Below are 288,358 nucleotides of genomic sequence, written 5' to 3'. Positions count from 1 at the left end.
GGATCAGCATTTCTGTGATTCTTGAAAATAAGTTCTCCCCAACTCCATTGCATATTCATTGGTGGAGATGACTGAGAATTCATCTTCCTTTCTCAGCCTTACAATATCTATATCCTGATATAAGCACATGGGACTATCAACACAGCACTGCTTATGCCCAGAAAAGGTAGATCATATAAAAGTGACCCATAGTGATGAAAAACTTCCCACATTGGTTTCCCTTTCAGGGCTTTCTTAAGGTCGGGTGATATCTCCTCATAAGCTCTTAAATGGAGATCCACAGGCTGTGTGTTCATGGTGGTTTTAGACTAAGTTTTTTATTTTATTTATTCTAGTCTGATGGTAAAACCTAAGTGTATTAGTGAATTTTGTTTTAATCCCTGAGCTGACTGTATTCAAACCAGGTTACTTACTTGCTATAAAGATTATTTTCAAACATATGTCAGGTGTGCTTTGACCTTCTCTGCTTGTGCTTATCCCTGGTTAATTAACTATACCTACATTTTCTTCTCTTTGGGCAGATTTCCCAGAACTGAAGCAGCAAGGAAGAGACACAAGATATAGGATTTTGCTAATAGGATAATGCCTTTAGGTGTCAACAGATGTGATTGAGCCTGCTTTAGTAACTTTTTCATCATGTGGAACTTCTTCCAGGAAACTTGTCACTTTCTGAATTCTCCAGATGTGTCTTCTTAGTACATGTTTGACTGGCACCTATGTTATACTAAAACTAGAATTATTTCTTATTGAGTTGGCAGAACGCCACTGTAACAGATGGCAATGAGTATCCTAGATAAGAAGTATGTACAACATTTAAAATACTACAAGCTGCATTTCCAGACAAGAATATTGAAACAGAGACACATATAGCACCTCTGGACTGATTGTTATGGTAATATGTCATCATCTGGAATCTATGCTCCAGCAATCATATGAAAATTCAGCTCTAATGATGGGCCAAACAGGAACTATCTTTCATCTGAACTCTTTTTAAAATTTAAGGGAGGGGAAGAAGAAAGTGATTCCAGCCCCTGGGTGCAGACTTTCCCCTTCAATGTGACTCCAAGTCATATCCAGAGCTTAAGAGACATTTTTTTGTTCTGGTTCACACATGGCTATAGAAATTACAACAGCATCTGTTCTCACAAGATTTGGCCCTTTTTTGGACTTAAATATCATAAGAACAGTTCACAAAATGTTGGCACACTAGAATCTAACACAGAATTTTAGCTCAGATTTGATCCAAGATTTGAACCCTAAACTCTAGCCCAGAATTAATCCAGATTCTCACCCACCTCCATTTGTGAATTAAGTTTAGCTTTTCAGCATGGGGTAGGAAGAAGTTGACTGTGAAGATCTGAGTGGCTTTCTAGAATATATAAAGGTTGTTCTGCCCCTGCATGCCTCACTCACAAGAATAGAAGGAAAATATATTTTCATTTCACTTCAGCATTGATAAAGTGTTTTGCTGTTACTGTGTTTTTGTGTATCTGTAAAATGATACTATATTTTCCAAGATGAACATGCACACCAAACACATGTTAATGTTGCACCAAAACACTAGAAAGTGGTGGCAAACTATAAGGCTCCCCAGTAAGATTTCAAGAAGCTATTTGTAGTGGGAGGGGTTTGGATATCTATATATTTGGAAAGGAGTGCCAACTTCTAACTCCATGGAAATCTTTAGGGAAGAGTGTTCCCAATTCTTCAGAGATAGGAACGTTACTGCAGGATGGTTGCCCCTTCTTCACACCTTTGCAGACCATCCTACCCTCTCTCAAGTTATTTCAGAAGGGAATGTGTGACCAGTCCATTGCAGCAGCCATGGAAGTGAATTTGCAGCAGTTAATGGTGTTTCAAGAATGACTAACTCTCTCTTGGATTTCCTCTTGGAAATCTGTGAACTGAATGATGGATGGTGCATCAGAACAATTTTCTGCTGCTCCCTCACCCGGCAAAATCCTTTGAAGCTCCACCCAACAGAATCCAAGGAAGAGACGCACACCCCCACATGCTTGCCAATCTGCAGAGTCAGTTGCATGTCAGAGGAGTTCCCTTGCATGCCTAATGATCCAGGCTTAAATGCAACAAACATACTGCAACAGGAAATAACAGAAATTCTTTCTTGCACTGTACAGGGAACCACAACTACATTTGTTTATACAAAATTGCTAAGGTTTCACAAGCATTCTGAAATGAATATAACTTATGTTATCTCCCAGGCCTTCATACTCACCATCATTGTGTGGTATGACATATTCAAATACAAACCACTCATGCAATATACTGTAACTAACATAATTATTTGTAATAGCAAAGTTGTCAATCACTCCTCTTATAACCTCTTTTTCATTTGTTGTACAATAGTAAACCTTCCCCTCCTCCCCCGCTACTTACAGTGATAACTATGAGGAAGTCTCCCACATTTTATTCCTTTGGAGCAAGCTAAAAATAGCCCTTCTGCTGCTTTTGCAGAAAGACCTAAATTACAATGTCAGGTTTCACAATGTGCTTTGGAGAAATAAGCATCCACATTGATTAAATTACTCAAAAAAATTTTAATTGCAACTGTTAGTTTCCAAAATACAGAGCACTAAATTCTGCCACCCTGATTTGCTGAGTGTTGTATCTTACTTTGCAAACAATCCCATCTCCCTCAAGAGGGCTATTTATGAACTAAGGTTCTAATCAAAACCACAGCAGGTAAAACATAAAACTAGGCATAAGCCTGAGCTGCGAAGTCTAGATTTTTGTCCCATTTCAATGGTGTTTGCAATGGAGTTCTATGCTTGGCCCATTTTAGTGATAGGACCAGTGGCAAAATTCAGATGTAGAGTGACCTCTTTTGATTCAGAATGTTCTTCCCTTCCACATCTAAAAGCAGGGATTTGGTTCAGATCTATATTTAACAAAACTTTGTTTAAATGACTTTATTTTATTACTATGAGAGGAAAAAAGCAAACAAGCAGAAGCTAAGGTTTGGCTTGAATCTGAGAAGAATCTGATTGTCTGAAAACTCAGTATTTGGCTATATCTAGATTTTGTTCAGTATATTAATGTAACAACAATGTAACCATTACTCTGTGGGCTAAATCCTAAATCCTTACTATTGGGAATTACACACAGCACAATATTAAGAAAGGAGAAATTGTGACTGAAGAAACGACCACAAAACTTTTTCTATTCTGCTTTTTGGAAAAGTACTTCGTCTATACAGAGCACACAGATATTTTTCAAAAAATTTTTCCATCTTAAAGATTCACATTAAGTAATCTGTATGGAACACAATATATTCACTATGTCTAGGAAGTATAAAGATATAAATTGACCCTGCTTGGATTTGAACCTGTGGTTTCAGAGATTAAGGCATCTCAATGTATTCAATTTCAGTGTGATTTGGAATTCACTTATGGCCTCTCTGGCAGATCTGCAGAGCTGCAACAGATGTAGCTCAAACAAAATAGCTCACTTGAGTTTCCGATCAAGGCTATTTGGTCATCAGAGAACTAATAAATACAAATTAATCTGAGGAAGAAAAAAATTGGACTATATTGCAAGATCCATACAATTTGTCCCTGTATTCTAATGTATTATTAAACAAAACTTATTTAAACAAAAACTGAAGAGTCTTGGAATTTAACACATTCAGGAACATTATAATTAAAGTATCCTGAGCATTCTATAAATCTATACTCTAAAATAGTTTACACACACTAGAGGTGAATTTTTACAGTACATTTTTAAAGTAAGACTGATTGTAGGTAATTCCTCCTCCCAATTTAGAGTATAATTTACCTCTCTCCCCAACAATAAACAGGATGTGAACTGTAATCTTAACTCATCTAATATCTCCAGTAAAAATATCACATCATTCTCAATTACTGCAGTTTCCCAATGTAATCTACTAATAGGTATTTGCTATCTTTTCAGAATTATAGTTTAATTGTGCTCAACTTGACTCAAATCATGAGAGACTTTGGTTCAAATTAAAGGTCTGAAAATAAACAGTATAAGTCATTGAAATCATTCTCCCAGGAAATGTATCATTCAATACAAAACAGTCAATACAAAATATACATATAATCTCCCATTTCTGCCTCCATTAGTCAGCAGACAATCTAGCCCTATATGCCTTGTTCCTTCAGCAAAAAAGCTGGGGGCCAAATCCTAAGGCCTTACTCTGTTTTTATATAGTCCTTACTCAGAAAAACTCATTGAATGAAACCCTGACCCCTGTTAAGTGAAATGACAAAACTCTCAATGACATCTGTGGGAACGGGATTTCACACATTGACTCAAATGGAACTCTGGGTGGCCAGGGTGGGAACAAGGATCTGCATTGATGGATCCCGGTGCAGGACCAGGGCTCAACCTGGAACTGTCTTGAGACAAACTCTTATGAGGTCTTCAGGTCCAGCTAAAATTCAGGAATTGACAATTCTACACAGAGGAAAAACGTTTAATAGAACGTCAAATGCTCGTTTGCCAAATATTTTAATGAAAATGAACTGACTGGTACAGCAGAAATCCATAAAAATAGCACTGCAGAATTAAAACCAAACTGTGCTTACTAAGAAATGGGGGGGGGGGAAATTAAGAAGTCAAGTGATTTCTTACTAGTTAGTGTTCCTTCTGCACATGCCATGAAGTCAATATGTACACAATACTTTGAAGACCAATCCTATCTGACTGCCCATATCTTCTTACCACCTGTAGTTTCTAAGAGTTGTGACTGTAATCCAGTCATACAGCTTTAATTGTGGACGATCATTAAGCATATAAGTCCATTCTCCCTTTGGTAATGAAGTTACATCAGATATGTTCCCAAACATAGGATTTAATAGACACCATATTTTTCTAAAACAGCATTGCAGAATTTGAGCCTCTCATTTGCCAGTCAAAATGAATAGTTCCAATCTAAGATGATATTTCTGACTTGTTATTATATAGATGCTTTGTGCCCCAATCTCCAGCAAATGCTCCATGAATGGAGCTCATTTATTTCAACTGGAATTTTGTACTAGACTGATCAGTACTTCAGTTTCTAAAATACAGTCACCAAAACACAATTCATTGATTTCAAGAGAATGTTAACCACCGCATAGTCCAAGTGTAGTCAGTCGTGCCTTTTCTTTTCAGTTTTGATTCTGAGTGATAGTTATAGCCAGATCTTTTCAAGGTTGGTAAATCTGGTTTGGATATGATATGCTTATTGAAACATTCATGATGACATAAGAATCTAGTTTACAGTGATGAACTGCAGCTCTTCTGCTAGTGTAATTTGCAGAAGATTAAGCCAAAACAAACTCCATATTTCATTATGACAGTGTTTACATTAGCATGCTGCAAACTACAGTTTAGTAATATGCAACAGCTTCATTTCTGAACACTAAAAGAATTGAGAACAATTGCATATTTACTTTGCTGCATGTAAAATTGCACTGGGCAATGAAATTCATGAAATATTTTTCATGTTACTGACAATTAAGTAAGACTTCAAGAAACATTCTAGACAAAAGCTGAAGTTTGCTGCAGTAAGAGAGTCTGGTATCAGCATTTCTTATTTTAGTGAACCTGATCTTCTAGAACTATTTATATTGGCACTTAATTACCAGGTGAAGCTAAAAGTGGTAGCTGGTTCTTTCACCTTCACTTAATTTATTCTAAAGCTAAGAGCTTTTAAGATATCTTTAATACATTTTATTTAACTGTGTGGGGGGGTCAAAGGAAAAAAGGAGGTGCATCAGATGAGCAATTCCGCTTGAGCAAGTGTTAGACATGGCTGAGGCAGTGGAGGGTGGGAATCTTTGCTAAGGCCAAAAAGCTGGGATGATGTGTGAGTTTTGATTCAGAGCGTGGTTGTGCTGATTGTGTAGGGAGGAAAAAGAAGCATGCCAACGTTTTGATTAAGTTTGTGGGAAGAGTGGGACAGTTCTATCCTGATTCAGTTACAGTCAGACATTATCTATGATGCAAAATATTTTTGTATCTGTTTTAAGTTGACTTTTGAAGGTCATTTATAGAAATGGATAGTAGAATAAAAGCTACTACAGAAAATGAAACATGAAAAAAAATCTCATGTACATGCAGATTTTGACTGTATTCTGTATACCTTTTTTTTTCCCTATAAACACTCTCTCTCATAATTGAGTGATAGACCAAAACAAATACCAATTCCCCCCCCCTTCCTTTTGTAGGATCATTTAAAAAATGCAGGAAATAAACTTCAAGTCGAGAGAAATGTTAAGATTTGAAAACATGAATATGATCTATAACTCTTTGCGGTAGGCTACTAACAAGATCACGATAACAAAATATGCAAAAGTGTCCCCTTCTAATTCTGGCAGCATTGATATCTGTTGGTACAAAAGTGGGGGTGCTTGCATTCTGCACAAAATCATATGTGCTATCAGTCAGAACATGAAGGTGATCACTAAAGGGGAAAATCATTCAGTTTGTGCCTTGTTTAGTTTTTGATAACTTATGAAGTTAGCTGTGAACTACCATTTGTCTTCAAATACTTTATGCTTCATGCCACCTTAACATGCAGGAAAAACTCTCAGTCAAAAATCCCTAAGACACCACAGTATAAAGTCCTTCAAATTCATCCTCAAAACTCCCCTGTGCTATGTGATACAGAAAACTGCCTTTCAATAATAGCTAGGCAAATGCAAGTTGTGATCACTATTCCTGAGTGGCTAAACATGGCATGCACAGCTATCCTTTGTCACCTCATTATGTCCTACCCATTCCCACGCCCATTTGTTTGTCTTTTATACTATAAACCTGGGATGGGTAACTGGTAGCCAAAGGCCCTCATCCTCTGCTGGTTTGATCAAAATATCCCCCCCACACAAGACACAGGGCATTTTTTTTTTGGTTCCTTTGGGTCATGGATAGCTGAGATTAGTGATAATTAAGGCACTTGAGTTTTAAAGGTGGCTAGATACACAAAAGTGTCTAAAAATGTTTTAAAGCTTTCACAAGTATTTTTTCTGCAACATATCTTACATATACAAAATACATGATGGCATGGTGTTTTCATGATATTGTATTAGGCCTTCCTTTACCTCTCTTATAATAATTGAATTTCCAAATACTCTGAGATTTGTGCTGATACTTAATACATTCTATTTAGAGATGTCGTGTCAGTTGAATCTCCATGTCAGTGATGAAGCAAGTACAATCTGTGACCTTCCACAAAATAAAAAATAAAGTAAAACTGAACAGGCTTAGAGTTGAAAAAAAAATTATGGAAATAGGCTCTGCTCTTCCAGAACTGACAAATGACTCGCATAGTTGCAAAGTTCACATCTAATTTCATTATAAAGACTGACAGCAAAATAGACTGAATTGGTTTAATTTGCTTGATGCACACAGACACATACACATATAGATATATCTCCTGTTCTGTACGTTTAACAAACAACTGAAACTCTAATACAATGTTCAGCATGAATGTGATAGAATTTACCATTGAATAATTTGCTAGGGCATTTCTTTATTTACAACTTGATAGATTTGTTGTAGATTTTATTTTTGTTAACCTTGCAGAACAGAATCTAAAATGGTTTCTCTACAAAATAATGATGTGAATCAGAACATTTCATCTTGAAGAACAGACAATAGACAAAAGCCCTTTTGGAAATTCCAGTTTAGCACACAGTCAATGATCACAGATGCTCAGCCTCAACTCGCTCAACTCCCAGATTTTGAAGTAAATATGTACTTAGTAGACATTTTAAAAAAATGGAGGGGCGGGAGGAGGAGAGCAGTGTACTTAAATCAATTGCACACGCTGGCATGGACTTGAAGCTTAGATAATTCCAGTCTTCATTCACACTGTTGAACATCTCATTATGATGATTACCGCTTCTGCATTAAGATCATACTATCTCATTTACTTACTAATTTAGGGCCCAATTCTCAACCATCCCTCCCACTAAACAACACTAGTAGCCCTATAAAAGAAGGATTGTCTTGTATAAAATGGTGATAATGCTACTTTCCTTCATCACACACAATGCTACAATGCGAAGTCTCTTAGCCATTGAGATGCTCAGACACTACAGTAATGGTGTGCTTAATGTATATCTTGAAAGAATGATTTCAGTGGACTACTTGAATCATTCAGTGTTATGCAATGTGAGTACAGGTTGCAAAGTAAGACCCATATTTCTGTTCTTATTTAGCTGCTTTAATGCCACTAACCTTCAAATCATCATCATCTAAGTTGGCTTCCATCCATTACAGTACACTCATGAGCTATGTACTGAATCATGTAGTTTTATAGAAGTTTGTGTTCAGGTTATAACTATCAGTATTTTTTCACTTAAAAAACCCAGGTATATTTGAACCTTCTAATTTTTTTCCACAGTTATGCTCCTACAATCCCACCATGGGCAGAAAATACATCAGTATTCCTTTTAATGATGTCCAGCTGAAAAGGAGGAAACCATATTTGGACATCTCAGTCTGTCTGATGGGATACAAACAGTCTGACTCCTATCTCCTTCCCAAAAGATTTATTAAATACACTAACTTAGAAGCCAAAAGGGAACTTAAATGGCAAAATTATTTTTTATCTGTACCTGTTATTTATACAAGTATATACTATCTCATATAACTTTCCACTGTCAGCTCTATCTCATGTTTCAGTTTAAATCCTGTTTTACAGTTACATGATGATATATATGCTGCTTGCCTATATCATGTTTCCCTTTAACATTGCTGTCAAGGTTTTTTCCCCACTTTGAATGTTAGAGTACAAGAAGTGGGGACCTGCATGAACACTTCTAAGCTTAATTACTAGCTTAGGTCTGGTATGCTGCCACCAGCCAGAATTTAGTGTCTGGCACACTTTCTGTTCCCCCAAAACCTTCCCTGGGGAACCCAGACCCAAACCCCTTGAGTCTTAAAACAAGGAGAAATTAACCATCCCCCTCCTTTCCCCCCCAGACTTTCCCCTCCCTGGGTTGCCTTGAGAGGCTTCACACCGAGCCAAACTCCTTGGATCTTAAAACAAGGAAAAATCAATCAGGTTCTTAAAAAGAAAGCTTTTAATTAAAGAAAGAAGTAGTAAAAATTATTTCTGTAAAATCAGGATGGAAAATGCTTTACAGGGTACTCAGATTCATATAGACTAGAGGGACCCCCCCCCCCCCCACAGCCTTAGATTCAAAGTTACAGCAAGCAGAGGTAAAAATCCTTCCAGCAAAAGAAACTTTTACAAGTTGAGAAAACAAACATAAGACTAATCCGCCTTGCCTGGCTATTACTTACAAATTTGAAACCTGAAAGACTGATTCAGAAAGATTGGGAAAACCTGGAATCATGTCCCATCCCTCTCAGTCCCGAGAGCGAACGACGAACAACAACCACCACCACAACAACAAAAAACAAAAGAAAAAACAAAGACTTCCCTCCACCAAGATTTGAAAGTATCTTGTCCCCTTATTGGTCCTCTGGTCAGGTGTCAGCCAGGTTTACTGAGCTTCTTAACCCTTTACAGGTAAAAGAGATATTAACCTTTAACCATCTGTTTATGCCAATTGCTCAAGAAAATGATGTTCACAAGAGAATCTATATAAACAAAATAAGTTGTTAAATCTGTTTTTTCCCTCAGGAAAAGCTTTAAAGATTATTTTAACACTCCGGTAAGTCTGTGTTCATTGACCAACTTTTGTATCATCAATAGGTTGGGTCTTGGATCTTCCCATAAAGCTTTATGAATTGACTTAGCAGTTTCTTAATGTACAAATTGAAAAGGTATTTCATAACTAGATCATTCTGAATGATTTAAATGAGTAAATTTTACTGACAGATTTTTATTTGCAGTGAAGTTACATTAAAAGAAGTCCTTGGAAATCAGATTTTAAATGCATATGTGTGTATTCATTCTGAACACTCATCCTAGTCAGAGAGCAGAATTACCATTTCACTTTTCTGACTAAGCACAACACAGGTGAAATTTTGAATATTGAATATGTAGGATCATGCCACAAAGTTTAAAGAATAAAAGTATTTCTCATATATATTTAAACAAATATATTCAAAGAAATTGTGATTTGCTCATGTTATTCTGTAACCAGAAAGATTAAGTTTATAAGTTATATTGTTTGATGCAAATTGTTTGCTCACGTGAGATTAATTTAAGTCATCTTCTCTGTCTCTCAAGTTTGGAGAGTAATTTGTTAAATGAATTTATACTTACGTTTATATTACAAAATTATTTAAACTCACCAAAGCAAGGTCATGGAAGTTTAGACCGATGCTCACCTCTCATCTCTTACACTAGTTATTCCTTTCTTTCACAGCAGTTTGAATGTTATACTCCACTTTAAATTTCCATTTTTTCAGTTTGCTTTTGTCCATCTGCGATTCACACATAATTCACAGTTGGTTGTGCATTGTTAAATAACTGTAAATATGCCTTAAACTTTGAATTTTCCTACTTTTGGCAGTTTGTGTTGAACCTTAGCATTATTTAAAACCAACAGTTTTCCTTTATGAAATTTGTTACATTTAAATTGCAGTTTATTCCAATGGAAGGCTTTGAGAACTATCTGGTAATGGAAATCTTCACTTTATATTAGATACATTTTGATGTGCTTACTAATGTTGAAAGCACGTGACTTTTACCCAATAATTTGTATTTCTGTACTTTTTAAAAACTGGGTTTTTGACTTGAAAAATCATAAGGTTTCCAAAGTCATTTCATGGATCACTGACAAAACAGATTGCAATGGCTCCTTGTAATCCTAAGAGTCTTAGGTATCAATCCAGCTTGTGTGCATGTGTGGAAAGTTACCTCACATGAAAATAGCCTTTTGTTTTTAATAAAGTCCCATAAATACTCTTAAAAAGGGCATGAAAAATATTTCCAAATGGGATATCCAATAGGGTGGATATTTTCAAGTTTGAAACAAAAAAACAAACAAACAAAAAAAAACTTTCACGAGTATGCAATAGTATATAACAAATATCACCCAAATAATTTGAAGTACTAAAACAATACACTCCAATTTACAATGAGTCTTCTTGAATAAGTCATTCTAACATCTCAATGTGATATGAAGTCTTGAAGAAAATGTCTCAACACCATATGTTCTCAGAAGGATTCCATTATTCTCACAATTTAAAGAATAGCCAGTACAGCTTTATTTGTCTCCCATCTGAGCACTAGATATGACAATGTCTCCAGCAATATCATCTCAGTACTGGTGATGGAGGCTCATGGTCAATAATGGCAATACTGCAATATGGATCAGTTATTAGGATGTCATCATCCAGTTAACCCAAATGTGTGAATTAAATTAGTTCCTAGATCAAGGATATGGGAACCCAATCTTGTTCTTAGCTCATAGGAGAATTTTTTGGGGGAAGGGATTGGAGAAAAAAAAATCCTTCAACCTTTTTAAGTTCAAAGATAAAAATCTATTCCCTCCCCTCTCTGCTTTAAAATCCAAATTTTCACAGTGACACTTATCTGGTGCTTCCATTACTGCAATAATGATGGGTTTATTATTGACAGCTTTAGCACATATAAAAAACCCTCCACAACTAAAGACAATACTAACAGAAAGCTCTCAACTTTTTCGTAGCAATTTATAAAGATTTAATGACAACACAGAAAACCATTACATTAAAACAATTTCTATTGCAATCAGGCAAACTTCTCCTTTAAATCTCTCCCTTTTCTGAAAGTAGAGTTAAAAGTTTAGTTGGATATTTTCCACTGCAACAAGGACCATTAAAAAGAGAATGCATGCATACTTGTAGATCCCTTCTTGTAATACACAATCAGACATGTATCGATTTATAAGTAAATGTTGCTCCAAACTGGCTGAAGTTTTGAACAGAAAGCTAGGGAAAATATAGGACTGCAGCACGGAAAGAAAAACATTTAATGCAATAAAACTGAAACATAAGTTGAATTTTAAGGGAATAGTTCTCTAATAATGGAAAGGAAGTCAGACAACATTGTTCACTGCCCATACAAATGACACCATGGTCCTCTTCGTTGCACAATTATATTATTTCAGTTGTGATACAATAAATGATTGATGGGCAAGTTCAAATAATGTGCTAAGCACTAGCTGCATGTTAAACAACTTTTTTTTGTGTGTGGCTCATATAGGGCTATGAGGGTGTAGTTTCTCACTAGGTAAATGCCAAATCTAAAACAAATATCAAGTATATATATAACGATTTCTGCAGAATCTGAGTGAAACCTTCCCTCATAAACTAATTCAATTTTGGATAAATGAACTTCACTGGGCTAAATTCTGATCTAATTTACATCAGTCTAAATCCAGAGGAACTCAATGGAAGTCAAAGGAGATACTCCAGCTATACACCATGTAATAGATCAGAAACTGATTCAGGTTTTCCTCACTTAATACCGTTTCAACATTCGCTCAACTCATCCGATGTGACTACACTGAAATATGTTCTATTACTTTTCAGAACACGAATGTACCATGGTAGGAAATCAATCATTTATTCAAATTGGAACTGTTATAAAAAAGATTAGATATAATGTTTTTTTTCTGAAATATTTAGAATTTCTTGAATATGGAGATATTATTCTTTATGCAGAAGAAACAAGATCTGAATCATATTGTCTGAAAAAATATCTTCTCAATCCTATACCCCTAATGGCAGGATGACTCTACTACAGCTGGTTTCCTTTAAAATACTGTTTCAAGTTTTTGAGGAAAACACACCATTCTGTACTGATGCCACATTTTTCCTTAGGTCTCTTGTGACATGTTTCTCAGCTGCCAGGCCCAAAAGAGTCAATGCATCCAAACCTCCTTCCTCTGCTCTCAAGCTTTCACTTCTCCCTCATGTTCTCTCCAACTTCTGTTTTGCCTATGTGCAGCTCTTCTCTTTTCCTTCAATTCGCACTCTTCCTTCAATTCGCACTCCTCCTACTACTGCAAAGCTATGCCACAGGCCTAAAGCAGCATTTTCCAATGTGAACCCTACTATTGCTACCATTGCCTTTCAAAGTGATGTCCTATGGAAACACTACTCACTGCTGCTACTGCACTGCGTCAAGTTCATTCCATTCACCTACATATTCCTACCTTTGTATGGCCAAATACAGCCCTGAGATAAGTAGTTGAATTTGGTCATATTCCTATCACCTTCAGTAGGAGTTGAATCCAGGTATACCAGCGCTTGGCATTGTTATATACTGATTATCATTAACAGTACTGGGGGAAGTCACTTATCTAAATATCTAAGTTCAAGGCCTGCAAAAAATTAAAATTTGTATAACTACCTCAAAAGTTGGAATAGTCAGTTGCGCCTATAAATTTTAAAAGCATGAACTCTGGATGTGTTCAGGATTTCCAGAATGAAATTCACCCACATTTTATTCATAAATATTTCTGCTTTCATCTTCCTTGCTACAGCTCTGTTCAGACTGCTGTCGGAGAAAAACTCAGTTCTCGCTTTTAGTTTGGGTGCAGCAAAATCAAATACTTTATTATTTCTAAAGCAATATTAATTGAGGAAGGGAGTGCCCTAGGACACTGGGTTGCCCCAGTCCTGGACAGGTCTCTCCATAGGTAAACAATTACAGCAAGCATTTATACCTTTGTTACAGACAATAGCAAGCAATATTACAGACAATGATGAGCAACAGATGCATTTTGTTTATGCATAGGCCATCCTACTATCTTATTTTTCTCAGCTTCTAATTAAGATCCCCTACAAATCCTTGTTAATTCTTTCCCTTCTTCCACACTGCTGATCAGGAGCAAATAAAGTGAAAATTGAGCTAGTTTTGATTAGAACTGCCCAGGCTCATTTTTTTTATCATCTTATTTTTTCCAGCATCCAAATTCCAATCTTTTTCTTTGAAATAAAATATGAAGCATAAAATTTTCTTTTACTATTCCAATGTCCAGAAACCATTTTATAGAAAAACAGACTTTTAAAAAAAGTTTTGAGAGTTCGCAGTTGCCCTATCATTAATTTACACAACTTCCCTTAATATGCTATATCTATTAATGAGATCGAGAAATATTTTAGCAGAAATCAAAAGGGAAGAGAGCTTTACTCTGTAAAAAAAATTATATATATATATATATATATATAAAGCTCTTTGAGGAGGACTATTCTGAACATAAATTAATGAGTGATTCATTTGTCTGGCAGACTATTTTCTTCATTATTCTTGTTTTTTTCCCCTGTCCTCATTATTTCTTTCTGGGAAGGAGAGAAAAAAAGATCTTACAATGTAGCTAGAAAGTAGATCACTTAACCCAGGAAGTAAAAGTTCTGGAACTGAGATAAAACAGTCAAAGGGACACGGAAGGATAAATATTAGTTTTTCTTGCCTTTTCCTTTAATGATTGTCTCCCAAAATTCAGTTAGAAAAGTATTCTTTTAAATTAACTATGATGGCTAACTGGTCCAACAAGAAGAAATTGAAGTAACAACAAAAGTGACATGAATTAGCATGACAAGTGGTTTCTTAATTACAAAACTACTTTCAACACCATTAGATTTTGCAATGTGGCTCAAGATGCATCTACCATGAATTTTTCACTCTTTCTGAACTCTAAACAGAGAATGATCCAAGTCTTGAAGTTAACACAAGTCTTAAGCACTATACATTCAACAATGAGCTTTGATGTTTCATCCAAGAAGAGGAAAAAGATGATTGTCCAACAAGGGAAGTGTGGAATGATTTTCTCTCCCTTCTCTGCAAAATTTGTTCCACCACCAAAGCCTTTCCCCTCTACATTTCCCCCTTCACCTTCCAACTTTCAAAATCAGGTTGTTGTATCTGAGAGGATAATAAAAGGGTGTGTGTAACAGGAGGATGCTGATAAAGAGGTGTTTCTATCCCAACACATTTGGAGCAGAAGCCTCCCTTAACATAATCACGCCATAAAGACATGGTTAATGGGATCATCACTATGGTAGATCTACCAAACATGGCCATTAATAAACAGAAGTAGGCAAATAATTCAAACTATTTGCTGTAAATGCATATTTAAATGTTTAATGGATTTGATTTAGTCCTGCTCATGTATGTTTACTTTCCACAAACATTTTAGCAACTGAGATTTACTAGCACAAGTGTTAAAATTACACAAATGAATATTTGTGGCAAGTGGATATTAAGTTTGCACCAGGAGTACTTACTTGGTGATGAAACTGAAACAGTACTACAATATATGACATTGCAGATAAATCAAAATCAACACTATTTGGATTTCACATGTGTATTAGTAATCAACCCACAGAATAAAATATATTTGAAGTGATATTTGTTCAGTAAATTTAAGTAATATATGTCATGGAAATCAATCTCTGTGAGCACATTGCATGTGCAGAAACGATAAATTCATCACATTATTCACTGTGAATTATTCATTTATCTTTAATCAAGTTTGTTCTCAATCTATTTCAAAAGGTCATACTACAAAGAACATTGATGAATTTAAGCGAGTGAGAGTGACTTGAAGACTCCAGGATCAGAACAAAAAATGTTTGGCAGAGCTATTTTATACTTGAGATTCACTAAGTAATAGCACCTGAAATTCTTGTAGAAATGTGAATCAGTGCTGGATCAAAGGTAATATATGAAAAACTGTGCATGACAATTTCTGTGCTTCATGGATTTATTGAAATTTTGACAGAAGCTATATTAAGTAAAGCTAAGTTATGAAATTTGATTTATAATCATGTGAACATTGAAATATTAGGTAACTGAATAAAACAGTTTCCTCAGTACAACATTCATGAAGCCAGACCAAAACCCATGATTTTAAAAACGTGTTTTTGATCAATCTCATGATTTTTTGGGGAGTGTGATTCATAATTTTTGAACTGAGAAGGCTGTATCTGCTATTTAGAAAGCCTATTCTTGAGGAATACGATGGAGGAGAAATTTCAATATAATTTAATCTCTTGCTCCTTTGTAAAGCAAGATCAACTGCCTAAAAAGTTTTAATCCAAAATCTGTAGGCATGACATTCAGCAGTATGAGGAGAGTTAAATACAGTAAACAACACACCCCACACTACTCATTCTACCATCTACTTTTTAACTGGAATATTTGGTGACATTTGTGAAATGCTGCAGACAACAGCCATCATCAGCTACAGACTTGAGAGAAAAGCAGAGTCACGTTGCATATATGGAGAGCTATTTAGTCAGCCCTTGACTACTATATTGTGTGCTCCTTCAGCTGTTTTTTGTTATAGAGGAGATAATTCACAGCGGATCCCTAGACAGATTTATCAATTTTCCTCCACTGTAGACACAGGCCACATCCTTTTATCCAGAGGTACAATCTCTGGGAGGTTCCTCAACCATCTGGAGCAGCCACCAGGTGACTCCCAACATTGTAATGTAGGATTTTTTGCACTTCTCAGCACTGTTACATTCTGCATATGCAGTGAGATGATAAAGTTTCCTTTTTTTCTCCACTCCATATTTGCCATTACTAAAAACCCTGCTGTAGGGCTGGAGCCAACTTCCAATTTGCAGTTTTCTCATTAGTTAACACAATATTGACATTCAACTTTCAATGGCACAAGCACTGACAGGTACTACATCGCTGTGGTAGTCATTTGCTATATTTCAGCATGTTCCCCTGTTCCCTCCTCTGTTTGCCTTTTACATATGGAACGAAGTCACTTGGTTGCCATTCATTCTCACCTTCCTAGACTACTGGAAGGGCACAGGCTGTATGTGGAGTAACAGCCTCAAAAGATTCTGTTCTATCTAGAAAGTCTACCCATAAACTTTGAGTGGGTTCAAGATGTCCTGTATTAAGTTCATTCGTTATCTGTAATTATGACTTTGTTTGCCATAGCAAAATATGCAAAAGTTGCAAATTTATAGAAAAATGCAAAACAAAACTACATTCGTTTGAGCAAAATATCCATTATGACTGCAAACATTCCATGCAAAAAGCTTTAACAACTAATACTTTAAAACCATTTAAAAATCCAGGTCTACTACCCAGCACATATTATATATATAGCCAAATTTGTAAAAATTCAAGAAGTTACCAAAAATCATGATTTTTTATGCCACACTCCTAAGTGTCATTTTTCTAATGAAATGTATGGTTTTAACAGACAACCTTACCTCTTTCATGCAGCACCTGCTGCTATGTGTTGACTGCTGGTGATGATCAGGAGGAAACAAAGTGAAAATTGGGTTAGCACTAATGACAGTAGACTGATATAATGCCAGGACTCTCTTCTATTTATTTTTTTTCCCCCATAAGTCTGTTTTTTAATAAAATAGTAATAGTAAATGTGAAAAGAGAGCTAATATTTTTAAAATCAAATCAGATCAAACCAATAAACCATTACATGGAAAACAAACTTAAAATCATAAAAGATTCAAAATTTAGACTTTGAACTTTTGCATACGCTGCTCCCTAAAATATTAAATTTGAAACACTGGTGGAAATCAAAGGAAAGGCAACTTTAGTCTATGATAGACCTTTGCAAGAAGTATTCATCTGGAGACAAAGTGACAGGGATCATATTAGGAAAAAGTCTCTTTTCCTAAGAAGATTTTTTCCATTAATACCTGAGGTCTTTAAAATAATCTCATTTTTTTTCTTACCATTTAAAAAAAGCTCTCTTTGTATGGAAATGAAATGAAATTGCTCTAAAGGAAGCAGTGGTAGTCCCTTCAAAGCCATCCCCAACCATGACTCATTGGAGAATTTTCAGACCTGAATTCCAGAACATAAAATCTAATACTATATTTGAGACTTCTGTATCTCACAAACATATGGTTTCATTTTTTATATAATGTAAAATTAGTACTTCTGCAACAAGTGTGGTTTTTATTTTTATGTTTCTGAAATATCCCAGAATCAGAATAAAACTTTTGAAGATATAGTAATATTCAACTAAATAGCGGAGATAAAATGAAGTTGCTTTAAAAAAGAATGGACCGTGGCTTTACATAAAGGTATGTTCTACATCTCTTCAATGTTCTTTTTCTGGGCCACAATCATTTTTCTTTCTTTGCTGCTTGTGTTTGCCCCTGAAGAGATACATTAAGAATAAATCAATAAGGTATCATCCATCCTGGTCCTGATTGACAATTGTTGCCCACAGCTTCAGGCTTTATCATCAGTAGAATAAAATACTGCACTACTTATTGATTTTGTGATTTTTCTGCCAGATTAACTGAAATTGAGGAATGATAGGCAGTGGGACAAAGATGTGTAAAAACAGTTTATGTTTTTGCTCTTGAAAAATACTTCTGCATTAGCACACTTCTAGGAAGCAGTGGCTTATGAAAGGAGAATATTCAGAACCTATATTTCAGGTTTCATATTTATTTTGCTAAAAAGCACTGTATAATCTGACCTACAGCAGTATTTCCAATTTACAACAGCATACACTATGAGTTGCTACTATTGTATAATCTAACATAAGCCAAAGCTAACTTTTTCCCCCAGTGTGCAATTTACACAGCTGCAAGTTTTCTCATATCTCCCCATCCTGGTACAGACTTTCAGAGAACTTCCAGATGTGAAAGGATCATTCAGTCTCTAGGATAATTCAAATATTGACTTCTCTAGTGAGACTGTTAACATTGATGCTAATTTGTTCCAGCTGTGCTGTTGTTAAGTGGGTACTCCAAAATATAGGCTGAGACTGCCTATGTGAAACACATTGGAAATAAAATAGCAGTTGGATGACAATGATTTCAGTTACTACTGACATGGTGAGAGTTGAAAACAGTGTCCTAGAGATGTAAAGCACTTTATTCTTTTACCTACGAACCATCCACTGTCCAAGTTTTAACACAGGTTAAGACTGGTGAGTTTATAAGTGTGCAGTGTCACTGTAGTCTAGTTGACCTCAGAGTATGAGACAAGGTAGTATCTTGCTGGACCAGCTTCTGTTCTCTTTCCAATTGAGGTTGCGCCAATAAAAGATACTACCTCATCCATCTTTTCTCTCACGTGTATAAGTATAATGTCCCTAGAACATTGCAAGAACACTCATCTTCTGTGCTTTTCATGAGCCAGATCCTTAATCAGCCCAAATTATCACTGAAGTCAATAAGAATTTGCCGTGTGTAAGGATTGAGTGAGACTTTCAAGAGAGTTGGTCCTATATATGAAAAATAAAACCAAAACCAAAAAAACCCTGATGTTATAGCAAAAGTTAAAATAAAATATTCAACCAACAGTATAGTTTATTATATTGATGGGCTTTTCCGGTGATACTTGACTGCATGTTTTCAACATTCCAATAGAAGCAGGTGATAGGGCAGAGATAGTTGTAAGCATGTACCAGCTTTCCTTATGACTGCAAGTGTGAGCTAGCAGAAAAGCAATTGGAAAGAGATTATGTGATGGAATGCATCCCTCTCTTTGCACCCTGAACAGTATTGTAATAATCCTTGCACAAAATATACCATGTGAGGTGTCATTTGAAAACTAATAACTCACTGGTCAATAATATGATGAAATGTGTGTAGAAACATTATACATAAAGTTATAAACATAAGATGGAATTAGGTCTGAAATGTGTTTACCAAACATGTCTGGGTAACAGGTTTCCCAAATACAAAAAGGTTTCAAACTTATAGGCAATCACTTAGGAAGTGATCATTTTTTAGCAAGGATGGGGGCAGGGGGACAGAAAAACAGATTTGCATCTTAGTAAAAAGCATGAAACCTCTTTCACCATGAGACCCCCATAACTCCAACCACACAGTAGGAATGAGCTAGGGGTTGCCCTCAGGAAAATACATTTGAAGGGGGACTGGACTATAAAAGTGAGGGGCAAACACACCTCAACGTCTCTCTCCCTCTTTCACTTAAGACAAAAGAAGCAACCGTATGACTTTGGGAAAGATGCTGACCTGAAATTGGGTCAGTCCTGTTGCTGTGAGCATTTGGTGAGAATTTTATCTTGAACTAAGTCCTATTTGTTAAGTTTTAGAACTAGAAAGCATTTTATCTTTCTCGTGACCATTTTTTATTTCAATGCCTTGTAGTTGTACTCTTTGTAGTTAAATAAACTTGTTTTACTCTTTAAATCAAAACTAAACCAGTGTTGTGTTTAAATGGAGTTACCCACACAATTTAGTTAAAGTAGCAAACTGTTGTATACTGATCTTCCTAAAAGTGCAACTTATCTAAACTACTTGAAGTATCCAGAAGAAGGCTACACAGTGCAGAACACATATCTGGGGGTAAATTTGGGACTGGGAGTGTGTTTAGGTCACCCTGAAAGTGGTAACCAAGGCTGGTGGAAACCAGAGTATGACTGGAGCAGGCTGTAACTATACACAGACTCTTAATGTGACCTACATATTGTAGGTGAGGGTCCCTGGTTGGGAGCTACCACAGCAAAGCATTATGAGGCACCACAGGTTTCAAGGCAGGTGTTGACTCAGACCCTCACTTTTGCACCCCAGAATATCAGATTGGAAAGCTGCAAGATGGCTGCAATGGAAAAGGAAGAGTAATAAGTAATCTGTGAGAGATTCAAATCTAACTAAGTCCCAATTAATGCAATATTGACTGTTAGTGATTGTTAAATAGTTTAATTCAAGTGAATCTGGACTTTTAAAAATCTTTATTTTTCCAGTTTCTTTTTAATCTATTTCTTAAGATCTTAGTTTCAGACTGATACTAGTTAAATATAATTTCAGATGTTCAAGCCTTAATTACAAGCTATTTCAGAGCATTGGGGGAAATAAACATCACTGTGCTTCTTGTACGCTGTGCTGCTTTCCATCAAAACACTGTGGGGATTTAGGAAATTGCAATACTAAAGAGACTGATTGTAAACATGCTCCATCTCTGTCAATGTCTCTGTCCTAGCACTCTGTACACTTGGTGGATCACTTTCACAGGTATATAGCACACTTGTTTGATTGTACCATTAACATAAAACTCTAGATTGCCTCAAACATAAATCTCAGGTTAAAAAAGCAAAACATAAAATTTGTTTATGGTTACACAAATTCATCTCCTTTGCAAAGTGAGTGTAAATAAATTACACATGAATAATATGATTATTCCAGAGCTTTGAAATGCAGCAGGATACCCAAATTTAAGAGATTTACTGCATAGTTATTTTATCTTATTTGAGATGGCAATAAAATATAAATGCTGAACAGAGAAAAATGATTAATTTTATGCAGTATAATTCACTATTCTCATGGGTGATAAATTAATGATATCTTCTCTTTGTTATATCCAATTTACATAGCAAGACTTGAATTTAGACTCTACGCTGTTTAGGCAGGTACTATCTTTCTATATCTTTAGTGAAGTGGCCAGCACATTTTTAGATGCTCTAATTTTGTAATTGCCTTTATAATAATTAAACATTTTAAAATGCATTGTGACTGAGGTAGAGTATAGTGATCAAAAGATTGATCACCTGAACCCAGAATTGGTCTTATAGTTATCAAATATACTGGGATCCCCCTGGGATGCAAGACTGATTTCAAAAATCTTAAATGGCACTTTTCAGTCCTAAACACTCTCCAGTTTCACTTTCTCTCTTCTTCTACTTCCTTGCAAACTCACATCCCCTTAAAATCCACTTGCCATTTCCCCCCAAACCCATTCTCTCCTTCCCACCCATATTGTCCTATTTGTTTTATCCAAGCCATCCTCTCTTTTGTCTCCTGCTTTATAATATGAAAGGGACAAGCTGAAAGGGGAGCAAGGGGAATGGAACACCACTTATCCTCATGCAGGGAGAGAAACCAGTAACCTCTGGACCACCAGGAACCTTTCCTAAGGACTACCCTCCTCTCCAGGGAGAGAAGTGCATTAATCAATTTCATGTACTGCCAGGATCTCTCATGACCACATCCTGCCCTTGACTCTTTAAGCTGGAAAATACAATCCATGACATTGAGATTCCCATCACACCAAGTGAGAGAGAGATGGAAGCTCTTGCACCCTCCGTTATTGATTTATGCACATAATGATTCCACTTTTTTTTGGCCACAAGAAGTTGGCCCATGTGAGGTAGATATTACGACAAATGTTTTAAGTCATGAAAATATGAGAGTTTATTTTCAAAATTATATAGCAACTTCCTAATATAAAAATAAAACTGCTCAAGCTACAGCACAGATGAATGAGTTTATGGTTATTTCTATTATTGGACCTCACTGAAATACATATTTGCAGGCAGTGGCTGAAGAGAGTTCTTAAAACTAATGGCAGGTAGTAAATGGGGTGCCTACTGGTTTTCAGAACTTTTGTCTTCAGTGTCAGAGTGTAAAATTGTGGCCTCACTGAAGTCAACAGGAGTTTCACCACTGACTTCAATAGGGCCAAGATTTCATCCCAAGAGTCCTCCCACAGAAGCCTGAGCAGGAGACCAGTCCTGTGAAGTGTTGAACATTTAACTCTCATGCACATTAAAAGAAGCTGAGGGGACCACATCAGATTAGGTCCTTGATGCTTGGAACTCATTAAATACATTCATGAACCAAACTTTGCAAAATGCCTTGATCTCAAAAAAGCATTAGGGGTAAGTGAATCAGCTGACTTGAAACAGATTTTGATGCTGAATTTTTTCATGTCCATTTTACCCAATTAAACTTTACTTAGAAGTAAAAATAGACAGTCTATGATTATGCATTAAAAACTCCTTGAAGAATGATCCTATTTAAATAGCCACTGAAGATGAGAGAAGACAAGAAAAGATGCGTGAGCTAGGCCGAGGTCATATCCCACATCCACAGCTCGTCTCTACACAGTAGCAACTTCATTCTATGCAAACCATGGATCATCACTGATTCAGTTGTGCAATGAGTTCTTTACATTTGAAGATAAATTGTTGTATGTTCCTTCTGAATACCTTACTTGGCTATATTTAATACTTAGATTTGGGTCCTATTTTCTTTCAGAATGCTGGAAATTGATTTTGGAAGTTGATTTAGTGTTTCTCACAAGTTACTCTCAAATGAACTGACACTGGGAAAGAGGCTTTTGCATTCAGAATTAGTTTGCTGATCTGGCCCAAAGTCTAGATCCAGATCTTGATTAAAATGTACCCCAAAATCAGGGTTGTTCAAATTGATAATATAAATAATTCTGCACCAAAGTTATCTTAGTCCTTATAGGCTGTAACTAAGATTCAGACTCAATCACCCTGGGGTCTGCTCCAAAGAGTATATTATCTCAATTGACAAAAGGAGGGAAAAGAAAGATAGGAACAGAGAAGCAAAGTAACTTGCCTAAAGTCACACAGCAGGTCAGTGGCAAAACCACATATGAAACCCAAGTCACTTCACTGCCAGGCCATTGTCCTATGCTCTGGACCATGATGACTGTTGATACATACCAGTACTACAGTCTTTATTCTTACATACCTGTTTAAGTTTTCTTTGTTGGTTAGTTTTCCATGTGTAAGTCAGCTTTTTACAAAAGCCTCTGACTGCCAGATGTTGGAACTAGATGACAGATCACTCGATTGCCCTGTTCTGTTCATTCCTTTTGAATGTTACACATTGGCCACTGTTGGAAGACAGGATACTGGGCTAGATGGACCATTGGTCTGACCCAGTATGGCTGTTCTTATGTTCTAGAACCTCTAGTTCTGTAGTTTCTATACTAACATATAGTACAGAAATATATGTACTTAAACTGAGTGAACTACTTTACCGATAACAGAGATGGTTAAGGTCTATAGAGGACATGTAGATTATGTCTCTAAAAGGGCAGAATTGTTCCCTGTGATACATGGACACGAACTTTGTTCAGGAAGCAGTTTGGGGTTTTATTTTACAGGAAACATTTTTTCTTTTATAATAAACCTTTAAATCTTGTAAGTAGCTCATTGGGATTTTGTTACCTCAAGGCACTCAATAACTGACTCTACATCATTTATTATGATATCTCAAGAGATGTATTAACCAGATCTACAAGCCATTCAAAAATCAATATAATGCATTCATAAATCATAACTAAAGAGCATTAGCGTTATGAGGCCTTCCTGTAGCTTGAAATAAACATGGACTCAATCTCTTCAAGAAATCGACACTTGCATGCAAGACCTGGAAAACATGGTGGGGTGCAGTGGCCTGGTATCAGAGATTATACTTTTGGCTCAACTGATCATTAATTACAGGAAGTAGCTAAAACAAAGTTTAAACGTCTAACAATCCATTTAAAGTAGAATGATTTTATTTTGGAGCAAATGGGTTTCCAAATAATTGTTATGAACCAGAGGGCTGTAGTGCTGGTATATGCTATCATGCTGCCTGAGCAGTACTAGGGGATATAGTCTGTTAAGCTGCAATACCGTCTCTCACAAACCTGTGCTATCCAAAATCTATGTTTTCTCGTCTCATCCTGCACACAGCTCTATATGGGCAGACACTTGATCCCACTTGGATACAGTTACAGAACTGGAGATTTAGCTCATTTTCCAACCCGATTACTTTTCTATCTCAAGTCACCCAATTCAATGCAAATTTATACTACTTTTAAATAGATTAAAGATTTTTTAGAGAAAGAAAACAAATACACATTGGAGTTGTCACAGGATTGCTGGACATAGTAAGTGACATAGGTCCAGATCTCCTGTGCCAGAGCAGGTGCTCCAATTTGGCCAATGAGAGGATGGGGCCGCACTTGGGAGCTCTAAAAGATCAGGGAACAACCTAGTGAGGAGATGACAACGAGGAAATTCCTGATGAGAGTCAGTCAGCAGACTGGGGAAAGTTTCTTGGGAAAACTGCAGAGAGCAGAAAGCAGGTGCTGCCTGAGAAGAGGGAGAACTGGAATTGGAGACTACGTCTGGGACTTTTTTGTATCAGGTTTTATAGTGAAACCAGCCCTGAGAATGATATTTTTGAATCAAGCGTCAAGAGTGCCTGGAGTTATTGGCTATCTAAGAAGGGAAACTGAGGCAAGGAGTATGTGCAGTGCAACACTAACTCAGCAGGGGGCCCTATAGGGCAGGCACACCCTATGACAGGAGCAAAAAGGAAAAACAAACTGATTTTTTATCAGTAAAACAATTATTAAAACCAGGAAGCCATGTGTACATAATCACACAACTGCGTACATCTCATCTTCCTCTTACAACCTCAGACAAGGGTTGGGAAAGTTTCCAAGTAATTTTTGTAATATTTTAACTATATCAGTTTAGAAACAGATACTTAAAACCATAAAAAACCCTTCTATGGATGCAGTTATATTGGTACAAATATTCTTACGTCATAGTAGCTTATTCTGGCACCTTTGTGATAACGACATGCACACTAAGGGCTGTATTGCTTTAATTATACTGATTTCTCAACCAATATAGTCAAAGCATTACAGAAATTGGATATAGACCAGCCAGTCAGGTGGCATTTAGACTCTGATTCCTTTTGTAAATCTAGCCCTTACTACTATGATTTAACCCATTCACTCCCATTGCCTCTATGCTTGGGAGTAAGCGTCTGTAGGATCACGGCCTTATATTGTAATCTTTTGGGGGCTTTGTAATCCAAAATAATAATAATGAAAGCAAAGGTAACTGGCATGGTAACATTAAAGCTTGTGATTTGGCAAGGGTAATCCCAATCCTGCAACTGGATCCATGTGGCCAAAAGAGCATTAATGCAGTATGGTGTAGAGGAATGATCACATGATTAGTAATCATAAACTCCTGAGTTCTAATCTGAGCTCTGTCCCTGATTTGCTATGTGGCCTTGATCAAATCACTTCACCTGTGCCATCATTTCCCCATTAGTAAAATGGAGGTACTATTGCCTTCTCACAGAGTGTTGCGGATGTTAATGTTTGTAAAGTGTTTTAAGAGCCTCACATAGCAGGTTCTATAAAATGGCATGGCAAACAAGAAGATAACCTTATAGATGTGTAGGACAGGTTAGTGCTGGTGCCAAAGTGTATTGCTAGAGAAGGTGAAAATGTGGATGTCATATCGGAAAGGCCTGAAGGACAAGAATTGGAAAGGATTGTTCTAGGTGAATGGATGCTGATGTAGATGTCCCAATCTAAACAGAACAAAATATAAATCCAGGCCAGTAAAGAGGACACGTTACTAACTACAATGAATCTCATAAGGGGTCTTTCACTAGTGTACGCTAATAATTTACCTAGCTACTAGATAGAATTGCTAAGTGAAATATAAACGCAGTGTCAGACGAGGTATTTCTCATGAATCATGGGGGCCCAGATCATTCCCACCTCTGAAAAAAAATATCAAAAGATTCGCCATTGGTGGATACAGAGGAAAGAGGATAGAGGCTTAGATTAATATTGTGACACTTTCATGGAAGGAAGTGGATGTTGTGCATGCAACCAGTACTATCCCTAGCCTAGCACAATTTGGCCCTGCGATCACAGGCCCTTACAAGCCATGTGTCAGAGGATCCCTTAGTCTAGACCATTTGATTGAGAAACCTGAGCATGGTGGTCCCTAGACACCTTTCCTTCTCAATCTCTTTTAGGTTAAAAGGTTTTTCATAATCTATTTGAAGCCTTCAAACAAAGCCTAAAATCAGAGGAGTTTTATTGAAATAGGACATGTTAAGAATATAGGCAAATTGTCAGTTTTAAACAAAGGAAGGAGTAGCTATGTAATGCATACTATAACTCTCAAACCTATATATGTGTTGTTAAAATACCTATTTGTCTCTGTGTTCCAGCTTATCCTTTGTCACAGACCCCCTTCAGGCTTGGCTGCCTGTCAGACACAGTTTCCAATCTGAAGATAGGTGTCATCTTCCCCCACCCATCCTCCCACACCTGATTCCCAGTGCTATGATACTTCTCTCACTACCCTGATGTGTCTGACTCATCATATCAGTCCTCAAGCCCCCAAAGCAGTATATTCCAGGTGTCTGTACTGGTGAATGCCTGTTGTATTTGTAACAAAGCCACTCTCCCCATTGGAATCACTGAATTGAACAAGTAGTTTAAAATTTGTTTTCCTGTACACTTTCCATATCTTATTTCTAAAGAAAGCTTTCCTTCACTCCATCCCCAGTTTGTGACCACCTATTATGTTAATTGTCCTTGCTTAAAGTATCAACCTGGCGCCAGCCCACTGTCTGCCTTAAAAGAGACAGGACTCATTTGATCAGGCTAAAAGGGAATTATAAAATTGACTACTGACAGGTTCAGGGAGACTGTCACAACTGGATTTTATTTCCCCCATCTAGGATTACTGCCTTCCAAAATGTGAACCCATGACCCCTCTAGCAAGCAAATGGAGTTGCATGGCTGTGAGGAACATTTGTTTTAACACAACCTGACACAACCACCTATTCCCAAGGTTTCTGTGACTTTTTAGAGACATTTTTACTGTATTATATTCAACTAAGATTTGGGACTATTCTTGGAAATTCCATGCAAAGTGCTGGAAATACTGCTTCTCATTTGTTTCTGTGTAATATTCTTATATTTACTGATAAAACCAGCTTCTGTTTGCCTTCAATTATTTTAAAATGTGGTTGAGCCAGTTACTCATGGCTACAGTCTCAAATAACAGACCTACAGGCTTTCTTATTACATCTTTCTTGCATAACCTACAATCACCTTACCTATCAGACTCAGACTAATGACCACCGGTTGTTCTCTCTTTATCTTGGGCATTTCATGATGGTAAGTAGGTGCCTGGAACAAAAGTTTCTGCTAGATTAAAATGTCTTTTCAGTGCCCTCGAATCTGGCAGCACTGGAGAAATTAAAGAGCCCTAGAAAAAATTTTCAAAAAAATCTCTGAAAATCTGTAAGCCTTGAAGCATATTATCTTTCAGCTTCTTAATATCTATATAGGTTCAGATAATGATAGCTGTTGTACTTCTAATTTACTTCTTACACTAACTAGTCTCATTGAATCCATTTGCTGCAAGATTCAGTATCTGAGATTTGAAACACAGTGAAATTCCACTATTTCAGCCAGGCAGCTGTCGTTAAAAGGATATTCTCCCTCATATGCAAAAGTCCTTTTTCCATTGACTCTAGGACTTATCTCTCAGGGAAATGCAAAGTTTTAAAGGTAAGGTCTACAACCACGACAATTGCTTACAGCAAGGCACTTCAGAGTGAAATTGGTTCCAGGATGCTACAATTCAGGGCTGGACAACGAGATGGAAGAAGTGTCATCAACTATAATGCATAATAATTCGTATGCGACTTAGTGAGTGAGATTTTTGTGCTTCTTAAAAAAAAAAAACCAATTTCATGCCATTTCAGAGAGGGATGTGAAAACCCAAGAAGTATCTTCTGTGAAAAAGTTGAACTAGAATGGGAGTTTTTGTAGAGGATTAAAAAGTGAAGACTATTTTCCCACTTCTGTTCATGTTCTGCAGAGACTGTATGGCTTAGATTTGTCTGGAAGCAAAAAGTTTATAAGTTTTGTTCTCACCATTGTTATGAACTGCAGACAATTTTATTTTTGCTTTTACACAACACACTACAAACATTATTTATGCCTTCTTGTACTGCTTAGTGTTATTGGTTCTAATTTTCTGGTGAGCCTTCCATGCCCTGCACAGATTAACCAATGTCTTCTATATAGGAGGATTGCAATTGGTTTTACAGAGCAATGACCAGTCTAGATTTTGACACTAACCATATAGGTCATCACAAGGTATATAAAATCCTGAATTGCATTATTAAACCTAGAATACAACTAATACTGCCTCCTCTTTCCTATTTTCTTATGAGTAAATCTGAAGTAATGAGCCAAAGACAGGACCAGTGGCAAGCTTTTCAGTTTTAGTATTAGCCCTAGAGCAACATGTAGATCTTTGCACAAGAAGAGACCTTGTCTCGTCTTGGAGCTAGTCAGGGAAACACAAGGAAATATTTGCAGGCAACATAATGTTGTCCAGCATTCTGACATACAAGCTGCATTGCGTAAACCAGTTCAGCACAAGCTAATCTGAAAAGCCACGTTGCTGCTGGTCACTTTGAATTACTTTGATGCTGGATAAAACCTAAATTTAAACAAATACATTCAGTGACTTGCCCTTTGATATGTTCTATAATTTGGTGATGTGATTTACAGTTCCAGTACTATTGAGGAAGCAAAGAATAGCCAGTCAAACATTCCGGCCCTTGAGCTTTTGTGACACAATGAATCACTGGTGCCTTGAAAACAATTGTTGGAACAGTATTTACCGTTCTTCTGTAGCATAATAAAGCTTTGTTGAGAGCGGAGTTATTGTTGATCAGAATATTTTATATTCTGTACTACTTTCATTTAAAAACTGGTATACATGTGATTAAGGAAGAGTAATTGAAATAATGGATAAGCTCTAGTATTTGCAGTTAATTTTTAAGCTTACTGACATATACAAAACATGTACCAGTTGCCTGCAAATTGGGTCTTCTGCAATATAAGGAACATTGGACATCACCAAATTAGATGGAAATTGTACTCATGTCTGATATTCTAACTTATGCCCTCAATGGTTTTTGATGCAAGTCCTCCATGCTGTGTGATCTCCATGCTGTGTTGGGGAAGGAGGGAGTCCAGAGTATTTTTTTTTTTTAAGTAGCCTATGTTGGTCAACTATAGTGCTTAGACAGGTCCCCTTCTTGTAACTGGTCTCACATCCACACGTCCCTAGTGACTTCAATGGGTCTTTTTATAGGGCTAAAGGATCATGGAGCCAATTAGAGGATCAGTGGTCTAAAGGTCAACTCCTTCTTTTACATGAAGGACAAATAGTGCACAATTAGAAGCAAAACAAACTTTCCTATACTTGTGTCATAGTATCTTTCCCCAATCTGAACCTTAGAGTCCAAAAGTTGGGGTACTAGCATGAATTCCTCTAAGCTTAATTACCTGCTTAGATCTGATAAGCTGCCACCAATCAGGAATTCCAGTGCCTGATACACTCTGGTCCCCTCAAAACCTGGTCCCCCCAAAACCTTCGCTGGGGACCCCAAGACCCAAATTCCTTGAGTCTTACAACACAGGGGAATAAACCATTTCCTTCCCCTTCTCCTCCCCTCCAGGTGTTCCCTCCCTGGGCTCCTGGAAAGATATACAGATTCAAGCTCCGTGAATCTAAACAAAGGGATTCCCCCTTCTCCTTTCTTCCTCCCAGATCTTTCCCGCCCTGGGTACACTAGGAGATTACCGTGATTCAAACTCCTTGAATCACCACACAGAGAGGAATGTTACCTTCCCCCTCCTCCTCCTCTTTTCCCTTCACCCAGAGGCAATACAGATTCAAACTCCGTGAATCTAAAACAAAGAGGAAATTCACCTTTCCCTTCTCCCCACCAATTCCCTGGTGAGTACAGACTCAGTTCCCTTGAGCCTCAACGAGGGGAAAAAAATCAGACAGGTCTTAAGAGCAAAACTTTCAATAAAAGAAAAAAAAATAAAGAAAATCACTGTAAATTCAAGATGGAATATTACAGGGTCTGTCAGCTTCTGGAAACTGGAGAAAAAGCCTCCTTCAGCAGAAATACAATTTAAAATACTTCCAGCAAACTACACATTAGACCTCTACCAGCCAGATACACATTTGCAAATAAAAGAAAACCAATTAAAAGACTAAACCACCTTTCTACCTTTTGTACTTACTAAATTTGAATAGAAGATTAGAGAGCCTGTAGGTACGTGTGGTTAGTCTCAGAACCCAGAGAGAACAAAGCAAAACCCAAAAAACCCAAACAAAGGCTTCCCTCCACCGAGATTTGAAAGTATCTTGTCTCCTGATTGGTCCTCTGGTCCGGAGTTTGGTTCCCTGTTTGTTAACCCTTTACAGGTTAAAGGGACATTAACCCTTAACTATCTGTTTATGACAACTTGTTTGCCAATATGCCTCTCACTTACCTTGGAGGAATTAGAGGCTTCTCTCTTCTGAGCCACCTACTGCTTAGGAAGGGTAACACTCTACTCATGGGAATAACAATTTTAAATACATGCATTTTAAAAGCTCCCTTTTCCCACCTCCCTTCCCTCATCAGCCACCTTCATTTACCATGTCTAAGTTAGCATTTCACCAATCTAAATTTAGTTAGCAGGTGAAACGTGCATCTGTGTAAGAGTTACTGAACCACATCCCCTTCCTCACTCATCTCTGTTTCTGAAGCTAAAGGAGGAAACTTTTTTAAAAGAAATTAAACACTAATTTTAAAAGAAATTACTTGTTATGTATATGTGCAGATGACTTTAACCTTCCTCAGGAGTAAAAAGCAACCAATAAGAACTTAGAAAGGAAGGAAGATGCTAGGTAATAGAGTGGGGAGGGGCAAGAAACTGAGGTAGCTATATTTGTTACAGATTTATGGAGATGGAGTTCTAAGGGCAGTAGCCAAAGTTTTACATACTGAAAGTTATTTTAAAATTATGCAAATTACACCCTCGCTGATCATATGGGGAGTTTCTGCATGGTTCACTAACTATATAATGGTGGGTCACTAACTACACCACATTCTTGGTTAGGTCTACATTTGCGGTGGGAGGTTTGATTCCCAGCTTATGTAGATTTATTGATGCTAGCTCTGCTTGAGCTAGCATGCTAAAAATAGTAGTGTAGCTAGGGGTAGCATGGGTGGTGACTGGAACCAGACACTGGAAACATACCCAGCCAGATCCCTGGGCACATACTAGGGCAACTAACCTGAGCTGCTATCTATGCTATCCCCAGCTACACTAATATTTTTAGCTCATTAGCTCAAGTGAAGTTTGTGCATGTCTAGCTACCTGCACTGGAAAGCATGTTTCCAGCTGAAGTGTAGTGTACACATAAGAGGCCAAAGAGGCCAGGGCGATTTCACTGCTCAAATCTTGTTCTTGAATCTCCTAGTAATGCTATAGTATATTTTCCTCAGTCCCTAAAAGCAATAGGAGATACCCACATCCACAAACTGAGATGTGTGTTTACAAAACACAAAACTCAAATGTCAAATGTATATATTCCATGAACCTCTATAGCAGTGACATCTGTGTGATTAGTTTCGGGAATACTTCCAGCACCCGTCATGCTTAGACTGCCTATGGAACTCTCTCTCTGACATTCTAGTAATGTCAACCCTCTATATACTATATGCTTCAGTGTTTCTTTCTGATTTAAGAGCATACTGTAGCTTTTCTGTCACATAAAATGCACAATAAAAACCATCACCAGTCATTCCATGCCTCTGCAAAGAATGTATATAATAATCAGGCAAATAAATAAAACTTCAATTGACTTAAAATGAAAACAAATCACTTTGTTAAAAAATAAACCAGCCAAAAAAATCCAGTGTTTAATTGTAACAAACATACAGTCATGTAAAAAGTACAGAAACAGTATGAGGCATGGGATCACCTAATTAACTTAGTATTTTATATAAAAGATCGTGACCAATATCTGCTGGGATAGGATGAAGAGGTGCATGGAACAGGAAACACATTGTAGCTAGGCTCCTTGCTGAAAAACATTTTTATTTGTTTTGATAAGAAGTACAAATCCTAACCTTGTAGGGTGTATATGGGGTACACAAGCCCTTCCAAGCACTTACGAGCAATTTGTACACCTTAGTGCAGGTGTAGCCAGAAGTTGAAGATTTTTATACCTAGGAAAGCTGCATGAACCTGCAACCTAATACTGGGGTATTGGAGGAATGTAGGTGAGTAGAGCTGGATAGCCATTTTGTTGCAGACATATGTTATAGTAAATTTAAAAATATTGATTTTTTTTGTAATAAAGCCTGATGATGAGGTGACTGCAAGTTACTTCATATTGTTTTTTAAAGAGAAAGCTTTTATTTCTTTTGAGTGAGAGATAATTGTCAAGATCCTTCCATAAACAGAGAAGTAAAGCTGGTTGGTAATTTTCTGATTTTCCAACAGAAAATGCAACGTCCACAAAATTGATATTTTCTGTGGGAAAGTTATGAATAGGCTATCCTGGAGTTGGTTGTTCTCCATCTTTCTTATTGAAGCTGTTCCACTTGGTATAAATACATACATTTCATTGGGCCAAGGAGAGAAAGCAAGAATTATTTTATAGTTTGGAGATGAAGGCATTTATCTGGGAGGCAGGCTGTAGGGATTCAATTCACACCTTTGAGGTACAGGAACAGAAGACTGAAATTCACTAATGCTTGAATTACACATGCACATTTTAAAAGTTGTATTGGTCAACATTTAAACTGTATGCTTTAAATGATAAAAACAAAGTCCTATATTATGTGACAAGGGCTAAATCCAGAAATGGATTTAAGCATTGCCACAGTCAGCACTGCAACCTCCAACTTCTAGGCACCTTGCCATATGCCTTCTACATGGGAGAATTAAATTTAAGAATAGGATTCACAGAAGCTAGCAAGCTGAGCCTGGAGCATCCTAAGGTATTCAATAGAAAATGTCAGAGGAAAGTGTAGCTAAGTCCCACCCCACAAAGTAGATACCTGCCTCCCTTTGACCTGGGCTTAGGGATCTCTCTTTGCTTTGGGATTCACGACCATGAACCCGTTCCTGGAATTAAGTATCTAAGCCAGGTCAAGTCTGCCCTCTCTTTCTTCCTCTCACAAAAAAGACAGGGGGAGAGACCCCCTCACTCCATTATAGTCAATAACCCACGGGTTAGAGCACTTAGCTAAGATGTGGGGGATTTGTTCTGGAACCTGGGTCTTCCATATCCAGCCTAACAGCCAGGCTAGGGTATTAATCACTGTAGCCTAAAACATATTTAACTGCTTATACATAATGGAACAGCTTCAACAGGAGAGATCAGAAAACCTACCCCAGAATAGCTTGTGGGATATGACACTCACTTGGGATGTGGGAGACTGAAGTTCCAATCACTGCTCCAAATCAGCCACAGCACAGATCTGAAAACAAATCTCAGGTGAGTGCCCTAACCACAGGGCTATAGGGTATTAAAAAGGCATAGTTATTAAGCAGCCCTTCCTGAACTGGTCATCTCCAGCTGTCTTTGAGTGAGGCCTAATCCAGTGGGGCTGCTCAGACCAGGCCCAGCAGGTGAGATAGGCAGGAAATCCTGGTGAGGCTTAGTTGTGAGTTACAGAGGTAAGTAGCTCAGCACTCTTAGAGTTTAGGCTACATTACACATGCCCATTGGCAGTAGTATAAGGCAGTAGGGGACTTTGCCAGCAGAAACTTAGGGCTTGGCTACACTTGTGAGTTAGAGCACAATAAAAGAGCCCTGAGAACACTAGCTCACTACCCGTCCACACTGGTAAGGCACGCAGAGCACTGACTCCACGGCTCAGCGCTGCTGGTACTTCATCTCGGCGAATAGAATAACATTTGATGTACCCCCACTGGAGTGCCCCGGCATCAGTCTGAAGGAGGTGTTGCATTATTGCACTCTGATCAGCCTCTGGAAATGTCCCATAATCTCCTTAAGTCAAGTGGTCATTCTTGTCATTGTTTTGGATATGCCCTTTGAAAGCTCTGTTTGACAGCTGGCATGCTTATCTGCTCCGAGACAAAGCAACCATTACTGTGGAATGCTGTGTGAGAGAGAGGTGGGGGGGAGGCCTGCTGCTGTCTGAACTTACAAGACAGCATGCTGACATGCTCTCAGCACCACCCAAAACCCACTCTCCCCTCCCCCCATACACACACACTCCATCACATTCCACCCCCCCACACACATTTGAAAAGCATGTTGCAGCCACCTGCATGCTGGGATAGCTACCACAATTAACTGATCTGTGTCTGTTGCAAGAGCTGCTAATGTGTCCACACCAGTGCGCTGTCAGCATGGACAGACCACAGCGCTTTCCCTACTGCTCTCTACGAAGGCTGGTTTAACTCAAAGCGCTCTGCATCTGCAAATGTAGCCAGGCCCTTAGATGCTGAGGGAATATAGGAGTCTGCAGGTTTGGAGGCAGCCGAGCATGGGTTTTGAGGATCCCAGTAGTGCCTAAAGTTGGATTGAGATGCCTAAAGTGGCAGTTATACATCTAATCCTTAGGTAGATCTAGCCCAAAGTTTCTGAAGTGCATTTTGAAAGCACTGCTAAATGTAATGAAATCACAGTGGAGCAGGAGGCGGCACAGCTTTCAAAGGAGGAGCAGAAAGTCAAAGTAATTTCATTATGTTAGACTGCCCTCCTTACTAAATTCAGAAATTCTTTGGAGAGGCACATATGTAATGAGAGCTCTGAAAGAATGTTACTGTTCTGACATATGTTCGATTATTTGAAGAATCAGAAGTATATTTATGCATTTTGGAAGATTGGGATCTGTTGCAATTCTCTGAAATATTCTTTATTACTACTACATGCACACAGACAAATCTTGGTGTGTAAACCACAGCCATGCAGTAGGGTTGGATCTGGAAGCGTACTTCTCCAATCTGTTAAGGGTATTATGCATGACTAACAATGCATCAGAGATTACAAGCAGCCCTGTTGGTTTTAGCAAATAGTTCCTTTGGTAGATGAGGAAGAGGGGCCATGGACCCAGTCACTATTCCCTACTCCTTTGATGTAGTTAGCTCTGCTGTCAATAGTAACCCCATGATGTCTTTGTGCCCATCTCTAGAGTCTGTGCAGGAGTGGAAGTCAGGTGGAGGTAGAAAGGCTTCTTGGCACAGGTAAGAAGGAGATGCAAGTCTATTCACAATTATCCAGAACTGGCATGAAACAAACAGAACAATGTCACACGTGCAGAGCAATTAAGGTATACAATAATCTCCATTTGTTCTGGTTACCCCTTCCACTGTAATTATCTGCAGTGTGAACTTAGAAGTCTAGATGTCCATGATTAGAGTTGGGTGACATCAGTAGCTCTTTAATTACCTGAAAATCAAAAAGTGAATACTATAAAAAAAAGTGGGAATATGGACAAATTGCTAAGGAGTACAAAAGAATAGTACAAGTATGTAGGGACAAAAATAAAAGCCTAAGACACAAAATGAGTTACAGTTAGCATGATACATAAAAAGGTTCTATAAAATAGACTAGGAGCAAGCAAAAGATGGAAGAAGTGTACTTAGCAGGAAAGGAGATTTAATAATGGATGACATCAAGAAGGCTAAGGTGTTGAATGCCTGGTTTGTATCAGTCTTAACTAAAAAGAAACTGACCAGATACTTAACACATTTAATAATAAACAATAAGGGGTGTGGCAAAGTACCTTCCTCTCCTCAGCAGGCTCAGTCCTTTTTAGCCTTGGAGACACAGGCTTGGGCAAAGCAAACCCTTCTAGGTAGCACAGGGTCTGGCTAATCCTTCCCTCAGTCAGTCCCTTGTGCTTGTTTTCTCCCCTTCTGGGGATAGGGCACAGCCTTGCTGGAAGGGTTCAGAGCCTTGCTTCACCTAACTTGCTGGCAGCTTCCCTGCTTCTCTCACTCTTCCCCCTACTTCCACACCAGGGAGGGTTTAAAAAGGTCTCCAGCAGTTAGAGCCAGCTGAACCTAATTAGTTCCCTGGTAACCCCTTTTCCAGCTGAACCTTATTTCTCCCTGGTTCTCTCTCCTCAGTGGATTGGGAGAGGCCTTTTAACCCCCTGGGACTAATTACTACCCCTCCCTTTGTAGCCATTTGTCCTGGGTTTGCCACAGGGGGAAGGAGTGAAAGTCAAAATAGGGAAAGACCAGGTTAAAGATTTAGTTAAACTGGCAGTGAAGTTCACCATAGGGTACTTAACTAACTGAAACAATCTTAGGACCATTAGCAACTACCTTTGAACTACTCAAAGGATGGATGAGATCCCACAGGATTAGAAAAGGGCAAGCACACTAGCTATCTTTAAAAAGGGGAACAAAGATGCCCAAAGAATTATAAACTAGTCAGCCTAACATTGGTACCTGGAACAATAGTGGACCAAATTATTAAACAATCAATTTGCAAGCACATAAAGGTTAAGTAATAGCCATCGTGAATTTGTCAAGAACAAATCATGCCAAACTTACCTAATTTCCTTTTGTCAGGGTTACTGGCCTAGTGGAGGAGGGGAGGGGGAGGGGGAGGGGGAGGGGGAGGGGAGCTGTAGACATGCTATATATTGCTATATTCTAGATATATTGATTTTAGTAAGGCTTTTGACACAGGATCATGACATCAGCAATTTCAGGAAATGCAGTCTAGATGAAATTACTGTAAAATAGGTGCACAACTGGTTGAAAGATTGCACTCAAGGAGTGGTTATCAATGGTTTGGTGTCAAACTGGGGTCACGTGCCTAATGGGGTCCTGCAGGGGGTCTATCCTGGGTTCACTACCATTCAATATTTAAATTAGTGACTTGGATAATGGGGTGGAGAGTATGTTCATAAAATCTGCAGATGACACCAATCTGAGAGGGTGCTAGCATGTTGGAGGACAGGATTAATTCAGAACAACATTGACAAATTGGAGTACGGGTCTGAAATCAAGATAAAATTCAATAAAGACAAAAAGCATTGCTGAAATGACTCTGGGTTTTAGAACCTGCAGAGCTAGAACCTGCAACTATGGGGTTTTGGGCCACTGACTCCCTGCCATCACCACAGGACCACCCTGCAAGACTTGGCTAGGTAGGAAGTACCACCCAGTAGGACCTGAATGGCAAATACCAGCACTTAAACGAGGAAGCCATAAAGAGGAGCTGTCCAAGCAACACCACAGATTGCCTGCCTGTCTTTGTTCTAGACCCTGGTTGCGATATACAGTAGACTCTGGCTTCCGACCCTGGTTTGTCCTCAGCTTCGCTATTCAATTTCTTTTTGTAACCTGGCGCACAACCCTGACTCTGTCGGACTCCTGATGCCTGACTCAGTTAATCTTCTGGCTATCTTGACTCAGACCTCCCAGAATCTGACTCCCAACTCCTGCTCTGACCATCCTCATCCCAGTCATGATGCTGGGCATTATAGTGAATCACAAATTGAATACTAGTTAATGATTCAGTTGCTAAAAAGGCTAATATTCTTGTGTATTAGCAGAGTGTTGCACGCAAGATACAGGAGACAATTGTCCTACTCTGCTCCCTACTGGTGAGGCCTCAGCTGGAGTACGGTCTCCAATTCTGAGAGCCATACTTTAGGAATGAGGTAAACTGTACAGCATCCAAAGGAGAGCAACAAAAATGAAAAAAGGTTTAGAAAGCTTGATCTTTTTGGAAAGGTTAAAAAACTGGGCATAATAATTGCACGTCAATCTGAAAAATCAGTCATTTCAGCCAACAGACCAAAAAAAACCAATCATGCTGCCAATATAGTACAGATAAAGTATTGTTTTGGATGTAGGGCTTTATTTGTTTATTTATTTTTGCAATTAAGCAAACATGATACCCTGAAGGAATCAGAGCAACAGAACAAGCTCTCTAGGAGAGAGAAAACAGATTAAAGACAAATGAGAAGAATATAAAATAAGGAATAAAGGAATGCACAGTTGTTTTTCATGTTGAGGATTCAATCTTCAGATGGATATCCCTAGTTACACAGTAACTTTGATCTTTAGGAACAGTGTTCCTCAAATTCCTGTTGTCTATCATGCTTGAATACTAGCTTTTTGAAGACAGTGATTTCTGCTGTGGCTTTGTCACTCTTTCACTTGTGGACCACACTGATCTTCCACAGCAGCATATTTAAGTGTTAAGCAGTAATCAGAACTGTGAACAATTCCTTCTTGCATGACACTAGAATTCTCTGAGGATTATCTAGAATGTACGAGTTTGGTTTAAAGAGTATTGCTTATTGTGTTATTCCTCCAATTACTTGGAATTCTTGATCTCAGAGCAAATGTACCTTTGGCATGATCAGACCACATGGATCAGGATCCCCCCTTCTGTTTCACTGCAGGAATAGAGTGTTGACACAGTTTTGGCCTAGGGCTTGCTGCTGCTTACATAGATACTAAATAAAAAGCAGATCAGCAACCAATCCTTGAACTGCTCCACCCCAGATCTCCAACTCTTGTGCTTCCTCCCCCACACCATTTCCCCTCCTCCATTGTTACCCCCACTCCATGACCCTATCTAAAATCAAACTGAGTTCCTTAGAGCAGGTTTTCATATCTATATGTTCACAAGTTATGAATAGTGTGTGATATGAATAGTATGCACAAGACATACAAGGAAAGATGATGCTCAGAAAATTATATTCACTCATAATGACCACTGTCTCTAACATCCCACTCCACCTCTAGGTCAAGAACTCACCAAACCTAAGCACAGCTGCTATGTAGCTTGCCTAGGGGATTTTTATTATATGCTCACTTTAATGGAAGTTATATAGTGTGAGTGTCTCACAATCTAAAGTATTTACTTATCCACACAATACCTCTGTGAGATAGGGAAGTATTACTATCCCCATTTTTATAGAAGGGAAATGTAGGTACAGAATCTATGGCTACTGTCTACACTGCAGCTGGGAGCATGCATCCCAGCTTGGGTAGATAGGCATATGCTTAAATTAATTAATGAAAAATAGCAGTAGCACAAGGAATAGCTTGGGCAAGCCATCTGAGTACAAATCCACCTGGTCCCCCTTGCTATGTATGTAGGTGGCTAGCCTGAGCCACTGCCCATGATACCCTTGGCTATACTACTATTTTTAGTGAGCCAGCTTGAGCACAGCTAGTGCATATATGTCTACTGAAATGAGAAGCACACCCCCAGCTGCTGTGTAGACAAAACCAAGTGTATATTTACACAGCCCGTGGCAGTAATACTCCCAGCCCAACAGGCTTGGGCTAGGGAGCTTGTGACAAGCTGTAAAAAAATAGCTATGTTGACAGTGCTCTGAAGCCTAGGGTGGGAGGTGGGCTTCAGAGCCTGAGCAGTACCTTGAAAACACTGTCTACACAGCTATTTTTACACTGCTAGCATGAGATCTGCTAGACCAAGTCTGTCAACCCAGGCTGGGAGGCTCACTGCCAGAGGTTGTATAGATAGAGCTTAAGAGACTTGCCCAAGGTCACCCAGGAAGTCTGTGCCAGAGTAAGGAATTGAACTCAGGTCCCTCAAGTTTCAGGTTAGTGCCTTAGTCAATGGATCATCCTTCCTCTGCAGAGAGCCTTCTACCTAGAGATAGGTAACATTTCAATTTTTGTTTAGCTTTTTTTTTTTAATGTTTTCAGTTGAGGGAAATACAAATATGGATGTCAAATATGGGACAACTAATCACATTCAAGGTATATTTATTATATGCACCCACTAAACCCCAAAGTAGATGTACAATTCCTGACTTGTGTGATCAAGTACTCCCTGTATACAAATTTGAGTAGTTTTGCATCAAAAATTGATGACACTAGGTAATTTTAAATATGGCCCTTTCTTTTAATCAAAGCTTACTGTGTAATACTATAATCACAGCTCAAAGTTTGGGGACTGCACTTTATGCAAAAAACCACACATTTCAGAACAAAGGGCAGTGCAAGTAATGAACTGAGTCATTATGGTGAATGAGTTACGGAGGTTAAGGTTATTTGCAAAGCTCTGTGAAGAGCTTTGTCTTGAGACTGCCAATGACTAAAAAAGTCAAACATTTAAAAAAAAAGCAGCCCAGATTCTAAAAGGACTGCATTTTTTCCTCCATATGAGCTCAGTTCTGGTGTGATGTTGTTTTTAAAAGTTGGGACTGAAGAATAGGGCAAGTAGCAGGAATGTACAAAGCCTACAGTCACTTTTAAAGGGGACATAAAGAAGACAGAACAAGTGTTGCTGAGAATGGGGAACACCTTTCCCCTCCCCACTTTCTCTCCAAAGCTGGACCATGCCAAGGGACATGGATTCACAGAATGGTCTGTGCTTGCTGAAATCCCCTGGCATATAGTGAAGGGAGTGGAGTCTTCCCACAGAAGCCACTATTGTGGCTGTATCTCTTTGGTTGTGTTACCACATTCCCCAAGCCCACTTGACTTGAGAATTGATGGATACATAAGCATAGTCATTGCCACTATTATTAGAAATCCTGTACTGTTAGGAAACAGGCTCACATAAAGAAAAGAAAAGCTGAGAGCTATTGTAACAATCTTACCCTTGTCTTTACGTAGACCTATTCCTACTAAGTAATGGTGTAAGTGTCCATTTCCATATTAAAATGCATGTTTATATATTTCATGCTAGCCTCTCAATTAAAATATTCCATTAATTTCAATTATAATGTTATCCTGCAGAATGAGCTTTAAAATGTTTTAAAAAATGAAATAAAATAAAGCATTAAAAACCAGATCAAGGGCACAAGAAGTATTTTCACTTTCAGTGTGAGAGACTACAAAAGTATTTGTCTGGCCATGAAATGGGATCTCTTTGAAATTCATTAGACACTATCAGCACAATCCTGAAGCCCTGACTCAGGCAAAACTCCCACTGACCTCAATGAAAGCCTTGCCTCAATAAGAATGGGTATTTCAGAATTGGAAGCTAGTTGCTTTTTATGTCATTACCATCTTTACAAGCAAAATGTACTTCATTAATCATGGTGATGTTCTGTTCCAAAGAGAAGCCCACCTCCCCTCAACCCCCACCAAAACACAAGATTTTGTTTGAAATGCAATGGAATTCACCACAACCTTTATTTATTTTAATTTTCAGTCAACATCAGGACCATTCAGAAGGCAATGCATATTTCTTTTATGAGGGTTGGCTTCACTCTCAGCCATGTAACTTATGAAAACAACAGATCCCACTATGGAGATTGCTGCAGGGTAGAAAGCAGGTTATGGAGAATACCAACCCAGGTGAATGAAGCCAAGAAAAATAGGAAACAAGTAAAATCTGTGTTCTCTTTGTCACCTAGTTAGATTTTAAAGTTTAAAGACAAAAATGAATCTAAAGGGCTGTAGAAAACTATTCAAACTTAATAGATACTTAAGATTTGCCTTTTAGAAGTTAAGCAAAACAGAATCTGCTCCAATTACAATTCATATTTAAGAAAAAAAATTATTCAGACAATAGCCTATCAAAGAAAGTCCCATGCAAGCCAATTACAAAACAGAGCCTCATCACTGGAAGTCTGCCAGTTCCAATTTATAAATGGTACAAACTATTTTCTTCTGTCTTTGAAATTCATTAAACTCTTTGGACCAAACTCAGGTGTTAGATGAGAGTGGCATGTTTCTATTGGAGTTCAGAGCAAGTGTTACATGTTCATGGGGGCAGAATTTGGCTGTCTTAAATCACTACTATTTTAGCCCAGAAAATCTTCATTTCAAAGAAAAACTCAATAGAGAAAGGGAGAGAACAGTAAGAACCCGAATCTGCAATTGGATCCATACAGGGGGAACATCCACCCACACAAAACCCAATTGAATTCATTGATTCTCAGAGAGTGCATCATTCTGACTGCAGGAACTTCAGGATCAGAAACTACATATTGATCAGTTCTGCCCCTTAGATACTTCTTGAAAAGTATAATGAGCTTTTCACTGCAAATTCAGAACTACAAAAGGCATATGCTATATTTATATTCATTTAACCATGCAGCCTCATGACATAGTATTCCATTTTCGTAAGATATGACTTTGTGGCATTTAAGTGGAGCAGACCATCAAATAAAAACAGTAATATTAAAGGTAGATCTTATTTGCAGGTAGGTATTTAGTCCATGGGATTTGGAACAGGTATCAATGCTAACATACATCTCAATGCAGGATCAGAGCCTTAACGGAAAGAAGCTTGAACATGTGCATCTAAACTGAGTTTTTTTCTTGTATGTTGAATGTTATTATATGCTGTACATTCTTAGCACTGAGTGTGGTATGTGTTCAGACAGAAAAGGTACTGTATTTATGTTCCAAGAGGTAGCTTTCGATTCAATAAAGCAATATGGCTTTTTTTTAAAAAAAATCATCATTGCAAATACTGCATACAAATATGGATACAGCAGTATTTTCAGGTGAGCCTGAAAAGAAAAGTGTTTCATGAGCTCTCATACAGTCAAACCTAGTAATTCTTTTAAAACGCCTCAATTTATGTTTGAGTGTAGAAAGAATAGAAGTTTTTAATGAGTACGCATATACAGTATAGTTAGTCATTAACACTTTAAAATTTTCAGATTGACAACACAAATCAACTAAGCTTTGATCAATATCCATCATTAATATTTGTTAGGCTGGAGATCAGACTGTAAATATATATCTTTTAAACATTAAACCCTAAACAGATTACAGAAGCATATTCCAAACTGATTTATATGGCCCTCACCGCAGTATTTGGGCACCTCAGAATCAGATTTACCCTCACATGTTATCCCTATTTTACTGATTACAGAGGTACAGGATGAATTAGATGACTTGCCCAAAGCCACATAGGAATTCTGTTGCTGAGGTTGGAATTGAACACAAGTATCCTTTGTCTTAGGCTGGTGCCATATTCATTGGGTCAGTTTTCCTTCCTTATAGAGGTGTGTGTCTTGTTGGTCATCAATTTCCCTCAAAACATCCTCCTCCCCGAACCTAAACTTCAAAAAAAGAAGTCATCTCAGAAATCAAAATATTACTTTTGATACATAGGGGCTTATGGGAACCAACATTCAAATGAGTTCCATGAAGCGTACTGCAGATATCAAATTTGGAGGTCTGCTATGGATGGGCAGTGAGATGGACATTTTCAAAATATGACCCCTATCTTTATATGCACTGCCACTCAAACATAAAATAGTTACACTAACACTTTCAAACTTGAATGCTGGAATGTATACCTGTAAAACACACTATAAGTACAGACAAATTGTGGATGTAAACTGTATCAAGCATATTATCAGAGGTCTGGAAAAAAACCATGAACTCTGCTGCCTTGTGTGAACAAACCTGCTTCCACACAGATGGAGCCATGGTGGTTAGGTGAAAATTTGGTCCTAACACTCTCTGGTACTTTTGAATAACAGTACAGTTTTCCCCCAGTGGTCCCTGATTAAAGATTACCTACCTTCCACTCTTGGGTAGCTGGCTCTATGGTATTTTCCAAATTGCTGTCTTCTATTCAAGAGGATTGTACACTTCAGTGATGATTAGTTTGGGAAGAGCTCTGAGATCTTCTCGTATTAAAGGAGCAATATAAATCTAAAATCTCTCTGGTCTAGGATTTAAAAAAGCTCTGATTATCTCTTGACAGTCATAGGACACCAGTTTTCTGCTGATAAATTGATTTTTCCTTTACAGATCTTGCAAGAAAATTCATAGAAATAATATGATGTCATGGAAACGTGGTGCTGGTGGGCTGATTCCCCACTCTGGCACTTTGAGTGCAGAAGGTGGGGGCTCGCAAGGATTTTAAAAGTTAATATTGGCCACTCCAGGCTGGTATTAAACTTCATAGCTTCTCTCTGACCTTAGATGGGTAGATGCTGCCACAACCCAAATGCAAAACCCCTTGGAACCCAGGAAGGCGCGCTTGGGAATTCCTTCCTGTGGGGGTACTCATAAGCTCTCTCTCTCTCTCTCACACACACACACACACACACACACACACACACACAGGGGAAAAGCCGAGAAAGGAAAAAAGAAATTAGCTGTTACCCCCAGCTAAATAAAAAAGTGTGTGCACAAACCTCTTAAGACACAAAACCCCAAATCCTATCTTAAAAAAGGTAAATTTTTTTAAAAACAAAAAGAAAGAAAATTCATCTGAAAAAAATCAGACTATCGCTAGATTTTTAAAAGACCAGTTCCAAAAATTAAGCACCCAAAATAGTTTTCTGGGGGTTTATCTTAAAGATTACAAGCAACAAAAGCATCTGGGGTTAGCAGTGAAGAATCCATAAGCCATAAGAATAAACAAAATAAACCTAATTGCGTCTTCCTACACATTTTCTAATTTAAACAAACATCTGGGTTCCAGATAAGCAATTCTAGGTATGAGTCTGATGATTTTCATACCTGGCCTTCAACTTCACAACATAACTGCTACCCTGTTCCCCTCTTCCTCAGAAAATCACAACACACAGACAAAGGGAATTTTTTCCCCCCAATTTTAAAAAGTTCTAGCCCTCTCATTGGCTCTTTTGGTCCCGTGCTCACTCACTTCCCTTTACCTAAGCATGCAGTCAGACTTTTTAACCCTTTACAGGTAAAGCAAGCAGAGAACAGCTACCAAGAGGGATTCTATAGCTAACTGGCTGTTTGGGTGCCCAGAAGAGGGAGCTATTCCCCCTCTCAAGGTGCCTTTCAGAATGCTAACATTGGGAAACAAATAGATTACACATTTGATGATTATAAATCCTCCACTATGCTTTTTCAAGGTCTGGATTAAAAGTAAATACCGCCAAGACATTTCCCCATTTTTGTTGTATGGCAGGTCTGTATATTTCCATTCCAGTGTAGCTGAAGTATTATAAAATGGTACAGGGCAGACTGAGAAACAGTGTATAATTCTTATTGCTCTCTCATACATAAGAGCACATGAACTATAAGGAATGGAATGACATATTTATGATATGAGATAAGCTTATAACTCCATGGTTGAAGAGGCTGCGTGACATATAAAGATTTACTCCCTCCAGACCAAGGCATTAAATTTAATATTCTGATCACCATTGTCATTTACTCTATAGAAATTTTATACTAGGAAAAAGCAAACAAAACAACTAGAAGAATACTTGTGTTTCTCCTAAATACCAGACACTGAAATATTTCTAAAAAGAGCATGCAAATAAAATGCCAGCACCACTATTATTTATTAAATAGGAGATGATTTTCAGCATTTTATGCAAATGAATGGCTGTGATATACCAATGGAAACATCCAAGTCTCATGAAGCAAAGGCAATTTCAACAAGGAGAAACTAATTCTGCATAGAAATCTGTGGGAAAAGCAAGTAGCTTTGAATACTGATTTTTGGTCATCCCCACTGTGGATTAAGAAAGTTTTGACTAACAATTCTTCCCTCCTCCCCCTCTTTACCTAGATTTTGTTCACTTAATACACGGATGACATCTGAGAATCGTGATGAAAATAGATAATCTGGCACCTCTACTCTGAGCCATCTCCGAGAACTGGTACTTCCTTATGTCCATCATGCCTTTTTACATGCTTCACATCAGTGTTGTTTTTATTGTCCTTTATCATTCCTTCTGTGGTGTCCCCTTCACATGGTCACATTCAGGGTTCAGGTTGGACTCTAATGAAAAAAGTGTGTGGGACCCACCCCAAACCAGGAGAATTCACAGCAGTCCTAGACCACCTACAGAGAGGCCTTATGCCTCAGTATCAGCTGCAGCCTCCAGCATCTCCCTGGCCATCATGGCCCCAGGTACCCCGGGGAACACTGCATAGAAGAGACATTTATATCAGGGACTTCTCTGTGGGACTAAATAGGGAAAAATGTGTCCCCCAGTGACTTTTGCACCCCCTCCTCCTCACCATCCAGTCTAAAAGCTGTCCACCAACACAGATCCTGAACCCATGAAGAGGCTGGTAGGGGACTAAGACTAAGAGGTAGAATGTGCCCAGTTGGAGATTCACAGATCCTGGATCTCCTGGGGATGAGCCAGGTCAGTAATATAGCATAGCAGAGTGTCATAAACAGATAGTTGAGGGTTAATGTCTCTTACCTGTAAAGGGTTAAGAAGCTCAGTGAACCTGGCTGACACTTGACCAAAGGACCAATGCGGGGGACACGATACTTTCAAATCTTGATGGAGGGAAGTCTTTGTTGTGCTGTTTGTTTTGTTCATTGTTCGCTCTTGGGGCTAAGAGGGACCAGATGTGCAACCAGATCTTTCTCCAATCTTTCTGAAACAGTCTCATGTTCAAAATAGTGAGTACTAGCTAGAAAAGGCGGATTAGTCTTATGTTTGTTTTCTTAACTTGCAAATGTGTATTTTGCTGGAAGGATATTTTACTTCTGTTTGCTGTAACTTGTATCTTAGGCTAGGGGGGAGGGAGTCCCTCTAGTCTATATAAGCTGAAGACCCTGTAAACATTTTCCATCATAATTTTACAGAGATAATTTTTACTTTTTCTTTCTTTAAATAAAAGCTGTCTTTTAAGAACCTGATTGATTTTTTTCCTTGTTTAAGACCCAAGGGGATTGGGTTTGAACTCACCAGGGAATGGGGGGGAAGGTTAATTCCTCTCTGTTTTAAGATCCAAGGAGTTTGGATCACAGTAGTCTCTCAGGGTAACCCAGAGAGGGGAAAGTCTGGGAGGGGGAATGGTTTATTTCTCCTTGTTTTAAGACCCAAGGGGTTTGGGTCTTGGGTTCCCCAGGGAAGGTTTTGGGAGACAGGGAGTGTATTAGACACTGGAATTTCTGGTTGGTGACAGCGCTATCAGATCTAAGCTAGTAATTAAGCTTAGAAGGGTACATGCAGGTCCCCACATTTGTACTCTAAAGTTCAAAGTGGGAAAAATACCTTAACACAGAGTGAGACACACTTGGGACACATAGCGGGGAGAGGGGAATGACTGTTCTGAGTTATTAACCATTTAAAGAAGATATACAGATGAAGGATGGAGGGGAAGTAATGTAACAGAAAAACATAACTCGGTGTAGTTTTGGTCATGTATTGTTTCAAAATTTGTTGGGGGTTGGGATCCATGGGAGTGAGAGCTGCCTGATTTGTTGTTAATTCCTCTTCAGGAGGGACTAGGACATATGGTGCTCACCTTAATTGGTAGATGCACTGCTAGAGATTCCCTAATCCATGGCCCCCTTGAAATCCCCATTTAAGGAGTTGGTTCCATGGCACAGAGAGGTTTTATAGTTCTCTGTCAACATTTTGCCCTGGGTAAGATCATTGGAGTGCAACATTTCTGTACTAAGAACTCATCCAACTCTTCACCCACATCCCATCATCTTTAAATAAGACTAACATTCCCAAATGTCTTTATTAGACTCTGTAGACTTCCCTGTGAATTTACCAGTGCTGGCCACTGTACTCCCTGGGGAAATCACATGATGTAAGCCACTTAATAGCTATTGAAAATCTGGTGGAGTCTTTGAGGGAAACTTCTCCTGGGATGCCCTGACTCATTGCCTCCTTTCACTGCTGCCTGTGCCCTAGAATGGCCTGAGGAAGTGAACTGATCTTCACAGACCCTCCCTCCAAACTCATACATCTGTTCATGCTTTCTAAAATGTCACCTATCGGAGGGCCTATATAGCCACCATCCACAAATTTGAAGGAGAATCAGAATAGTGGATATGTCTCTTTCTGTACCAAGTTACCTTAAGGAGAGGTGTTTTTTGTTTGTTTCCCAAAGGCACAAATGGCAGCTAGATGTCTAACTTGAATTTTTTTAGGAAAGTTGGGCACCTAGATGCCATTTGTGCCTCTGAAGCCGCCGCACACTCCAGCTATAAATAGAAATATATATTTAAAATCCTTATGTTATACAGGTGTATATATATGTTTATATATGGACATGTAATGATCAAGATGTGTACATAAACCTAAAGTAACAATCATATCTCGCCTCCTATGTTGTCTTGTTGCTCTCACTTGTTGAGTCTTAATTTATATATAGATTTTAAGATTTTTCAGGGCCCAGAACATGTCTCAGTGAGCTGCCTACCACAATTTATGGCTCTAAATAACTAACAACTAATACAAACAATAATAAAGTCTTCCTTACGCTCCAGCTGCTGGGTATGAGTTCTTCAGTGAACAGGTATGTATAAAGCCTACCAGAATTTCTATCAGAGAAAAATCAAAGAAAGTAGGTTGCAAACTTTCATGTACAGTAAGATGGCCCAGAACCAAAGTCCATTTGAGTCCATGGAAAAACTCCGATGACATTGAGGGACTTTGGATCAGGGCCTATATGATAAGAACTTCAGTGAAGATGGTATTTTGTTTCCTGTCTCAGGATTATTCTTCCTAGCTGCTGAGCTATTATATTAAATCCTGCATAGTCTCCACAGCTATGCCACTCTGAATTTCTGCTGAGCAAAAATAAATAGTGAGAAATAGGCTACTGATATAGACTGATTTATGTTTTATAAGTATAATTGTTATACTAATTATACTAGACCAGTAAAAACCAGCAGGATCTTTTTAAAGGGGACAAGACAAAGATGCCACATTTATTATGATAACAATTTATGACTAATAACTAATATCTTAATTCTTATACACACACATTATACCTAATACCTATACACACACACACTCACATCAGGTGTTCTGCAGCTGCTGCATAGTTACCAGTCCTGAAGACAGCTTAAGTTCATGGCTTGATTTTGCAGCTTGGGTTCGTAGCTTGTGGCAGCTAACTGGCCAGGAAAGCTGGGCACAAGGCTGAGCTGGATCTCTGTTGGGCAGGCACCCGATGTTCTTCCATGTTGGCAGCAGAATGTTACCCAGAGTCTCTCATCTCACCCTTCTTTTTTATAGGCTTTTAGTTTGGATTCAAAGTCTATAGGTCTTGCTGTGTCACGCTACCTCTGGGTTTAGACTGATCACCCATCAATTGCAGGTGTGACTTTCAGCCTTGGACCTGGCTTTGATCTTCTTTCTGTTGTCCTTTTCTTTTTAGGGTGGATGCTTCTTACTTAGACAACAGCCCTAAACAAAGTCTTCAGCCGTTGGTATTTGAACTTTATCTCATCAGGACAGGCTGGGGCTGGAGGTTGATTCCATCATTCGTACATACCTCATTCACACATCTAAACTAAACTAATAAGATTACAGAAGGGTTTGCAAAAATGAAGGTTGGAGGAAGCTTTTACAAAATGGAGTGAGTGTTTTAAAATGGGGTTTGAATTACAATATGGAACAGAAGTTACAGTATAGGCAAGCGTAGTGAATGGTGAACAGAAGTTTCATTAATAAAGTGAACAATTGAAAACAATTTCATTTATCAGTTCTACATAATAAATATAAGCTTTGCCTCACTACTAGTCTGAAAAGTAACCTTTTATTTGAGGGATTTCAATATAAAGCCATGTAAAACTTTGTTCCTCAATATTTCATTAATTCACACAGCCCTCCAGTTTTACCATAATTTCGTGAACTGTTCAAAGGGTCAGCAAGTCAGCTTCATGAGTCTGCAGCATATTGCTGTTGACCTGGCAGCCTCGCTCTTCGCTGTGGACATGAATGTGCCCATCAGGCTTACGATAAAGAAAAAAAGCCTGAAGACAAAGCTAAAGTTCATACCACTGAGCCAGACAGAAATTTGAATTCTGCAAGCACAGGAGCCAGTTGTGCTGCTGAGAGGAAAGGTCATATTCAGAATAAGAACACTCATTTACTGGGTACTGGGAGTTTTTATGAGGAGGAAGATATAGGGAGGCTAGATTATTGATTGCATCAGAGCAACTGAGACAAAGTTGGGGTAGGGGATTGCTGAAACACTAAATACTTTAAGAAAATAACCAGCAAAGGACAATGAAAAGGAATAAAGAATTAAGAACCATGAAAGCTGTGCAAGTACAAAGCATTTTTTAAAATTATAATTATATTCTAATTGTTATTGTTATATTTGGCATTTAAATACACTAGAGAGACTGAAGGCAGATATGACTAACCCCAAAAGATAGATATTTTTTCAAATATGTCCTACATACAAAATGACAGCAGACATCCCAAATTAAAGGTGACAATCCCCAGAATGCATGTTTATCTGAAACACTGAAAAAAGGAGGAGAGGAAATACTTGGGCTGCCAAAAGAAAAGCTAAACTAAAACCAATTTAAACGAAGTGTAGTAATGATGTAGTTCTGTCTGAAGATGGATCATTTTACTCCGATTTCAAAACCCTCAATATTTCATATTTAAAATGTCAGATTTTTGGAAATTTTATTAAGGCAGAATTACAATAAAAAGTTAACATACTCCATCATACATTACTTATTAGTTCAATTCAACGTGGCCTTAACAGTCAGAGGTCAGACTTGATGATCACAATGGTCCCCCTTCTGGCCTTGTAATCTGTGAAACATGGCAGCCTTTGCAATTGAGAATCAAGTTGTGTAATTTAACCATGGCCTAACAGGGGGTAGTAGAGATCAGCACCAGCCTATAAATAGCTCAAGAAATCTTCCCTAGCAGCCTTGTGTAAGGGATACTGTGCAAGCTGTGATGGCATAGCCAGTTTCCTTATCTGCAGGCCAACGTATGCCATAGCCCTACCCCATCCTGTTGGGGTTCCATGTACCTCTGAAAGGGAATACTCCCTGCACTCATGAGAGTATAGGACAATCACCATGCCAGGCCCTTGCATGGGCTGCAGAAAGTGCCTTGAGTTCTTCTCGTGCTCATAGGCACATGGATCTCACTGTTTTTGTCTCCACATTAATCACAAGCAAGTTCCAAAGCAACAGAAGGCACTATCCATCCAGCTGTGTTGAAATTCATTCTAGTGTCTTTCAGCAGAATTTTAACATAACCATCTTAGAGTGTGGTTTTATTTATTTAGAGCAGGTAATCTGTAAAATGTACTTCATGTTGTTCTATATTTATTCTCCATCAGGGGCTTCCCTATCAGAGTTAGTCAGTTCACAAGTCACAACAAGATGTTCTAAAGTTGTGTAAGTGAGATCAGAATCTGCCTCCATGGCTCTGTAGTGGTTATAATAAAGAAGGATTTTTTCCCTTCCACAAATTTAAATGATTACATGATCCATAAAACACAAGTGCAACTTTCACAATCCATAAATAACCCCACTTTATAGCCTATTTCTTTTGGAAATTCTGGGCAGAATCTTACTCACTTAAGAGATCAAAGAGATGACTCCATATAAAATAATTTATAATTCAAAAAGTTAACAGGAAATATATCATATCCCATCCCATGCCTATTAGAAGATAATACATTCTAACATTTATGTCTATTCCAAATATCAAATAAATTCACCTTTCATTTATAAAAGAACATTATTTAGAAAGACATTACAAAATATTTATCCTAGATTATCAAAATTTCTCCAAGCAGCTCTACTGCCCTCTTTCATACCAAGGGTACTCTTCTTCAAGCACCTTCCAGATGGCAACTGAGGCACTACAGAACATGGAGAGAAGCAATCTCTCAAAATGACTCGAATTATTTAGGGACATTCAGGGATTTGTAAAATTTTGTTACTGTTATGAGACATGGGATCTGGCAACGAACCGTTTCTTCCTACTTCAATTTAACAGCTGAAGTGGAAGATAGAGCTATTTGAGAAACCCCATAGGCACAGGCGAACTGAATGGGTTCTGAAATAGGGTTGAGTTAAATCTGAACTACATGCCACTGTCTCGTTGCATCGTAGGTACTATTCATTCAGTAGGCACAAGGACTCAGTACATCACCTAGAAACAAAGTGTCCCATAACTTCAGAAACAGCATGTATCCTCTTATAGTCTTTTTGGAAATATTTTTTCCCTTCAGTTTCCAGATTCTTTTCATTTGTCTAACTAACTGTCTATAGGCATGGTGGTCTATCTGGCAGCTCCATCTCCAGCTGTGTTTGTCTTTGTTAGTGGCAGACTCAAACCATCCTAACGCTACACTTGCCAATTAGACTAAGTACTCCTGTATTATTTTTTCCCTTAGTTTCCCTTTCACCTGGGTCTTGGGCATAAGGTCATTCTTAACACCAAATTTCCTTACTTTTGTTTTCTATAGCCAAGACAATTTTTAGTTTAAAAACAAATTTCTGCTTGAGAATATTATTGCATAATAATTAGCTGATAGCTATAACAATTGATTCCTTCCATTTTGGAGGAGTAATCTAAGTACCACCACTTAGAATTATGCAATTTTTTCTCAACCCCTTCTTCTGATGTCTCTAGATGTGGATATAAATTAGCATATGCTGGAGAATGCAAAATAAGGCTCTACAACATGTTGCTTAATACAGGCAGGACTTAATCCAAATATTTATTTTTTTCACTTCCCTAAAGTCACAAGAAGATTCAATTTACTCCAAGTGTATTATGTGCAGATCAGCTATTATATGAGGAATTCTGAGTAAATTATTGAACTTATTTTATATAAGCACCCACAAGTATCTCACAGAAAGGATTTTTGACAGGCCATTTATAAAGATATATCACATGCCATTCCACAGATCCTTTATATCTCAGTTTTAATTTCTGAACTCTATGTTTTACCAGGGAAATTATTAGTTTTAATATCACAGTATGTTCTATATTCTTACCTAGGAGTCACATCCAACTGTTATACCGATGTAAATGCCAAAAGCTATTGGAAAACACTGAGTGTTTTCACCCTCAGTATTGATGGGAACATGTCAATTCCATGAAAACTTTTGACAGAAATTAGGCAAGCAGGAGGCTGGCCAGCCTGTCTAGTGTGCTGTCAGCCCAGGCTTCTCCAGCTCCTTGTTTTACCATGTAGCAACATCTCCAAGCAGATGTCTCTTCAGGCTGCTCACTCCCTGAGGAGTTTGGCAACTGGGGACAAGCCAAATAATTTCATTTTGGTTCTCCCAAAAGGGATTTATTGAGAATTTTTCCTCACATCAAAAAACTAATTTATCGCTTTTTGTCCTGGTTCAGAATGAAATCCCCGATCCCCTGCATTTGAAATTCTGTCAGAAATAAATTCTATTTTCTGGCCTACTCAAACTGAAACCAGTTATAGAATCACAAGTTAAGAGGTTGTTTCACTCTCTAGGTATCAAGTCCATCTCCCAACCTGTTCAGGCTGGTTCCCTAGGGTGTTTATTCTACTGTAAGACCCTGATTAAGGAGCAAGGCGCTTAAGCACATGCCTAACTTAAAGTACACAGTAGTCCCATGGATTTTAATAGGTATCTAACAAGTGACATTTGCCTGAAAAAGGAATTGATGTCAAAAATTAAGGGAAAGTACAGGTGAGGTGACTATCTTGTCTGAAAATGCATAAGTGTAAATCTGATATCCTGTTCATTTATATTAGTCTAGATGTTGTGTGGAGTTTTTCCAATAAAGGAATAAATGATAATTGCTATCCAGGAAAAAAAAAAAAAAAACACACAACAAAACATTCTCTTCCTCCATAAAACAGGTTGATGCTGTTGTTGAGCACACTCCATGAATAAATACTGCAGTGTGCCTGTCCCTTCCCCATACATAGCCCTGACCCAGAAGAGAGCTCATTATTACTTGAGGAAGGACAAGGATGGGGACAGGAAGGGTGGCTGATTCTCACAGTTTTAGATGGCCCAGAGATTTAATAATAAATAATAATAATAAATAATAAAGCCCTTTTTGTATTAAAGGCACTATATACAGTAAAACCAAATTCTATTCAATTCAAGTTACTCAGGATTGGTAGCCAGATTCTTGTTGGGAGCTGACAAAATATTTGATAAAGAAACAATATGAGTGAAAAGTTGGCTATTACTTGCTGTAAAAAACATGGTGTGCTTTGGGAGCTGGCAAGAACAGTACCATTTAATGGTGGGAAATGTTTCACAAGCAAAGGAATTTTCAGTTATTAGAGTCTCTCTGAGCCATAACACTGCTGCAAGGACTAAAAGTATGTCAATTCACATGGGTTTGTAGAAGAAAGTTGCCCTTCCTCCCATTATCATTGCAGGTATGCTGCCAAAAACTGAACAGAAACAGAAACTTACTGACAATATTTGAAGTTGATATTGCTTTTGGAAAAAACACTCCAAAAGGTAAAAGGTAGAAAAGGGGATGGAAATTGAGTTTTTGTTAATCAGAAATTGGAAGTTAACCTAGATTTAAAAAGACAATTAAATAAATCAGCAAGAAGTGCATGTCACTTTGTACCCCAAGTGACAAATGAGTTGATTGAGCGCAGCGATGATGAAATTCACAATCTGTCATTTCAAGCTGCAGTTCTGCACATTATTTTAGTCTCATTGCTGATAAAAAGAGCAGATATTGTGAATAATGCACATTAACTCAATTCAGGGCTAAGAGTGGAAGTGGTGAAGTATTTTCTTCGCTCTGGCCAACATTCATGGTGATTTTTAGTTATTGATATCTTTCCACAAATTCAACAAAGTGCCGTAATTAGCAGTAGTCAATATTTTCACAGATTTCTCAGCAAAAAATGATCTTTTAAAAAGAGACTTAATGAAGTTGTTTAGGTTTTCAAAATTATAATTTTTTCAAAATATTTCCATGATATTTTATCAGTATTTTAAATTTTTTTAAAAGTCTGGATTTGAATCATGTTTGAAATTATTACGCTTTTAAAAAAAAATCAGATTTTTTGTAAACAAATTGCTCAATAATGATTTCAGTAATTTTCACTTACTGAAAAATTACATTTTTAATAAAATAAATGTTCAATGCAAATTTTGAGCAAGATTGATACAAAATTGATTTAAGTTAAAAATATTATAAACCTCAATGAAAAACAGAGAATGGATTCTGCTATGAAATTTCAGAATTTCCTGAGAAACTTTTTCTCCCATATTTTGACCAGGTCTATGTGCAATTAATTGTCATTAGAACTATGGAGTCTAACAAATGCTGCTGCTAATACATAATAATCCAGAATCTGAGAGAGTCCACACTGTTAATGTGGATTACTGTAGTTTCAGTCTTATTGTTTAAGGCTGGGATGCTGCCACTGATTCCATTCAGGTGGACTTGTGACTTCTATGGAGCTGTGTATGGGCCAGAGATCCACCTCTATGTCCTAGTATAGGCCTTAATTTCATCTCTTAAAGACTCAGTCCACTACACCACTTCCATGGAGTCACTTGCTGCTCAAGGCCTAAATTCAGTGGCGGATTAGCAACTGGGCCAATGAGCTCCATGCTCACGGACCCCACCCAATTGGAGTCCCCACCAAAAATGGGTGGCCTTGTTCCCTGCCCAGCACTCCTGCCAGTGAATGGGGCCTTGTTATGCCCCACATGCCAGGCTCCTGCCAGGGAGCAGGGGAAGCCTCCACACCTCATCCCGCTCCCTGCCAAGAGTGCCAGGTGGGCAGGTGAAGGCCCCATGCTCCAACCCTGCTCCCCAGCAGGAATGCCAGAGGGGCAAGGAGACTGCAGATGGGGTGGAGGGTTTCCTCTGGCCCAGGGCTCCATACACCCCTAGTCCACCTCTGCCTAAATCTAATTGTTGAAAAAAAAAAATAGAACGAGTTAGTCTTCTGACCTAAAACATTCTCAAGGCCAGGAAAATGCACTGCAGTTTCTCTAAGACTTTCACTAAGTTAACCTTAACAAGGGACCAAGAATAGTGTAGTCATTAAGACACTGACTTGGACTCAGGAGATCTCGGGTCAGTTCCACACAATCTTTCAGTTTTTTCCCCTACTCAAAATGGAAATAAAAAAAATTATCCAATCCTCTATCTTTTCTACTTAGCTCTTTCAGTCCAGGACTGCATCTTACTGTGTGTTTGTACTGCACATATCACAATAAGGCACTGGTCTCACTTGGAACTCCAGACACTGCTTCAATGCAAATAATTTTTAAACCATACAGACAATTTTAGAAAAGGAAAAGCAAAGCACATGCATTTGTTCAAAGTGGTCAATAGCAATATTCTGCCTAGAACTAGTTCAAGTATAAAATTATTGCTCCCATAGATTAAACAGTCAAATTCAAGGTTTTGCTCCTTATCTTGCAATAGCTCAGTGGCCTAGGCCCAGTGTATCTAAAATATCACCAAAAGTTCCCACAAGTCTCATCACCATCAACTCCAAATGCAAGGTAGAAAAGCAAGACATTGTGTCAGATATACACACACACACGCCCTACCAAAACAAAAAAAAACACTGCACTCCACACAAGTCTTTCCAGGGAGAAGATGGAAGAAAAGAACAAACCATGTGCAACAGATAATAGTCACATTGCTTAATGAAATACTGGAAAGCTCTCAGATACTACAATGAGAAGGGTGATATAAGAGCATAGACAGACTAGACTACAGTCTTTTAATCCTGTTGATCAGATACAGAACATGATTTCTCAAAGTATAGTTAGTTATTTCTTTTCCACAAACTAAAACTGACTCAAGCTAGTAGGCCCCAAGTCAATCCAGGTTCCGAGGCACATTATCATTTGGAACACCTATGCTTCTCCCACTGCAGCCCCATGACTACTATAGCCTTGCTCCCCGCTTGAACAGTTGTGGCACCAGCCCCCCTCCCAGACAGGCAGTAGCAGAGGACTCCTTTCTTCCTCCCCTGGAGATGCAGTGTCTTATACTTATCCTAGCAGTTGAGGCAAACTACCTGAGTGGGTGTACTGACCCTACTGCACTCTTCCTCTCTTGCTATACACTGAATCCTCTGTTAGGATGGTGCTGTTGGGGCTGCCCAAAGCAGGGAGTCTGAGTTTGCACCCAATTCCCAGGGATATTGTTTCAGACTTCTGCAGCTGTTGCTTTGATTCTTTGCAGCCAATTTTAAAAAGTAAAACAAAGTTTGGGGTATGACAATCACATGAGTTTGTTGTGACTGTTCCTTAATCTGGCACCAATACACCCATTCTTTGCTATGGTTCATCTCTATTGATGCAAATGGGCTGGCAGATCTGGCCACAATAGAATTCCCTTTGCATGGGGAATCACAGGTGTAGTATTGGTGTAATGGCTCAAACACTACCACCTCTTGCAGCCCCAGCCTGCTGTGCTCTGGTTAGTCCAGGCTGCCAGAACAGCCCATTTTGGACCATGGAGACTCAAGTATAGTTTGGAGCAGTCTTAACTACATGATAAGCACTAGCCCTTGGCCAGCCCCTAGTAACAGGGAGCCACAAAGATGACAAAAAGCCACCTTTGTGCCCCATGCCAGATCATGCCTCCCAAGTAAAGCTCAGCAAGACACAAAGATTTGGGCTAATACCTACATACTGTGACAAAGTTCCTCCTCTACCTTGGTGGGTCCTGTGCTTATTGGCGGATTTGCTCACCTCAGTGATCTTCCCCTCTTTGGAACCCACAGTCTGGGTCAGCTCCTCCTGTGTCTGATTAGGAGTTGGGAGGTTTGGGGGGGAACCCAGGCCTGCCCTCTACTCCAGGTTCCAGCCCAGGGCCCTGTGGATCACAGCCGTCTATAGTGCCTCCTGTAACAGCTGTGACAGCTACAACGCCCTGGGCTACTTCCCCATGGCCTCCTCCAAACACCTTCTTTATCCTCACCACAGGACCTTCCTCCTGGTGTCTGATAATGCTTGTACTCCTTAGTCCTCCAGCAGTACACACACACACACTCTCAGCTCCTTGACCTCTTGCTCCCAGCTCCTCACACATGCTCTTTCTTCTCTGGCTCCTCCCTGCCTGACTGGAGTGAGCTCCTTTTTAATCCCAGGTGCCCTGATTAGCCTGCCTTGATTGGCTACAGGTGTTCTAACTAAAGTAGCTATCTCCACTGCCTTCTAGAAAGATCTTATTTGGCCCCAGGTGCCTTGATTAACCTGGAGCAACTGCCATTTGGTTACCAGGGTACTAGGGCTTTGTTTAGCCTGGGGCTAACATACCTGTTTGTCAGTACTTTACTGCAGCCATCTGGCCTTGCCCCATCACAATACATACACCATCGAAATTTCATCTATGGGGTGAACTGCCACCTCCTTTTGCACATTTACTAGAACATATCAAAGCATGTTTACCCTTCATATTTGTTTCTGAATCATGCCTTCATTTTGTCCAATGCCATGTTTGTGTTTTCGGTTATTCTCAAAATGAAGACATAGTCACTGGAGCTGGATAAGTACAGTACATTACTCACACGCAGACTAAATATTCATTGAATTTTAATAATTTCCCTTTGATGTGTTTGCTTTCCATAAATATTGCATTATAGCAAATGAGTTTAGCTAGCAAGAATGCTTAAAGAAACAAGGGCTACTTCAGAATATTCATGGAAAGCTAATTTCAATTTTGTAATCACGAGTATTTGCATTAGAAAACTGATCCTATAATAGCACAAAAACATACCAACGGAACTCTGTGTATTATCCAATTGTGATATTAAGTGATCTGTGTGCTTGTGAACAAGCTGAGCAAGAAATATTTTCAGAAGTTATTTGTTAAACAATTTTGAACAAATCAATTCAAATTGTAATCTTCTCATAATCATTCACTAATAGAAACAATTCAATGAAATGTGTTTTATAGATCTAAGAGCCACACTTAATATTGGGGGAGAGAGCAAGAGAGACTCAATTTGCATTATTTGTTATTTCATGTATTAAGGTAGTGCCTCGACTCCTCAAATGAGATCACAGCCCCATTATGGTAGAAAGTCCCTTCCTTGAAATGAAAAAATGGGACCATTTTGGGATAAGTCATAAAAATATCCCTTTTAGTGGAATCTACAGCACAAAGGGGATGCATTACCCTTCTACATTTACATTTACTATATTGGTTCTACTTCCAAAATATCCTCCATGCTTTCAGAGGAGGGGATTGAATTTACCTCAATTACTTTAATCAAAGTTGCAACTTGATTGATTACACACGCTCACAGCTATTCAGGCAACCAATGACCTAATAACCAACCACATAGGCAATCATCAAGCTTCAGATTCCCAGCTAGTATCAACTCTCTTAATTGAGGATCTGCCCCCTGATTTGCACATGCAGTTTTGAGTGTGCAACTGACAATGGAACTCAGGCATCTCCTTCTGAACATTGGGCCCTAGAAAACACATTTGCAGGAGTGCTGAGCAACTAGTTCCCATAGATTTATATTGACACATCAGGTCTTGGCACCTTTGAAAAGCACATTCTGTTTCCAGCTCTTTAAATTGCTTATGAAGAGCTAGTCTAAGAATTTTAACAATATAAATACCTCACTGATTTTTTTTTCTGATTTATGTTGCTTATAACCAATAGACATTTGAAGTTCTGTTTTTATGCATGATATATTGAAATATATCAAGTTTCTGAAAGGGAAAGCCCATTCAATTAAATATGAAAATAATCAATTTTAGATATTTGCACATCCAGGAAAAATAGAGAGAGGTCATGCCATGCACTTAATGCAAAATTTCTGTTTGATATTTAAATTCATGCCAACTATTGATATACTGTATATTGATAAAAGGTCGTCGCCACACATTTAATGAAAATAAGATTAACTTGAAGTGTTTCAGTTTCAGATTTTCACAGGCAGAGGAGTGAGTTCACAGTTCAAGGTTTTCTGAGTTATGTATGAATCTCTGGCTGCTTCTGTGCTAAAACCTAGGATATTTTATCTGTGAAAACTGGTCCAAGCAAATGTTAGTTTGGAAAGCTTTCCCTTACAGCAGCAGAAACTGAATGCATTCACTGTTTAATCATTCCTTCCAAAAAATAATTCAAATAATTTTTTTAGGTTAATACAGCTTCCTTCACTGAAGAGGCTTCTAAGTAAATGTATTTCAAAACATTTCAGTCTTTAAACTGTTTTGATGTTCAACATTTTCAGTTCTTGGATGAGTCTTAGTTGTTTCTTTCATGTATTTTTCAGGAGTCTTGTGGAGGAGGGCGGGAAAGGGGTCTTTAAAAACACTCTGCCATTTTCAGCACTTAAGTGTGATCGCATATAACCGATTCCACTGAAATCAGAGCAATAAGAGAAGCCTTGAAAAAATATCTGAAGATCCTACAAAACATAATTCTAATCATGATCACAGGAGCATATTGTACAGAGCAGTACTTCAAATATTCAGAGCAAATTTTAACTGACTGATAGCTGGGAAGAATGCAAGGAGCTCACGTGGCTCATCTAGAGCTACCTATCAGTAGTCCCAAACCTGATCTCATTGACTTCAACACAAGAAAAATGAGGCCATAGGTTACTTACAGGGCTTGATTCACATTAATTCTCCAGATACAAAAACTCCCAGCAGGAGCTTCAAGTCTGGCAGGCTTATAGGATCAAGCCCTACAGTGCTAGTGTATCAATCTAGTTTGCTATTTTATGCCCCTCCCCCATCTCCATAGTAGCCAAGTGCCTAGCATGTTATAGTTTAATATCTAGTTAACAGTCAGCTCTAGGATTAATTTTTGGTGGTCACATTCCTTAATTTTCTGTGTATGCCAGTAAATGAGCAAATTACTCCATATTCTAAGTGATGATGCCTCTGCACTACAAGTTAGACTATTCAGATGTTAAAACATGTTTTTTAGCTGTGCTTACATAGCCTTCTAGTATCAGGCAAATTTGATTATGGAATGATCATAATCAGTGTTAATGTGACATTCCATTACAACAATCTTGGCAGGTGTCTAAACCAGTGGATTAATGTGAAAAGTTTGAGTTCTTATTTTTTCCCCTGATATGATTACTGCAAACTTTCAGATTGCATTTGCATTTTATGTTTCTCTGGTTCTTTCTTATACTGATTAGATTGATTTAATTTCTCTCCTGATGCAATTATTCAGGAAATCTGTAGCTGATCAGTAAAAAAAAAGTTCAAACTGATGTAGGTATATTTGCTTGTATTCCTCATTAGCAAAACATATTTTTCATTGCTAGCCCAAACTATATAACTAATGAGATTGTTTTGTCTATTGCTACTACAACATTCTGTAATTATACAAAGTACTCCACTTTTTAAAGGGTATGGCATTCTACAGTTGCAATTCATGAAGGGTATCCAGGAGGATCTGATCCAAAAATGGATAAAGCCATGGATCTGCAAGTGTTTAGAGCTTCATACTTTCCTCTAAAGCATCTGATATTGGCTTCTTTTGCAGAAGGTTACTGAACTAGATGAACCACTGGTGAGGTTACATGGCTGTTCAAATGCTCTAGAAAATAATAAAAATTAAGATTCCAGCAAGCTTTCCACAATGGACAGAGGGGATCATATCAGTGTCAGGACCCACAGGTCTTAAACATGGGGCCACACCCTCCACCTAGCATCCTGATGACAACTGCTTACCTAGGACTCATGAAGCCCAGCCCCAGTTTGAGGGTCCACCCAAGATCTTATTGGCAGAGTCGAAGAAGCTGATTGTCCTGCTGGCCCTATTTGAGCAGGAACAGGAAGCTGTCTGAACGCCTGGGCTTTGTGCCTTGTGCTTCCTGCTTCCCAGATTTGATTTCTTGGCATCCTGACAAAACATTCATGGTTCTGACCTTCAGTTTGTCTCCTGCCTCTGACCTCGTAGTATCCTGACTGGGACAGACACGGTTCCAATTAAGTCTGTCTCCTGCTTCTAATTTCCTGGTATCATGAATAAGGTTAAGATTTTGTCTCAATTATGTTTAGTAAAAGTCACAGACGGGTCACGGGCAATAAACAAAAATTAATGGAAGCCTCTGACCAGTCCCTCACTTTTAATAATAACTGACAAAATGGGGAGTAGGGATGGTCCAGCACCTACCATCACCACAGTCCAGAGTCCTCATCCTGCCTGTGGTAGCTGAGAGCTACAGGGGCCCCTACTGCCTGCCAGCTCCAGTCCTGCCAGCCCCAAGGCTGAAGCAGAAAATGTCATGGAGGTCTCTAGAAGTCACAGATTCCATGACTGACACAACATAATCTTAACCTTAATCATGACTCAGCTGACTCAATTCCTGTCTCATGAGTGTGGACTCTGGCTTTGACCAGCTGCTCATAACCTAAGTGTTTGGACCAGGTGTGGGGCTGTCTACATATTCATTAAACTGGATCTCCAGGGATCTTATATTCTCATCCATATCTGAGCGGGGGGACAAGAGGAAGACTGCATTTTGAACCCACTATGGCCACTTGAATATTTAGTTATGTCATTTGGATTGACTAATGAAATGATGGAATGTTGCTAGGGCTTTAATGATGTACTACAAGACCTATTGGACCAGTTTGTAACAGTATACTTAAACATACTGATCTTTTCACAAGATCTGGACATCACACCATATACAGCCACACTGTCATAGAGTGACTACTACTACATGGTCTCTACACTAAACTTGAAAAGAATGCTTTTCAATCAGACCTCAAGTGAGATCCTGGATTTCATCCTATCCCCAGGAGGAATCAAGATGGAATTGCACAAGACCCAGGCTGCACACTACTGGACAGCCCTGATAGTATGCATGATCCACAATTTTTGGGTTTGCAAACTTTTACTAGAGGTTCGTCTCAAATTTTTCTAAACAAACTGAGCCCTTCACTGTCCTACTTTGGAAGAATGCTCAGTTCCACTGGTTGCCCAAGGCTCAGCTGCATTAAGGCGGATAAAGCTTGCATTCACCAATGCTCTGCTATTGACCTATCGAGATGCGACACAAGTTTTCACTGTGGAAGCAGATGTTGCTAGCGTAGTGCTTGGGGCCAACCTCTCTCAGAGGCACATAGACAAGCAAATATTGCACCCCATTACCTACTATTTGAGGAAGCTTAGCCCTGCTGAGTGAAACTATGAGATCTTGGACAAAGAGTTCTTGGCAATTGTGTTGCCACTATTTGGAAGGGGCCCAGCAGCCAGTCCTAGTGTTTACAGATCACAAGATTCTGGGTACCTGTGCAGGGCCAAGGCCAAGGCCCTAAAACCATGGCCCTAAAACCATGGCAGCTCTGGTAGGCCTTCTTCTTCTTCCAGTTCAACTTTACCTTGTTCACTGCACTGGAACTAGACACGGCAAGGCTGATGCCTTGTACTGAAGATATGGATCCAGCCTACAAGGCCCCAATCTGGAACCAGCCCACATTTTCAAGTCCCATAATTTCCTGCTTGTGCTTATCTACTCTGCCTGTGTCTCTGAAATTCCACCCGATGAGATGACAGTTATCAACCAAGAAACATATGACATCCATGAAGGGATCACGTTAATAAGGAACTGCTTCTATGTACCCCCCAGGACCTGTGAATGGAAGATCTTCAAATGCACTCTCTCAGGACGCTTGGGGCAATACAATAACTGACAATGTGCTGGTACTTCTGGTGGCCCCATATGCACCCCACAACAGATACCTTTTCACTTCCTTCCAGGTGTGTGCCCACACCAGGATTCCCTGCAGTCTCTTCCAACCTCTGGATACCCCATCTCATCCCCAGGAGACCATTTCCTGGGACTTTTGGGGGGAACTACCAGAATCCAGTGATTTTGCGACCATCCTGACAATTGTGGATCATTTTTTCAAAATGACCAATTTTGTTCCCTGCTTGGGTTTACTGTCCACAGGGAAAAGCTGCCTGCCTCTGGATAAACAATGTAGTCCACTTCCATGGCTTCCTGATCACATCACCTCAGAGCAAGGGTTCCATTTCCCTTCCTGCTTCTGACACAAAGCCATACATCTTCTGGGGTCCATGCACATCTGTCCTCTGCCTACCATCCTTAGTCAAATGGCCAAATGGAGACAATCAACCAGATCCTAGAGCAACATTTATGAAGCTGCAGCAACCATCACCGGGATGATTGGTCTTCACTGTCACATGCCAAGTTCTTGAATAATAATGCAGACTAGACTATCAGTTCCCTGGCCCATACAAGATTTGGCCACAAATCAGCCCAGTCATTTTTGAGCTACAGCTCCCTTGATCTCTTAGAGTCCACCCTGCATTTCATGGCTGACTTCTTCCTAGCCTAGGTAGTCATGGGTTTGCAAATTTTTGTCAGATGTGAGGCCTGTTGTTAACCTTTCTTGCACCCTTCTTTCTTTGGACCCATATCTTCATCCTCTCCCTCTTAGCATTGCCAAAACTGGATATTCAAGTTCAGGGTGTAACATCACGCTTGACCAATATCACTATTTATTTTAAATGAATGTCTGATTATTTTTTTCCTTACAGTTTCTGCACCCTTATAGGACAGACGTCTTCTTAAACTTCCCAGATAACTCTGAAATCCTTTTAATCAAAGGATTCTACAAGTTCATAGCCCAACAATAAACAGAAGTTTAACCTATTTTTGTCAGTGTGGATTACATGTGCCATCATGCTGCCCACTCACTCATAATTGTAAATCCGTTTGAAGTATCTCACCAATTACCAGAGCTTTTAGAAATAAACTAGTTTAGAGGCACCAGCAAACTTCACCAAGTAACTCATTGCCCACTTCCCCTAGACTTGTCAGGGCACTAAACATTTGCTCAGTTTCTGTGATTGCCTGGAATTCCATCAAAAAAAGTTTCTTCTATAACGCATGGCAAACAGAAGAAACTCTCCTTTATCAGTCATAATTTCAATTTGTATGCAGAAGGTAGCAATGCTTTCATGTATATCATCCACTGAACCTTACATACACTAGATTAACACATCCTAGATACTTATTTAACAATCACAATTAGAAGTCCATTCAGAGCTCTCAGGGATAAGCCAAGATTCCTGTTATCAACATCTGGTCACTAAAAAGAGAGAAGTGCCAAATATTGCAACTTCAGTGCTTTGTATTTTGCCTAACAGATTAGTAAGGTGATAACACGTAGCATTGCAAGAAAGTTACAGATAGTGTTGCGGAGTGTCTCCAAGCTCTTGCCATGCAGCAGTGAGGTATATTTTCTGTTCCAGATCAATATACAGTAGGGAATTCAGACAAAATGGACTAATTCAAGAAGGACAACTTCTCTTAACAGTGCTAGGAAGTTCCTTCACATACCAGCACATTGACCAACAGCCATGATTGTGATTCTTCCTTCATAAACAAAAAGGTATTTTAAAAAATCTGGTAAGAAAATTTGATCAGATGTTTGTGAATCAAAGTGTATCTTGAGATATGCCATTGTACAATGTTGCTCCAGGAGCATGTTAATACAAGATGGAGAAACATGGCTGCTCCTTATCACACAAAACTGGTTTCTGTAATAACCTGTTTATAATTCAGCTGGAGGAAGCACAAGTGAAGCAGCTAGTATGTCTAAGGGGATCCCTGAAGTTAAGGAGAAAGGAAGATTCAGCTGAAGAAATTTTTAATCAAATTTTCTTCATTAAAAAATGCCCCCCCCCCTTTTTTTTTTTTTTTTTTGCAATTTTTCAGTTAAATGAATAAACTTTGAATAGAAAAAAAGGGGGGGGGGTTGTACTAAAATTTTTCCTCTCATTTTTTTAAGTGGGAAAAGGGAGTGAGAGGGAATAAAACTAACTCACCAAAAACTGAATTTTTAAAGGTTATTAAAATTTTAATTGATTTTTTTTTTAAATAAAAGTGTTTTTATTCAAATGTTTAAGGAAAAAAACTGCCACTTTTGACCAGCCCAAAGAGGATGTTTTAGGAGAACAAAAAAGGGTTTTCTATGTTAGATCAAGTAGCAAACAGAAAACAAAAAAGTGTATGAACATCACTTTGTAGAACATTCACAGTGTTAAATGAGCTTATATTAAATGCATTAAGTTGTTGCTAGTCTGAATATCAACCCCAGGGATACTCCACTATTAACTTCTCACCACGCTGAGAAAGCTACCTATGATTTTGTTCTCTATCATTAACCAGATTTTAGTCTATGGTAAATCACTGCCCTTAGCCTATGGTTATTTATTTTCCTTAATAGTCTGCCATGATGACCTTATCAAAAACTTTGGGAAATCCACTTAAATCCACTGAATCACCTTTATCTACTACTTTATTTGAAAAGCTTAATGCATTTTACAGTTTAGAGACACAATAAGGGCAAGCACAAGTTTCAAAAAGGGTGAATAAGAAAAAATAAGGAGATAATTTAACATAAATCTGCAATTTTTCAATTCATGAACACACAACTTAGGAAAGTATTCTAAAAGTCCAGTGCATTAATTGAAGGAGATTCACATGGAACTAACTTTTATGATTTAAGGCTTAATTCAATGTAGCCTTGGCCAGATACATTAGCCTGAAAAACTGATTAGTGGCCTTGAAACTTAAAATGTGTGGAATAAAATTTCCATCTTGCATACACAGAGGGGTGTCCCTTGCCACCTCTGGACAGGCTATGCAAATCTGTGGTGGAAAACATTCAGTCTGTTCTATCAAACTTCTAACCAAAAATGGCTTTTGGAAACAACTGAAATTTATGTGAAAAATCTCACCTTCTCCCCAAGTTTTCCCCCAAACTACAAACTTTCTAATGTAAAACCAAAAATTCTCTTTGATAAGAACCTGAAAATTTTTGAAGAAAAGCCGACAAGTTATTTTTCCCTCCACAAAAAGTTATTTCCTGATGAGCCTGAGTTTGGGGACAGTTAGTGGTTAGGATGGCATGGGTCATGACCTCCATCTACATCAGTCCAGAGTCCTCAACAGCCTATTTTAGGAGTTTGCACAAGATATGCAGCTCCTATTTAAGCTAAGGGTAATAACAGTGACTGCAAAGCTGTCATGCACCCTACCCATAGGTTGGAGGGTTATAGTAGAAGGCAAAATTGGTAAAGCGTTTTGACTACATTTTATGTATTTTCTCTCTCTCTCTCTCACACACACACACACTTACTTCCAAAGACTCAAACACCTTTTATATATTAGCCTATAAGTCCATTTAAAATACAACATTTTACATGCACACAGAATGGCTTAGTGAGGGGCTAATACTGGAGCCTTCACCATCTCATTTGATCAGGCAGAGGGAAGTAATCTTCTTGCTCTGAATGGAGAGAAGTCAAGGGAAATGGATAATGGACAGGGTTTAATTTTAGGGTGCAGTGAGAACTTGTCACTATCCATCATTCCACCAAAAGGAAAAAAATCATGTAATATCCCTAAGGAATCTCATTTCCCCTTTTCTTCTCCCTTGTTTTTCTTTACCTTATTTCTCTTCCTTGGATTCTAAATCCTTTTGGGCAAGACACTCTTTACATGTGTTGGTACAACATCTGATTAGGGCCTTTGGGTGATACCACAATATAATTTAGAACAACACAGCAAAGAATGCTTGTCACTGGAATGAAAGAACTTAATACTTGTCAAGTGTCTCCGAGAGATTATACCCTTTTATCATTAAAATCATCATCTAGGTCATTGTTTTGCTTTGAAAGGTTTGCTTGTTTTGGGATTTTGTTTTTGTTGTGACAGGAACACGCACTATCATGGTCAATTTGTCTTAACAAGAAAATTGGATATTTCACTCAGTAGTGGCCCAAATTCCCCAGGATTTATGCAGCTGTCACCAGTATAAGCTATTCAGGTCCCTTACAGATGGAAACAATGCCACTGGGGAGGGTGTAGTGATGTATTTTGTCCTAACCTTCTCTTCACCAGGGGCCTGCAGGTGATCAAAGGAACCTAATAAATTGGTGGGTTAGACCAGAACCAGCTGATGATTTACTGATTCAACACATCCTCACTTCAGCCACCACTGGAAGGACTGGAAGTAAGCCACCAAAACCTAAGGGCTTGGCTACACTTGTGAGTTACAGCGCAATAAAGGAGACCCAGAAGCACTAGATCACTACCCATCCACACTGGCAAGGCACATAGAGCGCTCTGACCCCGTGGCTACAGCTCTGCTGGTACCTTACCTCAACGAGTAGAATAACGTTTGCTGTGCCTTGGTTACAATGCCGAGGCATCAGTGTGAACAAGGTGTTGGGTTACTGCGCTCTGATCAGCCTCCGGAAAGGGCCTTTAATACCTTTAAGTCAAGTGGCCACTCTTGTTATTGTTTTAAACTCCTGTAGAATGCAGAAATGCCCTTTCAAATCTCCATTTTTGACAGCCGGTATGCAAGCCGTTACTGTGGAATGCTGTGTGAGACAGAGACAGACGGGGGCCAGGGAGAAGTCTGCTGCTGTTTGAGCTTACAAGGCAGCATGCTGACATGCTCTCTCCCCCCCCACATACATAGAACATACTCCCTGTCACACTCCACTCGACCCCTCCCATTTTAAAAGCAAGTTGCAATCACTTGCATACTGGGATAGCTGCCCATAATGCACAGCTCCCAATGCCACTGCAAGTGACACAAATGCGGCCATGCCAGTGCTATTGAAGCTGTCAGTGTAGATAGATTGCAGTGCTTTCCCTACTACACTTTACAAAGGCTGGTTTAACTCAAAGTGCTCTACATCTGCAAGTGTAGCCATGCCCTAAATCCGTTTCTCCAGATGGAGGTGACATCTGTGTGGCGGTGGGGGATGTGGGGTCACATGCCCACTCAGATTTGCTGCTTGCCTTGTACTGAGCATGCTAACATGAACTTAGCATGCACATTAGCACTGCTGAAGCCAGCTGCTCTCACTCTTTCCCCCTCCCCATTATTGGCAGACATGGGTCATCTTTGCCTCCAGGAGAATCCTCAGTGGAGTGCCTGGCTAGCCCTATCACTACCTTTCTCTCAAGTGAGACTCCGCACTGTGGAAGAGCAAACCAGAATGCCTGGGGCAAATAGAGATGAATCTAATCCTGTCAGTCACCACTCAGCCTACACTCAAGCTACTTTATTGACCTAGTGATGAAAGGCTCCATATTCTATTGTTTTGGAGTCACCCAGTCTCAACTGTATGATCATACAACTCAGGACAAAAGTTTGTATCATATACTGCTGTTTTCTCTGACAATCTTCATTGTTATTTCATTTAAATAATCTTTTTGTTTTAATCAATGTCATTTGCAAAGCCACACTATGGGCAAGGCAACATTTTAAATTCTCACATCAATATGCCTGGCTTTAAGTGATAAGAAAACTTAAAATTGCATACATTATTAATAAAGAATGCCTGTAGGGACCTACACAAAAAATCTTAACTTCTAAAATAGATGCTGAGTGAGGGGGCCATAAAATGTAAGAGAAATGGAAGTAACAATAAATGTATTTCTGTAACTGAGGTACAGTTCTAGAACATTTACACACACAGAAGTGCTACGTTGAGTGGATATTGAAGAATGCATAATTAAGCACTAAAATCAGGAAATGCTGGTTGCCCATACAACCAACGCAGGAAGCAGGTCCCTGGGGCGGTCAGTGGAAAGGGGCGACACGTCCGGGTCTTTGGCGGCAATTTTGCCGCTGGTCCCTCAGTCCCTCTCGGAGGGAAGGACCTGCCACTGAATTGCCGCTAAAGAATGAAGCGGTGCGGTAGGGCAGCTGCCGAAGTGCCGCTGATAGCTTCGGGGGGCAAATAAGCTGGAGCCAGCCCTGCACACAACATTAACTCTGGTCCCTTATGCATGAGTATTAGTATCTGATTACATGATCACATTCTGTTTCTCAACTAGTACAATATCAGACATTTTCCTACAATCTACTACTGTGTATGGCACATAGTTTCTGAAAATCACATATGAACAAGATGCAGTGAATAGAGACTTTTGGACCCCAGCCTCATTTCACTGAAGACCTGATCTAAACAGGCTACTGCATTGTAAAATTCTGTCCAAGAGAGGCTCTGTTTTTGGATACTCATGTCTAGGTCACTTTTCCATCAGACCACTCAGAGGCACTTCCCCCTTTGAGTACTATTTCCATTCCAAATTTTAACAACTTATATTTCAGCTATATCAAAGAAAGTTGCAAAAAATAATGTATGGTGGAAAAAAGGTTTCTCTGACACTCCTGCCATCTCCTATTACTTTCAATGGTTAAACTGCTTTTGCGGATTTTTCCTGAAACAATCTTTGGACAGAGTCTAGATCTGCAAATCCTCATCTTACACAGAAAGTTCCAGAAAATTACGAGTCATTGGACACAGTAAATGATGGAAACATTAATATGGCCTACGGCTAGTGGCCCCAGATATATTATTTGAACTGTTTGAGATGTTACACTTAAATATTTTTTAAAAACTTCCCTTATGATCATCTTTATAATTTATGCTATATTATGACTAATATTCCTATAATTTGTTTGCAAGATTAAAATAAATTTTACATGAAACAAAAATAAATGTTTAAAAGTTATGTTAAAATGATCTAGTATTATAGCTTGGACTTTACTGTGCAGTAAAACCTGTCTGGAAGTTACCTCAGAATTCTTGCTCCTCAGGCCAATGGAAGTAAATTCATTAAGGAAGTGAAACTTTTGGGCTTATGTGAATGATGTTCATCCCTCACTCAGATGATGAAACTTCTCTGACTAATTATTTATTACTTTTCAATTTTCAAGGAAGTATGCAATCAATGAGTGTGCAAGAATTCAAATATTCTTGTTTCAACCTCCAACACTCCTCACCCCCACCAGATTTGCTCATGCAAACAGATTTCCAAATGCCTGGACAGGTAACTGCAGACCTAACTATCTGTTTGCACACTGACGTACCTACGTTATTTTTCATACACAAGGTCTGAGTCTGACATCCTCATACTGATATGTATCTTACTTACCCACACTGCAGGGCTGAAACCTAGCGTCAGGTTTCCTTATGTCAGTGGAAAGTCTCTACTGATTTCCTTGAAGTTTGGATGAGGTTGCAATGTAGTAGATACCTCCTACGAAGTGATCAGCACCCTCAGCTCCTACTAAGGTAAGTGGGAACTGACGGCACTCTGCACCACTCAACACCTGGCAGGATCAGCTATCTTCCTCCTAATGGCACCATTATATATTGAATGGTGGGACTTTCAACTGCTTCTGGAATGGGAGATTGGGCCCTTTCAGTTTTAGTGTGAGCTTCCCTTCAATAATGCAGATGCTGTTACTTTCCCTGGAACCTCATATGCATATACCAGTTTGCAAGTTAATAAAAGAAGGTTACACATTTAGACAAACAACATGACAAATATGTGATTCAAAGACAGAAATAGGAAGCATCAAACATGGAAAGAACATAGGAGAATGGGTAGATTATTAGAAGAAAATTAAAAATCTACCATAGGAAGAAAAATTGAAAAAATAAGACAATATCTTCTGAAAAGTAAAGTACATTTGTATAGGCTATTTAATAAAAATCACTACAAACTGTCCATCAGAAGAAAACTGAAGACACATAATGGAATTGTAGAGTTAATACCATGGGGGTTTTGTTTTATTTTTTAGAAAAACAAAAGGGAGATAATCCATGTACATTTGATTTAAATATAAGACATTAAGAGGCATACAGATCAATAGCCATAAAAAAACTGTCTTAAAATTACTAAAGTATACGAACTACATACAGTGGTTTTATGGGAAAAAGAACAAGCAAACTTAAATCAATATATTCAGAAGGAATCCTTGGAAAAAAATATTTAATATTGAATCTATGAAAGGAGAATCAAGTGTCATGACTAGGAATCACTGACTGGTTAGTTTGTATCAGACCCTAGATAATTTTAAGGTGACAGATGGAGAACAACTGAATAAGTACAGCTTTATCAGGGATAGCAAATGTGATTTCTTAAGAGCAGAGTCCTCTCTCGCTAACAGTGAAATTCTTCGGGGATATTGACTGTGAAGGGTATGGTTGTGTTTATTTTAAATAAAATGTGGTTTACAGGGTGCTTATGCATAGGGAAGCATGCTGTGGCTCACCGGCCTAGCAACATTCTGGAGAAGGCCATGGGGAGGGGTGTGAGCTGGGCATGTGGACTGGAGCACAATGAGCATGTGATAAACAAACCCATATATGGGTTTGTTTAACTCTGATTGGTTAAAGGTTCATGTTATGTAAGTTGTTATATAAGCACCATGTGCTATAAAGTAGCAAGGGGAGGGGCTCCTTGCTGGAGGGACTCTGCCTGATTCTTTGTACCAGGGGTCTCTTTGTGCACATGTTGAATAAAGCTTTATTGAATTGAATCGCATTGGATCAAAGTCCCATGATTTCTACCCAGCATCAGACTCACTGGGAACCACCAAATCCCAACAGTTTCTTGGCGCAGCGAGCAGGGTTTGAAATATCCTTCAGGATCACGACCTACAATCAAATTAGAGGGTGAGATTGCTCATTTTTTATTTGGTTGTGTGTCTCTGACCTGACTGGTGACTCTCATACCTTTGGTAGTAAGCAAGTCTAGGTGCTGGGGAATTCAGGGGGTTTGTTGCAGTCTTAAGGCATTGTACTTAGTGTGGGGGCTGGCTAAGCTGTAAGTTCCTCTGACTACGTGCTATTGAAGTGGGAAATCATAGAGGCTGTAAGGACCAACAGTTAATGTAGGGGCAGGTATAGCCATAAGTACCTCTAGCTGATGTGTTGGCAGGCCCAGATCTCCTAATTGGAATTTGTTGCAGTCTTAAGGCATTGTACTTAGTGTGGTGGCCTGCCAAGCTGTAAGTTCCTCTGACTAAGTGCTGTTGAAGTGGGAAATCATAGAGGCTGTAAGTACCAACAGTTAGTGTAGGGGCAGGTATAGCCATAAGTACCTCTAACTGATGTGTTGGCAGGCCCAGATCTCCTAATTGGACATTGTAATTGTGCAGATAATAAATTGGAGAAAGGATTAATCTGCTGATTGAGCATTTCAGTCTGGTGTGTTTTATTGGAATAAATTGTTGTTAGTCTGTAAACAGAATTGTAGTTATAAATTTGAAAAGATGAAGGGATATAATGATCCACAATATGAAGAGTATATGGTTAGTGCTTTTATAACTATTGTAGTTGTAAGTTTATTAGCTTTCTTGTGGAGATATTTTGGCTGTATGATTAAAATAAAGGATGACCACCCCCCATTACAGGCGGGCAACATTGATTTTGTGCATAAACTACAATATTTATCTGAGGAAGATGATGTCCTCAGTGTAGATGTAAGGTTGCTGGCTGTGAAATCTGTCCTGTCTCAGTATGACAAGGCATTGAAACAAGGATATCCAACACATGATGATTATCCAACTAAACATCCCTATTATGTTGCTTGTTGATGTACAAGGTTAAAAAACAGCAAAGAGAAGGATGAAATGGCTGGTATGTGTTAAATTGTTGATTATGAACAGCTGGTTAGAAAGAGTAATATGATAAAAGGAAGGGTAGAAGAGTTAGAAGCAGAGGTAGAAAAACTGCAAGGAGAAACAAAAAAGTATAAAGAAGCAGACTTGCAGGGAAAGAGATCTTGTCCCTCAGCACCTTTGGACCCTACATATGGAACATGGGGCTATCAGTCTAGTGTCATGGCTCCAGTGAGAGTGCATACTGTCCCTAATCCTAATCAAGGGGAAGGGAACCCTGCTATTGTTAGTCGTCTAGAGCATACTCCTATAAGCCCATCTGATTTGCGGAGCATGTTAAAAGAATTGCCATCTTTGCAGCTTAATAACCCAAACCTACCCTTCTGGGGGAAGGTACAGGAGTGGATGGTAGTGGGAGGCTTATATGCTTTTAATGATCACGTAGTGTTTTCAGCCTTGGACATTAGCAATGGCTTTTGGTCTTTTCCTGTGCACAGTCAATTTTGGTTTGCATTCACTGTTAAAAGGAAGCAATATACCTTTGCTCGCCTAAACCAGGGTTTTCATAACTCACCTAATTTGTTTCATATAGTGTTAGCTGATGTGCTGGCAAAGCTGCCAGACATGACTTTTTGTGTTGTACAGTATGTTGATAATCTTCTTGTCTCCTCACCAGATGGCCAAACGCACATGAAAGACTTAGAAGTGATCCTGCAGCACTTGGCAGACAGTAGGGTAAAATGTAATGCTAAAAAGGCTCAGATCGCAAAGGAGGAAGTATCATACCTGGGGTACCTAATATCCAAGGGGTATAAGTGTTTCACTGTTGACCTCATTGAGGCTATTAATGCATGCCCACAACCAATTACGGTCAGGAGAGTTAGGAAAGAGTTGGGGCTATTCAATTTCTGCCAAACTCAAATCCCAAGTTACTCAAGGATTGTCCAGCCCCTTAATAATCTCCTAAAGGGTGCTGGTGGACCACATAATGCAATTAAGTGGATATTTGAATGTGAACAGGCATTTACCACATTGAAACAGAGGCTAAGTACTGCCCCAGGGTTGGGACTTCCTAATCCATTAATGCCTTTTACATTGTACACGCATGTCAGTGAGGGACATATGGCAGCAGTGTTAACACAAAAACATGGGGATAAACAGCGCCCAGTAGCATACTACTCTTCTAAACTAGATGCTGTCGCTCAAGCAATGCCACTGTGCCTCCAGGCAGTGGAAGGAGCTTCTATGGCCCTAAATCAGGCCTTACCACTTATTGGTGCACAGGATGTAAATATTGTTGTGCCTCACGCTGTCCTTGCTATTTTATCAGGAAAGAAATCTTTGGCAGTCCATGTGGCAAGATGGACTCGATGGGAAATGAGTTTGCTAATGCCTTCAGTACATCTGCAACGAGCATCATCGCTAAACCCTGCCACCCTCATTCCTAGCCCAGATGAGGGACACCCGCATCATGGTTGCCTTAAGGTAGAGCCCATGGACCTTCCATTGGTAAAAGAAACTAAAATACCTGATGCCCCTTGCCTATACGTGGAGGGTTCTTCCTTCTATGTCAACGGCAAGCGACACACAGGATGGGCTGTTTGTACTCAAGATGGGCAGCTGGTGGCGCACGGCAGTTTACCTGGAGCATCGGCCCAAGTAGCAGAACTACGGGCATTAATTGCAGCATGTGAAGCTGCGGAAGGTCATGCTATAAACATATATACTGATTCTAGATACACTTTTGGGGTTGTACATGATTACCTTAACTTGTGGGTAAATCGAGGATTTCTGACAAGTACAGGATCCCCAATACAAAATGGAGGGATAGTGCAGAAACTTCATGCAGCCATGAAGAAACCTACTGAAGTAGCAGCAATAAAAGTAAAGGCTCACACAAAAGGGACAGATCCTCATAGCAAGGGGAACCGAAGGGCAGATGAACTAGCTAAACATGCAGCAGTGGAAAGTAAAGAGACCCAATTAATAGCTGCAACACAGCCTCTCATAAAAACCCCAAACTTTTCTGAATTACAGGACATTCATCACGCTGCACCGAGGGCAGAGAAGTGGTTATGGATGGATAATGGGGGCAAACTGTGTGATGATAATACTTGGAGAGGTCCAGGGAACACATTAGTGTTACCAAATGTGCTAATGGGAACTGTGATACAAGTGTATCACATGTTGGGACATGGTGGAGCACGGAGGGTGATTCACCATATGTCAAACACCTGGTGGCACCCTAAGCTTAATGCAAACGTGCATGAATATGTGAGAAAGTGTGTAACGTGTGCTCAATGTAATTCTGCTCCCACAGTAAAAGTGAGAATGCGACATCAGCCAAGACCAACACAGCCCTTCGAGCAGTTACAAATAGATTTCATTGGTCCCCTGCCAAGGTGCAGAGGGAAAGAATATGTTCTGGTGATCATGGATCACTTTACTAAATGGGTAGAAGCTTTCCCAGTGGCCAAGGCCACTGCAGCTGATGTAACTAAAATATTAATGTAATTACCTGGGGAGGAGTCACTGGATCAGTTGTAAATGCCATCACTCAAATCTAATACTAGGGACTGGGTTAAAATTTGTTAGTAGCAGAAATGACAGTTTACTGTGGTAAGAGTGGGGTTCACGTCTAATCAAGTTAGATATTACCTTAACTCAGCAACAGTTGGTCAGGTCCTCACTGCTGTACTCAGCGATCTATTAAGAACTTCTAAAATGTATGAGCAAGCATTGGTCTAGGCATGTGAAAAAATTGTGTTATCATCCTGGCGTGGTAACATCCTGGTGTTCAACATGAAAGTTGCAGCCCTGCTAGGAGACTCACTCGTGCCACAAGTGCCATGTTGGGTGACAGCTGTGGTTCTTGAGAACTGAACGTCTTCACCTTGAATGGTGGCAGGGGAGTGGTCCCTATCGATAACAGGGGTATGTTGAGATGGTCATCGCATCCTTGGAGGGGTGTTAATTCCTGAACTGGAGGCTCAGCCAGGGCACTCACTTCCTTTCGCATGTCACAGACACCTGTGTAACATAAGGGCCGGAGATAACTACATGGCTTTCCCACAGGACCAATGTTCCATCCTAGGAGGATGGGTTTTGTGTATGGGAAACCTGAAGTCAGGACAAGCCTTATCTCAAAAGTTGGGACCTGACTTAATAATGCATGTAATATAAGTTAATGGATGATATAGCAGTGAGGAAGGACTCCACTATTTGCTGTGAATGTGAGAGGTTAACTATGGCAGGCAAGCCTTGCTTAAATATCTAGTTCTTCCTATTGTGTTAAGCCTTTTAAAACAAATATTGAAAGAAGTGGTAGGGCAGTTGCACTGATTCAGTGAATAAAAGGGTTTGCCATTGTAAAAACAAAAACAAATGAAAATGGATTTGGGTTGTGTTCTCGCAATGGCATAAGGACTTATTATTTTATTGTACATATTACGTATTAGTTTATTTGTTCCTAAAATTATAGTTAAGTGTTAATAAAGCTAATTATTGCTCCTAATAAATACAAGGAAGTGGTGTTAGTGGGGTCTAAGAAATGTTCTTAGCCCCAAAACCAAATGGGGGAGTTGAAGGGTATGGTTGTGTTTATTTTAAAGAAAATGTGGTTTACAGGGTGCTTATGCATAGGGAAGCATGCTGTGGCTCACCGGCCTAGCAACATTCTGGAGAAGGCCATGGGGAGGGGTGTGAGCTGGGCATGTGGACTGGAGCACAATGAGCATGTGAGCATATATGGGTTTGTTTAACTCTGATTGGTTAAAGGTTCATGTTATGTAAGTTGTTATATAACTTGTTATATAAGCACCATGTGCTATAAAGTAGCGAGGGGAGGGGCTCCTTGCTGGAGGGACTCTGCCTGATTCTTTGTACCAGGGGTCTCTTTGTGCACATGTTGAATAAAGCTTTATTGAATTGAATCGCATTGGATCGAAGTCCCATGATTTCTACCCAGCATCAGACTCACTGGGAACCACCAAATCCCAACAACTGCAAGCACTGGAGTAGTTTGATTTATTCATAAGCAGTAGACAAGGAAACCAAGAGCTATTCCAATCACCACAGTAAAAGAATAAGGCTTCTCTCCCCCACCCTCTGGCCACCATTATCTATGCCTCCAACTCAAAAGTAACAGTGTGCCTTGCATAAGAGGAAGTCAAATCAGGGACAGACAAGACATGTTTCAGATAGCAAGGCAATCACATTTAATTTTCAGATTCCCTCCCTTTGTAGGGGGTGGAAGATTTAAAGCAATAATCAGCTGGGGGTTTGACAATAAGGCTTGAAAAATTTTCTCAAGGTAATTTGTGCTGATCTCTAGGTAGATTACGTTTGCTAGCAATTCCATTCTCAGATCACTCCCTCCCTCTCTACAGTCCTGATTAAAGGTGTCTGGCTGCTTGGGATGGGTCACCAGAAAAGTCACAGGGTCATCAGTATTTACTAATTTGTGAGAAACCCATTAATTATAGTATTTAACAAAAATATAGGCCATGATTCTTGATGCATCAAACAGGAGCTCTCTTTCTATGCTTCATAAGAGATTGTTTTAGAGTACAAATTTAGAAGACCAAAGTTATACCAGAAGGAGAAAGTACTTTTTATGATTATCCAGAATAAAATAATTTTTCCTCTTAATCATACTTCTATGAGTATCTAAAATGGATGGATTTAATTTGGGAGATTTAGAGAATAATTTAAATAAACCCTTATTTTTAGAAAATAAAGCTTACCTAATTAGAGGAACTGATTAATAATGTCAGAACAACAGACACAGTTTTAAGGCTGTTTAAAGTTTGGAACACATCTCCATGAACACATGTCATCTGAAGAGGGCATTACAGTGTATAAACTCAGGGACACCATAACCACAAGACTGAAGATATATTTACAATATAGGCTATTTTTAAAATAATTAACTGACGATGAAAATAATCAAAGATCATATCAAACATTGAAGACCAATATTTTCAAGGGTTGGTGCCTAAATCTAGGTTCTGTACTCCTTACCTAGGCACCTACACAAGTGACCTGATTTGAAACAAGTGATGGGTACCCAGGAATTACCACGATTTCATATGGATAAGGACTGTAATAGAGCACCATAATTTCATATTAGTATCAAAATTCCCTTCCTAGAAGAGTATAGACCTTAAATAAAATTACCATTTTGAGATCAGACATATATATTTTTAAATTTACTACTTCTTGTTAAGTTTGAACATTTGGTGCCAAATTCCTTCATTTACATATGAGTACTATTGCAACCATATTTATGATTTCCTATATTTATTGTGTATCTATAAAATTCTATTATTAATAAAGAACACACACCTATATGGAGTCTCCAGATCCTTATCTTGTGTGAATCAGTGGAGGTCTGTTAATCATAAACTGTCATATCTCCATTAACATTAAGCTGAGGACGTGTCCCAGCAGTTTTTAACACTAATAAATAAAATATATTAGTGTAGAAGAACCCATTCCTCTTGGAAAGCTTTCATTTCCAGTCAGTGATAATGATTCTAAGATTGCTCATCATTCTGAGAGTAGCATGAGAAGACATGCAATGTGAGAGTGATTCAGCCAGTTTCGAGGAATTGAAAGCACTGATTATAAAAGCAGTAATGACTGTGTAACACTTGTAATTTCAGCTATAATATTGAATTTAAGATTTCTAAAGGCCTTGATTCAGAAAAGCATCCACATTCACGACAGCAATTAAATATGTGCTCAACTTTAAGCACATGCTGTAGTCCCCATATGCATGTACTTAATTGATGCACTAAATAGGGATGAAATTTAAGTACATGCTTAAGTTAATTCCTGAACCAGGGCCTACATTTGCAAATAGAAAATTGGAAGTAGACCTAAATAATATATAGATATAGTGTAACTTGTGTAGTATGGACCAAATTCTGCTCTCACACTGCTATCAATCTGGAATAATTTCTGATACTAATGAAGCTACTTAAGACTAGAACTAGGAGACATTCTTTAGATAAAAAGGTGTGAAAAGTGCAGATTCGACAACACTGAAATGTTTCTCAAATTCATACCTGTTTTGACAAATTGTTCAGGTAAAGAAAATTCTGAAAACTAAACATTGTTTAGAAAATGTTAAAACAGAAAAAGGATTTTTTGATCTGAAATGTTTAAAAGTTTCCATCAAATTTATTTTTTAAAAAATCAAACATTAAAATGCTCAAAATGTAAATTAAATATTTGTTTTGGGTCAAAAAAAATGTCAATTTTCCCGAACCCCCACCCCTAGAATTGTCATTGAACCAAAAAAGTCCATTATTCACACTGCTTTAATCTGAACCTGTCCTACTCTTGAAATCCACATGTTATATGGCATCTCCTCTTTTAAGAACACAGGAATTGCCATACCAGATTAGAACAGAAGTCCATGTAATTTATTATCCTGTCAGTGACCAGCTGCTTCACAGAAAAATGCAAGCTCCTATCAGCTAATGGTTGGCTTTATGCCCTGAGGCATAAGGTGGGTTTTTTGTATTTATTTATATACACACACACTTCCTTACACATACTGCCCCCTTGTTTAATGTAACTGTTATTAGCTCTCTATTCCTTTTTAGAATCTTCTCATGTCTGGAGTCACTGGTATCCTGTGGCAATGAGTTTACAGGTTAATTAGACAATCTGTTAAAGTTACTATTTTTTTCCCTGTTTACTTCCTTACAATTTCATTGGATGACTGCTTTTTTTATTATGACAATGAATAAACATGAGCTGCTCAATTTATCTCCTTTCTAAGTTCAATAGTCTCAATCTTTAAGTCTCTGATAGCATAGCAGACTCTCCAGGCCTCTAACTAAAGATTTTATGTCACCCATTCTAAACGTCTTCCATTTTTATTTACTTTTTTAAAGTTACACAGGTCACTCTAAAAAGCAGTATCTCAGGTGAGGGCAATCCTTCTCCATGGGTCTGCAGTATTTTTGAGAGAATGTCAGTACTTTTAATTCCTTCTCTGCTACTGACTCATGGTGTCATTTCAGACAAGCCACTTGTTCCTATTTTATAGAAAGGCAAACAGGCACACAATACAATAATCCTAACTCAATCTCCTGGGGTGTTGGGATGAATACTCAACAGTTTAAATTTTAAGAGCTTTTTAGAAACAGAGTGCCATACAAACTATGCATTATTTATTAATAATAATATTTACTAATAATAAGTTAACTCCATCACAATGTTCCCTATTTTTCCAAATAAAAATAAAAAGTTTCATAATGATTTTTCTCAAGAATTCTATAATAGGTAATTAAATGGGAAACAGACTCCAGACACTTTAAAAGATAAAAGTATTGGTGACATGATCAGCTACTTAACACTGGAAGGGACTTCACAAGCAATTTAATTAAAAGCATATAACAGAAATTGACAAACAAATTGAGGCAAAGAGCAATGAGTTTGAAACAAAGACTTGTGAAGAAAACAGCTGATTGGAGCACCAGAGATAGCGGATAATGAGAGGGTAGAGTGACTCCAATGGCCTATTTTTATTCCATAAATTCCTGATGAAATATTTTCAGTGCTTTAGCTAATTTTTCTGCTTAAATAGTTAACCAAGGAGCCTATATATGCTGCAGGTGTGTGGCAGGCTGTAATTGTCTCAATTGTGTAATCCTAAATAGCTTGCAGATCTCCTCTGAAAATCGATACACAGATTTTGAAATAATCACCTGATTATTAGAAACTTGAAGCATGTACTTAAATTTCATCCCTATGTAAGCCTCCTTACCCAAGAGCAGGCTGGCACAGATCAGACACATTGCATATATTCACAAGTCTTCTAGAATCTTTACTGAGATCATTGCAGTCAGTTAGCTAGTGTTAAAGTTTGTCCTATAGACTATATAGCAGCACAAGTTACTATAGTCATATCCTTTGAGAAAAATTAGAAATCCACATAAGTAGTAGCTGGATGTAAGGAGACAGATGGAGGAACGAACAAAATCACTTTAAATTGATTCCACTCACCACTCCTGGTGTGTTAGTTTAATAGCGGTAAATATATGTCAGCCTCTGCCATCATTAAAATGAAGTCTAGAAAGTATAGGTGTTAACCTGAGACCCCTAGGGCCCACCTTTAAGAAGAGCTGAGTGCTCAACTACAATTGAAGCTGATGGAGTTGAGAGCTCAGCACCTTTGGAAACAAAAAACAAAAAAACAGGCCTTATTTGTCTCCAGTCGGGCACCTAATCATTGAGGCACTTGAAAATTACTTGTTACGTTAGCCTCAATTGTGTGTGAGGGGGGGTTGTGCAACTCATTTCCTCATCTGTAAAGTGAAAATAATGATGCTCCCTGTCTCCCAGAGATGTTTTCAAGACAAGTTAATGTTTGAGAGACACTGAGATACTACAATGTTGAGCGCCAAAGAAAAAATACAGGAGGAAATTAATAATGCTGTATTCAGTGCAGGGTTTTGTCAGTATGCAGTAAATAAGGCCTGGGACCACACACCGAATGATGAAGACAAAAAGAAATATTAAACAGCTGCTCTAATGCCCCTCAGGGACTGGAGCAGCCTGTTTCTGCAGGAAGATCTATACAGTTGTGGAAGTCTTGATCCTATTATTGTCCCTGCCACCTATCATTGCTCTATGCATACCTGAATTGCACAGTGAATTACCAGGAGCAGATTTCCTATGTATAGTCTCTCTTCACCCTCATCCTTCCCTGCACAAAGGAACCATGCCTATTTGAGAGAGGGTTATGCTGATGCAAATTTAAAGTTTATGCCAGCAGTGTCAGCATGGGGCAGTTAATGGGCAACACTTTGGTAAGCTCTGCAGTTCACACTTCTGTAGTCCGCACTGCAGTGCACGATGCAGACAAGCACTCTGACTGAAAGTTTTAGGCTGTAACAAGTTACATGTGAAATATATTATATAGTATAAGAATGCAAAATGTACACTATCACTGTTAGGGAATCAGCACTTTTTTTAAACTGGCTTGTCTATTCATACAGTCACATACCTATAGATTTAAAGGACCCATAGTAAGGAATAATGAAGTAAGTATCTGTAATGGATGAGATCCACTGAGGTAGTAGATACCTTACAAGCAGTCATTCATTATTAACCAGAAGTTATTGATTTTATTACTAAAATAATATCTTCAGATTTACTTGCAGATGCTTTACTACGATATGTAGTGAATTCCTTCTTGGAACCGTCAACTTCAGAAGGACATATATAACCCATTTACTTTAACAGTAAGTAGTATTAGCACAAGCATTTTCTCTGCCCTTTTGCTTTGAGAATTAAATTCAAGTCTGGCTCGTGTTCAAATATAAGAATTAATCATTGGACACAAACTTGTAGATTATTACAGAGCTATTAGAATCACAAATCACTTCATACAGCCAAACATTGCAAATCTTACTCAGAGGACTACTACTGATTAAAGATACACTACTTTCAGCAATACTGCTTCTAATTAAGAGATAAAAGGGACTTATTTTAAAGTTCTTTATTTAAGTGCACTTATAAATTGGTACTCAGATACTAAAGTAAAGGGAGCCATATATATATGTTCGTTAGACCATTTTAAGCAAATGGAAGACACATTTAAAGCATTTTGTGCTGAATTTTCTGTGTGTGGGGTTATGGGGTTATTTTTATATTATGCACATGTATATATTAAATGTGCATGTAAACAATTCCCTCTCTGTCTGCTGTGTAGTAACTTGTGGAACTCCAAGTCCATAGAAGAGGTAAGTGCCCTAAAAGATCGCAGGCTTTTCTTTCATAAAAGTATACCAAACCACCTGCAGTTATTCAGGTGTATCTTAGGTTATATCTACACTATGAGCTAGAGGTGTCATTCCCAGCTCAAGCAGACATGAAAGCTATGCAAGTATAAATAGTAGTGTAACTATGATAGCATGGACAGAAGTGGCACTGCTTAACCATGCTGGGTATATACCCATGGTGTTTAGACATGTTTGTATTCAGCACTGCTAAACTGTGCCACTGTAGGGATATTAAAGAAGGTAACAACAGTGATTCCCCCAAGTGACAGTGACCCCCTAGTTTTACCAAGTACAAAAATCTTTTAGTTCTTATGTTAAAACTTGTAAGCTCCTGTCTGCAGAAAACACTGATTGTATCTGTCCTGTGAAAGATACTCTATTACTATGTAGAACTTACAAACAAGTTAATTGACTTTGTTCTTGACGTAAACACTGTGCTAGCCTTAAACTGTAATTGATACAATGTAAACAAAAACACCTCCACCCTCTGTGATTATAGGGACGGGAATCTCATAGGAATTAACACACACCCCAAAAGTGGTGGAGACAGTAAATTAAAATATGATTAAAATATGGAATGTATGTTGATTAATGTTTGATGTATGTGAACGGTTAGGGAGGTGCCAACCTAGAAAGGATCCGTCGGCCGAAGAATGTATCAAGTGGGCCACCAGACAACCCCCGGAGGGTAAACTGGGATCCACCCCAAACACCTGGAAGGAATGTTCCACTTTAAACAGTGTGGAGCAACCAGAAATCTGCCATCTGCTGATTGAGCCCCAACAGCGGGATGAAACGGTTCCCATAGACTAACATAGGAATTAATTCCTATAAAAATGGACTCTAAAAACTGAAGACTTTGAGTGTCTGGTTCTGCTGCCCGCCTCCAGGAGCATCAGGTGCATCTGACACAGACTCAGCTCCATCCTCATGACCAAGATAGATAGATATATATCTATCTCTATATATATGTGTGTGTGTGTATAAGGAATAAGTAGTAATAGGAATTAGTCAAGCAGCGTTGTTTACTTTTATCTTTTGCTTTATTATTATATTTACAATAAATGTGGCATCTTTGCCTTATCTCTCTTAATAAGATCCTGCTGGTTTTTATTATATTGGTATAACACCACTGCCTGCGCTACCATGGCTCCACTGATATTTGTATTTGCACTGGAACTTATTGGACTAGCATGAGTACGTGTGTGTATGCAAGCTAACACTGTACCCCTAGCTCGTAGCATAGACATAGACTTACTTGTTTCCCTTTCATACCTGTTGAATAATCTGTCATTCTACCCAAATGCTTTGTAGACACTTTTTCCAAACTTGTTTGCATCTTAACAGCTGAACATAAGTTGACATGGGTGCTAAATGTTGTATCTTTGCATTAACCAGTGCAAAGGTTTTTTCAAACAATCTTGATGTTAAGTCAGTAGCTACATGCTCAGTAAATTATGCCCTTTTAAATCTGTATATGCACAATACAGTGAGCTTTCCATCTTCATCCATATTGGAAGGCAACAGGAGGGAATTTATGGGCAAACAGGAGTTGCATGAAATGAATCAGTAACAGGAGAAGGACAGACTTTACCAGAATATCGCTCTCAGATGTGCTACTGAAAGGGGCTCCAAGGACTACATGCTAAAAACTTAATCCCACAAAGAGCAGATGTGAAACAAGCACAGGATAAATAGCGTAGAGTGCAAGGCAAACTGATTATGCATTATCAAAAGAACTGTTGTGCCCCCATGTCAAGCTTCTGTAGCCTAGTAGAAGGGAATAAGTTTAAGAGGGGAATTGATAGTGAAGTGCATGATTGTATTAAGTCCGTGTCTCCTCATTCGCACCGACACCACACTTTTCTTTTATCCTTTGCATTTTGAGTAAGAAAGCAGGCAAGGAAGACACTTGAAAGTTGCCACCCCACAGTGCAGAGGACTGCTCCTAGCACATAACCAAACTTCTGCCTCTGTATATCCTCTATTTGTACTTGTGCTAGAATGCAATCACTTTGTACACTCTTCTACATGAAGTGTAAAGACAATCCAGTACCAAACCCAAAGAATATCAAAAATTATCTTAAAAAAATAAGTGCAAAATTATTACTGCAGTGGGAAGGGTGCTTTCTAGTATACTGAACATGATGTAATTGCTTTGTTACAAGCTGCCTTTGAAAGGTTTTCTATCCTACATGAAGCTGCATTTTAGTGATTGTAAAGTAGTAGTCTGTAATTTGCTTAGTGTGAAAGATGCTGTATAAAAGAATGCTATTGGGGGCTAGTAGGGGACTCAATGGATGGAATTGCAAGATGAGACAAAGGAGGTAAATGCATGTAGCTTGACTAAGAAATAAAAAATTAGGAATCTAAGCAGTCTAAAGTTATTTTTAGTGTGCAAACATTTGGGAAGTAGGGCTCTATTAGCCAACAGGCTCTCACAGCATAGGGTAGACACCATGCAGGCAAGGAAGGATATAGTGGCAATATGGAAAATGTAGTGGGTATAAGGAAACTTTGGGGCTTCTAGCTAGCCAGCACACATCTAGCAACTGCAGGGAAGTACAGAAAAACAGTGGGCTGGCCAATGGGCATTATGTGGGAAGAGAAGTGTACTGGTATATGGGAGTGACAAGCTATAGTTACAGCAGGGTCAACTAGGCACACTTTGAGCTGAAAGTGGTACATTAAGAATGTTGGGGAAGTAACACATAAAACATTAAAATCTATGGCAGCTCAGGGGCTTGACTGAGACCTGTAGGTTAGGAGACGAGTCATTTAAACGAGACTACAAAAGTAGGAGTAAGGGAAAGCTTCCTAACAATAAGATCTCTTAGGATGCAGAACTGTCCTCCAAAGGAAGCAGTGGAAGTCCCACCACTTAAGGTATTACATCAAGACAACATGCTCTGAACCATAAATTAAAAAAAACTTTAAACTGATACCTTTCAGAAACATACAGTAGCTCTCATAGCTCTTTGTATTTCTCCATCAGGGAAAAACACTCAGATTGCTGTGACATAATAGCCACTTATGAACCAAAGTAAGTAAGAAAACAGCTGGGTCCAGTTTTATAAATGATCTTGTTAAACTTAATTGAGGTGAGTAGCAGTAACTTAATTCACCTGTTTGCTGTTCAAAGTGTGCTTACAGTTATGCCAGTCTCACTTTGGAAATTCACGTGAAGATAGACCTAGCAGGGATTATGTCTAGAAAGTCACTGCCAGATGCATTTAATGAGAACTTTTCTTCAAGGGTATTTTTCTTTGCAGAAGTTTTATCATCAGAGGTTTCCTCAGAGACTTTTTTCTTTGGTAAAGGATTTTATTTTTGGTGTAATATGAAGATGAGTTTTAAAGTCTTGTGACAAATCTTTGATTTAAATTAAAAACTTCACTGCTGAATGATTGTAGCCTTGTGAGTACTAACTTATTCCACATAACAATTAATTCATAAATTTCAAAACATAAGTAGATTTTATTCTATATGTACACATAGCCTTGTTTTTGTCCAGATAATGCTCAGATGAAGTGTTACTGTGAAAAGCACCCATTAATACTGAGAGACAGAGAAATTGATTATTTAGTGTTTTATTTTAGCCTATGCAAAAGACAGTTTTCAAGGGCAGCCATAGTAAAATGTTTAATATATTTCTCTTTATTTGAAAACTAGACATGATTCTATATTATTGACTGTGACAGAGGGAAGAAAAAGGCAGTGAACAACATATTTTCTGACAGCTGCTGTCACTGACATGGCTTTTCAGTGGCCCAAGTAAAGATACTGGTGTGATGTGCTATATACAGTGGGTCTAATTCAGCAATGTCTTGCGTTTTGTGTAGCTGCTTACAAACGTGCAAAGTGGGTGTAAAATGCTACCACATCAAAATGGTAGCATTTCATACCCACTTTTCATAGGTGAAAATGGATGCACAATTTGTAAGGCAGGGGACACTCAGAGTCTTCAATTTGGTTCCTAAAAGCCTTTGGGGGATGATATGATTCCAGCAACATATACAACTATGCTGTCCAGAGCACTCACTGAGGGGGTTGATCCTTCATTCTTTGCATACTCAAAACTCCCACTGACCTCAAATATATAACATATAAAGTGAGGTCAACTGATTGAATTTGAACACCAGGGGTGTTACCTATTCTACAGCTGTCCTGTATCAAGTACAAATTGGAGTATGTGCTCTACACTAATCCTGCTGTCACTCTGTAGAGAGTAAATCCACATGTGCCAAATGTAAATATAAAGTAGCTCCCAAGGAGCCAAAACTGCAGCTAGGGATTAGAGCAACATGGAGGTGTTTTAATCACACCTCATTTCTACCAGTCATGCCCCTTTCACCTGCTTTGATAGCAGATAGGAGGGGGAGTGGCATAAGGGACCATGCAACAGAGGATCTTAGTGGGGCTGATACAGTAGCTTTAGAGCCAGATCACACCCGCAGTGCAGTGAAAAGCAGCCACAATGCACCAGGAAATCTGGCCCCAGAGCTGTCAATTTGGAAGCCAGTTACAATCAGCTGTTGATCATTATATTCACAACAAACTGTAGTAAAAATGATTGATCACATTATTTTAATTAAAGCCATTGACTCTCATTAATTAAATGAGCCAAATTCAGACAAGTCCCTAACAAGGAGCCAGAAGAGAGAGTTGTTACAGGAGGCTGTAAGAAGGCAAAATAGGGCTGGCCATATTGGTTTTGGTTACCTAGGAAGTGTTATATGTGTACACTCTGAAAGGTTCATTTAGGCATTCCCATACACAAAGAGTAACATGCATTTTTCAGCCTACTTAATTTTTATTTAAGATTCGTGAAAAAAACAAAGAAAAAATAAATGTAAAACTCCTATAAGAGAGAAAACAGTGACTTGCTGCCTTATTCTGCTTCTGTGATAAGTAATGAAACCATAAACAGCTGCTTTATAGATGCCCCTGCAGCAGGCCTGGGGACTCATCTACATGTCAAATTGCTGTACATGGGAAATTATGTCATTGTCTCTTTTCAGTACCATACTGCTCATATCACATCTGTTTTTATTAGCAGACCTGTGAGGACAAAACATCTGTGGCTTCCTTTGTGTTTCATACAGTGGTTGTACTTAAAAGTCAATACTTACCTACAGATGACACTGTGTGTGTAAATGCTGGTTTTAATGGCAGCTGTGATAGATATGGATTGACTTTTGAATGATGGCTATTGTCACAATACTACTGAACACACTGATGGCACTGTAAGGCCTGATGTTAATGGTGAAACTGGCCTAAAGTTGTTGCTTGTGATCAATGTAACTTCAAAATATCTGCTCATGCTCCAGGACCTGTGATTCTTTAAAATCTTCTCCCTGACCAGTTTCTGTTCAGGTCAAGGAGAAGCAAAGATGCCTTTTATAGAAATCAGAGTTCACTGATCAACTATTTAGGGCCAGAGGCTGCCATTTTGGTTCTTGAAGAGTAGTACCTGACTCCCTGCATCATCCCATCAGTTTCAATGGGACTAATCACAAAGTAAGTCAAATGGGCAGAAAGCAGCTCTTAATAATTACAAGACATTAAATAATTCAAGAAATATAAATAAAAATACATCAGGGGATGTTGTGAAATTTGTTTTCAGAAGCCAGTTGATTCTTTAGTCTGCAAAAAGAAAAAGACAGAGATTAGCAAAGACCATTGAACTGGAAACACTTACCTCATACTTGGAACTTAAATATTTTCAATTTCATGATCTGAGGGCAACCCTATCATTTCAAGAGGCAACTTAATCTAATTCTTATGGAACAAACAAACAACATTTCAATTATGACACTCTAAATAAAACTGCTATAAAATACAAAAATTCAGCTTGATCTTGCTCTCTCATACAGAAAACACTCTAATCAAAATCTAATTACAAATATTTGATACACATGATATATAACCCAGGCCTCAGTATAAATATGCCTTTATGCGACTTCTACTCTGACAGCTAGATCCTTGCCCCCTGCTAAGCCCCTTTTTCATGGTCTTAAGAGGAGAAAAAGAAATCTGTCTTACCATGTGGCATTTGTAAAGCTCTATGCTACCCCTCTCCCAGCCCCATGACTCTCAAATTTCCCTCATTTCAAGAGATGTCACTCATGTTAGAGTTAACTACATTCCACACATATTTTCTGTCCCTTCACTTTTATGGTTGAAAATGATTTATATGAAAAATAATAAAAAAAACATTAAACTGAGGTTGTAGAGAGAGGATACTAAAGGAATAAATCCCACAACATTTATGTATCCTGCATGAATCATTATTTTGTGTCCCTCCATTCTGGCCTTTGTTACATGTTGCATCTTACATTTGGGCCTCGGCAGGAAGAGAGGTTTGCTATTGCTGTGCTGGGGAGAGAGAGGGCATGGCCAGAGCATCTTGAGCTCTAGAGATCCCTGCTGGCATAATAACACCAAGCTAGAGTATCCCCAAGGCTGCTCTCAGGCTTAAGATGACAAAAAGGTGATGGAAATTCACCTATGTCCTAAGCAGTGGTGTGAAGCACTGCTTCAGTACACCTGAGGATCTAGGCCTTATTTGTTATCCTCTGAATCATAATTCACTCCTAAACAAACTAATATTAAATGACACCTTATTTATCTATATTTTGCTGAGTCACTGAGGAGAAAATCACATTGGAAACAATATAGGCCAAATAACTATGTTCCAATATACCAGACTGATATAGCAAAAAATTGTATTAAAATAAACAAATCACAGTTGAACAGAGTGAAACATATTGAACTTGCTTACAGAAAAAGAAGATTTTTTTCTTACTAGTTATACATTTTAATGTTGGGGAGCTAGATGAGAATACATTTTTGATTTTTTTTAAAAAAACATATTCTCTGGAATTCATTAGTTCTAGAATCTGTGCACTTGCAATGAAAGGAAATGGAAGACTTGTGGGTTTCTTTTTCTTTTTTCAGATTTAAAAAACCAGTTCAGAGTAATCTTTTCCAGGAAATAATATGCTTGATAAAAGTGTGGGTAGCTATATAAGCCAGGCAGAATTCAAGAGGAGATAGCTGTAGTTCCCCATTATGAATAACAAAAATAATATTCTGTACTAATTCTGAGGCCACTTCTTACGGGATTTCAAAGAGGAAGAGGCTGAAGTATCTGGAGGCTGACAGTGAAGAGATTCTTTAGAATAAATAATATAACTTGACTATAGAATGGATACCAGAAGAATTAAGGTAATCTCCTGTGAAGTGTTCATTTGAATTCCTTAAAAAAACAAGAGGGCTACATTGTATCAAGTGCAAGCCAGTTTTCTTTCCAGAGGAAAAAATACAAAGGTTCAAGGAACAGTTGAAATCAGTAAGAGAAACCAAGAAAACACAGATTAAGCACAAAAGGAGAAACCATTAAAGGTCCTGATTCAGAAAATCTTCCTTATTCAGGGTGGTACCTAGGCATGTGTTTAACTTTATGTGCTTAAATCTCATTGACGTCAATGGTGCTTAAGGACATACTTAAACGTCTTGCTGAGTCAGGGTTATAGGACCTTATCCAAAGCCCACTGAAGTCACCAGAAGATTTCCCTTGACTCTAAGGGATAAGGCTTTTAAAGAATAAGGTGCAATGAGAACAATGTTAAAAGATATCATAATTAAGGCACAACATCCTGTAGTTCCTTTGAAAAATAAGAATGTAAAGAACACAAAGTCACTGATAAGAAACAGTGTGACTATATGCAGGACTGTTCAACATTTTGAGTTCATTCAAAAAAAGAAAAGAAAGAAAGAAAGAATGCAAATCTTAAATTGTAAACACTGGCATAAGGAACACATCTTTCTATGTGTTTGGCAAGGTCAGTGTAACTTTGTGATGCTATGAAAGTAATATTTATTCATTAATTATAATGTTTATTATTATTCTGGGTCCATTAAGATTTTGAGATAATATATTAAATCAGTAAAAAGTATAATTACTTAATATTGGTCAACAGGATTAAGGGGAATAGGAAGGCCTCCAATAAAACTTCACTGTCAAGGACTCCACTTGAAGGAAAATGGATATTTCAGTAATATCCTGGGATCTGCAAATTTTGGGAGTAGAACAGCTGAGTAGTTTCCCTCTGTATACCATGATGGACATTCATGGGCATAGAGAGCTAAGAGTTTCGGGCATGGCAGGGGCAGGTCTTTAGCCATATCTAAAAAATTGAAGGATTACATTAATAAATAAAGGAAACACTGAGTGTCCATCATCAAAGCATGCTTGTTTAACTAACTAAATTAAAAGTGAATAAATGTAGTCCTGGTACAAAACTATTCATTAAAGAGATATTCAAAAACTATTATTTTATTATTTTTAACACTAGCCCCCAATCCCTGTCCCAAACAAAACAAGTTTGTCCATGTCCCTTAATTGATCAATATTAGGAAATCTCAGCAAAGGGATCTTCAGTGAGTTTTCTGCATCCTAGCCCTCACAGCAAAAGGGTTATTATCATATGAACATAAAAGCCATCTGAAACAAAGGGTAATGAAAATAGTAAGTGAATTGACAGTGGTGAGGGCCTCGTAGGGTACTCTAGGGATCAACTTGGGTTTTATCTCTTTTGCTAGTGTAGCTGCAGGGAAACAAACATGAGCTTAAGAAAGTAATATAGTCCCATATAAAGTTATATCAATACCTTATTCTTTTTACTGTTGATACTTTCCACAAACATATAAATAACTTATTTTGATAGGAATGTACTCATTAATACATTTTGCAAGATTCAGACTAGTTTTTGGATCCCAAGTATGCTCCATGTTAAAACATTACTTGCTTTAAAGGAGATAAACATTCTTCTAGGTTTGTTAATAAAAGTAATACTCCATCTCCATAAAATAATATTTTATGTATTTAGTCCTCTGTTGGTATTCATTTTATCTCATTTTCTGCATGAATGGATATGACTAGTGGTTCAATTGCAACAGCAAACAATGAGAGAGATAATGGAGTTCTACTGTTCAGTCTCAAAGCTAATGGTCTTGTCGGAGATTTCATAAACAGAATTCTCAGTTAGGCTGGTGAAAATAGAATGATGGTGGAATGGGCTACTGAGTCTGCACTTACAAGAATCCAATGGCCTAAAATCCCTGTTGGTGAGTCACTGCTTAATGTGTGTAATGGATCAGCCATTCCCAGTCTTTATTCAAGCCATTACACACATTAAATCTATTTCCCCTTACACTTTCTTGTCAAACTGTCTGAAATGGGTCATCTTGATTATCGTTACAAAAGACTTTTTTCTGCTGGTCCTAAATGCTCATCTTAATTAATTAGCCTCTTAGAATTGGTAGGGCTACTCCCACCTTTTCAAGTTCTCTGTATGTGTATATATATATATCTCCTTACTATATGTTCCATTCTATGGATCCGATGAAGTGGACTGTAGCCCACAAAAACTTATGCACAAATAAATTTGTTAGTCTCTAAGGTGCCCCTGTTCTTTTTGCACAAGTACCCCTGTTCTTTTTGCAGATACAGACTAACACGGCTGCTACTCTGAGACCTGAAATATATTTTGCTGTGATACAAAGAAGCTTGAGAAATGAAGTTTCACTTACGCTTTGTTGGCAGTGAACATACCTGTGCAAAAGATAAGGAAAAGTCAATTCCACAGGATGCTCTGGATCACATGATAAGCTAGAGTTATTTTGCCAATGTGCATTTTAATACATCTAAATATCAAATCATATATCTTGGAACCAAGAATTCAGGTCACACATAGGGTGGAGAAATTGTATTTTGGAAAGCAATGATTCTGAAAGATACTTAGGGGTCATGGTTGATAACAAACATACCATGAGCTGCCAGTGCAATGTGGTGCTAGGAGAAGAGATGCAATCTTTGAATGTATAAATAGGGGAATACTCAGAAGAAATAGGGTGGTGTCATTTCCACTATATATGGCATTAGTGAGGCCATTACTGAAATACTGTGCCCAGTTCAGGTTTAAAAAAGGATGTTGACAAATTTGAAAGGTTAGAGAAAAGAGCTGCAAGAATGAATCCAGGCCTGGAAAACCTGTCTTACACTGACAAACTAGAAAAGTTCAGTCTATTACAGGGTTGACCAAAAGAGCCTTATGTGGCTCTTTTACACTTAAAGTTCAGTTTGGGGAGCCCCTCGCGACCCACCATTCTCCACCTACTAGACATGGAAGGTGGGGAGCTTGGGGCTTCTTCCCATGGCAGGGTGGTGGGGCTAGGGGCTTCTGCCCTGTGGGGAGCGGGTTCTTGGGGCTTCAACTGAAGCTCTGAGCCCCAGAAAGCACCTTCTGTAGGGCTGAAGCCCCAAGACCTCCCCTACCCTACCCCACCCCACCACCCCACTGCAGGGCAGAAGTCTCAAGCCCCAACAGACACGCTCAGCTCTTGAACTTCTGAAGTTTATCATATACTGCTTGGAGGGTCAATAGGTTTCGCCACCCCTGGTCTATTAACAAAAAGTCACTTGATCACAGCCTATATGTACCTATGTGGGGCAAAGATTGCTGATAGCAGAAGTCTTCTTAATCTAGCAAACAAAAGCATAACAACATTCAATGACTGGAAGCTGAAGCTAGACAAATTCACACTAGAACTATGGTACCTTTTTTTCTCCTTTTTGTTTTTACAATGATGGTAATTAACACCTGGAACAATTTATCTAGGGACATAGTGGGTCCTCCATAACTTGAACTCTTTAAATCAAGATTGGACTTTTCCCCCTAAGAAACACACTGTAGCTCAGCCTTGAGTCATGGGTTTGATGCAGGAACAATTTGGTGAAATGCTATTGTCTGTGTCATGCTGGAGATAAGATGAGATGATCCCAGTGGGACCTTCTGGCCTTACAATGTATGAATTTATGAAACTGACATATTATGGAATGACCAGAATTGCTCTTTGCTTTAAAAGCACTATAGAGTTAAAGAAAACCTCACTTTTGCAGTTACAAAAGTACAATGTCAAGTATCAGTGGGTAGCCATGTTAGTCTGTATCCACAAAAACAACAAGGAGTCTGGTGGCACCTTAAAGACTAACAGACTTATTTGGACATAAGCTTTCGTGGGTAAAAAAACCTCATTTCTTCAGATGCATGGAGTGCATTGTTTACCCATGAAAGCTTATGCCCAAAAGTACAATGGCTTTCTTTAAACACTAAATATACATCAGACTGCCAGATTGTTCTCCCAGCTGACACAGCCACAAATACGTATATCACAATGACAGGAAAGATTTGATACTGGCATGATGTCTTTTTTTAACATACCTATTACAATTGGATACATTACAGTGTTTAAATAGGGTGTTTTGATGGACTATGACATTAATTCTTATTTTAGACCCTTGTTTTAGTTATTTTAATTAGTCTAGCTTTCTCTGTAAGCAGGTTCCCAAGGATGTAACCCTCACTCAACTGTGAAAGACTAAAGGCTTTGACCTATTATTAAATACACAACCATAAAAATAAAATATATTTTGTGGTTAATACAGCTCCAAAATGGATGAAGCAAGGGGAGGGATAAGACAGAGACAAATATGGTTTTGAATATAGTATATTTTGTTAGTGATGCAATTGCCTTTTGCATATTCCAGTTTCCTGGGACCAATTATAAAGTGTGGCAGTTACAGTCACTGAAAGAAAACATAGCCATTTGTATAGTAAACTTACGCAATGAAAGGGTTAAAATCAAAGAGAATTGTTCATTTCCAGAAAGTACGGGAGTGGGGATTTTGTGTAACAGCACAGGTCTTCTGACTATGATAAGGAGAGCTGCTGGTCATGAAGCTGCAAGGTAATATTATCTTAGATTGTGTCTTCCCTGCAATCAAGGTTTCTGCTAACCAAAAAGAACTTTAAGCAGGTCTCTAAGTGTGATGTTTTGTTTAATTGCTTGCTCTATTTTATTTCACTGTTTTCCAGATGTATATATGTTAGTCATTGTTACCTTATAAACTCTATAAATAAAGACTATCTAGTAGACTGAGAAACGACTGTCATACTGTATGTATGCACAGTAGTTGTAGCCAAGTTAGTCTCAGGATATTAGAGAGATAAGGTGGGTGAGGTAACATCTTTTATTGGACCAACTTCTGTTGGTGACGGAGTGTTGCTCGAAAGCTTTTCTCCAGGCTATTAGGAGAGTTTTACTAGTTTCTCTGAGAGATATATTGGCTGATTTCATTCTGGAGGGAGTGAAAGAGACCACTTTTCCAGACTTAATGCTCTAGTGCAGGCAAGGCTCAAGTGGCTACTGGTCTTATAACCATTGTGTCCTCTAGAGCTGCTCTGTGTAGTTTGAGAGGCTATAACCGCTCTAGACTAACCCTTAGGTAAAAATGCAACTAGATGGCCTATGTTTGCACTCCCACCATTGGAGCTATGAGAACAACAGTGGGAACTTTTAGTTGAGAAAGGCTAGTGTAGATCCAATGTAAAGGGAAGATGTGTAGAAATTAGAAAGAACAGTGTTTTCAGACTTGGCACTGTAAGCAAAAAGAACACAAGGTAAGGGTGTGCAGATAACAGGTGTATATTTAAAAATACCTTTGGGAAAGTGTCTAGTTAAATACCCAAGTATAGCATACTTATATATTAGTCATGGTGGTTGTAAGATGTGCGCTTATATATAAAGGCAACTAAACAAAGATATAAATAGAATGCAAATCTGTGCTCCATTAATAGTTTAGCACTTACTGGAGAAATGCTGAGGTGAGGAAGGGATGTTTATATTTTAAACTGTAAGCTATTAATAGAGCATACTCTCATCTTTTCTTTAGATACATGTTATGTAATCTAATATATAATTTCTATCAGCCAACCTGATTTTTAGAAAGTTCATAATTTCCCCTTTTTTTCTGAAAAAGCACAGAATAGCCAATGATTAAATGGCTGATTTATAAAAATAGGGAAGAAGGCACAGGTCCTCAGATTTAGATACATAAATACCTTTGAGGATCTGGGCTGTAATGCCCACAAAAGCCTTCTTAGGGCCAGGGGCGGCTCCAGGCACCAGAAGGCAAATTTACATGTGACCATTCAGGCAAGGCTCACCTCCCTACCCCAAAAAAACTAACACAACATGCAAACAGGCTAGAGAAGTATTAAGAGACACAGTAGAACATGTTATAATCTATTATTGTTAAGTGCTCAGCTTTAAGCTTTAAGAACAAGTAGGCTCGCTAACGGTAATATGCAAGAAAAACAACATGGTTATCAGAACAAACCTATATTAGGACCCAACTCAGCAAAGCATGTGCTTAATTCTCTTGAAGTGAGCACATCTATTTATGTGCTCTGTTGAACTGGGATCTTAAGTAGGTCAAAGAGGGCTGATAGTTAGTACTGTGTTTGGACTGAGGAACCATCATCAGTTCTTCCTAGATTTCCCTATAGAGAAGCTGCTGGTGCTTAAAAAAAACCCCTAAAATCAAGACCTATTTCTTCAACTTATCCTTCCCAAAACTGCTCTACTCACAGTTTTCTCCCATGTAGGGGAGGTGGGAAAGAACATAAGACCGGCCATACTGGGTCAGACCAAAGGTCCATCTATCCCAGTATCCTGTCTTCTGACAGTGGCCAATACCAGGTGGCCCAGATGGAATGAACAGAACAGTTAATTATCAAGTGATCCATTCCCTGTTGCCCATTCCTAGCTTCTGGCAAACAGAAGCTAGGGATAGCACCCCTGCCCACCCTGGCTAATAGCCATTGATGAACCTATCCTCTGTGAACTTATCTAGTTCTTTTTTGAACTCTGTTATAGTCTTGGCCTTCACATCATTCTCTGGCAAGGAGTTCCACAGGTTGACTGTGTGTTGTGTAAAAAAATACTTCCTTTTGTTTGTTTTAAAGCTGCTGCCTATTAATTTCATTTAGTGACTCCTAGTTCTTGTATTATGAGAAGGAATAAATAACACTTACTTTCTCCACACCAATCATGATTTTAGAGACCTCAATGATTATCCACCCTTAGTTGTCTCTTTTCCAAGATAAAAAGACCCAGTCTTATTAATTGCTCCTCATATTGTTATACCAATTATATTAGACCAGTAAAAACCAGCAGAATCTTATTAAAGGGGACAAGACAAAGATGCCATATTTATGATGATAACAATTTGATTTATGACTAATAACTAATATCTTAATTCTTATACACACACATTATACCTAATACCTATACACACACACACGCACGCGCACACACACACACACACACACACACACACACACACACACACACACACACACACACATCCATCAGATGTTCTGCAGCTGCTGCATAGTTTCCAGTCCTGAAGATAGCTTAAGTTCATAGCTTGATTTTGTAGCTTGGGTTTGTAGCTTGTGGCGGCTAACTGGCCAGGAAAGCCAGGCACAAGGGCAAGCTGGATCTCTGTTGGGCAGGCACTGATGTCCTTCCATGTTGGCAGCAGAATGTTACCCAGAGTCTCTCATCTCACCCTTCTTTTTTTATAGGCTTTTAGTTTGGATTCAAAGTCTATAGGTCTTGCTGTGTCACGCTGCCTCTGGGTTTAGACTGATCACCCATCAATTGCAGGCGTGACTTTCAGCCTTGAACCTGGCTTTGATCTTCCTTCTGTTGTTCTGTTGTCCTTTTCTTTTTAGGGTGGATGCTTCTTACTTTGTTTAGGGCTGTTGTCTAGGTCTTCAGCCGTTGGTATTTGAACTTTATCTCATCAGGACAGGCTGGGGCTGGAGGTTGATTCCATCATCCATACATACCTCATTCACACATCTAAACTAAACTAATAAGATTACAGCAGGGTTTGCAAAAATGAAGGTTGGAGGAAGCTTTTACAAAATGGAGTGAGTGTTTTAAAATGGGGTTTGAATTACAATATGGAACAGAAGTTACAGTGTAGGCAAGTGTAGTGTGGATGGTGAACAGAAGTTACATTAATAAAGTGAACAATTAAAAACAATTTCATTTATCAGTTCTACAATATGAAAGCCATTCCATATCCCTAATAATTTTTGTTGCCCTTTTCTGAACCTTTTCTAATTCCAATATATATTTTTTGAGTTGGGGCAACCACATCTGCATGCAGTATTCAAGATATGGGCGTACCATGGATTTATGTAGAGGTCACATGATATTTTCTTTCTTATTATCTACCCTTTTCTTAATGATTCCCAATATTTTGTTAACTTTTTTGACTGCTGGTGCACATTGAGTCAGTGAACTATCCACAATGACTCCAAAATCTCTTGAGTGGTAACAGCTAATTTAGACCCCATCATTTTATATGTATAGTTGGGATTATGCTTTCCAATGTGCATTACTTTCCATTTATCAATGTTGAATTTCATATGCCATTTTGTTTCCGAGTCACCCAGTTTTGTGCAATCCTTTTGTAGCTCTTCGCAGTCTGCCTGGGACTTAACTATCTTGTAAGTATCTTGCGTAGTTTTGTTTCATCATCAAATTGTTCTATCTCAGTATTTACCCTTTTCTAGATCATTTATGAATATGTTGAATAGGACTGGTCCCAATACAGACCCCCTGGAGGACACCACTATTTACCTCTCTCCATTCTGAAAACTGACCATTTATTCCTACCCTTTGTTTCCTATCTTTTAACTAGTTGCCAATCCAGGAAGAAGAAGATGGAAAAAATAAAAATGCCAACAACCTACTAAGCTATTCCTGCAGGCAGAAAAGGAAGAAAGTCCTGTTTGCTGTCATTTAAAAAAATGTGGAGACACTAAGATACTATAATCATGAGGGCCTTATAAGTAATTACATGGATAGATAGTTAGATAAAAGCTACCACAAATGTGTATTGCTTTAGAAAAAAGTCCAAGGACTGAATAAACTTTGAGACTGAATTCTCCTTTCACCAAAGGTAGGCTGTGGCTATAGTGCTGAGTGACATTGTGGTGTGGGGAAGCTTATACTGCCACTCCCTATACTATGTCTCTTTTGTGACTAAGGAGAAGATTTCAGTATTCAACACTGTCAATGAGAAAACTTTTATAAACACTGAGACTCATAACAAACAATTGTTGCATAGTATCTAAAGTTTATATTCAGTAAAGAAATGGTGAAATACAGAATTACTGCTTAAACCATATTAGAACGTATGTGTCCCTCCTGTCATGCTGACAAATTTGAACTATACATACTTAATGTACTTTTCATTTATAGAACTATTCATACTAGAGATTCCATTGTGGTAATATTAATAAATAGTGTTATAAGAAAAAATGCATCTTCCTGAATCCTTTGGGAAAAAGTAGGACAATTTAAGTGTGGAAGTGCACAGGGTTGTAAAGCTAAACAGTACCAATGAGAAAGAGCTTCACTAAATGTTTATATTAAGAAAAAAGTCAAATGTGACTGTTCTGAAAATATAGTGCATGCACTTTACACCTTAATTCAATGCATCCCATTAATTCCAGAACAGACCCTGGAAGAAAAGGAGGTTTCCTTAGCATTAAGAAGCAAAGCAATTCTTTTAGCAGTGACTAAGATTTTTGTGTGCTAATGATAGAGGACTCCCGATCTTCTTTCTCCTTCACTCTCGTATTTAACTGTTACATTTAAAGAAAACCTAGGAAGAAGGGCCAGTTTAAACAGATGACATTTTAGAGTGTCCCACAACAATGCAGCTAACACAAAGTATATGTGAGTGTGGAGAGACACACATCACTTTTAGGAAATGAGGTCGGAGTTTTTACTATATAATGGTGCCTGCTGGGGCAATTGCAGTGGTGATAGCAAAAGAAGGCACAAGTGTAACCTCAGAAAAAGAACAAGGAGGGTGTATGGTGGAACAGCACATTTTATCATATCTGTCTTTTAATAATGTGACTAAAATGTGATTAACCCAACATTTTGTACCTATCCCTTCTAGTAAGTATAAACTTATCTTATCTTCTTCATAGCTGTTGTTCAATCTCTTCCTTTCCCTTTATTTCCCCTCATTTCCTTTATTACCTTATCTTCTCTTCTGTCATTTTCAGTGTATTCCCCCAATATCATTTTTCTATACTGTGTCCCTTACACCTCTGGTTTCTTATGCACTGTTCTCTTCTTCCTTCCCCACACCTTCCTTCCCTCGCCTGTCTGGCACTCTTTCTGCTCTCGCTCTCGGTGTACAGTATTGCCTCTTCCTTCACCTTCTCCTTCCTCCCAGTCCTCCCCACACCAAAGCAAACCTACTTGCCTGTCTTAACCCCCAATACCTGCCTCTTCCACACAGTGCTGCCTCCCCTCACTCACACCTGCACCAGCACAAGCAGGGTCCCCAAAAACCTGCTCAGACAAGCTCCTCCCACCCCCAATACATCCACAAATACAATTGCAGGCCCCAGCCCCCGTCCAGACTGAGCTTGCTACAGAGATCCCACCACCACCAAAAAAAGGACACACACCCCCTCCGAGCCCCAACACAAGCAGCCTCCCCTTGTCTAAGGTTCTTTCTCCTTTTGCCTCCCCACCCCCACAGGTATTTCATCCCCCTGCCCACTGTCCCGTACCACACAGAGGTTCATTCACAGCCACAGATGTTCACTTTGCACCGCCCCTTACACCCTATTCACTCCTTCTCCGGTAACCCGCTCTTCTCTCCCCCCACCTGTCTCTCTCTCACTCGCCCCTCTTTCCCCAGACTCTTTCCTCCTAAAGCTCTCAATGCCTCCTTGCTCAAGAGCGCTCTTCCCTTCTGAACTCCCTCTCTCCACATCTCATCATATGGGATGAAAAAGGACCAGGGTCACCTGATTCTCCATCTCCTCAGGGGTTGCACCTTTCAAAGTGGAAACTACCACGGACAGCTCTTCCCAGCCACCGGAGACCCACTGACCCCAGTGCATAGCTCAACGTCCATTCCCTCCCCCTGCCCAGTGCCCAATGCACTGCACACACCCCCTGAATTTCCCCAACCCCTCCCTAGTTTTGTGAGCTAGTTACATACCAATTCAGTGACTGTTTGGAAATCTGAATTTAAACTGAAACATTAATACACACTTTAAAAGCTTATACACTGTATGATAAAATATGTGTATCTGAAAAAGTATAATAGATTTGAAAAGTGTGAACATAGACTAGCTTCCTTGCTTCCTTATACAGCTGTTTTTTATGATTCCAGTGCACTCATTTCGGTGATGTTAGCCAACCTAATAATTTGAAATGATGATTTGAAAGCAAAGTCTAAATGAGCTCTACCTGATAGCTAATGATGAGCTGGGGCTGCAGGGAAAGGCTTCAGGGCCAGATTATATTTACATTCACACCTAATCTACCTAGGTATCCAGCAAACAGAGCTGTGTTGTCCAAGTGATAGATTTTGGCTGGGGTTGGGTTACAAACCACTTGAATGTGGGGGGAATGGGGGATAAAATGTTGTTCTTATTGTATGAGTGAAGGGCAGTAGAACTGTAGCCTGTGATGATTTGAAGACATCAAGAGAGAGGGTGGGGACCTGTCCCTCTCCATTGTTTAAAGAGAGCTGATTAGGCTCCATAGTGAGTCTTTTGTTCTGTTAAGTGACTACTGCAGCTGAAATCACTGACAATCAGGTCTAAGTGCTTAGTCCTGTTGTGGGGACAGTGTTCCTGTGTGTATAGTGTTTTTGTGTAAGAGACAACCCAGACTGCACTAGCAGCGAGCGAGGTTCCCACACTGAGAGCTCAGCTGAAATCACTGAAAGCTGGTGGAACCTCAAGAGACCAACTCGCAGAGGTCACAGCAGCAGGTGGCAGCCGAAGGTGACTGTGCAGAGCCATTGGCAACAGAGTGGTGGAGTGAACGATGGCACAATGAACAGACGTGGCCAGAGCAAACGGTGAGCAGCTGGAGGAACAAGCAAGGTGCCTTCTTGTCCCCCACCTGGAAGGTGTACTCATGTGAAAGCACCTCTGAAGTCTGAGTCTCCACTGACCAAGAACAACACCGGTGAGTGGAGTGTGATGGAGGGAAAAGTGAGGGGCATGTTAAATAAACATTTGTTTATTGGACTATATTTTAGTCACTTTGCTCCAGGATGCTAGATTTGTGACTGGGAATGGAAACTTATATAAATATGTTTCCTAGTAGGCCAAGATTTTTAAAATGCATTATTTGCCAAGGTTGTTATCTCACATTGTTGCTACCTTGGGAGGTCATTATATTGGGGAGTTTCTGTATTAAACATTTTTATTATTATAATTAATTTTTAGATAAGAATGGTTATACTGTGTCAGACCAATGGTCCATATAGCCCAGTATCCTGTCTGACAACAGTGGCCAATGCCAGGTGCTTCAGAGGGAATGAACAGAACAGGTAATAATCAAGTGACCATCCCCTGTGGCCCATTCCCAGCTTCTGGCAAACAGGCTAGGGACACTCAGAGCATGGTATTGCATCCCTCCCTATCCTGGCTAATAGCCACAGATGGACCTGTTCTCCAGGAATTTATCTAGTTCTTTTTATAATCCTGTTATAGTTTTGGTCTTCACAGCATGCCCTGGCAAAGAGTTCCCTGGGTTGACTTTATATTGTGTGAAGAAGTACTTCCTTTTGTTTTTTTAAAACCTGCTCCCTATTAATTTCATTGGGTGACTGCTAGTTCTTCTGTTATGTGAAGAATTAAATAATATTTCCTTATTTACTTTCTTCACACCAGTCAAGATTTTGTAGACCTCTATCATATCCCCCCTTAGTCATCTCTTTTCTAAGCTGAAAATTCCCAGTCATTTTAATCTCTCCTCCTGTTTCACATCCCTGATCATTTTAATTGCCCATCTCTGTACCTTTTCCAATTCCAATATATATATTTTTAGAATGGGTGACCAGATCTGCACACAGTATTCAAGGTGTGGGCGTACCATGGCTTTATATAGAGGCAATGTGATATTTTCTGTCTTATTATCTATCCCTTTCTTAATGATTCCCAACATTGTTTGCTTTTGTGACTGCCGCTGCACATTGAGTGGATGTTTTCAGAAAACTATCCACAATGACTCCAAGATCTCTTTCATGAGTGTTAACAGCTAATTCAGATGCCACCGTTTTGTATTTATAGTTGAGATTGCTTTCCCATGTGCATTACTTCACATTTATCAATATTGAATTTAATTTGCCATTTTGTTGCCCAGTCACCCAGTTTTGTAGCTCTTTGCAGTCTGCCTGGGACTTAATTATCTTGAATAGTTTTGTATCATCTGCAAATTTTGCCACCTCACTGTTTACCCATTTTTCCAGATGAATAGGTTGAACAGTACTGGTCCCAGTACTGATCCCTCAAGGATACCACTATTTATCTCTCTCCATTCTGAAAACTAATAATTTATTCCTACCCATTGTTTACCATCTTTTAACAAGTAACTGATCCATGAGAGGACTGCCTTCTTATCCCATGATGGCTTACTTTTCAAAAGTCAGTTTAAATTAAATACATTTTTTAATTATAATTTTTTTTTAGAAATCTAGATCTGTTGTGTGTTTTGGTGTAATCTGCATTTTCCTTATGTTAAATGTGCATAATCCTAACAAAACATTTACTTTATTAATATCTCTTTTATATATATCATCAGTCCTGACACACACACCCTGTACATTCAAACACACCCCCTAATTTCAATTCCTGGGGAAACCACGGCTGTACACCTGACGTCCCTGGACACTCCTCCCCCTGCCCGTCCCCCAACCTCACCGCACTTCCCCAGAGACACACAACTCCGCCTCCCAAGCCCCTGGGACACAGCCCCTGGGTCGTCCTCATCCCCGCCCCCAGCCCTCACCTCTCCTCTCCACCCCAGCAACAGCTCTTTTACAAGCGTTTAGTCTGAGGGGGCTCTGACAGCAGCTAGGACAGAAGGCTCCGTTCTAATACTCGTTCTGAATTTAAAGGGTGTGAAAAGACAAAGGTGGTGGCAGCCGGGGGGGGAGGTGACCCCCCATTCCTGGCTGGACTAACCACTCCCCACATCAGATTCCCCTTTGAAGGCTCGCCACCCCCGCCCCTTCCGTCCTGCGGGACCAGTCCCTCATCATCTTCCTCAGGGTCAACCGCCGCCGCCGCCAGACATCTCCTTCTAGGGGATCCTCTCCCTGTCCACCCCCAGAAACATCACCCCTCCCCACACACACGTCTAAAGGATTAACCTCCCCTCTTCCCCCACCCACCCCCTTCTGGTATGTTGCAGTGCTGCTCAACCCGGCTGTCAGTCGGCCTGGGAGCTCTCCTGAGTGGCTGTGGGCAGCCCATTGCCTGCGCTTGGTCTCCGCCCTCCCCCGTGCTAGCTCTCTCAGCTGGTCCTAGCGTTCCAGTTGCTCAGGAATGTGGCGAGCCAGGTTCCGGCTGCTAGCAGGAGCCGGAGGGAGGAAGGAAAGCTGAGCGCATGCTGCCGCTGCCTCCTCTGCTCTGCCTGATCTTCCCCTTTTGAATCCGTCTTTTTCTTTAAATGAAAAATACAAACCCTACCGAGAGCTGGTTCCCAGCCACCACCAGAAAATGTTCGGCCAAGTGCCCGGTGCTGGTGAATAACTAACCCCGGACTAAAACTTCCCTGCAAGTGGGATTACAGGTGCTACGCTGCCGCAGGGAGCTCTCCAGGGTGCTGAAATCCCGGCAGTTTCTCCAACAGATCCCAAGACTGACCAAATTTCCTTGGCACTCTTTCTGGATCCTCCATGATTCGGAAACGTCTGCTCTGGAGGTTGTGAATGCCTCGTAGTAACATGGCCAAGGTTACATACCTTCGTGCAGCTGTTTCGGGATTTTATCTCTGGGAAGCTGCAGTTCTGCTCAGGTGAGTCCCTCCAGGCTGGGAAACGGAGATCAAAAACGTGCCCCAAGCGGTTTTTCTTGCACAGCTGAAATGCTTGGGGCTCATGGATGATGCACAGTTGCTGCTGCCTTTCCGGCCATACTCGCCACAACTGTCTAGCCTTCAATAGCCTTCTCATTGTCAGTGACAATTAAATGTATGGGATTTGTGTCTTTGAGGTAACTTTGAGATACTGGAGTGACGCTGGATTTCAGTTTCATTTTACAATGTAAGGTTCCCTGTCTTGTTTAGAGCTGGGGTTTTCCCTTGCACAGTTGACCAATTAGCTTGTGTTTTGTCACGTTCTTTCTTTTTAAATGGAAAATGCAACACTTACGATCTTTAAAATTCTTCAGTTTAGAGATGTATGTAAATTTCTAAGAATTTATTCGGAGTTTGGAATACATTTGATTTCAGTTACTACTATTTATTATTTTATTTAGTGCAGGGCATCTAATCTAGGGACTTTATTAGGTCTGGAAAGTTTCATGCAGAAACAGGAACAATGATAGCCCGGTGGAGAGAGGAAACTGACTCGAGAATTTCTTCCAGGATGTTTTACTTACTTGGTGTACTATGCAGTTGGTCTTTCTAAAATTTGTATAGTGTTTGATACCAAGAGAGCAATAAATCAAGAGTTGAGCAGAAAAGATTAGAGGACATCCAAGGGCACAAGGTTTTTTCACTATTGCCCAGTGCACTTTTCTCAGATCAACTAACATGATATCAACACAAACTTTCTTTTTCTCAGGTTCTCTAAGTGTGGTAGTTACATTCTGGAACAAACTAGACTCCCTTTTCCATTAATCTCTGTATTTATTTTAAAAGGCAAGCAAACACACAAACAAAAAATCCCACAGTACAGACATTTTAAAAGCAGAATTTGAGGTCACCCTTTTGATGTTTTTGCTAGAATATTCTGCTAGAAGTAAACCAATCTGATATATGTGAATGTTAGTTTTGTACTGCAATAAAACAAAGCATAAATACATACAACTTGCATAACATACAAGCAGGTTATGAGTGTCATATCCTTACTTTTTTTTCAAAGGTGCAAGAAGGAAATAAAAAAATGCAGTGGTAAGTTACCAGACACATACTCTTGTGATAAGGTACAGAAGGATTATTTATAAACACACAACTATGTATAGTACCAAGCAGTGGTGATGGTGAATATACATTCATTGTAGGTAGTGTTAGGTTAATTGAATCAACATGTGAAATATAGTAGTATTTATTGTAATTTTACTTTAACTTTGCAAACAGGAACAGATTTTAAGAAACTGGGTCACATGATGTGGGATTATTTGGTGTTGTGTGGGAGGGTGAGCAGTAGAGAGTGTACATTTTCTTGTAGTTTTCAATATTTAATGTATGGAGTAGAAAGATGGATCCTATGGGCTGTAATATACTGAATGAAATATAATATTATAAGTAGAAATGTACTATCAATTATTGTATATCAAGGTTACTTATAGATCATGATTTCCTTGACATTTATCTAAATGTCTGTATACTATTGAATGAACACCCAACTCTTAATTTAATAATATAAAACATATGTTATTTACAAAGAGAAGAAATACGTTTTTGGAAGGCATAGCATCAGATCAGAAAACATTACTCAAGGAAGTTAACTCATATTTAAGTTCAGATTGTAGACTGACATCTTTGCATTGCATGAGTATCCTTTTTATCCATTTTAAAGAAACAAACATGTTTTCATAATAGCAGGGTTGTTCACTGAAATGATCATTTTTAAGAATAGTCATGGTTATTATGCACAAAAATCTAGAAGCTATGTAGTGTATGGCTGCTGTGAAGGCAATGAGAAGGTGGGAGTGCATAGGAAGGTTCTAGCTTTTATTTCTCAGATAGGGGCAGGGTGAATTTGCAGCCTTTATACATTCTGGAATAAAAAGATTGCTCCTGACTTGAGCTATTAGCATCACAAGCCATCCCAAAAGGATATAGATCAGCCCAGTTCATCATGTCCAAATGAGGGTGTGTTAAAATGTTGACACAGATGTTTTGCTTCCTGGAAGTCATTGAGACCAATTCTCCTGCTTTGCACCTTGTGCAATCATTTATACCTGGGCAGATGGGAGGTAAACTGCTACCATGTTGTCTTCCCTCTAAGACACAATCACTCCTAGCGATCCGCTGAGATGGAGATCTTATACTGTACCTTCAATGAAGAACTATACCTTCTAAGCACAACTGACCTCTAAATGATTTCCCCTGTTTCAGATACGACACAAGGGTAATGACTGTTCTCATTTTTTAAAACAACATTAGAGATCTAACTTTTCTTACATCATTTTAATTTTTGTGGGATTTTTTTTCTGGGAGGTGGTAGGGGGAGGTTACGTTAAATGCTCCAGTAGAAGCAACTTGTATTACTTACCTTGTGATAGTACTATATCTGCATGTTATTTATATGCCATCTCTGAGAAGGGTAGAACTTATATTTTGAGTATATGCTAAATAAAACAAAATTTGCCCTATCTAAGATGAACTATTTAAATGCAAGCTTGTTACTCTCATCAGTTAGATGCTGAAGGTCCACATTCTGGTATATTTTGTAAAAGGGAAGACATCTGATTTCTTTATGAAAAGAAATAATTTTTCATCCCATTTTCAAGTCCCTTTACATCAGAAATATGAAAAAAATAAAGACTCTTGATAGTTACAAATGATAACTATTTTTATAAGCTAATATCTGAAAGCTATTTTGCAGATAGAAGAATAAAACATTATTTGGATTTTAGAAATCTTGTATAGTTAGTTCAGTGTATTATTATAACAATGCAGTTGGAGTATAATATAGCAGTGTATTTTAGATCTTATACTTCTGACAGAGGTTTATGGGACATGACAAAAAGACATGCAGCACTATTTTTTTAATAAATTTTGACGAGCATTCAGTTCAGAGACAATTCTGCTTTCACATAATAACTTAATGTGTTTCTGTTCTTGTTTATTATTGTATGAACTTTATAAGATGGGACTATTTAGACTCCTTGTTTATTGGTCTTATAAACAAATTAGCACACCCAAGCTCATTTAGAACTCAGCAGCAAGATTTTTAATTATACACTCAACTTCTCTAAAATCTTTACATTAGCTTTCAGCAGATTTCTTTATAGATTTTAAAATTCTGCTTATCATTTAAACAAATTCTTTATAGACTGGGCCTTTCATGTATTTCAGAATTGCTCTTTCAGTGTTCCATTAGCAACTTATGATAATCCTCGCAACAGGGCTGTTATCTTTATGAATCACAACTTTTTCTGTTTACACCTCTCTGGAAATTGCGTTTCAAACTCAGGAAATTAGAAATTCTCAATTTTTAAGTCTAAACTGAGTACTCCCTTTTTATTTTTATTTTTGCTATAATATTATTGCTTAGTGGAAAATGCTCTGAGTCACCACATGTAAGTAGTGTAAAGTAAAATCTTTGTTTAGCACAATATCTGCTCCTGTTGCTTATCTAAAAATAAAATCAAAACTCTTGGTAATATTCTAAGGCCAGACTACCCACTTCCACATGGAACCACTGAAGAGAGATTTGAAGGAGAAGAAATATTTATGAGGATCTTCTGTGGAGAATTCTCCCTGTTCTACCAAGGAGCAGAATTTACCCTCTACAGTTAAAAGGGCTCAATCAAAACTGCTGTCCATTTGAATGGATCCCATGAGATCAAGAGGAGATCAAAATCACCTGTGAGGAGTCTGGTCACTCTGTAGTAGCTCTGGCCTTTGCTTGTTAACAGAGTGGCTCCACTGAAGCCCCAACTGGATACCATAACTGTTCCTTTCTCAGAGATCTCCTTACAGGGGAGATAATAGCCATCCACATTGTCTGCGGGGTGGGGGTGGGGGCAGAGCTGTAAAAATGTAATATAGCTTCTCTCTGTATTATACTTCTCAAGTAACCTTGAGAAAGGGAACAGGAAGATTTGTATCACCTCTTGTCTATCCACTCCTCCCTCAACCTGTTCACTAACCCCTTCTTGTTTCCTCTGAGGAGGAATCATATCATGGAGGTCCCTGACTGCACTAGAGGGAAGGATCTGTGCAGAGAGAGTGACTTTTGCTACATATCCCAGAGGTGTGACTGGGCCTACAGTTAACTACTGTGGGGATTAGTCTTATGTTATGGAGAAGCAGGACTTCAGATGAGTAATAATAGCAGCACCAACAAACTTTTCTTCATGCAAATAGTCTTAGTAGTTAAAAAAAATGCCAAGCAGAATACAAGAGAATACTTCATATAATATGAGATGCCATGAGAATTGTCTGTGAGGTGTCAGTAGCTGTTTAAGAAGCAAAGAATGACACCTTTGATGTTAATAAAGCAGCAATTAAAAATCCATGTATTGCAAACTCAGTGAATGAATTTATTAAAAGTGTGCCTAAGAACCTGGATTGCCTTGTAGTTTACAAAACAAAGAAAAAGAGAGGACTATTATGAGTGAACACAGTAATTTAAATATGCCAGGTGAAATTCTGGCCCCATTCAAGTCAATGGCTTGCTATTTGCCATTCCCCTCCCTGAGGCCAAGTTTTCACCTGCTGTTCCTCATTTCTGAAAATAAACCTGTAAAGAAACTGCTTTCTTGAGAGCCCACCTATGTTTTTGTTATAAATCAGAAAGAAGAAATATGTTTGTACAGTAATATATAGGAAAATTAAATTAAAATTACAATATTTAAATAAATATTCACCTTTTAATTCTTGCTGTGCTAATGCTGTTCTTACTTTTCAATATTTCCTAATTCATACCTAGCTAACTGATACAAACAATAAGAAGAGGAATACTATGATTCTGTATGAAGAAAAATATAATGATTGTTCTCCTAAATCAGAAAGGTCCAGATGTGTCAGGCCTGATTATGGTCTCATTTGCACTGATGAAAATTAGAGGAAATGCCATTTAAATCAATAGAGTTAAACTTAGATTGAAACAGGTGAAAGATCAAGCCTCTTGTTGTTCAACTAATTTTGGAATATATTATTTAAATACTCTTATTTAATAACATTTTCTTAGATATAGGAATGCATCCCATGTACATTTAGAAGCATATTGATCTGTGTCACTTGTGACAATCTCACAATATACAGTTTTATGAATACTTAACACACTTTTAAAAATACAACAGCATATGTTGAATAAATATGCCACTTACTGTTGGCTAGGGCTGTCATAACATTTTTCCCCAGATCTGGACCTTAGCGTCCAAAATATGGGTGTTAGCATGAAAACCTCCAAGCTTAGTTACCAGCTTGGACCTGGTATTTGCTGCCACCAGCCAGGAATTATACAGTGCCTAGTTCACTGTGGTCTCCCCAAAACCTTCCCTGGGGGACCCCAAGACTCAGATTTCTTGAGTCTCACAACAAAGGGGAATAAACCATTTCCCTTCCCCCTCCTCCCCTCCAGGTGTTCCCTCCCTGGGTTTCTGGAGAGATATACAGAAGCAAGCTCAGTGAATCTAAACAGAGGGATTCCACCCTCTCTGTTTCAAGTCCTTGAAACACAAGCACCAAGAGAGCTAATCTCTCTCCCCCCTCACCCACAGGGTATGCAAAGTCAGGCTTAGTAAATCTAACACAAAGAGATTTTCCCCCTGACTTTTTCCTCCCACCAATTCCCTGGTGAGCTGCAGACTCAATTCCCTGGAGTCCCCACTAAAGAAAAACTCCAACAGGTCTTAAAAAGAAAGCTTTATATAAAAAGAAAGAAAAAGGACATGAAATGGTTTCTGTATAGGGTGACAATATACAGGGTCAATTGCTTAAAGAAAATGAATAAACAGCCTTATTCCAAAAGAATACAATTTAACACATTCCAGCAACTACATACATGTAAATACAAAAGAAAACAATATAAACCTATTGTCTTACTATCCTTGTACTTACAACTTGGAAACAGAAGATTAGAAAGCCAGGAGATAGAAAAATCACTCTCAGAGCCGAGAAGGTCAGACCCAAGACAAAGAACAAAGAACTCACACCCAAAACTTCCCTCCACCCAGATTTGAAAAAGTCTTGTTTTCTGATTGGTCCTCTGGTCAGGTGTTTGGTTCCCTGTGTTAACCCTTTACAGATGAAAGAACATTAACCCTTAGCTATCTGTTTATGACAAGGGCCTTCTGTATTCTGAAATTTCACAGCCTGCACTTTTCTGTGGAATTCACTCCCTAGTGCAGAATTGAACTCCAAAACTTCAGCCTTTATTTAAAAGAAATGTGTCCAGCTCTCAAGGTAACCTTAGAAACATGAACCAAGCCTAAACTGTAATAGCATTCTCTTCCACAGATTAAAGAAACCCTGACACAATAACTCTGAGGTGCGAATTTCATTTAAATTGGCTGTTTACTCTGAAACTTTAAGATGACATTAGAAATGACACACATAACTGTTTTACAGATCATTTAGCAGAAATATCCAGCAAATGTGCTTATCCCAGTCACAAGCTGCCTCTTAAGGTGATAAATTTATTTTATTTTATATTTAAAAAAACCTCTCTTTTCCAATTTGCCCTAGCAGATTCTGTAGATTAGGACCTTCCAGAGAATTTAGGTCTACCATACTGTGGAGTACAAAAGACCTTGATTATTGCAAAGCATCAAAACAGCTTTGCATGTTGTTTCCTTTCCGGTTTTTAATATAATTGTTTTAAACTTGCATTGTCATTGGTTACACTCAGGAATGGATAGGTGTTTCCATGCTCTAAGCAGTTGTGGATTGAAAGATGCACCATCCTCAGGAGCTATCTAAATTTAAACTTAGTGACCAAGAAGCCAGCTGCCTAAAGGTGCCCCTCAAGACAGAAGTAAAACGATGAAAAGCGATGACTTGCTGGTAATAATAGGCTAAAACATATCATTTTATAGTGAGAATGGGAAGAACTATAATAACATTGCTGACCTGATACAAATAAACTGTGGGAGAACATCTTTAAGTGCCTTTATTATGCCTGTAATCAGGCCATTGGAGGTCTTAGCGCTCAGATTTTCTCTTGTAGTTCAACTGTACTCTCAAAAATGCTTGATCAGATTTTCAAACAGGAGGCTGCTCTACAAAGTGACTGTGGACAGAGTGTAGGTGGGCAAATGCCCTTTTCTGTCACCCTTTTAATAGTTAACCCACCAGGAGGTGCATATGAAACAGCCATGAATACACTTGGGCCCGATAATCCCTGCATCCAGCACATTCTCATTGATTAACTTCCCAGTATGAAGCAGAGAAAAGTGAGCTGACAATTGAGAGGACAGTAGACATAAGATGGTAACACAGGTAAGATCAGGACAGCAAAGTAAAGCCGGCATCTGGAGGAAATTTTAAACGCCATTGAGATATGGTGTGTGTGTGTGTGTGTGTGTGTGTGTGTGTGTGTGTGTGTGTGTGTGTGTGTGTGTGTGTGTGTGTGTGTGTGTGTGTGTGTGTGTGTAAAATGTTTTGTGGACCAATTTCACTGGAAACATAAAAGGCTAGCAGCATCGTTTATTAACCTTAGCATTGTTTTCACTGACTTATTCAGTAAGGGAAATGCTTCAGTGCATGCATTAGAAATTCTGGTTTCCGTCGGTATCTGGAATGAATCCTGTCACTCTGAGCAGTATCCTGAAGCACTAACTTGACCTTGGCCTTAAGATGATGTTACATACTGTAAGACTTTTTATGTTGGTTTTTGGAAAAAAACATAGAGAAGAAAAGAAATCCAGTGTTGCTTTATTCACAAAGCCCACATAACAGGGAATGAGAAGCAATGAGACACTACGTCAATTCATCACAAATGGAAAGAAGCATAAACTGAACTGAGGGAGCAAAAGATAAGACACTATAAAATGGTTATTAATAAAAAAGAAGTGCGGCAGTTCCTGGAAAATCTGAATTATCTACAAATCAATGGAAACCTAGTTTTATCTCTGCGTTTCAATCAGGTGCTGCTACCCCTTCTTTCAAAATATTAATGAATATGTTAAATAAGATGCGACCAAACACTGATCTCAACATCTTCCCTCTAGTCCAGTGGTTCCCAAACTTGTTCCGCCGCTTGTGCGGGGAAAGCCCCTGGTGGGGCGGGCTGGTTTGTGTACCGGCCGCGTCCACAGGTTCGGCCGATCCCGGTGGCCGTGGTTTGCTGGTCCAGGCCAATGAGAGCTGCTGACCTAACTCTGTAGTGTAGACGAGGCCTCAGCTGATCAGGCTCAAGTGCAGCGAGGTGCTTTTAGGTCACAGCTCCAAAGCCCATGAATACAAATCCATATATGTACATATTCTGAAACAGGCTACCACATGTGCATTCCAAACTACATCAAATCAAGCACTCTGATTGGTCTACTAATTTTTGTAGCTAATCCCCATCTAGATCATGAGCTGTTTATATGCTAGGCCACAATTACAAGCTGCCATACATTCCTTTCTTTCCTACTATTCTTTATCTACCAACTACATATTATCTACAAGGCCACTTTATATTTAAAGTTTACACGTCCATTGTTAACCTCTGTTTTGTTCCTTCTGCTTCCATTCTTCAATCTGGCTAGGTCTACACATATTCAGGATCATAAGAATTAATTTTTGCAAGATTTTGTGAAAATACATTACATTCTTTACCAAAATCCAAATATATTAGATCTCCTTCGTTCAGTCTGTAATTGTATTCTGCCCCCAGCACCACCCCAAAAATCAAACTTTTTAAGTTTGGCAAAAAAATTTATTTTCAAATCTCTGGTTGTTGATTATTTCTTTATCCTCTAGGATCCTGATTCAGAAAAGCACTTAAGGAGGTACTTACAGGTAAGTACCTTAAGTGCTTTCCTAATTTGGAATGCTTTCCTGATTAAGAGCCTATGGATGAGATTTTCAATAACACCTAAATGTTTTAGATGCTTTTTGAAAACTCCTCCCTCCACGTAGCAATTATTTTCTTGTAATATTTGTGCCACTATTTTACTGGGGTTGAAATCATTCTTAGTGGATAAAATTTGCCAGTCACTCTTTTTTCCTTCTTAAAAGATTGATGCCATATATGTTTTTGTTCAGTCTTCTGATACCACCCCCCACTTCTCTGTGACTTTTCAGAAATATTAACATTTATTTGGTAAGTTAATCAGTTCATTCCCTTAACACCTTGCAATGCATGTCATCCAAGCTGGCTGATTTGTACCTGTTCATACTTTCCAGGTACAGTATTCCCATAACCAGTCTTCACTGCTTCCTACTTGTCCAATTTTACTGTATTTTTCTGTTAATTTTAAAAAAGGAGTTTGATATTGCAGCCATTTTTAAGTCATCATTAATTTAATTGCTCTCCTTTCACGTGTTAATGGGTACTATTTAGTATTTCTTTCCCTCTCCCTCCACTCCTTAAGCTAGTATTAGCTCATTCAGCTATTTTATTCCCCTGGGGTGAAATTAATTCATCCACCCACAAAGCTCAAGTAAAATGACTTTGATGAGGGATTGAGAGGACAGAATTCACCTTCACAGCCCATGGGAAGAACCTGAGACTATAGTGAAGGTCTTTGCAGTTCCTATTCCAGCCTGGGAGCTGGGATTGCAATCTCACTGTGCTCCCTGCACTGGTTTCTGAGGCACTGGATCCTGATCCTAATTGTGGTCCTGTGGAATTGCTCCCAGCTCACCCAAAATGGCCTCTCCCTTCTATGTGGGGCTGGCTCACATTCCTTCTCTAGTGCACAGACATCCAGTACAGTCAAGCAGTTTAGCTTTCTTTGTCTTTCTCAGTGATTGTAATTGCAGCTCATGCAGAGCTCAGAGATTACTGCCATTTTTCTTTTGAGAATGCAGTTGTATTTTTAAGATGTTTTTCTCTACTGAGTTTATGCCCCTTTTGAGCTCCCTTTCCGCAAACATTTGTGTGACCAATTTTAGTAGCACAAATGCCTGTAGGAAGCAGACTTTAAACTCAGACTTTACTATTCACATTGAATTATTAATTCTCCTGTCAGGACTCATGGTAGAAGTCTATTTTTAAAAGTTTTATTCACTCAGCTTGGGAACAGTAACTATTTCATATGACTTGCATGAGCTATCACATAATGGTCTTTTAGAAGCAAGTCAAAAAGTATGCCTACACCGCACACTCCTTTTGACAGCATGTAGAATTCACACACTGCATGCCCCCCCAGCACAGGTATAAATAGCAGTGTAAATGGTGAGGCACTTCTTAGGCGAGTAAAGACACCCCTAAACCCTGTGGGTAGGTACCTTACGTGTCTGTCTGCTTGCCCAAGCACTGCCTCCTCCATCTACACTGCTAATTTTAACAATGTAGTGTCCAGCTGCCTCCCCACTGCCACAGTTTCTTCCTCCCGTGCCCAAATGTAGCCTTTAAGTTGAATTGATGTTGTTCATCCCTAGTGAGTGAGTCCACTCCTGGGCTGCTACAGTTTTAAGATCAACCAGCTGAGAGTCACCCTCAGGGATTTCCTTAGGTTGGAAAACTTTAGGAGCACATGAAGAATGCATACAGTGACCACAAGACACAACTACAAGTAATGATTTGTGTATGTAATACAAATCTCACCAAGCAGATAATCAATGTTACAGTCACAAACACATACATATAGAAAACCTGAGAAAGCCAATGCAATATCCAGCACTGTATTCATACTTACATCCCCCAAGAGATCATCGAATCAGGTGGATCCTTCAACAGGTTGTTGTCAGGAGTGTGGGGGGAATAGTTTCCTGCTCAGGTCTTTCCTGCCTATCCATAACAAGGAACCCTTTTTATTCTCTTATGACCACACCTACTACCTTATACATATGTATGAGGGTTCCATCGCCTTTTTCCTTATCTGTACTGCCATAACCCATTGGAGTTCTCTATGGTTCAGCTGTCTCACAGCCTAGACGGGTACATTGTTGCATACTTTCCCTGAATATTACCTATTGGCACGTTCTTTACAATAAGCTTGTAAATTTACTGGTACAGGGTTATTCCTGGGTCACCTACTTATGTCTCATAGACTATGGACTTAAGGTCAGAAGGGACCATTATAATCATCTAGTCTGATCTCCTGCATAATGCAGGCCACAGAATCTCACCCACCCACTCCTGTAACAAACCCCTAACTTATGTCTGAGTTACTGAAGTCCTCAAATCATAGTTTAAGTTCTCAAATCATGTCAACCCTTCTTAGGCCTAGTATGACTAAGCTGAAATCTTACAGGCTTCAGTGTGTAGGACTTGCATTATAGCCTTATTTTGCTAATATACCTAATAGACTCATAGACTCTAAGGTCAGAAGGGACCATTATGATCATCTAGTCTGACCTCCTGCACAATGCAGGCCAGAGAATCTCACCCACTCACTCCTGTAACAAACCCCTAACCTATGTCTGAGTTATTGAAGTCCTCAAATCGTGGTTTAAAGACCTCAACATGCAGAGCATCTTCCAGCAAGTGACCCATGCCCCACACTGCAGAGGAAGGCAAAAAACATCCAGGGCCTCTGCCAATTTGCCCTGGAGGAAAATTCCTTCCCGACCCCAAATATAGCGATCAGTTAAACCCTGAGCATGTGGGCAAGACTCACCAGCCAGACACCCAGGAAAGAATTCTCTGTAGTAACTCAGAGCCCACCACAGCTAACAACCCATCACAGACCACTGGGAATATTTACCTGCTAATAATAGAAGATGAATTAATTGCCAAAATTAGGCTATCCCATCATACCATCCCCTCCATAAACTTATCAAGCTTAGTCTTGAAGCCAGATATGTCTTTTGCCCCCATTACTCCCCTTGGAAGGCTGTTCCAGAACTTCACCCCTCTAATGGTTAGAAACCTTCGTCTAATTTCAAGTCTAAACTTCCTGATAGCCAGTTTATATCCATTTGTTCTTGTGTCCACACTGGTACTAAGCTTAAATAATTCCTCTCCCTCCCTGATATTTATCCTTCCAATATATTTATAAAGAGCAATCATATCTCCCCTCAGCCTTCTTTTCTTTAGGCTAAACAAGCCAAGCTCTTTGAGTCTCCTTTCATAAGACAGGTTTTCCATTCCTTGGATCATCCTAGTAGCCCTTCTCTGTACCTGTTCCAGTTTGAATTCATCCTTCTTAAACATGGGAGACCAGATTGCACACAATATTGCACACAATATTCCAGATGAGGTCTCACCAGTGCCTTGTATAACAGTTCTAACACCACTTTATCTTTAGTGCAAATACCTCGCCTGATGCATCCCAAGACCGCATAGCTTTTTTAATGGCATATCACATTGGCAGCTCATCACTTATAAATGCTTATCGACCTTATACTTCTATGATGCTATCCTACTTAAACTATCATTTACACATTAATTTATTATATTTAACCACAACAATAAATCCTCTATTGAATGATTAAACAAAATAATTGGCTACAACAGGGAAAGGCTCCAGCAGCCATGGAAAACTCTGGCAAGTGGGAGGCCATCGGGAAAGGCTCTGGCAGTTCACCATTGCCAAGCCTTTTCTCGCTGCCACTCCCATGCTAGAACTTTTCAGTGCCATGTAGCTATATACCACAATGTTGGCACCACATATAGTGTGTAATTACACGCCTCAAGTGGTGTGCAGTGTAGACATAGCCTAAGATAAACAAAATTCACAAAATAACACCAAGATTTTGAATAATGGCTTTACCCACAAACACCACCATCTGTTTGAAGAATTCTGCCCTAGATTCAAAAGGCTTATGCACCTAAGTATCAAGAAATGCAACATTTAGGCATCACTGTGTTTAGAAAACAAAAGTGATAACAAGCTGCCTACCCCTAGTATGCCTCACTTTTAATCATTAAAATCCTCTAGACACCTAAATTCTGTCAGCATGCATTCAAGGGGCTACCTAAATCCTGACACCACCAAGAAGCTCAGCACCTAATTTAAGTCTAAACTCTGACAGAATTCACAGATTAGGCATTCCCCCACCCATCTCACTGTAGTACCTGATCCAGCAGGCATGCTTTCAACACTCCTAACATCATACAAAGGATGGCCACAGACTACTGGTTAAACATATACCTGGAACATGGGAAAGCCAGGTTCAGATCACTCCATTGCCTGATGTGAAGTGGGAATTTGCACCCAGGTCTTCACTATCCCATGCAAGTGCCCTAAACATGGCTATCCCATCATACCATCCCCTCCATTGAGATGGGTCACTCTCAATCACTGTTCCCTAGTCTCTAAATAATAGTCATTGGAGCAAGGACTAGAACTACCTTCCCCACTCCCAGGTGAGTGCCCTAATCACTGGGCTATATAGAGCCACTCATTCTCTTTCTGGCCCAATGAATATTTAATGAGTTATACAAAATGAAAGAGCTTTAGCAGAAGAGAATGAGAGGCTGATAAGTCCACTAGGTCCCTCTTGTGAATCGAGCCCTTTGTGAATAAGAAGAGGTAACATTTGCTAGATATGTTATTTGTTACAAATTATTATTCATTTCCCTCTACATTTTTTGTAAAACTGAAACCAACTTGTACCTTCATTTTATGTGTAGTCCTTATGATTTTTTATTCATAATCAGAACATGCATTTATATTGGATTACCTTGGATCCTTTCACAGCCATTCTTTTTAGCATTTGTTATTTCTTGCTTTAGGTTGTCACATTTTTTAATCTCACAGGACTTTGCTGCCTTAAGAATTTCTTTTTTGCAGGTTCAAGTCTACTACTACAGCAGTGTTTGGAATGTTCTTAATTTCTGGTATAAACTCTGACCTCTTCAGTACCTTGCTTTACCTACTCAGTACCTAACTCATTCTCAAAGAGGGCTCCCTTTTTGTTTATATTCCTTTTCTGACTTCTTCTATGCTTCTGGTCTCTCAGAACTTCATGTGTATTGTACTTGCCTCACATAATTGTCCACAACTTGCTATTCATTGATAGACAGTCAGTAGGATAGGAATCAAACATGAGGATGTTGACATAGCAAGACATTTTTCTACCATACTTTTCAGAACACAATATGTAAATAGTGTCAGATTATAGTGTATCAATTGCAATCAGATGATTGTTTGATTTTAGCAGGCCCTTTTTTAATGAAAGTGTTTTCTTTACTTATGTACCTTTTATTTAGCAATGATGAATTTTGTTACATTATATTCACTGCAACCATAGAATCAAGAGAAGTATTCTTGGGATTAAATCAATGTAATCATTATTTTAATCATGAGTGATCCAATAAATTAATATCAGCTCAGATTAATTTGCAGAAATGCTTTTGGTACCACTGTTTGTGAGATGCAGATGAGTGCATAATAGCTGGCTGCAGCTTTTGCCTTTATGCTTTCACTTCACCCATGAGTAATTAATTTCCTTGAGCTGTTTTGTAAAGCTTTTTAATATACACTGTATTAAAAGCGTTCAAAGATCAGTAGAATAAAATGAACCACAAAATAAAGTTCCCATAGCTCCAGGGCCTTGAGTTACACTTGCTGTTACAAGGAACAGGCTAAATAATAAAATGAAAAAGTCATTGATCCATTGTTATGTGCATAGCAGCATCACAAGATGGTTCTACAGTCAACACTGTACTTAGAAAGGTTTGTGTTCTAAACCTTTCCAATGGCTCAAAGAATCTGCATTTCAGCTACTTGTAGGGAGAAAGAATCCATGATTACCTGTCAAAAATCATAATGGCAAAGATGAGGGTAACTTGACACTCAGCAAAAGTATAGATATAAGGTTTTCAAAATAAATTACATCTGTATGGTCTCAGAAAAGATAGAGGAAACCACCAACAAAGTTACAAGGTAAATAATGTAATAGTTGTATATTGCCCTTTTCAACAGAAATATAAGTGACAGATTCTGAAGAATGCACCCGGAACAACATGCAGTACCTTTGGGGTTGCTCTAAATTGTACTTATTTGTAACAATCCCCTGGTACAATTATGCTGGCAGGGATTATTATAGCATGGTATTGCTCTGGATACTCACTTTCTGATTCTGGTATTCTCATATACCAGTGATGAAAAGAATTGGGAGGAGGTGGTTTAAAATGTGACTTTTTAAAAATGTTCTTCCCCTCCCCCTCCGACATGCATTATTGATATTAAGACAATTCTTCTAAGGATGCATGTGCAATCTCATTTATACAAACTGTTTCAATAGTTGTCCCTGCCCTTTAAAGTTTCCAAATTAAAAAAAATCCACCTTTGGGCTGAGACAACACATGGAAAAATTTCAGCCTCAAAGGTTAATAGTTCAAAAATCTATAAATCCACTATAATATCTGACAGGAGGTATCAGTAAATTCAGTATATTGCATAGCATACAAATGACATCAGATTTTTAAGGGAAAGATAATCAAAGCAAATTTTGAGAAGCATCAGGAAAACATAATTTAAAAAAAAAGTTGAGAGAGAGCATGCACTCATATGCTCAGGAGAAGGAAAACTCTCTGATTTCAACCCAAGAACATCAGGCCATATGGTTTGTGAAAGTTATGCCAATCACACATGGTCTATGGGTCTACACTGCCAACCCCAGCTAACAGGATAAGGCAGTGGCAAAGCATATCCATGCAGAGAGGTCCTTCTCTTATGAACTCCTTTATCATAACATGCACATTGGTACAAACATGCAAAATATTTGAGCAGTTGTGCAGAAAGGAACTATCTCTAGATTTAAAGGTATTTCCGCATTCAAGCTCATGTGCAAAGCAATATCAATCTGATTTCTGTGTCTCCAGTAGTGTATCCAATAGAGAAAGGCATACAGCGAGATTGAAGGAAAAGATCTGTGAGGTTCTCCTTGTAGTGGTCTTCCTCCCACAGACATAGCCTCTCTACAAAGTCTGTATGCAGATCGCAGTGGTCTTGCTCGCTTGCAAGCTTCCCTAAATAGGCAGCTGCTTCCAACATCCCCTTCCCCCCGAGACTGCTCTAAATTACCCTAGCTGTGTATAGTCCTGGTGGACCATTACATAAATAGTGGATAATGGAGTGCAGGAAAGCCCTGGCCCTTCCCCCACTTGCTCAGTCATTAAGATAAGCTCCATACAAATCACAGATAGAGAGCAGCCCAGATACTGTTGTGCCAATTCTATGCCACTTTGAAGCACTCCTCTATGCTTAAGTGATATACTTGTGGCTAGGTATGCCAGCTGTAGCCACTGTTTTGTGCTGACTGCACAGCACAGAGTGACTCTAACATAACAGAAAAGCTGGGCCATTGTTAACTTTTGAGATCTAATTCAATTAATGAAGTGTGAAATAAAAGTATTTCAATCCTGCTTTCCATATAAATCTAATTAAAACTCGTAACTAAAACTCTATACCTCCATAATGTATTTTCTTGTTAAAATGTATGCTTGTATCTGGCATTGCTGTTCCTGTTGCCTTAATACAAGCAGTGTGTAACTTCATTAAGAAAAAAAATGATCTGCTGATTTTTTTTAAGTGTGGGGATGGGGTGGGGAGATCTTCTCAAAGCAAGCAAAACATTCTACAAATGGCATCAGCAGTTCCTATTCAATTTCTCGGGAAGCATTGTGGTTTGGGGTAGCAGGGTGTCTGGTATGCCAGAATGGGAGTTGGAGAGTGGCAGAAGAACAGTTTTGGCAGGAAGATGGGGTAAGAGCTACTTTTAGCTAGAGAAACCAGCAGGGTTTTTATTTTGGGGGTGGCAGGGCGGGAGTTGCGCTTGGGGAGATGTAGGAAGATGTTTTGAGGAATTGAGTAATAGAGAACTCTTGAAGATTCATAAAGTTTAAAGCCAGAAGGGATGATTAGATCAGCTATGTCTAATTTCTGGTCTAGTCTTAAAGTCCATGATATTTTACCCAGTTACCCCTGTATTGAGCCCAACAACTTGTATTTTGCTAAACATATCTTCCAAAAAGGCATCCAGTCATGATTTGAAGACACACCAAGAGCTGGAGAATAAAGCACTTTCATTGGTAGTTTGTTCCAATGGTTAATCAGCCTCACTATAAAGTATTTGTGACTAATTTCTAATTTGATTTTGTCTGGCTTCAGTTTCTAGCCATTGGGTCTTGTTATGGTTTTCTCCACTAAATTAAAGAGCTGTTTAATTCCTGAGATTTTCTCCCCGACAGTACCCATAGACAAATTAAATCACCTATCGATCTTCTATTTCATAAGATAAACAAATCATGCTCTTTAAGTCTCTGACCCTAAGTCATTTTCTCCAGCCCTCAAATAATTTTGGTGGCTCTTTTCTCTAGCCTCTCAATTTTTTCAACACCCTTTTAAAAATACAGACACCAAAACTGTCCACAGTATTCCAGTATCAGTCTCACCAATGACATATATAGTGGTAAAATCACCTTCCTATTCCTACTTCCTCTGTTATACATCCAAGGATCTCCTTAGCCCTTTTTGCCACAGCATTTCACTGGAAGCTTATTTTCAGTTTCTTGTAAATTCTTCTCAATTCTTTACTGAGTCACTGTATCACGTTTCCAAGATAAACTTGCATTTGGCTGTATTAAAACTCCTTTTCTTTGAATGGATCCAGCCTACCAAGTGATCCAGATTGCTCTTCATGAGTGCCCTGCCACCATTATCATCACTTCACTAATCTTTGTGTCATCTATATATATTTATCAGCTGTTATTTTATATTTACTTCACATCATTGATGACAATGTTGAATTATTATCAGCCTTTGTACTGAGCCCTGTGGAACCCACTAGAACTATTTAGTGATGATTCCCCAATGACGACTACTTTTTGAGACTGTCAGTTGACCAGGTCTTAATCCATTTAATACGTGCTCTTAAAATAGTATAGTGCTAACTTTTTAATCAGAATGTTATGTGGGATTAAGACAAATTTCTTACAACAGACTAAATATGTTACATTAGTGCAGTTACCTTTATTAACCAAGCTTGTGATCTCATGTAAGAATGAAATCAGTTTTGTTAAACTTAGTTTCCATAAAAGCATGTCGACTGGCATTAATTATATTCCTATCCTTAAATTTTTTTATTAATTCAGTCATGTACCATATTTCCCATTACTTTGCTCAGGACTGATCTCAGGCTAGATGACCTGTAGTTACTCAGCAATGGGGATACTATTGCTAGGATTTCTTTTGTTCCTAATATACGTAAAAAAGCCTTCTTTTAATAGTCCTTAACTCTGTCAGCCATGGATTTTGCCCTGATGTTTTTAGGTTCCTTTATCAATTTTTCACTTTCATAACTTCTAGTTTGTATTGATTGCTATCTATTCCCTTTCCCTTCCATTTATGGGGATATTGCTTTTTTATTCCTAATGCCTTTATATCATCATTGATCCATGATCAATTTTTAGCCAAAGTTGCTCTCTTTGGGTATGTCTATACTACACAATTAGGTTGATTTTATAGAAGTTGATTTTTAGAAATCAATTTTATACAGTCGACTGCATATGTCCCCCACTAAGCGCATTAAGTCGGGGGAATTTGCCCTCACTACCATGGCTAGCATCAACTTAAAGAGTGGTGCACTGTGGGTAGCTATCCGTTAGTTCCCGCAGTCTCCACTGCCCATTGGAATTCTGGGTTAAGCTTCCAATGCCTGATGGAGCAAAAACATTGTTGCAGGTGGTTTTGAGTACATATCGTCAGTCGCCCCTCCCTCCGTGAAAGCAACGGCAGATTGTTTTGTGCCTTTTCTCTTGGGTTACCCATGCAAACGCCATATCACAGCAAGCATGGAGCCCGCTCAGCTCACCATCACCACTGCTGTTGTGAGCACTGTAAATACCTCATGCATTATACTGCAGTATGTGCAGAACCGGGCTAAGAGACACCAGCACGAGGAGGATTTTGATGAGGACATGGACATAGATGTGCCTGAAAGCACAAGCTGTGACAATTGGGACATTCTGGTGGCAGTGGAACTGGTTGATACAGTGGAACACCGATTCTGGGCCAGGCAAACAAGCACAGACTGGTGGGACCACATAGTGTTGCAGGTATGGGATGATTCCCAGTGGCTGCGAAACTTTCGCATGCATAAGGCCACTTTCCTGGAACTCCATGAGTTGCTTTCCCCCACCCTGAAGTGCAGGAATACCAAGATGAGAGCTGCTCTGACAGTTGAGAAGCGAGTAGCAATAGCCCTGTAGAAGCTTGCAATACCCGGCTGCTACCAGTCAGCCGGAAATCAGTTTGGAGTGGACAATCCTACTGTGGGGGCTGCTGTGATCCAAGTAGCCAATGCAATCATTGACGTTCTGTTATCAAGGTTAGTGACTCTGGGAAATGTGCAGGTCATATTGGATGACTTTTCTGCAATGGGGATCCCTAACTGTGGTGGGGCGATAGACGGAACGCATATCCCCATCTTGGCACTGGACCACCTTGCCAACCAGTACATGAACCACAAGGGGTACTTCTCAATGGTACTGCAAGCACTGGTGGATCACAAGGGACATTTCACCAACATCAATGTAGGATGGCCGGGAAAGGTGCATGACGCTCGCATATTTAGGAACCCTGGGCTTTTTGAGCAGCTGCAAGAGGGGACTTACTTCTCAGACCAGACAATTACTGTTGGGGATGTTGAAATGCCAATTGTTATCCTTGGGGACCCAGCCTACCCCTTGCTCCCATGGCTCATGAAGCCTTACACAGGTAGCCTGGACAGTAGTCAGAAACAGTTCAACTATAGGCTGAGCAAGTGCAGAATGGTGGTAGAATGTGCATTTGGATGTTTAAAAGCTCGCTGGTGCTGTTTGCTGACTAGGTCAGACCTCAGTGCAACCAACATTCCCATTGTTATTGCTGCTTGCTGTGTACTCCACAATATCTGTGAGAGTAAGGGGGAGATGTTTATGGCAGGGTGGGAGGTTGAGGCAAATCGCCTGGCATCCAATTTTGAGCAGCCAGACACCAGGACAATTAGAAGAGCACAACAAGGTGTGCTGCACATCAGAGAGGCTTTGAAGACCAGTGTAATGACTGGCCAGGCTTCAGTGTGACAGTTGTGTGTGTTTCTCCTTGATGCAAATCCACCCCCTTTGTTGATTTTAATTCCCAGTAAGCCAATCACCCTCCCACCTTCAAAAATAAGTAACTATTGTTTTGATACCATGCATTCTTTTTTAATAATTAAAACATAAATGAGATAACGGACAAGATAGCCCGGATGGGGTGGGGGAGGAGGGAAGGACAAGACCATATGTTTATTGTAGTCACATTAAAAATCAAAATGTTTGAATGACAGCCTTTTGTTGCTTGGGCCATTCTCTGGAGTGGAGTGTCTGGGTGACCGGAGCCTTCTCCCCCACACCCCCCGTGTTCTTGGGCATCTGGGTGATGCAGATATGGAACTTGGGGAGGAGGCCATGCAGTTATACAGTGGATGCACTGGGGGTCTGCGCTCTTGTTGGATTTCTTGCCGCTTCAACAGATGCTTCATCAAGTCTGTTTGCTCCCCCATTAGCCTCAGTATTGTGTCCTGCCTCTGCTCTTCATACTCACTTAATTCTTTCCTGGCTTCTGCCACTGAATGCCTCCATGCATTAAGCTGTGCCCTGTCATTGTGGAAGGACTGCATGAGCTCAGAAAACATGTCATCATGAGTGTGGGGTTTTTTTTGCCTTCTAATCTGAGATAACCTCAGGGATGGAGATGATGGGGGAGCATAGAAACATTTGCACCGGGGGGAGATAAAAAGAGAGAGTAAAATTTAAGGTGATACATTTCTGAGAACACAAAAGAGACTTTCACAGTGAATCAAGCAATTCACAGCAGACAGCATATGTGCTTTAGGTACAAGGCTGCATTTTGCCTTTTATATTGAGCACCTGCCAGTAGGGTGACACATCACACATGGCTGGGCAACAGAATTCGGTTTCCAGGCAGCCATGCTAAGCCTTTTGGGACGTGGGGTTGGCTTCCTACACCTTCATAACATATGCGAATATTTTCAAACTGCAGCACCCTCCTTTTCCAGAGCAAGCAATGGGTTGGGTTTCATATTTAAAAGGAGGGGCTGCGGTTTTTGGGTGGATGTGCAGCACACACCTACCCCCACTGCACGGTGTGGCTATTCTCTGGGATGATCCCTTCACCCCTCCCCCCCCCCCCCCCGCTGTGTGGCTATTCCCTGGGATGATCCCTTTTGGCCAAGTACAAACAGTCCAGCAGGAATGGGGTCCTTTTACTGTTCCCTTACAAAAATTCCCCTATTTCATCCAGGTGACCATGAATGATATCACTTTCCTGAGGCTAATACAGAAAGATATAGACCGAATGTTGCTTGATTGTGACCAAAATCCACGACCATTCGCTGCCATGCTTTGTGCTGCAGTGATTCCAGAATACTTGCTACTGGCTTGGCGTGGTAAAGTGTCCTACTGTGGATGACAAAATAAGGTAGCCCTCCCCAGGAACCTTCTGCAAAGGCTCTCAGAGTACCTCCAGGAGAGCTTCATGGAGATGTCCCTGGAGGATTCCTGCTCCATCCCCAGACGTGTGAACAGACTTCTCCAGCTGTACTGGCCGCGAATGCATCCCAATTGTTTCTATCAGTGTATAAAAGCGAGGTCGCAGAAGGGGGTGTCTTTCCATAGCCTAGGAGGGAATAGAAAACCCCACTGTTCACTAAGCCAAGTTCATTGTAACAGGCATGCATGTACCCGTGTAACTGTAGACATTGATCCGGGGAGCTAGGACCGTGCTTTGTTGACAATAAACCTGGCTGAGTGTCTTCACTGATGAACCGAGTCTGTGGTCTCTTTGGGACGTTGGATCAAGATCTGCTGTGCCAGCTATCTACAGAGAGCTGGCACAACACAACACACATATGCAGCCACCAATTGACAAGATGGGGTAGATGGACTTTGAAAAGTCAAATAGGTGCCCAGACTTCATGTTTCCAAACAAGAATAACAAAAATCAAATTTGCATGTTGGTTAGAAACAGAAGGTTTAAATATTTTGACTATTTCTACTGTAGTCAATAATGGGGTTAACATTTCTTTTTTGTTGTATATCTGCTATTACCGAGTCTCCTTTTACAGTTTTCTTGTATGATGTTTTCATGCCTTTTATCAGTATGGATCACTAGTTATTCCCTAGCTTAGTTTATATCACACATTAACTTTGATTATATCAGTTTCTGGAGATTATTTATGCAGCAGTTATTGACTCAAACCAGTTTGCTTGACTGTGAATATTATATTTAAAAAATGATTGTGAGGAACTAATTAGTTGCAATCAGATTGCTGGATTTCATTAAAAAAGGACCTGCTGAAAGTGTTTTCTTTTCTTAGGCACATTTTATATAATATTGATAAATTTTGTCACCATTATACTCACTACAACCATAGAATCAAGGGAAGTATCCTCAGGATTAAATCAATGTAATCATTATTTTAATCATGAGTGATCTGATAAATTAGTATCAGCTCAGATTAATTTGCAGAAATACTTATTGTACTGCTGTTTGTGAGATGCAGTTGAATGCATAATGGCTGGCTGCAGCTTTTGCATACAGTCACTTCCCCACGAGTATGTAATTAATTTCCTTGAGCTGCTCTGTAAACCTTTTTAATATACACTGTATTGAAAGCATTCAAAGATCAGTAGAATAAAATGAACCACAAAATAAAGTTCCCATAGCTCCAGGGCCTTGAGTTACACTTGCTGTTCCAAGGAACAGGCTAAATAATGAAATGAAAAAGCCATTGATCCATTGTTATATGCACAGCAGCATCACAAGATGGTTCTGCAGTCAACACTGTACTTTAAAGCACAAATATTTATAACTTTTTCAATGGCTCAAAGAATCTGTTCTTAAGATACTAATGGGGAGAACTAAGCTATGTTTACCTGACAAAAAAAATCATAATGATAAAGACGTGGATTAATTGACACACAGTACAAATATAGGCATAAAATTTCCAAAATACAATGCAGAAGTAATTTATCAGAAAAGAAAGAGGAAACTATCAATGAAGCTATAAGTTAAATTATTTAATAGTTTTGTATACTGTCCTTCACAACTGAGGTGTGACAGATTCTGAGGGAACTAATTAGGGTATAATGGATCACCGAGTCCTAAAGTTATCCCGTGTTGTAGGTGTGGTCCCTTTATCTTTCTCCTATAACTATATAATTGAAGGGCACATTCATGCATCAGTTTGAACCAAATTTTAACTCAACTTGTAATGAGGTTTCATCCAGTTCATAACAGGAAGGGAAGGATTGTTCCTTACAATCTCTTGCTGCTTCCCTGGGCCTCTCCTATCTTTCTCCTGTTTACAATTTCTCTTACAGAGCTGCTGCCTCTCCTACTGCTGCTCTGAAGTTCTGTCTCCTTGTGCAACTTCTTCCCAGCAAATTAATGAGGAGCTTCCTCTAGGCCCTTCTCAGCCTCTCTAACAGCACTCTCTACCCTCACCCTCCCCTACTCCAGAGTCTTTCTCCTACTTTGCGTTGTGCCTAGTTTTAGGGAGTCCCTTCTTTCAGCTGGGACTGAAATGAAATTAGGCCCGATCCCATCTCCAAGATCTTTTTAATCCTTTATTTGCCAGAGTAGGTTGCACAGCCATCACAGTTCAGTTGAGAGAGAGTGGTCAGAGGAAAACAGTAATTGTTATAATATCGGAAAGCCCATTTTTCTAGTCAGGATTGTTTCATGTGGCAAGCCATTTGGATTGAGAATCCCCTCACCACCACCCCTTTATGTTTTATGTTTTGAATAGAACTGGTCAAATACTATGCTTCAGCTTCATTATTTGACTTTTTTTTTCCTTTTGTCCAATAGTTTATTTAACAAATCAATTTTTAGGTATTTGACCAGCTGTAGCTTACAAACACCCATGCATCTGAGGAAGTGGGTATTCACCCACAAAAGCTCATGCTCCAAAACGTCTGTTAGTCTATAAGGTGCCACAGGATTCTTTACTACCCATATCCAAGATACTTTCAAGAAATATAAATAACTAGATCAGTGGTTTGAATCTGGCCCTAAACTGGAAGTTTTTACCACCTCGTGTATGTTTGGTAGCTATGTTTAACTACAGCTGACCAGTATCCATGACACAAAACCATCATCACAGTTAGCATCTATGTTGGTAGTCCCAGGAGCAGGAAGTGAATAGGTATGGAGACTGAACTACTCTCATTGTTACTCCTAAGGGTGGTCTCTCTGCTAAAAACTGAGGCACTGGGAAGTCTAGGAAAGAAACAATTAGTGTTAAATTTCTGTCATATGCTGGTGATTTAAAGTTGCATTTTTTTAAATTTATGCAACAATCTTATGTACCTTGCTTTTGAATGCCCCATGGAATGTAAAGTTTTGATCACTCTAAATTCTTATAACCCTGGCCATTGGGGAAACAGAGAGAGATACAATTCTTGAAAGAACCAGCTCAGAGACTAAAAGAGAATCTGTATTCTCTGTAGATGTGCAGAAAGTCATTCCTGCAAATGTACAGTAGCTGTGTGTAGTGAAGGGAAGATTATTCTCTTGTTGATGTGTGTGCTGAGCTTCCATTAATACTAATGGGAGCTATATTTATATTGAGTGAAGGGAGAATATATTCATAGTGTGCAGCCACTTAGCAAACAGAGGCTTATTTTTAGAGATAACGTGTGACATAACTGAGGAATTCTTAACAGTGGAGTATCCAGGAGCAATACATATTTCATTATTTCCTTATATTTTTCCTCTGTACTGTTTGTTTTTTTCCTGTCAAAAATACCATGCCTTTAACTGTATTTTCTACTGCACCACTAGCCAGTGTTACAATAAGTAAAAATGACCTGCAATGGTGTTATTAAAATGACTAGGCCTACAGTATGTGGTCTTGTTATTAAGGCACAGGACTAACAATCAGAAGAACTGTGTTCTACTGTTGGTCTTGCCACACAATTCTTGTGTGATTTTGGGCAAGTCATTAAAACTGGGTTTCAGTTTTCCTATCTGTAAAATAGGAATAATACCTATGTTACAATGGTATTATGCTAATTCAGGTTTTTAAAGAACTTTCAGATCCTGACATGAAAGGCACTATGCAAGTGCAAAGCTTTATTTATCATTATAATAATATAATATCACATGTCTGTATATGAAAATATGTAGTGATATTCAAGTATTATTTTTCTTCTGACTTTTTTTCAAAGTGTTTTATAAACTTTAATTAAGCCTCACTATATCCATATGATGTAGTATTCTTTTTTCAGGAATGGGTCAAAACAGAACCTGGAATCTGAACCCTTTCTAATTAAATTGCAGCAGAGGGATAGGGGATCATATTTAAATCCCTTATTCAGAAGCTATCCCCACGCTTTAGCTTCTATACTAGATCCACAAAAGGCAGGCACAATTTTTTCAGTTCTGGTTCAGATACAACTACAGTCCTGCATGACTAACTGTTTTTATGATATTACATCCAAGATAATGGAAACCTCAACCAACAGCTGATCTCTCTTTTCCTGCAATCCTGTCTCATTTACTACATGCCTTCCAACCTCTATCACAAATGAGGTGGAGATACTACACACAACAGTCTCATTTGCCACACAAACCTGATTCTTTCTCAGTGTACTGTCTGTTCTGTACCCCGAATGAGGCAGGAGTCCTATGGAAAATACAGTATGTGATTATGTAATTGGAGATTACACACAAGGCACAGGACATTTTATTCTGGTATTTCTGAAGAGTTTTGAGTGTTTGATTTTGCAACCTTAACTTTTTTTTTTAAATGTAGACAAGCCCAGAGCTACACCAGTTAGGTCTCATTGGGAATGTCTATATTGCAGCTGGAAGGTGTGGTTCCCAGCATGGTTAGACAGATTCATGGTTAGACACCTTCAACAGAGCTAGTGCACTAAAATAGCCCTGTGGATGCTACAGCTCAGGCAGTTGCTCAGGCTAGTCACCCAAGTTTGGACTCAGCGCATCGGGTGGGCTTGGACTTGGAGCTGCTAGCCCAAGTTGCTGCCTGGGCTGCAGTATCACACTAAAAATTTTAGCATAGTGGCTCAAGCAGTGCTAGTGCTAATCTGTTTATCCAGGCTGAGTGTGACACTTTCCAACTTCAGCGCAGGCATAGCTACTAAGATCTGAGGCCTTGGCTACACTACAGAGTTGCAGCGCTGGTGAGGGGGTTACAGCGCTGCAACTTAGGATGTGTATACACTTGCACAGCACGGCCAGCGCTGCAACTCCCTGGTTGCAGCGCTGGCTGTACACCCGGTCGAGCCTCGGGTGTAGAGGATCCAGCTCTGGTCAGCAAGTGTAGACACCCACCAGCGTTTTTATTGACCTCCGTGGCATAAGTAGGTATCCCAGCATACCTTAGAAGCCTCTCTGGTAATCATGAAAACTCACCTGACCCCTCCTTTAAATGCCCCGGGAATTTTAAAAATCCCCTTCCTGTTTGCTCAGCCAAGTGTGGAGTGCAATTAATCAATCAGTCAGCGACCATGCCTCCACGCACCAAACGAGCCCCAGCATGGACCAATGCAGAGCTGCAGGACCTCATAAGTGTTTGGGGAGAGGAGGCTGTGCAAGCACAGCTGCGCTCCAGAAGGAGAAATTATGATACCTATGGGCAGATATCGCAGTCCTTGATGAGAAGGGGCCATGAACGGGACGCGTTGCAGTGCAGGGTCAAAATAAAAGAGCGGAGGAGTGCTTACTGCAAAGCTCGTGAGGGAAATCGCCGCTCAGGAGCTGCCCCCACGACCTGCCGTTTTTACCAGGAGCTGGATGCCATACTTGAGTGTGACCCCACTGCCAATCCTAGAAGCACAATGGAGAGTTCAGAGCAGGAAGAAGTGGGGGAGGTTGTAGAGGACGGCGACAGTGAGGCTACTGGCGTGGAGGGAGACACCCCGGAGTCCCAGTACACATGCAGCCAGGAGCTCTTCTCAAGCCAGGAGGAGGCTAGCCAGTCGCAGCAGCAGGAAGCTGATGGTGAGGAAGAAACTGAGGATCGTGCTCAGGGTAAGTAGATTTTTATGTTTTGGGAGAGGAGGGTTTTGGTTATGGCTGCCTGCATGCATGCCTAAACGTGGAATAGCCCATTGATTTGCTCTATCACGTCCCTGTAATCTGCCTCGGTAATCTCTTGAAAATTTGCAGCCAGAGCGTTTGCAATTTGCTTTCTCAAGTTGATCGGGAGAGCCACCGTGGTCCTTGTCCCGGTCAGGCTAACTCGTCCGATCCACTGTGCAGCGAGGGGTGGGGGGACCATGGCTGCACACAGGAAAGCTGCATAGGGGCCAGGGCGGTATCCACATTGCTGTAGAAGACCCTCCCTCTCTTCCCAGGTAACACGCAGCAGTGATATGTCTAGCAGTAGGAAACCCTGTTGAGAATTTAGGGATACTTGAGTGCAGGGCGCCAGGTTCGCGTTTCCCCAGCCCATTGCGCTCTGTTGTTAACCCCCCCCCCTCCAAGCACGTAGCCAGCCACGCGGTGTGCTCCGGTGTTATGCACCCTCCTCCAAGCAGGCATCCAGCACCGCGGTGCGCTCCGGTGTTCCCCACCCCCCCCTCCCAGCACGTATCCAGCCACGCGGTGCACTCCGGTGTTATGCACCCCCCTCCAAGCAGGCATCCAGCACCGCGGTGCGCTCCGGAGTTCCCCAACTCCCTCCCAGCACGTAGCCAGCCACGCGGTGTGCTCCGGTGTTATGCACCCCCCTCCAAGCAGGCATCCAGCACCGCGGTGCGTCCCCACCCCTCACCAGCAGGACGGCGTGAACGCGGACCAAAGCCCAACTCCCCCCCCCCCCCACAAGCAGCTCACCACCTTCCTGTTCACTACTGTCCCCTGTTCAGGACACCAGCTACCTCCTGTACCCATTGCAGATAAACCCCAGTGACCCATTGGTCAATTCCCACACCCAAGGGGAAATCGGGGGAAAACACTCACCCCATTGCTCGCCATGACTTAGCTTCCCTGCCCTCTCTGTGTTATGTGAGAAGGATGCTACCAAAAGTCTAAAAAGTCCTTCACTGTGTGATAATAAACAATGTAGCCTCTGTGTATTACATGGTTCTATCTCTCTTTTTTCTAGTGACCTTGACTAATGCAGCCGGATCACCGGCCTCACGTAGATTGCAGAACTTGAGACGAAATCCCAGAAAATCAAAAGAGGAATTGATCAAATCTGTTATGAGTCACTACAACAGAGAAAGTAGGAAGACACAGGAATGGAGAGAGAAAATGTATGAATGGAGACAGAGTGTACATGAATGGAGGCAAACAGAAAGCAGGAGAAAGGAATTGTCTGCCGAAAAAACCTCAAAGCAGATGATAAGCCTCCTGGCTCGCCAAACTGAGTCTTTCGAGTCTCTCGTAGCCATGCAGACAAATATGTACCGTTGTAACCCACAGCCCTCCCAAAGCTCTCTTGTTCCCCAGTATTTCCACCAAACAACTTTCTCCAGCAGCCAGTTTCTTATTACCCCCAGCTGCCCCCAACACCTGTACGATCACCTACCAGCCCTGATAACTATAATTCTTACCCTGTTCACTCCACCCCCATTACCCTGCAGCATAGTAATCCTGAAGTGCAGCAGACATTGAACAGTAATCAAAATAGGACATATTCAAACCTGTGAATGTACAGTCCACCACCCCAACCCCCTTGCCTTTTATGTACTGTATGTTGAATAAAGGATTTTTTTTCTTTTTCGCTACGTTATTTTATTGCTGGAAGTGGTAAATATTGTACCCCAAGGTACAGCAAAGCACATCAAATGCACCAAACATTACTGTTGGCTCTCAGCATCAAATTGCTCCCTTAAAGCATCCCTAATCCTTGAAGCTCTTTCCTGGGCCTCCCTAGTAGCCCTGCTCTCTGGCTGAGCAAACTCATCCTCTAGGCGTCGAACCTCGGAGGTCCATTCCTCACTGAATCTTTCACCCTTCCCTTCACAAATATTATGGAGGGTACAGCATGTGGATATAACAGCGGAGATGCTGCTTTCCCCCAAATCTAGCTTCCCATAAAGACACCTCCAGCGGGCTTTCAAATGGCCAAAAGCACACTCCACAGTCATTCTGCACTGGCTCAGCCTGTAGTTGAACCAGTCCTTGCTCCTGTCAAGCTTCCCTGTATATGGTTTCATGAGCCATGGCATTAAGGGGTAAGCGAGGTCTCCAAGGATCACAGTGGGCATTTCGACGTCCCCTACTGTGATCTTGCGGTCTGGGAAAAAAGTCCCGGCCCTCAGCCTCCTGAACAGGGAACTGTTCCAAAAGATGCGTGCACCATGCACCTTTCCAGGCCATCCTGAGTAAATGTCAGTGAAACGCCCACGGTGATCCACAAGCGCTTGCAGAACCATGGAGAAATACCCCTTGCGATTAACGTACTCTGATGCCAGGTGGGGTGGTGACAGAATAGGAATATGCGTCCCATCTATTGCCCCTCCACAGTTAGGGAAACCCATTTCTGCAAAGCCATCCACAATGTCCTGCACGTTCCCAAGAGTCACAGTTCTTCTTAGCAGGGTGCGATTAATGACTGTGCAAACTTGCATCAGCACCATTCCAACGGTAGACTTTCCCACTCCAAACTGATTCGCCACAGATCGGAAGCAGTCTGGAGTTGCCAGCTTCCAGATTGCAATAGCCACCCGCTTCTCCACTGGCAGGGCAGCTCTCAATCTCGTGTCCCTGCGCCGCAGGGTAGGGGCGAACTCAGCACACAGTGCCATGAAAGTGGCTTTTCTCATCCGAAAGTTCTGCAGCCACTGCTCGTCTTCCCAGGCTTGCAGGACGATGTGATCCCACCACTCAGTGCTGGTTTCCCGAGCCCAAAGGTGCCGTTCCACGGTGCTGAGCACGTCTGTTGCTGCCACAAGCAATTTAGTGTCTTCACCATCAGGCAATTCAATATCATCATCTGACTCCTCACTGTCACTGTCACTCTCACTTTGCAGCTGAAGGAATAGCTCCACTGCCATGCGTGATGTGCTGGCAACATTCATCAGCAAGGTCGTCAGCAGCTCAGGCTCCATTTATAACAAAAATCGCAGAAATCGCGCTGCAGAATCACAATGCCGCCAAACTGCTCGGAATGTGTAGCAAAGCACCACGGGGTGTTGGAACAGGAAGCGGAAAGACCCGCACACTTCCTTCCCCTTCCCACAAGCCACAGCGCCAAAATGGGATGAGGTGCTCTGTGGGATAGCTGCCCACAATGCACCATTCCCAACAGCGCTGCAAGTGCTGTAAATGTGGCCACACTGCAGCGCTGGTTGCTGTAAGTGTGGCCACTCTGCAGCGCTGGCCCTACACAGCTGTACTAACACAGCTGTAACTACCAGCGCTGCAAAACTGTAAGTGTAGCCATACCCTAAGACCCCACTTTTGATCTACTATACCAGTCCTGGTCCTACTGAATTCAGCAGGTGTTTTACTGTTCAGCTAGTATTTGTCCACACACATTTCTTTAAAATATTTTTTCTCCAGTTATTTTTAAAGAAAAATATCCTTCAGTGCTTACTCGGGAGAATGTCCTATTGAAATCCAGAGAAACCTTTTTGGAAAGGAATGAATTAAAATAGAACTTATTTACACTATATATATCACCTATATTTAATATACCAATTTCGACTATGTCAGAATATAGGCTGGGCAGCAGAATCACTGAAAGAGATCTTAAGTTTTTAAATGACTACATTAAATATTACTCAACAACCATGACCATGTTACAATAAGGCCAATGCTATATTGAGAGAATCATTAGGAAATCAAATATATCTTCTTCTCTATTTAACATTAGTTACCCTTCAATTTGGAGTACTGCTTTCAGTTTTGGGCAGTACAGTTTTAAAAAGACAAACATACTAAAGAAAGTTCAAAGCAGAGCAAAACCAAAACAAAAAACCTGCAACTCAGTGGGCGTATCAGTTTAAGACCTCCCACTGGGCCTGATTCTTCACTGTCTTGTGCAGTCAAAGTGTGTACAATTGTGCAAACTGGTTGTTGTGGGGGTTTGATTTGTTTTGCTTTACAATCATTTATCACTCCCTTTGCACAATGATTACTCAAGATGTAAGACAGTGGTGAATCAAGTCCATAAGGAATATTGGAAAGAGGATAAAAATATCATTGGTATTTGAAAAAAAGGACACACAGTAATGGGTCTAAACTGCACTAGGGAAAATTTATGTTAAATGCTATATTAAAAAAACTTTTCTAGCTACAGGAAGAAATACACAACTAAGCTAGCTACCAAAGGAAATTGTAGAATCACCATCACTGGAGATATTCAAGGCTGGACTTGACACCCACTTATCAAGACTGGCTTAGGGATAATGAAAACAATCCTACCCTTATGCAGATGGTAGACTAAATGACCAGCTAGCCATTCTTTCCAACTCAAAGCAATATATATTTCTTGTCAGTGGGATAAATCTAGGTTTCCAGGAAGCCATTTGATATTTATAACTCCTTGATCGTCACTACAGTGCTGCTCTTTGTACTATATATTGAAAAGTTTTAAATTACAAGTTCTTTTAATTAAAAAAGACCAACAATAACAACTTCCTTAATAAGAAGAGATGTCCAGAAGTTTTTAATTGTTCAGTGATAAAATCCTAAACATGTTGCATGGAAAATTTGGTCCAGTGAAGAAAGATTAATAATATTGGTTTTTATGTCTTTAGACCTTAAGATCCAAATTTCCAATTCTGGGGCAGATTGTTCAGTTCAATAAAACATTATAACTCTTCATGCTGTAAACAAAACATATGACTGAAGACCACAGAAGTGTTTTAGCCATGCAGTCAATAATTAGGGGACAAATAAATGTGTCCAGAAATTTTAAATTTGAAAGAAAAAACAAAGTTTCTGTAACAAACTGGCAATCTCAATTTTCTCTTAAAGCAGTTCACATACAGAATCTGGTCCAAACTTACTCCCTTGCTGAGGATTCATTTATTGCTAAGCTACGTAAACCTCAGCCTAAGATTTTAATGATAAGTTTTCAATTCCTACCCTTAGTTTCTTCTGCCTAGAAGAGACACGTAAATCCTTATCTGATAATCAGCTGACACTAACAGGATCCAATTGTCTGACATCAGGGTGAGTCAGCAGAAGAGATTTATCTCTTTATGCACTGTCCTAGAACTTGAGATCAGAGTAATTCAGCAGAACTCTTCATCTTTTCTGACGATCCTAGAACCAGAAACTTTGTTATAGTTTCACAGTATATCAAAGAGAAGTGTTATTTACAATCATTTTATATATCTATAATTTCATATTTTATTTATCAGTTTGATTTATGTTTCTTTTCTTAGGATCCACATGGTTGATCTCTATGCTTACATTCTGCTCTCTTGATATGTGCAGAGCACCCTTTAGAATGTCAGTGGGTGTTTCATATATCTAGACAGTGCAGACTATAGGAGATGACGTTTGCCATGTGGACCTGAGAGGAGAAGTTTGCCCTAAGATAGTTCCTTTCATTAAGTTATTCTTCCACAGCAGTAGTCACTTCTATTTTAAAGGAAAATGAACCTCATTGATAATGTTATGGAACAAAATTTGCCAATGAATTACCTGGTTTCATCTGCATAGATATCGCCATCAAACATTCAATCAGTGATACAGAAAAGAGGTGTATCTGTTCAAAGTAACATGAAAGATCCCAATCTAAGTTTCTCTAATGCAAGTTTCCATTATAAAGAACCCAGTTAAAAAGATTAATCACAGAGCACTTTCAAAATCATAGCATTCCAGATGTATAGATATTTGTGTAGTTGACATTATTTACTACTGCAATTTTGTGGAGCAAATCAATTAGGGCTGTTTGGAAATATGGGGGGAGCTCTAGACATTTCGCTGCCCCAAGCACGGCGGCATGCCATGGGGGGCACTCTGCCGGTCGCAGTCCTGTGGTTCCAGTGGACCTCCCGCAGGCGTGCCTCTGCCTGTCCCACGGCTCAGATGGACCTCCTGCAGGCGTGTCTGCGGAGAGTCCTCTGGTCCCAGCAGAGCGTCCCCCGCAGAATGCCGCCCCAAGCATGCGCTTGGCGTGCTGGAGCCTGGAGCAGCCCCTGGGAAATATGGTTAATTTTGAGAAGCCTCAACACACAAAAAATGTGATCACAATCCAGTTTGTCAGATATTTAGGGAAAAAACAGATATATAACCATGGATATAATAAGATCATGCTGTTTTCACATATTCAAATTAAAATAATTCTGTTATTTTTAATGTTTAATTTAAAATACAATTTTATCTTTGAACTGATCTGTTTTAATACTGATGAACAAAATGACTATGTTGTTAGGTACTTAATTATTACTAGAAATTATGACTAATAAAGTCTTTTTTGTTTTTATTTTTAGTTTGGTAGTCACAAAGGAAACGGACAGTGCAAGATCTCGTAGCATGCCAATGTCGCCATCTGATTTCCTGGATAAATTAATGGGTAGGATGTCAGGCTATGATGCAAGAATCAGACCAAATTTCAAAGGTAATTTTGAAAGCTGATTCACTTTAATTTAACATTGTCTTTGATGCAAATGGGTGTTTTGGAGAAAATTTAAAAGCAAAACAAATGTACTCAGCCATGCTCATCTAACCTTGACTTTGGTCATTCAAATTTCAGCAAAAACATGGTCTATTGTTTGTTGAAGTTTGTGTAGATGCCAAAATACTACTAAAGTTTAGTATTCTTTTAATATTTTAGCATGATATGTATATAGTATAACTTAAAGAACTAAAGGAACACATAAGATGGTCACAGCTACATTTTTTTCCCATATTTTTGGTGTATGCTCATGAATCAAATAGGGAAGTGCATGCTTCTAAATAATTAGTATCAGAGTACTTCCTGTATGTCCATACAGGATACAGCATCTAGGACCACTGTAATACTAGTGCTAATAATAAAGAGCATACCATGTAGTTGGTGAATGCATTTAAGATAGAAAACATTAGGAGCTATCCTCTTCCTGTCACTGACTGTACCTATGGCTCTCCAATAGTCTTCTGTCACCCTTTTAATAGGCTTCCAACAAGCTCTGTGACCCTCAATTTGCTTAGGTAGAATGTTGAAACTTTAGGGGCATTCTCAAAAGTACAGAGTTTAAGAATTCTATATAAATTTATGAAACAATTTAAAAATATTTTAATCAAGTTAATCATCTGTACCTTCAGTAAAATAAAAGAATACTTCTCAAATACAGATTGTGTGTGGAGGGAAAAAATCTCCTGCAAATAAAAACCCTACTAGTGTTCCTTTGCATTAGCTTTTCCTCCTCTGTGCCCTTCTTCCTGTTTTCAGGAAGTGTTCTGTCCTCTCTTTTCAAGATATTTTCTGTACATCACATTATCTCCACTTCTCAGAACATCTATCTCACCACCCTTCTCTATCTCACCTCTTGTTCATCACTGCGTTTTAATGTTTTTAATTTTACTGGTGCTCAGAAACTTGACTAGCTACAACCCTGAAGTTATAGGTACTGGATGCTATTTATTTACTTTCCTTTGCTATGGTTTGCCCAATGAATCTGGCTGGCAAGAGGAGAATGAGTTGTCTGTCAAGCTGCTTCTCAGTCAATCAACCTTAAAAAGATAGAACAGTAAATAAAACTAATCTCAAATGATTTACTTCTATCTGGAAACGTCGAAGTTGCAGTTGGTGAGTAGTAGAAGTGAAATTCCTCAGAATATGTTCCTGACACCTTAGTTTAAACAACAAATGTGTATCAAAAATATTCATCAAACAAATCACGCCAAAAGATATGTATTATTTTGATCAATATACAATATTTGCTATGGCTAGGAAACAAGTTCCTTAGAGATTGATGGATTGTTTGCCAGTTGCATGCCTCAGAAAATAGAAACTATTGGCCTCTTGCTTGGGAGGAAATAACCCTGGGTATAAAACAGAACTTGTACAATAACAATAGATTAGTTCCACTTAAAATATTACTTCCCTGTGTGTGTGGAATCTTTCTATTTATTTGCCTCCTTATTAAAGGTGTTCTCAACTGTATACCATAGCTATTCCTTTTAGCATGTAAATTTCAAGTTCAATCTAAGTCTTGGATTGCATTGCCTGGTCTTATTTGCTGGAAGTCCTCTTTTGTGCAGCACAGCTTTTCTTTAAATCTAAGGTGAAGCTGTGCTGCACAAAAGAGGACCTCTGGCAAATGAGACCAAGCAATGCAATCTCTTTCCTCTTTTTCTCTGAATCTTCTAAGACTCCATGGGTGAGTATTGTAAAAACTCAGGACAGACAGCTGCAAGGGTAGGGGGTAGAAAACAGTCCAAGAAGGGTAAAAGGCCCTCCTCCCTGTCAGCTGAGGAGGGGTGACTACAGGTCAATTAGGATCAGCTGAGAGAGAGTTACCTGAGATCAATGAGGATCAGCTGATTCCAACTAAGGGCTGGAACTTGAGACCTTTTAAAACCCTCCCCTGTTGGGAAGAGAGAAGGGGAAGTCAAGCTGCCAATAGGTGAGAAGCAGCAAGATAGCAAGCCTCACCATGAGAGGAGGCTGCATTCCCTCCCATAAGGGAGAAAAACAAGCATAAAAGACCGGCTGAGAGAAGGCACCGACTGCCTCTGTGCAGCCAAGGGGGACTGTTTTACCCCAAGCCTGTCTTGCCAAGGCTAAAAGCAACTGAGGTTGGTGAGACCGAGAAGATGCCTTGCAAGAGTATATAAAAGCAAGAATCTTATAACTTAGCAATTCCTTTGGGGATTGGATTTTGGTATTTGTCATGGGCACCATGTAATCACAATCTTCTGAGGAGGCTACAGTGTGGAAGGGGCAGATGTTCAGCAATTAGTGGATTCAGTATGGTGCTTCTTGAATATATAATTCAAAGGACTGGGAGACCCTTTTTTGGTAACCATCTGACTGTAAAGAGACAAAAACTTAATTCAACATTGATTTGTTGTTTCTTAAAAGTGTACTCTGTAAATTTTCTAGACAGCTATTCAATTTGAATAAATTTGCCAAGAAAGATTCAGATCTATTGCTAATAAATATCTCCTTAAACTACTTTGCCACTTTCTTGCTATTATTATTCTAAGAACAAGTATGAACAAGTGTGAACATGTGGAACTTCATGCCATTTGGACTTTGTAATTTATCAACAATTAAGATATGAAACAAGTACTAGTATGAAATCTCAGACTATCAACCCTGGTATAACTAGAAATTGAATCACTTTCTATTAAAATTCCTAGACACAGAAGATACTATATTCTTTGACTACCAACTGCATGTCATACTTAATCTTCATAATTACACTTTTTGTTTCTGACTGCTTTGTATTTGTGAAGCAATACACAAGATAATCCTGTTTTTGTTCAATAGAAGAGAGGGATTAAGCAATATTTTCGAAGAGGTCCAATATTAGTTCTAACTCTAAAATATGGAAATTTGGAAACATCTTTGGGTATGGATGAGAATACAGGAGAAGAATCCCTGGTAAAAGCTTGTCCTAATTATAGAATATTTAAGACTATGCCAAAATGGACCATAACAAGTGCCTCACTCAATGAGAGGAGGAGAGGGACTCTTGCCTTTGGAGTCCATGTTATGTTTTTTCCACTCCTTCAGTTGCGGTGAAAAGCACTAGGTATGAATGCACCACTGTCTTCCAAATCTGGGTCCAGTCCTGAAGTCCTTATCTATTCAAAGCTGTCAATGTCTGAAAACAGAATTTTCAACAAGTTAGATGCTCAGGATCAGGCTCTTTGTCATGAACAGTCCTTTTGTACATAGGAATGTGAAGGGATGAGCTGTAGCTATTTTAGGAATAATGCAATGGGTCAAACCGTGCCTCTGTGGGTCACAACTGAGAATAACAAATTCAGGACAAACTGCTTAGAAATAGGGCAGACACACTCCAAAACTGGTGGTTATTCTCCCATAAAATATACCAAACCAGCAATGAAAGTAAACTTCTGTTTTACCACACTGGCTAACAAGAAGTCAGAAAAGCAGTTTTCATTTATTTATGAAAAGAAAGAAAGAAAAGTGAGAGTTAAAATTGGTTAAAGAAATCAAATACATACAATAAATGCAAAGTTCTTGGATCAGGCTTGTAGCAGTGATGGAATAAACTGCTGGCTTGTTAAGTCTCTGGTGGCTTCCAGATCATTGGAAGGTCCTCAGTCCCTTGGTTAGAATGATCCCATTAGTACAAGTTCATCATAGTCCAGAGGTTTGAGCAGGAAAGAGGCAAAATGGAGACTTTTTTTAGGGCCTTTTATAGCTTCTGTGGAGGGAAATCCATTATTTCAAACAAAGTGCTCAACACAGCTACTGGAAAATTACAGGTAGAAAGATGGTGTTTGGAGTCACATGAGCAAGTCACATGTCCATGCATGATTTCACTTAGTCAGAGCAGTTGTTCACATGAAAGTCCATCAGGCATGGATGAGAGTCTTTCATGGTCCATTGTAAGTTAAGTGTCCCTTGATGGGCCACTTAACTTGAATAGTCCCTTCAAGATATGCAGGCTAAATACCTTGTGGGCCTTACCACGGGAGCAAACATATTTAAAATACAGGTATAGAGCCAACGCTCATAACTTCAAATATTAAAATGATACATGCATACAAATAGCATAATCATATTTAGAAAATCATAACTTTTCTAGTGACACCTTACTTGACATACTTTTATATAAGATTTGTTGCAATTATATAACAGTGGTAACAATTATCTACGTGGTTATATTTTAATCAGATAACATTACAGTCATTACCTGCTTTATAATTTCCAACATCTCTGCTGATGATCGTGGAAAACTTACAGTAGCATGATGCAAGATACATGATGTCTTACTTATTATAAAATTTAATATTGAATGGTTTACTTTTAAAAGATAACTATTTTAAAAAACATCAGTCATAAGTTGTTTATTAGGTATTTCATCATAACACTGAGAAAGTATTGCTAAGATAGTCACTGAAGTGCAATACAGGGCAACAATATTAAACTTTGGAAACACAGTACATGTTTAAATATTAAAGCTAACTCTGATTTACAATATTAAAATCAGTGTTTCCCTGTTTCTCAAAGCTGATATACTGTTCTGGAATACTTGGGTTAGTTATTCTTATCATTTGGTGGTCAGGTGGGAGCACTACACAAAAAGCACCTAAAGTTTTGACATAAAGGACACTTGGCCCCACTTTGTCATTCCTGAATTCGCCTGTTTTCCCTGCACCTCACTCTGAGTTAGTCATAGAAGCAAGCACTACTTCTTCTTCTTCAAGGTTAAACAAGATAAAACTAACTCATCATGGTATTTTGGAGAGTATAGAAAACAAATTTATCCTGCAAGTGCAGAAATTTGGGAAGAGATAGGAGAGCCTTGTTCAATCTGACTATTTCCATCTTTCTTGTCATATGTTGCTCCTCTTGTATGTAGAGGCTTTGTAGGAGAAAGCTTGCAACTCCCCACTCAAGTAGCCTCCATCATCTATATACTTAAGCCTGCTATCACTTCTTAGAATGCAGCAAATTTTCCTCTCATTCTGTAAATCAACCCAGGGAAACTCAGATACTGCTAATCTCTGGGAATACAGTGCTCTCTTCCTGTCTATCAGAGTAACAGTGACCCAGTAAACAATAGCTCTCCAAATCTGAATGTGGAAATGTCAAATGAGAATCCTTCTATTCTTAACATTCTGTGAGAGGATTAGATTTGCACCATCTAGACAGAATAAAGCCCAAGAGTTTGGCAGTTACCACAGAGGAACTTTTCATATTGATGTAGAGTATAGGCAATGATTTTAATTTTCATTTGATACAAATTGAGATACTTTTCTTTTTTAAATAATTTCATGTAACATATAGTAAAATCCATACTGGGGGCTTACTCCTTTAACCCATCTGTCCTAATCATTTCTTATATGGAGAGTGACTCCACTTTGGATTTTGCTTTACTTAATTTACATTTTTAAAGTCCATATGGTTTCTTCCATCTAAGAATAATCTGCTTGTTTTGCATCACAGAAGTGTCCCTACTTCCCATTTCTTCTGTGTGCATCAACAAAATATAGGAATATACTCCACACGCTATCAACTCCAACTTTGTTAAAATGTTATTTTTCTCTCACCTCTTATTTCCTACCTGTATAATTAACTTATCACATTAAGAAATTTAGATTCAGATCCTAGTAAATTGAACTAAACAATCTAGGATCACTTAGGAAAGCAGGAACATGTGTTAACCTATGACTAGAAAGGACATCCCCTATGTATATCTATCTCTTGGTTTCTAAATGTGTTAGATAAATTATTATATTTAAATATTTTGCTAATTTTTAATTATGGAACTGTGCATCTGATCCAGAGCATTATTTTGTTGTTTTTCTTCAATAACTGATATGCCATTGGGTACACTATAAAATGTCATTAGGTTCTTTTTCGAAGTAGACAGCAGCATGTTGAATTGGAAATGATAGAATGTACTGACATATAAACAATGTGATGTATCTTGGAACTGGAATTTACTAGTGCACACACATTGGATAACTTCACAACCCAGTGGCAGCCATTAAGTATGATCCCCTGAAATCACCTTCCCATTCCCTCCTACTACTTGCACCCTTCCTTGGCACCAGTCATATCTTGCATTGAAACTCAAGAAACATGAGATAAGGCAGCTTTAATTTTTTAAATTAGTAAATTAAATGCCATCATTGTCAAAGTGACTGAAAAATTGGTGCCTTCTTACCTAACAGATCTGCTTCCTGTATGTACTCATCTCAGTGAAGTAAACAGAGAAAGATACCTTTTAGTGCTTTTTTCTTCTGTACTTCACTTCAGAGCCAATACAAGAAAAGAACCCAGCTTGGCTTTCAAATTCCAAACTGAGTTAAATAATAAGAATGATGATTGGGCTAGCAGTTAGAAGAAAAATTTTCGCTAATTAACAGAGTAAATGTGATACAGAAGTAATAGAGAAACTGTAACATCAAATCCCATAATACCACGTTTAACATTATTTTAAAACCCTTTTTGCATAAGAAGATGATTCAGCTCTCAAGTCAGATGTCAGACTCACAAGCATTGCTCTGCCATTACTGATACTCTGCAAAGTCAAGGAAGATAATAATTGTTGATTGAATACGATGGAGCTACTCCTGGTAGAAAGACTATGCCTGGTAGGAAACATTTGCAGGAATGGATCCTGAACAACAGATAAGGACAGAGCAGTGAAACGAGGATTAATACATGGATGGATTTAAGTGGCACGCTGCAACTTCTACTAAACTAACACAGGGGAGGAGTGCTACCTATGACCCATATTACACATAACTGGGTTTAGACTTTCCTCAGCCTAGCCTGAAGGATGCAACTTGCTCTGAGTCCTAGCATACTCCTTTCCCTCTCCCCTCAACAAGGGGGACAGAGAGTGCAGAAAGGTGGGGACCTTGGCCTATGAGGGCAACAAGATCTAACCTCAGTCTGTGAAGACCATAAGGTGCCACTCTATCCCATGAGCCCAAGGCCAATCACTAAAATCCAAGCTCTTTTACTGGCCACAGGGGGTGCCAGCAACTAGTTTGGTCACACCCCACTCAGCCACTATGTCTGGTATCACAATTCCTGCCCAATCCATTTCCTCACATTCTGTAGCTATATGTTAGAGCTTCTATCTGATATCATCTCTGAAAAATTCAGGCCAATTGTAAGAGATGCTCACTGCTGAGACTGTCCTCTTTCACTGCCAGCCCTATCAAGTTTCCCCACCTGTGGAGACAAGTGAGTGCCATTTCTGTGGCTGTCACAAAGCAGTATAGAATCTAGCTCATTTTTTTCTTAGCACTGAATAGCCAACACAGCTAACAGGAGCAAAAAGCTCTAATAATGTGTTTTTCATACTAAAGAAGTAGATAGGATTCAGAGATTGCAGATCTGTCAAGTAAACAGTTACTTTTTTCCTGTTTGCTGTGAAGGACTGTGATGTATATTCTGTTGTACTAAAACTGACATGTAATCCCTTGATTGTTTTAGATGACATAGTACAAATTCAACAAAAAGCACATTCACTTGTGCATAGCATCTTCCCTCAAGACATGATGAACTCCCTTCTCTTTCCTGAGCCCTAATTGGGCTTCCTACAAATTATAGGACAGTTAATGAATCTCTGAAAAAAATGAACTGAAAAAAATCCATTGAACAGTTAAAATAACAGCGCTAACAAAACACACTCTCACATCACTTAAAAAGATGTCCTGAATGTAGTCTCTTACTTCTTCCCAAGTGATTAAGCCTTTGTTTTCATCATAGTTAAGTCTGTTAATATATTTTGATTGTCACACAATATTTTTTTTCTTTGCAGGCCCTCCAGTTAATGTTACATGTAACATATTTATAAACAGCTTTGGATCCATTGCAGAGACAACCATGGTAAGGCAACTTAAAGTAACTCAAATAACTGAACAACAAGTTACGTCTTATTTTAGGTTGGAACTAAACTGAGGAGGAAATCATTTTTATTGTGGTTAAAGTCAATAAACAGAATATTTAACTCAATAGTTGGTTTTTCTGGTAGAAAATCCATAATTTTACTGTTACCATGCTGAAGAGTGCACTTGTGAGGGCCAACAGTGATGCTTTTCATATCTTCGGTGATAGTTGTAAGGAAATTTCATAATATGTATTTTTTTTTACTTTTGAATTAAAACGTTTATGTTCTATGGCATTTTATCTTTCTAATAGCACAATTTATGGCTCAAGTAGCTTTGTTAGTTATATGCTATTGTTCCATTTCATATAACAGATGGGGGAATACATTTTACATGATGAATGTCTTTATTTTCTGTAAAGTATTATTTACTATAAATGAAATGTAGTACCAATGTATAGATTACATTAAAGAAAATCAAATATTTAGAATCCAGTCCACCAGAAAAATATCCATAGCTGCCTGAACACTGAAAGCCTTGGAAGGCTATGAAGGCTGGTGACACAATAGACTGATCTTTCCAGGTAGAAAGCTACCTTAATGTTGTGGTTTCTGAGGGGAAATTGTGCAACCTAAACAGATTGAAGAGGTTTCAAGGGCCAGCAGCCATATTTGGGTTAAACAGGGGATAATACAATGCTTAATTTGTAATGAAAAAGGTGAGGAGGGAGGCTCAAGCAATTTTTTTTTACTTTCATAACTGACATGGCAAGTCCAGAGGTGCTAGGGCTATAAACTGCCAAGCCAGGAGGTGCCAGAGGTCAGCCCTAGCACAAATTAAGCACTAGGATTATTTAATCCTTAGCTGCTGTGGAGAAGGACTCCAGGCATGTGTCTCTTTAGCAGCTCAGAGAGCGAATTTGAGGGAAGCCATGGGAAGGGTAGGCTTATGTCTAGTGAGCAAGCAAACTATACAAATTCATTGGCTAACCTCCATGAGAAAGGAGATGTTCAGCAGACTGCAGCTGCTACTATATACAGTGGTAGTCATGAATTTGGAGGTGGGAAGGACAAGTCCACTCTTCAGGAGCTGTTTCCTTGGGCTTCCCAGGGGAAATGAGAATTTAGCTCTTAAATTTCAGTGAAATTTGGGTTTTGATAGGGTTTTATCTAAAAGAAAAATGTGAGGAAAGAATGAAAAAGTAACTCTGGAAGTCACACTAAGTGCTTTCCTATTTCTTTAATATATGTATGTATCATATTACAAACACTGACAGCCATTTAGAGGCTATCAAACATTTCTAGAATATTTACACCTGTTCATGAATTTGACATTTTTCGTGTTAGCGTATACACAGAAATGCTTTTATTTAATTTCAGTTCAGAGAGCAGGATTATCTAATGTACTGATTGCAGGCCTGGGAGCCAAAACCATGTGCATTTAATCTCAACTCAGTCACTGATATGCTAGGTGTCCTTGCCAAGTCTATTACATTCTCTGTACCTGACTTTTCACACTTGTAGCATGAAGATACAATAGTGATGTAGCAGAGGTACAGATTGATGTTTTTAAAGCCCTTTTGAAAAGACAGAACACTATGTCATTTCCAATGCAGTTGCATAGATGCTAATATAATTACAAATATAAATTGTTTTTGCTCCACGGACAGAAACACCACTGATAACTGGCAATTCTATGAGTAGACTAAGTGCAGTATGTGGACTTTAGACAAGACAACTTTTATCCAGAAAATAGCTCTAAATTTGGGGCCAGATTTATGCCCTAAGAAATAGTGCTCACAAAGCACACAATCCCTGGATAAGGTGTGTTTAGGCAAGGGGAGGACCATCATTTCTCCTACCCATAGTGTTCTGGCAGGGTGGTGGGGCGAGGAACTGGCTACACCACTTAACATTTAGCAAGTAATACTGCCTCTATAAGCCTCACTGTGCCAGAAGGCATCAGAGCCCCAATCCAGCAAGATACATAAGCACGTGCCTATTTTTAAGAATAGGATCAGGGCCTACATACCTTCTATTGGCATAAGATAGCCTTCTCAGCATTTGGCTTTTGAAAGTATTTCCTGCTCACTGTGCTCCCCTGGCTCTCAAAAGCCAAAATTTAATCTTAATTAAAAACATGTTCAGATTTGTTTCATGTACGTTGGACTCCTAATTTCCATTTTAACCATTTCTTCTCCATTTTTAAGTTACTTTCACATTGTAAAAGGTTATATTCTCCTACCAAAGAAGGTGATACATTTTGCTCTGTTACAACCTTAGAAAGAGGTTAGTTAAAATAATTAAAACCTACACATAATATTTAAGCTTAGCATTAATGATCTTTGAAAGACACCTTCCAGATAGGAAAATAGTGATCTGTACAATTTGTTCCCAGGCACAATGAGTGTCAATAAATAATACACACTTATCATGGTATTGCATAAATAGCCCAGAGTCACATACATTATAAATATAGGAAATCCCAAAGCATTGTCAGCATCATGGTATAATATTTATTAACTTTTTTAGTAATGCCATCTGCAAACATGTTAAGGCTGCCCAAAAAACTGCAACCTAGATTACATAGCAACTGCTGATACTCCATAATACTGGTAATTTGTTTGTAACTTATGCACAGATGCTGCTCAGAGAAGACTTTTACTTATGGTCAGTAGTTGTTGAACTCTGTTGGAATGAAATCAGTCATTTTAAAATGAGCACTCACACATGACTTTATTTGTGACCTGTGATGACAAATAGCTCTTGAAAACTAGGACAGTGTTTATACCTTAACGTTACAATAGTAACATCTGGCATTTTATTACAGACTGGATTTTTTTTATGCAACTGTGCTGAATAGGAGTATCCTACAGTATTTTACTATAGTATTTGTTGTTTATTCTGTCCAAGTTACATGAAACACATGTGACCAGTTACCTTCTTCTTGGGATTTGTTTTAAATCACTATGTATACAGACAATTTAGAAGCCTGTAAAGACAATGTCCAAAATGTTATTAAAGTATTTCTTTCCAATCTTTATATAAAGGATTTTAAAAGAAAAATTAAATACAAATTAGGGAAGTAATTAATTGATATCTGAAAGCATCTCTGGAATTTAAACTTCTAAATGTGTATGAATCTAATGTATTTGTTTTAAAGATATTTGCCTATGTTTACAGGAATTCTCTTAGCAATGTACCTATAATCTATACTGTATCAGTATACTAGAAATCTATGTAGTATTTGCATTGTGGTATCTTTAAGGTAATCAAAATCTTTGAGCTCCCTCTGCTGGCTTGGCTATATATAACACAAGAGACAATTGGCTTAAATCAGAGGTGATGTCTTCTTCCATATTCCTTATACCAGTTTTTACACTAGCACTTTCATTGAGGTTATGTCAGATTTACCCTGGTGTGAAATGAATATCAGGCTTCTTTATACTCAGATAGGTTCCGCAAGACCAATGGATTCCCTTGGACTGGTATACAAGTGTATCGAAGGAGCCAGAAGGTGTAAGTGAAAGAACTGGGTATGAGTTAAATTAGGCTACCTTGTTACCCCTCCAATTAGTTGCTTTGACTTTACACTCCTATCTTCTGCTCCCTTAGAATGTGAGTTTAAGTAATGTGAACTCACATTCCCGTTCATTTCAGTCTCAGTGAGCCAAAATGAAAGGTTATTTTTAAAGGAGGGAGTGTATGTTATAGATTCATAGATTATGTAAGTAAGATCAGTCTAACTGAGCCTATATAAATCTAAGGGAGCCTATGTCGGTGTAACATATATTGGTTTAACAAAGGTCAAAATTATGGATGGGGGGGAAGTGGAGAATGAGAAATGAGTAAAGCCTTCCAAATTTGGCCCATTGTTTGATTTTTTTTTACATGCCCCCACAAATTTGTATTCCTTATTGTGTGATCCTGGAATTTTAAAAGTCAAGCAATGATAGTAGGAGGCAAAAATATTCTTTCTAGATTCAGACGCACAAAATATTATAAGCATTTTATAATTCAATCCCATTAATTTGCCTAATTAAATATCTAAACAGCTCATGATTGTAAACTACATTGAATTAAATCAATTTCATTTTATTAAATTAAGAGCAGGTGTTTATTTTGAAAATACACAATAGTAGCATGTGTCTTCAGTGGTATTCTGGCTATAGAGACTTTATAGGTTTATGCAACTTTGAGACTTAAATATGACTTAAAGGCTTGATCTTGCATGGTGCTGGGCACCGTAGCCCTCATCCAACAAAGCACTTAAGCACATGTTTAATTTCATGAATGCGATGAGTCAATGGACTGTCTATGTGCTTAATGTTAAAACATATACTTAAGTGGTTTGCTGGCTTGGGGCCAGGGTGCTCAGAATCTTGCAGGATTGAGTGATGGGAGCCTAAAAAGTTTAGTATAGTTTGATTTACTTGTTGGTAACAACTCTTAAAAGATAATGGAATCTATAGTGTCCGTATTATCCCTTTTCATACACAAAGTTTCTCACGATAGCACGATATGGTACTGTGTAAGATATATCAAGATACTTTTAAAGAGATGTATAGCAATTCAATGTACAGCAATCAGCAGTGCCCAGCTAAAAATTAAAAATGATTATTGAGTTTTAGTTTAAAGGATGAGAGTGGGCTCATTGTTGACATTTCTGGTTTCAGAGCTTCAGAGATGAAGCAGAGACTTGCAAATATGGTGTAGTTGGTTATAGGGAAGAGAAGTAAGCCAGCATCAAAGAATCTCATTTAGCACTTGAGAATATGATAGGCCAAAAAGGAGAGAATATTTCCACCAAATTTCCTAAAGGATTTTGAAGGTCAAGAAGAGCACACTGATATTAACACAGAAATAAGCTAATATATCTCTAAGTGAACTAACTATACATGTGCTAAGAGTGCATTGATACTGACTCTTGGAAAGAGGTCTAATGGCAAATGCCATCAAGGCAGCTAATTATCCTTTAAAAGAATGTGTGTCTCTTGCTTATTCCTGCCAAACCTCTGGTCATGAGTATTTCTTGAGTCTGGCTGCAAATAGTAATGCAGCCCAACTATGGGCAGGAACTGGGTGAGCTGCCTCTTTTGCTGCTAGCAGTACCTTCTCTTAAAGCCTGGGATATTATATAGACAAAAACAAGATGTGTTTTTCACCTACACTAAAAAAACCCATTGTTTACCATGTTTTTTGACCAGTCAGCATTACGCCATCTGTTATCCACTTCTTCTGTTTCATCAGCCTGACCTTCTTATAGCTGAGCATATCTATTTCTGCCATGTTCTGCTATGGGATTGTCTTAAAACAGAGTGCTTGAAGTCAATATTCCCTTATATGTATGTTGATAGTTGTAATGCTCTTGGTATGCTTCCTAGATGTTTGATACAATACAGTCTGTTTAGTTGGTAACCACTAGTGTCTGTGAAATGAGTCTTCCTTTGGCGGAAAAGTGTATAACATTAGACCTAACATCCCTTTATTTGTTAGTGTTTACAGTGATTAATGTAGAGTAGTCTAGTTTGCACATTTTAGATCACAGCCCCATAACCTGAAATACAGGTCACCTTCCAGATTCAACATGCTATAGAAATTCCTTTATTTCTTTATTTCCTGCACTCTGATAATTAAATCTTTCCCTTCTAGAAGGGCAAATAGAAACATCACTTCTGCAATCTACAGATTGATCTTGCACTAGGTTTGAAATTTGTGCTATTTATCTTTCCATATTCTGTATCATGATCCTGCTTCTGCAGTCTTTAGCTTAGGTCACTGAGTCAGATACAGACAAAGGTCTTTCAAATTCTGCTGGGCCAGCAGCTGCTCAGTTTGTTATATGAGCAGATTAATCTGTGCAAATCCTCTTGCTGAACCTGCATTCTAATCTGCCAGTTTCATTTTATATTTCTTTTCCATAAAAGACCTATCACACACTCTTCATGTATATAATGAAAAAGTATGTAAAAATGCACTCATCTTCTACATTAAAAAATGCGCACATTAATAAAGATGCCACAACAAATGGGTGTTAATCTAATTTGCAATCAGATTAGGGCACTCTTTTTAATCTGTTGTTTTTTAAAGGATGAAATGGGAAACATTCTTTTCATCTAGTAAAGTTGAAAAGTATGAAAAACTTCGTAATTAGGAATTTTCCCAAAAATGTTACCTTCACTACCACAGTAGTTGCAACACTGAGGGCTTGTCTACATCACAAAGTTGCAGCGCTGGTGAGGGGGTTACAGCGCTGCAACTTAGGAGGTGTACACATCTGCAGGGCATCACCAGCGCTGCAACTCCCTGTTTGCAGTGCTGGCCGTACTCCCGTTTTGTCTCGGGTGTAGAGGATCCAGTGCTGGTGATCCAGTGCTGGTAATCAAGTGTAGACACTTATCAGCGCTTTTCTTGACCTCCGTGGAATAAGCAGGTATCCCAGCATACCTGAGGAAGCCTCTCTGGTAATCAAGCAGATCTCCTTCCACACGGTTTGCTCCGGTGTTCTCCGAATCCCCCCCCAAGCGGGTCTCCTTCCCAGCGGTTTGCAGGGGGGTTCGGGGAACGCGAGAGCAAACCGCGGGGAAGGAGATCTGCTTGCTCGGGGGTTCGGGGAATGCGAGAGCAAACCGCGGGGAAGGAGATCTGCTTGCTCGGGGGTTCGGGGAACGCGAGAGCAAACCGCTGGGAAGGAGACCTGCTTGCACGGGGGTTCGGGGAACACTGGAGCAAACTGAGGAAGGAGACCTGCTTTCCCGTGGTTTGCTCTCGCGTTCCCCGAACCCCCCTTGTAGCCGCCCAACAGCGCTGCAGTGTGGCCACATCTAACACCACTTGCAGCGCTGGTTGCTGTAAGTGTGGCCACTCTGCAGCGCTGGCCCTATACAGCTGTACTAATACAGCTGTAACAACCAGCGCTGCAAAATTGTAGATGTAGACATACCCTGAGAGCTAATATATAGAATTTGTATTCTACACTGGGGTTTACATTTTTGAAAGAATCAAACCACGATGACTATATCTTTTTTTAGCATCAGATAAAGATTTCAGTGATCATTAATCCATCTTTCACATTATTAGTGCGTCTGTGTTGTTCTCAGAATTTATGAGTAGAGTAATATGTTTCTTTCACATGGTACCAATGTTCATTTTAAAGACCAACTCAGCACTAAAATATGTTCTGAAATAGTTTCCTCTCTTTAGCAGCAAACACATATTTTTAGACAATCTTTGTGTTTATCATTGATACAGTTGCAAACTATTGTACCAAACTGTCAAAGCATTCTTTTAATTTATTGATACAATGATACCAGTGTCAAAATTATGCATGTAAAAATGAAAGCCAAAGGAAATGAGTTTTCAGATGTCTTTAGCATAGCTCTTTGTGTGTGTATTTAGCTAATGGGTGTTAATCTCATCTTGATGTATGGTGATTTTTGCCCTTAACTCTTATTAATGTTAATAGGCATTAAACCCATAAATCCCCTCCATCCAGATAAGAATATACCCTTTGGCCTTTATTGTTGCATGAACCTACAATTTACCGAAACTCCATTAACACAAAAAGCTACAGTATTTTAGATCAATGTTAAAGGTGAGTCTAAAAATAAGAAAAGGAAGGACATTAGGAGACTCTCTCTTTCCTTGTGAACATATGGTGGAAGAGCTTATCAGTGCCTACACTGCATCACCATGAGTAGGGATAGAGTGGTCTTTCTGAATTCCCCTCCTCTGATTAGTTTGATTTACCTTAACTTTATTTTTAAATTTAACTTGGATTTTGTGTCTTCACTGTATTCTGTTTTCTTGGGTTTTAATTTTTGTATTTTTGTCTTCTGGATATTCAATTTCAGTAGCTAGACCATTTGAAAAAAACATATAATTTTGGATAAGATCTACTTATAATACTTCATGTCAATAAATTTTAAAACTCTTAGTTATTTATAATGAGCCCCATACAAAAAAAAAAGTAAACATGTTTTTATTTATAGCCATTGTAAAAAAGAAAAGTGACAAATGCTGTACAAGACCTAGTTAAAATTGATTCTCTGGCCAATCATTTATTTTTTTCTTTTCAAATGGAAATTCTCAGTATGTTCATAAGTGTGATTGTTATGGCTTCAGAAAGAGGCATTATTGGCCTTTCCTTGAAGTTTTAAGGCTCTATAAGAGCTACTATGATCTGTGTGCGGCTTTCAAGCTGCTCCAAATTGTGTCAGTTCTTGCACACACTGATAAATCTCTGAAGACTTTATGGTATTGACAATATTTAATCCACAAATGTATCTTGTTATAGGAAATATGCCATTTTGACTGATTCTGAGCAGACCCTAGGAAGTATTGGAATGGACCAGCATGCAAAAGTTAAATGAGCACCATCTACACTTTATAACTTTGAGGTGAATCCTTGGTTTCATTCCGAACAACTATTCACCCTCACTGATGCCCTACTCTTCCCACAATTGGGGAATGCCCTAATCAATTTAGTGGATGTGCAGGTGGTTGCTTCTCCCATGTGTGATGCAAATAAGTGAGTAGGTGGATAGGGGCAAGGAAAACTGCTTCAGTGGAGGATTCTAAAAGCTTTCTAAGAGTGCAGTCAAAGGTTTCTCAGTGTCGTAAATCAGGAATTTACCATCTTCCCCAACTCCCACTACTTTTCTCTCTCTCTCTGTACTATATCTGGCCCCACACTTGGCTTGTGGTCCTGTTGCCTGGCTATATTATGTGATAAATGTATTCTTGTCAGCCTGGAGCAATTTGTCTTACATATGAATTATTAACCTTCAGAAAAAAGGAAATAACATTGGTAATACTGCCAACACAACAATAAGTTTAACACTAGTGGTTGTTACAATGATACTGTGAATACTTCAGGGACTTCTATTGCTTGAGCAAAATATTCTAGTGGAAAATACTGAAGAGCACACTCAGGCATGGTTTGTCTGGTAATAAATAGTAAAAAGTTTGCAGAGACTATCTGTAGTTAGCCTCTTGATTTAAAAGAATTGTGGTAAAAGCTCATTCCTCTGGGTTTTCCCTCCCCCCCACCATAATAATGATATTGCAGCAATGAGTAACTTGTGGGAGGAGAGGGGAAAGATCAGTTTTGTGTATGGGGGGAATCAGAACCAGTATATACTTGTGCTATTTCTTCGTTACTTTATTTCAACTATAAAAATATATATTTAAAAAAACTGCTCTCTTTGTAGGAGAGCAGATGATCTCATGTTTATTTCCATACTTATAAAAAGCAGTCTTACACTGTTTGTAAATCTATTGACTTGTGGCTGAAAATGTAACTTTATAGTAACATATGAAAGCTGATTTATTGCCACAACCGGATTAGTTATGGATGAAGAGTTATGGCCTATATTACTGTTTAATGGAATGAAGTGTGCTACCACTTGATTCAGATTCAAGACAGAATCTTCTCAACTGAGTTAGAAGGGGATGGAGTGTTTAGCTGTTGGAAAGGAAAAAGCGTCTGACATCCCTATGAGCTTTTCAGGGTGAATACTGATGGCCTTCAATGCTGCATCTAGACCCTGGTAGTCTGAAGGGATAAAGTGTCACTATAAATAAGGTGTAAGGGTGAGATGCTAAGACACTACAGTAATGGGGGCCATCCAAGAACCAGGTAGACAGATACATACACTATTGTTTAGAAGTACCTTAATGCACTGAAATGGTTTTGGATGGTTTTCTTTAATCTCTCTCTCTCTCACACACACACACACACACACACACACACACACACACACGCGATAATTTAGCCTTTATGTACTGTCTTTTGAAGGTTTGTATTGAATAGGGCGTTGCCTACATGACTTTCATTGTCTTTTATTAGAATTGCCTGGATAAAACACATATCTGGCTAACATTAGTTTCATATTTTTGTTTGTTTTTCATTTGCTGTCTAAATAATAATCTTAATAAGAGACAGAAGTACAAATCCAAGTTGCCTGAAAGGTCAGACAATAGAATTTATACCTTAACTTTCCTATTTCATTTTATAGAACATTTCCTCAGTTTTATAGTATTGCCTATATTGTGGCTGATAAAGCTTCTCAACTTGGTAGACATCTTGGTGATCTATAGATGAAATGTGATACATCTTACGTATTGTTATTGTCTAGGTCATCTGACAAAATTTCAAGTCTGACTGCCATATTAGACAGTATGTAGTATGTATACTATGGCCAGCTTGCGAGTGGTCCTTGCATTGGTGAGCATGGAATTGAAAGAAACCTACACCTTTCTCCCCTCCCTCCCCCCCGACTCCTTCCTTCACCATGGGGCCTTCCAGCTCAGGAAAACTCAACTTTTCAGCTACCCACAAGTACCTTAAGATGTGAGAGCAGCAGTATCTTTATCAGTGACTACTCGTCACTTGCTAGTGCATTAAAAGCTACTACTTATACACTGAGAAATGTGGCAAAGGTGCATGTAGACATAGCCATTTTATACATTATGTATGGTTGTGTAAATTGTCATATAAATGTTTCTCTAACTCTTGCCACTATTATTCAAAATTAAAACCATTGCAAAAGCTGCTGTCAGTTTTCAGTTTTAGTTCAATTAACCTGAGCATGTTAGTGGGATTTTAGTGTAATGCATTGGGAGTTATGAACATGCAACTTCCATTTAACAACAAGAGTTATGTTCATACTGTGATAAAATTATATTCCCAGACATCCAAGGAAAGTGTTTGCCACATCTACTATTACTATTATACAGCACTTTCTGATTATACAACTGATAAAAATACCTATCCTAGGCTTTAGGCATCCTTGACAGATATTTATAATACCATGCTTCTAAATAATACATCCAGCAACTTAAATTCTGCTATAGCCATAAATAACTAACCAAGAAAAACACAAAGGAAATAGCCCTATTCCCACCAAAGAAACAGAAAAATGGAAGCAGGAATAGAATGGAACCAACCAAAAAGCAGCCCATCTATTCTGGGTAAAGTTTGTAAGAGTGTCAATAATATGTATGATCAGCGCTAATGAAGGCAGGTGATAGAGCTAGTAATACTGGAATGTGCACATAACCATTTATTTAGTCACCTGTGCTTTGTAATTGTGCACAATTATATCCTTGATCTTACAGGTGAAATTTTCAAAAGCACTCAGTGTTGGCTTGATTCTGCTTCCAATTAAGTCAATAATAAAACTCACATTAACTTCAATCAGAGTGGAGATAGACCATCACTAAGTGCACTGGGAATCACATCCTACTTGGGTAATCAACAGTTACAAAATATTAAAGCAAAATTTAATTTATATTGGGAAAAATGGTGGTGACATAAAAGAAAACCCTTGATTCAAATATGAGTGCTACAATGTTTATTGGTTCTGTCTCTGAATTATGAAATATTAAGCCATGCAGCTGTCCTGTAAAATGCATAGATACAGGCAATGTTTGATATGACACACGGAATATGTCTTTATTCCACAATTATAGCAAAATATAGTCTCTCTTTCAGAAGGAAATTAAAAAGAGTACCTGTCCACACATTAGGGTTTTTTTAAAAAATTGTTTCTAAAATCTAAGACAATTCCTAGAGGAAAAAACATCATTAAATTACAGATAATGTTTTAAAGAGATATCAGGTTAAATTACAGAAATATTTGTAGAACATTGCAGTAATATACTTTTTCATTAATTCAAAGTTAAGGTTTAAGTTAAAGAACAAGCAATTGAATGTTAGAACTTTCTCAATTAAAATCCCACATAATCTTAATCTGACCCTGTGTCAATACCTGTCTCCTGAATAAATACCAACAATCCCCTTATAACTACTTCTCATTCTGCTGAACCATCATGCCTCATGCAATATAGATCACAAAACCTCAATTACCATATTTAGAGTATGGTAATGTTATACAGAGAACAAGCATCAACAGTGTTACCTTAATACTGGAGGTAAATGAATTTTGTTTAAGTTCATACTAGAAATAAATTGCCACACAGATATTCAAATCTTCCCACTCATTACACTGCAATTAAATACCCATGGCTGGTCCGCGTCAGCTGACTTGGGCTTGCAGGGCTCAAGCTACGGGGCTCTAAAGTTACAGTGTATGCAATAGCTATTCTGGAATAACTCTACATGTGGACACTCCTATTTTTGAATAAGAGTGTCCACAAAGAGTTAATCAGAAACAACTTCACATGTGGATAAATCCTTAATTCCTGAGCAGCAACATCTCTTGTGATGAATACCCTAAGGATATGCAGTACAGAGAAGCATGTTCTCAAGGATGTTTGGCATTAGTCATAACTTGTTACTGTGTCACAGATTTGGCATGCCAATTAAAGTTAAGTACTCACCAATCAATTTAAATCAGATAGTTTCTTGTCAGCTGTTATGCTGAATCTCTGACGGATTAATGAGTTATAATTAGTGGTGAACATATCTAGCTATGCATTCACTTGCAACTTCTTTCACAGAAATGAAAGCAGTATGACATGTCACAAAATTTCTATAGTCTTACCGTGCTTCAGACATGTAATAAAGCAAAGATGTGATGCACAACAGGGAGAAGTCCCACTGCTAGGAATTCCTTGCCATTTTAATATATGCTTTCAAAAAGTTCAGGAGACAAAATGAGCAACCCCTCCCTCCCACAAAAAACAGAGAGCCAGATTATTATTTATTATATGTATTACCCTAATGCCTAATTGCCCTAGTACAGAACCCCATTGTACAAACATATAACTAAAAAAGAGATGGTTCCTTTCCCCAAAGAGCTTACAATCTATGTGTCAGACAAGAGACAGCAGATAGAAGAGTTCATGGAAACAAAGAGAGGATATCAGTCAGCGTGATAGGCAGTGGTCTCAACACACCAGAAGCATAACCACTTTCAAGATTTCTGGCATTACAGCAAAGAGTTTTGAGGAAGGTTTTGTAGGAAGATAAAGAGGTAGCTTTTCAGATCTTTACCTAGAGTTCCTTCCAAGCATGAACAGCAAAATGGGTAAAAGCATAAAGGTGCTTCTTTGAAAATTTAACAAATGAGAGATGGAGACTGGCATCATGGGCCAAACCGAGGTGAGCATTTACAATTCACTAGTAAATGAGACCTGAAAGGTAGAGTGGGGATAGACTGTAACAGGCATTCAGAGTGAAAACAAGCAGTTTATATTAAATGTGATAGAGGTAGGGTGACATGCTGTCAAGGTTCCTTCCCCACTCTGAACTTTAGGGTATAGATGTGGGGACCTGCATGGACACTTCTAAACTTAATTACCAGCTTAGATCTGGTATCGCTGCCACCACCCCCAAGCACTACTTTTCTTCCCTGTGTAGCCTTGAGAGACTTCACCAATTTCCTGGTGAACACAGTTCCAAACCCCTTGGATCTTAAAACAAGAAAAAAATCAATCAAGGATTAAGAAAAAAGCTTTTAATTAAACAAAAGAAAGGTAAAAGAAAACCCTCTGGGAGAGATTAGCATACGAGCTATTCTCACAGACAACAGATTCCAAACACAGAGGATGTTCCCTTGGGCAAAAACTTTAATACACACAATACCCAAATTTGATAATTCCCTTAATGGTACCAAGACAAGTTACAAAGAAAATAAACATACACCTATTTATCCCTTTCTAAAACTTACTACTCTGATAAGAGGCTGGTTCCTTGATCTTTTTCACTCCGGCTGAAACTGAAACTCTAAACAAAGGAAAACTTCCCTCCTTTCTTTTGAAACACCTTGTTCCTCCATTGGTTCCTCTGGTCAGGTGTCAGCTAGGCTAAGTGAACTTCTTAACCCTTTACAGGTAAAAGAGGCATTAACCCTTAACTATCTGTTTATGACACGCCCCCCCAAATCTCAGACAGTGTTGAACCACACTGGCGGTGATTTCTTCCTAGAACTTTAGAATAAACAGATTAATAAAACACATGCACCTTTACATATACTACTAATTATGTAAAACTACAATATTTTTCACATTTTAAGGACAATGTAACCAGTCAACTCTGGGAAACTTTCACGGGAGAGTGTATCAGCTACTTTGTTAGAAGTTCCTGAAATGTGTTGAATTTCAAAATCAAAATCTTGGACAGCTAAACTCCTTCGAAGAAGTTTTTTATTGTTTCCCTTGGCAGTATGAAGCCACTTTAGCACAGCATGGTTGGTTTGTAGCTGGAAACGCCATCCCCAAACGTATGGGCGTAGCTTTTCCAGGGCATACACAATGGCATACCATTCTTTTTCACTGATTGACCAGTGGCTTTCCTCTCAGACAGTTTCTTGCTGAGAAACACAACAGGATGGAAGTCTTGATCTGGTCCTTCTTGCATTAAAACTGCTCCTACACCACGCTCAGATGCCTCTGTGGTTACTAGGAATGGTTTGTCAAAGTCGGGGCCCTTAGCACAGGGTCAGATATGAGTGTCGCCTCAAGCTGGTTAAAGACCTTCTGACACTCATTGGTCCACTGAACTGCATTTGGCTGTGTCTTTCTGGTCAGGTCTGTTAGTGGGGCAGTGATTTGGCTGTAATGTGGTACAAATCGCCTGTAATATCCAGCCAAGCCTAAGAAGGATTGGACCTGTTTCTTTGACTTTGGGACAGGTCACTTTTGGATAGCATCCACCTTGGCCTGTAGGGGATTTATCGTTCCTTGACCCACCTGATGTCCAAAGTAAGTCACTCTGTTTTGGCCTATTTGACACTTTTTAGCCTTAACAGTCCTGCCTGCCTGATGTGCTCGAAGACTTTTTCCAGGTGCTCCAGATGTTCTGCCCATGAATCAGAAAAAATGGCCACATCATTGAGGTAGGCAACTGCAGATTCTCCCAATCCTGCTAGAAGACCATCTACAAGTTGTTGGAAGATGGCGGGTGCATTTCACAGCCCAAAAGGAAGTACATTAAATTCATACACCCCTGCATGGGTGATGAAGGCTGACCTTTCCTTGGTGGGTTCATCTAACGGTACTTGCCAGTACCCTTTGGTTAAGTCTAATGTAGAGTTGAACTGAGCACATCCCAATTTCTCCAATAGCTCATCGGTGCGTGGCATTGGATAGTTGTCGGGACGAGTTACAGCATTTAGCTTATGGTAGTCTATGGTAGAGGGGCAGATTATACCCTTCTGTAGCACGCTTTGGATCTCCCATTCTATAGCAGCTTGGGCATAAGGAGACACCCGGTAAGGTGGAGTTCTAATTGGGTGAGCATTACCTGTGTCAATGGAGTGGTATGCCGTTCGGTCCGTCCTGGGGTGGCTGAGAACATTGGCGCAAAGCTAGTGCACAGCTCCTTGATCTGCTGTCACTGCAGACGTCCAAGGGTCATGGAGAGGTTCACCTCTTCCACGCCACCGTCACTTTTTCCGTCGTAGTAGACATCTTCAGGCCACTCCGCATCATCTCCTCCCTGGGCTATAAACTGACAAACCTTTAAGTCTCTGGAATAAAAGGGCTTTAGAGAATTAACATGGTACACTTTAGGCTTTAGGGTTGAGGTGGGGAATGCTATGAGATAGTTAACAGGTCCCAGGCTTTCTTGGACCATGAATGGCCCTTCCCATGACGCTTCCATCTCATGGGCCTGTAGCGCCTTTAAGACCATAACCTGGTCCCCTACTTTGAAGGAACGCTCTCTGATATGTTGATCATACCAGGCCTTTTGCTCTTCCTGAGAATCCTTTAAGTTTTCTTTAGCAAGGGCTAAAGAGTGTCAGCGGGTGCTTTGTAGGTTGCTTACAAAGTCTAGAATGCTAGTTCCTGGAGAAGGCGTAAACCTCTCCCATTGCTGCTTCACCAACTGTAATGGCCCCTTAACCTCGTGGCCATACACAAGTTCGAATGGTGAAAACTCTAAACTGGGATGTGGTACAGCCCTGTAGGCAAAAAGCAATTGCTGCAACACTAGGTCCCAATCATTGGAGTGTTCATTTATGAATTTACGTATCATGGCCCCCAAAGTTCCATTAAACCTCTCCACCATCACTTTTTCTCTGGCCTCCATCTCTTTTTGTTTCTCTTCCATAGTTCTTTTGTGGGCAGCCTCTTTGGCTTTCTCTTCTCTCTGGTGGGCAGCCTCATCTCTGATCATCTGTCTGTCATCTTCCTTTTGGCTCTCCTCAGCCTGGAGTTTGGCTAATTCCAGCTCCTGTTCTATGGGTTTTTTTCTTTGCTTGACATGTTTCCCTGCTCTGCCTGAGCTATCTTGGTTTGCGAGGTAAAAAAAAAAAACCTCACAGCTTTTAACTGGACTTCTCAGAATGAGAAGAGACCAGAAAAACTGGTTTGTAACTTGTCTTTTTCAAACTGCTAATTACCCTCCAGCTAAGCCCAGCTGGAATCCTTTCTAACAAAGCTTTGTTAGAAAAACCTTTATCTGTTTGCCTTCAGGGTCTCTCTCCTTCACTGCTTCCCCAGCATCTCAAAGGAGGAAAAAAAATCTGGCTTTTGGTTCCTAAAAAATCCCTCACCGCTGCTCACCATGTCAAGGTTCCTTCCCCACTCTGAACTTTAGGGTACAGATGTGGGGACCTGCATGGACTTAATTACCAGCTTAGATCTGGTATTGCTGCCACCACCCCCAAGCACTACTTTTCTTCCCTGTGTAGCCTTGAGAGACTTCACCAATTTCCTGGTGAACACAGTTCCAAACCCCTTGGATCTTAAAACAAGGAGAAATTAACCATTCCCCCTCCTTTCTCCCACCAACTCCTAGTGGATCCAGATCCAACTCTCTTGGATCTTAAAACAAGAAAAAAATCAATCAGGTATTAAGAAAAAGGCTTTTAATTAAAGAAAAGAAAGGTGTAAGAAAACCCTCTGGGAGAGATTAGCATACCAACTACTCTCACAGACAACAGATTCAAAACACAGAGGATGTTTCCCTGAGCAAAAACTTTAATACACAATACCCAAATTTGATAATTCCCTTAATGGTACCAAGACAAGTTACAAAGAAAATAAACATACACCTATTTATCCCTTTCTAAAACTTACTACTCTGATAAGAGGCTAGTTCCTTGATCTTTTTCACTCCCGCTGAAACTGAAACTCTAAACAAAGGAAAACTTCCCTCCTTTCTTTTGAAACATCTTGTTCCCCCATTGGTTCCTCTGGTCAGGTGTCAGCTAGGCTAGGTGAACTTCTTAACCCTTTACAAGTAAAAAAGGCATTAACCCTTAACTATCTGTTTATGACACATACCCTAATTCACACTGAGTAGTAACTGATTCTGCAAGTAGTTCTATTAACTCCAGTGGGACTGTTCTCAGAACAAAGTACTATCCAACATGAGGAAAGGTAACAGAATCTGACCCATAATTTCATAAGATAAGAGCCAATGCAAAAAGAGTTCTGTGCTTGGAACTCTGACATCAGAAAAGAACAAAAATAACAGCCCTTACTTCCCCATAGCAGAACCTGTACAATGGGAAATCATAGAACACTCAGATACCCTGCAAACAGAATGATTGCAGCATTCTCCTAATTTCCTTCTTTGATAGGGTTACAAGCCTAGTGGATGGGGGAAGAAGTAGATTTGATATATCTTGATATTGGTAAGGGTTTTGACATTGTCATAAGCAAAGTAGGGAAACGCGGTCTAGATGACTTTTCTGTAAGGTGGGTGCACAGCTGCTTGAAAGACTGTTCTCAAGGAGTAATCATCAGTGGTTTTCTGCAATACCGGGAGGGTGTATCTACTGGATCCTCACTGGGTCTAGGACTATTCAATAGTTTAATTAAATGACTTGGCTAATAGAGTGGAGATTATGCTTATAAAATTTGCAGATGACATGAAGCTGGGAAGGGTTGCAAGCACTTTGGAGGACAAGAGAAGAGAGAATTGGCAGAGAATTGGTTTGAAATTGACAAGATGAAATGCAATCAAGACAAGTGCAAAATTCTTCACTTAGGAAGGAAAAATCAAATGCACAACTACAAAATGGGGAATTACTAGCTAGATGGTAGTACAGTGGAAGAGGAACTGGGGGTAATAGTGGATTACAAATTGAATGAGTCAGCAAGATGATGCAATGACAAAAAAGTCTGATATCATTGGGGTGTATTAACAGGATTGTTGTATGTAAGACATGGGAAGTAATTGCCCCACTCTACTCAGCACTGGTAAGGCCTCAGCTGGAGTATTGTGTCCAGTTTTGGGCCTGGCACTTCAGGAAAGATGTGGACAAGCTAGAGGGAGTCCAGAGGAGAGCAACAAAAATGATAAACGATTTAGACAATCTGATATATGAGGAAAGGTTAAAAAAAATGGGCATGTTTAGTCTTGAGAAAAGAAAACTGAAGGTGACCTGAAAAGAGTCTTCAAGTAAATGAAGGCCTGTTATAAAGAGACCTCTGATCAATTGTTCATGTCTGCTGAAGTTAGGACAAGAAGTAACAGGCAAAGGAAATTTAGGTTAGATATTAGGAAAAAAAGTTTCTAAATATAAGGGTAGTTAAGTTCTGGAAAGGCTTCCAAAGGAAGTTCTAGAATCCCCATTACTGGAGTTTTTTTAAGAACAGGTTGGCCTATCATGGATGATCCAGCTTTACTTCGTCCTGCTGCAATGCAGGGAGTTGGATTTGATGACTTCTTAAGGTCCCCTCCAGACCTGCATTTATATGATTCATGTTTATGAGTCTGTGCTTGAGTTGAGGATTTTGTTGTTTCCCAGAAAGGTGTGGTGCTACCATAGGCTACTTCTGCTGCACATTTTTATGTTGCAGCCTCATTAAAATACTTGCAGCAAAAGGCCCTTTTCCTCATCTTATGCTCCCCTCCTTACCATGCAGGGGAGAGATTTATCTGGCCCTCATTCTTTATAATTAGTTAATTGAGTTGATAAAAGGAAAGTGTCTTTTTTTATCTGCTGTTCCTACTTTTTTCTTTCTTGTTTCCCATTAATAGAAATGGAGTTCTGAGTGGTGAGAGCAGTGAAACAAATTTAAGTTGGTGTTGTGCTCACCCAGAGTATCAGCGCACTTGGAAGTGTATTACATTTTGTCTACATTATAGCAAGTGAAGTGAATGTATTTAGTTTCGCCCAACCATGCTTAAAACAAGTTCGGACTCTGTGAACGCTGGCTGTAAAAGCCAAAACAGTGGAGGAAGATGTGATGTGGAGGTATTCCTCAAGTGCAGCAACCTTTGAAGGAATTCTTGCTGACAATCAGAATGCTTCTGGGAGCCTTGGCAGTCCCTACACCAGAGTGGGAGCTGTAACACACACTGATAGGGTGTAACATTCAATACTACCTGAACCAGCTCTGCTCTGTCAGCCAGTGTGGAAGGGACACTGGGCTTGTTCCATTGCTCATAAAGGGGTATTTTTTACCTCAGGTGAACTAACAAATGAGCAATCCTGAGATAAAAAAAATACAGTGAAGACAAGGCACTTTAGTTTTACCATAAAGTGAACACCTTTATGCACCCCTCCCACATTTAGGGGTTAGCCTTGGTGAGTTTACTTGTGTTTTTTACCTCAGGACAGCTTGTAGCTGTTCGTTATCCTGAGGTAAAAAAATACACCATTTCTAGCAGTGAAGACAAGCCCGTAAAGATCTGTCTGCCACCACTCCTGCCTCCTCTTGTGATATTTACCGCTCATATGAGCACTCTGCACCCTTTCCCCACACCATATTTGGCTACACGTGGTTAGTAAGTCTTTTTAAAATAATAAGAGCTGAGAGTTAAATATGGTGAGTAGTCAGGACCAGAGAACAAAACATTTATTTCAGGAAAGACCATTCTTACTTGAAACCAACATTCAGTTAAAACCTACATTCACTGTACACTTTAGTAAGCCCAGGAAACTTCAGCATGGTACTATGAAAGACAGAGAAAGCAGTCTGTAGAAAAACTTTACTAAGCATAATAGTCTACCTATATATAATCTAGTACCAACTTAATATTTGATATTATGATTGAATAAGTATATGTGCTTAGCTGCAGCCTGGACTCTTTTTGTGCTTGTATCACACTAGTCAGAGGTCAGATAATGAAGTGCATTAGAGCTTTATAATTAGAATCTAAGGAAGACCCTGCATCTCAGGTCTAAAACTGTCTGTCAGGTAGCTAAGGCAAACTGTAGTTATCTGATGTGACAGGAAGTGGTAGGTAGAGATTCAGAGTTAAATGCCTTGAGAACTGTAAGCCACAGATAATTAATGTATTATTGGACGGATTCAGCTAACACATACTGTACTGCCCTCCTTCCAACTCAAAAGGTTAAATATGAGATGCCATTGCTTGATTTTTCCAACAGTAAATAGTCATGTTTTGTGCCAAGCTAGATTGATTCATAGTGACAAGACAGTGTTGGTGTGTGAACACTGTTTGGTGTCAGGGCCCAACTTCTGTTGATTATATAAAACTAAGGAATAGAAATAACTTATGTCATTGAAGTGAAGCTGCAACAGAGAGCCATGTCAGGGCACTGCCTTGTGGCATGACAGGGTCTTGCCGGTGCACTGCTCTCAGGTTCCTCATCGCTCTTTGTGGTCCTTGTAAGAAGTTATTCCGAGGCCAGAATACTTTAAGATTATCCCCGTTACAGAATCTCACTTTTTAAGTCTCTTACAGCTACTTAAACTACTCCTTCACTGAAGCCAACCCTTCTTTTACCTTGATTCAGGGATCCCACAGAACCCCTTTGGGGGGTCTGGGCTGCTAACTTACATAGTTTTCTCCACCTGGGGTCAGGAATCCCACAGCCTTCATTCTAGGTTCTACACTGATAATTCAGGCCAGCTGTAGCACTCAGCTTCGGCTCTGTCTCCCGCCCCCACGGCAAAGGTCAGCAGGCTGAAAAGGAACCCTCCTCTTCTCCCGATCCCTTAACATCTCTGTAGGCTTCTCTTTTATTTCCAGGCCAGTTACCCCCTGACACAAGCATTTTGGAAAAGAAGTTACCAAACTCCAGAGCTCTCAGTAGTAGAGATCAGTTAATCTCTCAGTCCTAGGCAGTAAACTGGGGTTCTGTGGAAAGCTGCATTCTGCCTGCAGGAAAACCACTAGTGCTGAGCACAATTGGTACAGGCAGGCCAACCATGCAGTGTTCTCTTGATTTGGTAGATGTATACGTGGGAGAAATGCTTATAAACTGTGAGCTCTTTTTCTCTATACCCAACCTCTGAGCATAACACTGTATGCTGAACATGCCACTGGTTGTAGACAAACATTGCACAACAAGCTGATCCACAGAAACACAGTCTCAGTCAGGGCAGTCTCCTAAAATGCTTAATGAATGAAGCAATTCTCTTAGGAAGCCTTCCTCATTCACTTGATTATGGAAATGTATTTATTTAAGAAACATAACAAATCCCACAGCTATGAAAGGCTCACTTGGATTTAAATACTTGCACGGTGAGTTTCTTTTCTGTAAGGGCCTGATCCAAAGCCCACTGAAGTCACTGGGTCCAGCCCTAAATTTTAACACATGCAAGGGAAAACTAAGGAAACTCCATCAATTTACTTAAAATAATTAGATTACTTGATGTGCAGTATAGGTCACTGAACAAGTGCAAAATGGAAAGGCTGTTATTATACAAAGCCTAATCAGCCACAGGGCAGCCTGTCTAATTACACTAATCAAAGCAGCACTAAAAAGCACATCAAGTTTCATATTTTTCAGGGACCAAGGTAGCAGTATTAGAAATTCTAGCTAGTAAGAACTAAATCCATGAATGTATTTTGTGACATACCAGCGTCTCATGTATAGTAGTAAAGAATCTTTCTTTACATCAGTCTTTATCTTTTCAGTCCCCACATTGTACCTCTCTTACATCTAGTACGATAAAGACAAAATATTCTCTGGATTGATACAGAACTCATCTTTAGCTTGGTTACTGTTGTAATGTAATGCTAATTGATTACTTTAATTAGCTCAAACTATAATTAACCATGAAAGTATGCACACTTCAAAAAGAAAGCTCTGGTTAAAAATTGTGAGATAAGCTTAGATTTAATTATTCTTTTTTCCCCACAGAAAATACATTCTTTTACTGCACTCATCCAAAGCTTTAATTTCCCTAAGAAATAGCCAGCTTTATATTTCATTCTGAATGTTCATTCACTATAATTATAGCATTCATTTCCACAATATTACATCAAAATGAGAGAGAGAATTGCTGAGGGGTGTTGGCAAGTAGCCTATTGTGTTCATCCTGTTTGAACAAATGATATTAAAATTAGAAGGGTCAGAGGATTTTGAAGATGAAGTTCAAGGAGCTAAAGTTGTTTTTGAAAGAGAAACCACACCAACCAAAGAAGTTTACATAATTCTTGTATGCAACCAAATAAAAGTAGTACAAAGAAAAAAAAGGAACAGGATAGACTAAGCACTTTAAAGGGTGGTATTGTGAGGGAGATGATAGCTTTGCAGATATTTGAGGCTCACCGTGGAAGAGAAAATTATATAAAGAAGTTGAATTATTCCATTTTTGTAGGATAATTTTTAGTTCGGAGGGAGAGGGAATGCTCTTGAAGGCAATATGTCAGAATTTTGGTCATATTTGAAGCCAGGAATTAAAAAGCTGCAGACCCCAAATGAAAAGCTAATGTTATCTACAGCTATCCGCAATGCCCGAAAGGAAAAAATAGAAAAAAATTAAAATACCCACATGTTGTCTGAAATGCTGACAGATGAACTTGAAAATATATATTTATCAAAGAAATTGTGGCTTTTCGGTGAGAGGAGAAGAGCTACTGCAAACAAAGCTGCTGAGTTTTGTACCTGTATATAAACTTTACAACCCTGATGAGTCCCACCCTCCTGCTAGACACTATTAGGCTGCTTTACTGAACCCAATACTTGGGTCTCACATGCTCTTGGCTTGCTGCAGCTAGTCAGAGTTTAGGCACTGTCTCTCTAGCCTCAGACCTTTAAGTACGCACACAGATGCAGACCCTGGTCTGTTACCAGCTTGGCTGTGGTGTCCCTGCAATCCATCCCTCAGGTGAACAGATTTGCCCCATCACATGATCCTGTATTGGGTCACCAACCACCTGAAGTCCAGACTGAAAAAAAATCATTTCTTGCAGGTTAGCCACCCTGTTTGGAATATCCAGTGTATTGGTGGGACAATGTCACTCAATGTTAACAAATTTTTGATTATCCTGTGGCAACTTCCAGAGAGGATGTGTGATAAGAGACATTGTCCATATACACAGAGGCACAGTGATAGAGTTCATAAAATCAATCAGAATGCATAAGTTTTACATTGACATATTTCCCAAGCTGTCACATAAGCATAGCTGGCAGAAGAGGAGGAGAATGAATTCATGGCTTGAGATTTCCGTGTTGTGAATAAAGCTGATAATTCAGTAAACAGTGTATACAGTATCTCTAGCCTGAGATATCATTAAAATAAGCTAATGCACAGTAATGCTAGGCCATTAGATTTTAAACAGAAATCCCCATTAAACAAAAAGCACAATAGGACTCTACAATATTATTACAATATTATACAGTGGGAACTAAATTCTCAAGTACTTACTACTTACTGAAGCAAAGACTTCCTTGGGCAGCTACATTGCTTCCTGAAGCTCTGGGGAATGGAAGTAGTGAAGGGGCCACATTCATCTGAAAGGGTTCAGCATCTGCCCAATATGTTGGAAAGTGTGCTGGGGAGCCATTGCCAGCCCCTACCTGGCTACTGTGGAGAACCTAAGTGGGGGTGCTAGCCTCAGTCAGATATCTTTAGGCTTAGAGAGCACAGGGATGATATTGCCTATCCTGTAGATTCAAACATTATGAAACAACACTTCTTGTCCTCCATCCTGAGGGTTTCATTAACAGCATTTTTGAGTGAGTCATGATTTTTTAACTCTTCACAGAATCTAGTTTGCCCATCATGTGTGCACGTAAACATATCAGGATGAGAATTCATTCTGAAACTAACAAGCCACCCACACAAATGCATGGACTCCCCTTTTTCATCCTGGCTAATGAGTTAATTGGCCTTTTAATTCTCTCCAGCCCATCCCAGTCTATCACCAGATTAGTGCTCCCATAGTCAGGTGTGCTCTGGGCTGACTAATTGGAGTTGCAGTGACTGGTGAACTGACTCAGCTGCTGTTGCCCACCATTCAGTGCCTTTGTGTAGGAGATGTCTTAGGTGAATTGTGCAAGCTGTATAGTTAGGTATGAATTTGCTGACGTAATTCAACATGACTAGCAGCCTTTGAAATCCCTCTGTATCTTCAGGTCTCAGCATTCAGTACTGCCTGAATCTTTGATTCATTGAGCAAGATATTTTTTAGGTCAGTCTCTTTCCTGACTATGTTATTTCTGTTGTTTGAAATTGGCATTGGTCTTACTCAGTTTAAAGTTATTAGCTCTTGTAATCTCCAGTACTTTTCCCAGGCATTCCTAATGTTCAGTGTCAGTGCCTCCCCAAATTATGTCATCAATGCACACTTTTGCTCCCACTAGACCCTCTAACATCTGGCTCACTGAAATACTTCAGGGCCAAACATATTTAGAAAAGCAGTCTTAGGAAGCAGTATCTTCCAAATGGTATTTTGAAACTGCCAATCTTGGAGCTATCAGTGTCCAAGGGGATCAACCAAAATCCTGCCACTATATCTAATTTGCTGAAGAATTTGGCTCCAGCCATTTCAGACATGAGTTCACTTCTTGTGGGCAAGTGGAAGTGTTTCTTTTTATGTTTTTGGTCAGCTCTTTAGGATCCATACACAGCTGTGGTCCTCCTGCTTTTTTCTCTACAGATACTAGGACTCAACGAGTCTTGTGGATAAGGGAGAAGCAGTGGATGTGGTATACCTAGACTTTAGTAAGGCATTTGATACAGTCTCGCATGATATCCTTATTGATAAACTAGGCAAATACAATTTAGATGGGGCTACTATAAGGTGGGTGCATAACTGGCTGGATAACCATACTGTGGGTACGTCCACACTACAGCTTAAAATCGATATTAGTAAAATCAATTTTATAAAACAGGGTTTATAAAATCGATTTTACGCGTCCACACTAGGGCACCTTACGTTGGTGGTGTGCGTCCATGGTCCCAGGCGTCCATCGATTTCAGGAGCGTTGCACTGTGGGTACCTATCCCATAGTTCCTGCAGTGTTCCCTGACCCTTGGAATTATGGGTTACTACCCCAGTGCCTGATGGGGCAAAAATCACTGTCCTGGGTGGTTCTGGGTACAGCCTCACCCCCTCCCTTCCTGAAAGCAGCAGACAGCCATTTTGCCCATTTTTTACTGGGTGAAGTGAGCAAACGCCATTTTACAGCAAGCATGGACCCTGGTCTGATCAGTACCTTGATTGTGGACGTTGTAAACAGTTCACGCATTCTCGTGCTGTCTATGCTGAACCATGAGCAGCAAATGCAGGAGAGGATGCTGCAGCGACGGCAGCGCGGCGACGAGACTGATGAGGACCTGGAGACTGAGTTCTCCGAAACCGCGGGCCCCCGCGCTTTGGAGCTCCTGATGGTAATGGGGGAGGTTCTAACCATTCCTCGCCAATTTTGGGCCCGGGAAACAAGCACAGACTGGTGGGACCGCATAGTTTTGCAGGTGTGGGACGATTCGCAGTGGCTGCGGAACTTCGCATGCGTAAGAGCACTTTCTTTGAACTTTGTGACTTGCTTTCCCCTGTCCTGAAACGCCGTAATACCAGGATGAGAGCAGCCCTCACAGTGGAGAAGCGAGTGGCAATAGCCCTCTGGAAGCTTGCAACGCCAGACAGCTACTGGTCAGTCGGGAATCAATTTGGAGTGGGCAAATCTACTGTGGGGGCTTCTGTGCTGGAAGTAGCCAAAGCAATCGTTAAGCTGCTGCTACGAAAGGTTGTGACTCTGGGAAACGTGCAGGTCATAGTGGATGGCTTTGCTGCAGTGGGATTCCCTAACTGTGGGGGGGGCATAGATGGAACCCATATCCCTATCTTGGCACCGGAGCACCAGGGCACCCAGTAAATAAACCGCAAGGGGTACTTTTCAATGGTGCTGCAAGCACTGGTGGATCACAAGGGACGTTTCACCAACATCCACGTGGGATGGCCAGGAAGGGTTCATGACGCTCGTGTCTTCAGAAGCACTACTCTGTTTAAACGGCTGCAGCAAGGGACTTACTTCCCAGACCAGAAAATTACAGTTGGAGATGTTGAAATGCCTGTAGTTATCCTGGGGGACCCAGCCTACCCCTTGATGCCATGGCTCATGAAGCCATACACAGGCAGCCTGGACAGTGGTCAGGAGTTGTTTAACTACAGGCTGAGCAAATGCAGAATGGTGGTAGAATGTGCATTTGGCCGTCTGAAGGGGCGCTGGAGAAGCTTACTTACTCACTCAGACCTCAGCCAAACCAATGTCCCCTTTGTTATTGCTGCTTGCTGTGTGCTCCACAATCTCTGTGAGAGTAAGGGGGAGACCTTTATGGTGGGGTGGGAGGCTGAGGCAAATCACCTGGCTGCTGATTACGCGCAGCCAGACACCAGGGCAATTAGAAGATCACACCAGGAAGCGGTGCACATCATGGGCCAGGATATGGTGTGACTGCTGTGTTTCTTTCCCCTTCATGAACCTCCTCCCCCATGTATTGACTCCTGCTGCTGTAAGCAAGCTTCCCTCCACACTTCCATAACAGCTTGCTTATGGAAATAAAGTTACTATCTGTAAAAAACCTTGTATTCTTTATTAAAAGTCAGTCCCTGTAAGCAACCCACCCTCCCTCTTGCTTTAAAAAGCATGTAATTAAAAATACATAAGTAGGGGTTTTGGAGGAGGATGGGAGGGAGGTAGGGAAGAGAAAGGCAATTAAGGAAGCCTTGAAAATGAGTTGTATCATGGGCCAGGGTACAGTGTGACTGCTGTGTTTCTTTCCCCTTCATGAACCTCCCCCCCCATGTATTGACTCCTGCTGCTGCAAGCAAGCTACCCTCCACCCTTCCATAACAGCTTGCTTATGGAAATAAAGTTACTATCTGTAACCAACCCACCCTCCCACTGCCTTTGAATAGCATGTTCTTATAAGAAGAGTAAAAGAAATGAAAAGGTACCCCGGGAGTGGTTTGGGAGGAGGATAGGAGGGAAGAAAAAGGCCATTAAGGGCATTTCAATGTAATGACAGCCTTTTGGTTGGACTGTCCACAGGGGTGGAATGGGCAGGTGCAGAAAGCCTTCCCCCACGCGTTCTTACATGTCTGGATGTGGAAGATATGGGACATGGTGAGTACTGAGGGAGGTTAAACATGGGCTGGAGTGGCACTCTGTGACCCCGCAGCTCTTCCACCAGACTTCGGAGGATGTCAGTTTGATCGCGCAGCAGCTCCAGCATTGCAGCCCGCCACCGCTGATCTTCCTGCCGCCACATCTCATCTCGAGCGTCCCTCCTGTCCTCACGTTCACTGGCAGCGTCCCTGTACTTTGCGACCACGTCTTTCCACTCCCCCAGATGAGCTCTTTCACTGCAGGTTACTGCCATTATTTCTGTGAACATCTCCTCCCGTGTCATCTTCTTCCTTATTCCCCTTATCTGACCTATCCGTCGGACTGGGGTAGGGAGGCTTGAAAAATGTGCAGCTGCATGAGTGGGGGAAAAGAGTGATAGAAGGATCATAAGAGATACATTTCACAGAACAATGGTTATACTCTTTCACAGTGAACTACACTATTCACCGTATGTAGCACATGTCACTTCACTACAAGGTCGCCTTTGGATTCTTTTAGTATTTATTGCTTGCGGCTGTGGTGTCAGAGATCAACACAGACGCAGGTCCGGGGTTTACAAATCAGCTTGCTGGCGGATATGGTAAGGCATACATCTAATGGCAGTGAACCGTGCAACCTCTTTTATTACCCTGTACCCCTGGCTATTAACAGGTAACATTCATGCTTGGCAGCCAAACTGCTAAAAAGCAAATATTTTGCTTCTTTTCTTATGCTATCAGAAAGGTTAAGCACTAGAGGAAAATTGTGAATGGTTTCCCCCCCCACTCTGCATGTCTGCTGTAATGGCAGGTCACTGAAACTTTACCACCTCCCCCCTCCTCCCTCTATGCCTTGGCAATTAGCAGCGATAATTCCTGCTGCCCAAATGCTAAAAAGGTCAGCACCATTAGAGACACCTCCCCGTAGGAATGTGCAGGTTTTTACCCTCCCCCCCATGGCTAACTGCTAGGAAAGGTTTTTTTTAAAGGAGCAGGAAAGCAGAAACGAAGGAATGGTCATCTCTGTCCCCTTAATAAAGTACATTACCTTTTAACAGGTGACCATGAACGATATCACTCTCCTGAGGATAACAGACAGAGAAAAAGAAATTATGCTTCTTGAATGGCAGCAATCCCCGGGGCCATACACAGCTAGGCTTTGTCATGCAATGATACCCGATTACATGCTCCAGGCATGGCGTGGTAAAGTTTCGTACCATGGTGGACGGAATAAGGCTGCCCTGCCCAGAAACCTCCTGCAAAGGCTATTGAGGTACCTCCAGGAGTGCTTCATAGAGATGTCCCTGGAGGATTTCCGCTCCATCCCCAGACATGTTAACAGACTTTTTCAGTAACTTTAATGCCAGCTACTGCATGCAAGCCCTCATGGCAAATCAATCATTAAAAAATGCTTGCTTTTAAACTATGGTTTTTATTTAAAAAAGTACACTCACCAGAGGTCGCTTCCATGGCTTCATTGTCTGTGCTAGTGGCTTGAGAGGGCTGGGAGGGTACTTCTGTCAGGCTGAGGAAAAGCTCCTGGCTGTTGGGGAGAATGGAGTGCTGTGTGGTCTCTGCCATCTCGTCCTCCTCCTGTTCCTCCTCCACATCTTCGCCATCCGCAGAATCATCAGCAGTGGCTGAGATTACTACCCCCACCTCTTAATCCACAGACAAGGGGGGGCTTGTCGTGGTGCAGCCACCTAAAATTGCGTGAAGCTCCGCATAGAAGCGGCATGTTTTTGGCCCAGATCTGGATCTGCCATTTGCTGCTTTGGTCTTCTGGTACGCTTGTCTGAGCTCCTTCACTTTAACTCTGCACTGCACCGAGTCCCTGCTATGGCCTCTCTGCCTCATGGCATTAGAAATCTTTTCAAAAGTTTTCTCATTTCGTCTACTGCAACGCAGTTCTGATAGCACAGAATCTTCTCCCCATACAGCGATCAGATCCAATAACTCCTGTGTGTTCCACGCTGGAGCTCTTTTCCTATTCTCAGGAGACTGCATTGTTACCTGTGCTGCTGAGAGCTCCACGCTGGCCAAACAGGAAATGCAATTCAAAAGTTCCCGGGGCTTTTCCTGTGTACCTGGCCAGCAGTAGAGTTCCTTTACCTGTCCAGAGCGGCCACTGGTGCACTGTGGGATACCTCCCAGAGGCCATTAACTTTGATTTCCGTCCACACTAGCCCAAAATCGATTTTGTAAAATCGATTTTAGGGTTACTCCTTTCGTTTAGCTGGAGTACAGAAATCGATTTTAAGACCCCTTAAAATCGATTTTAAGTGCCTTGTAGTGTGGACGGTTACAGCATTAAATCGATTTAACGCTGTTTAAATCGATTTAATGCTCTAGTGTGGACCTGGCCTCAGAGAGTAGTTATTAATGGTTCCCAATCCTGCTGGAAAGGTATAACAAGTGGGGTTCCGCAGGGGTCTGTTTTGGGACCGGCTCTGTTCAATATCTTCATCAACGACTTAGATGTTGGCATAGAAAGTACGCTTATTAAGTTTGCAGACGATACAAAACTGGGAGGGATTGCAACTGCTTTGGAGGACAGGGTCAAAATTCAAAATGATCTGGACAAATTGGAGAAATGGTCTGAGGTAAACCAGATGAAGTTCAATAAAGACAAATGCAAAGTGCTCCACTTAGGAAGGAACAATCAGTTTCACACATACAGAATGGGAAGAGACTGTCTAGGAAGGAGTATGGCAGAAAGAGATCTAGGGGTCATAGTAGACCACAAGCTAAATATGAGTCAACAGTGTGATACTGTTGCAAAAAAAGCAAACGTGATTCTGGGATGCATTAACAGGTGTGTTGTAAACAAGACACGAGAAGTCATTCTTCCGCTCTACTCTGTGCTGATTAGGCCTCAACTGGAGTATTGTGTCCAGTTCTGGGCACTGCATTTCAAGAAAGATGTGGAGAAATTGGAGAGGGTCCAGAGAAGAGCAACAAGAATGATGAAAGGTCTTGAGAACATGACCTATGAAGGAAGGCTGAAGTAATTGGGTTTGTTTAGTTTGGAAAAGAGAAGACAGAGGGGACATGATAGCAGTTTTCAGATATCTAAAAGGGTGTCATCAGGAGGAGGGAGAAAACTTGTTCACCTTAGCCTCTAACGATAGAACAAGAAGCAATGGGCTTAAACTGCAGCAAGGGAGATTTAGGTTGGACGTTAGGAAAAAGTTCCTAACTGTCAGGGTAGTTAAACACTGGAATAAATTGCCTAGGGAGGTTGTGGAATCTCCATCTCTGGAGATATTTCAGAGTAGGTTAGATAAATGTCTATCAGGGATGGTCTAGACAGTATTTGGACCTGCCATGAGGGCAGGGGACTGGACTCGATGACCTCTCGAGGTCCCTTCCAGTCCTAGAGTCTATGAATCTATGAATCAACCCAACCTATTGGTTCTTCTATTTGCCTAACGATAACATTTGCTGTCCTGTTTTCCAACTCTTCTTCTAGCTCCTTTTTTAAGACTTGTAGAACTTTTCATGTAGCCTGTACTACAAATTCTGTATCTTCTCTTAAGCATATCTTATATATTACTGGAAGAACATATTTTCTGTGAATACAGCTTCATATGATGCTATTAATACTCTTACATCTGGTTCTTTCTCTCTTTCTCTCTATGGAATGCATCCTCTTAATGAGACTAAGGACCTCACACGTATGTAGGACTGAGATGTGTTGCTTGCCTCTGCATGCCACCACAAACTCTTTATCATTTCCCCTTTGCATTTAAGTGTCAGTGTATACTATCCCAACACTGGAACTGTTTCTCTATTATAGTCTTTCAGACACTTTTGATTCTTCCACTTTTATGTGCTCCTTACATCTCTCTACTTTGCCACAGGATTCTTTGCTGATCTCTCTACTTCAGTATCTCTAGTTAATTTACTTGTGTCCCCAGAGTCTCTTGTATATCATAAGTGCCATTTGTGTACATTTTAATTAGCTAATCTTTTGTTTTTCAGCCTCCTCTATTATTGTACTTAGGAACAGCTCTTCTTCTTCACTTGTGGAATCCTTTTCTGCACTTTATATATTTCCTTGACTTCTCTGCACATTTTAACGTAATGATTTGGTTTATTACAGTTTCAACATACTTGCCCAGATGATAGGCATTCCCTATATTCATGTTGGTTGCTACATCACTGAGATCGTTTCCAGCTTTCCATGTTTCTGTCTTTGGACAATTTAATTTTTGAGAACTTTTTGTTTGCTACTTTAGCTATAATACTCACAGTCATGACGTCTGTGCATTTCTCTCAGCTTTTTATCGAGTTTCTGTTTGTTCGGCTGCTTGGCACATACATATTGCCCTTTCTAGTGTCAGATCCATACTCCTGGGTAACCATTCAAACACTTTTTTATGCCAGGACAATCTGGTCTTCAGTGAAAGAGCCTTTAAATATTCCATATTCACAGGATTTTTTTTTAATTTTAAATTGGTGACAAACTCCACTGTTGTTTCCCCTTAAGTCTGTGTTGTGAACATCTTTCCCTCATAAATAACTTTTTTACTAAGGACACAAAGATCCCCAACCACTTCCATTATTTCTGCAAAGCTTCCCCCTTCCTCTCCCCACCACATTATATACATCTGGGGCATCTGTGCCTACCACTGTTAAGAACAGAGTAAACTCTTCCTCATCCTCCTCCAGTTTATTTGCCCCCTGTGACTTTCATATACCATTTAAATTGGTGTTTGAAACGATTCCAGGCACATTCAACATTTTTCCCCGATTCTCAGGACAGTTAGGGGAGTTACTTGCAGTTGCACGGGCTCTGTGGCAGCCATTGCAATGTTAACTTTCTCAATGTGGCTTCCAGCCCTCTGTGCCTTCTATTGCCGGTCCCATGTAGTATCATACTGATGAGCAGAGACCTGTGTCAAGATAAAGCCATTATAACAACCGGGAACTATGTACAGACATGAGGTAAAAACACTTTCTGCTGCTTTGTGTAGCTGCAGCCTGCGACTACCCTGTCTGGGCTGCTGTGTTTCATTCTACCCCAGAGTAAATGTGACTCGGGAAATCAAAGACTGCATCTAGAGTATATAGGAAATGTAGAGATACCACATTTCCTGGAGGACTTACTCTATTGCCCAAGTTCCCTCAATCACTTCTCTCTTACAGGCCCCCAGGTATTCCAGCCCTCCACACCTGAATCTGCAGAGGAAGCTGCTCTACTAATGGCAGCACAGGGGCCTGCCCTGCACAAATTGCCCCTATCCATGTTTTGGCCCCAGGCTCCTTCCTCAGTTAATTCCTCTGCTGCAGTGTAATGGCTGGCAAGGTTACTGCTACCAAGCTCAGTTGCTGAAAGGGAGAAAGCAGCACTACTATGAAGTACCGGTTATGAGACGCTCCCCGGCAAGCAGATATTGTTTCACAAGCAGCACAGTGCAAACTTTAGTGGCTAATGGGGGAACTGAGGTAGCTGAGGGAATAGTTCTAAAATTGAGAGCATTGCAGCCACCAAAACGGAACCAGTTCATGACACCTGTGATAAGTTACTCAGTGGTGAAAACTCTGCATTATGTACAGCAGGGTAAGTCAATAGGTAGACCATGATCCAAATCCAGACCTCTGGATGCTTTTGAATGAACTGCAAAAAATGTATTTACTTATCATGATTGTTACTGCAGTGTAAAAAATGTTTCTCTGGAGCCTGGATCTTGACTATACCTTGACCAAGAAATTTGGACCTTGACAAAAAATAATTAACTACCCCTGGTGCAGTAGGGAGGGACTTATTGAACCCTCTCAAGTAATCCTTTCAGCAATGAAAGGTCAAGCAAAATGGTGCCCAAAGTATGTGAAGAAAAGGAGAGAGAGAGGAGGAAATGGGGGGCAGAGGGAGGGAGGTTGGTATGTAACAGTGGTAGAGGGCCAAATTCTGCTCTTATTTACATTGAGATAAATCCAGATTCACTCCATTTCCATCACTGAAGTTTCTCCAGGTTTACACAGATATAACTGAGCAGCATTCAGCCCTATTATGTGTCATTAAATGAAAATTATAGATATGTTAGCTCTAAAACAGAGAACTTTTTCTGAATATAAGTGATTTCACTTCAGTTTCCAAGCCTGAACACAAAACTTTCCAATTTCTGTTCATATGCCACCATTTCTCCCCTGACACCCCATAGTTTTGCTTAGAGTTTTTGGATTTGAAACCATGTGAGCTGAGAGTTTCACATGGTGTTGATCAAAAACCATCAATCAATCCAGTGTCATTTGAACTACAGGATCGTTTCAATTAAAACATTTTGCATTTGTAATAAAGCATGAATCCAGGCCTGGATTTTGATTTTTATATAATAATAATAATAATAATTAATAATAATTAATAATTTGCATTTAAAATGTTTTAGTCAATATTTCATAATTGGTGAACATGCAGGGCAAAATTCATTGTGTGAATGGCATGGGGAATAAGAATGGAAAAAATCTGTCCCACTGAGTCTTGCTAATATTCTAGAAATTGTTCAAACCAATGTTACGAATCTTAATATTAGATCTACATAAATACATCTGCTTTCATGCAATGTTAGGTGACTTCACCAGCATTAAACACTCAAATGTTTTCTTGAGTGAGGTCTTTAAATGGATTTGAGCTAACAATTGCCATAGTTACCAATAGCAAAGTTACCATTACTCTTGTGAAGTACATTTCCCATAATGGTATTAACTTTTGTATTCAAGGTGATGTTTGCAATTCCACAAACTTCTCATGTTAAAATGCTGATGTGAGCTACCACCAACAAAGCAAATGTACCTTTGTTTCATTTTGAATCAGACAAGTTTAAATTCCTGCTTAGTGTTTGGATATTAGCTGAAATTTTAATGGTACATGAAACTAAAGCAGGTAGAGTACTGGGAAAGATCCATCTGTGTGCATGTAAATGTGTTCTTTTGGTGCAAGTGATGATAATGTCCATAAAGAATGTGTGCAGGTGATCTGCAAATTAAATTTTGCAAATTTGCCTTTATACACTTATCACTGCAGAGCTGGCAGGATCCCAAATATGATAAGAGTTTAATTTCACAAAGAAATATCCTCACTACAGATGACTGCCACAATGCTTACATGAGTGAACAGAAATATTATAACTACATGTATAAAGTGACAAGCATAGTGATGTATTCAATATATAATTATAATAACTTTTATGACACCTTAGAAATGTATATTCACAGTATTGCCAAGTCTTTAATTATCACTTTATAATAAAGCAATGTGCTAAAATATGGACTTTAATATATGGTATTACTTCAGACAATAATTAATGGGCCATATTGTACTGCTCAGATACAGGTGTTTTAAGCAAGACTTATTATTTAAGGTGTAACATTAATGCTTATGAAAGACTGGCTATCTTAGGACTTTGCTAATGACCTCCAAATCTTTAGCTTGGAGGTCAACAGCATGAATTCAACCCAACTCAGTCGAACTTAAACACAATCTCCATTTAAGGGATGTTTGCTAGCCCCACCTCACAAACTCACAACCATACTTTGCACTAATTGGCACACTCAACAGAAAAACCAAGAACTGCTTGGATCATGGAGACTGAACTACTCCTGTAACTGCTAAAGGAAGTCCCCCACAGGTCAGGATTGAGGCATGCTAGCAAGGAAACTTGCCCTGGTCCTGTCCTGTAGATAAAAAAAGCATTCTGATTATCCAGAGCTGTCAAGCAGGATAATCTAGACAATTTATTTAAGCTAGAGTTTACAGTTATCAAATTTGTTATAAAAACTGAAAAAATAGCCTATAGGGCTTCATTCTGCCCAGATATACACTTCCTGCATTTCCATTTGCTTTAGCAGGATTGCACAGGGTGTTAGTCAGGTAAAAGTTTGGCCCAGAGTGTCACTGCCATTTGAGAGAGGACAATGATAGATTTTCTATTGTTTAAAATGTTTCACTTGTTGCCTGCACGACAGTGGGAGAAGGAGTCAAATTACTTCACTGCTAAAGTGATACTTGTGTAGGCTTTGAAAGCAACTACTTTCTTGACAGAAACAATGGTGTAGGAGGAAGTGGGGGAGGGTTCAGGTTTATTAATAATATCAGCTAATATAAGCTGTGGTACCCAGAAAGAAAGAAATTGTTTACATGTACCGCATTTGTGCCTGTGCTCATCAGTCATCTACTAAAGCAGTAATATGCCTCACTCCCCATCAAGAAGAGAGGAAGTTTGAGCAACCATTGGGGAGGAATGCAGTGACCACGTGTGGAGGGACAGAAGGGCTGCCCCCCTTTTGTCTGCTCCCTTCCCATTGACTGGAAATAGGAGAACGGGCTTGTTAATTGACTTTTACAGAATACCTTCCTTGCCTGTTTAAGCTACCTGGGCTTTTTAAAAGCCTCTTTTTCTGGCTAGCTACCCCACCCTTCCCTTAATATCCTGTTGATGCTGTGTTACTTAGGATTCTGTGGGTCTGACTGATTGCCCATTTTGGGATCAGGAAGGAATTTTTTCCATTGCACAAAATTGGCAGGAGGTCTGATTTTTTTCCCCATTCTTCTTGCCATTATGGAGGTGCAGTTAGATTACAATGTTAAAACGTAAAACATTTAACATTAGGGAAAGTAAAATTCTTTCAGCTTGTTGCAACTTGCAGCCAGTGTTGATAAGGGTGAAAGGGACCAGCTCCTGGATGGCTTTACCCCAATTTATTGATTGTATGGTGGGAGTCCTGACCACCACACTGTACTCAGTTAAATGCCTGATATATGTGATTGGGGCATGGGGGACATAGAACCCCCCAACAGTGTTAAATAAAGTTGTAGCCTGCAACCCATTTATCTGTCATTCGTTCACCTGTGTGTCCTGATCAAAATAGGACTTATGCTGAAAGAACTGGACAATAATTTTAATTGCAGGGGAAATTCTTGAAAGGAATAAAATATCTGGCTAAAAGTTATTTTATCATCTTGACAGTGGTAAAACATGGCTAATAATAAATTAGCTTGAATCCTTTGAAAGGCAGAAGGATACAAATAAAAACACCTTTGAAAAGATACCTATTATTTCAATAATTTAGAATTAAAATTAGTACAACCAATTAACCAAGAGAAAAAATTGTGCCTAGTATGCTTGTGCTTTATCAAAGGCTTGTAAAAACCTAGATATTATATTTGATAAACTAATGAATTCTTTATAAATCATCAAGTTCCAGTGTGAGAGTCAATGTTCTGGTGTATGGTACCATACTGTGAGAAGCTACCATCGTGTACCTCAGCATAGTGAATCAGAAGTTAACAGACCTTATAAAGGCTTGAGCACTATAAATCTTGCTCATGCTGTCACATGGATGGGCAGCTGGACTAAATCATCTACCAAATGTGCAGTCTCCCTCATACCACCAATGAAACTGCTGCATCCAAACTAGCAGTAGTGTATGGGGTGGTGATTGGTTGAGTTATCTCTGATAGCACAATGACCTGGGATTGTTGGCATGTCATAAATACATGCCTTGCTGTTGCAAGGCTGTAATTAGAAAAATCAAAATAGCTGATAACTTAAAAATTGGATAGTAATAGACTGACTTTTGAACCTGGTGATATTCTAAACAAAAAAGAGCTTTCACTCATGGTTGTAGCTGTTTTTATCACTTCACACCAACTAAAAGGCAGTGTAGGCTTCAGAGTTATTAGATTGGACTTAATATAGTCACACTGATTGCATCAACTTAGTTACAGGTTAGCAAATAGTACTTAGCTAGTCATCCAATTTTGTTTTATCGACTGAAGAAATATGCAAAAACAAGGCATTTGTAATCGCATGTATAGATTCCACTGTAATGGTTGGGTTGATGTCCTAACCTGGTCTCTCTCACACTCTGCAAGTACAGTTTTGCTATAGAGGGGGAAAGAAGAACAGCAGGACTGACTGTATCTATCAGCCATTGTACACCACAAAACAAGGGCACAGGAACTCTAGAGATTACAGCAATTTTGGGGTGTCAAAGGTGGTCACAGAATCGCTCCACTGTCCTTCCACAGAAATCTTCCCTCCTGGCTTTCTCCCTGCCTCAATGGAGTTTTCCGTGCTATGCAATGGGGGCAGGATTGGTCCCTATGCACAAGTAGCAAGTGAGAACCGAAGGGGTCCTGCCAACTTTTTCAGTTATGAAAACTAGGAACTATAGAAGAGTGTTATTTGGTAATCATCAGAGAAAAACAAATTCTGCTCTCTGTTTACACAAAATCATGCTAATTGTTTAAAGCATTTAAGCCTCATGCTCACACTCTGTAATTACTAGCTCAGTACAATGAGCACTTGTTTGTCCATGCAGCACTAGTAAAATTTATAACCTTTTTTGTACAGTATGATTTTTGATATCTGAAAATGAGACTGCTTCATTAATAGCTTTGAGAGAGGATAACTACTGAATGTTCTTTGACTGCCAAGCAAGTTAAACCAATACAAATCTGATCCCAGCTTGAGAGGGCTACTGAGGCAAGTTGTCATTCAGCATAGGTTAATGTAGTCTACAAGAGATTCTTTATGTTTCACCATTTGCTTTTTTTATTTATACTTTCCACTGTGAATTTTTAACCTCCAATTTCCCTTCACTCACCAATATTTAGGGCAAATTCCACTACCAATATTCACACTGAGTAGCACCTTACTCCACAAATAGTTGCATTGATTTCTTTTTGTACCCTCTGTGGGAAGGGTAAAGTAAGTAGACAAACATGTTTTACTTGCGATACATATTAATTAAGAGTTAAATAATGGCTTTGTTTTGAGCCCTGCCTAAAGTCTCGCAGAGATTCAAAATCTCCCTCCCAACTTTCTTCTGCTTCAGGTCTATACACAGCATAGTGAACATCCCCACAGCATGCTGGCACAGCTGCAGTGGCCAGTGTACTGGGGGCACAGAGCCAGGTTCCTCCCATTTCCTGCTCACTCAAACTCATATGCATGGAATTAGGGGGTGGGGGGAGAAGCATGGGCAGCCCCAAAGAGGTCTCTCTCTTCACACACACAGCTCCTCATGGTATGGGCAGAGGAGTAAGGTCATGTCTTATGCCCCTATACTTCCCTACACAGGCATGTAGGATGGGCCACAATCTGTCCCTAAGGGCTCAGTTTTAAATTCAGAGTAAGAAGAAGGCTGGTGCTACACCTAGGAAAGTGTAAAAGCCACAGTCCTGCTTCCACCCTTCCCTTTTTTTGGAGGGGAAGACATCACCCACAGAGGTACTAGCAAGGAGCTGCCTTTGTTTTCAGGGTTGTCTGCCACCACTGTGCAAAAGATGGAGGCTTCTTTCACTCTCCTCCATCTCTGCACTTGCTAGGCATTGGCCCTAATATTAAAATAAATGAAGACCAGTACTATACCATACTGCTCCAACCTTATGCTTAATGATCTGGACATATGGTTGATTTTGTCACAGAAGGCTGGGAATCATAGAAATATAGGGCTGGAAGGGACCTTAAAAAGTCATGAAGTCCAGGCCCCTTTGCTGAGGCAGGATCAAGTAAATGTAGACAAACCCTAATAGATACTTGTCCAACCTCTTCTCAAAAACCTCAAATCATCGTGATTCTACAATCTGCCTTGGAAGCGTATTCAGAGTTTAAGATTTTCCTAATATCTAATCTAAATCTCCCTTGCTGCAGATTAATCCCATTACTTTTTGCCCTACCTTCAGTGGACACGGAGAACAATGGTTCACAATCCTCTTTATAATAGCACTTAGCATATATGAAGACTTTTCAGATCCCGCATCAGTCTTCTTTTCTCAAAACTAAACATGCCCAGATTTTTTTAACCTCTCTGCAGAGTTCAGATTTTCTAAACTTTTTCTCATTTTTGTTGCTGTCCTCTGGACTCTTTCCAATTTGTCCACATCTTTTCTGAAGTATGGTGCCCACAACTGGATACAGTACTCCAACTGACACCTTACCAATGTCAAGTAGAGCAGGACAATTACCTCCTGTGTCTTACATACAATGCTTCTTTTAATACACCCCAGAATGATACTTGACTTTTTCACAACTGCATCACATTGCTGAGTCATTCAATTTGTCATCCACTATTACTCCCACATCCCGTTAGCAGTAGTACTGTCCATTATTCCCCATTTTGTAGTTGTGCATTTGATTTTTTCCTTCCTAAGTGAGATACTTTGCACTTATGTTTATTCAATTTCACCTTGTTGATTTCTGACCAATTCTCCAATTCATCAGGGTAATTTTGAATTCTAATTCTGCCCACCAAAGTGCTTGGAATGCCTCCCAACTTGGCACCTGCAAATCTTATAAATATACTCTCTATTAGCCATGTCACTAATGAAAATATTAACTAGTACCAGATCCAGGATTGACCCTTGTGGGGCTTCACTAGAGAGACAATCCCAGTTTCATAGTGAACATGGTCTTTGAGAATGATCTTTCACCCGGTTTTGCATCCAGTTTAAAGTAATTGCACGTAATCTGCATTTCCCTAGTTTACTTGTGAGAATGTCCTGCAGGACTATGTCAAAAGCCTTACTAAAATCAAGATATACCATGTCTATTGCTTCCCCCCATCCACAAGGCTAGTAACCCAAGAAGAAAATTAGTTTATTTTGGCATGATTTATTCTTGACAAACCATGCTGGCTCTTTCTTATGACCTTATTATCCTCCAGGTGCTTTCAAACTGATGGAACCAATTATTAAACAAATATCTTTCCAGGTATGTAGGCTAAACTAACTGGTCTCAAATTCTCCACCTCCTCTTTGTTTCCCCTTTTAAAGGTATGTACTACATTTGCCCTTCTCCATTCCTCTGGGACATCACCTGTCCTCAATGAGTTCCTGAAATAATTACCAATGGTTCTGAGATTGTTTCAGCTAGTTCCTTAAGTACTCCAAGACAAAATGTCATCAGGCCTTGCAAACTTGAATACATCTAACTTATCTAAATATTCTTTAAGCTGTTCTTTTCATATTTTGGCTCGTGTGTCTTCCTCCTTGTTTCTTAATATAATTGCGTTGAGCATCTGATCACGGTTAACCTTTTTAGTGAACACTGAAGCAAAATAGACATTAAATACTTCAACCTTCTTAATATTATCAGTTATTAACTCTCCTTTCCTGCTAAGTAAAGGACTTACACTTTCTTTCATCATCCAATTAGTTTTATTCTCCAGCTGGTCTTGCATTTCAACATATAGTTTTTGTTTGGAAATTCGATCAGGATAGATAATAGGTCCTGACAGGATGGTCCAAGTGCACACTTATCTCTGTGGTAGCTTGAGATGATTAAGGAGAAAGACGTTGGTGATCAAAACCTAGACCCTCAAAGGTAGTTAAGCACCTAGCTCCCATTGAGGATTTGGGCCCAAGTTTTTAGTTGTCTGTGGGTCAGATTTAGCCACTTATACTCACATTGAGTAGCACCTTATTCCACAAGTGTCCCCAAATATAACAGAACTACTCATGGAGTCAAGATGAGTAAGGGTTGGAGAATTAGGTCCATTTGAATCTATCACCTTTAATTATATGAATACTATCCTTAGGTCCATTACCAGATACCATAAAACCAAACCTCAAAAACTGTGGTTAAGACATGCTTTCAAATAAATTAAGGGTCAAATCCTTGCAAGTGCTGAGCACCTGCAATAGGACTTCAGAGGTATTGATCCCTGACAATATAGTTTCCACAGAGGTGATGATTTGAGACTGCCCAAATATGCAGTTTATAAAGATAGGTACATGGAAACATAACATTAAATTATATTCTGATAAATCAATGTTTTACAGAACATTTCTAAGAAGTTCTCTACCTACAATTTTTTAACATAATTTATCTAGGAATTTGGACAGCTGTTCAGATGTTATAAAATAAATCTGTCAAAATCTGAAGCTATGCCAATGTGCTTTAATGATATTACCAAACATAAGCCTACAACTTTCTTTGCCATTTAAATGATCTAATAAAAAATTAAGTACCTGGGGATTTTTCTTATTCCCTTGATTAATTCCCTTTCGAAGGTTAACTTCCCTTCCTTCTTAGTAAAATGCATAAAAATGTGCTATATTAAAAAGACATATAGTTCAGCTCGACATGTAAAGGCTAGCAGAATGAGCTTGTTACAGTGCTTTATTGCTTACTGAGACCATTTTTGTACTTTACCCTCTTCATTCAGCTGGAGACTGTTTAATCCCAGAATCAAACTAGAAATGTTGCAGTTTTGTAAAGAATGATAGTCCCCAACTTTAAATTGTGTCTTCTGTTATATTAGTAACTGCTTCCCTTTATATGAATGTCACTTGAAAGAGATGGAGTGGAATTCAAGTCAGGTATTAAATTCTTTGATGACTTTAACCTTCAGAAAGTTGTGATGTGTAGTGGTTAGAGCAGTAGCCTGACAACGCTGTGTTCTCCATATCTGCAATGTACATTGCCTATGTGCACCTGATAGCATTGTTCTTGATTTAATTTAAAGAGTCCTTGCAATAATATATTAGTGAAGAAAATTAAGAACATCATGTTACGAGCAAATGTGGATTAAGGCATAAGCAGCATGGAGCATGCCTATGACCTCAACTTTTGAAATCACATGAAATCATAATCTTAGATTTAATTTAAATACAATATTTCTAGCCTTTGTGGTTGTGAATAAGAGCCCAACTATACCTGCTGCAGCAATTTCTACCAGGTAGTGCAGACAGCCCAGAATAACTGGAAAGATTTGTATCAGAGGGGTAGCCGTGTTAGTCTGGATCTGTAAAAGCAGCAAAGAATCCTGTGGCACCTTATAGACTAACAGACGTTTGGGAGCATGAGCTTTCGTGGGTGAATACCCACTTCCTCAGATGCATGTAGTGGAAATTTCCAGGGGCAGGTATATATATGCTAGCAAGCAAGCTAGAGATAACGAGGTCAGTTCAATCAGGGAGGATAAGGCCCTGTTCTAGCAGTTGAGGTGTGAAAACCAAGAGAGGAGAAACTGGTTCTGTAGTTGGCAAGCCATTCACAGTCTTTGTTCAATCCTGAGCTGATGGTGTCAAATTTGCAGATGAACTGAAGCTCAGCAGTTTCTCTTTGAAGTCTGGTCCTGAAGCTTTTTGCTGCAGGATGGCCACCTTAAGGTCTGCTATAGTGTGGCCAGGGAGGTTGAAGTGCTCTCCTACAGGTTTTTGTATATTGCCATTCCTAATGTCTGATTTGTGTCCATTTATCCTTTTCTGTAGAGACTGTCCAGTTTGGCCGATGTACATAGCAGAGGGGCATTGCTGGCATATGAAACTACAGTACTCGCATGAGGAAATAAGGAAACAGATCAACAGAGCCAGACGTGTACCCAGAAGCCTCCTACTGCAAGACAAACCCAAGAAAGAAACCAACAGAACTCCACTGGCCATCACATACAGCCCCCAGCTAAAACCCCTCCAACGCATCATCAAGGATCTACAACCCATCCTGGACAATGATCCCACACTTTCACAGGCCTTGGGTGGCAGGCCAGTCCTTGCCCACAGACAACCTGCCAACCTGAAACATATTCTCACCAGTAACTGCACACCGCACCATAATAACTCTAGCTCAGGAACCAATCCATGCAACAAACCTCGATGCCAACTCTGCCCACATATCTACACCAGCGACACCATCACAGGACCTAACCAGATCAGCCACACCATCACCGGTTCATTCACCTGCACATTCACCAATGTAATATACGCCATCATATGCCAGCAATGCCCCTCTGCTATGTACATCGGCCAAACTGGACAGTCTCTGCGGAAAAGGATAAATGGACACAAATCAGACATTAGGAATGGCAATATACAAAAACCTGTAGGAGAACACTTCAACCTCCCTGGCCACACTATAGCAGACCTTAAGGTGGCCATCCTGCAGCAAAAAGCTTCAGGACCAGACTTCAAAGAGAAAGTGCTGAGCTTCAGTTCATCTGCAAATTTGACACCATCAGCTCAGGATTGAACAAAGACTGTGAATGGCTTGCCAATTACAGAACCAGTTTCTCCTCTCTTGGTTTTCACACCTCAACTGCTAGAACAGGGCCTCATCCTCCCTGATTGAACTGACCTCGTTATCTCTAGCTTGCTTGCTAGCATATATATACCTGCCCCTGGATATTTCCACTACATGCATCTGAGGAAGTGAGTATTCACCCACGAAAGCTCATGCTCCAAAACGTCTGTTAGTCTATAAGGTGCCACAGGATTCTTGGAAAGATTTGAACAGCTCCATGCATCTCAACTCTGACACCTGTTGCTTTTAGAGTACCCTCCAATATTATAATATGATCATTGTGTAGTGCGGGTAAGTCTTTCTGCTGCCATTATGTCATGATGATGACTTCCACCTAGTCTGTCAATCATAAGTAATTATATTATGACCTCTATTATCATAGTATCCTTATTTATCCTTATACCAACCCTGTAAGACAAGGAAATACAACTTTCCCCATTTCACAGATGGAGAACTGAGGCACAGAAAGTTAAGTAATTTACCCAGGTAGTATGTAGCAGAACATGGATCTGAACCAATGTCCCCATAAGCCAAGATTAGTGCCCTAATCACTGACCTATCCTTCATCTCATGGGTCAGAGTCCTCTATGTGGGTGGATGCTGAGTCTTCTTTCTCTGGGAAACAACTCAGCTGGCCTGAAGACAGGAAGAGGGAGATGGAGAATGTTGTGCCTACAAAAGATAAGAAGGGGCAGATCCCATGCAACACCAGCAAATTACTCTTATGTACTATAGCCCAAACAGAGGTGGAACTGCACCATGTGGTGGAGTTTGAGGTGAAGTCTATGTTTAGCCCTACATTGCCTTAATGTAGCCCTAGCTGTGATTGTTTCCTGTTGTCCTGAAATGTATCTTTGCTACTATCTATTATATAACTACTAATCATTACAGGTAAGGTCTCTGTTATACAGGAGGTCAGGCTAGATTACCACAATGGTCCCTTCTGGCCTTGGAATCTATGAAGCAAGGTATCATGCGGGCATTCATGGACATAAATCATTTGCCATCCATTGAAGGTTAGGGGATTACACAGCTAAATGATGAAATAAAAAATAAAGCCCCTATCCTTGCTAAACCTTTGCTTGTTTTGTTTTTCACTTAGGATTACCGAGTGAATATCTTTCTCCGTCAGAATTGGAATGATCCACGCCTTGCATATAGCGAATATCCAGATGACTCTTTGGATTTAGATCCATCCATGTTAGATTCTATTTGGAAACCTGATTTGTTCTTTGCTAATGAAAAAGGTGCCAACTTTCATGAAGTTACGACAGACAACAAGTTGTTACGAATTTTCAAAAATGGAAATGTTCTTTATTCTATCAGGTGAGTCTCTGACAAAGGAATTTTTTTTAATACTTTTAACAGGCAGGGATACTTGGAGCCAGATATCTCCAATTGTTATTTATGCAATTAAATTATGCTGTAAAGTCAATGTGAGTTTTGAGTGCTGAATTGGTATTTCAATAGCACCCACAGGCATCAAAAGAGAACAGGGTCCCATTATACTGGGCACTTAACTTGCACATAGTAAGAGATCATCCCTGCCCTGAAGAGCTTTTGATCGAAATAGACAAGGCAACATGTGAGAAAAAAATAAAGAATTATTATCCCCATCTTCCAGATGAGGAACTGAATCACAGAGAGATTATATGGCTTGCCCAGGGGCAACAGGAAGTTTTTGGCAGAGCGAGTGAGAAAATGCAGACCTCCTGAGCATTATTATTTAGGCAGGGCTTTAAATGAGTTCAAATTCTAGCCTTCATTCTAAATATTTTCCCATGATCACAAATGTTCAGGAGACCAGAGATGATATTTTTCACATAGTCCTATCCCCCCAGCCATTTCCTTCTTCCTTCACTTAATTGTTGTAGCTACTCTTAAATGTCAAAACTAGGAACAGTTTAATATATCAGTAGCCACATAGTAGTCAAAGAGCTGCTCACATATTATTGGAAGGGGGAAGCATCCTGGAGACAGAAGTATTCACTTTTTTTTTTTTTTTTTTTTTTTACATTTTGTGAAACATTTTGGAAGTTGTACCTACCTAACATGTAATAAAACAAATATTGACAAAATCAAGTTACTCTGATGATTACTGCCTTGCTTCTCTTCTCCTCTTTAACACTTCTGCTCTGGCATTACTGTAGCAGCCAATATTCTCATAAGCACCTAAGCCCAGATCTTCAAAAAGTATTTAGGCATCTAACGTTGATTTCAGTCCTTAACTAGAGATTACTGCCTTGTACTATTTGAAAGTTAGGCTTTGAAGCTTTCATAAGGTGTATGTAATTGGTTTTAGCTCTAAAATTTTTTAAGGTATCACTCACTGCTTATAGAACTAAGGTGTGTGTAGGGGGAAGATACTAGTAATCAATAAGGTGTGATTTCAGTGTCCCATGTGGTATTTCACAAATCAATAATAAAGTGTTTCAGGAGTGATTTTCCTTTGCATTACATTCCAGTTTTATACTAATCACCACTTCACACTCTCACCTGTGTCCTAAAAAATCCAATCTACTTGACAGATTTATTTGTAAAATACATCTATCACCACTGCCATATGGAACAGCAATTCAATTTTACATTAACAGCTAACATTTTGATCAACTGCACTTTATCTCATTTTTCAACATTCTCAGTTTTATGATAGTACATTTCAGAGCAAAATGTACTCCTCTCATTTGGTGTTTCACCTTGCATGCTTTTAAGGTATTGCATTCTACGGGGGGCTTTTTGGTCTGATAAAGAGAGGAGTCTGCATATGAACTGATGCATTAGAAGTTCTCATGTTTGAGTGCACTACATGGGGAAGTTTTGCTAATGACTTCTATGGAATTTGGTCTGTCTTGTCTGGATCAGATAGAATAAAGTAGTTTGAGTGCACACTGAAAAGAATGTGACATATTACTATACTAAAGGTATAAAACCAAAAATTAATTGTGCTGAGAGCAAACTCCAATTAGTTCACACAGTTCTTGTGGTGCCAAGGTAATTCCAGTGATTATTCTACTGTAATTTAATTGCCAAAAAATTTCAACAGGAATAATAGACTCAATCAATGAAAAAGACTCTAAATTGTATAATCAACTTGTAGGTGAATATTCATCTGAATTTAAGGTAGTTTTGCATTTGATGAATATAGAGAAGGTAATTCTGAAATAGTTGTCATTCAAAAGAGAATGCTGAAAACCCTTAAAGTGCCAGCCAAAAGTAATTGCAAGTGAATAACATATGCAGACTAGAAGAAAATGATGAATGTAGTCACATACATATGTTAGTGCCCATGAAAGAGCCACTTTTCAATTTAGACTTTGTTTTAAATTAGAATTTACATTTAGACTAGATTCTTTGAAAAAGTAAAGACAAGGGGTCAGATTATCAGTCAGCCCCCATAATGGGGACCTTCTGTAACAGGGCAGTTGTGGTTTCCCCTTCTGTAGGGGATTCCTGTCTACAGGGGATTCCAAAGTGGTGTAAAGCTGCATACCTGGCTCTGTGCACACAGTGCACAGAAAGTAGGAAGGGGCATGGGCAGAACATTCTGTGCATTAATGATCCCTGGCCAATGGAACAATACCTAATGCCCTCCTACTCTTACTTGCTCTTGAGGCCAAAATGAACTGACACCAGAGTTCTGAAAAGTCTTATTCACACGCACTGACCTTCTGCCAGCTGACTTGTTGAATTTGACAGCAAGCTGTGCATCTCAAAAATCAACCGCTACCATTATTGTCAGATAATGCTGCCAGTGTCCTCCTGCCATAAAGCTTGCAGACCTTGCATCTACATTTGCCCTCCTACAGATGTTCTCATGGGAGGTCATTATGTGACAATCTATTTGCTACATTTACATACCTTTTCTGATGTCATTGGTAGCTACAGAGATTTACTTTTGCTAGCATCTTTCTCTGATCAGTTACAATGATTCTTTATTCAGCCAGGGATCTGACTGTAAAACCAAGTAGTCACTGTGAAAGGGCATTTGCATCACTTTCTCCCTGCAAGCCTTTTCTAGGTGCTGGCATGGAGCCTAAAGAAATAATATACACTTTTACTATTAGCTGTACAATTAAAAATACAAGTGATCAGCCTTAGATAATAAAACCTTTTCAGTGTGCCATTTCTGCAGAAATTTGTATTTAGGTCTTTTTGTCTTTAGGTTTATTTAGGTCCATATGTTCAAGCAGAAGCAAACTTCATACGAAGTCAATCGGACTTTTGGGAGGAAAAGGAATCCAGGGATCAGGCCCGTTGTCTATATTCTCACTTAAAACTGAGATCAATATAGCTATGGCACGCAGGGGTGTGAAAAGTCCACAGCCCTGAGCACTATGGCTGTGCTGACCTAACTCCTAGGGTAGATGCAGCTAAGTCAATGGAAGAATGCATCTGTCAATCTAACACTGCTCAGGTGGTTGAGTTCCTTCAGCTACAGAAAACTCCTTATTTTGCTATAGTCTGTGTCTACTACAGGCTTATAGTGACAGCTACAGCACTGTAAGTGTACTGCTATAGCACCTGTAGTGTAGACATTGCTTCACTCTGGTATAATTATCATGAATCTGGGATAAGAGAGTTTATTAATATACTTTGTGTAAGGGTCAAGAAGAAATCCTATAAGAACTCCTCTTAATTGACACTATTATATTTTCTCTTAACTGAATGTTCCCACTGAGTGGATCCAGATGAAATTAAAAATGTTGATTACATTTAGTTCTAATTCAAGTTTCTGTAATACTAAACTTTAATTTAGTAATTATGTCTAATCAGTAGAATAACACAGAGCTCTCTTACAATCAATGATGTCCACTTTATAACAGCACCACTATTTATGTATTTATTTATTATGAGTAATTTCCACTTGATTACATACAGTATCATTATTCATAGAAGCAATCAGAATACTTTATACTCACATTTTGATCACTGAATTTAATATTTCTGTATTAGTATCTTTGTAGCAATTTATAACTGAAAAATTAATCTTGGATCATAAAAAGCTCCCTATTAGTCTGTGGAATAGTACCCCCAAGAAAGAGGTAAAAACCTAATTCCTGGAAACACTACAAATTAGATTGGATAAAGTGAGATTTACAGCAGTGTTACTCAAACTGGGGGTCTCCAAGGGTATTCCAGGGGGTCCGTGGGCCCTGCTGATCAACTCCCACTTCACAGCTGTTCTGTGGCATGCAGGAGGCACTGGGAGGGAGGGGGGAGGAACAGGAATGGAGCGCACTCGGGAGAGGGGGCAGAAACAAGTCCAGGACTGTGGCTTCGCTGATCAACTCCTCCCCATTCCTCCCAGCACCTCCTGCATGCCAGAAAACAGATGTTCTGTGGTGTACAGGAGGCACTGGGAGGGAGGGGAAGGAATCAAGTCTGGGGCTGCCAGGCCTGCTGATCAACTCCTCTTGCTCCCTCCCAGTGCCTCCTGCATGCCAGGGAACAGCTGTTCAGCAGCCTGCAGGATGGGCTAGGAGGGAGGGGAGGACCAGAGATGGGATGTGCTCAGGAAAGGGAACAGAAAGAGGCAGGAAAGAGGAGGTGAAGGGGCCCGGCTTTGGGGGAAGGAGTGGAGTGGGAGCAGAACCTGAGGCTGAGTGGGGAACTTGGGGATCCGTGAAAAATTTAAATCAAAATGGGGGTCCTTGGGTTGCTAAAATTTGAGAACTGATGATTTACAGTGTGGGGTGGGCGGTGGGGGAGGGGGGAATCCTGCATTAGTAAGAAAGGCCTATATTACCAAATAAGCCTTTACCATTTCTTGTTTAGGCCCCAAAATCAGCAGAGCATTTAAGTACATATTTAACTTTAAACATGTGCTTGAAGTCATTGGGCCTGTTTTCCATTTACCCTAAGGCATCTTTATACTATGCACTACATTATATGTTCTTATATATTGCCAGAGTGGTATAAGGGGGCTGTACTGCAAATAAGAAGAAGCTTGTTGACTTCCATGGGACTTAAACACATGCTTAAGTCCTTTGCTGAACTGGGCTTCAAATGATAGAGCTTTATTGTACCTTATAGCACTGCCCCATGCAGGACTACACCACCTCAGTGGGAACAGCAGGTCCAGATTGCCTCCAGAGTTCCCCAACACACCAGGGCAGCATGCCCAGAAGATGCTGCCCTTGCTACCTTCTGTGGCTGGCTAGCTCTGTAAGCCAGTGTGAGTTTAAAGGGTGGAATGAGGCTCGATCTTTCTGTGCCCCTTTTGGGATGACCTGTGTTTCAAGAGATGCTATTATGGAACAGTCCCTATGCATATTTTTGACTGACTCTTGCATCAGAGCTGCGTACGGAAGGAAGGGTCCTTGTAAGGCTACTATTCACCCACCCAAAGCTTAGCCAAAGTCTGATCCATACTATATAATTTTCAGCAGTATGCTGTCAAATAAACTACACAAAAACTGAAAAGCCAATAAAATATCTCCATGATAGGAACTATGAAAGCAAAACTGTTTTCTTTTTCTGTTTCTCTTTGCATCTCTTCTTTCTTATCTGTCTAGCAAGTATTACACTAAATATAAATGATGGTACTTTGATATTTAAAAATAAGTTTAGTGCCTATAGAACTGCAACATGGTTTACTAGAAATATTATGGCATAAAATGTGCAGTTTAAAATCACAAGAGCATTTCTTTAGTATAATACTGACAACTGAAACATCACCTTTAACATGTTCATGTTGGGAATTTAATTGTATTGCCTTTTAGGATACAAATGCTTATATTACTCTGCCAGCATGAGTTGCACCTGGCATCTGTTATGTAATTCCTGTAGGGGAGAGTGTCTTGGTAAATTGTATACCAAGGATATGAAATACTGTAATATCTTCGTACTTTTATAGTAATATTTAAAAATGTCAGAACATTTTTGTGGAATACCCTCTGAGTTAGAGAATATGTCTGAAATAAATAATATTTTAGAATAGTTTTAGGTTTTGACTCTCTGGTTTTTTTTAAATCACAAATGCAAAGCAGGATTCTTACAAGAGAGTCAGAATGATTCAATTGTTTTCATAGTTAGAGTGTTTCTTACAAATACATTGAGTTATTTTCAACTATCACTAACCACAGGTGTGTTAACATTTTTGTTCTGTGCTCCCTGGTATTTGAGGTATATTTTTAATAATGGTTTTGTATTCTTTCAGATTGACTTTAATACTGTCCTGTCCAATGGATCTCAAAAACTTCCCAATGGATGTGCAAACATGCATAATGCAGCTGGAAAGTTGTAAGTGTGAACAAAGTATTCTTCTACGAATAACAGTATAAAGTTGACAATACATGCTAGGATAGAAAAGGTGGTAATGTAGAGAATTTTGCATTTTCCAAAATAAGCATGTTTTGGAAGTATTCTGTACAATTATAGCCTTCCCATACAATATACAGCACTGTTTGAATGCAAGAAACTTCTTAAGGGCCAGAATCTGCCATCCTTACATTGAGTAGTAGTAATATTCAGGTAATAAATTACTTCTCAGAATGAGTAAGGGTGGCAGATTCTGGTCTATAGGTTGTAAAGTTATATTTATTTTGAGAGTTTTGTGAGTATTTGGTTCCATAATTCCAAAAGTCACAGATTATATGAGATTTGGTGAGTACTTCCATCTTAAATTCAGCCTGATTTCAGGGCCTGCATTTCAGTATCAATAGTATTCAGTTTTTAGCATGCCTATGCAGTATTTTTTCCTAGAATTCTGTTCATTTTTTAAAAAAATGTAATATTGTATGTTGGACTAAATTCTTGTTTCTATTACACAAATGTCAGTAACATCAGAATATGTTCACTAAGGGCCCTTTCTAAAGTCTTTATTCAGAATTGGCAGGGAAAGGATGGTACCCCAACAAAATAAAGTGAGAGATTAGTTTACACACTGTAAATACCCTGAAATCCAGGGGAATCCAGAAGGAAAACAGTCAAGAATCATCCATACAAAGGCCCTGCTCCTCTGATCTGGCCCAGCTCTGTAGCTCTACAATATCCCCATTAGATTCCTGTGTCTCTGGCTTCTTTTGGGACCATTCTAAAAGGGGGATTTTCCCAACATAGAGGAGAGAGTTGTGGAAAGGAAATACATCCTTTGGCTGTATTTATGGTGGAATCTCCACTTGGCAAAGATAGGATGATATGTATCCCCCATGTACTACACCCCTCAGTCCATCCAACTTCTCAACCCACACAAGTCTTTGAATCCATGGAACAGCCTGTCTAGGATCCATGGAAAAGGCAGCATATTGAGCCCTCTCTGTAAGGGTGGCAGAGATCTACATATGGAAGAGACCATCCAGGTAGAGATCAGTTGAACATAAATATGCCCCTTGATCTTTACCAAGTCAAAACGTCTTCTGACATCAAAGGACTGTATAATGAAGACTTACTGATGGACTCAATGGAATTTGTACCAGATAACCAGCTTGCCATTTAATGTAGCCAACAAAAAACAGTAGAGAAAGAAAGGCCTAATAGTATTAAGTTCTTAAATTTCAAGTATTAAAATATGTACAAAAAGTAAAGCTTTAACACAAACACAGCATTTATGATGTTCAGTTCCACACTGGAAAAAGTAAGCCTATTATTCTAAGTAATTTATAGGCTATTGTTAGCGCTCTATTTGAGTATATATGTCTCCTTAATTGGAAAAAAGATATAAGACTTCAGATTAAAGGAATCGTTCAGCTGAAGTATTTCTGAGTTAGAGAATAATCACCACTCGTGAAACAAAAACGATGCTTCATAACTCAACTCCCCATATGCTATGCATAATATCTATCTATCTGTCACAAGATGCTCATTGACACAAAATGCAAGATAAATATGTAGGAGCATTATTTCTTTCCACAATCTAATTTTTTTAAACACAATGAAGGCCAGATGACTCCCCCATTGATACATAAATGGAGAGGAGCCACTGTTCACAAAACTCTTCCAGCTGTGAGAAAAAGGTGCTTAGTCACCTCCACAGAACCATTCCCCCATTTGGCTCTGGTACCTGCAGAAGTACCCTAAGGTCCTGGGATTTGAGCTAGTGGAGAGGCACAGGTCACCCACACAGATGGTTTGGACCTCCCCTAGTCTCTGCTGTGTTTAGCGATGGCCTTTTCTGCAAAGGGAACAAACCCAACACTTACTATGGGATAATGTGGATGTGATGTCTGGAAGAGAGTTCATCCGCCACATCCCTTTCCTGAAGGTGTTTCTACAAGAGAGGATGATGTGTATCAAGAGAGCCTTCACTGATGAGAAATGAGTCAGTTAAGAATTGTGTGAAAATTAGTGATACACAAAGACAGAAATATTTAGCATAAATATGAACATATATCTTATAGTATCCTCTTTGCTTTATATTTTTAGTATTGAAATTAAAATGTTCATAAGTAAAAGTATTAATGAGATTCCTGTATCTAGAATGTGCACTGGATTATTTAGAATATTAAGACAGAGAAGCAGAACAGATTCCTAACTTGATGGATGAGATTCTTACAGTGTTTCAGAACTATGCATACATTGAAAGGTTGAAAGAAGCATTATTATTTATTTATTTTTTAATTGGAACAGGGAGAAGGAGTGAGAAAGATGAATGAACATCATTGGGAGGTGATTCAGCATCACCAAATCTGTCAAAATTATTTACTGTATGATTTTATTGTAGGCTTTTAAAAAACAAATTGCAAGGTGATTTTGAAAGTTAGTCCTGCCTTTCACTACAGTGGGTGGATGGTAATATTGTCAAGTGGTCTCTGAATGTCAGATTAACGGCTGAGTCTAACAGGAATTTTCCTGACAAAAAATGGAACAGCAACCTTAGTTACTTGTTCCAAAGGTCAAGGCACTTTAGGTCATACTGCACAATCAGTATTTACACAGAACTTTTCATTGGGCACAATGGGAAATCTTTTTAACAAGTGATGCCATGATTTGGCTTTTTATAACTAAGTGTAACTACAGCAAAGGTTACCAGGAGGCAATTATGTTGGAGTGCATACATATGCCAAGTACATTTGTTCTATACAGTAATGTTTCCACAAAGCAAACAAAAATCACATTTCACTGAACAAACAGAAGATATGGTTTGCAACCTCTTTTTGCATTCAGAAAGTTCTGAGCTTTAACATGCAATCTTGAAACATTTACTTGATTTAAAAATTTCATAAAACCTTTCTATGTTTTTCCTCTCTTTTGACCATAGTAAGCATAGATAATACAGCATCTGAACATTCTTTATGCAATAGAATCTGCTTTGTTTTATAGAAACCTTGCAGGAGTTCACAAATTCTCACAAACTGCACCCCAAGGAACTAACAAACACTTATTAGCTGAATAGCACTATTGATGTTCTAATTTCCAGCAGAACATTTTGCACTGCAGTCAAGTGAGCTGGGATGGAGAAGAGAAATTTTGGGTGGGGAGAAGCCCTGGCTCCACCCACCTGTCTGACAGCCAGTGTAGCTGGCTCGGATTTTCAGGAAGTAAACTGCTCCATGAAAAGGTATGAAGTAATTTAATCCCCACCAAGAGCAAGGGAGGAGCGGAAGAGGAATTCTCATAATTCATTCACTGAGATGCTCCTTTTGTTAAGCCAGACTGATAAATTACGATTTAAGTCAAAGCACTGTTGTCATAAACAGATGGTTAAGGGTTAATGCTTCTTTTACCTGTAAAGGGTTAAAAAGTTCACCTAGTCTAGCTAACATCTGACCAGAGGAACCAATGGAGGAACAAGATGTTTCAAAAGGAAGGAGGGAAGTTTTTCCTTTGTTGAGAGTTTCAGTTTCAGCTGGAGTGAAAAAGATCAAGGAACCAGCCTCTTATCAGAGTAGTAAGTTTTAGAAAGGGATAAATAGGTTTATGTTTATTTCTTTGTAACATGTCTTATGCAATTAGAGGTAGAATCAAATTGGGTATTTTTTGTGTAACTAAATTTGTGCCCAGGGGAACATTCTCTGTGTTTTGAATCTGTTGTCTGTGAGAGTAGCTGGTATGCTAATCTCTCCCAGAGGGTTTTCTTTTACCTTTCTTTTCTTTAATTAAAAGCCTTTTTCTTAATACCTGATTGATTTTTCCTTGTTTTTAGATCCAAGGGGATTGGATCTGGACTCACCAGGGATTGGTGGGAGAAAGGAGGGAGGATGGTTAATTTCTCCTTGTTTTAAGATCCAAAGGATTGGATCTGGACTCACCAGGGAATTGGTGAAGGAGTCTCTCAAGGCTACCCAGGGAGGGGAAGGTTTTGGGGGGAATGGGAGTGATCCAGACACTGAAAATTCTAGATGGTGGCAGTGATACCAGATCTAAGCTAGTAATTAAGCTTAGAAGTGTCCATGCAGGTCCCCTATATCTGTACCCTAAAGTTCAGAGTGGGGAAGGAACCTTGACAATTGTAAATAATACATTCACTACCATTCCACCGAAAATCAAAACAGTAGCACATAAATGAATTATGATGGATTCTGGAGGTCCTCATTCCACATGTGGTACCCCCAACTATCTAAAAAGAAATATGGCCCAGTTCATCTGTGCACTGAATTTAACCACCTCCTTTACCAACAATGTGCCTTTGCTCTTTTCCTGTTTAATAAAGGACTTTTAGTGGGTTTACTAGATGGCCTCTTTATAAACTCAAAATATACAGAAGACCTTGATTTTTCTGTAAATATTTAATGAGGACAAAGTTGAAACAATCAGGGTTATTTTCTTATAACAAATAACCAGAAATGGTTTTGGACAATTATTTTTTCATCTACTTATTTTCACCTCCATCAGGGTTGAGCCTGCAAATCGTACTAATTTGAGTAGTGCTGATGCTTGAGTAGTCCTGTTTCAGTCAATGAGACTGATTCCATAAGGATTACTCACCTGAGCAAAGATTTCAGGGCTCATAGCTATTTATAACAGCAAGCTGCAATATGTATAATTCATTTCTTACTGGAATCTCTCAAGTACAAATAAGCATGTTGTGAAATAATGCTACTGCTTAGTAGCAGAAACTCTATCACTGCTGCTGTGTTTCCCCTGCGTGGAGGGCTCTAAGTGCAGCACTTGTTACAACTTTTCTCCCCAAACCATTCCTTGGTGACATGCTCAGTCTTCAGCAGCTCTTGAGACAGTATTCCCAAGGTCTCTCCAGCCCCTTGGTTCTACAGCTGTGGTATCGAGACAGTGACATACATTATTTATATCACTAGGCGGCGTAGGACTTTTTTATGGCAAATATTTCTGCAATTTTTTAAGAATGAATTTTACCATACTCTTACTGAGAAATAGTTTTCTTTATCCTTACCAACTAAAATGAACTGGTTGGGGCTCCCCTCCATCTCCCTAAAGCAAGACCAGATATCTTTTTAAAAGACCTGCTATAGCTCAAATAGAAATGATGGGCTTGATGCTGGAATTACTGAGTAAGACTCTAAAGCCTGTGTTATGTAGGAGGTCAGACTAGATGGTCAAAATGGTCCCTTCTGACCTCTAATTCTATGAATCTATATATTAAAAAGGAGGAAAATAAATGAATTATAACTATAGTATGAAAAGAGCAGTGTTCATGCCAAGGCAGCTTGAGAGCCTCTCTGATAATTTTATTTCTATTCTATTTGAACAATATATAGAATAATGGTAGCTAGAAACATATCTTATTCTTGTGGCATCTCTCTTCAGCACAATATTTTCCCCTTAATAGAGCTTCTTGTGTCTCTCCCTTGTTAAATTTATCTTTTATTGTACTTCCCTGCATTCCATTTATTCATGGATTAATGTTGGGTTTTTTTGGCAGGGGAGGGGAAGACACCTTGCTTAGATTGTTTTATGAATTTCTGTGAACTGTAATATTCCTAGAACCTTAAGCAATAACTGAAGGAAGCTAAGTATCATGACGTAGCCATGTTAGTCTCTATCCACAAAAACGAGGAGTCTGGTGACACCTTAAAGACTAACAGATTTATTTGGCATAATTTTACCCACAAAAGCTTATGCTCAAATAAATCTGTTAGTCTTTAAGGTGCCACTGGACTCCTCATTGTTTTTAAAGGAAGCTACTGGCTCAGGTAAAGAATAGGCCTGTTAACAAGGAAGAAATTGAGCATGAAACACAATTATATATAAGGAATGAAAATGCCTCCATTATCAGATTTTAATTGGTATATCCCTTAATATTTAAAATGAATAACGTTTTCCCTTTTTATAGCTCCTTAATTACTCAGTTTTATAGACAATGAAGGATAATCCAACCCACCATCTAAACTTTTAGGGGAAGATCCTTCCACTGAGATGTGCATGCAGAGGAGTTCTCCTATGCAGACAATTCCCGTCCCCTGCACTGAAGAGTTCAGCTGCTTAAACAGGATCCTTTCTTTCCTTCCTGGTGCCCTGTGGATCCAGACACCAGACAGGTGAAGAAGACAGTTTGTACAGATGAGGATGGGAGTGGTCAGGCCAATGGCAGGCCTGGGAGGGGATGGAATGTGCATACTGTTTCTCCACCACCAGCCATAGAGAACTGATAATCCATTCTGAGATTGCATTGTCTTTCCAACTGCATTCCCATCAGGAGCAGCCATGCCCAGAGAAAAGGGCCACCATGGGGGCCAGAGCAGCTATGGAGGCACAGGATCTCCATGTGCCTGTATTATGCTGTGGAGAAACCATTGCCCCACCTTTCCTATATATAACAATGCTGAGGAACTCCATCTCCATGAGAGAGATTTACTCCCTGTGATCCCCTTCTAAGTGTTTTCCTGTGAGGGAGGAGAGCCAACCTGTTGTGTTTTAATCACAAGAAGAATTTGTAAAGGAATGCTTCAGCTAGACATTTAAACACCAGGACTGCAGAGAGAAGAAAGCTCATAATCTTAGACCAGAAGCTCCCATCCAGTGCAGAAAGGTCTCCCAAAAGGAAAAAAAGGTGTCACCAAATCCAGGGCTGGTGTTTGAGCCCATAAAGGCTCTTCCACATTAAACACCACACAGATGATGATCTGTAGGCATGGAATGGGTGTGATACATTTTAGGCATGGGGGTACTGAGCTAGAGAGCAAATTTGCTTATTGCTCCTCCAACCCCAACAACATATTCACATGGATTTAGCTGGAAACTATAAAGTCTGACCTCTTAAGGTAGGGGAGGAAATAAGCAGAGCAGGAGACCATGGTGGCACAGCTCCAGAGGGAAACATTTGATCAGAATGGCTTAGAGGGCAGTGTGAAGGAGTAGGTATCCACAGGGATTCACAGGCTTGGTGCTTAATTTTCCTGTAGCTAGTCAGGCTCCATGGGACCTGTAGACTAACATTGTGATCTCAAACCATCTCCCATACCCAAAAGAAGAACGTAATGGCGATGGCACAAGATTGTCCTCAGTAAGATTTTTCAATAACCATTTCTCTTTATATGGATTTTTTTTTGTGGTATTGGTGTATTTACTTAGCCCTCAGGGAGCTGCATAATTGACTATTTCATTTTTAAAAAGAAATTAATATATAATAGACTTAAAGAAAATTACATATTTAACACTTTATTTAACACTTTATTTCTTAGGTTGAACCCTGACATATCAACATGTAAAATCCTTGGCCTGCTCCATTGATTCTACACTGGATCTCAGGTCAAAGTTCAAACATCTTCCATATCTTTATCTTTAGGAATTATAATCTACAGGAAGAGTCTCATTCTTTCCTCTCTCCTGCAAGCACATTATTCGGTTGCCTTGCAGGAAAATAGTAAAAATCACAATAGTCAAAATAATGGTATTTCTTACCTCAACTGGATGCCTCGAGGATTGTTTGGATTCAGTCATCAAATCATGTTTACTCTTGAACATGAGCCTTAAATAGTCATCATAAAAATAATGACAGAAGAACTCAGATAAGTCATTGTGAGTAGGAGAACTGGAAGGCAAATGTTTAGTCAAGCGGAACTTTTCTGTAAGGAAACACTGGAGATCTTTGGGTTGTTTGAGACCAGCTGTGTGTTTGTTAATAAAAAGGAAAGGAGTGGATTTTTATGAAGGTAGTGGCCAACATTAGGAGATGGTAAAGATCATGTCTTGCTCCAGTAAAACATATCTGGTGAAATCTCTACCAAATGAATTAATACTCAACCACTCCAGATTAATTTATTTAGGTGGTTCTTCTATGTGCAGGAAGCCTATTACAGGGGATGTTACAAGGAAAACATCTAGCAGAGGAGCCCCCTGTTGCAGAAAAGGGGATAGCATAATGGAAAAAAAACATTGGCAGTTCGGAGTCAGCGAGTCCTCAAGGAGCTGCAGTTTATGGAGAAATAAGCATTTGCGTATCCTCCATGGGGTCATCTCCCAACTACCCTGTGAAAGGATGTGTAGTAAACTCTGAAATGAACCTTGGAGTTGCCTTTCCACTATCTGGGAGTAGCCTGCATAGGGGACCATAGGGTTTAAACTGCCTAAAATGAACTAATTAACTAAAAATAAGTTACCAGACAGATCTAGCTGGCGTAAATTAGTTTAGCTCCATTAAGATTTATAGAGCTGTGCTAATTTATGTTGGCCAGGAACTGGCTCTTTATTTGTACATTTCCCCCCTATTTAACATACTTTCAAGCCAAATTAAGATGACATGTTATAGAAAAAAGGAAAATACGGCCCACTCTTTCTTTTACATTTTGGTTTTCTATCAGGAAGCTGATATTTTAGGACTAGATTGTAGCATTTAACCACAGCCCTAAGCAGGCAACAATGCAGAGCCATGCTATCTGAGAGGTCACTTGGGGAGACCTGTGCTCAGAAAGCATAAAGGGAGATCACACATTGCGCCATCCATTGGGTTGTAGCATTTTGCTCCCCTCTCTGAAGCTGGCTAGTTCCTTCGACTGGTGCTGCAGGGGAAGAAAAACCACAGACTCACCTTTCCAATTCCTTTTGGGGATTTGCATCAAAAAGCACTAGGGTGACCAGACAGCAAGTGTGAAAAATCAGAACAGGGAGTGGGGGGTAATAGGAACTTATATAAAAAAAAGACCCAAAAATCAGCACTGTTCCTATAAAATCGGGACATCTGGTCACCCTAAAAAGCACACAGAGGGAGCAATCACCATTTGTGTGCTGTAACAAGCAGAATATTTCCAGGGGGCGGAGCCTCTGACATAGTGATAGTTTCTATGCTCCTTGTAAAGATAAAAGCAAGTGTTATTTCCCCCTTCACTGCTCCATTGCTTCTACATTGGAACCCAGGTCATATGGGGGAAATAGTGGGAGCTATGGCCTCACTGCTGATAACTATGCTGTGACTTTCCCTTTAGTGTTCCAGGAGTGGAAGGGCTGGGATTATGGCATTACAGATAGAGGGGTCAGCTTTAATTTTGAACCAAACACACAAAAAAATACCATTTTATTGGTTTTCCTTTCCATTCAGTTTGATGACTACACTGCGTAGGCTCTGTATTACCAATACTTTTTAATAGTAATAAATTCATCCTCCTGGAAGGTATATAGAGTTGCTTCCATTAAAAAAAATCAACACACAAAAATGTGAATTATGCCTTTTTGTTCTTTCAAAGGCAAAATTCTCCTCTGAGTCATGTTGTAGGTTTTTTGCTTGTTTTGTTTTTTTGGGTGGTTGGATTTTTTGTTATTTTTACCACAGTCTGAATGGCTGTTGTGTGTACTGCCTTTTATCCACTTGCAGACATCCCAGGGATATCAATGGGAGTTCTTCATGAACTTTATATAGCTCAAAACACTAAGGAGAATTTTGCCCTTAATTTGGGTATTTTGAATGGAACACTTCTGACTTTTAAAATCACAGCCTGAAGCACTTGTAGCTATTTGAGGCTCTTTCATTTATTCAGCGTCAGAATAAGTAAAAGCATTTGCTAACTATGGCATCATCCATGAAGCTAGACTTTAAAAGATTTACTATGAACATGTTATGGATGTTTTTTTCAAGAAAGAGACTTAGGAAAACTTTAGTTATGCAGAATAAAGCAATATGTTCGGTCACTTAAACAGAGTGGGGCGGGGGAAGACTATGAGGAAAACTTATTTATGATAATCCTAAAGAAAAGAACTGACTGACTTGTTAAATTAAGCACTTGTATTACAACAATTAAGCTAGCAGCACTCTGTGCTTGCTTAAATATTTAAAATGTCACGTTACAATGGTATGCATCTCCCTCACACACAAAGAAGTCTGCTTTCCCCTCAGTCACACATGCAACTCAGACACATTGTTAGATATTTGTAGGGTGTTAACACATACTAAACTTCCTCTGACTGTAGCCTGAACAGATATTCTTCATGTAGCTTGCTGTAAATAATTCCCAGAAGGCTTTAAGTGACTCTCATTGTGGAAGTATTTGTAACTTTTAGAATAAAAGTAGTTACTACTTTTTAACTTTTGTGATTACTGTATAGGAGAGGTAAGAAATTGAAATTATATTAAAGTATTTCTGATGTCGTAATTGGGAAAATATTAAATTCATTTTAGCTTTTAATTGGTAAAAGTTATTATATAGAGTAATCTCATTTGGAAGCATATATTATGGTGAAGAGAGACAAGCATGATATTGTTGACCCTTTGGCCCAAGGGGCTAGCCAATATTCACGGCCTTACAGGTTAGGAGGAAAAAATGTTAATATGAATCAAGTATTTCTTTGGTGTAATTGTGTTTATTTGCAAAGAACATACACAATGTCCTGTTTCCCTGAACACAGTAGAAACAAACAGCCTGCAGTTTCCTTGCTCCAGAATCCCCCGTGCCCCTTCAGAGAGCTCTGTACCCAAGAAGCTCGGTATCTCAGCCTCCTCTCAAGATTTCTTCTCCAGGCTCTCTCCTCATAACACCCACAGCCTGCAAACCATACTCAGAGTGCCTGCATTTTCAGTCAGGGAAATCTCTGTTAAACTGCCTGGAATAGCTCCACTCAGGTCTAGCAATGTGGGATAAGGAATAGCCTCCATTGTTTCCAGCTGTCTCACTACATAAAGGGGCTTAATTATTTCTTCCTTTGAGTTTGAAAGAATGCTTTAGCAAGGTCTGTGATTGTCTTTGGATCAAAGATTCACTTAGAATCTTCCAGGATAACAAATGTATTTGAGTTACTTCCTGATGTTTCTTAAGACCAACAATAAATATATTTGTCAAATTGTCACACTAAAAAAGGAAGCAAAGATATCCTGTTGACACAGTGGCAGAATATCTTGCTGCAGTACAGCAGAAGAAGATACATGTGTAGTTTGCAGATCTGTGTCCTGCAAAGCTGGAATAAAAGAACATGGAGATAGCAATGGAAGTAGCATGCTTAGTCTCCATAAAGAATGAGGATACCAGGTACTTAGGCACTGCTCTAAAACCCACTGAAGTCTAAGGAAAAACTCCTATTAATTTGAGAGGGATTTGGATCTGGCTCTTACGGTACTCTGCAGATAATCCATACCAATAGTATGCTCTCCAGAAGACAGTTGTTCAACTTGTCTACCCAGTCACAAATAAGATGGTATCTTAGAAGCTATAAGAGAACTAAGACATGTAAATAGTCAAGGGTTGGGGGCGGGGATTTCCCTAGGGGAAGGGAGTTACACTCAAAATTCATCCCTGCATCAGTTGCCATTTTTTTTAAAAAGTGCATGAAAGGGAGGATGGAAACCCAATATATTTTTGGCCAGATATCAATGTGGGAGATAATGTTGGTTAGACAAGCATTAATGCCTATGCAATTTTACCCTTTCTGGAAAAGGTAAAACAAATATAATAGCATGGCTCCTGGAGAAACTTTGCTGGCAGATATGACACTGAACCTGAAGAGCAATGCAGAAGAAGTGGCTCACTGCAGTGCCACCATGTTTGGGAAATAATTTCCTTGCAGATGCTCAGATGCCTGGGTTGTATCAACTTCCCTATCTACATGTTTGTGTATCTTCGGGAACTTCTCAAGATCCCTTCTAGAGCTAGGTAAAACTTGGTTTTCTTGTTCCTCATGTAAGCAGAGTCAGGATAAGCTCTACCCTGACATCTGGTGGAAAGAATGTCAGAGAGTGTATTTGCATAGGCACGCCTACCCTATCCCAGACTGCTGAGCGGTGGGACTGCTTGGTGACAAATGACTCACCCTCAGTTGGGTGGTACTTGCTAGACAAGGGACATGGGTTCCAAAACCCAGTGAAGTAGAGAGGCTGGGGACAGGTATCTGTGCCTGGTGGTGCAGTCTCCTTGTGGAGCCAGAAGCACCAGTTGCACCCCCTCCTCTCTCCACTGTGGAATGTCAGAGTTGATTTTTTTTATTCCCTCAAGAATCTAAATACAGGTTACTGAGCTGAATGCACTTTGGGCTAATGGTGCACTAGCGCTGGGGCTCCCCCACTAAGAGCTGAGATCACTAAGAGTTGAAATCACAAAAAAGCTGAAATGACTGAGCTGAGAGCACTGAGCATTGTGCTAACTAGTGGGGGAGCCTGAAGATATGCTGTGGAACAGAGCAGCTGGCGGAGTGGAGCAGTTGCGGGGACGGCTGGAGCGGATCACGGCACAGCTGGTGGCAGCAGAGCGGCTGGCAGAGCGGAGTAGCTGTGGGACAGGTGGAGCGGCCCACAGAGTGAGCAGAGCCGAGCAGTTTTGCAGAGCAGCTCATGGAGCAGAGCAGCTGGTGGAGCGGAGCAGTTCCTGAGGACGGCTGGAGGAGCAGAGTGGAGCAGCTGGTAAAGTGGAGCAGTTCGTGGAGAAGGCGGAAGCAGAACCCACGGAGAGGCAGGGCAGTTGGCCCTGGACCACGTAAGGTGCCCCTTTCTACCCAGGCTGGGGGGAGGGACCTCTACAGATAGACTCTCGAACTCTGAGGTGGCATTGACCAGAGACTTTTGGGTTGTTGGACTTTGGGGTGATTGGACTTAAAACTCTAAGCGGAAAAAGGACAGTGCCAAACGTACTTGGAGGTGGGTTTTTGTTTATGGTTTGTGTTATAACCCTGTTTGTGGTGTTTCTCCAATGGGATGCCGCATTGATTCCTTCCTTTATTAAAAAAGATTTTGCTACACTCAGACTCCGTGCTTGCGAGAGGGGAAGTATTGCCTCCTAGAGGCGCCCAGGGGGGTGTGGTATGTGAGTGTCCCAGGTCACTGGGTGGGGGCTCAAGCCGGTTATGCATTGTGTTACTGAAACGGAACCCCTGGATACTGAACCCGGCCCTTGTTGCTGCCAACTAGAGGGGCAGAAGGGTTACACTCACACATTCTTGAGATTTCAGAAATTTTCCTTTTCTGGCTTGGGATAAATATGAGACCACCCTAGAATAGCCACTAGTCCAGTGGTTAAAGCATTCACCAGGGCACTATATAATTCAGATGATGATTTGAACATGGGCCCCCGCTCCCCACTTCCCAGGCCAGCAGTGTCCTAGTCACTGTGCTGTTGGCTATCCTGGGGTCAGGATTTCACTCTGTTTGTGTGTGTGTGTTTAAATAAAATTTTCAAAACAAAACTCCAAAATTACAGTCTCAGTGAGGACAAATCATGGATACAAAAAGAGATCAGCCACACCCACCCACCCTAGACTCTTTGTTCTCAAAAGTAAAAGGTCAATTTGGTATCCTAGCCCCACCCCTAGGCTGACCACCACTCCACCAAACTCATTTGGTTCTTTTTTCTCTGCCATTGCCAGCAATTGAATGAGTGCACAAATAGTGTGGTCTAGAGGTTCGGGTGAGTTGTTCTGTGCCTAAAATCAGTCTGAACAGCAGCTTTGACACAGAGTGTAAAACCTCTGCATTAAAAACTGCCATCTTATCATAGAAAATGTGCTGCAAATGTCTGACCTTCCTTATCAAGGAAGATGCTGAATCCTACGGTGCATGAAAACATCCAAGAGCCAGTTGTTCATAAGTCTCGCCACACAACAGTGAGACTTGCAGCTTTGCGAGCATCAGCTCCTAGCTGTGGAAAATAAAGGAGTAGAATAATAAAATGTGTTCCATTGTCTCCTCTGATTCTGAGCAGGCTTCCTGGCAGCAGCCTTTATCTGCGTTTCCCTTGAAAGTTACCTCTGACATACCAAGTACCATGAAATATCAGCCGCTGTGAAGGGAACTCTTATTTCAAAGGTACAGCAATCACTCACTGAGACAATCTTCTGAACAATTCAATAGCACTGCCAAATGGTGTTCTGAAAAATATCCCTTAAGAACCCCTTGGCATAATGTTCTTAACTATGAGCAACCAGACCGGAATGCTGTTGCCTGAATTTGCCAATAGTCAGAAGATACATCTTAACGCAGGTTGTACGCAAGAGGGACCCTGCTGTGCTGTTGCAGGAATTTTTTTCGTTCTTTTTTTTTTTTTTTACAGGCTGCATCCCTTTTCCCTCTATCAGCTACCCCATTCTTATACCTGTGACATTTCCCACAAATACTCGAAAAGAAGTGGCTATTTCCTATCTCACCACATGAACCCTATGAAAATTTAAAAAAACAAAAACACCATAATAAAAAAATAATCAGAGAATACTATCCTCTACCCTTCTTTTAACTGGTATGTAGACTATGCATCTCTTCACTAGGTTACATTTATTGCCCCAGAGCATCTGAAAAAACAACCCTGTCAATTTGACCTACTATTTTCTAGGGCTGGATACACACATGCCATGTAAATACAAAGACATAACAGGAATGTTTTATTTATCACCACTCTTCTGCCAACATCAGGGTCTATCTCTCCCATTGAATCATCTTAACGTGGCTGGAGGCAAACCTCTTCTCCCAGTTCAGCTCAGCAACTGAATCACCACAGAAGATTAGGCCTAGAATAGCTATAACCCCAGGGCTCATTATTTGCAATTCCTCTGGACGAAACAAAGAGCACCTCAAAATCCTCACCCACAGAGCCTTGCTCTTCACTACTCCAGCTGCTAAATGTTTAAGATGTCAAAAAGTCCGTATCTTTTGTACTGCCTGGACCACTGTGACATCATCCATGGGTGAAAATAGTCATTGACAGAGTAAAAGTCATCTCCCCCTTAATCCATGCATTCAGACCTGACGCCCTGATATCACAGATACTGCCCACAATAAAGGCCCCAGAGAAAAAGAATATAACTATGGACTCAAAGGACAATCTTGCTTACCCCAGTATGTATCTGTATAGCCTCTATTCTTTACCCATTTACTAAAGGAATACATAGTGCATGAAATCTGTACAAAATCTGTAGCCAATTAAGAATCTGTGAGGGAGTACCAGACTGAGACAGGACCAATCATAAGTAAGGCAGTTTCACTCAATCAAAAGCTTTGGCCTGATCCAAGGCCAAAACATAACTGTGATGGGGTCTGCTTACCCCGCACTACCTCAGACAGGGTTAAGCCCATGGTATTGACAACAGAAGTTCCGCCTCCGCAGCAAGACTGGGCATGCTCCAAGTGCTCTAGTAGTATAAAGGGAGGGAGACCAGCTCATTCTGGGCTGGAGGCCACAGGAGAAGGACCTGCTTGGGGAGTGTCCACACAGCCACAGCCACAGCCACAGCCACAGCCACAGCCACAGCCACAGCCACAGCCACAGCCACTGATTGCACCAGGAATTGAAGCTGTCCTTGGCTCACCTGCACTCCGGCGACTAAGGAAACCCTGGAGATGACTGGCTCTGCCGAACACAGAGGACCCGGCATCGCATGGGAAACCCCAACATAGACTCTGGTAGGAAGTGACCCAGGGATGGTGATGGAGTAGTACCTCCTCCCCCTGGGAAACTCAGTATGTTTTGGTAGGATATCCCCCGCCCCTCTGCTCAGTCAGTGGAAAGCTGCTATGCCACTGTTAGGGCCCTGTGTCAGGGCCCATTGGAGTTGGGCTGCCACACCCCATAAGGGGCACACCAGTGCAATAGACTTTGGCCATTAGGCAATGCTGCCCTGCACTGAAGGGTGGTGCTATAGACTCTGGTCACTAGGCCACTTTATGCTTTATGGACTGTGACCGATAGCCCATGCTGCCCTGACCCTAGGGACATGGACTGTCACAATAACCCTACCATTCTCACAGTCACCATGTTCACCCATTTTCAAATACTTCTCACAGTTTACACAAGATCTGCCATTGTATGACTTCCAATTGCATTAGAGTGACTGGGTTGCAATAATTTCCCTGCTATTTTCCCCTACTTCTTGGCTTGAATGAAAGTCAAAATTTTATAATCCATGTTCAAATGAGGAATAGGCCTCCAATTCCTGAGAGCTGAAGTTCCCCTTTTTTTGGAAGAAAACAAACCAACCAAACAACCAAACAACTCTTTCCTCAGCATCTGGCTTGGATGGTAACATAGATGTTAATACAACGATACCTCACACTAAAATAATAGAAACCAGTGATAATACCCTTCCCAGCACAGTTCTCATAGTGCTTAAGTATAAAACAGTAATCCTGTACCATCATAAGTATCAGGCCCTATGAATCAAAGAAAGTCACCTTCTTGTTAACTGGTTCATTATTCTCAACAAGAGGGCCTCCTTAGTCCCCAGATCCTGATCCTAACTCTAACAGTTCTTTCTCAAATTAATCAAACTATAACCTTTGCCTTCTTTTCCCCCCAATAAAAGTACTTGTGGACAAAGAACAGCAGAAAAAGATGTTACAACAGCACCTAATACAGGAAAACAATTATCTGTTGGAACAGATAATGCTGTGTGATTCACATAGTGGTAACCACCTTCACTCTTTTGGATCCCCTCACTCCCTGTCTGATTTCAAGAAAAACTCTCCCATTTCTGAAGCAGAGCACATCAAAATCTGCTCCCCAACTATAGAGTCTGCCATACATGTAGCCTGCCAATTCCTCCCAGGTGATTGGGATTCCTAAAAAAAAACAATTATGCCTGTGGATGTTCCTTCCCCAGTTTCTCTTTTCCCCTCCCTGTCTCTGACTGTCTGCCCCACATTACCAGTGTTCATGTCCCCATCTGTGTCATCATGACTCTTAATAGTTCCCACTCATTTCTTCCCAATCCTGGATCAGTAAACAACAAGGCAAGTCCCTCCCACAAAAGCAGAAAGGCACTGTCACTTCAAATGGGGCCTTCATTAATCTTTGCAGGGCTGCTTGGAATCCTCTGATGGTTGGTGCCAGGAAAGATACTTGTGAGACTGGGAATGACCTCTTCCCCTATTGTGCGAGGCCTCTGAGAACTACCACTTTTCCCACACATATTGCATCTAATGATGTCCCTGCAGTCCTCAGTCTTGTGTGCATTAGAACCACAGTGCATGCACTTCCTCACACCACAGTTCACACTAAAATGCTCTGTAGAGCCACAGGTAAAACAAGTGTGTGGCTATCCAGGATAGCCCTATTCAGAACCTAAGTAAAATATATTGGGGAGATATTTCATTGTATTATTTACCTGGAAAAGTTCAGTGATGCCTTTAAAATTCACCATTCCAAACCCTAAATCGATCAGAAGCTTTACCAGAAGGCTGCAACACGTTAGCATAATGTGAAACTCAATGCAGGACGTCAGCAAAATGTATATTTTCATTGCAGAAGTGTCACAGACTTAATAGCAGGTTAGAACAAAGAAACATCTACTATGCCATCTACTATGCCATCCCATTCCCTACACCTCTTCCTAATTCCAAACCATTCCTAGAATAATTCAATTTCACTGTAGGACTAAAAACTGGCATCAAAATTTTCTCTTATCTGGCAGGTGTATCACAGCTTTCAGTTGTGCCATCAAGAATTCTAAAGATTTTAACAAGAGAGTCCCAACAACAAAATTCCGAGCAGCACATGTGTCTATTTCCCCTGTGTAGCACAACTGAATCACATATCTGTGCCAATGCATCCTAGTATAATGCTTCCTTTGGGAGGCGTCTTACCCAGAAGCTCAGGCCTGGTCAGCTGTAACCGCTGCATAGGACTTCTTCCTAGGTGACCTCTCAGAAGATCCAGGGCTGGAAATAGACACTTTAAGTCCTCCTTGTTTGTCACTATTTCTTCAATTGCTCACTCATGATAGATCTTTGTGCCCCTGTGTTAGCACTGGGGCTCCTCTTTGTTTTGAAGAAAAACAAAAGATGCCACTTTAGATTATTTTTTAAAAAAAGAGTAATAGCAGTAGCTGATGAGCCATATGCCATTGTAGGCAACCTCACATCCCATTCCCTCCATAAACTTATCAAGCTTAGTCTTGAAACAAATTAGGTTTTTTGCCCAGGCTGCTTCCCTTGGAAGGCTATTCCAGAACTTCACTCTTTTGATGGTTAGAAATCTTTGTCAAATTTCAAACCCAAAGTTGTTGATGGCCAGTTTAAAAGCATTTCTTGCTGTGCCAATATGGGCCCTTAACTTAAATAACTCCTATTCATAGACAGTGCCCGACTCCTGTGTAGCAGGTAGTTCTGTGTACTTTTAAAATACGTGTTTATTGAAATGAGCATGCAAAGTGCATTATAGGGATCCCTGCTCTGTTGCCACATCTAGTGTATTGCTTCTCTGCTCCCTGGAGCTAAGATCAAAGCGTAGTGTCTTTTTTTTTTAATTATTATTACAAACATTGGCCCCAATCAGAAAACACATGTACATGAGTCACATTAATTATGTAACTAGTCCCATTAGATATCACTGGGATGAATTCACTTAGGTTCTTCAAGGTACTCAGATACATAAAAAAGGGTGTCACCAAATCCAGGGCTGGTGTTTGAGCCCATAGAGGCTCTTTCAAATTAAACACCACACAGATGATGATCTGTAGGTATGGAATGGGTGTGTTATGTTTTAGGCATAGGGGTACTGAGCTAGGGAGCAACTTTGCTTATTGCCATGTGCCATGGGCTCCTCCAGCCCCAACAACATAGTGCACAGTAACTAGAGTATCAGAGGAGTAGCCGTGTTAGTCTGGATCTGTAAAAGCAGCAAAGAATCCTGTGGCACCTTATAGACTAACAGACGTTTGGGAGCATGAGCTTTCGTGGGTGAATACCCACTTCCTCAGATGCATGTAGTGGAAATTTCCAGGGGCAGGTATATATATGCAGGCAAGCTAGAGATAATGAGGTAGTTCAATCAGGGAGGAGGAGGTCCTGTGCTAGCAATTGAGGTGTGAAAACCAAGGTGTGAAAACCATAACTGCACACCGCACCATAGTAACTCTAGCTCAGGAACCAATCCATGCAACAAACCTCAATGCCAACTCTGTCCACATATCTACACCAGCGACACCATCACAGTACCTAACCAGATCAGCCTCACCATCACCGATTTATTCACTTGCACGTCCACCAATGTAATATACGCCATCATATGCCAGCAATGCCCCTCTGCTATGTACATCGGCCAAACTGGACAGTCGCTACGGAAAAGGATAAACGGACACAAATCAGATATTAGGAATGGCAATATACAAAAACCTGTAGGAGAACACTTCAACCTCCCTGGCCACACTATAGCAGACCTTAAGGTGGCCATCCTGCAGCAAAAAAACTTCAGGACCAGACTTCAAAGAGAAAGTGCTGAGCTTCAGTTCATCTGCAAATCTGACACCATCAGCTCAGGATTAAACAAAGACCGTGAATGGCTTGCCAATTACAAAACCAGTTTCTCCTCCCTTGGTTTTCACACCTCAACTGCTAGAACAGGGCCTCATCCTCCCTGATTGAACTACCTCATTATCTCTAGCTTGCCTGCATATATATACCTGCCCCTGGAAATTTCCACTACATGCATCTGACGAAGTGGGTATTCAGCCACGAAAGCTCATGCTCCAAAACGTCTGTTAGTCTATAAGGTGCCACAGGATTCTTTGCTGCAGTATCTACAGTAACTACAGTGGTTTCTATCTACACATTGGGTTTTATTTCATACACCACACCCAATACTATGGCATTAGAGTTCTTAAACTGAGTGCTATTACACTACACTGTGACAATTTCTGACATTTTAATGGCGACTACTAGGTCTATGATACAGTTATATCACAAATTAAAAAGAATATTATCCCTTACTAATTAGCTCACATCCACTACACACAGCCTAGTCACCATCATTGTGCTCTATTTCCTTTGTCATTTCAGCAACTCTTTACAAAATACACCAATGCTCAAGAATATTTTTTCTGGCACTGGTATCATGGAAATTCAGCTATCTCCTACATTACTATTCCTTCTGCAAGGAATTCTGAGACAAAAAGGATTTAAGTGTTTTAGCTCCCTAATGTTCAAAATGCTGTTGGGCAATCCTTTTTCTGGAGTTTGGAATTGTTCTTGCACAATTGACTTACTCTTACAAATGGATTGCATATTTTCTGCTTCATCTCCGCAGATAACACCAGATCCTCCTGTCACTATTCCTGCCTCCCCTTTCTCCAGGGGTGAAAGTAACTACAGACGCTTACTGGTACTGGGCCAGGGCCAGCCCCCGGAAGGGGAGGGGCCTCAGGCAGAAGGGGCAGGGCTGAGAGTAAGCATCTCCCAGCCAGCCCTTCCTGGCTGCCTGGTCCACATTGTCCTGGGCTGAAGTGGTGATTTAAAGGGCCAGAGTCCCAGGCCCTTTTAAATCGCTGGCCCTGGGGCAGTTCCCTTTGCTCCCCTGCCTATCGGCAGCCGAGGAGGGGGCAGGGATGTTAAAGCGCTGCAGGGTCCTTTGCCGTGGCAGTGCTTTAACGTTGCTGTTCCCCATCCCCCCAACAGTGGCCCTGCTGGTAGGGCCACCGATGGGGTGGGGTACAGGGCACAGCAACTTTAACGGCCCTGCCCCTGTTGCCTCCCCTGTCTGTGGTCCTGCCAGTATGGACCCTACCAGTAGGGCTGCCAATGGGGGAGGCAAAAGGGACAGGGACACTAAAGCAGTGGGCCTCACACGGGCTGGTGCGGGTTCTTACTGCTACACTGTACCGGTCCATACCGGCTCACTTTCACCCCTGCCTTTCTCTCGGGTTAGGAGCTACGCTGAACTAGAAATAACTTCCTAGCAAATGGGAATTTCTGAAGGAAAGAAAAGAAAAGAAAACAGAAAAGTCCAGTTAATTTATGTCATAGTTCAGGATACCTGCACCTGTATTCCCCCTCTATGGTTTACCAAGGGTAGCCTTTCTAAGGCTTCTGGCACCCCAGTGATCACCTATCTTGAATAGAGATACATGTTTCTCTCCCTCCTGACTAGGGTATGTCCAGAGTGGACAGTTCCAAGCTGCACTGTAAATTCCCCAGAAAATCAGACTGCCTGAGCAGCCTGCTTTGCTTTTCTCCTCAGAGGCTATAAATAGCATAACTCTTCACAGTTATAAGTTACCAGCTTTTCCTAAGCAAGCACATTCACTCTTGAGGTGAAAGTATTACAGAGAACATTAAAAACAATAAAAATGTACATGCACATTAATAAGCTTACCAGAGATCATTCTAATTGCAACAAGGACTCTGGTAGGAGTCAGTCCTTCAAACCCCACCAAGGGGTTTTTCTGTGGTCACAAGTTAAAAGCTATTAGCTCAGAATTGTCAAACCCATGATTGTCTGAGTCACTCCTTTACACAGTTTGGACCTCTGATCTTTTCCTCACATAACAAGTGGTCAGCAGACAAAAATCCCTTCCTAATGGCAAAGTTTCAAAAGGCTGAGATCTTGAATAACCAGGGAGATACATTTGCCTTCTAATACCGTGAATCCATGGGATACTTAAACTTAATTCAGTAAGGTTTACCAGTATAATGAAGGAAATTCTCATAGCTGTCACAATTTATTTTTGATTTTAACAAATAGGAAATATGCTGTCAATAACCCAAGGGCATCTGCCAAAGTGTACACTGCTCACTGGCCAAAATTCAAAACCAAGTATAAATTAATCTAAAAGAGTCAGAGATGGCATAATGTATACCTTCTTATCATCCCTGTGACACAAAAGTTACACCATTTTAACTTTAACTCAGAGGACCACATTTAGAGGCAATGAGTAAAAAGGGTATAAGTTGTACATTAGTAAGGGATCTAGTCTGGATAAGAGGTGGGAAGACTGTGTATATTCCATCATTTTAGATTTTTTTCCATGAATTTAGACTCAACTCTGCATTTGGCCTTTTGCACTTTGATATAAAATTTATCTTATAAATATCATGTAGAGCTAAAACTATATTTGTAATATTGGAAAAAGCCAAAGCTGTATTATTTGTATAGTTAAACAGAAAAACTATGGTTAAAAATATTCTATCAACACTTAAGATATTAACAATTTATGCTAAACATACTGCATAATATAAAAATAGATGGTCAAGATAGATAGTAATTAAAACATGCATTATAAATGAATGGCTTTGATTTAGTGAAATACATTTTGACACAGCAGTTGTTTTTTGTCAGTTCAATGACTTTTCCTCCAGGGATACTTCTCCTAGCTGTAATCTACATGCTTCAAATGATAGTCTGTTTATACACAGAGATGTTTTTTGTCTGAATGCATGTAAAGTTTTATAGGAGCTATAGTTTTGAGGTTTCATAGTTTTGAGCCATCAGTGGTGGATTTTAAAGCTGGTTATGTTACAGAATGTCACGTGCGGTAAACAAGACAGAAAAATAATAGTTTAATCACAAATGTAATGAAGAAATAAAATGAACTCTATGACACGAGGTCTAATCTTAACTATGGGTACATAATGCGTCTACTTCAAATAAAATTTTGTGGTCTCTTCTTCAACACACTCCTCGAACCCCTCAAAGATAACAGTTAATCAAATAATTATGACACGGAATGTTTGTGGAGAATTTGTATACAAGGCTGCCCAAGGGAAACACGAGGAACAGTTGGAAGCACAGAAGTGTTGAGAATTACGGCAAATTGTGTTAAAAGGATTTAACTAGTGTGATGTATGAACACAGTCTGGTTAGAGTACACAATAAGTGGTTTGTCTCAAACATTTCTTTCAGCTGCTAACTCAGATTTTCAGTATATTATGTCTAAGTATGTATATCTAAACATTGCTCAGACAAGTAGTAATTGTCACTGAATGGTGAAGGAGACAAAACTCATGGATTTTCTCACACATCAGGAAGTAATCAAAAAAAATTCTTTGACTGAGACTCAGAAGATTTCAATGTTTGGGAGAGAAGGGTTATCCAGAAGAAAATTTTGAACATATATTGTGAGACTAAAAGAGCTTTCCAGTTCTTCGTGGTTGATGCGAAGAGTATGTTGTCTTTCTTGCATCTGACCAAGTCAGCATACTAAAAAGGCTAAAAAACTTTTAAAAATAGAGATGGGCTGAAGACACACAATTCAGAATGGACTTTGAACACCTGACGTCCCTGGTGGTTCAGTCCATCATAATGAAAGGAGCCACTTGTGAAATTTGGATCTGGGTTCCAATTTCCATTTTCCTATTGTTCAAGGCGGTTAGGTTTTGGGAAAGGCTACTTTCCAGCACTGATTTTGGGTGGGAAGGAGGGAGTTAGCATGCAGAGTTCAAAACCACGAGAACTCCATCAGCTCCTTAGAAGGAAATTTAGAGAACAATTCAGCATTGTGCAGGGGAGGTATGTTGGAGGGTTCAGTTCTCTGGATGGAAATCCCAGCTGGAATTCTAGCAGTATCAGAGGTGCCAACTCCATGGGTGCTCTGGGGCTGGGAAACCCACAGGGAAAAATTAGTGGGTGCTCTGCACCCACTGGCAGCCAAGTTCCCCTTACATCCCTCCCTGAGTGCGCCGCATGCCTGCTCCTCCACGTACCTCCCAGCACTTTCCCCGGCCTCTGCCAAACAGCTGTTTGGAGGTGTTCTGGGAGTGTGGGGCGGGGGGAGAAGCAGGAATGTGGCCTGATCAGGGGAGGAGTTAGGGCCAGGATTTGGACAAGGGATTGGAATATGGGCAGGGAGGGGGCGGAGACTTTGGGGAAGGGGTTGGAAAGGAGGTGGGGCAGGACCACATGGAAGAGGTGGAGTGGGGGCAGGGCCAGGGTGGGCATCGAGCACCCAGGAGAAAGTGGGGAAGCTGGTGCCTATGAGCAGTGTTCCTTCTAGCAGCTCCTGGGGCATGCTGGAGCAGGAACTTTACTGCCCTCACATGCTGCTAGATTCATATCCAGCCAGTTCTGGAACAAAGGGTTGGAGGGGAGGGAGAAATGAAAGGAACATATCCCCACACATACTTTGCACCTCCCCACTTATCTTCAGAAAGTGAACACCTGCAGTGCAGAGAAAGAATAGGGGCTGTTTACCCCCATGGGATTCCAGGCAGCTATTAGGCATGGTTTGTGTGTGTAGCTCCTTGTGCTCTCCCTCAATTTGGCCACCTTCTGACCAATCAGCCAGAATCCAGCCCTGCGTTAATATTTCTACTGTCTGGCCATGACATGGATTGTTATACCACCGATTCTGTGTAAACAGCTACTTGGACTGACTTATACAGTAATCTTCCTAAAGCTACAATTATGATACATACAGAGTTGTTTGTTTGTTTTTAAAACATAGAGCTGTGGGGATAGGGAGGCAGGCATGTAGGAACATTATCACAGTCTGATAGTGATTTGGTAGTTAATCACTAGTTTTTCTTCTGGTCTTGCACCTGCTTCAAAGAAAAAAAAATATCTTTTCAAGCCAACTATGGCCTTAGTCCTGGAAAGAGAACTGCTGGACTCACCTGTATATTTTCACCTAATTGGGACCTAAATTGTTTCAGAGCCATTTAGCTCCAGGAAAAATAAAAGAGCGTGTAAGGCACTATTTCAAAGCTATACTACAGCTTCACAAGATTAAAATCAATGAGCCTATATTCTCCATAATAAATAAAACAGAGGGTGAGGTTTTCAAAAGCACCCAAGGGAGTTAGGTATCCAACTTCCTTAGGCACTTTTGAAAATCTCCCTCTCAATCTATTTGACCATATGTTTTTAGGAGGATCCACATAAATAACTGTCAGCCTAGATCTGCATGACTGAGATGAGTGCTGATCCCCTTTGGCTGACTGATATAGTGGAACCTGCTATTTTTCTCATCTCATATAATTTGTATAGGACATTGGTATTTGGTGCATCATACGTATTTTAAAAACTTTGCAGGAGATTTATGGGTTGTTGTTCTGTTTGTTTTTCTAGTTGGATATACAATGAATGATCTCATTTTTGAATGGCAAGAAAAGGGAGCTGTACAGGTAGCAGAAGGGCTCACTCTGCCACAGTTTCTGTTGAAAGAAGAGAAAGATTTATGTTATTGCACCAAACATTACAATACAGGTAGGTGAGTTTCTTAGTCCATTACAACTGGAAAGACAGCTGCTGCTATTTTCTGTTGTTTTAAATACATCATTTAAAAACTCATCTGAAGGTTATAACACTACAAAACACACACACACACACAACCATGCCCTGAAAGCATTAACATAATGAAACAAAACAGTTGCTTGATGGTTGAAAAGATTTCTAAATTTTCTTATAAAAGTTTATTTAGGAAAGATAGCCATCTGAAATACATTAGTTATGCAGAGATGGGTAGGCCAGGCTTCATTGTTCTGCAAGTGAGTATGAGGGCAGAGCCTTGCACCTGTATGGAGCTGAATTAACTTCAGTGGGGCTTCACGTGGGCACAGGAGTCTTCCTACATAGAGTCTTTTCAGCATTATGGCCTTATACTTCATCATCCCCAGAATTATTTGAAAGATGTGTCTCAGTAGTTAAATCTGTGTATAGAAAATACTAGGCATTGCTTTTTCAATAATACAAGTATAAAATAGTCATTATTTATTATTTGTCATTGTATAAAAATGTGACTGTCCAATTCTCAATCCACAAGTACAGTCTTTATTAAAAATACACATAGCAAAAGCTAAAAACCCCAGGATTCCACCCTCCCTTTTTTAAAATTTCATTTAAATAAATAAAAAAAAAAACCAGTAAGTTTTGTCCAGTATATTGCAGGAAATTGCCATATCACAATTTATTTTTTATTTTAACAAGTAGGAAATATGCTTTCAGCAGACTTTATTCCTCACCCTCACAAGTTCCAGCTTGTGTCCCTCCTCTGTACTCCTATAGATGATACCACTGTGCTTTTAGTAAATAAAGTATTATTGTTCTTGTTATTACTAATGGGGAAACTGGAAAAAAATATAACCTGCCGAGGCCCGAATGTGAGATTCAATGGCCAAAAAAGACTTCAAGTCTTTGAAGTCCATTCAAAAATTATTCATGCAGGAAACAAATTATTGTGGGAGTCAATTCCTTTAGTGGGGGGGAGGGATCCCTAACTTCTTTTTTTGTGATGGAAATAATTTTCAACAATTAACATGAGAGAACAACCAATTTGTGTGGGATGTAGTTAATTTTGGGACATGAATCACGTCCTTTCAAATTATGGACTTCTGAGAAGTATGGTGCAAAATTAGGGATAATATTTTGGGTCACCTAAATATGTTGATTATTACTTAATGGTTCCTTGGAGGAAGGGATGTAGTGGGGGCAGGCCTGAGGCAGGGGTCGAGCACAACCCCCTTCTCCGGGTAGAGAGGAAGTCGGTGCCTATCCATTCTAGACTGAGGAGCAGTCCATAGGCAACTGTGAGGAGACTGCATTACATCAGGAAGCACACTGTTTCCCAGCACAAGCGGAAACTGAGCAGCACAAAGATAACTTAAAAAGTCACCTTTGTGTTCAATCCCCCCAGGCTGTGCCTTCAGGACATACCTCTCAGGAGGTCCAGCTCATGGTCTAGCCTGGAGGCTTTATTTTGTTTTCCAGTCTTCATCATGGGGTTAATGCCATAAGACTGGGAGTTTTTTTTGTTTTTTGGAGGATGGGGGAGGTTGTTTTAGTCCTTACATCTTTTTTGTCTTCCCTTTTCTACAGTGGGTGTCATGATTATCCAGTGTTGTGTGGGCAATAATAGTCATTGTCAAAAGAATCTAATAATCCGAGTGTTTCATTTCCATCCGTTATGTTATGCTGATATGTGATCACTTATGTGCAGTTTGCGCTTGAGAACTCATTGTTTATCTAGGGCACTTAATCTGAATCTGTGCACTGATACTCCATCAAAAACATAGTATGAGGAAATCATTTTTGAAAACTAAAACTTCTCACTCAAGCGTACATCAGAGTAGATTAAATGGGTTAATTAAAAAAAGATGCTTCACAACTGCAGATAGCTGGGCACTTAACAAATGCTATCATTTCAATATAGATGTAGTTACAACACACGATATGAAGCTCTTTTCTGTGGCCTGGTCTACACTAAAAAGTTAGGTCGAAGGAAGCCACGTTAAGTTGACCTGTTAATGTATGTGTCTACACTACCGGGTCCTTTGTGACGACCTAAGTCACCTCAAACGTCGACTTCTGTAATCCACTTCTGCAAGAGGCATAGTGAGAATTCCATTTTCATGGGTCAACTGTGAGGTAGTGCAGATGCAGTGTTGTGTAATTCGACTTAATTGGCCTCAGGGTGGTGTCCCACAATGCTCATCTGTGACCGCTCTAGGGATCATTCTCAACTCTGATGCACTGCAGCCAGGTACACAGGGAACAGTCTTTCCCCTGCTAAAGCCCTGGGAATTTTTGATTTCCCATTTCCCGTTTGATCAGCACTGAGAGCATGCCAGCTTGAACACAGCTGATCATGGACACTACACACCCCAAAAGTGCTCCAGCCTGGTTGGTGGATCTCACTACTGTGTGGAGAGAAGAGTCTGTGCAGGCAGAGCTCCAATCCAGCAGAAGATACACTGACATCTATGCAAAGATTGCTTGTGGAATGGGGGAGAAGGGCTACATGAGGGGGACACAGCAGTGCCGTGTGAAAGTAAAAAAAACCTTGCCAAGCGTACCAGAAGACAAGGGAGGTGCATGCGATTCTCGGGGGTGACCCTACCAGCACCCCAACCAGCAATGTGGACACCTCACAGGTGTGTGAGTCTAAGGACAACAAGGAGGATGATATGGTGGATGTGGATGAGGAAGAGGAAGAGAATGGGAGACAGATGAGTGGTGGATCCATTCTCCCAGACAGCCAGGAAATATTTTTACTCTGGAGACCTGTGAGTCGCAGGACATCACGGCGGTTGACCATGATGTCAGGGAAGGCACGTCTGGTGAATATACAGTTACAATCAAAGTCCAGTTAAACTTTAGTGGGCACATACATTCGGTAGTATTGTATGTTTACTGTGAAGAAAAAGTGAAGTACTGTGGTTCTCTGCTTACAAGGGGCCGCTTCAGAAAAGATTGTTTATGTGAACTTGGATAGCTCGGGAATCCTCCATGGATATTTCTAGGAAACTTTAATGGAGGTACTCTGCAATTCTTTGCAGAAGGTTTCTGGGCAGGGCAGTCTTATTTCTTCCACCAGGGTAGGACACTTTCCCATGCAACTCCTGAATAAATTCTGCTGGCATCATTGCAGTACACAGCATAGCAGGATAAGGACCAGGTCTATACCCATATGCTTGCAGCATGTCTTTCATTTCCGCCTCTGTTATCCTCAGGAGAATGATATCACCTAGGGTCACCTATGGGAAATGGGAGAAGTTCTCATTTAAAAGTGCTCTTACAAGAAAAAAAAGGGAGGGCATGTAGACCCACCCCACCCTCAGACATTCCGGATCACCAAACCACACAGCCACTAATGTGCCTTTACTGTGCTCAGCATGGGTTGGCAAGTAGTTTAAAGTGTCTGATAAGGGACTGTGGCCCCTCATGAGAGATTCCACAATTTGGGAGTAAAAACATTTCCCTCTGCACTCCATTCATAAACAGCTTCCTGTGGTGCTATTGGGAAGGGCCATTGTTCGACTAGCTACCTCTGCTCCTGACATGAGCCTGCCAGAAACTTCATTAAAAGTGCACTCACCCATGACCGGGGTGGGGGCTATTCTCCATGGCTGGAACAGCAAAATATCACAGTGAATGGTTATGGATTCTGATTATGTTATAGTTTACACCTAGTGTAATAATTTTTTTAAAAAAAAATTTATTTATGTACAATGGCTCCTTTACTTTTTCCCCCATGACTGACAGCTGGAAATGTGTCCTTCAGCATGTCATCAACACCTGAAAGCAGATTTTTGCTGATTAGAAGGAGGAGATAGAGAATGCGGGAGTATATGTTCACAAAGATAATGAATGCCTCTGGGACAGCTGACACAGAGCTGAGAGCATGGAGGATTTCACTGTCCAAGAAGTTAGACATGGAAAGCAGGAAAGCTTCCAATGAGCAAGAGTGTGTGGCACAGTATGAGGTGCTTCGGATTATGAGGGACCAAGCAGACATGTTGAGGCATCTGGCTGAACTGCAGGAACAGAAGGAGAGTAGAGTCCCTTTGCAGAACCTGGTGGACAGCTAGCCAGCATTGTCTGGTGCAGAATCACCCTTCCCCAAGTATTCCCTGAGGCATGGGCAAAAAGTCCATTATCCCTTTCACTTAACTCAGGGAAAGGTACAAGGAAAAGAAGGTGCCCATTCACAGACCTTTGATGGTCTGTTACACAAATGAAAATGTTTCTCCTGTTCCAACTTTACAACCTCTTTTTTCCCCAAGGTTACCTTCTTTCTGTTCTCTCTCTTTACTTTGTTTGTTAAATAAAGTAAATGGATTCAAGAAATAAATGTTTTTTTATTGAGTAGAAGCAGTGGGTTTGGGCAGGGGGTTGGCTTTACAGGGACAGTGATACAAGCCAGGTCAAGGTTTGGAAAAGTACAATGCAGACAAGCAGCTCACATTACTGTGACTCATTATTGAAACGGCTTTTCAAAGCCTTGCGGATATGCAGCACTCCTTGCTGTGCTCTTCTTATCGCCCATGTGTCTGGCTGCTCAAAAATGGCTGCCATGCAATCTGGCTCAACTGCCTACCCCCACGGAAAATTTCCCTCCCCTTTTTCCCCACAGATATTATGGAACACACAGCAGGCAGCTATAGCCATGAGGATGTTCTCTTCATTAAGGTCATCCTTGTTAGTAAACTTCTCCAGTGCCTTTTGAAATGACCAAAGGCACATTCAATCACCATTCTGCACTTGCTAAGTCTATAGTTGAACCATTCCTTACTGCTGTCCAGATCGCTGGTGTATGGCTTCATAAGCCATGGGAGCAAGGGGAAGACTGGGTCCCCCAGGATAACTATCAGCATCTCCACGTCATCGATGTTCATTTTGTGGCCTGGAAAGAAAGTCCCAGATTGCAGCTTTTTGAACAGACGCAAGTTCCTAAAGATGTGCACATCATGACCCTTTCCCAACCATCCTACACTGATGTCGGTGGAATGCTCCCTGTGATCCACCAGCGCTTGCAACACCATTGAAAAGTATCTCTTTCAGTTTATGTACTCTTTGGCAAGGTGGTCTGGTGCCAAGATGGGGATATGCATGCCATCTATCGCCCCACCGCAGTTAGGAAACCCCATCACAGCAAAACTATCCATTATGTCCTGCACATTTCGAGACTCACTACCTTTCGTAGCAGAAGTTGATTAATGGCCCTGCACACTTGGGGCACAGCAGCTCCCACAGTTGATTTACTGACTCCAAATTGATTCTCCACTGATCGGTAACTGTCTGGCATTGCAAGCTTCCAAATAGCGATTGCCACTTGCTTCTCCACTGTCAGAGCAGCTCTCATTTTTGTGTTGGTGAACTGCAAGGCAGGGAAAGCTCTGTACAAAGTTCCTGGAAGGTGGCCTTCCACATTCAAAAGTTCTGCACCCACTGCTCGCCATCCCATTCCTGCAAAATGATGCGGTCCCATCAGTCAGTGCTTGTTTCACAGGACCAGAAATGGCACTCAGAGTGCAGCTGCTCTGTCACTGCCAGCAGCAACTGTGAATTGTTTTTTTCAATGGCTTGCAGCAGGGCTGCTTGCAGGCCATTACTATGTTCTGTGAGGTGGACCCTACTTCGGCCCTGGAAATACTGCAGGAGAAGGCACGAGGTGTTTGAGATGCTCAACAAGTGTGCACAACTGAGCAGGCTCCATGCTTCTGGGGTTATGGCATACATGCGACAGTTTTAAGGCACAAAAAATGCTGGGTTGTTTTCTGTTGAGCACAGTGCATCATGGGATTCCGACGCAATGTTCCCATTCTTCCCTGCGACAGTGTTTTGGTCCCATAAGGCATTGCACAAACTTCCCAAAACACACTGCAACAAATTGCACTTTGGAATAGCTACCCACGATGCACTGCTTTGTGCATCAATGCAGGCACTGATAGTGAGGATGCACTCCATCAAGACAATGAGCATGGTGTGGCCATGCACAATTGACTTAATTAATTCAGAGGCTCATGGTTGAATTAGATAAAGTTGACTTAATGTGTTGACAATGCCTGAGGTTTGCTGTAAATAACACAATCAGGAGACAGCCTGTGAGATGTATTAACATTAACTGCTGAAGTTTAAGCATGGTATGCAGAAGCAGACTTGTCCGAGTCTCCTGGGTGCTCTATGTGTAATTGAAAATTTACTCCTCTAAGTACAGATAGTTAGGGACATTTGGAAACTTGTAACTACTTCCAAATATAGAAACATAACAGTTCCAGCAACAGAACATAACTGTGGCCAGTGTCATCCTGTTTCCAACAGTGCTACCATCACTCAGCAGCATCCCTGCTCACTGCCCTTTGGGTACACATGGCACTGCTGCAAGTGATATCCAACATTCCCATTCATTGCTCCACAAAACATACAATACCAACACAGGCATAATAACCAGAAAATCACCAGTTCAGTTCCCACCCACTTTTTGCAACCTACAGGGATGGTTTTGTCTTCCTCACTTTACTTCATCCATATATACCACATACAGCACGTATGCCTCCTCCCTTCATGGTCACATAAAATCATGCAAACTTAATGATGACCACAGACAACTACTGAAAAAAAAAATGAACAACACACACCATACTTCCTTATTACACTACCCAAATAGCACTACTACATACTACAGACAAAAAGTCCCCAAACTGTAAACTTCTAGTCACTACAAACTGTTTCCACTTAAAACAATTCCTTCTATTCAATACAGCTCTTAAACAACTTAAAATCTGCACTGCACATTCCAACCACCCATTTTAAGGCTATAACTGTTTATTATCTGAGCAATCAGAAAACATCAGGTTGCATGTTTTCCATGAAGGGAGACTGGCATGTGTTTTGTGAGTAGATGTGGGCAATGAAGTGTGATAAAGATGAAATCACGGTTGTAAATTGTAATGGGTAGGTGAAGACTTAGTTTCCAGGCTTTTTTAGTGGTTGCGTTGGTGGTGTATGTGTTTGAGTAACCTTAAATAATCTTTAATGAAGTTTTACAGAAGTTGTTTTGTTTTCCTTATGAAATTTTCTGATAGAGGAGGAAGAGGAGGAGGAGGAGGAGGAGGAATGTTCTTAAGCAGCATTTCAGAAAACGACAAGAATAGAATAATTCAAACAACTGCAGGTCATTCTGAGCAAAATAGTATTTTTACTGACCACAGTAAACTCAGCTAACTCATTTGCCTAATAGTGACACTGATAATGGCTCAGTGAAGAAAGAAAGTAAGAGCAACTCATCTTCTTTTGACAAAGGAGGATTGATGCCAGTCAGCAGCTATCTCTTCATGGACCTTGGCTCATTTTGCCCCTACTTCCAAAAAACAAAACAAAAAAACAGCACACACACACACAAAAAACTGATTGCTGCTGGCTGGCTAGATAGTAGAAAGAGAAATCAAACACCTGTATGTCATTTGGACACAGCAGTACATGTACCACCATTGATCCAACAACCACATGCCTGTGTCTTTTACCAAGAAATCCTCAGTGAAGAAAAACTCCAGATCATAAATAGGAGATTTTCAAAGGCACAAAGACCAGGTAGGAAGTCAACTGCCATTGATCTTTGTGCTTTTGAAAATCTCCCCCTCTAGAAACACATTTTTCCTCCATTCTCCCTTCTTTCATATCCTGTTCTTTAAAGTGACTGGTTGCTTATTATGTTGATGCTGAAGCTGATGAGACATTAATTAATACAAATGGCTGAACATTTTCTACTGAAAGTGTATTTTGATGAAATATTGGGTTTTCAGCTAAATAACATTTTCCATAAATAGTATCTGCTTTTGCATAGAAAATTTTCATTTTTGGATAAAAACAAACTGTCAAGACCACATATTTTGATACTGAAATGTTGCTGCAGTGCCTTATGAGAGTCATAGTTTACATACCTTATGCTTCCATTTCTCCTACATGGACCAAGTTCCCAGCTGGACTTCATCTCCCATGATGCATTGTGGCCATATAACTGTCACTTTCTCTTGCCAAGCAGGAAGATCATCATGCACCATCATGCATGGAAGATGTAATCCAACCAGGGAGCCTTGCCCATATGGGAGAATGGGAGCATGAGGTACCTAAACTATTGTTTCCTGAGGCAGCATTTTAGGATTGAAACATTTGGTTTTAAATATTTCAGCTTTTAGTCAAAAATGGGTTTCCAATTTTGGCCAAAACCTCAACATTTTCTTCAACAGGAAAAAAAAGTATTTTCCAAACAGCTGTAAAAGCAGACAAATCTGAAATAGAACTCTTTTGATTAATACCACCAATCCAGGTTCTCTGAAGGCATTTGGAGTCACTCAAGGCCCAGTTCTGGATTTGAGTTGTGCGATTTGGAAAGCCTTCTATTGACTTCAGTGGACTTTGTGAAAGCAGAGGAAAAATGATATAATACATTTCAGCTGTGTACTATCATGGTATGGATGCCAGTATTAAACAAAGATTTGTTAGTACAAAGGTGAAGCTTTACACAGTTTCAGTCATTAGAAGTAATGGCTATGAGGGCAGAATTGGGCCCCTCGGAGTGTAAGCATAAAAAACAGATTGGCACGTGTGTATCCTGTATCAGCTGAAAACGCTGATCCGATTAAAAAGTATTCTAAATGTGACCAATCATGTAACATTTTGAGAATTCCAATCTCATTTGCTTTGTTCTGGTGTGAGCTAAGTTGAGTGAGAAAAGAAGCATCCTCATTTGAGAGTTTTTTCTCTAGGATGGTACTCCAGCCAAAGCTAAGTGTTGCAAAGCTGTAATTTTTTGATATTTCACATGTTGAAAAGTCAGGTACTCCATTGCTTATAAAAACACTCTAAAAACATCTAACACAGCAAGTAATGTGTAAGTGAGTATTCTAACAAACCCACACATTTACAATCCCAAATGCTATGGAGCTATCAACCCTGCCACTACTTTGTCAGTGATGCCAGCTTTGACTACCCATTTGTCAAATTTTCTAAAAGCACATCTGTGCTTCCTGCCATGCTTCTCTCATGCATGAGAGAAGCTCTCTGTAAAAGCCTTCAGAACCACTATATTAACCACTTTCAAGTCTCTTCTTAAACTCACTTATGCCATGATGCCTTCAAAACAACTAATGATATTTAAGAAGCTGGTGTCCTGTAGGCTTATTACACTAATCAGAATCATCTCACTGTTACCTGCTCTCCATCTGTCCACTTGCCATCTGTTTGTTGAATCCACCTGTTGTCTCTTGTCTTATATTTAGGTTATAAGCTCTTTGGAGTGGCAAGCATCTTTTCTGTGGAAGTACCTATTTGTATAAATTCCCTTAGCAAACAGTTAACTCCTGACTCCAATATTAACAGCCAATAGCAGTGTCTTCCTCCTAGCTCCATTCCAATCATTAGCATAATGAGTCACTTAGGCTCACTACCCTTGCTTTGCCAGCTGAGGTTTTTTGGTGGTGGCTTTTTTTTTTTTTTTTGTCTTGGTAAGTGCCTGCAATCGTGATACTACAACAAGAGACCTCATACTGCCTTCACACTAATAGTCATTAGCATGTGTGAATCATTATACTGACAGCATTCAGTAAACAAACATTACTAATATTAACATTCTGTGCTAGTTTCACAGTGGTTGGCCTGCATGGCCTCATTCTCTGAATATACACACATGCTCCCACCAGGGTATCCCAGCACTAATGCTGATAACAGTGAAGTCCTGCCTCTCCATGTTAGTACTAGTGCTGATATTACATTGGAAGATGCCTACATCTGAGAACATGCAAAGCACCACTCTCTGCACACACACACAGTATTCCATGATAGCAGAAGGTGCTGCCTTTACTGTGCTTGTAGATTCAGCCTTTTAACCTCCCTGTTAAAAAGTGTCTCTGTGGTCCCATCCTACATGGGTTGGGCCCCCCTGCAACAATAACTTCATAGACTCATAACTTTCAGGTCAGAAGGGACCATCATAATCATCTCGTTTGCCTGCCTGCACATTGCAGACCACAGAACCTCACCCACCCATTACTGCAATAGACCCCTCACCTCTGCCTGAGGTGCTGAAGTCCTCAAATCATGATTTAAAAAGACTTCAAGTTGCAGCGAATCCACCATTTACACTAGTTTAAACTTGCAAGTGACCAGTCCCCCACACTGCAGATGAAAAAGAACCTCCCCCCACCCCGGCACCAGGGTTTTTGTGTCACATTGCTGCTTAACTTAAATGACTCCTCTCCCTCCCTGGTATTTATCCCTCTGATGTATTTTCAAAAGAGCAATCCCCTCAGCCTTCTTTTGGTTAGGCTAAACAAGTCAAGCTCTTTGAGTCTCGTCTTATAATGTAGGTTTTCCATTCCACAGATCATCTTAGTAGCCCTTTACTGCACCTCTTCCAGTTTGAATTCATATTTCTTACACATGGGAGCCCTGAACCCCACACACTATTCTTACCAGTGCCTTGTATAATGGTAGTAACACTTTCCTGTCTCTATAGGAAATATCTCGCCTGATGCATCCTAGGACTGCATTAGCCTTTTTCACAGCAGCACCACATTGGCAGCTCATAGTCATCCTATGATCATCCAGTATACCCAGGTCTTCCCCTCCTCCTGTCACTTCCAACTGATACATTCCCAGTTTATAGAAAGAAATTCTTGTTATTAGTCCCTAAATGCATGACCTTGCACTTTGCACTATTAAATTTCTATTACACCGGTTTACAAGATCATCGAGATCTTCTTGTATGATATTCTAATCCTTCTCTATATTGGCAATACCTCCCAACTTTCTGTCATCCACAATTTTTATTAGCACCCTCCCACTTTTTGTGCCAAGGTCATTAATAAAAATGTTAAATAAAATTAGTTCCTCAGAGATAGGTTTTGGAACCACATTGGTAACCTCCCTCCAACCTGACAGTTAACCTGTCAGTATTATCCACTGTAGTCTCCCCTTTAACCAGTTCGTTATCCATCTTTCAATTCTCTTATTAATCCCCATCTTCTCCAATTTAATGGATAGAATTCCAAATGGGAAATTACCAGATGCCTCACTGAAATCCAGGTAGATTAGATCTACTGCATTTTCTTTGTCTAAAAAATCAGTTATCTTCTCAAAGAAGGAGATCAGGTTGGTCTGGCATGATCTGCCTTTTGTAAAACCATGTTGTATTTTATCCCAATTACTGTTCACCTCTGTATCTTCAACTACTTTCTTTTTCAAAATTTGTCCAAAATCTTGAATACAACTGAGGTCAAACTAACACACCTGTCATTTCCCAGATCACTTCCCCCCTCCCCCATCTTAAAAATATGAATTATATTAGCAATTCTCCAGGCATGGTGTATGATCTCTGAGTTTACAGCTTCATTAAAAATCCTTGCTATTGGGCTTGCAATTTTGTGTACAAATTCATTTAAGAATCTTGGATGGAGATTATCTGGGGCCCCCCGATTTAGTCCCATTAAATTGTTTGGAGTCTGATTTCCACCCCAGATGTGGTAATTTCTACCTCCATATCCTTGTTATCATTAGCCACTGTGCTACTATCCCTAAGCTCTTCATTAGCTTTATTAAAAACTGAGGCAAAGTGTTTAGGTGTTGGGCCATACCTATATTTAGGGACTAACAACAAGAACTATTGTTTAAGCTGGGGAAGCATCAGTTGGAAGTAACAGAGGAGGAGAAGGACCTCGGAGTATTGGTTGATCACAGGATGACTATGAGCTGCCAATGTGATATGGCTGTGAAAAAAGCTAATGCAGTCTTGGGATGCATCAGGCGAGGTATTTCCAGTAGAGATAAGGAGGTATTAGTACAATTATACAAGGCACTGGTGAGACCTCATCTGGAATACTGTATGCAGTTCCGGTCTCCCATGTTTAAGAAGGATAAATTCAAACTGCAACAGGTTCAGAGAAGGGCTACTAGGATGATCTGAGGAATGGAAAACCTGTCATATGAAAGGAGACTCAAAGAGCTTGGCTTGTTTAGCCTAACTGGAAGAAGGCTGGGAGGAGATATGATTGCTCTCTATACATATATCAGAGGAATAAATACCAGGAAGGGAGAGGAATTATTTAAATTCAGTACCAGTGTGGACACAAGAACAAATGGATATAAACTGGCTATCAGGAACTTTAGACTTGAAATTAGATGAAGGTTTCTAACCATTAGAGGAGTGAAGTTCTGGAACAGCCTTCCAAGGGGAGTAATGGGGGCAAAAGACATATCTGTCTTCAAGACTAAGCTTGATAAGTTTATGGAGGGGATGGTATAATCAGATAGCCTAATTTTGGCAATTAATTCGTCTTTGACTACTAGCTTGTGATGAGATGTTAGATGGGGTGAGATCTGAGTTACTACAGAGAATTCTTTCCTGGGTGTCTAGCTGGTGAGTCTTGCCCACATGCTCAGGGTTTAGCTGATCACCATATATGGGGTCAGGAAGGAATTTTCCTCCAGGGCAGATTGGCAGAAGCCCTGGGGGATTTTCACCTTCCTCTGCAGTGTGGGGCACAGGTCACTTGCTGGAAGATTCTCTGCACCTTGAAGTCTTTAAACCATGATTTGAATACTTCAGTGGCTCAGACACGGATTTGATACAGGAGTGGGTGGGTGAGATTCTGTGGCCTGCATTGTGCAGAAGATCAGACTAGATGATCATAATGGTCCATCTTGACCTTAAAGTCTATGAGACTCTATGGGATTATCTTTTATCTCCACCCCATCCTCAGTGCTTAGCAGTCCCACTTCTTCTTTCTTTGTTTCTTTCTTACTTATATGGCTAAAAATCTTTTCCTCTTAGTTTTAATTCCCTTTGCAAGGTCCAACTCTGCTTGGCTTTTGGTAGTTCTCACTTTATCCCTACACTTTCTGACCCACACAGGGTTAGCCAGGTCCAGGCCCCAGCCCCTTTGTCCTTGTAATGAGCCCCATCCTTGCAGGTCTGTTTACTTTGTAACAGGTGGGGAAAAGCAAAAATGCAAACAGAGATCAAGCTGTTCCTGTGGTCAACAAAAAGGTCAGTAGCTCTGGGAAGCAACTTTACTGGAGTCCTTAACACCCAGGTAATCACCCCAGTCTCTCCCTATTGGGCTTGGTCCTGGGATTCATTGGACTCCTCTGAGTTTTTTAGGGGAGTCTCTCTGGCATGGAGGTTCCTCCTCTGGCTGGTGAAAGAATCACTCCTTTCTCAGGGTTTCCCCCTTGCTGACTACAGCTTCCTCCTTACCATGCATGATTGGCAGGGCCAGAGAGGTGGGGCTATCTTAGCACACAGAGCATCCCTAGCCCCTACTCCTCGGTGCAGGGTTTCATACACCCCTTTCCAACCCCCAACTTACATGCTTTCTCAGACACACATGTGCACAGCATTGGGACTTTCTTGACTACTAATATTATTTCCTGGTCAGTTATAGAATTTGTTTGGAAAGAGAATCCTTCTAGCAGCTGATTTTCTTTTTTTGGGGGGTGGGGAGAGGGGGAGCAGGATTCCATCATTTTTCCTTCCATTTTTATTTCTTTGTATTCTTGTTTAACATTGGCTGTAGGACTTTTTTTTGCACTTAAACAAAGCCACTTCACACATCAGCAGTAATTGTCTGAAATGTCACCCAATGCCATGTCAATCTTAGCTTGATCATAACCCATCGCCATTTCTGCCTTTATTAGAATCTCTTCTATTTGCACTCTTCCTTTCACTTGTGGCTCTTTTGCTTATAAGAGGTTCTGTTCTCTAGCCCCCTAGCCCTCTCGGCTCAGTTCAGACAATATTGTCAAACCTGCAGTTGCAAGGGGCCGCACCACACCAGGGCTATTGTGATATTTATTGCTTATGCTCCAATACCACATGTTCTGAGCTGTGTGGTGGTAATATTTTGGGCCCTCCTGGATAATTAGCGTGTCTCTCCCTTTGTCACACCTCTATCTGGAGTATAATGCACTGTCACCCTCCTCATGATTACGAGGAAAAATTTAATAAGTGATTGTCCCAAGCCCACGGACACACACACCAGTTATGGCGGCATTATCCATTCTACTGCTCTTTGCCCCTCCCATGCCCTTAGCTGCCAGCTAGAATGGAAAAGGAATGTGGGGAAGTTGGAAGAGGATGCTAAATCTCACTCTCTACAGCCCAAGAACTCTATTGAAATGACTTTGCAGAAAGCCCAGATTTGCTTGAACTTTCACTTTCTTTTTATGACTCCCCATGGCATATCAGACACTCTATACTACCCCTGACTGTGTTTACCACCACCTCTTGTTCAGACATCACTTAGCCTGAGGCCTGCTAAATCTGACTAGTCTATTGAGAAGTGCTGTCACTCACACACTATTCCACTAATTGTAAGCATTACAAGTCACAGCCTTAATGAAGACATTTCTTTTTATGAGTCCTTAAGTAATTTTCAAGCATGTTTCATCCAGACTGCTGCCCTGTACTCAGTAGCTGTTATCTAGACAGCACCATAGAAATGCAGGGCCCCTTACAGACAAGTATTAAGAAAGGTCCCTGCCTCAAGGATCTAATTCAGATACAACATGCAAAAGGGATGACAATGAACAGAGCTATGAGATATTGTATCTCATGTCTCCCCAATAATGTTATATATAAAAATTGTTACCATAAAGGTTGTGAGGGTCTTTTTGTTGTTGTTGTTCTGGTTTGTTTTAATAAGTGAGATACCTAGGTCAAGATTCGAAAATGGAGGCAAAAGAAGGGAGTTGAGAGGAAAAAGGAAAATGAGGCTATATGGCATATAAAATCTGAATGGGTTTTCTAGCCAAAGAGGACTGTTTGAGGAAAAAGAATGGGATTGCTGATTGGAGAAGGAGACCAGGGGACTGTTAAGGGGTATTGAGTTATCAGAGCAAAGATAACAAGCATAGTTGTGTAGAACCTTCAAGACAAGGATGCAAAAGTTTAGAGCCAGTGCAGACATTCAAGTAGGCGGATGGAAGAGGTGAAACTGCTAAGTGAGATGACTTTATCTGCAGCATTTTGAATAGACTGGAGGGAGAGATGTGGGGTGAAATCTTGACCCCACTGAAATCAATGTCGAGATTCCCATTTACTTCAGTAGGACAGGATTTCATCAGTGGATCAGAGAGGCCAGAGAAGGGGAGGTTGAAAAAGTTTAAACAACACAAGGCATGTGCCAGGGTTTTATGGTAGGATTGGGCTAGAGAAATTAGCACTACTAGAGAATTCTCTTTAGGAGTTACAGACGGAGATTATGAGTGATGCGAATGATTGAGCTGGTAGCTATAAAACTCCTTGAGATTATTTTCTCTAGTTTTAAAATAGAATTTTTGCATAGAACAGTTGAGTCCCATCACCATAGTCTTACTTAAATCTGGACACTTGTGTTACTTCACAGAAATAGGGATTACGCTCCATGAAATTTACTACAAAATCTACAGACTAGACTAATGGCTTTATAACAAAGCTACCTTAAGGAAAAATAAATGATACACTTTACCGGTCATTTAATTTGTCCAGAAGTGGAGTATGTAAGAAATTTTAACTCAGCTTCATCAATTGGAAATTGATTTCTATATGCTAGATAATGCTGTTTCAGTACAAAGATAATACAGGATGGTACATGAATGTGATAATAAGCATGGGATTTTGTATAAAAGTATGGGTAAAAATGAGTCAGAAAAAATAATTGGTACAACTGATTGGAAATCAACATCTTCTGGAATAACTGCACACCTTTTAAATATTAATATAAATGCATCCATCCAAAATCCAGAATGATTAAAATGCATTCATTCAAATAAGCACAGAGATCCATGGTGAAATATAATTTCTGCTGTCAATCAATAATATTGCCTTCAAATGCTAATATTTAGTAGAAATAAAGGGAATTACAAAAGGAGAACACCACAAGGTCAGGAACAGTGACAAATTCTGGCATAGGAGCATTAATACTTTTTTGTTTTGTTTTGTTTTGGTGGCAACAGTGATAGTCGACTTCCACGGGTGAATACATTTCCCGCTCACTTTTAATCATGTCAGTGAGTGCTCAGCACTTTGGAAAAAAAACAAAAGCCATTTATTCAGGTTCCTAAAGTCCAAAAGTAACCTAATTAGAAGCCCAAAGTTTTGAAAACCTTGGTAACTAGATTTTCAAGTTAGAACATTTTGGAAGGGGAATGAGGCATACACAACTTGTCAGCAACTCTAATTATTACCCTGAGGCCCCCCTGACCGCCTAGATTTCCCTTTTAGGTTATGTTTTAGAAATAAAATTAAACTTAAAACTGAGCCATGGGATTGCAAGTTTGATGGCACAGGAGAGCACAATGTCCTTCTACAGATGGCAGTATCTCCAAATAGCAACTCAGAAGGCAAAGGTTGGAAAATGACCTGTTGCTCATTATGACCATTATGGTTAGTGTGTTTCATTATGATAGTAACTTTCAGAATAAGCACAATTCTAGAGCAGCTTACTGAATTCTACAAGCTGAGAAAATTTTGGAAATTCAATTTCTTTCTCCAAACACATTCCTATGGTGATGGGGAAATTTATGTACACTGAAAGAGCAATCAAAACAGTTGTAACTCCACTAGAAGACAAGTCTAGTTGAACTGCTTATATAAATGTTTTATTTAGAGTGTGTGTTAGCGATGAAAATAGCTTTCCTATTTTCATGAAACTTTTTTTTTTTTTGGATTACAACTAGGAAAGTTTACATGCATTGAAGTTCGATTCCACCTTGAAAGACAAATGGGTTATTATCTCATTCAAATGTACATACCGAGTCTCCTGATTGTCATTCTCTCCTGGGTATCGTTTTGGATCAATATGGATGCAGCACCAGCCAGAGTGGCTTTAGGTATAACAACTGTGCTGACCATGACAACACAAAGCTCAGGTTCGCGAGCATCACTTCCAAAGGTAGGCTAAAAACTACTTTGCTTGTACTATACCAGAATCATTGTGTTAGTACAAATGATGATTCTGTATGGCTGTCAGAGGCCTTCCAAAACCTTTACAACATGTGCTCTTCTTATTAACAGAGAAATTTGTTCATTAAGGATGAACAGAAGGGAGATAAACCACTTTGATCTAGGTTTTTTTTTAATTTTTCATTCAACAGAACACATTCTACTTCTTTACCAACTGATCTGTTGGGCCAAATTCTCAACTGGCTTAACTCCAGTGACTTAAATGGTACAGATTTTGAATCTTGAAGAAACTGTGTTCTTCACTGCTCCACTAGTGTTGCCCAGATTTTTATATGCTGGTCTGTGATGAGTTTGTCCCTTTCTCAATTGTGATACAAGCCAATGTATTTAGCAAATATTGAGAATATTGCAGCTTTACAGTCTGCCGTGAGTAGAAGGGCAGCATGTAGCTATACTCTCCCACCAAGAGACAAATCAAAAATTATGACTTACAGAGTAACAATCTCTTTCCAGCTCCCCACCCTGGTTCTGGGGGCACAACAAGTTATTTCTCTTTTAATTGAAGAGCTTACTATATGCATCTGGTCAGCTATTCTCATGGATCCAGGGCTCATTCTTAGAACACCCCTTCACCATCTTCTTACAGTGAGGAGTATTGGACAAGTATCACCTCCACAGCCACACTCGGATTGCCTGGCTGAGTAAGAGTGACAGTCTAGCCCAAAGTGTTTTACAAAGGTGTCTGTCAGCAGCATGGGTGAAATCCCCAGACAAATTTATGTTGTCCATTTTTAAATTGCCTAAGTGTCATTAAAAGTTTTCTTTTACAGGAAAGACTAATCACCCTGAACTCCCACAGAAATCAATGGGAATAATTTGATATGTTTGTTGTTACCCCTTTTGTTTTTGTATAAATATTTTCCTGGCTGTTGGAGCCAGACTTTTTGTCCTCTGATCAAAATAAATATGCCTTTGGTTGCAGAGAGAGCTTAGTATCCCACAGTGTAGGACCCTGCTGCATTAATTTTGATGGAATATATGAGCCCAAAGAGCCAAAAGTGTGACCATGACCCTATGCTGTCCAATACTGAACAGTTTTCACCAAAGGTTTGGGGTTTGATATAGAGACCTCAGCCAGTTAATTACCATGGCAAACACTAATAAAAGATTTAAAATATTTTTAATAAAGATAAAAAAGAAAGAAAAACAGCAAAAGCATTTAAAATGTAAACTATATAAGGAATACTTGTTCCGTTTCACTGTAGAAGATCTATAAACAGAAAATAAACCATGTCTGACAGTCTTTTAGACTGTTTTAAGCTCAAAAGCTTGTCTCTTTCATCAACAGAAATTCATCCAACAAAAGATATTATTTCACCTGCCTTGTCTCTCTTATCTCCTGGAACCAGCATGGTTACAACTAAACTGCAAATAGTCTTTTAGATGGTATTATAGGTGGTAATAACTGTTCGTTTTTTGGGGGGGAAGAAAAGTGGAGACGGGCAGGAGGAGTTGTTGTTAAAGTCCAATCCTATCTCCTAGAAGATACAAGATAAATACACAAGAGGGGAGAGAAAAAATGCACAGTAACGATAGAAAATGCAGCTTCTACCTTTGGTGTTGACTCACTCTTGCAACTTCTCCTTTGGAGAAACGCAGGCATGTCACACAATCTTATTAGCCACTCTGATACCTGGTGAACTTGTACCAGCATCAGGCTATTTGGGGCATTGCTTTTAACCATTTCTTTGGTCACGGGCTCAGAGCGGTGTTGCAAAATGTGCAGCCTCAGCAAGCTAAGCCAGACTCTTATTAAACAGATGGCAAAGGGACAATAGGAAAGACAAAAAAATAAGGTACGAAAGGAAAAGACACAGAAGTTTGGGGGAAGTATGACAAAGTTTCACATCCCAAATGGCGTTTGCCATCTCCACTAGCTCTGGCTAAATCCCAGTGTTATCTGGATCCATCTCATGCACCCAGTCTGGTTAGGATAGCTCTCAGGATCAAGACAGTGAAGGACCAATGCTGTTACAGAGAATCCCAGGGTTTCAGGAAATGGAGCGGGGTAGCAGCCATCATGGTGAAGCTCACTCCTTCCTATTCTTCCATCTTTCAGTCAGGTAGCATCCACCTTCAATTTCCCCCAAAAATCTTCTCTTAAGGATCCCAAAGGGAAATGATGGGTAGAATAGCCCACCCTCATTGTTTCATCTACCAGTAGGCCTAATTTCCCACACACCAATTTGGGTTTATTGGTTTCCAAACCCACTTTCTCTTGTTTACATGAACTTAACACTGTCTTTGGGTTATATTAGTAGATCTTTTTGTTTGGACTAGGTCAGTCTGTCTCCCTTTTGCACATTGCTCCATCTATATTTATTGTTGTGAGTTATTGTAACCCTTTATAAACTCTTACTTTCCCACAGTTATGCTCACAAATGGGGTACGCCTAGAGTTACCGCTTTTGACATGCAAAGAAACCGGCACCCACCTACCCCAAAAAGGGAAACCTGCCACAACCCCAACCCTCAATCACAAGGAAACTCCAAATCCCTGCCCCCAACACACATATAGATAAGATTGAGAACAGCATTTTTTTACTTAAACTTCAGAAATGGGAACACTGCAGCATTGTCAGCTGTACACAAACACTAGATATCACAGTCCATTGTGATAATGCAAATCTTTAGACCCATTTAAAAAAAGTCAGCAGATTAAATTAGTTTTCTGGCAAATCCATTAAAATAAACAAACCAGCTAAGCCAGTCAAATACCTGCCAGGTTGTAACCCTAGGTAGGCCAACTAGGCCCCAATTATTACAACAGCCCTATGATAACAGATACTTAAGAGGTAGAAAACTAAAAGATTCAACAACTGGGAAAACAACTACACTACATACACATGAAAAAAAGAGAACAAATTATTATATCTGAGAAAACTGCATACATTTAAAAATCAGATATTTGGGGTCTGCTTCTGGTTGGATTAAACATCAAACCCCTAACTGGCTTCAGTCAGAGCAGGAGCAGGCCCTGGATTAGAGCCAAATTGTGTCTGTGACTGTGCTCCACAGAACAGGAGTAGCACATGAGGGAACAGGACCAACGTGCACTTCCTCAGTGCTAGCAAGAGTTACTGCAGCTGAGGGGCTCTTTGAATGGACCCAAAGTCAGCAGAGTTCTGCTTTATTACAACCTCTTCTTTCTTCAACACAGCCCCTAAACTTCATTAGGTTTATTCTACTGGGGAGTTCCCCTATCCCAGAGAAGTTTCTTACTGGTCAGTTTTAGCTATATGTCACCCTTTTTGTGCTGTTTGAGCAGACGTCTGCAGAAAATGGACCATACTTTCTGCTTTTCCCTTTACATTATCAGGGTTTTGATTAAATGCAGTGTACAGCAGATCATGAAGAAATGTTCATGAAGTACTAATCATTTATGCAAAGGTTTGCTCATAAAGAGGCAAGAAATATATTTTCCCATGAAATTAAATTGTAGGGAATAAAGACTGAACCTTTTGTCCTCTGTTATATAAGCAGCTTTCATGCTAGTGCTTCCTTGGTAAAAATAGCGCGGCGGTCTGGGGACACTAATTTATTTCCCCCTGGTATTATGAGATACTGAAATTCACATCTGTGTTTCTAATATTTTCAGTCTCTTTCTCCATAGGTTTCATATGTCAAAGCTATCGACATTTGGATGGCGGTATGCCTGCTCTTTGTATTTTCTGCACTTCTGGAGTATGCAGCTGTAAATTTTGTGTCAAGACAGCATAAAGAGCTTCTTAGATTCCGCCGGAAGAGGAAGAAGAACAAGGTAAAAAAACAAACAAACTAGCAATACTCACATCTTTGAGAGAGACGGATTTGCGCTAAGAAATGGCTTTGGTTGGTAAGGATGGCACTGCTTAAAGTGGCTGTAGAAATAAAATGGTAACATAAGGTGAAATTCACCCTGGGCAGTGGGTCAGCACAAGGACCACATAAAAATTCTACTTAAATCCTCAAAAGGGGGATTAAGGAGGATTTAAATTGTGGATGAGTCATGTGCAGGCCCCACTGTCCAGGGATGAATTTTACCCTGTGAAAGCACTGTCAGAGTGCTCCACGATTGTGGATGTTGCTGGCACACACAATTGCATGGAAATTTATTAAATATAGCTTCTTAATTTGGCCCTAAGGACTTCTATTGAGCTCTAATAATGTATCTGATCTAAATGCAGTTTTTGATAAAAGTTCACTTTTTATGAATTGTTCTGCTGGTAGAAAGTACATTTTCTGTTAAACGCAGCTAAGTCTGTTTTTCTTTAAAATAGTACTTGAGTACCAGATTGTGCCACCTTTACTCCTGGGGAGGTCACATCCTTAGCTGGTATAAATTGTCATACAACTATCACTTAACTTCAACAGAGCTATGATCTGCTGAGGTTCTGTGCCCTCTGTTGAATCTATTGGGACTACTTGTGAAGTATGTTACTATTCCTCATAAGTAGGGTTGGTCCAAAGGTCAAATCCTGCAAGTCCTCTCTTAACAAAGAGTAAATGTTGAGCAACAGCTTCCAGAATTTGGGCCACAGTACTCAACTATGTGAGTTAGACTTCCACTACTCATTGCAGATTTTTTAATAGGGGGAAAATGGTGGAGACATTACTTTTCCCCCCAGCCTTTCATCAAAAACCTGATCCATCTTCTATTCAAGTCAGTAAGACTATTTCTTTGGCTTTTACACGAGTTGGATGAGGCCATTATGTAGAATATTGCTGTGTATCAGATTTCAAATTGTATTAAAGGAGAGCATGTCAATTAACTCAAAAGTCTTTCTATTCCTGGAGACCTGGGCTCAAATTATTATTTAGGTCACAAGCATAAAGTGATTTATCAGCTTATTCCCCTTATATTGCTAACATATTATAAATCTATTACACAATACAGCATGCCTGGAGATTCCTGTCTGCAAGAACTAGCCCTACAATGGTAAGGTCTGTAGGGAAGGATTGGTATTTACATAAAAAAAGCTTGCAATGGCTTGTTCCAAGCCCATGCCCTTTGTCCAGCGTTTTCAGAAATTCCACTCACATAAGGGCCAGTTCCTATATTTTATGTAACTATTTTCCAGGGGCAACTTTGCCCTGGTTCCATGGGTTCAACTGTATCTACAGCTATCATGAAACCAAAGGAGCCAAACCTGAGTGGTGCTGCAAACCATGCAGCAGGTCACACCACCACTCACTTAAATGTGGCCTGGTCAAACCCTCTGTCATGATGGAGGGGCAGCCAGGCCAAATACGAGTGTCTCTGCAACCCTGTGTGCCAGGTCACAATGCCTGGAGGGAGAACTGGCCCAGCCCTGCAGGAGGGGAGCCACCACTGTGGGGTTGGTGCAGGGTGGACCATGCTTATTCTCAAGTATCTCCCACCCCTCCCTCTGCACTAGGGCAGGATTCAGGTTGCAGGTGCCAGGGTGAAAAGTGCTGCTGTAGGTGGCTAATGCCCCCTTTGACTACAACTCAAATTCATGTCCAAGAAGATGCCTCCATAGAATCTGGTGGCTACTTCTGCCCAATACTAGGTTTGCGCCTGTGCCCACTGAGGCTCAGGCCCATCAAGGGCTTTCAGAATCTAGCTCTGACTGAACATGAGGAAGAAAGTGGGGTTGCGGGGAGTAGGGAGTATTGTATGTTGTGCTGACTAACAGAAAGTGCACTTCCCTCAGCCATAGAGGAGGAAAGGCATTTTTGTGGCAGGTTATTTTTGAAATAATGGCAGCTCTCTGAAAGCAGCTTCAAAGTTTGAAGTCTTAGCAGTGGGCCTGAGAGAGAGAGAACTGGGAAGAGTGCAGGTCAGGTAAAAATTAAGGCATCGTAGAGTATTAATAGTTATACTGCATGATCCATTATGTGATGATTTTTTGGTCCATTTCTCTTGCTTCTCTCAGGTAGAAGCTTTTGCAATATTGTATATGCAAAGTTTACTTTGAGTCTCAGGCATGCTAATTTCACTTGATTTCAAATAAAAACAATGAGGAGTCCTTGTGGCACCTTTGAGACTAACAAATTTGGACATAAGCTTTCATGGGCTAGAACCCATTTCAGCGGGGTTCAACAGATGCATGGAGTGAAAAAATACAGTCAGTAGAACATATATTTCAGCACATGAAAAGATAGTTGCCTCACCAAATGGGGGGTCAGTGCAAACAAGCCAATTCAATTAAGGTGGAAATGGCCTATTCTTAACAGTTGACAAGAAGGGGTGAATACCAAGGGAGGGAAAATTACTTGTGTAGTACTAACAGAGGCCAATGCAATCAAGGTGGCCTATTTCCAACAGTTGACAAGAAGGTGTGAGTATGAGCAGAGGGAAAATTAGATTTTGTAGTGACCCATCCGCTTCCAGTCTTTATTCAGGCCTAATTTGATGGTGTCCAGTTTGCAAATTAATTCCAGTTCTGCAGTTTCTCAGTGGAGCCTGTTTTTGAAGTTTTTTAGTTGAAGATTTGCCACTTTTAAGTCTGTTATTGAGTGTCCAGGGAGATTGAAGTGTTCTGCTGATTTTTGAATGTTATGATTCCTGATGTCTGATTTGTGTCCATTTATTCTTTTGTGTAGAGACTGTCTGGTTTGGCCAATGTACATGGCAGAGGGGCATTGCTGGCACATGATGGCATCTCAGATTGGTAGATGAACAAGCCCCTGATGGTGTGGCTGATGTGGTTAGGTTCTGCGATGGTGTCCCTTGAATAGATAGGTGGATAGAGTTGGCAATGGGATTAGTTGCAGGAATTGGTTCCTGGGCTACTGTTTTTGTTGTGTGGTGTGTAGTTGCTGGTGAGTATTTGCTTCAGGTTGGGGGGCTATCTGTAAGCAAGGGCTGGCCTCACTCTCACAGACCTTGGGAGACAGACCAGTCCTCACTTACAGACTGCCCCCCACCCTGAAGCAAATACTCACCAGCATCTACACACTACACAACAAAAACTGATACAGACTAGCATGGCTACTACTCTGAAACCTGATTTCAAATAGTTTCTTTTCACCACACAATCAAAGTCAGAGTGAAAAACAGATTGAGTATTCTAAGCACAAGGGCATAGGCTGGTAGAGTAATATATTTCCTTCCTCCTCTAGAATCAAAATAACTTCATTTACATCTCCCATTTTTTAAGACTTCAGTTTCCCCCAATACAGCTCTTTAGCAGTTAATCCAATTCAAAGGCCTCGGGGATGGACTCACAAGGTGCTGAACATTCTTGCCTGATCCAGACGACCACTTAAACATGTGCTAAACTTAAAGTACAAGCATAGTCTCATTGATATCTGTGCTTTGGTGGATCAGGCCAGAATATTCAGTGCCTTACTGGTACAAGCCCTTGAAACTCCAACACCTCCGGGGCCTGGTTCCGATTTCACACTGCTCCTACCCCAGTCTACCTCCTTGAAATTACTTCTGCTACACACTGGTATCAGTGAGCTCAAATTGGACTCCAAGGCTGCAATATTGGACCACATTCCAGAAGATACTGACTTAAATGTCAGTTTTGCCTGAGTAAGAGTTGTGTGCGCATATACCAAGGCAGTACGGGGCAAAGTGTGTAGTGACAACAATATGAACAAACATTTAAGATTTTAAAATATGTAGCATTGAATGAGACAAACCTATTGCAGCAATTTACATAAAGTGACAATATTCACTTTAATTGCATTCATACGTAGAGCAATTACAGAGAAAAATCAATGCCACAGTAAAAAATTCAAGTATTTTGTCATTTTAATTTTTTTTATTTCTTTAAAATATTCCTACATTTTATTCATTAATTTCTATAGCTACCCTATGCCTGGATTTCCTTGTTCTATGAATTGAACTGAAAAGTGCTAATGATAGTATTTCATACATACTTTAATTGTTACACTTTAAAAGGTGAATGATTGAAAAAAGCAAAATTACCATTTTTGCTAAATATTAATCTGATAGCTCTAGTTTTTTTTTTGGGGGGGGGGTTAAGAATAACTTGCAGTGTGCATTTTCTCCTTTTGTTATGTTTTTGGGTTTACATTTTTGCCTTTTAAAGAATGTTTTTCATTTCAGTGTGTTAAAAAACAAAAAACACAAACACACTACTTATCCCCTCTGCTTACTGCATTTTGCATCCTCAGAATTTGTTTGCGTCTTTTCTATTGAAGTCAATTTTTTCTATATGGAAAGGCAGACAGCTCTATTGCAATTGACATTTATGCTTTTTGTGGCTCGTGAGCAGAGGATGCTATTGGCTAATGCTGATATCCACCTCCAGGAAAGTGGATTCCAAAGCCACCTCTGGATTTAATTCTGGCTTGCAGGTCTGGAGACAACTCTGCCAGTATCCCTTTTCTTACAGCCTTATTTAACACTTTCTTATTGGGCAACTATAAAAAGGACTGGATCCATTTACTCAAAGGACATTGCTCCTTGAGAAAACATTTGATAGATCACTCACACTGCTAACAAAAATAATTGAAGTTTTCTGGATTAAAACAGAGTTAAACAGTCTTTCGAACAAACATGATTGTTTCAGTACATTTTCTAAATATAGTATTTAGTAAATTAGTAAATTAACAAATACACTTTAACACTATGTTATGCTGTCACTTTCCCACTCAGCTACTGTAGTCAGTGGATTATAAAGTTTAGTGTACATTTTGACTCATTTGGCAAAGGTTAACAATCACGGATTCCCAGGGATTAAATTTTATTTGACTTCATTCTTTAACATGCATCATATAAAGAAAATAACTTTCAGTGACCTTTATTTAACCAGGAAATCAACAGGAGATTGAAGAGAAATTAAATACCAGAATAGGTGTTCAAACAACCAGATTTTAAATCCCCTCTTATGATTTAGAGCTGCCATTCTGTTCCCTATTATACCTAGGAAGATTATTGAAGCAGGGAGTTTAGGGATGAAAAAGCCTTTTAGACAATTCTATTCACCTACAATCTTGGGAAACTGACAGGTTTACAGGGATGGAACTTTACCAGTTCCATAGGGTACAGAATCCCCTCCTAACAAAATGACTTTCCATTTGTGGAATCAGTGTTGTCTAGCCTCTGCTTGGGTTTTTCTGTGCAGGCAAAGCATGTGGCCCAAAGCTTTGGCTGTTTTAATTTTTAATACTGCAAATCTATAATTTACTCTGAACTGTCTGCAACATTTTTCAAGATGAAACAATTTTCACATCTAGATTTTGGCAAAACACAGAATCTAGACATTGTGATTCATACTGTGGTAGTTAGAACTGGTTGAAAATTCAAAATTCATTTTTAATTAAAAAAATTGACTATTTTCACAAAAATATTTACCATTTATCATCAACTAGCTCTAGTGATAGCTCCCAGTCATGACTAGCCCCCTTGTGCTAGATGCATGGAAACATATGAAAATGAAGTCCTTTCTTTGAAGGTCTTACAGTCTAATTTGAGACGAATTGAAACAAGTGAGTTTGACAAACAAAAGGAGGAAGGAGGTAGGGAGACAATTGTAATGGAGATAGTGATTATAGTGGTGTGATCTTAACTTTGGTTCCAAATTATTTAAAGAGGATTTTGTTTTTGAAGACTCAATCCAACTCTCATGGGAAAGTACAGAAAAAGACTACTGTTGACTTTTACTTATACGTTTGTATTATTTATAGCCCAATCTTACTTCCATTCAAGTCATCTAAACCAACATGTCATGTATTCTAGTCACTGTTGCCTTCCTGATAGATATCATAGCAGAAGTAAGTTGCAAGGATGGATTTGAAGGAGTGGATAATGGCCTTATGAATAGATTCCTGGAGAACATTCCATGCATAAAAGAGAAGCATGAAGAAAAGTGCAGAGATGTTTGTGATAGAAACAGACAAATGACTATTCGAGTCTATCATCATTGATGCAGTGGAGAGAATGGAAATGATGAGATTTAACCTTCAACTCTATTCCTGGCTGAAATTGTTTTAAAAATATTTTTTAATGAAAAAAAAAAACCATTGGCCACCTTTGGACCAAGTATGACATGAATTAAAAACACAACTGAGACAATCCCCGAAACTGGAGATAAACATTAAGTTCCAAACCTGCGAACTGCTACTATAGTCCTTATATAGTCAGTGATTGTTTGCCCGAAACAGATGTGCAGGATCTGGCCTGCAACAAATCATTTTCAATACACTTTAATTTATTTGATCTGAACTTTAAAAACAAAAGTTTATAAAGTAAGTGGTTTTTAATTCTTAAAGCACTGAATGAGCAGAAAGAGACAATAGAAGAGACAGAGATAGAAAAATCATACATAATTGGTCCATATTGAGTTTATTTTTCTTGTTATTTCAAAAGAAACAAGCACAGAGGAATATTGTACGTATACTGAAAAATACAGTTTCGATTTTTAAACTAAATTCTAATGCAATATACTTACCTCTAAGGAATATTCAACCTTTTTTATTCTGTTATCATAGACCTAAAGATCATGGTATCTTTAATAATGAAAATAGATGCACAGACTAGATTAATTATACCTTTTAATGATAAATCACATGTATTTGTTTGTTTTCCTTTGTTTTGCTTTTTCCTTTTTGGTCTTCCCTCCATTTTGATGAAAGTATTTTGGGGGAGTGCTTGATGGAAATGAAATCAATGAATCATTGCGACGTAGCAATGGCTTGAGAAGTGCAGAACATATAGACAGGACTTTGGCTCAAATCTACAGTACAAATTTAAGGGTAAACTATGTAGAAGATGTCCCATTTGTCATAATGTGATACACAATCATTAACAAAGGCCCTGTTCTTTTGTCTGAACTGATGTTTTCCCCCCATGTGGACTCATTATTACCTGTATGTGATGACGTGAAGTGTTATTAAAAAGGTACCTGTTTTGTTAATTCTGTAGTCGATACTGACCTGTGTACATCTGGAATTGAAACAGGGAATTAAATAAAATTTGACTTTCTGCTATTCCAAGGAAGGCTTAAAAATTAACATCAGAGCTAAGAGAAATAACTTGGTTAGATACATATTTTAAAAATCCTATTCAGCTTTCAACTATAAATGCTTTCTGCAAAAAACTGTGGAGAGTAAAACATTAAAATGTTCAAAATAACTCAAAGGTTATAAATACATCCTAAAACTATTAGTATTACTTACAGCCAAAAATTATAGCAAAGATATTTCAGCAAATGTGTGTTATTCCTCAGGAAGATTAAATTATTTCAAGCATATATCAAACAGAAAACATCTTGAGCCCAAGATAATTTAAATATTTTGATCATTTTATGCCTAGGTATTTTATATAGTGATACTGATATACAAATAAACCAACCTAGCTCACTGCCTTTGAGCCTCTAAGGATTCTGGTTGTGTTTCAAAAATCTTCACCTATATTTAGGAGCACTCGTTAATTATTATAATATTTAAAGAGCTGGTAAAATATTTATACTAATAAAAATATATGTAACTAGACTTTGAACAATTTTTAATGATTAATTTGTTAAGCAGTATGCATGAAAACCTCTTGTTTATATTAAAACGTCAGCAAAGGCTTCTATAAATAAGTGTTAATTCATTTTTTCCTTTTTATCAATTACATAAAAAGATGATGCACCAGACAATCATGTAAAGGAAAAGAAAAGAAAAATTGCTTCATCGTGACATCCTAAAATGAAGACTTAAGTTTTCAAATCAACATTCAGTGCATTTTGAATGGGATATTCTATGGTCCAGATCTTTAGGTAGTGTACGTCTGTATAACTCCAACTGAGTGGCTTCACCAGCTGAGGAGCTGGTCCATTTAATTATATATTAATAAAACTGGGTTAAAAGAGAATTAAATAAGTTCATGGAGAATAGGTCCATCTATGGATATTTGCCAAGATGGTCAGGGACACAATCCAATTATATTTCCAAGAGAAGTAACAGAAAAATCTACCTATGAAAACAAATGGACCATCAGCGTTATTTGAGATGATTTTATTATTTTCAGATATCTTTGAGGGAGCATTCAGAAGATTAATCTTAGTTAGTAACATAGAACAGAGTCTTGTGTCCCATTTTAGAGCCTGATCCAGCAGACACACTCTGAGAGTAGTCCTTACTACTGCAAGAAATCAAATTCTTATTTTAGGTCGATAGAACTACTCACTGTAGTAAGCCCTACATCCAGTACCAAGTATATAGAGGGCGAGGCCCTTAGTCAAGTTCTGGGTATTTAAAAAAAATAATCTGTTGGCCAAATTCATCTTACATATAACTCCACTGAAGTCAAGAGATAACAAGATGAATTTAGCACTTCATATTTCACCTATTAAAAGTATTACAACAAAGATGTTATTTCCCAGGTTTTTAGACAACAGAAATACTGGTACCAAAGTACTTAGTTTAAAACAGTTTTGTTTAATCATGTCATAACATTTGTACCCTATCATTTTATATTTCTGTTATTCATCCCCATGTTTTATTAACGTACTTCTGTTTTGTTGCTTTCATGTTAATTTTCCTTTTTTTGTTTACTAGAGTGCATTACTAATTACAATAAAGCCACTATAGAAGTGTTATTAAAACAGAGAACTGCAAATAAGTTTATAGGATTGCAACAGTATAAATTTAAAAAGCATTTCAGTGGAATGCCAACCATTCTCAGATTCCATTACTGAGATTTTAAAATCCCTGAGGTGACTGTCACCTTAAACTTTTCAATTTAACTGAATGTTTGTGTGTTTTTTCCAGAATATGCTGATTTGTTGACACCAAAATTGAACACAGGAAAGGAATGGTTTTGACAAACTTCTCATTTAAAAAAAAAATTAACAAGCTTTGAAATTTTCAAGACAATCCATTTTGACATTTTCAAAACAAAAACGTCTTTCTTTTTGGTTCAGAAGGACTTTTGGTTTAGAAGTTTGTAGGAAAATATAAAAAAAGTCTAAATCAAAATGAAATGTTTTGAAATGAAACATTTCAATTGATCTGATAGGATTCTGTCCATTTTTGGTTCATGAAAAAAAATAAGATTTCCACTTTTCATTCTAATACAGAACAAGGGCTTTTTTTGAAAGCTCAAAAATTCTCACGGAATGGAAAGGAACTGATTTTTTTCCCCCCTAAGTCTGACTTGTAACTTTATTTTCTTCTAGTCTTTTAAGGCAGCAGCTTTCCTGGACTACATCATTATTTGAGAAATAAGATGTTAATACTTTTTTTATTATTATTATTTTGTTGCACTTCAGAGATCTTAAAAGCATATGGTTATAGAGCACTTAAACAAGATCAGATAAGAACAAGAAATATAGAGTTTAAATTAATTCAAATATGAATTCCTCAAAAGTAATTAGATTACTCTTCAATAGGATATGTATTGAAAAATAAAAACCACATAGTTTGAAGGTAAAGGAGACTTTGGGATATACATTCAGTCAGTTCTGGACCTGGTCTCAGTTCCTGTGTACAATTTATATATCTATTTTTGCACCTGCAGAATAAGTTACAGCAGCAAATTTGAGCCTGTGCATCTCTACCTACCTGGTACCCGTAATTGGGTAAGTAGTGATGCAAAATGTGCTCACAAAATGAAAGCCACCTCTTTGGACATGTACCACATCCCCATGTATGTATATAATTCTTCCTTTCCTTTCAGTGGATTTAGCACCAAATTCAATTCTCACTCACACATGAATAAATCCAGAATAACTGCATTGACATCAATGGATTTGTTCTGTATATACAATGGAGAAACTGCAAAGAATATGGCCCTTAGTTTTGATCCCTGTGCCTTAGCCTTCTCTGCTTATAATATTTTACTTACAATTTCCCTTGATTTTAAAAAAGAATTCTTTTTCTTTGATGTATCTATATGGAACTATAGAGATAAGGCATAAAAATTAGACTAATTAGATGTACAGTATTCAAGCAGGCAGAATTCCCACTAATTTAATTGATGTCAACATGTTATATGTACTACGATAGCACAATGGGGCCCTGGCCTCTAGACACAATGTACAGTACAAGTGATATGGTCCCTGTCTAAAAGAGCAACGTGAGTTTTGCTTGGCTGAAGATCAGGGAATTGGGATCTAAATGAGAAAGAACAGAGTAAATTGATAATTTGTCCAATCACAGATCATTAGAAATAATGAAAGTTAAGTTGAATAGATTGATTTCAATGGACGTTTTGCTATTGACTTCAATGAGACCAAGATGTCATCCAGCAAATACAAAGTGGTGGGTTAAAAAAGCCACTGAATTAAGGATGCAGAACTTTGTTTTCAGTAGATTAGAAATTTATGTAACTGAAGAACTTACTTTCTTTTCTTGCAACAGGACGATGAGGTAAGGGAAAGTCGATTCAGTTTTACAGCCTATGGAATGGGACCATGTCTACAAGCAAAAGACAGAGTTACTCCAAAGGGGCCAAATAATCCCATCCAAGCTGCACCAAAAAGCTTCGATGAAATGAGGAAGGTATTCATTGACCGAGCCAAGAAAATTGATACCATTTCCAGAGCTTGCTTCCCATTAGCCTTTCTGATTTTCAACATTTTTTATTGGGTTATCTATAAAATCATTAGGCATGAGGACATTCACCAACAACAAGATTAAGGCTTGTAGTACAAACTATTGGGGTTGGCATGTTCAGCAAGAGGTTTTCCGTTACAAATGTGCATACAGATTACTGGGATAGTTAAAAGGCACAAAGAAAAAGATCCCATTTGACTTGCTATGCAGAGTCACTATTGGATAGATGAAGAATGACACCCAGTGAAGATATATCTACTATTACTAAGTTTGTACTTCATACTAACTAAACAATCAACTTTTTCATAGTAAAAATCACAACACTATACTACAGCTTTACTGCCAACGTGTTTATACATACTTTTACATTGTGGTACAATTGTACAGTATTCTTTAAAGTTCCTTACAATTTTTTAATTCAACTATATTTTTAAAAAAATATTACAAAATGAGTCTAATGTCTTAGATGACTACCAGAGTAACAGATTAAAGGATGGTCAGAAATTTGAATATAAAGTTTACAAAATTAGTAATGAATTACTGATTTGAGTTTTAGAGCTCAAACACATTTTCTTGTTTTAATGACAATGGGTTTTATCATGAGCACAGGACACATTATATTATAGGGTTCTTTTTTTAAAAAAAAAGAAGAAAAACAAATTTACTCATACAAAGCACTTCATAAATTGATTATGGTTCCCCTGGAGCTTAAACAACATGGCAATGCAATGCGCAAAGTAGCACCAAATATCTATTGCCCAGTCTGAAGCGACCCACTGGTCAAACTTTCTGGTACTGTGCATATCACAATGGGAACAAGGTACTGTTTAAAGGATTGTTGCCCTTATGTACTTTTAATTACTCAATCACCCTTGGGTAAATTGAAAGAGAAAATTTAAAAAAAGCCAAAAGGATTAAAAGATATTTCTCATATCAGGAAAATGTTCAGAAACTACAGTATTTGCGGAGACAAGCCAGATTATTAAAAATGACATCAAAATAAGTTTGTGAAAAGTGACATTAAAAACAAAACAAAAGGGATAAGTCACTTAGACTATACCTATGATAAAAGTAACTTTTATGAACTTTTTTGAAGCTGACTATGGCAACATTTCTGCACAGATACTTCCATTATCATCAGTGAAAGTTTAATATACAAGTACCTAAAGATAACCAGGTCAGTCTTTTCTTAATTTGAATGATTTGTTCAATGAGAAGATTCTGACATGACTTCTTAGACACTGGCAGAAAATAGTCTGTATCTTAGAAAACACTAAGCAGTTCTTCTAAAAATGTATCAGGACAATCTTTTATTTTTACTGCACATCATGGTAAAAGATAGGATAAGAAATTGAAACTGTTGGAGCAAATTTTCGCTACTTAGAATTAGATAGATTACATTAATGGTTTCTTTCAAATTATTACAGAATAGATCTTATATCATTTAAAAAATATAGACTTCCAGTAAATAATGTTGCCACTTCTCTAATGAAAAGCAAAAAAAAAAAAAAAGTTCTAAAATGTGGAAACCTATAGACAGCTACAGGCAAGAGCATACCTGATGCTTTGAACTTGTAATGGAATCCAATAGCTAAGACAAATTATTGAAAAGTTTGTTTTGAGCACATTTAAAATTTTCAGTTTGTTATAGCTCAAAGTGCATACACAAAAGCAAAACAACTGGAGGCAAACATCTGCTGCATTACTAGAAGCATATTGCATATGAACTAGTCATAGCAACATATCCTTGCATGGAAGATTAGAACACAACATTGGTTTTGTTTGAGGATTAGCTAGGGGGATTTTTAAAAGAATGGCAATCTGGTTGTTCTAAATTGTCTCAAAACAATTGCATAACCCTTTTTAATTTTGAATATGGTCCTATTTAGGTTTTCTCCCTCCCAACCCCATTAATGCATAAAATAGATTTAGAGCAATTGTTTTGGGATATGTGTTATAATTTTCACAAATATATTTATATATCCTGTCCAGAAGAACTGAACTCATTAATTCTCATGTGTGCCTGTGTGTGTGTATTATATACACAAGAGTGAGAAGCTGGCGAAGTGGCTTTTGTCTCCTGTAAACTATTAAATACTATAATCTCTGGAAAGATTTGTTGGTGCATTTCTGTGCCCATTGTATTCAGTGGTAAAGTGTCCCATTTATTTCAAGAGTAGGATTGGGCCCATTATCATGAGGCATTCATAAAATGTTATACAAATCTCCATGCTTGTCTTTTGTTCTTTTCTCTTTCCTATTTAAAACAATGATCTTCCCCTCCAACACCAATAAAAGAAATCTGGATGAATCAGTATATAAAGTGTACTGGGCCAGATCCTGAGCTGGAATAAATACAGTCCCTAGAACTACACCAGTTTACACCAGCTGAGGAACTCCCAGACTTTCCAAAGTCCAATAGGCTGAATATTATACATACACAAGCTGGTTTTGAAAACACTTGAACAGAACTGAATAACACAATTACAAAGTTAAACATTCAATAGTGAGAGAATACTAAGATTTAGAAAAGATTATCAGATGGAAAAAAAAGACAAAAAGTCTTGAGAGCAAGATAGAAAATGGAATAGGCACTAACAGTGACTAAATTGTGTGGTGGGACAGAGAAAAGTAGAGAAGAGCCAGATAAGATCAATAATTATCCATGAACGCCCTCCTCCTCCCTTGAGTGACAGAAGGGGAAAGAAGGGGAGAGGAATGAATGTAGCATACTATTTCTGCAACTACTGTATGGTAATCAAATTAGCAACTACAGTATATACATTGTAAACCCATAAACCTTCCATATGATTGCTTTTCAGACATCCCTAATGGATTAAAATGATGTGCATTTACTGTGACAACAGGCAGTGTATTACATTGATACTAATGGGAGCCATGTATTGAAGGGAGTATATACTCCTGTAGGGGATTGCAAAGTATTTCTAAATGTACATATTTATAGTTCTGTATGTTCTTTAAGAAATAAGAGAAATCAGTTATTGGATTATTTCTGGAATGTCTTTGCTTTAGTAACAGTACTAAGAACAGAAATGGTTGAGACAGAAGGGACAAGCTACAGTGATTTATTTTGTAACTACTAAACAATCATCTAACAAGTTGTGATTTTTTTTTCCCTTTTAGTTAACTACTTGGAGTGTAGTCTTGCCCCACTGAAGTCAATGGGGTCAAGATTTCTCCCCCAGAAGGCAACTTCACATTTTTATGAGATCTTTATGGTAACAATTGTCTATGTAACAAAGGCCTTTTCAATCAGCTAAGAAACATAGCTAAGAAACATTTATTTCAGCAAAAAGCACTGTAGCCAGTCAGCAATTTGCAGCTTAAAAATTTTATTCAAAGTATTCGTATTCCACTGAATATAAAAAGAAAATAATCATAAGATGACAGAATTGTCAAGTAAGATTTTAAGTTGCTTCATGTCACAAAATACCAGCTACCCATTAGTGCCTATGGAAAAAGAGTCCAAAATACCAGCAGGCATGCCAACCAACCACACAAATCCAGGAATGATCTCTCAGAGCCAGAGGCTTATCTGCTAGGAAGATCTTAGTCTTAAAACAGATTATATGGTATAAAAATAATGCCAGGCTGGACTATATAGAAGGGGTGACAAAACAGCACAGCACACCTACCCTACACTCATGTTAGGCAAACCAACCTTGGAAGAAACTGTAAATATTAAGGAAGAGATTGGGATATTTATGCCACAGGTGTGCATAGGGGGCAATACAAAGTCAGAGGAAGAAAAGTGAGGAGGTTCCTGCTGAGTTCTAACAATCTGTTTTCCTATGCACAAAAATGTTCATGATTTCAAAATTATGTTCCGATTTGGGATAGGAAAAAGTTGAATATTGAAGAGTGTTCAAGAACCAAAAATCCCCCCAGTAAAATAAATTAAAAAAAAATCAGTTCAGGTCAGCTGAAATATTTTGATGATTTCAAGAAGTTTTGACCATTTAAAAACTATAATTAGCTGAACGAGAAAAAGGTCATTTCAAATGGTAACACTGGAATTTTTCCTTTCTAAAAGTTTAAATGTTTCATTTTGATATATTTCAAGAAAAAAATTCTGATTTTTTTCAAGTTGAGAAACTGACCCTTTCCCATGAAAAGTTTAGGCTTTGATGAATCAGCACTTTCAGGCCAAAAAAAAGTTTCAATTTTTCAATTCTTCAACCAGCCCTACTTGTTATGCCTCAGGCAAAGCTTCTCCTTGCCCCAGAGATGTTAATCTGCTGCCTCCAATGCACTGGCCGTAGTGTCCCTGTGCCCTCCAGAGTGCCGGGACTGCTAACGTAAGAGGCCATTGGTTAACAACTCAAGGAGGGCAGATTTCTTGCCCATGTAAAGCCCTGTGTCTTCCATACTGTTTGCAAGTCAGCTTGTGTACTCCTGCTTTCTGTGGTTGTGCCATGTAACTTAAAAAGTTAGAGGACCAAAGTAGTGCATTGAGACTAGAGAAATAATTTGGGGCCCATACTAGTTACACAGGTACAAAGAAATCCATTTTCATAGAACTGGTGCAGGCATAATGGAAAAGGAAGCTGTGATCATGTGGCATGCTCCTCGTGTTCCACAGTACCACAGGATCTCCTCCATGCATTTGGAGTGCAATGTGTCTGGGGCAAACTGCTGAGCTTAGAATAGGTGCTGTACACTACAGTCACCTTTTAAATGGCTGATTCCCATGAGGAAGTAAAAGAGTTTATGCTGTTTGGACCAGCACTAACTCCCCTTCCATGCCTTCTTCCTCCCCCAGAGGAAGGAGGATAAGGCAGAAGTGAAGGAATAGGAGCCTATGGCTGCATGGTTCCAGAGCACTAAGCCAAAGGTTGGGGAAGGACAGAAAGCAATGTGGCAGAAGTACCTTGCTCCTTAGGTGGTTGCCCCAAGATGCACAATCTTGGAATCTGCTTTCTTCAGGGGGTTGAAGACTGGAGTTTCCAGACCATACCACCTGTTAAAACACTCCATTCTTGAGAGAAAACAAGAAGAAGTGCCATGAGAACTGTGTATCATATTGTATTCAAATAGCTACAGGCCTCCTCATTTTTTAGCAGCTAACTCATAGTTAAGATGCTAATTGAATCAAGATGATCTTCAAAATAATTGCCACTGAGTTGCGGACAAGATGTGAAAAAGTAGTAATGGACCTCTATGAATACTGGTAATTTGGAAAAGCCATATTAGACCTATTTAAAAAAACATTGCTGGAACAATATAAAAAACATTCAAGTATTATATTATGACAGCTGTTTTTTAAAATATACAACCAGACATTTTTCTGTAACTATATTACATTCATTTAAAAAGTGACCGGTACAATATAAAATTCAGAAGACTAAAAGTCTTACAACTGCTGTAGAAATCAAGTCCAGTCACTTTAGCCTTTTACAGGCACTGAATGTTAGTGCAGTGCTAGTTACATACTCAAAATGTATACAAAATTGTGGACTGCAAAGTAAGCGAATTAAAATCAAAATTGCGGTGAAAGCCTAGTATTGCAGGATCTGCCATATCGCAAAGGATGTGGGGCCTTACTAAGTTAAATTCCTCAGTGTAGGGGCTTAGAATATGGTTAAATGCCACACCTTGGCACAAATGAAACCTAAACAAAACAAACCTCATGTTGAGTTACTTCCAATAAGAAAACATTAGTGTTCATTGTTTCCTGATGTTTCTAAGATGATGGGGGCAAAAATAAAATATAGTCCTTTTTATTTATAAAAGTTACCTATTCAAAGACATATTTAAACTAACTCATTGCTTTCACCATATTGTAGCTTCAAGAAACCTTGACAGCAGGCACGAGTTTTTTAAACGGATTGGTGGAAGTCACAAACAAATTGAGATTCCCCCCCCTTTTGTCCTAGATCAGCTGTATATAGTCTCTCTGAATTCTCTGACGTGTTTGCCCTCTCTTAGCTCTCTGCTGCTCTCTTTGGTAATTTGTGAAGCACTTTTCTTATAGGCTGCTTTATGAAAAGTCCAGTTTAAAACCCTAGATATGCTTCTGTTTAAGCAATTCAGATATGCACTTTAGACTGCAGGAATGAAGAAATGCTTCCATTTTGTACCACGGTAAATTCCAGAACTACCATTAGGTAATATAGTTGAAACCAAGATTCAGAGTAAAAACTCATACACAGTTTAGAACTGCTAAAGATAAAAAGTCTTCTTTAACCCTAGAAGGATTCAAGTGTATTCTTTCTAGCAATAATTTTGTATTAGATGAAAATGAGTTCATATGATAACCAAGCCCAAATAAACTTGTTGGATGCAAGAAAGTGGTGCACTTAATTTTATATTTAGCATTTATTGTCCCTTTATGTGTAAATTCTGCTCTCATGTAGACTATTGTAGGAGTTAATCTGATCTAACAGAGCAGAATTTGGCCTTAGACCTCTAAACCGCTGATCTAATGAATTCTTACAATACCCCTATAAATTAGCAAAGTATTTTTATCTACAAGATGGTACATGATTATTTATAAGACAATTATGTCAGACAAGCGTAATTTTTTTTAAAAGGCTAACATGAAAATTTAAAAAAAAATCACAAATTAAACTGCTTGTTAGCAAGAAGTAGATTTTTCTTTTTGCAATGGTTATAGAAATGGTGCTTTCAGGCAACGTTACTCAGGGTATGGCTACACTTACAGTTTTGCAGCGCTGGTAGTTACAGCTGTGTTCGTACAGCTATGTAGGGCCAGCGCTGCAGTGTGGTCACACTGACAGCTACCAGCGCTGCAGTGTGGCCACATTTGCAGCACTTGCAGAGCTGTTGGGAGTGGTGCATTGTGGGCAGCTATCCCAGCATTCAAGTGGCTGCAACGTGCTTTTCAAAAGAGGGGGGTGGGGTGGAATGTGACAGGGAGCGTGGAGGAGACAGACAGAATGGATTTTTGGAGTTGACACTGTTCTCAGCTCCCTGCGTTGCAAGTTCTAAGGACTTGTGCCTACCTTCAACCATTTTAAAAGTTCTAACTCCCTTCCCCCACTCCTCTCTCATTCACTAATTGCAAATTATGCACTGCTAAATACCCATCAGACCAGATCAGCAACTGGTGAACACGGACTTCCCCCTCCCCCTCTGCCATGTGAGCGTGCTGTTTCTCTCTTCAAGCAAACAGCTGTGAACATTCCAAAGTAATTCCCCTGCCTGCCTCAGCTCACTCAAACAGGAGCTGTGTTTGTTTTTTAAATAAGCAGTTTGGCTGAACTCCGAGCTCTCCCTTTCTTCCGGTTTGTTGTGGACAGGAATTCTGGGATACCTCCTTATACCCCGGAGGTCAATAAAAGCGCTGGTGGGTGTCCACACTTGCTGACCAGCGCTGGATCACCAGCGCTGGAATCCCTACACCCGAGGCTCGACTGGATGTACAGCCAGCGCTGCAACCAGGGAGTTGCAGCGCTAGCCGTGCTTTGCAAGTCTGGCCACATCCTAAGTTGCAGTGCTGTAACCCCCTCACCAGCGCTGCAACTCTCTAGTGTAGCCAAGCCCATACAGTAGTTCCTGAATTATCATCAGTTTGGCAGGTTTGTGAAAGCAGGTTAGATTGCTAGAAGCAACAGGTGTAATACTAGAAGAGTGTCAGCTCATCCTGAATTCTTGACATGCTTGAATATTATTGCACTTCTTCACTTTCATCTTTGTGAAATATGCAAGAGACATTTCTTACATTTGTAATTTAAAATATATAATAGAATGAAGTTAATAGATAAATAGACTAAAGTAAATATTGACATTCCATAGATATGTAATTGTGAGTTGTATATGAAGAAATGGTGCCATAAGCTTTCAACATAAAATTTTATTATATACAGTAGCTTGTGTGATAGTGATCCAAGCTTTTTTAAGAGGCTAAATATATATTAATATGAGTGTATTAATTACTTGTCTGATTTTTAAACATATCTTCCTATGAATTCTGTCTAAAAAGACAATGGCAGTTTTCATTTAGAAGTATTTCTTTTTAGAAAAATTCTATAAAAAGTGGCATGCATGAATTTAATTAAATTCCTTTGTATTATAGTACCTTATATTTGGCACTACAACTAACATTCTCTGCAGACAGAGATGTTAAAACATGTGCAGTTTATGGTGTTCATGTTATTGTAGATATTTTGTTCAAAAAAAATAAAACTAACTTTTTTCAGAATACTGCTCAATGTTTTCAGGTCTCAGTTCTGTTTGATCAACCCAGCGATCTCGACTCCAATAGTTGGCTCTCCCTGCATACACAGAATGTTCCTTTAAGAACAGATTATTTGTGTTTGTAAGGAAAACAGAAGTCCTAAATGTGACCCCAGCAAGTGGATCTAAAGGCCTGATTCACAATCCTTAAGTCTGTGTCTCAAGTGAATAATTTTGCCCTACTACACTAAACTAATTTATATTTTAAAAAAACAACCATTTCTATTACATTGGCCTTTGACAAGCGGCAACATTTTTTTTCTACTTCTGTAATGCAATACTGCTGTGGCCTAATTAAACCACATCCAGTGTCTCCTGTCCTCCTTCCAGCATTGCCAATCAGGCTGAAACTATTTAAACTAAGAGGACATTTAAATTACTTTAAATAAGAGCTAGCAAACAGGGGAGTTTGAGAGGGAGAAAAAGAGATCTCCCTGCTGAACAATACGTTGAATACTACTTTTTGGGTGAATGTGCCTGTTCTGGGTTTCTCTTGTTCAGGTTAAAAGTTACTGTCAGTTGGGATTGCGTGTTTGGGGATGGTTTAAGCCTTTGTTCCCCTTGATCAACTTCAATCAGCCTTGTAATTACCTTCCCCCTGTGTGATTAATGAGGGGTAGGATTGACCTAGGACAGAAAAGCTTAAAAGCCAGAGGCTAAGCAACCAAGGGAAGCTAGCAAATGGGACAACAGCATGGGAATTTGTAAGAGGAAGTCATAATATAATCACTATGGTTAGGAAAGGCCCCATTGCCAGTACCATCACAGCTACTGTCTCTGCTACCTGAACCCATATCCAGATAGAGAACCTGACCATGGAAGCCTCTACCCAGATCCTGGTGTGGCTTTGCAGAAACTGTGGCCTGCCTTTCCATTCACAGAAAAGCAGGGTCAGGAGACAAACCACTGTGAAAGGAGGCTGCTGGTGGAATTTCTCAGGAAACAGGTGGGAGAGCTACAGGAGGAGGTGGCTAGGCTGATAAGCATCAGTGCACACAGGGAATTCATCAAGTGTATTCATATGGAGACCTCCAAGGCAGAGGAAGCGATCCAGTGGACTGCTGTCACACCACTGGGGGAGGAGGATATGGCTCTGTCACAGGGAGGACACTGGCTGCTAGTTACTTCTGATGCCAGGCAGTGCTCCACTCCTACTCCCAACCCACCCACCATAGTGATGAAGAACAGTTATGCTGCCCTGGCAATGAGTGATGAGGAATCACCACGCCCCTCCCCCCCCCCCAAAAATGGAGGAAGAGAAACTCTGTACTTCCAAGGCTGAGAGGAGCGTGGTCACCACTCCCAAGAGGAAACATAGGGTAGTGGTGCTTGGTAACTCCCTTCTGAAAGGGACGGAGGCACCCATCTGTCAGCCTGGCATGGTATCCTGGGAGTTCTGCTGCCTGTCAGTGAGCCACATCCAAGATGTTAGAGAGATTGTTGAGTATCATCCAGCCCTCTGACTTCCCCCTCCCATGCTACTCATCCATGTGGGACTAATGATACTGTGAGGTATGACCCTGAGCAGATGAGAAGTGACTACAGGGCTTCAGGATCGAGGTGCAGATGGTGTTCTCTTTGATTCTTCTGGTAAAGGGTAGGGGCCCAGGCAGAGATAGATGCATCCTGTGAGGTGAATGCCTGCTTGTGTGGATGGTGTTGCCAGAATGACATTGGCTTCCTTGACCATAGGATGCTGTTCCAGGAAGAAGGACTGCTGAGCAAAGATGGGTACCACCTACAGAGGAAGGGGACAAGTATCTTTGGATACAGACTGGCTAACCTAGTGAGGGGGGCTTTAAACTAGTTTTGATGGGGGCAGGAAACAAAAGCCCACTGAGAAGTCAAACCTGTGGAGACTGGAGAAGGGTCAGATTCTGAGAGGGAGCGTGGGCCATTATAGCATGGACAAGGGAGAGACAAGAGGGGGAAAAAGTCAAATCAGTGTATTAGAAGTCTGTATACTAATGCAAGAAGTATGGGGAATAAGCAGGAAGAACTAGAAATGCAAGTGAATGGTCACAACTATGACATATTTGGCATCACAGCGACGTGGATTGAATACATGACTGGAATATTGGTATAGAAGGGTACAGCTTGCTCAGGAAGGGCAGACGGGGGTGAGGAAAGGGAGTTGTTGTCTTGTGTGTCAAAGATGTATGCATTTGGACTGAGGTTGAGATGGAAATAGGAGACAGACTTTTTGAAGGTCTCTGAGTAAGAATAAGAGGATAAAACCAAACAAGGTGTCATGGGAGGGGTCTAATACAGACCACCTAACCAAGAACGAAAGGTAGTGGCTTTTTAAAAAACAATAAAAATATCCAAAGAACAGGACTTTGTGATCATAGGGGACTTCAACTACCCAGACGTGTTGAGGAAATAGTACAGCAGAGAACAGATTATCCAACAAGTTCTTGGAATGCACTGGAAACTTTATTTCAGGAGGTGGAGAAAGCTACTAGGGGAGAGACTGTTTTAGATTGGATTTTGACAAATAGGGAAGAACTGTTTGAGAATTTGAAAGTGGAAGTCAGATTGGATGAGAATGATCATGAAATGATGAGTTCATGATTCTAAGGAATGATAGGTGGGAAAACAGCACAATAAAGAATGGACTTCAAGAAGCCAGACTTTAGCAAACTCAGGGAGTTGGAAGGTAAGATCTCATGGGAAACAAGTCAAGGGGGGGGGGAAACAGCTCAGTTATATTTACACTTCTAAGCATATTTCTATAAAGCATTGTGGAGTGCAACGTCACAGGGTTGCAAGTGCTTTGGAGGATAGGATTAAAATTCAAAATGATCTGAACAAACTGGAGAAATGGTCTAAAGTATACTGTATGAAATTAAATGAAAACTATGCAAAATATTCCACTTAGGAAGGATCAATTGCACACATACAAAATGGAAAGTAACCGCTTAGCTTTGAGTACTGCAGAAGCAGATCTGGGGGTCATGGTGGATCACAAGGTAAATATGATTCAGTGTAACACTTTCAAAAATAAAATAAAATTTCTGGGATTTATTAGCAAGATTATTGTAAGCAAGACAAGAAATAATTCTTCCCTTCTACTCCATGCTGATAAGGCCTCAGTTGGAGTATCGTGTCCGTTCTCAGTGTCTCATTTCAGGAAAGATATAAACAAATTGGAGAAACTCCAGAGGAGAACAAAAAGGTCTAGAAAACATGACCTATGAAGAAAGATTGGAAAAAAATGGTTTTGTTTAGTCTGACGAAGAGAAGATTAAGGGAAGGACATAATAGTTTTCAGCTACCTAAAAGCCTGTTAAGAGTAGGAGGGAGAAAAAAAATTGTTCTTAAACTCTGAGGATAGGACAGACACAATGGGCTTAAAATTGCAGCAAGGGAGATTTAGGTTGGTCATTAGGAAAAGATTCCTAACTGTCAGGGTGATTAAACACTGGAACAAATTACTAGGGAAGTTGTGGAATTTCCATCACTGTCTAACGTGTTCTTTTAAAAAAAAAACAAAACCCACCTTCAAACACCCGTCAGGGAGAATCTAGATAATACTTAGTCCTGCCTTTAGTGCAAGAGAGTGGAGTAAACCTCTCGAGGTCCCTTCCAGTTCTACACTTCTAGGATTAATAGTATAGGAAACTAACCCTTATAATCACTCTCCTAGGCTTGTTGGTTGTACTGCTTAACTTAATCACATAATGGTGATTATGGCCTCATTTTCCAGTTAGTAAATAACATTTTAATCAAATTTTTAGTGATTTCAGAATTAAACATGTGACTCCTCATTTAACACGCATTTTTCATTCTCAGTAAACTCTTCATTGTTCTGAGTCTTTGTCAGTAGCATTGTGGGTGAGCCACAAGATGGCTCTCTCATATCTCTTCATGAGTACTATGCATGCCCATTTTAGTTAAATGAAATAAGCTAGTGTAAAAATGGTACATGCACCAAATACTAACATTCATTATTGAAGGGAGGTTAGAAATAATAAAGCACTAGACAGATACAACTTAGATAATGTTTTCACCCCTCAGCCACGAGGCCGAGAAGCGATTAAAAAAAAAAACAACTTTTCAAAATAGCTAGTTTTCAAGGTGATGTAAATAATCTAAGAAAAGGAGTTAAAAATCATTGTCAGAACTGATATTAATTCTGCTAAAACCAGACCTGTGGGCATTGTAACAAGTAAATGTAAAGTATTACGTTTGATATATTTAAATTTATAAAATAAATGTATTTGTAAAACCCAAAAGCAGTAGTTTAAGAGGATTGCAATTAGTTGTTCAGCATTGATTGTTAGGTACATTTGTTCTTAATCAGAAATGCAAGAGTGGATTTAAAGAGGTTGCTCAAAACAGTCTTCAAAAATTTCAGTGAATTTAGGGCTTGATCCAAAACCCAGTAAAGTCAGCGTACATCTTTCAGTTTATTTCAGTGGGTCTTGGATCTGGCTCTTAGTGCTGGGTATGTTTGCCTGATTCAGTCATGAGAGAGACTAAAATGTCCTATTTATCTACAGAACAGGTACAACATGCGCAGCAACAGTACCAACTTCCCATGTTACTTTGTCAATGTATCTCAATTTTCACCTGAGAGGACTTTGAGAAGTTAGTTTATCCTCAGTGTCCAATCTTTGGCTTCTGTGATTAAATTGCTGTAAAGGTTGCCAACTCTGGTAGTGTTTTTCACGATATGGATAAAAGTCAACACAGGACACGGAGACCATTTACACTGAATCTAGTAGCAGTCAATGCATTGTTTGGCAGAAGTTATATAACCATTGCCACATTTAGGGAGCTGTTCATAACTCTCAGAGCCTTTCCTTCCCCTCTCTCCCACCCCAAATCAGTCTTTACATGCCTGATTTGTTAATTGATGACTCAAAATGAGCTTTTGACATCAGAACAAGTTTCACAACTGAGTGTTGTCATCAACAACAGTGCTTCGTGTGGTTCACTGAATGAGACAAGGAAGAGGTGGATGAGTACAAAAGGTACATCTATCTTCCACATAAATATGGAAATCAGCACTGTGGGTAAAGGAAATACAAAAACTAAACAGTTATATGTGCCCTGTATAAAATAGTTTTTGAATGTCTACTGAAGTGTGGAAATGTTCCTTTAAATAAATGCCTTAATATACTCAAACTTGGTCATAGCTGAACTGTCTTATCAACAGTCCATTAATGCTGGAGTTAATTTTAAAAAAAGCTGGAAGCTATTTTCATTAAGCCTTTTATTAATTACAATACACCACGAGGATTGTGTCTCAGGGTTGACTTTTCTGACGCCTGGGTAGCTGCACCCCCCACTGTGCTGCAATCATTTTTGCAACAGAGCCAAATTTTCAGAGATGGTTCTGCACCTCTGCTCACTCTCTGAATATCTGTCCTCCTGCATCAGACTGAATATCTCACATAGTGGCAGCTCCTCCACTCATCCTGCCAGCAAAGGTACATCCTCTGTACCATGGTCTATCAAATCCCTACACTCCTACTCCACATACCTTGTTTATCTTGATACTGCTCTGTCTCCTGCTTCCAGCCTGGCCCTGCCTAGAAGAAGGAGGAAGGCTGGCGCAGTGGTTAGGGTGCTGGGCATGGGACACCTAGATTCATGCTCAATTCCAAGCTCTGTCATTATTCCCACTTTACAGATGGGGACAATAGCACTTCCTTACTTAACCGGGATGTTGTAAGGATAAATACATTCAAGATTATGAGGCATCAAGCTATATTATAGTGATGACAGCCATAAAGCACCCTAGATAGAGGCTCCCATGCTATCTATTCCAATCTGTCCTCTCACTGGTTTCCCCAAGCTCCCACTGATTCACACAAACATCATATAGATACTGTGCTGCCGTGTGCTCTACAAACTTTAAGATAGATTCCTGAATTTCAAAAAAATCTTTAATTAAAGGGTTAATTCTATTCTCTTTTCCTCTGATGCTAAGGAGTCTGTACTGCACAAATAAAGCCAAGGTGCAGCCAATAGTTACTGCCCTATGGATTTTTATAAGGTTAGTCAATTTTTATCTTTAAATGCAATATTTTACCATGACAACCACAGCAACATGACACATGCTACTTCTGGCATATGCAGAAAATTCCTAAACAAAATGCATTCACCAATACCAATGAAAATGGTAATGTTTTTCATTATAATTTCTTCCATCATATTTTCTTGACTCAGAGCCAATTTTTTTCAGTTGAGCTACTAAGTTTACAAGTATAATTTTCTCTCTCAAGGTTTTCTGTCCCAGGTTTTCACAGTGAGCTAATCACAATAGCTCTGAGGTGCAATTTTGCATGCATAGTAGATTTTGCATATGAACCCAAAGTTTGACAGAGCAGATCTATAGCTACCAATTTAGAGGCTTTCACTGTTCCTATTGGATAGAGTAAGAGAAAGATATTCTGTCAGTGTTCAAATGCAGGAATGTATCATATGGAGGTGTGATCTAGCTTTCATTAAGGTTAATGGCAAGACTCCCATTATGCAGCAGTGCAGATCACCCAGGAAATTCTCCTCCACCTTCACTACTAATAGTTTTTCTTCAGTTTGAGGCCTGAGCTGTTTATTCAGATCTTGTAGAGCTAACACAGGTTGTAGCAGAAATGGGTAGTACTTATGAAATGCACTATGTGGTACTAGCTTTATTCAATGGTTGAGAAAGACCGTTTGCATATGTATGTGCCTATTAGGTCTCAAGTTTGCTTGCGTAATTTCAAGTAACTAGTGTTTCATTGGGTCTGTGACGGTTAGTTGATGTAAATGTTGAATTATATCCACAATTATCCAAGTTACAGCTCTAACAACTTTGGTGTTTTGAGGACATTTATACTCAGAAGCAGCATCTGAATTTGAAAATCTGAGTTTTAATTAACATAGAAGCAAGCAGTTCTGGTCAAATCTAACCTCACTGAAGTCAGTGGAAAGGTTTTGATCGACCTCAATGGGAATTGGGACATGTCACTGACTTAGACACTAGATGCAACTGTATTTACCAAGCACAAATCAAACTACCATAAACAGTAATTCTAGCAAGTAATATAGAACAAGTGCACACACACACACACACACACCTTCAGTACTCAAACTTTAGTGGAGAGTAATTGTGACATTGCACGCCATGTGTTTTATGGAAATATGCTTATAAGTGTGAATATAATGTAACTGGAATATGCTTCATGCAAAGGTTTCTTGTAAGGTATCATTACAAGCTTATGATCTACTGAGTGTGTTCATCCTATTTGTTTGCATGTACTATTTCTATGTCTGGAGTTAGGAAAATAAGATATAGACTTGTATTACTGATGGAAATATGTTAAGTGGAAGCCATTAAGAGTGCTGTAGAATCAAGTAACTATGAATGGGTTTGTTTACCTGCAAGTGTTCCTATATACACATCTTCCAGCAACTAGGTAATGAAGAAGAGGTCTTACAGTGACATGTGATCATGTCAACTCAACTAGAATTCATCTTAAACCTGGTGCTTTTCCATTTAGAAGGAGGGGTGGTGATGCAGAAAGACAAGATTCCTGCCTTGTTCCAAAGCTATAAAAAGGGGGTGGAACAGAACAAAGGGAGCAGCCAGTCATGAAAAATCCCTGAGTTACCACCTGAGCTGGCACTAACAAGGACTGCACCGGGGAAAGGACTGGCCCCAGACTAGGAAGGAGTCATCTGTGAGATAAGCTTATTGGAACATCTCTGAAGGTGGCGTAACCCGTATTCAGTTTCTTAATGTATTAGGCCGGGGGTCGGCAACCGATGGCACCCGAGCCAATTTTTAATGGCACGCAGCTGCCTGCTGGGACTTCGCGTGTCATTAAAAATCCTGCCTAGGCTGCAAGCTGCGGGGTCCGTGGTCCTGGGCGAAAGTGCCAGCCCAAGCGCAGAAAGCTGCTTCCCCCTCCCCCGCCTTCCCCTAGAGCCCTGCTGCCACTCGCGCAGCGCTCTGGGGGCCGGGGCTCTGCGCTCCCGCAAGCAGGGAAAGATGCTCCCCGCTCATCCAGAGCCCTGCTGCCACGCCTGCAGTGCTCTGAGGGGCGGGGCTGGGCACGGTGGCGGCGGCAGGGCTCCAGATGAGCGAGGAACCTCATGGGAAGGGGGCGGGGGCCGGCGCCGGGGCAGGGGGTGGGTAAGGGATGGAGGCAGTCAAGGGACAGGGAGCAGGGTGGGTTGGATGGGGGGATGGTATACTGAGGGGTAGTTTGGGGCAGGGGTTTCTGGAGGGGGCAGTCAGGGAGCGGGGGGGTGGATGGGGCATGGGAGTCCCGGGGTCTGTTTGGGGGGTGGATAGGGGTCAGAGCAGCTGGGGACAAGGAGCAAAGAGGGTCCTGGGGAAACAGTTAGGGTGTGGGGGGGTCTCTAGAGGGGGTGGTCAGGAGACAAGGAGCTGTGGGGGTTGGATGAGTCGGGAGTTCTGTCAGGAGGTAGGAGTGTGGAGAGGGGTTGGGCAAGCAGGGGGGATTTTATGGGTCCAGAGTTCTGGGGGTCCTGTCAGGGGGTGGGGAGCGGTTAGATAGGCATGGGAGTCCAGGGGGTCTGTCTGGGTGGGGGGGTGTGGATAAGGATTGGGGCAGTCAGGGGACAGGTAGGTGGTAGGGTCCTGGGGGGGCAGTCAGGAGATAAGATGCAGGGAGTCTTAGATAGGGGGTGGGGCCCCAGGAGGGGATAGTCGGGACAAAGAGCGGGAGAGGTTGGGGATTCTGGGGGGGGGGCAGTCATCCAGACCTCTGCCCTGAGCCCTGACCCCCCTCACATACCCCCAGGCCCCTGCCCTGAGCCCTGCATCCCTACACACCCCTAGGCCCCTGCCCTGAGCCCTGTACCACCCAGCCCTCTGTTGACTCCTTCACCCTCCTCATGACCCCAGCCCTGACTGGCACCCCCACACATACCCATCCCCCCTACTCTGATACCTGCACCCCCCTCACATGCCCCCAGCCCTTTGCCCTGACTCTTGCACCCGCTACATCCCATGCACCCTGCACGTCCCCACCCCTACCCTGAGCACCAAACGGGAGCCCCTGCACCCTCACTCAAGTTCCCACCTGCACCCCTCACACCACATGGAAGCTGCCCAGGTAAGTGCCCCCACACCCAAACGTCCTGCCCCAACCCTGAGCCCCCTCCTTCATTCTAGCTCCTGGCCAGACCCTTCATCCCCAGCCCTGTGCTCGGTCCACTCCAACTCTCAGCTCAGTGCAGAGAGAGGAAGAGAATGGGAGAAGGTAGGTACCTACTGTATGTGGGCAGGGCCTGGACCCCAGACTGGCACTGGGCTGAGCAGGTCCGGCAGCCGGGATCCTGGCTGGCAGGAGCCAGAGGATGGAACCCCTGAGTGGCAGTGAGCTGAGCATTAACATTAAAATTTATTACCAGCATGCGAAACCTTAAATTAGAGTGAATAAATGAAGACTAGGCACACCTTCTGAAAGGTTGCCGACCCCTATATTAGGCTTAGACTTAAGTGTTTTGTTGTATTTTGCTTGGTAACTTACTTTGTTCTGTCTGTTATTACTTGAAACCACTCAAATCCTACTTTTTATACTTAATAAAAATAACTTGTTTATTAATTAACCCAGAGTAAGTGATTAATATCTGGGGAGCAAACAGCTGTGATCTCTATCAGTGTTATAGAGGGCGGACAATTTATGAGTTTACCCTGTATAAACTTTATACAGAGTAAAACTGATTTATTTGGAGTTTGGATCCCATTGGGAACTGGGTGTCTGGCTACTGGAGACAAGAGTACTTGCTGAGCAGTTTTCAGTTAAGTATGCAGCTTTGGGGGCACGGTTCAGACCCTGGGTCTGTGTTGCAGCAGGCTAGCATGTCTGGCTTAACAAGACAGGGTTCTAGAGTCCCAAGCTGATAAAGAAAACAGGCTCAGAGGTTGTTTTAGCATATCATGTGACAGTCCCAAGAGGTTGTCTGTGACCAAATCTGTCAAATATCATGGGTTATTTTACCTGCTAAGATAGAATTAACTCCGCCACAAAGGCTTTTGAGCGCTGCAATTATCACCAAGCATATGACTTTACAAAAGGTGGAAAAGTAGGCTTATGCCCAGAATAGAGCGGTAGCATTCTGATCAAAGAAAGGATGCTTATCACCTCAGAACAATTAAATTAATTTGAAGAATTTTGTACCATGTTTCTAAAAACATTTGGATAGAAATGTTAAAATGGTTCAAAGAATGCCAGATCCCCCTTTTCCCCCTTTCCTACCTCTTCATGTAAGACTTCTATTTCATGGCTGTAACCGCACCTTAACGTGTACTGTCTGGTTATACACCTACACTTTAACAGATATTGCCATCTGCATTCTGTTAGCATAATTCTACTGGAGATCCCATGAAGTGTGTGGTATTTTGAAACCTATGCAAGTTGTATGTCATTTTCTTTCTGTACTTTTCATAGTCTTCTTCTTGAAGGGAGCAGGGAGGAAGAATCACAAAGAATCCACATGGAAACCTTTATATGCAGAGTCAAGCAAGATCAGTAAGAATATTTTTTTCTACAAATTCATAGCCTTTCCCTTCTTCCATTCCCACCCTTTCTTTGTCATCTTCACTGTATCAATGCCTCAGGAAAAGGACTTTCTATTGGTGCCTTCCACAGTTTTGGCCACTGGATAAACAAGAATGCAAGTTAGGAACATACATTGTTTTACATTTCTAGAGTGCCTTTTATTCTGAAATATTTCAGAGTACTTAGTAAATAGATATGATTATCTAATAGATTATATCTTAGCACTTAACCAAAATACAAATTAACCACACACTGCAGGGGATCTTTAGCTGGTGTAAGTCGTCAGCTCAAAATCTACCTCAAAATGAAATCATGATCCCACTCAAGTCAACAGAAAAAGCTTCCATTTACTTCAATGGGGCCAGGATTACACCCAGAAACTTCACACCCTCATTAAATGTGGCACCCATTAAACAGCATCCAGTGCAGATTAAATACATTTAGAATATATTTCACAGTGGTTTTAGGATAACACGTGAAGAATACCTTTTCTGTCTGAAAACAGAGGGGAGAATTTAAGTACACAGAATTACATTACTCACATTGCAAACTGGCCATGTGACCAACCTTATAGAATACCAATGTTCTTCCAAAAACTGCCTAGGTATATATTAATGATGTCACTGTCAAGTGGTCTGGAGTGGCTCAGGAGCATGAGTACCAATCTCAGTACCAATTTATACTTAGATTTCACTAACCAAGCATCAAGTGTGAACTCCCCAGGCATAACAGCCTTAACATGGAGTCACTGGCAGTCCCCTCGGGTACTCTGATCTATCTTGCCAAATCAGGTAAGCTAGCCTTTGTGGTAAATAGCCCATTACAGCAAAAATCACAGCAACATTCAGTTTACTTTCAGTTCCAGAGAACCAGTAACTTACTCCAGGTCAGTTGTACCTCAGATCCCACCCCAAAAAACACTTGTAGCCAATCCTCTAATAAATTCTTATTTCTATTTCTTAGTTAATAAATGTTTAGTTATTTGAAAGTTTAAGATAGGTAAACACACACAAAGGAGTTACAGTCTTAGGGCTGGTCTTCGTTATGGGGAGATCGATGCTGCTGCAATTGATGCAGCATGAATTGATTTAGCGGGTCTAGTGAAGATCCTGTAAATCAATGACAGAGCACTCTCTGGTTGATCCTGGTACTCCAGCTCCCCGAGAAGAGTAAGGGAAGTCGACTAGAGAGCATTTCCCACCATCGCAGAGTAGTGAAGACACTGAGGTAAGTCAACCTAAGGTATGTATACTCCAGCTACATGAATAATTCACGTAGCTGGATAGCATAACTTAGGTCAACTTACCCCTGTAGTGAAGATAACACCTTAGGTTCCAAAAGGCAGTTTCTATAATAAGTAAGCTTTAAGTCTTTTAGGGCTAACCCAGGCCAAGAACTGTGAATCCCTTGCTTATACATGGAAATCTTGCTCTCCCAGTCCAAGCAGCATAGAAATCCAGTTTCTTCTTGTCAGGGATTTTTAGTCCCTCCCTCTAGAGCTCAAGTTAATGGGATGAGTCCACATGCACATCTCCTCTTCATTGGTGTTGGGGGGAGACATAAAAGCCTCTATTCTTTGATATTTCACAATGGCTCATTTGATTTCTTGGTGGCCAGGACCTAACACCTTTTGTAGGATGCCAGCATTTTACATTAATATATGTTCCTTTCCTGTTTGATGACTTACACAATTACAGAGGTTTACAATGCAAACAATATAAACTTATAGCATTGGGTACAAATTTTATAAGTGAGATTATGAAATGCTTGTAGAATGCTGCATGTAGTAAAGTCCATACACTAAGTTTATAAGAATGTGTGTAACATCTACTGTAACAACACACAGGTAAGGCAGACTGGTTTCCAGCTATGTACTAGTCAGTGTTCAGTTGAGGCCCAGGAGCCTTGCAGAAGCTGCCACTTGGTCTGCTAGCATCATTCACCTCAAGTTTCTCTCTACTGAGAAGGCAGTAATCATTTCATTAGGGGAAAGGTTGTGTCTCTGAGCAACTTCATCTCCAGGAAAACAAAAGAGGTAAAGTAAGGAGGACACTGAAAGATATACAAATGTTAACATGAACATTTCCAAAATAAGTTCTTAAATCTCAATAAAAGTATTTGATTCCTTGCATTCTGTGCAGACTAAGTATTATCACTAGGGCTGTAAATTAATCACAGTTAACTCACACAATTAAAAAAACCCAATCATGATTAATTGCACTATTAAACAATAGGACGCCAATTGAAATTTAAATATTTTAGATGTTTTTCTACATCTTCAAATATATTGATTTCTATTACAGCATGGAATACGAAGTGTACAGTGCTCACTTTATACTATTTTTATTACAAATACTTGCACTGTAAAAATGATAATAGTATTTTTCAATTTACCTCATACAAGTACTGTAGTGCAATCTCTATCATGAAAGTGTAATTTACAAATGTAGATTTTTTGTTACGTAACTGCACTCAAAAACAAAAACTATGGAAAACTTTAGCACCTACAAGTTCACTCAGTCCTAGTTCAGCCAATTCCTAAGATAAACCAGTTTGTTTACATTTGCATGGGATACTGCTGCCTGCTTCTTATTTACAAATGTCATCTGAAAGTGACAACAGGCATTTGCATGGCACTTTTGTAGCCTGCGTTGCAAGGTATTTACGTGCCAGATAGACTAAATATTGTATGCTCCTTCATGCTTCAACCACCATTCTGGAGGACATGCTTCCATGCTGATGCTCATTTGTCATAAACAGATAGTTAATGTCTCTTTTACCTGTAAAGGGTTAACAAACAGTGAACTGGACACCTGACCAGAGGACCAATCAGGAAACAAGATACTTTCAAATCTTGGTGGAGGGAAGCCTTTGTTTGTTTTTTGGGGGTTTTGCTTTGTTCTCTCTGGGTCCTGGAAGGGACTAGACATGCAACCAGGTTTCTTGCCAATCTCCCTGCTACAGTCTCTTATATATTCAGAATAGTGAGTATTAAGTAGAACAGGCAGTTATATTCTTTTTAATTGGTTTTCTTTGCAAATGTGTATCTGGCTGGTAGAGTTTTTATGTGTATCTGGCTGGTAGAGTTTTAATGTGTAGTTTGCTGGAAGTATTTAAAATTGCATATTGCTGGGGGGAGGCTTCTTTCTAGTGTCTATAAGCTGAAAGACTCTGTAACTTTTACCATCTAAATTACAGAGATAATTTACTTTTTTTCTTTCTTTTTTATTAAAAGTTTTGCTTTTTAAGACCTGTGATTTTTTCCCCTTGTTGAGGCTCAAGGGAATTGAGTCTGTACTTAACAGGGAAGGGGAAAGGGGGGGAGAAGGTGGAATCCCTTTGTTTAGATTCACGGAGCTTGAATCTGTCTATCTCGCCAGGATAACCTAGGGAGGGGGAGAGAAGGGAGGGGGGAAACAACCTGATTTCTCTCCGTTGTGATTCAAGGAGTTTGAATCACGGTGATCTCCTAGGGTAACCCAGGGAGGGAAATCCTAGGAGAGGCACGGTGAGGGAAAGGGTTTACTTTCCTTGTGTTAAGATCCAGAGGGTCTGGGTCATGGGGGTCCCAGGGCAAGGTTTTGGGGGGACCTGAGTATACCAGGCACTGGAATTCCTGGTTGGTGGCAGCGTATCAGATCTAAGCAGGTAATTAAGCTTAGAGGAATTCATGCTGGTACCCCAATTTTTTGGACTCTAAGGTTCAGATTGGGGAAAGATACTATGACATCATTAAAAAAAAGGGTTAATTACATTTGTGACTGAACTCTCTTGGGGGAAAATTGTATGTCTCGTGCTCTGTTTTACCCACATTCTGCCATATATTTCATGTTATAGCAGTCTCAGATGATGACCCAGCACGTTTGTTTTAAGAACTATTTCACAGCAGATTTGACAAAATGCAAAGAAGGTATCATTGTGAGATTTCTAAAAATAGATACAGCACTCAACTCAAGGTTTAAGTATCCGAAGTGCCTTCCAAAATCTGAGACACACAAGGTGTGTAGCATGCTTTCAGAAGTCTTAATAGAACAAACACTGTGATGCAGAAACTACAGAACCTGAACCACCAAAAAAAGAAATTCAACCGTCTGCTGGTGACATCTGACTCAGATGATGAAAATGAACATGCATCGGTCCACTCTGCTTTGGATCATTATCTAGCAGAACCCATCATCTTCCGGATTGATGGTTGAACTGTGAAGGGACATATAAATCTTTAGTGCATAAAGGTCTTGCGATGCCGGTTACAACAGTGCCATGTGATTGCCTATTCTCACATTCAGGTGACATTGTAAACAAAAAGCAGGCAGCATTATCTCCGGCAAATGTAACCAAATTTGTTTGTCTGAGCAATTGGCTGAAGTAGGACTGGGTGGACTTGTAGATGCTAAAGTTTTACATGGTTTTATTTTTGAATGCAGGTTTTTTTGTACATAATTCTACATTTGTAAGCTCAACTTTCATGATAAAGAGATTGCACTACAGTGCTTATATTAGATGAATTGAAATACGGTATTTTTATTTTTGATTACAAATATTTTCATTGTAAAAAATGAGAAAGTGAACACTGTACCTTTTCTATTCTGTGTGGTAATTGAAATAAATATATTTGAAAATGTAGAAAACATCCATAAATATTTAAATCAATGGTATTCTATTATTTAATCATGCAATTAAATGTTTGAATCCTGATTAATTTTTTTTAATCGCTGGCCAGCCCTAATTATCACTAATATAAAAATGAGTATAGCAGCACAAATATCAAAATGGATTTAAAAGTATTAATCTTGTAACATCTCCATGTGAAGAATAGAAGTGACTGGGAGAATATTTGTCTTACATGTCAAATTATATAGTCTACTAAACTCAGAGTACAACCTATTAACCAAAAAAAAAACCCAAACAAATCAAGCTCATTCAACATCTTTTTGATGTTAAGCATGAAATACATGCATCCATTTAACAAAAATACAGTATCTTACAGATGTGATTAAAATGGAAAGGAAAATGCCCACAGGTATTTTTTTCTTTTAGATGAAGTGATACTGCAGATCAAAGTTGTATGAAAGTAAGTTACTTTTATGGGGCTTTCCCCACCTCCAGTATTTAATTGTGCTGCAAAGTCCTACAATGCAGTCCTACAAAAATATTCTGTACCCTAGGTACCTCTGTGGAGGGGAGAAGGGACTCTGCAAAAGGGATGAAACAAACCCTAGATGTATTAACTTGCCTGAGGAATCACCATTTCTTCCTGTCTCTCACATAAAGGTTTGAGATAACTTGATTGACAAGCTCATCTAGAGTCTATTTTTACTTGCTGTGTACATGATTTCTAGCAATTAAAACACATTTAATATCAGGCACTTAAGTCTACAAGCTGGCATGCTAATACATTTGGCAAGTCTACTACTTTGTAGGTGGGCTGTTGGAACACAGCTAAACGATACTGTGTCTTTCTTATGGGCTCAGTTGCTGCAGACTGCAATTAGATAGCAGGGGAAGTGCTGAAGTCTTTCTGATCTCTGAGATTTACTCACCTGTGTAAGGATCTAGGACATAATTGGTCTTGAGGAATTAATTTGAATGGTAGCCCAACTAGTCAGACCCAAGGGTCACATTTACATAGTTTTGAAGGAAGGAAGATGAAAGTGTTGTTCCCTCCCCCCACCAAAGAACATGTAATTAACTCTAATTAGGTATTAAATGACAGAAGTTACCATATGATTTTTGAAGAAAAACAACATGAGATAATGGAGATTTACATGGTTAGCAGAATTATCAAAAACTCATTCACAGAAGAAGTTCTTATGAAAGTGAAGATGTGTTATCAAGTCTCAGCATGTTTTGCATAACACAATGGTCCTTGCTCTTTACAAGCAACTGGCTAAGTTCTTAGCTCAACTGATTTCAAACAAACCAAGCATAGCAAAGGACAAATATTCCATTGTCACACCAACATTACTGAGTTCAGCAGACTTGCTCCAGATTTACACCAATATAACAGAGTGAAACCCTATGACTTCTTGCCTCTTCCCTTTAATGTGTAATACTGGCATAGTGGCTATCCCCACCTCACACCAGAAAACAAATGTAATATAACCCTTTTGCCAGGTGTTGTTGGCAGCTAAAAGTAATGTTCAAATATCTAGGACCTCCTCTTAAAGTTAACAAAAAGTCTTCTGGCTCAAGTCTCCACAGACAAAACTGGGTGTCCTTAACAGGTAATACTTCCCATCTTTTAGGCCCTGAGTCTGTGTACAAGACAAGGAAATCTTTATTAAGGGGGGAAAGGAACACTATTGTTTTCCCAAATTAATATAATTGAAAAAAGAGTCATCCCCGCAGATTCTTTGGCAGTAGTCTTTCACCTCAGATTCCCCATCTGATAGCATAAACAATACACCACTTTCCCCTCTGCTGTCTCACACTCACAGTTTGTGGTCACTGGTTAGTGAAGTCCCAAAGTATGGGCATATACTCAGGTTCATTTCCAGCCCCAGCAAGCATGCTGTCTGACTTCCATGAAGACACCTTGCTACTACCTCTCTGCCATCTCCCACTGAAACGTTGTCTCTGTGCCATACTTCACCATGCCACAAATAGTTTTTAGCCAGGTCTGACCTGAATGCTCAATCACCTAATCCAGCTACAGTGACAACTTGAGCAGTACTGGGTAGGGAGAGCACTGCTGCTTGCTTGGTGAGTTTGTCCTTTTCCACCTATAACACAGTTATATGATTTTAGCCATAATGCCACCAGATAGCGGGAATGCTTACCAGAGTTCACTCAGCTCTACTGTTACAATGTGAAAGGGGGAGAGGGTTTCAGTGGTTGCCAGCAGGAATTTTTACTTTCTAACCCCCCTTCTGTTTGGCTTAAATCTGAGCTCACTACTGAGCTGTGCAAGACTAAGATTTTAATTATTGGGATTTTGCCCTCAGGGCACACCAAGTACAATTCTGTTGATCTTTTAATCACACAACAACATTTCTTTACCCATACAGCTCAAGTTTAAAGAGAATTTTAAACCAAACAACCAAAATGTTCACACTGGGTTGGTGGGTAAGAAAAATGCAAATAAGGTTTGCTCATTGTCTCTTCCTTTGATTCACTAATAGATGGAAGCAAAGAGTTTCTTCTTGTAAAGCCTCAGACCAACACACAGACCAATGAGGCAGCTAAGTTGCCCAGTGGTAGTGTACTACTGTGCAGTAGTCTGAAGTTTAAATACTGATCTCCATCTAGGGAGTGATATGAAAGCAATGCACTCAGCGCCTACTACTGAGGAAGAAGAGACCCTTGTTAAAATTTCCACCACTGCACTGAAGGGAAGATTCAAGGGTGACATTGCTACTACAGGGGAGCTCTCCTCATCTTCAGATGCTACTAAATCATCCCTTCTACAGCTGACTTACACATTACTACTCAGCAGGAAATTGAGCTAAATTAACAGTATATTTCAGGAAGAAATTATAAACATTGTTGAGCTTTTTTGTTTCCTATTAATCTTTTACTCTCTCTCTCTCTCTCTCTCTCACACTCACACACACACACACACACACACACACACAGAGGTTTATCACAAGGTACGGAGGACTGTTGATGTTAGAGTCCCTTGTTAAAATATTGGCAGTGCAGCACTGGTGCCTTGGAAAGAGGCCTTCATGTTGTTTTCAATGGAAACTCTTGGTGATAAAGGCTGGCAAGGACATAGCGTTGAGGGTGTGGTTCCCTCGCAGCATTCCAGCAGACACATGGCTCCAGCACTATTGAAAACACATACACACACACACCCTGATCCCACAATTGAGTCTATGCAAGTGGGACCACACAGAACCACGCTGATTTCAAAGGGGTGCTGCATGAACACTGGGAATCACCTGAATCAAACGACAAGATTAGAGCCTCTAAAACAATAAATTCCTTTAATCATCTGAACAATTAGAAATTAAGTTTGATGCATCAATATTCAACAACCTTTAAAGTAAAAATTTGTTTTAAATGATTTAATAAATCATTTTATTATAGTTGATTTTATAAATGCATCATTAAATCATAATAGTTATAAACACGTTAACAATGCAATACAAATATGTAAAACTACTATGGAATAAGAGGAATAAAGAAAAAAATATCAAGAAAAAGTTGAACTTTCTGGCATAGTGGCTAAGCTTCCTTGTACAATTAATATCAGAAAGGAGATCACTTCTCAAGAATGATAGCTGAAGGCAAAAGAATACTGATTTACTCAAAATGCTAATTTCAGTTGTAACTGACAATTTATAAATTCTGAGCAACAAGGCATTGCTCTAAGTGAATTCACATTTTAACACCGGTTTTGACCTTTCTGTGGTCCAGTAGCCACAATTTTATCCTTTCATCTTAAATTACTAAGGCTGCAACTGCAGAAAAAAATTGAGGCATATCAAAGCTCACATATAACATCATATTTCTGCCTGCTTCTTACTCGTGCTTTGAAAAGTACTGCAAAAAAGTCTCTTCTGCTACAATGAAGTTGATAGAAAAATTTTAAGCAGTCAGATGTTAAAAACAGATTAATTATTATTCATTCCCTTCATATTTTTTGTAATAATTTGAATCCTGATAACCTCACTAATATAAATTTAGTTCTAAAAAAAATTTCATGGTAAATGTTCACTGCCTTCATTGCTGAGGGTGGTTGCAGCTAGAGGCTAATACCAATCATATATCTACGTTCAGCATGGTGTACCCTTGGCAATCAATATAGCAAGATTTCCCTCTGAGAATATGTAATTTTTAATAATATTTTGTTGATCTCTGACTATGTAGCTAGACTATTCCATGTAAAATGTACTCATGCGTGCTAAATGATTGGCACTCAAGACAAGATGACAGGTACCTTATGAATACCTATCATAACTTTCATAAAGTTCAGCAAAGACTCAAATAGACTTAATATATAGAACTAACATTTCAAAAGAGAATATAGGCCTGTAATTTATAAGAAAGACTCAAAAGGGACAAAATTAGTGGTAGACTTTCAAAAGGGCAGCATCCATTTTGTCATTTGATGGGGTGACTCAGTAAGCTCACATCCTATAAGAGCAGGGGCATGGAATACCCTTCCACCACAGCTATTAGAATAAATACCACAGGGACTCTTTACCCCATTTTCACTTGTATGTCCATAAACAGAAATGAAAGGAATCTACCTCCTGGTAAGTGTCATAGGGCAGGACTTCTCCCCACCTTCCAAGCACACATACTGCCATACCCATTCTCCTTAAAGTTGGCTTATTTTCTTAAAACAGACAAGTAAACAGACAGAAAACAATCTTTTACCTTACTCCTTTGTTTCAGACTTCAGGTCCACCTCTCCCAGGGATCTCTAGTACTCCTGGTTCTGGCAGCTACCCAGTTCTAGCCAGCTCTGCTTCCTTTCTGGAGCTGTACCCCCCAGGGCTGCTTCCCTGAGCACCTAGCCTCTTGCTTAAGGTACCACCCCCTGGACTGAGCTCCACTGCATTGTGGCTTTCCTTCTTTTCCCCAGGCCCAGCCTAAGTCAATCATCCTGCCACTACCTCTCCTTTCCAGGCTTTTGTAGGCTCAGGTATAGACCAGCCTGCTTTAATTGAACTGAATGGGCCCACCTGCTCTGACTCAGCTCTACTCACAGGGACCAGGTACCCTATGACACGTCTCCCCTTTTCTCAGGGAGGAAAACAAAACAAAACTTCACAATCTTGTTTTTTCTCTGTTCTGTTTACAAAGACCAGGGCCGGTGCAAGGATGTTTCGCGCCCTAGGCAAAACTTCCACCTTGCGCCCTCCCCCTCCCTGCCCCCTTGCGGCAGCTCTCCACCCCCCCGCCCCAGCTCATCCCTGCTCCACGCATGAGTACAAGCACCCTGAGCACGCCATCGCTGCTTCACTTCTCCTGCCTCCCAGGCTTGCGTCACCTAAGCTGATTGGCACCACAAGCCTGGGAGATGGGAGAAGTGAAGCAGCTCACCCCTGCCCCACCTCCTCCCCAAGCACGACGTGGCTGTTTCACTTCTCCTGCCTCCCAGGCTTGTGGCACCAATCAGCTTAGAGCTGGGGCGAGGAGTTCCCCTGCGTGCCGCCCCCCTTCTTACTTGCTGCAGGCGGCCCTCCCTGTGCTCCCCTGCCCAGCTCCCTCTACCTAAATGCCAGCGGTGACTGGGGTGGCCAAAGATCCGGCCGCCGTAGTCGCTGCCAAAGAAAATGGCACCCCCCAAATGCCAGCCCCCTAGGCGACCACCTAGGTCGCCTGAATGGTTGCACTGGCCGTGACAAAGACATCCTTTATAACACACTTCAGGAAACCAAAGTTTCCCCAGCCTAACCAAAACACTCCCCTTAAGCTTTCACCATATCATGAATACTTCACACAGCATTTCATCTAAATTCCTCTAGGTCATGGAGTGTTCTCCCAGTCCCAGGTTTCCTAGCATAGTCACTCCAGCACAAACCCCTACTCCTAGTGACACAGTCTTATATAGTGGGGTCAGAGTCACATCTCCAGATTCACTGGACACAAGTAACATGAAGTCCAAGCAGTGCAAACTTTAAGGTCCCTGCATGCATAAGCCTCTCTCTGAGTGCAGAATTTCTACCTTAGTCTCAAGTTCATGAGCCATGAGGAGTAAATGTCCGTTTTCCTGCTTAGTGAACCAGAGATCTGTGGTTTGTTCTTTCTTCAGTTGGAGGTTCTGTAATTTGTATTCTGCTACTTCCAATCAAGCTATAAGCTCACCACTTCAGGATAGGTGCCATAACATGGGTATCCACTACTTCCTTCCCCCTACCAGAGCCCTATTGCTATTCCTGACCCTTCAGCTGGGTTTCTGTTTGTTGGAGTGGTTCTGTTTGAATCCCCATGTTAGTCTGCTTAGTGCAAAATCCAATCTGGATCTTGTTAGGAGTCTTTTTGGGCTTCTACAGTACCCTGCCAAGTTTGGAAATCCATTTGCTCTCCATGGTACCTTGCTGAGTCTGGGACTCTGTCTGGGTCCCTGCAGTTCCCCGCTGGGTGTCGTACTCTGTTTAGGTCCCCATGATACATTGGTGAGTTGGAGATTCAGCCTGGGTTCCCATTAGCCTCATAGACTCATAGACTCATAGACTCTAGGACTGGAAGGGACCTCGAGAGGTCATCGAGTCCAGTCCCCTGCCCTCATGGCAGGACCAAATACTGTCTAGACCATCCCTGATAGACATTTATCTAACCTACTCTGAAATATCTCCAGAGATGGAGATTCCACAACTTCCCTAGGCAATCTATTCCAGTGTTTAACTACCCTGACAGTTAGGAACTTTTTCCTAATGTCCAACCTAAATCTCCCTTGCTGCAGTTTAAGCCCATTGCTTCTTGTTCTATCATTGGAGGCTAAGGTGAACAAGTTTTCTCCCTCCTCCTGATGACACCCTTTTAGATACCTGAAAACTGCTATCATGTCCCCTCTCAGTCTTCTCTTTTCCAAACTAAACAAACCCAATTCCTTCAGCCTTCCTTCATAGGTCATGTTCTCAAGACCTTTAATCATTCTTGTTGCTCTTCTCTGGACCCTCTCCAATTTCTCCACATCTTTCTTGAAATGCGGTGCCCAGAACTGGACACAATACTCCAGTTGAGGCCTAACCAGCGCAGAGTAAAGCGGAAGAATGACTTCTCGTGTCTTGTTTACAACACACCTGTTAATGCATCCCAGAATCACGTTTGCTTTTTTTGCAAAAGTATCACACTGTTGACTCATATTAAGCTTGTGGTCCACTATGACCCCTAGATCTCTTTCTGCCATACTCCTTCCTAGACAGTCTCTTCCCATTCTATATGTGTGAAACTGATTGTTCCTTCCTAAGTGGAGCACTTTGCATTTATCTTTATTGAACTTCATCCTGTTTACCTCAGACCATTTCTCCAACTTGTCCAGATCATTTTGAATTTTGACCCTGTCCTCCAAAGCAGTTGCAATCCCTCCCAGTTTGGTATCGTCCGCAAACTTAATAAGCGTACTTTCTATGCCAACATCTAAATCGTTGATGAAGATATTGAACAGAACCGGTCCCAAAACAGAACCCTGCGGAACCCCACTTGTTATACCTTTCCAGCAGGATTGGGAGCCATTAACAACTACTCTCTGAGTACGGTTATCCAGCCAGTTATGCACCCACCTTATAGTAGCCCCATCTAAATTGTACTTTCCTAGCTTATCTATAAGAATATCATGCGAGACTGTATCAAATGCCTTACTAAAGTCTAGGTATATCACATCCACCGCTTCTCCCTTATCCACAAGGCTCGTTATCCTATCAAAGAACGTTATCAGATTAGTTTGACACGATTTGTTCTTTACAAATCCGTGCTGGCTATTCCCTATCACCTTACCACCTTCCAAGCGTTTGCAGACGATTTCTTTGATTACCTGCTCCATTATCTTCCCTGGCACAGAAGTTAAACTAACTGGTCTGTAGTTTCCTGGGTTGTTTTTATTTCCCTTTTTATAGATGGGCACTATATTTGCCCCCTTCCAGTCTTCTGGAATCTCCCCCGTCTCCCATGATTTCCCAAAGATAATAGCTAGAGGCTCAGATACCTCTTCCATTAACTCCTTGAGTATTCTAGGATGCATTTCATCAGGCCCTGGTGACTTGCAGGCATCTAACTTTTCTAAGTGATTTTTCACTTGCTCTTTGCTTATTTTCTCTTCTAAACCTACCCTCTTCCCGTAAGCATTCACTATACTAGATATTCCTTCAGACTTCTCAGTGAAGACCGAAACAAAGAAGTCATTAAGCATCTCTGCCATTTCCAAGTCTCCCGTTACTGTTACCCCCTCCTCATTGAGCAGTGGGCCTACCCTGTCCTTAGTCTTCCTCTTGCTTCTAATGTATTGATAAAAAGTCTTCTTGTTTCCCTTTATTCCCATAGCTAGTTTGAGTTCATTTTGTGCCTTTGCTTTTCTAATCTTGCCTCTGCATTCCTGTGTTATTTGCCTATATTCATCCTTCGTGATCTGACCTAGTTTCCATTTTTTATATGACGCCTTTTTATTTTGTAGGTCACGCAAGATCTCAAGGGTAAGCCAAGGTGGTCTTTTGCCACATTTTCTATCTTTCCTAACCATCGGAATAACTTGCTTTTGGGCCCTTAATAGCGTCCCTTTGAAAAACTGCCAACTTTCCTCCATTCATTGATTCTTGTATGTCTGGGGCCAGCCTAATTTTTTCTGCAGGATAAAGCACTGTTACTTCTCTTTCTCAGCCTCCACCTGGTTAAATTCACCTTCTACCACCACTTGCCATGAGGTTCTTACATCATCTAACTCTTGTCTACACTTACTAAGCTGATGATTCAGTCCTTGGGAATGGTCATACTATCCATCTCAGCCTCTCTTTGCCATCTTTACTCTGGCTCCTAACACTCTTATTTCCTTTTCTAGTTGACCTCAGACTCCTTCAGTCTTGGGTTGTTCTAGTCCCAGCCATATGAGGGCTGAGAACTCTAACCAGTCTCTCCCCAGAAATATTGGCCAAGGGAAACTCTTGATCACCCTGACACACGGTTGAGCTCTCTGACCATGAATGTTTGACTTCTGCTGTTGGATAGACATGAATCTCGCTATGGGTACATGAAACATGTACTGGGAGATGTGGTCTAGATTATTTACCCCAACTGATCTTTCCAGGCAAAAGTCTACCTACAACCCAAATCCACAAGTCCCTTAACAACTGTTCCTTCTAACCTAACTGGTACCACTCATGGCCAGGCCTCCCAGACTTTCTGAATGGAACCCTGCTACCTGGTCTTGCTGTAGAAACAACCTGGGTAATCACATTCCATCACTAGACAATGCCATTTAACATGTCCAGGCTGCCCTCACCTGAAGTATACCACAGCCCTCCCTGCTCCCTCCAGTCCATGCTCACAAGTGTTTCTGCTACATTGTGGGGCTACCCAGCACCCTTATAGGCCCTGTATTTCCCCAGGTTCTGGCCGCTCAAGGTCTTTCCCCTATTGATCCTGCTCAGTGCCATACTGTCCCTACTGTTTGTCTTCTTTGGCATCAAGGAAGCCCTCAGCTCATTCCACAGTCCACTGAGGTCAACTGGAAGCATATTACTCAGCTCTGTGCTCCCATGGGCAGAACCTTCAGGAACTGCTCCAAGACAATGTGGTCCACAATGGTAACACAGGCCATACAACTCCCAAAAATAATTCCCAGAGCATATATTTTAGAAAAACATCCAATCTTAACTTAAAGCTTGTCTGTGTTGGAGAATCCCTCACAACTCTTGATAAATTGCTCCAGTGGTTAATTACTCTCACTGTTAAAAATTGGCACCTTATTTCCAGTCTGAATTTGTATAGCTTCAACTTCTGGCCATTGGATCATGTTATACCTTTCTCATCAAAGCCGTTCCTGTACCCGCACCCCTGACCCCCACCCAGATCTCCAAAGTGATTTTGCTTTGTGTGTGGAGGGGTGAGGGGGACAAATACTTAAGCAAAGTGTGGCTTTTTTATTTTAACTGTTCACCTCTAAAATACAGCTTTAAGTCAAGGAAGAGCCATATTATCCTCATGGTGTAGCTCTTTTTCATTTCTTCAGCCATCAGACAGCAAGGGAAGAAGACATTCTTCGGTTTTGGTCACTGGAGTTATCTGATGTTACCCTCAAAGTTCAGTGCCATTTATGGAATGCATGGTGGACAGAGTGACTACTGAAGGAATGGGCTGTCCCTAAAGCATACAAATGAGCATTTACCGTTGCAGGATTTAGGACATTCAGTGTATTTCCTCCTTGGGCCAGCTGTCCAAATGAGTCATCAGAGTCTTCTGAGTTTTTCACATGATTCCAGAAACCTACAATGTATTAACTTTAGGACAAAATTTCAGTGTCCACATGCATGGGTTTTCAAAATGTATTGTATGCTCCTACTGTTAAGGGGAAAACAGTGTTAAAATCACTACTTGTTTCTTCAAATGACTTTCTTCTGGGGGCCCGCCAAATGGATCTGCATGGAAGGAGTTGCTGATGTTATTTAAGAGGACTGCCAGTCATTGCAGAGAGCACATGGAAAAACACAAAGTAGTATTCCAAATTATTTTATTCAGGCAAAATAAAATCATGCTTCTTTTGGCACAAACTCAAACATCTTAAAAAGTTTATTGGCCCAATATGAGGGGCTCCTCATGTAGCACTGGAGCTAGAAAAAAGACATCAGGCCTGATTTTCCCCTGCCTTGCACCCAATGTAGTCATTACATTTGTGCCAGCTGGATGGTAAAATGCTACCAAATTAGAATAATGAGGTGTTAGGCAGTAGAGAATCAGGGCCAGTGGGTTCAAGTTATTTTAGGCTGAGTATATACCTGATCTAGAGGTTTAATCCTGGTCTGAATGTATCTCAACCCTCTCTCTATTATAACTGATCAGAGCCTCTCCTTTTTTCCCCTTCTCTTTCCCTCTTCCAGGGCAATTACAGATTAAGGAAAAACTTCAAGGAAAGCATTAGTGATCATCTGCAGAAGAAATCACAAGAATTAATTGAAGAGGGAGTTAAAACTGTCCGTTTGTCCCCTTGTAACCAAACACACCTGCCCTAAGCTATTCTGCAGTTTGAGAGAGTGGGAAAGTGAGGAACAGGCTGTGTGCCTCTGAAAAGTAGAATGACTAGGGGAGGAACAGTTTATTAGGAATTCTAAGGGGGAGGGGGAAATGTTTGCTCTTTTCATGTGGATTTATCTTTCTTATGAGGCTCAAGACCTGGATTTAAAAGGAGTAAAAGGGTTTAGGGATTGTATAAGGAACTGTATTATTATTTCCACGTAATACCTGAAATGGTTTATTGGATCCATTGGAATTACAGCTTAGCATTATTGGACTGGTGTTTTGTGTCTGTAACTGAGAAATAAAAACTTGCTAACCCTTTGATAACAGAAGGTTAGATGGCATATATTGTAAACAGAAGGTTAGATGGCATATATTGTAAAGCATGATACAAAGAGCTGAGCAGAGCTCCCTGGGTCTTATTTCCCCCAGGCCTTGATCCCTTTGTAGTCAGTCACAGTTTTGCAAAGTGCTTGTAAAATGCTATCATTCTGATTTGGTAACATTTTACACCCCTTTTGCACTGGTGCAAATATCTACAGAGGGTGCAAGGCAGCAAAGAAAGAGTCTCTCCACAGCAAGACTGGCTGTCCTGGTAACAAGCCTAGAGAGTGCCACTAGCCAAACAACTGGAAGGGGGAAGAAACTCACCTAGGGACTGGAGAGCAAAAAGCTGCTTGTAAAAAGATCTTTAACTTTATCGAGGGTCTGCTTCCTGTAATTTGCTTTCCTCTACTTTAGAAATAAAAGCGGATGAAGTGCAAGGAGAAAAAAAAAACCTCTGGCTGAACCTTTCACATGACTTTGCAAACCC

At 39.8% G+C, this 288,358-nt stretch overlaps 1 protein-coding gene across 2 annotated transcripts; it reads left to right on the top strand.

Annotated features, from left to right (window-relative positions):
- Positions 1 to 104,368: 104,368 nt before the first annotated feature.
- Positions 104,369 to 259,828, top strand: GLRA3 (glycine receptor alpha 3). Of its 2 annotated transcripts, XM_050945354.1 has the most exons (10): positions 104,369 to 104,944; positions 138,288 to 138,415; positions 146,265 to 146,332; positions 190,639 to 190,862; positions 196,696 to 196,778; positions 221,567 to 221,704; positions 238,430 to 238,644; positions 242,328 to 242,474; positions 244,594 to 244,613; positions 252,958 to 259,828. In XM_050945354.1, the coding sequence occupies exons 1-10, from the start codon at positions 104,859 to 104,861 to the stop codon at positions 253,259 to 253,261; spliced, it is 1,413 nt and encodes a 470-aa protein (XP_050801311.1). In that variant the 5' UTR covers positions 104,369 to 104,858; the 3' UTR covers positions 253,262 to 259,828. The 2 variants fall into 2 exon arrangements, with proteins under 2 accessions (XP_050801311.1, XP_050801310.1); XM_050945353.1 differs by lacking the exon at positions 244,594 to 244,613 and having other exon boundaries at positions 252,983 to 259,828.
- Positions 259,829 to 288,358: the final 28,530 nt, after the last annotated feature.

This window comes from Gopherus flavomarginatus, chromosome 3 (genome assembly GCF_025201925.1).
Source record: "Gopherus flavomarginatus isolate rGopFla2 chromosome 3, rGopFla2.mat.asm, whole genome shotgun sequence".
In the NCBI taxonomy this organism is placed as follows: Eukaryota; Metazoa; Chordata; order Testudines; family Testudinidae; genus Gopherus; species Gopherus flavomarginatus.
The sequence above is the reverse complement of the archived record's forward strand: the minus strand, read 5'-3'. Positions and strand labels throughout refer to the sequence as shown.

What these genes read in the sequence shown, in the direction of transcription:
- GLRA3 (XM_050945354.1), top strand. Translation starts at nt 104,859, where the DNA reads ATGCCTCGTAGTAACATGGCCAAGGTTACATACCTTCGTGCAGCTGTT. An exon ending in CCATTGCAGAGACAACCATG is followed by an intron (nt 146,333 to 190,638) that starts GTAAGGCAACTT and finishes TTTTTCACTTAG; the next exon opens with GATTACCGAGTGAATATCTT. An exon ending in CACCAAACATTACAATACAG is followed by an intron (nt 221,705 to 238,429) that starts GTAGGTGAGTTT and finishes GATTACAACTAG; the next exon opens with GAAAGTTTACATGCATTGAA.